The 279781-nt window shown below is 45.2% G+C and overlaps 4 protein-coding genes and 1 pseudogene across 12 annotated transcripts; all 5 read left to right on the forward strand.

Moving 5' to 3' along the window:
- Positions 1 to 233: 233 nt before the first annotated feature.
- TMC7 (transmembrane channel like 7) lies at positions 234 to 60999 on the forward strand. 3 transcript variants are annotated; one of them, XM_027526604.1, is made up of 16 exons: positions 234 to 537; positions 17187 to 17430; positions 18284 to 18432; positions 21360 to 21527; positions 24886 to 24968; positions 31438 to 31583; positions 34800 to 34947; positions 36178 to 36351; positions 37441 to 37598; positions 40371 to 40488; positions 40800 to 40897; positions 42842 to 43028; positions 45421 to 45551; positions 48790 to 48945; positions 58051 to 58129; positions 58923 to 60999. In XM_027526604.1, the coding sequence occupies exons 1-16, from the start codon at positions 360 to 362 to the stop codon at positions 58995 to 58997; spliced, it is 2292 nt and encodes a 763-aa protein (XP_027382405.1). In that variant the 5' UTR covers positions 234 to 359; the 3' UTR covers positions 58998 to 60999. The 3 variants fall into 3 exon arrangements, with proteins under 3 accessions (XP_027382405.1, XP_027382406.1, XP_027382407.1); XM_027526605.1 differs by lacking the exon at positions 234 to 537 and adding an exon at positions 1119 to 1213; XM_027526606.1 differs by lacking the exon at positions 234 to 537 and adding an exon at positions 7301 to 7580.
- Positions 53183 to 56067, forward strand: LOC113883185 (annotated as a pseudogene). The gene has a single exon (XR_003508588.1). The product of XR_003508588.1 is annotated as a ubiquilin-1 pseudogene (transcript).
- A 9128-nt stretch (positions 61000 to 70127) lies between the features above and the next one.
- On the forward strand, positions 70128 to 105112 carry COQ7 (coenzyme Q7, hydroxylase). Of its 4 annotated transcripts, none has more exons than XM_027527401.1 (6): positions 70128 to 70264; positions 77409 to 77587; positions 78717 to 78831; positions 79664 to 79803; positions 80468 to 80536; positions 104111 to 105112. In XM_027527401.1, the coding sequence occupies exons 1-6, from the start codon at positions 70192 to 70194 to the stop codon at positions 104117 to 104119; spliced, it is 585 nt and encodes a 194-aa protein (XP_027383202.1). In that variant the 5' UTR covers positions 70128 to 70191; the 3' UTR covers positions 104120 to 105112. The 4 variants fall into 4 exon arrangements, with proteins under 4 accessions (XP_027383202.1, XP_027383201.1, XP_027383203.1 ...); XM_027527400.1 differs by lacking the exon at positions 104111 to 105112 and adding an exon at positions 83856 to 84081 and having other exon boundaries at positions 70130 to 70264; XM_027527402.1 differs by lacking the exons at positions 70128 to 70264; positions 104111 to 105112 and adding exons at positions 70373 to 70456; positions 83856 to 84081.
- Positions 105113 to 120182: 15070 nt separating this feature from the next.
- On the forward strand, positions 120183 to 126471 carry ITPRIPL2 (ITPRIP like 2). The gene has a single exon (XM_027527149.1). It carries the CDS (start codon positions 120250 to 120252, stop codon positions 121846 to 121848), a length of 1599 nt encoding a protein of 532 aa, XP_027382950.1. The 5' UTR covers positions 120183 to 120249; the 3' UTR covers positions 121849 to 126471.
- Positions 126472 to 186697: 60226 nt separating this feature from the next.
- On the forward strand, positions 186698 to 275348 carry SYT17 (synaptotagmin 17). 3 transcript variants are annotated; one of them, XM_027527239.1, is made up of 8 exons: positions 186698 to 187118; positions 190669 to 190686; positions 191321 to 191469; positions 197877 to 198025; positions 201123 to 201742; positions 238084 to 238204; positions 239898 to 240053; positions 273892 to 275348. In XM_027527239.1, the coding sequence occupies exons 1-8, from the start codon at positions 187104 to 187106 to the stop codon at positions 274086 to 274088; spliced, it is 1425 nt and encodes a 474-aa protein (XP_027383040.1). In that variant the 5' UTR covers positions 186698 to 187103; the 3' UTR covers positions 274089 to 275348. The 3 variants fall into 3 exon arrangements, with proteins under 3 accessions (XP_027383040.1, XP_027383039.1, XP_027383041.1); XM_027527238.1 differs by lacking the exon at positions 186698 to 187118 and adding an exon at positions 190151 to 190516 and having other exon boundaries at positions 190664 to 190686; XM_027527240.1 differs by lacking the exon at positions 186698 to 187118 and adding an exon at positions 190385 to 190516.
- The last annotated feature ends 4433 nt before the right edge of the window (positions 275349 to 279781 follow it).

Below are 279781 nucleotides of genomic sequence, written 5' to 3' on the forward strand. Positions count from 1 at the left end.
CTCCCCACTCGAGAGTCATCTTATGTGTTTATAAATATGTACAAAGATATTCCTTCTTCTTCGTTTTTTTTTTTTTTTGTACCCAAACAGTAACTTACTAGATACACTTGTTCTGAGTCCTGGTTATTTTTATTACACTTTTAAAAATCCGGGAGTTAGCCCTTTATCGCGGCCGCTGGATGGAGCCCGTTCCCGGTTCTTCCGGCTCTCCACCCGCGTCTCCCATTCCAGGTCCTGGACGCCGCGGGGCTGCACCCTCCGTCGGATCCTGGCCGGTACCTCGCGACCCTGCTCGGCGCGGCTCCGGGGGTCCCGCGCGGCGGGCGTGGGAAGGGCGCCGGCGCCCCGCCCCCGCCTCTATGACGTCGGCGCCGGAACCTGGAATCCCGGCTCCCGGAGGGAAGGCCGGGAGGCGGCGACAGCTGCCGGAGCGGGTCTCTGGCGGTCTCTCGGGGGCGCGGGGCGCAGTCATGAGCGAATCCAGTATCAGTGCGCTCCCGCCCGGCAGGCCCAGCAGGCAGCCCTTCATCCACCAAGGTAGGGCGGCGGGGACCGGGCGCCAGGCGGCGGGCGGGCACGCGGGCACCCGGGCGCGCGGTGCTGGGAGCTCCGCGCGGGCCGGGTCCCCTCCCCACCTCCCGGCTTGGAGGAAAGCGGATCTTTCTTATTCCTGCTCTCGCTCCTCCAACCCATCCTCACCCCATTTAGAGACCTCTCTGCCAAAAGGAGCACTGGAATGGGAGTCCCGATCGCTGTGAGTTTGTCTTCCCAGAGCTGGTCGAGGAGCCACCAGCTAGCCTCAAAATCATCCTATAAATTAAATGAAAAGATTATGAGAGCCCAGCTAGTCCTCACATTCTAATACGAGGTGCTGCTGCTAAGTCGCTTCAGTAGTGTCCGACTCTGTGTGACGCCATAGACGGCAGCCCACCAGGCTCCACTGTCCCTGGGATTCTCCAGGCAAGAACACTGGAGTGGGTTGCCATTTCCTTCTCCAATGCATGAAAGTGAAAAGTGAAAGGGAAGTCGCTCAGTCGTGTCCGACTCTTAGCGACCCCATGGACAGCAGCCCACCAGGCTCCTCCGTCCATTGGACTTTCCAGGCAAGAGTACTGGAATACGAGGTGACTGCCTCCCAAACACATGAGGCTTTACCATTAGATGGGCTTAGAACTGAATTCTCCCTGGGCTGTTGATCGCTGTGTGATCTTTGGTAAGTGACTTACCCTCTCTGAACCTCAGCTTCCTTCAGTAAAATGGGAATAAGCTGTTGGTAGGATTGGTTGAGACAAAAATGTGTGAAGTGCCTAGCGCAGTGCTTGATACAAGAAAGACACGATCAGTGGTAGCCAGCCACGTATTATATGCTTTTCCTTTTTCCCTTAGGTAAAAGTTAAGAAAGTGTATAGCTCTGTGAATTTTTGCATAAATGTGTAGAACTGCTACTCAGTCAAGACAGTGATGTTTTCAGCACCCAGCAGGCTTCCTTCCAGCATTTGTATATTTGCCCTTAACAAAATGCAAGACCCCACTGTGAAGTTTTATCTGCAGCGTTTTTTCTCTTTTAGTTTGAGAACAGAGATTTTGTTACAAGGATTTACAGTAAAATATATGTGTAGATTTGGGCATTGCTGCTGCTGCATTTGGGCATTGGACCCTTCTAATTGGATTGATCTCAACATTTAGAAGAAAAAAAAAGAGAAAAACACCTTGAGAGACCCAAACTCTGGGAACTTGCTCAGGAATCAGAATAAAGAAGTCAGCCTGGAATTGACGTTAATCATTTTCTAATGCATTATAATGACTTCCCTGTAGCTCAAATGGTTAAGAATCTGAAATGAAGGAGATCAATGTTCGCTCCCTGGGTTGGGAAGATCCTTTGGAGAAGGGAACAGCAATCCACTCCAGTATTCTTGCCTGGAGAATCCCATGGACAGAGAAGCCTGGCGGGCTACAGTCCATGGGGTCGCAGAGAGTCAGACACGACTGAGGCATATATATATAACATCAGTCCAGTTCAGTTCAGTTCAGTTGCTCAGTCGTGTCTGAGTCTTTGCGACCCCATGAATTGAAGCACGCCAGGCCTCCCTGTCCATCACCAACTCCTGGAGTTCACTCAGACTCACGTCCAAACATAATGCATTATTAATAGTGTTGTTATGAGCTCAATTTCAGCCTTTCAGTAATAGCTATTCAAGTACTTTCCACTTGATTTTTTATTGCTCTTATTTTGTCACAATTCATCACATTTAAGATGCCAACACTGGTTTCCCATACAGAAGGCATGAGATTCATCTTTTTTATATCTTTGCTGGGTGTTCACAGGGGTCTCTAAGCATCTTTTCATGAGTATTATAACTAGCACCTCTGATTAAAAGATTCTTCCCTCTGCCTGCAATGCAGGAGACCACGGTTCGATTCCTGGGTTGGGAAGATCCCCTGGAGAAGGGAACGGCTACCCACTCCAGTGTTCTGGCCTGGAGAATCCCATGGACTGTGTAGTCCAAGATTCCCCTGGAGAAGGGAAAGGCTACCCACTCCAGTATTCTGGCCTAGAGAATTCCATGGACTGTATAGTCCAAGGGGTCGAAAAGAGTCAGACACAACTGAGCAACTTTCACTTTCCCTTAGCTTGAACAGATGATATTTTATGACCTTGTACCCACAAGCACGAGTGGGGGACTCAGAAGGGACTGTGTTTATAACTTTGTTGCACTTTGTAAGCCATGACGCACTGTATGAGCATCATGGGAGGACAGCTGGAGGGAGGCAGGAGACAAAGGGGCATCTGGTTTATAGAAATGGGAAATGTGTATCCTTCTTAATGATAAAACAGATCACAATGCTTGCCTTATTTTTTTCTCATGGTTTATTACATTGAATATAGTTTCCTGTATTATACAGAAGGATCCTGTTGTTTATCCGTTCTGTATATAATATTTTGCATCTGCTAATCCCAAACTCCCAATCCATCATTCCCCCAAACTCTTTCCCTTTGGCAGCCCCAAGTCTGTTCTCAATGTCTGTGAATCTGTTTCTGTTTCATAGGTAAGTTTGTGTCGTATTTTAGATTCTACATATAAGTTATATTGTATGGTATTTGTCTTTCTTTTTCTGACTTACCTCACTTAGTATGATGATCTCTAGGTCCATATGTGTGGCTGCAAATGGCATTCTTTCTTTCTTTCTTATAGTTGAATAAACAATATACTTGATCGGCTCAGTGGTAAAGAATTCGCCTGCCAGTGCACAAGACCAGGGTTTGATCCTTGGGTCTCGAAGGTCCCCTGGAGAAGGGAATGACAACTCACTCCAGTATTCCTGCCTGGGAAATCCCATGGACAGAGGAGCCTATTGGTCTACAGTCCATGGAGTCGCAAAAGAGCTGGATACAACTTGGTGGCTAAACAGGGCTTCCCTAGTGGCTTGGACAGTAAAGAATCTGCCTGCAATGCAGGAGACCCAGTTTTGATCCCTGGGTCTGGAAGATCCCCTGGAGAAGGGAATGGCTACCCACTCCACTATTCTTGTCTGGAGAATTCCATGGGCAGAGGAGCTTGATGGGCTACTGTCCATGGGGCTGCAGAGTCAGACATGACCGAGCAACTAACACTTTCACTTAACTTTCACTTAGTGACTAAACAACAGTACTTCCTTTCTTAATTAAAACTTTACAGTGGCTTCCCACTGCTCTGAGAATAAATATACGGCCTCCAACAAGGACCCTAGCACACCTCTGCAGGCTCTCATCACCTCCAGCCTTACCTTAGCCCATCTCACTCCAGTTACGCTGACTGCCTTGTCATTCCTCCAGCATATCAATGTCATTTCTGCCTCAGGACCTTTACTTCTGCTGCTCTTTGCCTGGAGTACATTTCTCTTTGATCTTCATATGGCACCTCTTTCTGCTTCCTGCCAGGTCTCTGCTCACTTGTCACATCAGAGAGACAGACCTCTGGAGTCTTGTTGTCTGCAGAAGTGGCCCATCCCTCTTACCCTGACCAGTTACCTTGCTTATGCCTTCAAAAGCACTTAGCACCATCTGAAGTCATCTGGTTTGAACATTTCCTCATTTATTTAGCTCTTGTCCCTTCTAGACTGTGGGTGATATGAGAAGCAGAGGCTTTTTCTTGTTCCTCTGGGATGTAGAACAGCATCCGGCACATGGTACCTGCTGAACATTCATTGAATAAATGAATGATGGGCTGTACCTGATTTCTCTGAGGCAGCAGTGAGTGGTAGCATGAAGCATGATCTTAATTCTCTGCCCAGGAATTGAACCTGGGTAGCCTGGATGAATACCAGGAATCCTAGCCGCCACCAGACCTGCAAGGGCTAGAGGCTAAAAGCTGTTTTTCCCTGGATCTTTGCCCCCAGGGGAAATTCTTTTCTCACAGAGGCAAAAACTGTAAATGCAGGTATAATGTTTAATATTAGAGATACATCACAACCACAAGAGGGAGAGAACAGAGAGAAATGGTTTAGTTAAGATGGAAGAAAAGCAGAGATGCACACCCATAGAGAAAGGGTTTGGACATCCCCCCTAGTGAGGAGGAATGCAGAAATGAGGTGGTTAAGTCATTTATATAGACCTCCCCTACATAGGTCTGCAACTTTTTTCCAAGATGGATTTCAGCCCAGAGGCCTATGTGACACCCTTAGCATCACATATTATGGGGTGATGTCTCCTCCTTTTTGACCCCCAATGTCTCCCTTGCCCCAGGGATGGGAAATATATGACCCTTTAAAGCATTTAATCTCACTCTGTCCCTGCCACAGAAATGACTAATGTCTGGTTATTAACCCTATTCCAGTTGCTGCTTTCTATATCAAGGTGTAGATCTCGAAATATAGACAGGAGTCTAGTCATAAATAGGTAGCCCTGGAGCCTGATTGTCTCTTGCTTTGGGAGATATAAACGGGACTGGAGCTCATCTTCTTATGCCAGGAGGTTGAACAGGAGGCTAGTTGTAAATGCCTAGCCTAGGGCCCATCTCCTGCCTCATACCTGCAGCCACAATGGGAGCTGTAGTGTAGTTGGTTTTGAGTCTAGACTTTGGACTCCCAGATGCCCATCCTCTTTTTCCCATTTACTGGTTTTGTCCTTGAGAAAGGCACGTAAGTGCTTGGTGCCTCAGTTTCCTTATGGATTAAATAATGATAAAACCTACTTCAGGAGTCATTTCAAGGATTCAGATAATTTACATAAATAAGTACTTATATCGTTTATCTATGCTGTGTAACAAATTATCCCTACGTTTAGAAGCTTAAAACAATAATAATCACGTATCTCCCAGTTTCTGTGGGTCAGGAATTGGGAAATGACCTGTCTCAGCTTTCCTGGCCCAGAGTCTCTTGTGAAGTTGCAGTCGTGGGGTCAGCCAGTGTAGCCATTCAGTCATCTGAACGCTTGCCTGGGGCTGACGGATCCCTTCCAGGATGACTAGCTCACGTGGATGGGCGGACACTGGCTGTTGACAGGAGGCCTCAGTTCCTCTCCATGTGGACCTCACAGAGGGCTGTCTTAAGTGTCCTCGAGACACAGTGGCTGGCTTCTTCCAGAGCAGATGATCCAAGAGAGAGCAAGGTGGAAGCTGTGGTGTCTTATACGAGCTGGTCTTAGAAATCACTCTGTTACTTGTTTGGTTCCCATGGGTCAGCCCTGTTCAGTGTGAGTGGGGCCTGTTTAAAGGCATGAATGTTGGGAGGAGAATATTGTACTCTTCCTGGGGGGAGGGAGTGCATTCTGGGGACTGACTGCTGTGACCATGTAAGCATTAACTGTTGTTATGATGTCTCTGTTCCCCTGTGTTCAGTTCCTCAGTTGTGTCTGACTCTCTGCAACCCCATGGACTGTAACCTGCCAGGCTCCTCTGTCCATGGGATTTCCCAGGCAGGAATACTGGCCTGGGTTGCCATTTCCTCCTCCAGAGGATCTTCCTGGCTCAGGGATCAAACCCACATCTCCTGCATTGCAGGTAGATTCTTTACCACTAAGGTCACCTGGGAAGTCCCTTTGTGTTCCTACAAGATGACAAACATCCAGAGTCTTCACATTTTGCATCCTTGTTGGTAGTCAGTTGTATGTATAGTGGTTTGTTTGGGCGTCCCTTATTTTAGTGGACACTATGATTCTGGGATAATCGAAACGAAAAAGGATGGTTGGCCTGGAGAGTCTTAGGCAATGTTATGAAATTCCCTCTGTTCCATGAAGTTTAGACAGTGTCCCATAAAGTCTATCTCAGAAGCTTTTCCCAAATATTTTAGACCCTCTAAAATTACAATAAGCCATAACGGCTCCTTCCCCTTTCCTCTCTCATGACTCAGAATTACTCTAACCACATATGCCCAGAGAGACTGTTCCAGCCCATCAGGACTTCATTCCGTTCGGTTCAGTCGCTCAGTCATGTCCGACTCCATACCAGCCAGTAAATGAGGTGTGCAGTATGTGTAGGGTAACTGCATGCTGTTCCAGTCAGGAGTCCTTCAGCTAGCATGCATGCAGTGCCTTCTTTAGGGGAGGATGGAGGTATAATTCATGTAACAAAATCACCCAATTTGAAGTGTGCAATTTAGCACCTTGTAGTGCATTCAAAATATGAAACAACCATCACACCTCTAATTCCAAAATGGCTTCATACCCTGGTCTGCTAGTGTCACTGAAAGGATTTAATGAGATAAGCTTGTCAAATGGGGTTGAATGGTAGCTCTTGGTTTGATTATTAGCATGTTATCATTACGCTTATTAGGGCCTTTTCTAGCCCCTTATTATAAGGTTTGATGACTGCAGGTGTTCTAGCATTACCTGATAGACACTTATGTAGTTAAACAGCTATTCTGTGGGCTATTTTAGTCTGACAGATTGTATGAAATTTGAAGACAAGTAACCATTTGACCTGTAGTGGTTTTTCTGGTTTTATGTTTTTACTTTATCTGCTAGGTCCATTCATCCAGGTCACTCCTCAAAGGTGTCGTGGGTGGGAGGACTCTTGTTCAGGTCTGGACACAGACTGAAGTGGTTGGTTCTCTGGTGAGCCAGCCATCTGACCTGAGTGATTTTTCCCCCCTCTGTCTAGGAGAGGCCGAGAGCTCCGTCTGCCCAGCAGCTCAGGCCCAGATTAGGCCCAAAGGCCGCCCTCAGTGGCTTTTTTTGGTTTGTTTTTTGCAGGAAGTAAAGAATTTAAGGTATAAAAGGGGGAAATGACTTTTCAGTGCTGTAAACTTTGTTGCAGTCTGGCTGCTTTTAAAAGGAGCATTGTTTGGCTGTGGGACCACCCAGTCCTTCTGTGGGGCCGCCCCCACCCTCCTCCCAGGAGGAGGCCAGAAACTGACTCTGAGCCAAAAGCATGTACCAGGCGTGAGCCCAGTGATGAAAGAGGCGGGCGAGGGACGTGCTTTCATGAAGCTTCTAATCCAACAGGGGAGACCCTAAACAGAGGGAAATAGGATCAGAGACAGCTAAGCATAGCTGCTGAGAAGAAGATAAACAGGTGATGGTATAGAGAGGAGAGCGGCTGCCTGCTGACTCTCCAGGAGGGACCACTGAGCTGAGGTCCAGGGATTCGGAGGAGCCAGTGCAGGTGAGTGGGAAGAACAGGTGGGAAGAGCGTTCAAGAGGGGCAGTGAGGGGAGCAGAGGGCAGAGGTGGGGAGGACCTGCGTGCATCTGAGGAGGCCTCGGGCTGGAGCTTGGAGAGGAGATGGGATGAGCGCAGCAAGCTGGAGCCAGTTCCTGAAGGTCTGGCAGACTCCCTTAGCAGTTGAATTTGGGACTCGCATGTATAACTTTCTGGAATTCCTTACAGCCACTCAACGTAGGTGGTATTCAGTTTCAGTTGAGTCGCTCAGTCGTATCTGACTCTTTGCAACACCATGGACTTCAGCACGCCAGGCCTCCCTGTCCATCAGCAACTCCCGGAGCTTGCTCAAACTCATGTCCATCGAGTCGGTGATGCCGTTGAGTCGGTGATGCCATCGAGTAGGTGGTATTACTTGCCCATTTTACCTCCCTGGAAACTGAGGCCCTGAGAAGTTACTTGGCAAGCTACTGAAGCAGAAGAAAGTTAATGCTGCAAATCTAGAGCTGCTGTATCTGTGTATCTGTGACATGTTTTTTTAGCCAACCCCATGCTAATCACCAGGGGTATAAGGGTGAGTAAGACATGCTGAGGTCTTTGCCCTCATGGTTCAGACCTTAAGTCAGCCTTGGACAAAGCTCTTGTCTTCTCTGAACTTTCTGTATTGCAAAATGAGAGCAAAATGTAAGAAAAGCCCATCCTGAGGGTCACAGGAGATAACTATGTCAAGGGTTTGACATAATCATGGCACGTGGTAAATGCTCAGTAAAGGCGAGTGTGGTTATTGTCACTTCCAGGAATGTTGGAAATCATTTTTGGAGAGGTCCTAGCCAAGGAAGATAAATTCCACATAGGGAATCCTTAGCAAGAAGACCTCCTCCCCCAACTGCAGATTACGTTAAATTCATCAGTAAATAACCAGAGTCCTGGCTTCAAGTACATAGCACAGTATGCTGGGCACTGCTCTCAGCTCGGGGTCTGCAAACTACTGTTGTTGTGTTGTTTAGTTGCTAAGTCATTTCTGACTCTGCGACCCCATGAACTGTAGCCCGTCGATGTTCTCTGTCCATGGGATTTCCCAGGCAAGAACACTGGAGTAGGTTGCCATTTCCATCTCTAGAGGATCTTCCTGACCCAGGAATTGAACCTGAGTCTCCTGCAACCCATGGGTCTAGTCTGAACCACCACCTGTTTTTATGAAGTTTCATTAGAAAACAGTCATGCACATTCATTTATGGATTATGGCTGCTGCAGTGGCAGGTTGAATAGTTGTAGCAGAAACTGTGTGGTGAATAGTATTTACTATCTGGTTCTTTACAGAAAAGGTTTGCTGTCCTCTTTTCTAAGCACTTGACATACAATAGCCATTTAATCCTTAAGATGGCTATGTGAGGTGGGAACTGCTGCCCCTATTTTACAGGTGGGAAAACTGAGGCATGGAATGGTCAAGAAACTTGCCAGGTCACACAGGTAGCAAGTGGAGCTGGGGTTAGAATCCAGGCAGCAGGCTATGGAGCCAGTGCACTTAACCACCAGGTGGTCTTGTCACCTCCTTAGACAGACAGGATCACAGTAACTGCTCTGTGGACAGCCCACTGGATGCTCTACAAGCTTGGAAACCAGGAGACCTGGATTCTGGGGCCTGCATGACTCCGATTGCCCTGAGCAGTTAGTCACTGCTCCTGAAGGCTTTTTGCTTGTCTGGTCATAAAGCCTTGGACCCAGTCATTCCCCAGGTGCCCCACCCAGGTGCCCAGTGGTGTGACTCATGCAGGTCCTCCCTGCCCTGCAGTTCTCAAGTCTGGCAGACGGAGGAAGCTCTCAAGGCCCTGGCTTCTCCCCTCTCGGACTAGACTCTGGACTCCTATGAACGAGGCCCCTCTGTGTTGTTCAATACGGTAGCTACTAGCTATGAAGTGAAGTGAAGTGAAAGTCACTCAGTCGTGTCCGACTCTTTGCAACCCCATGGACTATACAGTTCATGAAATTCTCCAGGCCAGAATACTGGAGTGGGTTGGCCTTTCCCTTCTCCAGGGGATCTTCCCAGCCCAGGGATTGAACACAGGTCTTCCGCATTGAGGGTGGATTCTTTACCAGCTGAGCCACAAGGGAAGCCCAGATACTAGCTATATGTGGCTGTAAAGTGTAAATTGAATAAAGTCTGATAAAATTAAAAATTCATTTCCTTAGTCTCACCAGCCACATTTCAGTTATGCAGTGGCCACTCGTGGTTACCATATCAAACGGTACAATTATAGAACATTTCCATCACTGCAGGACAATGTGACCTGATACGTGATGTTCTGCCATGGGATACAGCCAGACTGACCTGTGTAGCTCAAGGACAAAAATAGCCACAGGGCTGCTCAGAGAGATCCTGAGTCAGATGATGTCATTCTTCCGTTAAATCTGAGTCAGATGATGTCATTCTTCTGCTCAGAATCCCCCTCAGTTCCTACCTTCACCCAAGTATGGTAACACCATTCCCCATAGGCCCTATGTGGCCAAACTTGTTTTTCCCCAACCTCCTACCCCATTCCTCTCTTTTTGCAGACTCTCCTTCAGCTACATTGGCCTCCTTTCTTGTTCCTTGAAATTACTAGCCACGGTCCTGCCCCAGGGCCCTTGTAAACTTTTTTTTTTTTAATGTTTATATATTTATTTGGCTGTGTTGGGTCTTAGTTGCAGCATGCAGGATCTTCATTGCATCATGCAAGATCTTTCATTGCAGCACACAGACTTGGTTGCCCGATGGCATGTGAAATCTTAGTTCCCCGACCAGGATCGACCTGTGTCCACTTGCATTGAAAGGCAGATTCTTAACCACTGGACCACCAGGCCCTTTGTACTTGCTCTTCTCTGTCTATCTCTACCTTGCCCATCTTTATTTTTCTCCATTCATCTATCACCATTTGAAATACACTTAATAAATTTTATTGTCTGTTTCCTCCAGAGGCAGGGAGAGTTTTTAAAGTCATCTTCAAGGCTGCGTCCTAGTCCTCGAACAGTGCATGTCACATAGCAATTGCTCAGTAAATCTTTTTGAGTGAGTGAGTGAGTGAATGGCTCGATGGGTGGGTGGGTGGGTGGCCTTGCCAGAAGTAGGGCCATGATGAGTCCCTGGCATCGGAGGTTTTTGAGCACTTGGTGGAGATGTCATAGCAGCTTTGACCAGACCCCCTGGACCGTGAGCCCCTGCATTAAGAACCTTTGGCAGCTGGCCAGTTATTGGGCAGATTATCCAGATGCCTAGCCCCAGTTAGCATCCAAAATAAAAACAATGTCACACACATAGACATGAGTGGAAATAAGTCTAAGAAACCCTGAAATTGTTGTCTACATTGTCTTATTGGTAACGTCAAACTGAGTGTATATGCACGTGTCTAATAGGGTTGGCTTATGTAAAGTACCTGAAATAGAAAAGGATGTAATATATGGTCAGGGGCCCCCCAGGTGGCTCAGTGGTAAAGAATCTGCCTGCCAATGCAGGAGACGCGGGTTTGATCACTGGCTAACCCACTCCAGTATTCTTGCCTGGGAAATATCATGGACAGAGAAGCCGGGTGGGTTACAGTCCATGGGGTTGCAAAGAATCAGACATGACTTAGTGACTAAATAGCAGCAGCCAGCGGTGTGTGGCCAACATCTCAATACTTTTTGCTAACTTTTTCAGTTGTGAAAAAAAAATCATGTCTAAAGAAAATAATATTAAGTGCCTAAATTCCTTAGATCTTTTTCTCAATTTTGGTGCCCGTGTGTTGGTGGTGTGCTAAATATTTACTTTGATCTGCCTGATGGGTGAGCCAGTGTTGCCTGTATCCTCAGCACCAAATTCATTTATTCACAATTGATGCTTGCGTTCATTAATTTAACAGATTTTTATTAAGCATCCACTGTGAGTCAGGCTCTGTGCTAGAACCTGGGGACTCAGTGGTAAAGGAGAGAGATGAGGTCCCTTTGCTCATGAAGGTCACAGTCTAATGGTGGAGGGAAAGGGTCAGAGACTATGCAGGTAAATCCTTAGGGAGGAGGATGGGATAATGACAGGGATGTAGTAGGCTGGACACTTAGGAGACACGTGCTGGTTGGAGGAGGGAGGGAAAGCTCTTGCAGGCAGGAAGCAAGTCTGCAAACCTTCATCGTCTCCAGAGCCTTGGGCTCCAGCCCAGGGTCCCACCCAGAGAGGGACCCCATACAAGGTATCAAACAGAACTGATTCCCACAGCAACTGGCAGGTTGCCTGGACCAGATGACCCAGAAGGTCCCTTCTTTCCTAGAGTTCCCACGATTCTTTGAGGGAAGAAAAACCCTGAAGGGAAGCCAGCACCCATCCAGTCGGGCTAGGTTTTTGGCAAGCTCGTGAGGGAGGTGGTGGTGGTTTTAGTGCCTTTTGGCCTGTGCCCACATTCTGGGAATGTTTGTGCCCTTTGGTGTAGGAGTTGGTGTCCTGTGGAAAGAGCTGCCAGGGAAATTGGGACCTGAAGATGCTCTCTAGATGTGCCTGCCTCTGCCCATTCATTCATTCATTCTTCAGATGGAGGGCTTTCTGTGAGCACGACATTGCTCTAAAGCTTCAAAGAGGCTAACTTTGTTCTTAACCTGGAAGGGCAGCATTGTTATACCTTCCCTCCATATCTCCTGTAATTATCGGGCCGTCCTCCCACCTAAGTAACCACCTACTTGCTGAAATCTGGCTCCAGTGGCTAATAGATTCTAGAGCTTCCTAGATGGGGGCACCCCAGTATCTGAGACATGCCCCTGCCTCCCAGGCAAATGGTCATCAAGGAGCCCACACACCACAGGCTTAAATGATCAGCTCAAGAGAACATCTGACATTCATGAGACATTCTTGTCCTCTCAAACGAGAAATCCACGGCTAGGAGAGGTGATGCTACCTGCCTTTCTAAGAAGCGGTAGAACCAGGAGTCTGTCTTGGCATCAAAGCCTTGGGCAAGCTGCCATCTCTCTGGGCCTCAGGTCCCTGAAGAAAGCCAGGGCACCTCCCCCAGGTTGGCATAAGAAATTCAGTGACATCATGCTGTAGAAAGTGTGTGGTCCTAGATACATAGGGTTGGAGGTAGATCAGCTATAAAAATGATGCCTGTGTCCAAAGGTTGTGAATTTTTTTTTTTTTTTTTTTTTACTTGAAGATGGAGAACTTCCAGGGATGTCTGAAAAGAAAAAAGCATTCCTCTTCAATGATGGCCGTTTTGGATTTTCTTTGTGGGGGAGGGTCACATTGCGGCATGCGGGATCTTAGTTCCCTGTCCAGGGATCAAACCTGTGCCCCCTGCAGTAGAAGCTCGGGGTCCTATTCTGAGGACCACTGGCCAGTGAGAATCACTGGCCATTTTGAAAATAGAATTTTCCACAAGAGACTGTTGTTGGGAAATGTGGACAGGATGTATCCTTCCTGCGGTGTGGATGCAAGAATAATCCAATAGTTAATTTGTATGGCATTGTAGTGTCTATGAAGTATTTTCAAATTATAGTAAAGCCTATAACTTTGCCACGTGATAGGTTCCTAGTTTCAGCACTTCCAGCTGTGTGAGTGGCAAAACACCTAGCCTTCTGAGCCTCAGTTTCTTCGTCTGTAAAATAGGACAATTCTGTTCAAAGAGCAGCTCAGAAAATTGAGTGTGGTGATGCATACTGTGTACTTCAAATAGTTCAAATCTTCCCAGCCAGTATTATTTATCCTGGTGGTAAATGTGTCCTCATGATCACGTTGATGAGATCAGGGTATTATATCCCCTGTTTCTGAGATGAGAAACAAGTGACTCAGAGACGGTCTTTGTCTCCACTGGGGTGCCAGCTTCCAGCTCCAGCCCTGGGTCCCTGACCTCGTGGTCACTGAATATAAAGTGAATTTGCCCCTCCAGATGCAAAGACCTTTGTTCTGGTTAATAACAGCCCTTTGTTGCTGGCCAGAGGGAGAAGCAGCCTCCAGCTGGGCTTGGACTCCATAGCCTTCAGTCCACTCCCTCCCCGCCCCTTGTGTTTGCTTAGGGACCACATTACCAATGGAAGTTTATGGAAGTCTGTCATACCCTCAGGGAGTGCGGGGGCCTGGGAGTGAAAGGTTGAGTGGGATTCACAGGCTTATACTTGGCGACTGGCAGGGCTCCAGACGCGTGTCTGTGTCATCATCAATGGGTCAGCTGCTACACCGTGTGAACACGCCCATCAGAGAGGTGACGATTACAGCTCTGCACCATTAGACTCCAGCTTGGATCAAGCCTTGGCCAGTCCCCCGCTCTCAGTGCCCTGCTCTCTATAAGTACATTTACGGAGCCTGCTGCGTGCCGGGCTGTGCTCAGTGTTTCTATCTGCATGATCGCCTTTGATTCTCATAAGCTGGCTCTCCTGTGATGGGTCTTGTCCTTAGCCTCAAAACCTACAGAGTGACCCTTTGAAATGTGGTCAGATCACAACATGCTTTGGCCCAGAACCCTGGGTGACTGCCCATCTGCCACATCGAAAGGTCATAGCCCAGCCCACAGAGTCTGACCTGGTCTGGCCTGGCCACCTCTGACCCCTGCTTTCTACTCTTTCTGTCCCAGCTCCCTATTGTTGCTTAATAGATTGCGCCACACGTGATAGCTTAAGCCATTGTAATCTTTCTGCTGATCCTATGCATCCGGAACTGAACAGGCTACAGAGGAGACAGTTTGCCCAGCTGTGTGTCATGTCTGCTGGCTCTGAGCATCCAGTGGCCTTTTCATGCCCATGGCGGGGATGACCCGGAGGGCTGGGGACCCTGGCTCACTGGGTTCATAAGCCAGGACCTTGGTTCTCGCTGTCATCCAGTTCCTTGGCTGTCTTCCTTGGAGGCTTGCAGCTTCTTTCTCTCCACGTGGTTGTGCCCGCAGCACAGGTGAACTTACACAGCAGCCCCAGGCTCCCAGCAGCACAGGTGAAAATGTTAGCTGCTCAGTCATGTCCAATTCTTTGTGACCCCATGGTCTATAGCTCACCAGGCTCCTCTGTCCTTGGAATTCTCCAGGCAAGAATGCTGGAGTGGGTAGCCATTCCCTTCTCCAGGGGATCTTCCTGATCCAAGGATCGAACAGAGTCTCCTGCATTGCAGGCACATTCTTTACCATCTGAGGTAGAAGCTTCCAGGCTTTTTAAGGCTTGAGTCTGGAACTGGCAGAGTGTCACCTCTGTTGCAGCTTTGGTGAAAGCAAGTCACAGATCCAGCCCAGATTCAAGGGGAGGGGACCCCAGAGGGCTGGTGTAGCTCTTTGGGGGCCATCAACAAAAGACCCTACGAGGCTCCCATTCAATCACTCTTCCCCAGCCACCCAGGCCTCTGTGCTCTAATTCAAACACATCGCACACACCCCTGATTCAGGACTTTTGCACTTGTTTCCCTCTCCCAGAATTCCCTTCACCAGTATCCACAGGGTATACATACCACCCCTCCATTTAGCCTCAGCTTAAATGCTACCTTAGTAGAGAAGCCATACCTGACTCGATCTTATAAAAAACAGTGTACCCTGCCTGTTACCTCTGTGCCCTTACCTGATTCTTTTTTTTTTTTTTTTGCACTCATTACTTCCTGGCATGGGCTTCCGAGCTGGCACTAGTGGTAAAGAACCCACCTGCCAATGTAGGAAGCACAAGAGATGAGGGTTCGATCCCTGAGTCAGGAAGATCCCCTGGAGGAGGAAATGACTACCCACTCCAATATTCTTGCCTGGGAAATCCCATGGACAGAGGAGCATAACGGGCTACAGTCCATGGGGTTGCAAAGAGTCAGACACGACTGAGTGACTGAGCACGCACACACTTCCTGGCATATTTATTGCATGTGTGTTGTCTGATCTTGCTATGCCCCCTCCTTAGAAAACAAGTGTCGTGTGAGTCAGATGTTTACTTTGTTCACTTCAGTATCCCTTGCTCCACATCTGACACACGATAGGTATACTTGGTGAATGAATTCTTTTTGAGGTGAGGCAACTGAAGCTCAGAGAGATTTAAGTAACTTTCCCAGAGACGCAGCTGGTAATTGACAGAGCCTGGATTCAAATCCAAGGAAGCTTTGCTGCCTGTCGGGGGAATTGCTTATTATTACAGCTGCCTCCTACCTCCTCCTTCCATGTCCTGTCTCCATTCAGGATGGTCTTCCCCAGTTAGGATCAGATCAGGCATAAAATCCACCCTGATGGTGGTGTTCATTCCTCACCTCCAAAAGGAAAGCTCTCCCTCTGTGGACTGCTGTACAGGGCGCGGCAAAACTTGGCCTCCAGCCATGACCTGATGGAGCAGCGTGAAGAGTCTTGAGTAGGCAGACCTGGCTCTGTTTGCAGCTCCCCTCCCCACCAACACGCTTTCTAAGCACAGGCAAAGTACAGATGTCATCCTCTCATCCATCTATCAGTGAGTGAGTGTTGAACTGCTCTGAGCCAAGTATTTTCTTGAACTACTACACTGGGTCCTGGGTCGCAGTGGTGAGGAAATCATCACGGTCCCTACCCTCCAAGAGTCCACGGGGCAAGACGGACGTGCTCACATAGCCATACAAATAAATACAAGGTTATAGATTGTGGTAAGTGCTGTCAAGGGCTTACTGTGTATGGGAAAATATGTAACAGTAGAAGTACAGTGAGGCAGGGATGGTTTCCTCGAGGAAGAGACTTTCAAGTAGGAGCTAAGAGATGGAGCAGATTCTGTCCAGGCAGAGGGAACAGCATGTGCAAAGGCCCTGAGGAGGAGGGATCAGGCCCAGTTTAGTGTATGAAGGGTCCTAAGAAATGTAGTTTGGAAGGCACAGGGCCTGAGGAGCTGGCAGGCAGGCAGGAGTCAGATTGTGCAGGGCTTTGAGGACTTGGGCAAGGGGTTGGGGAACCATGAGTGACTTTGTTTTCTCATCTGTAAAATGGGGATGATAATAGTACCTGCCTCCCTATGTGTGAGGGATCAGTGGTCAGTTGAGCAACTGTAGGCTATGTAGGCTGGCCTGGAGCAATCATCCCCTCTCTGCCTGGTCTCCACCTCCAGCAGGTTAGCTCCAGCTTGTTCACAAAGCAGCAGCTGGTCCAGAGAGCAGCTGAAGCCGGCAAGGCCTCCTGAGGCTGGACTTAGAACTGACACTGCATCAATTTTGTTGCATTCTGTCGGTCCAGGCAGATCATAAGGCCAGTCCACATCCCATGAGTGCGTGTGAATCTCTTAACACAGTGCCTGGTGCATAGGAAATGCTCCATAAACCCTATTATTATTGTTGGTGTTGTTGTTGTTGACGATGATGTTCTTGTCACTATGCATCCCATTTGACAAATGAAAAGCAGGTTGGGTTACTCCAAACCTCACACTTAGCAAGTGGCTGCAGCCAAACACTAGAATGCAAGTATCATGTAATGTAAAGTATGTTTGCAAACACGTCTGCTTAAAGTGAACCCTTTTGCAGATGATTTTATTGTCCTGAGCTTGAGTACCATCCTGGTAAATAAAATAATTAAGGAGTCCTTTGGTCAGCGCCCTAGGCTCCTGAGTGTCTGTGAGGTTTAGTTAGGGTCTCTGAGATCCAAGTGTCCTATGTAGTTTTGGCTTTTGGCTCCCAGGTTCACTGGGGAGAATGATGGTTTTCTTCTTTCTTACCCAGAGAGCCTCTCTTTGGACTCCAGTTGCTTTTCTTCTCCACCTGTGAATTTCCTTCAAGAATTGCCAAGTTACCGCTCCATTGCCCGTAAGAGGACAACCATCGTTTCCCGGGACAAGCAAAGTGGCACTTTGCTGAAGCCAACAGACTCTTACAATTTCCAACTGGAGGGAGAACTCACTGAAGACCTTGATAGCCAATCCATTCGAAAATATGCACTGAACATTTCTGAGAAGCGGAGACTAAGGTTTGTCTGGTCGCCATCTGGAGGGCATATGATGTATGTTTTGGGAAAGGGGGCCTTTTAGGCATAAAATACATTTCCTGACGAGTTCACATAATTAAGTTGATTACTTGGGATAAGCTAAGCTGCTATGACAAAGATACCCACACACATAAAATCTCAGTGTACTAGAAATTTATTTCTTGCTCACATAAAGGTCCTGGGCTGAGGTCAAGGGGAGACTTTGCAGTTACTCAGGGACCCAGGCTCTTTCTGTCTTACGGCTCTGCAACCTCCAAAGCCACATTGCTTTCTACAGGCACCCCTAACCCCCAGCTCCTGCCAACCAGTATTCTACTCTCTATCTCTGTAGATTTGCCATTCTGGATATTTCATGTAAATGGAATCGTATAATACAGGACCTTTTGTGTCTGACTTCTTTCACTTAGCTGCATGTTTTTAAGGTTCATCGAAGTTGTAGCATGTATCGGTACTTCCTTTTTATGACTGAATAATATTCTATTGTGTGGCTATATCAGTTTGTTTATTCATTTATCCTTTGATAGAAATTTAAGTTGTTAGCATCTTTTGGCTACTGTGATTAGTGCTGCACTGAATATTTGTGTACAAGTTTTTGTTTGGACCTTGTTTTCAATTCTTCTGGAGTGTCTACCTAGGAGTGGAATTGCTGGGTCGTATGGCAATTCTTTGTTTAACTTTTTGAGGAGCTGTCAAACTTTTGCCTTGTGGTCGCACTGTTTTGCATTCCCACCAGCAGTGTATGAGGGCTCCAGGTTTTCCACATCCTCTCAGTCGGGGCTTTATCTGATGCTGAAGCTGGGGACCCTGCCATTCTCATGCTTGTTTATTAATGCAGGGACATTCAGGAGACCCAAATGAAGTACCTGTCTGAGTGGGACCAGTGGAAACGATATAGCAGCAAGTCTTGGAAGAGGTTCATAGAGAAGGCTCGAGAGATGACGACCCACCTGGAGCTGTGGCGGGAGGACATTCGCAGCATAGAAGGTACCGCAGCCCACACTGCCTGTGCTCCTCTGCAGAAGTAGCCTGCCGTTAGAGAAAGTACGGCTTTGTTCTCACCCACCTTCAGCTGAAATGTCATCTTTCCTTCCATGGGGAATGCGAGCAGCACACCACAGTTAGGGCTAATAGAGCCTGTGTCTTCATCACCGGGAAAATCACGAGGTGTCTTCCCGTCCCTTCTACGTGTTGCAGTTGTCCGGGAATAGGTCGTGTGCTCATCTTGGCTTTGCAATTACAGCAGTGATTAGATCTGCCACTAGGTCTTATTTTTGAATACTAATGAAGATATTCGTGTATTAATCTATCGCCAATTTAGTTTGTAATATTGTGATATCATATGGACAAATAACCATTTATATTTTGTGCATTTAAGAGTATTATTGCAAGATGGGGTTCAATAGGACTTATCAGATTGCAGAGGCAGCCATGGCCCTGAACACACTTACTTCCCCATAATGGTCAGAATTGGGATGAAGTACAGACAGACCAGGCTTTGCCAGTAGCTCAGTTGGTGTAGAATCTGCTTGCAATGCAGGAGACCCAGGTTTGATCCCTGGGTCAGGAAGATCCCTGGAGAAGGCAATGGCAACCCACTCCAGTATTCTTGCCTGGAGAATCCCATGGACAGAGGAACCTGGCGGGCTACAGTCCATGGAGTCACAAAGAGTCGGACATGACTGAGCGACTAAGCACAGCCCAGGCAGACCCAGGAGTCATTGCGGGTTTGGTTCCAGACTGTCAATAAAGTGAATGTAGTAATAAAGTGAGTCACACAATTTGTCGGTTTCCCAGTGCATATAAAAGTTGTGATTACACTATACTGTAGTCTGTTATGGTACAATAGCACTGTATCTAAAAAATAATGTATATACCTTAATTAAAAAGTACTGTCGGCATTTATCATCTGTGTGTCTCAGGTTAAAATACTTGCCCTGGTTCATTCTCTAAGATAAGGCAAATCCAGAATTTGAGCCCAGGCAATGAAGCTTCAGAGCCCAAGGTTTTAGCCACCATGCCCAGCTTCCTCTCCTGTTAAGGGGCCATTTTTCTGGAGATTTTCATCATATATAATGGTGAAATGAAGTGAACGTGAAACTCACTCAGTTGTGTCCGACTCTTTGCAACCCCATGGACTATACAGTCCATGGAATTCTCCAGGCCAGAATACTGGAGTGGGTAGCCTTTCCCTTCTCCAGGGGATCTTCCCAACCCAGGGATCGAACCCAGGTCTCCCGCATTGCAGGCGGATTCTTTATCAGCTGAACCACAAGGAAAGCCCAAGAATACTGGAATGGGTAGCCTATCCGTTCTCCAGAAGATCTTCCCTACCCAGGAATTGAACCAGGGTCTCCTGCATTGCGGGCAGATTCTTTACCAGCTGATCTATGAATGGTGAGATATTGAAAGCTTTTCTCTTAAGATTGAGAATGAAGAACAGGTTGATAATTATCACAGATTCTATTCATCATCTCAGAAGTCCTAGCTAATGTACAATGATTGGGGAAAAAATTAAAAAGGCACAATGACCAGAAAGGAAGAAATAACTTGTCTTTTTTTTTTCCAGGTTACATGATTTATTTGTAGAAAACAAATTATTAGCACTGATGTGAATTTAGCAATGTTGCTAGTTATAACAGCTGTATATAAAACTAATTGTATTTCTATATACCAGCGTGTGTGCTTGGTCACTATGTTCGACTCTTTGTGACCCCATGGATTGTTGCCCATCAGGCTCTTCTGTCCATGGGATTCTCCAGGCAAGAATACTGGAGTGGGTTGCCATTTCCTCCTCCAGGGGATCTTCCCAACCCAGGGACAGAACCTGCATCTCCTGCATTGGCAAGTGGATTCTTTACCACTGAGCCACCAGGGCTTCCCTATATACCAACAACAAACATTTAAAAAATAAGTTACACAATAGTGTCATTATACCTAGGAATACATCTAAAGAACTGTGTGAAATAATTGTGCACAGAAAACTATAAAATGTTGTTGAGAGAAATTAACTTATATATATACCATGTTCATGGCTCAAAGGCTCAATATTATAAAGATGTCACTTGTTCTTAAACTGACCTATATATTCCATATAATCTCGGTAAGAATCTCAGCACATTTTGCACACGTATGTATGTGTGCAAAACAAATATGCTGATTTTAATATTTATATAGAAATGCAGAGATTCAAGGATGCCTGAGGAAGAAGAGAGCTTTAAGACTTAGAGCACCATATATCAAATATTATTTTAAGTCTGCAGTGATGAGACCGTCTGGTGTTGGTCCTAGGATAGACAAACAGACCAACTGAACAGAAGAGAGAATTTAGGAACAGGTCCATGAATATATTTGTTGTTGTTTAGTCACTAATTCATGTCTGACTCTTTTGCGACCCCATTACTGTAGCCCACCAGGCTCCTCTGTCCATGGATTTCCCAGGCAACAATACTGGAGTGGGCTACTATTTCCTTCTCCAGGGGACCTTCCCAACCCAGGGATCGAACCCATGTCATCTGCTTGACAGGTGGTTTCTTTATCACTGAGCCACTTGGGAAGCCTTCATAAGTATATAGTCAATTACAAAAGTACTACTGCAGTTCACTAGGGAAAAGATCACCTGTTCAATAAATGGTGCTGAGTTAATTAGATATTCCTATGAGAAAATGTAAATATTGACCCCTCCCTCACACCATTTCAAATTAGTAATTTATAATTGACTGTAGATTTACATGTGAAAGTTTAAATCACTAGGAAATAGAGCCTTGAAGCCAACAATGGAGAATATAAAATGATTCTTCCTTCCCCCACCAAGATCCTCCAATTTCAGTTCGGTCCTCCGTGGCTGACTGAACCTGCAGTGGGTGCTGGGGCCATACTCCTGGTCAGTGATTTCTGAATTTCTTTTTTTCCAGGGAAATTTGGCACTGGGATTCAGTCCTACTTCTCCTTCTTACGATTTCTGGTGTTGCTGAATTTGGTAATATTTCTGATCATCTTTATGGTGGTTTTGCTCCCAGTCTTGCTCACCAGATACAAGATCACCAACAGCAGCTTTATTCTCATTCCATCTCAAGACGTGGGTGAGTGTAAGAGGCCTGGCTTGCCACAAAGAGTGTTCTTTTCATTGTGTACCTAGTTCAGTGCTGCTTTTTTAGCGGTCTTTATAATCCAAGTCTTGGGTGACTGCATTAGGATAGGCTAGGCTGTTTGCGGAAACAAATGACCCCATAGCACAGTGTCTAATAAGCACCAAGTTCTTTCTTATTCACACTGTGTGTCCATCATGGTTTGGTGGTGCCTTTGTTCCACATTGTCTTCTCTCTGGAGCCCAGGCTGATGGAGCAGCCTCTCTTCGGACCACTGGCAGTCACGATGTCCAGAGAAAAAAGAGTCGTGGCAAACATGTGCTGGCTCCTAATGCTTCTGCCTGGAGATGACACACATCCTTTTTAGCCAGTGCAAGTCACTCGCCACTCCTGGATTCAGCAAGGCATTTGGGAGAAGCAATGAAGGGTAGAAAGTGGAATACTTAGTAAACATAATACAATCTACTCCAGTGACTTTATTTCTGGCTTTTATTTCAAGGCTTTTATCTCCCATAATGGTGATGCTCAGGCTGCCATTCATTAAACACTAGTAATTTGCCAGACTCTGTGGCAGTAATGGGCCTGTGTTTTCTTACTGAATGCTCAACATGTTTTGCTTCTATCACATGACTCCTTCCCCAGAAAAACTCCCTCTAGAGTCACTTCTGTGGCCCTCAGCATTCCTTTTCATCACATTTGGTTTTGTTTTAGTTCTATTACACTTAAAAATCAAATGAGAGTAACGTGGAAATCCTGACTCTTTGAGTGCCTACTGTATGCCCGATGCTGAATTCTCATTTCCTAATATGTCCATTTCACGGATGAATATCACCTGCTGCTGTGGGAGGACTCTGGGTTCAGTTTCAAGGCCCACCTCCACTAGTTGGTTAGACTGTCTGAGCCTCATTTTCCTTATTTGTGGAAAGTGATGATATAAATAGTGAGACAGTTGTTTCATTATTCAGATAATAACTACACTATTTAATACTTGGGCCATTAAAAAATGTTTACTATTGAGATTATAAATAATTAAAAACAATAATATAAAGTATATTATTTAATATGGAAAAAATTTTAAGTATAAGTAATGATTATTTAAGCCATACTCATAATTTTTAAATGAGTATTAAGATAATACAGTACTTTGCCCATGGAAAGTGCTTAATAAATGGCAGCTGTTATTTATTTATTTAGTATTATTTCTTTCTAGAAGAACTGAAAACCATTCTGTCTTGCTGGGCACCACTGCCTGTTCAGTGGTCCGTTCAGCTGTGAGCAGGGCCTTGGGCAGAGGGAGGCCACCCTCTTGGAGGAAATGGAGCTGGACTCTGAGCGTGGATGCCACGAGTCTCTGCTTTCTCATTATTTCCTTTGACAACATGGTCCTCCCATGCATGCTTTTTTTTTTACTTACCTACTAGACTTCGTTCCTTCAGGAAAGGATCAGAAGTCCCTCTCTTCCTTTTCTTACCTACCTTCCCTTTTTCATTCTTTCAGTGCTTATTGAGTACCTGCTGTGTGCCAGCCCTTAATTCAGGTCCTGGCAGGAGCTACCACAGCTGAGTCCATGTAGTGCCCTCTAGCAAAGGGTGGGGGTTAGGAGGGGATCGCATGAAGAGGCGTATGAAGGATGAATTTGCCTGTGGGGAGGGGAAAGGATAAGGTACTGAGAGGTTGGACACCAGGACTCTGGAGGGGTCCCCGAGCCCTCTGTGAAGACAGGTGAGCCCAGCAGGACAAGGAGCCACTGGAGAACTTGGGGAAGCATCTTCATGCAGACGAACAGCAGTTGCAGAGGTTCAGAGATGAGAATAACTCAGCATACTGGAGACATGAGAAGCCTATCGTGACGTGGGCACACTTCCTGGGAAGGGCCGGATAGTCAATATTTTAGGATTGGTAGGCTATACGGTCTTTGTTGCAACTACTCAGTGCTGCCATGATGGCATGAAAGTGGCCGTGGACAGATGTCCTGAATGAGCACGGCTGTGTTCTGATAACACGGTACTGACAAAAAGAGGCAGCTGGCCAAATTTGGCCCTCGGGCCACAGTTTGCTGATGTCTAGGCTTGACAGGGTGATGAGCAGAGAAGCAGCTGTCTCATTCCATCTTCCTGACTCTACTCCCAAACAGAGTGACTATCTCCCTCCTCTTTACCTCTAATACTGTATTCATAAACCATTGAGCACCTTACACATACCTGACTCCTACTTGCCTTTTCTAGTGCTAGATGGTAAGCTTTTCAAAGGCAGTAACTTCTACTTACTCATCATTTTATCTCCAACATCTACCTGATGCATAGTAACTAAGAAATGTTTGTTGAATGAATAAATAAACACTCACATTAGAATTATAAAATAGAAAAGCTGGGATTGGCCTTGGAGAAACTGATTCAACTCTCTTATTTTAACAAAGGGGAAACTAAGGCCCAGAGAAGGGGTAGTAGATTGAATTATTTTCCCCAGTTTTTCACTCTCCTGTAATTGTGACTTGCAGAGCCTCCCACTGCGGGCCAAGAATACTTTCTGACCCCACTGATATTGCACTTGGCTATGTGACTTGTTTTGTCCAGTGGAATTTTAGCTTGAAATGGCTTTATGTGGTTGTCCTGCCTTATAAGAAGAGTCATGAAGAGAGCATCCCCCCATATAGCCATTGCATCTCCAGTCTGTCCCCTGAGTGGAGTCAGAGAGAGAAGGCCTCCATGTAACTGAGAGCCTGGTGTCCATCCTGGCTTATCCTGAATGAGCTTCATGTTCTCAAACTGCAGACCATGAAGGAGAAAATAAATATTTGGAGGTTAAGTCACTGAGACTTGGGGCTATTTATTACACAGCAGTAGCTGACTGATACAAAGCAAGTGAATTAGTTGATCAAGCACAATGTAGTGTCACTAAAATTGGTGTTCAAAAAATTTCTTGATCAGTTTTATGTAGGTAAATATGTGTTTTTTTAGAGTGAAACAGCTTGTTAATTTACGTACATGTAGAGATCTTTTAAAATTGGATATGCTTAAGATGCAATAATAATTATATCAGCCACATCTTCCAAAACATGTGCAAACATGAATTCCAAAACGTAAAATGCCAATATAGTCAGAAAACTTGTACTGTAATAGACCCTTATAATACAAAATGTATAGAAAAACGTATATCCCTAGATACTTAGGATAGTGAAAGGGGAAAATGGTATTGTACTTGGTACCCTGGGGTTTGGGTTGCAAATAGATTCATAAACACAGCCATACGTAACTGTATATGACTACATGTACATGCATATGTACACAAATTATGATAAGGTTCTAAAGACTGAGGCGGTTTCCACTGATGTTCTTGTTTTTGTTTTTTACAGATATTCAATGCACAGTGTATCCAATAAGTAGTTCTGGACTCATTTACTTTTACAGTTATGTCATAGACTTACTTTCTGGCACTGTAAGTATTTAACATAATTCTGGATTTGGATCCTCAGTGAAATAGGTTTCTGAATGTCTGCAGTGAGAGTCAAACATGAGTGTTGACACAAGTACTGGTTGAAAAAACAGTATTTGCAGTGACCTTCTTGGCGAGGATGATGTTCATCCACCCCCTGCTTAGATATTCAGGAAAAGTGCTTTGTCATTTTCAGCCCTTGGCTTTTGCCTAATGCCTGCCGCCTTCTTATTGACCTGTAACAAAATCTGAGATCCCCCATAGACGGAAGCTTCAGTGAATATAAACCCAGATAGAATGTGTTTAACTTCTCTGACATTGAAAACCCTTAAGATTTTGTAGTCCTAGACCACCTGGATGAAAGCTATGACTCTTCTCCCCAGAAATTACACACACAAGGATTTGTGGCGCACACGTGTACAACATACATGCACGCACACACACAACTGTGCACACGCATACACGTTCCATGGAATCTCTTAAAAGACTGTTGTGATGTGTGCTTAGTCGCTCAGTTGTGTCCGACTCTTTGTGACCCTATGAACTGTAGCCCGCCAGGCTTCTCTGTCCATGGGGATTCTCCAGGCACGAGTACTGGAGTGGGTTGCCATGCCCTCCTCCAGGGAATCTTCCCAACCCAGGGATCAAACCCAGGTCTCCTGCATTGCAGGCAGATTCTTTACCAGCTGAACTACTAGGGAAGCCCTGAAAGACTGTTAATCCCATGTTAACTCTGATGCTCTGAAATGGAATTAATGTCATCCTTCCTATGATAGTTCCAAAGGTTTTCTTTTCTTTTTATTCTTGACTCTAAAAAATGATTTTTTGTGTGTGCTTTCATTTTTTTAATCCCATTTTTTTTTTCAGCAAATTAGAGTGCCCATGAGAAGTGGCTGTCTCTGCCTTCTGGATGAGGGTTTCTCAAGCCTTACCTGATACTCCTGTATTACAGGCTTGTCCTGTGCCCTGGGGGGCATTACAGCATCCTGCCTTCCCTCCACTCAGTGCCAGTAGCAGCCCTACAGCTGTGACAACCAGACATGCCTCCAGACATTGCCAGATGTGTCCTGGGGCACAGAATTGCCCCAGGTTCAGAACCACTCCTTTACCTGTTTTTAAAAACTGTTGTTTAGTCACTAAGTGGACAATATATAATTGTCGTGTCTTTTGTGACCCCATGGAAAGCACAACTATATTAAAATGTCTTTCAGAAGGTTACTGGTATAAAATGCCATGTCATCAAACATTTCTAAATTAACAAATAGAAAGCTTCGCATTTGCCCACTGCATTCAATTTTGAAAACGTGGTTCTTACATCTCTGCTTTCATGTTCTCCTTAGAACAACTGAGAGGAATTGTCAGGTGGGTGTTAAAACGTCCACTGTGCAAATTGGAAAGCTGAAACTTGCAAACTATACAAAGAGAGAGGCAAGTCAGTGACTCACCTGGGGTAAATGCGGGTGAGATCACATCCCAGAACTGCGGTTAACCCCATTTGGTTTGCTCATATCCCACAAGAGAAGTTTCTCCTTGTGGAGCTCCGCACACCATGATCATCTTCATCATAGAAAAGACTTGATAGGAGACTTAGATGCACTTGATCATAAATGCTCAGTAAATTACGCATGATGAAAAATAGCCCTGCCCCAAAGAATGAAGTTTCTATAGCCATGAGAAGGTTCTGAATCTATGCTGTGAAATTCAACAGCCACTAACTCTTAAGTACTTGAGTTACGTGGCTACTGTGACCAAGAAATTGAATTTTAATTCAATTTTATTGTTCATTTCAATTGCAATGTATTTGTTTTCAATAGGTGTTTTAAAAACCATTCTACACACATTACAGAATGGCCATCACATACATTCCCTGTGATGTCACTGTTCTCACTATGCAAGCGAGTAGCACACTTACACATAGTTTCCATGTGTTTTTAAACACTTCTGTTCGTGTTTATGGAATGAGCAGAGCATCCACTCGTGCTACAGGATTTTCTATGTAGTAAGCACATGCTACTTTAACATATTTCTTACAAGTGTTTTTTAACATTTCTATATGTATTACAAAACGACTGTCACGTCCACTCGTGGAAATACTGGGATTCATTTCTCCATGTGTGTTGCAAGTCTGTAGCAGTCTTACAAACTTCTCTCACACTGACTTTTAAAAAGTTTTCTACACGCATTACAGAATTGACATCCCCTGCGTTGACTAAAATAAAAGTATTCTGAACATATTGAGCATGTAGCACTTTGACAACCATCTTTTGTCCTGTGGTTTTAAAATCTTCACTAATGTAGTAGAGTATGCCTGTCACATTTAGTCACTAAAAAACGCAGTTTTCAACATAGCAAGTAAGTAGCATTCTTACATCTATTGTGTGTGTGTTTTAAAAATTAAGATCTGATTGACATAGTGTTGTATGCACTTGAGAATGTACAACCTTTGGATACATTTATATATTATTATATGATGACTACAGTAGTTTTAGCTAGTAACCTTTATCGTGTCACATGTAAATTTAAATTTAAATAGGCCCAGGAGGGAGCTGGCCACAGAGATTAAGCAGTGGCTTGTCTTTGCTGAAAACAATTGAGCCAAGCTCATGATCACACCAGAGAAATTATTTTCCGGGCCCAGTGGACCTTTGTCCTGTTACGCTACTTGATTGAGGACAGTCCTGATACCAACCCAGGGCAATAAAGACAGGCTTTGTGTACTTGGGCAAGTTTTTATGGCCTGTGTGCCTCAGAGTTACAAAAAAAAGATGGAGTCTTGTGTTTCTACATCTTTTATTTTCCTATTAAAAATTTACTGAACTATTCAGTATAAGAATACATGGTTTTCATAAGAAATATAAGACTTAATGAGTGAAAAATAAAATTACTTCTTCCCAGAGACCACTAATCCCTTCACACCATGGTTCATTGCTTTCTCGACCTTTCTTATGCACTTATATGGGCTTCTTAATATTCTACAATATGGATTTTTCATGATCTAGCCAGTCTCTGATTGATGAACATTCAGATTGTTTCCATCTTCCCCTTTCTAAACAATACTGTAGTGAACATCTAGTTGCTGCGTATACTATTTCTGTTCTCTGTATGTTTCCTTCTGCACTCTCCTAGGATGGGCTACCCCTGCTATTCAGGGAGGAGTCTGAGGTGAACTCATTTATTCCCACAGTAAGAGTCATGGACTTTTCTCTGCTGTATTTTCTCATAGGGTTCCTTTGGGCTTCGAGGTGGGGTGTTGTTTTGTTTTATTTTTCTCTGATAATAGCTTTATTGAGGTACAAGTCACATATTGTACAATTCACCAATTTAAAGTGTACAATTCAGTGGTTTTTAGTATATTCATAGAGTTATGCAGCCATTGCCACAATCAATTTTAAAATATTTTTATCACCTCAAAAAGAAACCTGTACCCATTCTCACCTACCAATTCCGCTAATCAATGCTAAGCAACCACTAATCTACTTTCTGTCTCTATGAAATGCTTATTCATGACATTTCTTGTAAGTGGAATCGTATAATATAAGATCTTTTGTCTCTAACTTCTTGGCAAATTTTTAAGGTTCATGCATGTTGGAGCATCTGTCAGTCTTTGATTCCTTGTGGCCAAGTAAGAGCACATTGTGTGGAAATACTGCGTTTTGTTTATACAGTCATCATGGACATCGGGATGGTTTTCACCTTTTGTCTGTTATGAATGCTGCTGCTAAGTCGCTTCAGTCGTGTCTGACTCTGTGAGACCCCATGGACTGCAGCCTACCAGGCTCCTCCGTCCATGGCATTTTCCAGGCAAGAGTACTGGACTGAGTTGCCATTGCCTTCTCCTATTATGTGATGCTAAAAATATTCATGTTCGAGATTTTGTGTGCACATATCTTTTCACTTCTTTGAGGAGTGGAAATCACTAGGTCAGATGTTTAACTTTTTGAGGGACTACCAAACTTCCACAGTGGCTGTATGCTTTCCATCTTCACTAGCACTGAATAAGTCTTCTGATGTATCTACTACATCCTTGCCAGTACTCACTGTTACCTGGCCTTTTGATTATAGTCACCCTAGTTTGTGCGGTGGAATTTCTTTGTGGTTTGATTTGCATTTCTCTAATGAATAGTGTTGATCATGTGCTTATTGGTCTTTTGTGTATCTTCTTAGAATAAATGTCTGTTTGGATTCTCTTCTTAGTGTTAATTGGATTATCTGTGTTTCTATTGTTGAGTTATAAGAGTTTTTTTTCAATATTCTAGATGTGCTGTGCTCAGTCACTCAGTCATGGCTGACTCTTTGCCACCCCACGGACTGTAGCCCTCCAGGCTCCTCTGTCCAAAGAACTTGCCAGGCAAGAATACTGGAGTGGGTTGCCATTTCCTTCTCCAAATATTATAGATACAAATACTTTATCATGTATATGATTTATAAATATTTTCTCCCCTTCTCTGGATTGTCTTCTCACTTTCTTGATAGTGTCCTTAGAAGCACAAAAGTTTTTATTTTTTATGAAGTCCAGTTTCTTTTTTCTGTCATTGCTTGTGCTTTTGGTGTCATATCTAATAATCCATTGCCAGATTCAAAATCATGCGGATTTAACTCTCTATCCTCTTCTAAGAGTTTTATAGCTTTAGTTTTTACATTTAGGCCTGCAGTCTATTTTAGGTTAAAATTTACATATAGGGTAAGGTAGGGGCTCAGAGAAGGCAATGGCACCCCACTCCAGTACTCTTGCCTGGAAAATCCTATGGATAGAGGTGTCTGGAAGGCTGCAGTCCGTTGGGTTGCTGAGGGTCAGACACGACTAAGCGACTTCACTTTCACTTTTCACTTTCATGCATTGGAGAAGGAAGTGGCAACCCACTCCAGTGTTCTTGCCTGGGGAATCCCAGGGACAGGGGAGCCTGGTGGGCTGCTGTCTATGGGGTCGCACAGAGTCGAACACGACTGAAGCAACTTAGCAGCAGCAGCAGCAGCAGCAGGGGCTCAGCTTTATTTTATTTTTTGCATGTGGCTATCCAGAGAGGAACCTGGCAGATTGCAAAGAGTTGGACACGACTGAGCAACTGAGCATGCGTGCATGTCCAGTTATCTCAGCACTGTTTCTTTTTGCCCTTATCAAAAATCAGTTGACCGTGGATGTATGGGTTTCATTTTTGGACTCAGTTCTATTCCATTTACCTATACATCTATTCTTACACTAATATCACATTGTTTTGGTTAGTGTTGTTTTGTTGTAAGTTTTGAAATTGGGATGTGTTAGTCTTACAACTGGAGAAGGAAATGGCAACCCACTCCAGTATTCTTGCCTGGAGAATGCCAGGGACAGGGGAGCCTAGTGGGCTGCCGTCTATGGGGTCGCACAGGTCGGACATGACTGAAGCGACGTGGCAGCAGTAGCAGTAGCAGTCTTAACAACTTTATTTTTCTTATTCAAGATTATTTTGGTATTCTGAGACCCCTGCAATTCTATATGAATTTTAGGATTATCTTAGTTTCTCACAGAAGTCAGCTGGGATTCCGATAGCGATGTATTGATTATGTAGACCAGTTTGGGGAATGTTGGCATGGATCTCGTGATCCATGAACAAGGGATGTTTTCCCATTTACTTAGTTCTTATTTAATTTTTAAAACAATATTTTATGGTTTTAAGAACATAAGGTTTATACTTGATTTGTTAAATCTGTTCTAAGGATGTCATTATTTTTGCTGTTATTGCATATGGGATTGTTTCCTTAATTTCATTTTTGGATTGTACCCTTATGTATTTTTAATGCTCAGACTTTATCTGTGCTTTATTTCCCAAACCCTAATTGAGCAGCTGTATACTTCTGGAATTTTTTTTGAATTGGTCTAAATTTTTAAATTAATTTTTTAAAGTTGAAGTATTAGTTGATTTACAGTATTGTTAATTACTGCTGTGCAGCAAAGTGGTTCAGTTATATGTATATTTGTATATATGTGTATATATATCTTTTTTTTTAATCGCATTGTATAGCATGTGAGATCTTAGTTCCCTGACCAGGGATTGAACCCACGCCTCCTGTGTTGAAAGTGTGGAGTCTTAAGAACTGGACCACCAGGGAAGTCCAGTACATTATTTTTTTTATAATATACTCCTACTGTACAGCACAGAGCTTGTTTATCCATTTTTTATATAAAAGCTTACATATGCTAACTCCCAACATCCTCATCTTTGACCACCAGTTTGTTCTCTATATTCATGATTCTGTTTCTATTTGTGTCATATTTTAGACTCCCACATATAAGTGATATCATATGGGATTTGACTTTCTGACTTCACTTAGTTTGATAATCTCTAGTTGTATCCATGTTGCTACAGATCTGGAATTTTTCCAGTCTCTGGGAATTCAGGGATGAACAATGACACTGGAATGTGAATTCCTTGAGGTGGAGACTGGTTTCCTGCAGTCAGTTCAGCAATCTGACCCCATGCCCTTGGCTTTATTTCAGGGTTTCCTGGAAGATACCTACCTCTTTTATGGACATTACACCATTGATGGGGTGAAATTTCAGAATTTCACCTATGATCTGCCTCTGGCTTATTTGTTAAGCACAATTGCCTACCTGGCTCTGAGCCTTGTTTGGATAGTGAAAAGGTACAGTTTATCTTATCGTTTTGTTCTTTTTGAATTACTGTTGATGGTTGGAGTCTCTTGGAGGTCTGTGGACTCTGAGAGCCATTGCCCAAAGGATGAGAAGAATCCAAGGGTGGGCTTTATGGAAAACAAGATTTGTGAATGTGCTGGCAGCTGTGGAGACCTGGAGGAAATGGAGGCAGCAATTGGGAGCTGGAGTAGCAGCCTGGAGTTTTCAGTCAATCACTACTGAATACATTCCCCCAGCATTGTCTTTGATCTGGTGTGTATGCTAACAGGTCTCTATTGGGTTGCAAGTGGCAGAATCCCAACTCTGACAACTGGGATAAAGGGGGATTGAGTGGCTGAGAGAACCAAGGAAGAGAGGAAACTCCACATTACAGGAAGGACAAAGATGGATTCAAAACAACTCAAAGCACGGGCTCCTGCATTTCTGATTCTGCTGGTGGCAGCTTCCTTGTGTGGAGTCCCAGGGTCACAAGCTCAGAAATCCTTTGAAGAACTCATTGGCTCTGCTTCATTCAGGCGCCCAATCCTGACCCTTCAGTTGTGGCCAGTGAGTTAGGGTCATATGTGATTGTGGCATTTCCCATGGTGGACAGATATTTTAGTGGGAGATGTCAATTCCAAGAAAAATGAGGAATATTAATTATTTTTAAATTACTTTAACAAATAACTGTCCCCGAAAGTACAGTGGCCCAACACGATGAAAGTCATACGTGAACTTCCTTACATGGAGTTCTTAATGGGCACAGGTTAGTGTAGAAGACTCCTTCTCAGTCCTGCCAGAGCTCAGGCTGACTGAAGCTTAGCCGTCGTCTGCATGTGTGGCTTTGCTGTTCCTCTTAAGGGCTGGAAGGGAAAACGACCTTGGAGGAGAATCACACGGAAGGTGTTTCTGGGCTCAGCCTGAGAGGAATGGACTTCACTGTCATTCCGTCAGTATAGCTTAGTCACATGACCACAACTCACTGCAGGGGAGGCTGAGAACTGTTGTCCTTGGCTGGCAGCCACTTCCCAGCACTTGTGCTACGCTATGGAAGGAGAACCGCACGTTCCTGATGGATGGCTTACTGTCTCCAGCCCAAGTGGGAAGCTTGGATGAACACCTCTCTTACCCACTTCATTGTCCCTATAAGAGCCAGGCAGTGCTGTAAGCCATGGGGCTGTGAAGCTCCTTATTACAGATATAAAAGAGACCAGGCTGTTAGAGTCTGAGTTTGTCCTCCATGGAGATCAGGGTTCGCCACCACAGAGAAAACCCCAGAGCCCAGCTAGGTACTTGTGTCCTGAGTCAGAATCTATGAGATGAAAATGAACTGATGTGTGTCTATCCCCCACCAGACAGACAGTACTGACAGGAAAGAGCAGTCATTTCTGCTCTTCTTGAGGGCGTAAAGATGCTTGGTAAAGAAATGTTGGTTGAGTGGGGCTCTGGCTTTGCTGTCTGTGCTCGTGGTAGGGGCAGACCCAAGTTTTATGGACCTTCTGTGTAGACAGTATGGAGGGAACTTCTGTAAGACAAAGAGCATGGGAATATCTTTTGCATGTTATACAAAATAAAAACAAGACCTCATGAACATGCTGCTAGAGGTGCTTCCGGGGCCTTGAAAGGGGCCCTGAAGAAGAAGCTTTATTAGCTGAACAGTGAATCCACCTGCAGGTCTTGACTGAGCTCTTTCACCTAACGGTAAGGCCTGCAGAGAGGGCGCCCATGGGAAGCGGCCTCCCCAGGCGGGAGGAAGTGCTATAGGTTAGCGAAGAGGGTGGACTTGGGGTCCAGAGACCAAGGTTCAAATGTCACTCCACCTCTTTGGACCTCATTTTCTTCATCTGTGAGATGCGCACACCTAGAAGGGTTGTTGCGAGGATTAACCGAAACAGGGCAGGTAAAGAACTTAGCACTGGGCTTGGCACCTTGTAGATGTTAAAATCATTATCACCATCATCATCACCACTCAACTAGCCCCAGTTCTGCCTCTAGCTCTCTGGACCTAGGAAATAATTTTTCCCTTCTCTAGATCTTAGTTTTCTCATCTGTAAAATGTAGGTTTGGTCTAAATCAGACCAGTTCAACTGGAGTGGGACCTCAGAATCACCATGGAGCTTTATGAATAGCATAATTCTGGATGCACTACCCTCCATGAGACATACTGAATTAAAAATCTCAGGATATGGAATCACCTGGGAGTGCTTCCATGTGGAATCACTGGAAAAGCAGCCCAGGTGGTTCTGACATAAATGCCTTGCTATGAACCTTTGGCAGAATGACTGATTGCTATAATTCCTTCCACTTCTATTTGTGTTCACAACTCAGTAGTGAATCCTAAAAATACCCTGGTTTGTCTACAGAGTGTGTGGCATTTGATGTATTTATTGCTATGTCAAGTGCCAGAGTATGTTTTCCAGAAAAGCATTTGAATGAGTATTGATTATGAACTTGTGCAACAGAGTTGTGTCTGACTTAAGCAGGTGCTCACTAAATATTTGGTTATTTTACTGTTTAAGTCATTTATTCATACATTTATTCATCAGATGGATAGTGGCTATAATTATATCCAGGCCCTCTGGATATAAAGGTAGCAAGACAGCCAGGGTACTTGTCAAGGAATTTAAAATTTAGTCAGGATAAGGACTTACAAACACAGTGAACACGTTAAATAACATGATTGTAGGTTAGGTTATTGCTGTCAGGGAAAGTAAAGAGACTGACTTGAAGTCGGAAACCACAACTTTAGATGGGATAGTGGGAGAATCTATGGAATACAGGGATATTTGAGTGAAACCCCAGGGAATAAGAAGGCAGCCATAGGAAGAGGGGAGGGCAGAGAGAACTGCAAGTGCAGAGGCCCTGAGGCTGCAGGAGAGGTTTGGGTGTTTATGGAAAAGAAAAAAAGCTATTGTCATTACAGCAGAGTGGCTCTCTGGGAGGAAAGATGGTGCCATGCAGGATCATGTAGGACTCTAAAGTGTGTTGAGTTTGGATTATATTCCAGCTGTGGAACAAGGTCATTGAAATGGATAAAGGGACCAATTTTCAACACTGAGATGCCTGATTGTCTGCTCCATATTTAGAATGGTCCAGAGCTGGGCCATGCATGTCAAAATCGGTGGAAGATGCAGTCACGTGTATATCCTTTTAATTTTAGACAAAGCCAATCCACAGGCCTGTGTTTTGTTGTTGTAATAAAATGGATAATCATGTTTTGGGGTCAGGTCGGTGGAAGGGTTCAAAATCAACCTGATCCGGAGTGAGGAGCACTTCCAGAGTTACTGCAACAAGGTCTTTGCCGGCTGGGACTTCTGCATCACCAACCGCAGCATGGCGGACCTGAAGCACAGCAGCCTGCGCTATGAACTCCGGGTGAGTGCTGCTCGGCTTTCTCTTGGTGGGAGCTGGGGTTGCAGCCTGCAGAGGAGCGAGTGGGGGGCGGGCTGTCCTGCTTAGGTACCTTCCCCTGTGAGGTTTTCAAGAGCGTTTTGAAGAACCACTTCCTGAGGTTGATCACTTTACCTCCAAGCATAAAGCTGGTGAACTGGAGCTGGGGAAAGAGATGGTATCTTCCCTTCTCAGAACTTTTTTTTTTTAATTTAGGAAACTTATTTTAATCCTAGTTGAAGAAAACTGATTCTGTTTAAAAAAAAAGTTGTTGGAGTATAGTTGATTTACCAAGTTGTGTTAGTTTCAGATGTATGGCAGTGTGATTCAGTTATTACATATGTCCATTCTCTTTTAGATTATTTTCTAATATAGATTATCACAGAATACTGAGTAGAGTTCCATGTGTTATACAGCAGGTCCTTGTTGGTTTGTACTTAATTTTCCACTTGATGAGAACCTGTCATAAACCAGGAGAAATAGAACGTAAAACAGGACAAATAGAACTAAGAATGCTATGATGATAAGGTGGATCCAGAGAATATGAAAATGCAGAAGTTCCAAATTAATTAGGATAAAAGGAGTAACAAATATCATCTTTATCAAACCTGCCCAAAAAGGAGGAGAGACAGATGATATCAAAAGATTAACAACATGAGATGGAAGGAGTCAAACCAGGTGTATTATTTGTTTAAAGAAATAATGCCTGCTGTGCTGCTTAGTCACCCAATTGTGTCCGACTCTATGTGATCCCATGGCCTGAAGCCCACCAGGCTTCTCTGTCCATGGGAATATTCCAGACAAGAATACTGGAGTGAGTTGCCATGCTCTCCTCTAGGGGATCCTCCTGACCCAGGAATTTAACCAAGGTCTCCTGCATTGCAGGTGAATTCTTTGCCAGCTGAGCCACCAGGAAAGCCCCACAATGCCTACTACATAATTACTACATTAGATAATGTCCTGAATGGGTTATAGTTCAGTTTTCACATATAGTGCAAAGTGGAATTGCAGTCTTAATAGGAAGTTCTGCCTTCACTTAAGCTTTTAGTAGACTTGGAAACTGGTTGGGCTTGGTCTGAGAGGGTATCCTGGGGGAGATGAGTATTAAAGGAAACTGTAAAGATCGAGAGGGAGGGTATGACGATGAGTCACAGTTTCCACCCCTAAATATCCTTTCATCCCAGTGCTCACAAATGAGTTTTCTTTGGTTCTCAGGCAGATCTGGAGGAGGAAAGAATACGGCAAAAAATAGCAGAAAGGACTTCGGAAGAAACGATACGAATTTACTCTTTGAGACTATTTTTGAACTGTATTGTGCTGGCTGTTTTAGCAGCATGTTTTTATGCAATCTACAAAGCGACTATATTCTCTCAAGAACACATGAAAAAAGTAAGTGCTTCGTGAAAGTCAATTTAACTTTTACTCCGGTAGGGCGTTATGTATGCTAAGTGTATTGCAAACCTGCAAGGGAGATACTGTCATCATTCTGTTTTACGTATGGGAATATACATTTGGCTGATATGACAAAAAAACTAAGATCAAACCAACCAGTTTTTTATTTTCAGTAGGGAAAAAAGCATCCAAAATAGTGTGTTTGGGGTACCTACTCCTCCTGGAATTTACAGTATTCACGTCTAGGCTGGACTGCCTGGATTTAAGCCCCAGCTGTACTACTTTAGTAAGTAGGTAAAGGGGACTCAGTTTACCTAAAATAACAGTAGTTTTAAAAATCCTAGTTGGTCTAGTGGCTCTGCTTCATGAAATCAGCCATCAGGGGCCCAGGTTCCTTCCATCTTACAGCCCTGCCTTCCTTAGGATGTGGCCTTCTCCTGTATGGCACAGGGTAGCCCACCAGCCAGTGGGGAGGAAGTAAAGGAGATGGGGGGCAGCACATGGAGGTTGCATGGAAAACTTCTACTTATATGCCTTTGGCCAAAATTTAGTCAGATAGATAGCCATTTACCTAGGGAGACAGATTGTGTATCAATGGGTAGTTTACAGCATGTTCAATTAGTACTAATTGACCTGGAATAGCCATTCTCTCCTTTCATAATAGAATTTCGATGACATATATGGCTATCTGGAATAAAAATAAAATTACAGCCTTGAAAATTCTGTAAATTACCCGTTGATCCAGAATGCATGGGTTTTTTAATATTTCACCTTAATAAATCCAGTAGAGCTTGTTTTTCTTTCAGTATGGTACTAGATCATGGTTCCTCTGTTTGAACACCCAAGGGAGAAGATTGCTTAGTTTTAGGTGCCATGTTGAATGAAAAAATGTTTTGTTTCATTTGCTGAATGTGTTTGGGTGTTTTTCCCCCTTACAGTTTAATGAGATATAATTAACATTCAACACTGTGTGAGTTTAAGGTGTTGAGCATGATGATTTGACATATGTATAGTTGTGTTCTCTTAAGGTCAATTCATTTGTGATGCAATTTATTATACTCCTGACCAGTTTTGTTATCTTCATAGGAAATTGACAAGATGGTTTTTGGAGAGAACCTCTTGATTCTGTACCTGCCTTCTATTGTGATCACGCTGGCCAATTTTATCACCCCGATAATCTTTGCCAAGATCATCCACTATGAGGATTATTCCCCAGGTTTTGAGATCCGGCTGACAATCCTTAGGTAATGCCTAGGCATGGCAAACAGGTCACCACTTGTCACCTCCCCTGCCCACAGCAGACATTGCTAATCAATTGTGGTACCTTTTTCCCTGCTGGGTCAGAAATCCTCTTCAGCCTTCAGATAGTCTCCACAAATGACTCAGAGTTTTCACATGCAGAGAAATCTCTTAAGTGTCTACTCGGCTGCGGTGTATTTTCAGTCACGTATTAGCACCCTGACAGCTGAGGGCATAGGGTGGGTCCTTGGAGGAATGCTGCTCTGGAGATGTTAGAAGGACACGTGTATGCCAGCAGGAGAGTGAGGAAGTGGGAGAGAAGGGAAGGCAGCTAATAAAGGGTATGCTGTTTGGGAAGTTGTAACTGGGGCTCGGTTCTGCGGGACAGCTCAGGGAGTTTGCATGGAAAATATCTTAGGGTTTTCCCACTCAGTAGAGTGTTTGTCCTTCAACAAATGTTCACCCTCCCCTGCCTAAGAGTGGCCGAGTCCCAAGGGCATTAACTCCCCCACAAGTTCCATCCCATGGCCCCAGCGCGTGGGCCTTGGGAAGAGAGTTACACTAGGAACTTGCAGTAGGAACCTGAGACTTTTGCTGGAGTGAATGCTGAGAAAAATGTGGCCCAGATACCAACTGTGTGTGCTACTGTTGCCTTTTTAGAATTTGTTGTAATCTCTCTTCTCATACTGAAAAATATTCAGTTTCATAAAAAAAAAATGCCAAAGGTAAAGCTGGACCCAAGTTAACACACATGAGTTAAGGAGGACCAGGTGGGGGCTGTATGAAACTGGAACGTTTTCTTTCTGCTTCTCAAATGCCTCAGGTGGTATTTGCATCTTTTAAAAAAAAGGTTTTTTTTTTTTGGAAATTTTCAAATAGGAAAGTATGGTGACCCCCTATGTGTGTCCATCACTTAGTTTCAACTATTTACCAACATTTTTCTAGTCTTTAAAAAAAATTTTTTTAATATAAATTTGTTTATTTTAATTGGAGGCTAATTACTTTACAATATTGTATTGGTTTTGACATACAGTGACATGAATCTGCCACGGGTGTACGTGTGTTCCCCATCCTGAACCCCCCTCCCACCTCCCTCCCCATCCCATCCCTCTGGGTCATCCCAGTGCACCAGCCCCGAGCATCCTGAATCATGCATCGAACCTGGACTGGCGATTCGTTTCACATATGATAATATACATGTTTCAATGCCATCCTCCCAAATCATCCCACCCTCTCCCTCTCCCACAGAGTCCAAAAGACTGTTCTATACATCAGTGTCTCTTTTGCTGTCTCGTATACAGGGTTGTTGTTACTGTCTTTCTAAATTCCATATATATGCGTTAGTATACTGTATTGGTGTTTTTCTTTCTGGCTTACTTCACTCTGTATAATAGGCTCCAGTTTCATCCACCTCATTAGAACTGATTCAAATGTATTCTTTTTAATGGCTGAGTAATACTCCATTGTGTATATGTGCCACAGCTTTCTTATCCATTCATCTGCTGATGGACATCTAGGTTGCTTCCATGTCCTGGCTATTATAAACAGTGCTGCGGTAAACATTTTGCTAGTCTTCTTTCATGCGGTTCCCCTACTCTGGTGGAATATTTTAAGCAAATTTCAGGCAACATGTTTCACCTGTAAAAGCTCAGTGTATCTCTAAAGTGACAGGAACTTTTCTTTTTAAACATAGCCATCATCATGCCTCATAGAATTGTCAGGTCCCTGGTGGAGCTGCAGAGAGCTTTCTGTGATTGGTTGGTCTTGGTTTGTTCAAATCAAGATCCAGAGAAAGGCCCCCTGCTGGTTTGGGTTGTTAATGTTTCTTAAATCCCTTTTGTCCTTTCAAAAATCCCCCTTCCCTTGTGTTATGCCATTGGTTTGTGAGAGAAGCTGGGGCATTTGTCTTATATAATGTTCTTTATTTGGATTTAGATCATTGTTGCTGTTTGTGTCTTTTGTTTTTCTATATCCCCTCATCACCAATAATGACTGTGGATTCAGACTTTTTAGTTAGATTCCAAATGAGTTTTGAGTTATGGAAGCCTCCCTGGCAATGCTGGGTACTCACATCTCCCAGGAGCACAGAATATCAGATGGATGGTATAGGTTTGCCCGCCAACTCACACACTTTTAATGTTTCTATTTCATTTAATTTTTAAAAATTATAAACCAAACAATAAATGAACCATCTTCGTAGAAAACGAGCCCTCTGCCCTCCTGTCTTGAATCCACTTCCCCCCAGCAGCCCTTATCTACATGGTTCCTGTTGTTCATGCCAATATTCACACGTTTTGTTTTTTTTTAAAAATAGGATTGTTTCTACCTGAGACTCTGCCATGTATTTTTTTTTCCCACTTCTCAATATATCCTAAGCCATCTCTCAAAACTGATACTTAGAAAATTCAGTTAGTTCTTTTCAGGAGTTGTTCTGAGCATGGCTACATCGTCATGGACTCAGGACTTCCCAGCTTTCTGATATTTTTTTTTCTTTTGCATTTAAAAAAATGTGATAAAATATATATATAACATGAAAGTTACCATCCTAGCCACTTGTAAGTGTGTAATTCAGTGGCACAAAGTACTTACTCAGTGTTGTACTACCATCACTACTGCCGTTTCCAGAACCTGCTCATCATCCCAAACTGAAGCCCGGTGCCCATCTGTGGGTTTGCTGTTAAGAAAGGCCACTTCTCTGCACCCAGCCCTGTTCCGAGGGGCCAGCTTGCCCCAAGCCCTTCTCATCCCATGTTCCCCGCCTCCCCTCTCCCCCGCAGGTGCGTCTTCATGCGGCTGGCCACCATCTGTGTGCTGGTGTTCACCCTGGGCTCCAAGATTACATCCTGTGACAACTACTTGTGTGAGCTCTGTGGCTACAACCAGAAACTCTACCCGGTGAGGCTGGGGGGAAGGGCGTCCTACGAGGTGGGTCATTTGGCGGGGGCGGGGGGCGCGCGGTAGCATTAAGGTCGAGAGAACAGCCCGTGGAGCCAAGGGTGTGAATCCCAGGTGATCCTCTTTCTTGCTCTGTAGCTGAATCTGTCACACCAGGAACTCCTAAGGGTTTGAAAACCCAAGTCTGTGCTGGAGCTCAGGGGAGTGTTGACTGGTGGCCTCCAGAGGCACAGGATCGGGGGCTGGAAATGACCTCAGTAGAACCTGGCTTTTGCTGCTCCAAGTCAGGCTTGTTTCTCTCTTGGTTTCAGTGCTGGGAGACCCAAGTTGGGCAGGAAATGTACAAGCTGATGATCTTTGACCTCATCATCATCCTGGCTGTGACACTTTTTGTGGATTTTCCTAGAAAGTAAGTGTGAGGGGTACCCTTCTTATCTCCCCTGACCCCTCATCCTCCCCAACAGGTCCCCATCACAGCTGCTCTTCACTAAGTACTGGATGATTCCACATCCTGGAAACCACTTGACAACCACTGGCGCCTTTCAGACAGCTCCAGGCCATCATCCTGAGTCCATTATGCGCCCCATTGAAAGGCAGCACAAAGAGCAGAAATGAGGCTGCTTTCTGGGGGATGCCCTCGGGGTGACTTCTTGCCATGTCACAGCCACGGGCCCTGTTAGTGGAGGTCCTCCAGGCTGCAGTGGACACTGCATTTCCTAATCTGTGTTCAAGCCCAGCACTGCCCATTTCCTCATCACATGACCTTGGGCAAATTACTTAAGCTCTGTGCCTGTTTTCCTACCTATGAAATGGGAATACTGGCAGTACCCATCTCATACCCCTTTGGTGAAGATTAAATGACAAAATGCAGATAAAAGTACTAAGAACACTCCATGCCACAAAACTCAACAAAACATTAACTGTCACCATCAGGACTGTCATTACTATGCCGTCATTAAAATTTTTTTTTTCTCAGCATCTTCTTGAGCCTTAAGTGAAACTGTTCACTTAATCACATGTACAAATTCTTTTTTTACTCACATGTACAAAGTCTCCTGGCATATGCCAGAAGTTCAATAAACCCATAAAAGTAAACATTAAAAAAGAAACTGTCCTTTAAAAAAAAATTACACAAATATGATGTGAATGTTTATATTACAGTTTTTAAATATTTAAATAAATATAGAAATTCTGAGAATAGTGAGAGCCCTCTTGTTACCTTACCCCTAATTCCCCAGACCCACCCCACTCCTCGGAGGTGGCCATTGTTAACATCTGCGGGTAGATCCAGCCATCCTTAAAAAGAAAACAAAAGCATATTTGCATAAATACACATGTAAGTAAACACACAGTCTTGCTGAAAGTGTCCTTTTCTCGCCCACAAACGGGATCATGTTACATCTACGTGGATCCACAGCTTGCTTCGGAGAAGGCAATGGCACCCCACTCCAGTACTCCTGCCTGGAAAATCCTATGGACGGAGGAGCCTGGAAGGCTGCAGTCCATGGGGTCGCTAAGGGTCAGACACGACTGAGCGACTTCACTTTCACTTTTCACTTTCATGCATTGGAGAAGGAAATGGCAACCCACTCAGTGTTCTTGCCTGGAGAATCCCAGGGACGGGGCAGCCTGTTGGGCTGCTGTCTATGGGGTCACACAGAGTCGGACACGACTGAAGTGCCTTAGCAGTAGCAGCACAGCTTGCTTTTTCCCCTACACAAGCAAAATACCATGACTTTACATGTCAGGACACATATATTTTCCTCATATGTTTTAAAGACTGTGTAATAGTCTGCTGTACACATTGCTTCCAATTTGATGATGAAGCCCCTGCTGATGGGCACTTGGGTTGTTACCCAGTATTTTTGCTAATATGTGATAATGCTACAGTGAATAGCTGTGTGTATTTATCTCAGGCCCCTGGTCCTAGGGTTTCTGTAGGAAGCTTCTAGGATTCCAGGAGTGGCATACAGGGCAATAGGTCCCTCGTAAGCCATTATCTGTGTGGATGAACGATAGCACTGTACTTTTTGAATTGAGTGGCACGCCAGCACACAGAGACTGCAGGTCATTTACTGTCTATGCAGTGCAGTAAGCTGTGTTATAATCCCCCTATGTTTCAGATGAGAAAAATGAGCCTTGTCTAATGTTAGTTGGCTGGTAAACTATAGATCTGAGACTTGTACCCTAGTCTTAATGACTCCAGAGTTCACTGTATGTTGCATCTTCTAGACATATGACGAACAGTTTGCATGAGAAGTATGCATGGAAACAGCCCTAATTGTGTGGATGTGGTTCTGTGCCTCGGCCGACCCTGGTAGTCCAGGCGGTAAGCTGTCCTGTTTGTTTGCAGGATCCTGGTGACCTACTGTTCCTCCTGGAAGCTTTTTCAGTGCTGGGGAGAGCAGGAGTTTGCCATCCCTGATAATGTTCTGGGGATTGTTTACGGGCAAACCATTTGCTGGATCGGAGCCTTTTTCTCACCCCTTCTTCCTGCAATTGCAACCTTAAAGTTCATTATCATCTTTTACGTGAAAGAGGTAAGGAGAGGTGGGGTTGAGGGGTCGATAACCCGGACCATTCTTGATCTTGCAGGACATTCAGCACACACATGCCTGGAGCCCACCCAGATCCCACCAGATGTATCACAATTGCATCCCTTATTTGATATATGTATTTTTTTGTGTGTGAAAAAAAAAAAACTTTGAATGGGTTTTCACATTTTTATCATTTTGAGAGTTGAAGAATGGTCTTGCTCCTATGGTTTAAATGTTTTTGTATGTAGCTAAGAGTTGAGTTGCCAAAGTAATATCTCTGCTTTTCAATATGCTATCTAGGTTGGTCATAACTTTCCTTCCAAGGAGTAAGCATCTACAGTGGTTCATTTTGGTGATTTTAAGAAAAGGTTTATTACTTAAAATTATTTAATTTTCTGCTTGGCTTTTGGAGCTGGTGCATTTATTTTCAGTTATCAGTTATTTATGTAGCTCCTCAAACAGCTCACAGATTGTAGGCGTTGTACCTGAACTAAGGGCTCAATGGGTGAAGTAGCCCTACAGATGACTAATTTATCTTGGCTTGTTAATCAAACTTTTTAAAATTATAGATGCAATATATGCTCACTGTTAAACATTTAAACAGTGCAGGTATGTATTCCATCCCTTCTTCTAGATATATATATATATATATATATATATATATATTTATATATATCTGTTAATAAGCCCAACATAATTGAGCACCTAATATACCAGGCCCTAGGAATTAAAAAATGGAAGTAATAATAGTATTATTAATAAGTACAACAGTACTAACAGGTGATAATAATACTGTGTCCTCCCACTCTGCTGAACCACTATATAGATGATCATGTAATCCTTTAAAGTAGGTACTGCTAGTAACCATATTTTATAAATTAGGAAGCTGAAGTTCAGAGAGGCTAAGTAACTGATCCAAGATCACACAGCTTATCAGTGACTCCTGAGATGTGAACCCAAGTTTACCTCACTCCAGAGCCTATGCTCTTAATCCAGTAGGCCGGGCCTTTCATTGGGTCATACTTTCTACCCAGCTGTTTTGGTCTTTGAAGAATGTTCCAGTGCTTTCATTTGAAAACTCAGTTGGCTGAAGTCACCACAGGAGAAGTGGATACGAGAAAGCTCGTAGGAACTTTTTCTTCTTCCAGAAAGTATCAGGCAGTGGCTTCCCAGCGTGTAGCTCAGTAGAGACAGCGTGGGGGTAATAAAATGGGTCACAGGCACTGGACTGAGTTCTGACACCCCAGCTTGACTGGCCAGCTGCCCCCAGACACCCTGACCAGACACGAGGGTCCCTCGGCTCACAAGACGCTCTGACTGCTGTGGTCACAGGAGCTTGATGCTCCTGAGACTATAGCTTTCTGCAACACTCAGGAGGAAGTATATGCCTCTTTCTCCCCCACTCCCCACCTGATCTCCCCTTCAAGTCTTAACCTCATTGGAAATATTTATTTTTAATATATAGGAAAGGAACTTAAGCACTGGGGGTCCAGTGCAGAGGGTGATGTTTCAGTCCCCTGTCAGAGAGCCTGAAATCCCATGTATCATAGCCAAAAAAACAAAAAGCATAAAAACAGAAACGGTATTGGAACAAATTCAGTAAAGACTTACTATATAGGAAAAATCCATGTTCACGTAAAAATGCAAGCAAAGTATCTCCTATTCTGGTATGTATATATTTAATTCATATTTAAACCCCTAAGGAGAATACTTTTTGAATCTTTTCAAATCTTCATGCTGTGTACTGTAAATATATCACGTTGTATACTCTACCTTATAATTTTATTTGTCAATTATACCTCAGTAAAGCTGAGAAACGAAATTTATGGTAAAGTGTTTAAAAATACATATTTTTAAAAAACAAATGAGATCATACAGTACAAAGTTTTGACGTCCCAACTTTTTATTTGACAGTGCCTTATACGATGTAAAGCTCTCTTGTTTTTTCTAAGGGCTAGGTGGTTTTCCATCGTATGAATCACTTTAACCTTTAAGGAACTACATTGATAGCTGCTTACATTGATAGCTGCTTTGGTTGCTTTCCGGAGAAGGCAATGGGCACCCCACTCCAGTACTCTTGCCTGGAAAATCCCATGGATGGAGGAGCCTGGTGGGCTGTAGTCCATGGGATCGCTAAGAGTCGGACACGACTGAGCGACTTCCTTTTTTTTTTTTTTTTTGGTTGCTTTCAGTTATTCCCTGTTATCAACAACTGTAGCAGTAAATACCATATGTGTGTGTTTTGGCCATTTTTTTCACTATGGTCTGTATTGCTGACTACCCTCTAGAAAGGTTATAGCCAATTTATATTCCCACTGTAATGCATGACTGTACTCATTTATCCTCAGAGAAGCAGTGCTCTTCATTTTTCCTCTTTCTTCCTTTCTCTCCTTAGATAAGTCTTCTTTATACCTGCAGACCCTCTCCGAGGCAGTTCAGAGCATCCAATTCTAATTTCTTCTTCCTGTTGGTGTTGCTGATTGGACTGTGCTTGGCAATTATACCTCTGACAATCAGCATGGCACGGTAAATATGACTTTCTTTCTAGAACATTCCCTCCTTGACTTGTCCCTCTTTTGTGTTAAAGCCTTCTTTGCATTCTTTATTGGCACCAGCAGAGGTCAGTAAGTTACTCCTGGGTGTCAAGTCCACCTTTGTTTTGGAATCACCCTCTGGATGCTGAAATATCTTAGTCCACTTCTGAACTTGAACTTGCAGGTTTCCCGTTGGTTTTGAGAGTGTTGTTTGGGTCTGTTCCACCCGATCCCTTTTCCTAGGACCTCTCTTCTGGTCGCCTTTGGGATTGTTTGTTTCTGATTGTAAAGATAATGCGTGGTCACTGAGAAGATTTGGTGTGTCTTCTGTGTACCAGGCACTGTTCTAGGTGCTGGGGGTATAAAGACAACTCAGACACGGCACGGGGGAGCGTGTCATCTAGTGTGGAATTTGGAAAGAAGGGAAATGTTCAGTCCTGAGGATGAGAAATTGAGGGTTCCAAACCCAGGGGTGCCACTTTTTCTGTTATAACCATTTATACCGACTCTGGAAAGAGAGTAAACAACTTAGCCTTTGCAAGCTATATGGTTTCTGTAGCACTTATTTGGCTCAACTGATTACATATCATCTATGTTGCAACCTATGCAGCCTATGTTGCATCTATGTATATAAGCCAGTAGGCAAGACTATGTTCCGGTAAAACTTTATGAAAAATAGACTGTGGACCAGATTTGGTCTATGGGCTGTAGTTTGCCACCCCTTGACTTAGTCTCATGGAATTCCGTTTCTTTATTTTATGTATCCTATTTTGTCCCATTTCTTCATTTTTTTTTTCTTATACCGGAGTGAGTTGCCATTTCCAGTACCAGGGGATCTTCCTGACCCAGGGATCGAACCCACGTCTCTTGCACCTCCTGCGTTGGCAGGTGGATTCTTTACCACTGCGCCACATTTCTTCATCTTTAATTGAAAAGCCTAGAACTTTGAATTCCTCTCTCAGGTTTTATTATTTTTTAAACTAATTTGAGTCTGTGTCAGTTCAGTTCAGTTCAGCTGCTCAGTCGTGTCCAATTCTTTGTGACCCCATGGACTGCAGCACGGATTCCCTGTCCATCACCAACTCCCAGAGCTTGCTCAGACTCATGTCCATCAAGTTGGTGATGCCAACCAACCATCTCATCCTCTGTCATCCCCTTCTTTGCCTGCCTTCCATCTTTCCCAGCATCAGGGTCTTTTCCAGTGAGTCAGTTCTTCGCATCAGGTGGCCAAAGTCTATGTATGTTTATTGTAATGGTAGTATGTTATACATTGAAAAATTCAAGTAGTACAGAAAAGAGTATAAATTAAAGAGATTTATTATGAAAAATGTATTTTTTAAATGCATATGGAATAATAGTGTTTGGCAACTTAATTTGTTTCACTTTTATATTATGTCCTTTTCCAGGCCAGCACATACAGAACTCTTGTTCTTTTAATTTTTTAACTTTGGATTTTTAAAATAAGAAATGCATTCACATGGCATAGATTTGGAAAAGTATAGACGAGTATGTGGTGGAAATTCATGCTCCAGTTCTGTTTCCGGCTACTTAGCTTCTATCTAAGCCAGTCATATCTATATGTGTGTGTCCCTCTAGGTGGTTCTTTATTCCAGTGTATGAATGGATCACAAATTGCTCATCCATTTTCTTAAACAACATTTAGGTTGTTTCCAGGAATCAATTTTTATCCGTAAAATAGGGCTGCAGTAGAAAATTTCCTACACAGAACTTTGTGATGTGACTATAGCCAATTCTTGTAAGCCTTAATTTTTTTTCCCATTGTAATTTTATTTTTCCCTTTTTATTTAAACAATTTTCAAATCTATGGAAAAGTTGAAAAAAATAGCAGCAGTGACAGCTTATATACCCTTTACCTGGATGTCCCAACTGTTGCATCCTGCTCCATTTGTCTACTCTGTCTCTGTTCATACCTTTTGTGTGTGTGCAGATGAACCACACCATGTTTGTAGGCATCATAACATTTCATTCCTAAATACCTAAACCTTCACTTCCTAAAGGTAAGGACATTCTTCCTATATATCCACAATAACATTATCACACCTAAGAAAAATAACGCCAATATCATGTTCCCACCATTGCCAAGTTTCTCCAGTTGTCCGCAAATAGTCTTTTAGAGCTTTATTTTGTAAATGAGGCTCTTTTTCAGGTTTTACTCATTACTTTTGGTTACCATGTTTCCTTAGTCTTTTTTAATCTTAAAAAAGTCGAGACCAGTTTCCTCACCTCTAAATTAATAGGCTGAAGAGTGGTCTCCCCACATTCTAGAGCTGTCTGTTTTCTCACAGTGTCATTTATCTTGATCTTTTTTTTTTAATTTCTGATGCTCAATTTACTGCTGTTCTAGAATATCACCAGAGTATCTATCTTTGAGTAACAGATTCTTTTTTTTTTAACTGAAGTATAGTTGATTTTCAGTGTTGTGTTAGTTTCAGGTATACAGCAAAGTGATTTAGTTATATAAATATATTCTTTTTCAGATTCTTTTCCTTTATAGGTTATTATAAAATACTGAGTATAGTTCTCTGTGCTGTACAATGGGTCCTTGTTGATTATCTGTTTTATATGTAAGTAGTATGTATATGTTAATCCCAAACTTCTAATTTATCCCTACCCACTCATCACCTTCTCCTTTGGTAACCATAAGTTTGTTTTCTATGTCTGTGGGTCTATTTATGTTTTGTAAAAAAAGTTCATTAAATTTTTTAGATTACACATACCATTTCTCTGTTTGGCTTATTTCACTTAATATGATAATCTTTAGGTCCATCTATTTGCAGCAAATGGTATTGTTTCATTCTTTTTTCTGGCTGAGTAATACTCCATTGTGTGTGTGTGTGTGCCACATCTTCCTATTCATTCATCTCTCGATGGATACTTAGGTTGCTTCCGTGCACTGAACACTGGGGTGCATGTATCTATTCAAATTAAAGTTTTCTCTGGATATATGCCCAGGAGTAAGAGTGCAGGATCATATATGGTAGCTCTATTTTTTAACTCGACCTTCTGTCCTCAATTTCTTGTAAACTGGAAATCAAGTCTAGGGACTTGAGACTTCAGGGTAAGCATTTTTGACTGGGGTTTTCCCGAAGGCCCATGTGGTCAGGCAGTTCCTTGTGGGTCCTGTTAATGCAGTTTTGCAGGCGTGCAGAGGAGGCTGCTCAGCCTGTGCTGCAGGCCTGGGCTGAGCCCCATGCTTTGTGTCCTGGCAGCATCCCGTCCTCCAAAGCCTGCGGGCCATTCACCAACTTCAACACCACCTGGGAAGTGGTCCCCAAGACAGTGAGCACCTTCCCCAACTCGCTGCAGACGCTGGTTTATGGCATCACTTCGGAAGCCTTCGCAGTGCCTTTTTTCATGATCATCTGGTAAGTGAGAACCACCTGGGCTCTGCAAGTGTTTTCCATCGAGACTGGTGGGCTGCTCTCCGCTGGGAAATGGAGGTTACCTGAGACACTGGTGTGCTACTGAACCTCTCTGGGCTGTACTTTACCTAATCCCTAAAATGTTGTAATAATAGTAATTCTTTCAGGATATTGTTGAACAGGTTCAGGGAGATCCCAAATATAAGGCACTTAGCCAGATGGTGGACTTATAAAATATAACCCAATAAACACTGCATATTATTAGTATTACTGCATATTATTAGTATCACAAAATTAGTTGCTCTTCAGAAAAGGAATTGATAACTGGGCTGAGAGAAGAGTACCAGTGTAGGAGCATGCCCTTGAATCCTGGCTCTACTATTTATAAGCTGTGTGGCCTCAGGTCATCAGATTTCCTCTCTGAGTCTTGATTTCCCCACCTGGAAAATGGGAATAAAAATGGCACATACCTTGTAGGGCTGTAAGAAGAAGGACACATGGTGACACGTGTGAAGTGATTAGCAGAGGACCCGGCCCATGGTGAAGGCTCAGTAAATGACAAGGGTTGGGTGTAGAGGCGATGAGGGCTTTTGTGCAGAGATTCATTTTGCGTGTTAAAGTAATTCTAATCACAAATGTGTGTTGAGGGCTTACTTTGTATTAGGCACTGTTCTAATTACTGTCCATTCTCATTATTCATAAATTCCATATTTTTTATGTATTGTAAAAATGCTTACTAGCTAAAACATTTTTGTAACCAAAAAGTCGATACTAGTGATGCTTTTTTGTGGGTATTTATGGAGTGTGTTACTCATGCATTGAGTAACAAAAAATGAGTTGCCTTGACATACAGTGTCTCAGTGTATTTATTATTCCACTGCTGTAGTGGAATATCATAGACTGGGTCGCTAAATATTGTTTCTCATGGTTCTGGAGCCTGGAAGTCTGGGATCAAGATTCCAATATGGTCAGATGAAGATCCTCTACAGACTTCTTGTATTCTGTAATGGCAGAAGGGGCTAGGGAACGCTCTGATGTCTCTTTAATAGGGGCACTAGTCTCATTTGTGAGGGCTTTATCCTCATGACCTAATCACCTCCCACAGGCCTACTGTCTAATACCATCACCTTGGGATTAGGACTTATATGAACTTTGGCAGGACGCAGTATTCAAACCATAGCTCAGACTGTAACTAAGTATCCTAAATTTTTATCATCTGTTTATAGTGCCATGTTTCTTGCATTTCATGCTTTTGGTGGTGGGTGATTTTGCTGTTCATGCAGACATGAAGTGTTTTCTAGGGTTTTCTAAGTGCACGAAGGCTGGAATGTGTTTTATGCAGAGACTGTGCTTGTTAGAATCAGCGAACTAAAATGGACTGGAGTGGGTGAATTTAACTCTGATGACCATTATATCTACTACTGCGGGCAGGAATCCCTCAGAAGAAATGGAGTAGCCATCATGGTCAACAAAAGAGTCCGAAATGCAGTACTTGGATGCAGTCTCAAAAACGACAGAATGATCTCTCTTTGTTTCCAAGGCAAACCATTCAGTATCACAGTAATCCAAGTTTTGCCCCAAGTAACGCTGAAGAAGCTGAAGTTGAACAGTTCTATGAAGACCTACAAGACCTTTTAGAACTAACACCCAAAAAAGATGTCCTTTTCATTATAGGGGACTGAAATGCAAAAGCAGGAAGTCAAGAAACACCTGGAGTAACAGGCAAATTTGGCCTTGGAATATGGAATGAAGCAGGGCAAAGACTAATAGAGTTTTGCCAAGAAAATGCACTGGTCATAGCAAACACCCTCTTCCAACAACACAAGAGAAGACTCTACACATGGACATCACCAGATGATCAACACCGAAATCAGATTAATTATATTCTTTGCAGCCAAAGATGGAGAAGCTCTATACAGTCAACAAAAACAAGACCAGGAGCTGACTGTGGCTCAGATCATGAACTCCTTGTTGCCAAATTCAGACTTAAATTGAAGAAAGTAGGGAAAACCACTAGACCATTCAGGTATGACCTAAATCAAATCCCTTATGATTATACAGTGAAAGTGAGAAATAGATTTAAGGGACTAGATCTGATAGATAGAGTACCTGATGAACTATGGACTGAGGTTCGTGACATTGTACAGAAGACAGGGATCAAGACCATCCCCATGGAAAAGAAATGCAAAAAAGCAAAATGGCTGTCTGGGGAGGCCTTACAAATAGCTGTGAAAAGAAGAGAAGTGAAGCAAAGGAGAAAAGGAAAGATATAAGCATCTGAATGCAGAGTTCCAAAGAATAGCAAGAAGAGATAAGAAAGCCTTCCTCACTGATCAGTGAAAAGAAATAAAGGAAAACAACAGAATGGGAAAGACTAGAGATCTCTTCAAGAAAATTAGAGATACCAAGGGAACATTACATGCAAAGATGGGCTCGATAAAGGACAGAAATGGTATGGACCTAACAGAAGCAGAAGATATTAAGAAGAGGTGGCAAGAATACACAGAAGAACTGTACAAAAAAGATCTTCACAACCCAGATAATCACGATGGTGTGATCACTGACCTAGAGCCAGACATCCTGGAATGTGAAGTCAAGTGGGCCTTAGAAAGCATCACTATGAACAAAGCTAGTGGAGGTGATGGAATTCCAGTTGAGCTATTTCAAATCCTGAAAGAGGATGCTGTGAAAGTGCTGCACTCAATATGCCAGCAAATTTGGATAACTCAGCAGTGGCCACAGGACTGGAAAAGGTCAGTTTTCATTCCAGTCCCAAAGAAAGGCAATGCCAAAGAATGCTCAGATCATCTCACATGCTAGTAAAGTAATGCTCAAAATTCTCCAAGCCAGGCTTCAGCAATATGTGAACCGTGAACTTCCAGATGTTCAAGCTGGTTTTAGAAAAGGCAGAGGAACCAGAGATCAAATTGCCAACATCCGCTGGATCATGGAAAAAGCAAGAGAGTTCCAGAAAAACATCTATTTCTGCTTTATGGACTATGCCAAAGCCTTTGACTGTGTGGATCACAATAAACTGTGGAAAATTCTGAAAGAGATGGGAATACCAGAACACCTGACCTGCCTCTTGAGAAACCTATATGCAGGTCAGGAAGCAACAGTTAGAACTGGACATGGAACAACTGACTGGTTCCAAATAGGAAAAGGAGTACGTCAAGGCTATATATTGTCACTCTGCTTATTTAACTTATATGAAGAGTACATCATGAGAAACGCTGGGCTGGAGGAAGCACAATCTGGAATCAAGATTGCTGGGAGAAATATCAATAACCTCAGATATGCAGATGACACCACCCTTATGGCAGAAAGTGAAGAGGAACTAAAAAGCCTCTTGATGAAGGTAAAAGAGGAGAGTGAAAAAGTTGGCTTAAAACTCAACATTCAGAAAACTAAGATCATGGCATGTGGTCCCATCACTTCATGGGAAATAGATGGGGAAACAGTGGAAACAGTGTCAGCCTTTATTTTGGGGGGCTCCAAAATCACTGCAGATGGTGACTGCAGCCATGAAATTAAAAGACGCTTACTCCTTGGAAGGAAAGTTATGACCAACCTAGATAGCATATTCAAAAGCAGAGACATACTTTGCCAACAAATGTCCGTCTAGTCAAGGCTATGGTTTTTCCAGTGGTCATGTATGGATGTGAGAGTTGGACTGTGAAGAAAGCTGAGCACTGAAGAATTGATGCTTTTGAACTGTGGTGTTGGAGAAGACTCTTGAGATTCCGTTGGACTGCAAGGAGATCCAACCAGTCCATTCTGAAGGAGATCAGCCCTGGGTGTTCTTTGGAAGGAATGATGCTAAAACTGAAACTCCAGTACTTTGGCCACCTCATGTGAAGAGTTGACTCATTGGAAAAGACTGTGATGCTGGGAGGGATTGGGGGCAGGAGGAGAAGGGGACGACAGAGGATGAGATGGCTGGATGGCATCACTGACTCGATGGACGTGAGTCTGAGTGAACTCCGGGAGTTGGTGATGGACAGGGAGGCCTGGCGTGCTGCGATTCATGGGGTCGCAAAGAGTCAGACACAACTGAGCGACTGAACTGTGCTTGTTAGATAAGCTTCATTCGGGCACACATCATGGTGCTGTTGGCTGTGAGTTCAGTGATATTAAATAAGGTGTCTTTAAATAGAAACAGTTATTGTGTATTAATAACTTTGTTTCTCAAGAAACATAAAAGAAACGGTCGCTGCGACTCATCGCCGTCTGAACACACAGCGGCTGCTGAGCACCCGACCAGGGCCTGCGCCGGAGCCCACGCCAAGCTCCGCGGCTCCTCGCCCACCAGGGCGGCCCTGAGCCAGTTGTCACTGAGGTAGCGCGCCCCACATTCTCCGCTGCCCGGCCAGGCCAGGCCGGCTCTGGCGTTGCCTGGCTCCCGCTCGCTTACCCGCTCCCTCCTTTGCGCCTGAGTCACCGCCGCCGCCATGGCCGAGAATAGTGAAAGCGGCGGCCCTCCGAGTTCCCAGGACAACGCCGCCGCGGCCGAAGGTGCCGGCGCCCCTGCCGCCACCGCCTCCACGGAACCCAAGATCATGAAACTCACCGTGAAGACCCCGAAGGAGAAGGAGGAGTTCGCAGTGCCCGAGAACAGCTCCGTCCAGCAGTTCAAGGAAGAAATCTCGAAACGTTTCAAATCACATACCGACCAACTTGTGTTGATATTTGCGGGAAAAATTTTAAAAGATCAAGATACTTTGAGTCAGCATGGAATTCACGATGGACTTACTGTTCACCTTGTCATCAAAACACAAAACAGGCCTCAGGATCATTCAGCTCAACAAACAAATGCCAGTGGAACCAGTGCTACCACATCATCAGCTCCTAGTAGTAACTCCACATCTGGTTCTGCCACTAGCAGCCCTTTTGGTTTAGGTGGCCTTGGAGGACTTGCAGGTCTGAGTAGCTTGGGTTTGAATACTACCAACTTCTCTGAACTACAGAGCCAGATGCAGCGGCAACTTATGTCCAATCCTGAAATGATGGTCCAGATCATGGAGAATCCCTTTGTCCAGAGCATGCTTTCAAATCCTGACCTGATGAGGCAGTTAATTATGGCCAATCCACAAATGCAACAGTTGATACAGAGAAATCCAGAAATTAGTCATATGCTAAATAATCCAGATATTATGAGACAAACATTGGAACTTGCTAGGAATCCGGCAATGATGCAGGAAATGATGAGAAACCAGGACCGAGCCTTGAGCAACCTGGAAAGCATCCCAGGGGGATACAATGCTTTACGGCGCATGTACACAGATATTCAGGAACCCATGTTGAGTGCTGCACAAGAACAGTTTGGTGGTAATCCGTTTGCTTCGTTAGTGAGCAATACATTGTCAGGTGAAGGTAGTCAGCCTTCCCGTACAGAAAATAGAGATCCATTACCCAATCCGTGGGCTCCACAGGCTTCTCAGAGTTCATCAGCTTCCAGTGGCACCACCAGCTCAGTGGGGGGCACTAGTGGTAGTGCTGCTGGTGGTACTGCTGGGCAGAGTTCTGCTGCGCCAAATTTGGGACCTGGAGTAGGAGCCAGTATGTTCAATACACCAGGAATGCAGAGCTTGTTGCAGCAAATAACTGAAAACCCACAACTTATGCAAAACATGTTGTCTGCCCCCTACATGAGAAGCATGATGCAGTCACTAAGCCAGAACCCTGACCTTGCTGCACAGATGCAGAATCCTGATACGTTATCGGCTATGTCAAACCCTAGAGCAATGCAGGCCTTATTACAGATTCAGCAGGGTTTAGAGACCTTAGCAACTGAAGCCCCCCGGCCTCATCCCAGGGTTTACTCCTGGCCTGGGGGCATTAGGAAGTACTGGAGGCTCTTCAGGAACCAATGGCTCTACTTCTACATCTAGCGAAAACCCAAGTCCCACAGTAGGAACCACCGAACCTGGACACCAGCAGTTTATCCAACAAATGCTGCAGGCTCTTGCTGGAGTGAATCCTCAGCTACAGAATCCAGAAGTTAGATTTCAGCAGCAACTGGAACAGCTCAGTGCAATGGGATTTTTGAACCGTGAAGCAAACTTGCAAGCGCTAATAGCCACAGGAGGGATATCAATGCGGCTATTGAAAGGTTACTGGGCTCTCAGCCATCATAGCAGCATTTCTGTATCTTGAAAAAAATGTAATTTATTTTTGATAACGGCTCTTAAATCTTTAAAATACCCGCTTTATTTCATTTTGACTCTTGGAATTCTGTGCTGTTATAAACAAACCCAATATATGATACATTTTAAGGTGGAGTGCAGTAAGATGTGTGGGTTTCACTGTGTTTGTTTGTTTTTTGTTTTCCTGGAACAGTGGGAATCAATGCTTTTTCATTTAAGGCTACTGCATGCGTCAAACACTTCTGCATTTATTGTAATTTTTACAAAACATATTACCTTTTATAGTTGGGTGAACAGATTTTTGTCCTGCATCTGTCCAGTTTATTTGCTTTTTAAACATTAGTCTCTGGTAGTAATTTATGTAGAATAAAAGCATTAAAAAGAAGCAAATCATTTGCGCTTTATAATTTGTGATACAACATTGCTTATCGTGACTTTGGCATGTATTTTTGCAAACAAAAATGCTGTAAGATTTATACTACTGACAGTTTTTGCTTTATTTGTATACAATGTATGTATGCACATTTGGGACAGCATCTCTAGAAACATACTACAGTAGATCATCTGAGCAAAATATCTGTAATGGAAAAAATAAAGATAAGGAAATACTTCAAAGCAGAGTATTTCTTAATTGTGTAGAATCTTACAGCATCTTTGATGAACATCTCAGCAAAAGTACTGGTTAGTGAGGCTTGTTGAAAATACAGTAGAAAAACTGATTCTGGTTATCTCTTTAAGGACGTATTAATTGTACAGACAAGATGATGTAACACTGTCTCAGCATTCACAGATTGACTGTAAATTACCTTAATCTTTGTGCAGACTGAAGGAGCACTGTAGTGTAACCCCAAAGTGCATTTGCCTAGGACTTGCAGCTTCTCCCATAGGTAGTTTAACAGGCATTACAATTTGTAATTGAAATGTTGCTTTCACTGAAAGTGTCTTGATGTTTCAGTTATTTTTAATCGCCATATAAAAATAGAACTATCTTCAGGATTTATCAGTTTTCTCATGCACAGGCAATACACGAATTTAAAATGATTTGTGAGCCACTTGTTTCTGAAGTGTTTTGGTAGTTCTATTAAGAAATAGTTAAATATTGTGCCTTTCAGAGCCTGAGAGAAGGGGAATTTTGGGGGTGGGGTGGGGTTCTGTCCTGGATTGGGCCAGCCTAAATAATACTGGCAACCAAGATTCTGTTAGGATTTCTGTGCGTATAGTGTAGTAAAGAAGTATCATTCAGGGGTGAAAACAAAGAGCCGTTTTAACAATGTTGAGTACATTTGGCTGTTCTACAGCTTTTTTCTTCCCTCCCCAAGGAAATTCTGTTTGCCTAACTCTCAAACTATTGGGGTGGTACATTCCTTTAGGACCAATTAAAACCTAACTTTGGGGTCAGTAATATATTTGGCTGACTCTGGTTCAGTATTCTCTTAGGTCATTATATTCTCTCATGTACAGTTAAGGGAAATTAAAATGTTAAAGTAACTAAAATTAATTCAGACCAGTAAAATCAAGGGAAATATAAGTTGAATTCCATTACTTCTGTAAGTTGCTTGCTATTAAAAAGGTGAAGAGGCAGGTTGCCCACCATTCCGTGCACTGTTTTGACACTGTCCCCTGGAATAAAACAGGTACAAAGGTTAATTAAGATGGAGGCATGACTAAGAGGAACTTGTTAAGGATGATATTTGTGTGTCTCTGCTCTCTCTGCCTTATGCCTCAGTATGGTTTTAAAACTTTTGTACTAGCAATTGGTGGTATACAGTGTGGGGTAGTGTCATAACCAGTTTGACAATTTATTAATCACAAAATAACAATAAATCTCTAGCTTTAAAAAAAAAAAAAAAAGAAACATAAAAGAAACTATCAATCAGCTGACAAAAATGTTGTGACCAGAGGCACAAAGGAACCTGTTCTGTATTTCCTTTGGGACCATTGTTTCAGAATTCACTGGTTCAGTTTCCTGGAACCTATAGAACTACCACAAATCACTGAGTTGATTGTAGCTTACCTGTTCTAACTCCTGCAGTCATCAGTTATCCTATGAGGTAGATATTACTACAGTAAAATCCCACAATGATGCAAGAAAAGGGTTAAAAAATTTATTTGTTAAAGGTAAGATACCGTTGATATTAATACAATGATGTGGGAGTTGTAGCCCATTAGCCTGGAATTCCGTGGATCCTGGAATCCAGCGGCTCCATCGTTGTTGGTTCACTCCAGCTGTGGTCTGGCTGCCGCCATCTGGGGTGGTTACCTGATCTGGCTTCCACATCATTGGGGGTCACTCTCGACCTTGGCCATGGGGACTTCCAGAAGAGAAGACTGACATCCCTGATTCCAGTGTCCCTCACTTCCTCAGCCTTCTCTGGGGAGATTAAATAGGCAGCCACCTCCCCTTCATGGATGATGTTGCCTGCTGTTTACCTGGGCACTTGCCCTTCACTTCACTTGTCCGTCTTCTCAAAGATAATAATTTCAACCACCCATAATTGAGGTCTGGGGCTGCACAGAAAACAGGAGCAATTGCCAGCTGCTTTTACTCAGAATTGTATTATGTTAGGCTTGTTATCACTGGGTTTTACTCTGTTATCCCCATTTTACAGATGAGGGGGCTGAGGCCAGAGAGGCTCCACAGTGATCATCCACAGTCACTTTATTCTGTGTTGAGCTGAGCTTCTGGCCCATCTCCTCTCTCCCCTCTCTTGTGTGTGCCAGCGGAGATTCAAGAGCTTTAGTATTAACTTAGAAAGCAAGGTAGGAATCGGTCTCTGCTGCCATTGCCAAATAAAACCTCTCTGGCTATTTCTGATGCTCTCTGCTTGGGAGAGGGGTGGGTTTTCTTTTTTTCTTCTGTTCAAACAAAAGTAAAACTGTTCCAGGCCAAGTGGGTCGGGTCGTTTTGCAGTGACCTTCAGATGGTACAAACTCCCTAGTGACCTCTCGCCTTATGTTGCAGCCTCATTATGTTTTACTTCATCGCCCTGGCCGGAGCGCACAAGCGGGTGGTCGTCCAGCTCCGAGAGCAGCTGAACCTGGTAAGAAAGCTCCGGTCCTGGGAGTCAGGGCCAGGGATGTTTATGGCAGGACACGGAAAGGAATGGGAGTTTCTCCTGGGGAGAGAGAGTGGGACACTGCATCACCACTCCCCCAGAACTCTGCCTTCAGGCCTGGACTCCTGCAGCTCCATCCTCATACTGTGCTGGGATGCAGAGGTCAAGAAGGGAGACGGACTGCTCAGAGGCTAAAGGAAAGAGATACATTCCGACTGCGATAACTGCTGTAAAGATGGCGTAGATGAGCTAGTTAGAGGGTGCCTGGTGGACCATCTGCTGCTGAGATAGCAGCCATTTCAGCAGGAAGTGATGATGGAGCCAAGACTTGAATGATGAGAAGGAGCCAGTTATGGGAGGTCTTGGGTATGAGAGTAACAGGCAGAGACAACAGCGAGGTCTGGGCCCAGGAGGAAGGGCATTCTGCACGGAGGGTGCATGATGGGAAAGGCAAGGCGAGCTTGAGTCACAGCACTGCCTGAGGGTGCTGGTGAGAAGTCTGGGTTTAATTCTGAGTGTGATAAGAAGCCACTGGAGGGTGTTGTCCAAGTCTGATGTTCATTTTTAAAAGAACATTTTTACAAGGCTGCTTTGTGGACCAGGGGCTGGGGTGGGGGGGTCTGGGGGACAAGAGTAAAAAGACAGTTTGGAGGTCACTGGAGGTCCAGTAGTTTGGATCCTTGGCCTTGAATCTGATAGGTAATTTCTTGGGTTGAAATAATATTTGTTTCCAAATATATTGACTGTGCTGTTGAACCTATTTTTTTTTTTTTTTTAGGAAAGCCGTGACAAGCGTTATCTAATCCAGAAACTCACAGAAGCCCAGAGGGATCTGAGGAACCGGCTAGACTGACGGGGAAGTGCTGCTGCCTGTGGCTTACAGGCTGGCCTGGTGACCTGCCAGCCTACAATATCCGTCGGGGATTTTAGCGGAAATTTTAAAATATATTTTTCTGGAGTTTGGGCCTTTCCTGAAAGTGGCTCCAAATGTGCAGCTCCAGTGGCCGTGTTTACATTAACAGGTCCCTGTCCTTAGGGCATTAGTAAAGCAGGTTCAAAACCATGTCTTCTGCCTGTAACCCAGCAGCTCAGGGGCAACTTAACCAAAACACTGACTTTGAAGCTTTTCAACTGAAATTGAGGAGAGACCACTCATGTTTTTACAAGCTCACTTGTATCGTCTTTTAAAGTTAACTGTGGAAGTCATCAGTCCATGAGCCTGGGTTCGTTCTTTTGAACCAGGTTCTGGGGATTTAGGCTGAGAGGTGTTCCCTTAAGAAGCAGTGACTCTTGTGAATGGTTCTGTATACTTAAAATGCAGAAACCCTGGAATCATGATGTTTGAAACAGGTGGTGGAGCATGGAGAGGATGGTTATGTAATTTCAGCTATGTGGTAATATGTAATATGAGAGTAATACTGTATGACAGAGAAAAGCCCTTCCTGCCGTGTGAATAAGGAAGGCTCCGAGGGCCTTGGATTGAGCCCGTGATGGGGGAGCAGCCACAGCTTGGTAGCCTGGATTTCGTAGCTTCCTGGGCATGTTGCTACAGCCTCATTACTCAGGGGAAGCTGCTTTAAGGGCCTGGATAGTCACAACCTTCCATTCCCTTCTAGTCCTGGGTTTGGAGATTTGGCAGAGGGTTCTGTGCCATCAAGATTAAGAGGCAGAGTGCATCTCGCTCTGCCAAAGGCCGCGTCCCTTCCTGCACTGAGCTCTCTGAATGGCACTTCACGGTTCGGAGCCAGGCTGGAAGGGGCTGTTGAGTGTTTGAGTGTTGGGGGCACATGGGCTGCAGCATCAGGCCAGCCTTTGGCGGTGTACCCAACTAGACCGAATGCTGGAGCTTTTAAATGTACATATTCATAGTTTTAAAGGCTCTTGTTTTTCTTGTGCTTAAAATTTTTAATTTCATTTTACAAAACATGTAGATATCTCTTAAGACTTCTATTACCATAAAAACCTTATGCAATGAATACCTCAGTATAAGCTTACCTGAAATTAATAGCTTTAAACCTTTTCACATAAGCCTTGATTATAGTTTAATCAGTTTTCATTCTAATACCTTCAGAATCTTTTCCAAAGTACTGTAGTTTTGTAATGGACTGTCTGTGCCCTCCTCCTGTTTTCCTTCCTTTCACTGGCTCGTTAAACCTTTCCTTGGGTTTGCCTCGCATTTAAAGGTGGGTGCAGGTTTTAGAAAGCTGCTGTTATGAAGACTATTTCCCACCCCCAGGACTCTCCCATTACTCAAAAATGATTCACTCCTTGCTCTTAGAAACAAAGCAAGCTCACCACAGTTAACACAAGTCTATCTACTTGTCCCTTTGCCAGACTTTTTTTTTTTGCTCTTCTACAGTTAGTATTCATACAGGGTATTTTTAAAAACTATAAAACTGATGAGCTTTTCAAGCTTTTCATACCTTTTTAAGGTTTATGAATATTTAAGTCTAATAACTAGTATGGAATTTTGAACAAATGAAAGTTCATTCCATCCTCACTTAAAAAATTCTAAATTGTTGGCATTTTTGCCTAAAGAATTTATATGTAGCGCATTCTTGCCTTCAGCATGCTTCTGAGAACAGTCAAGTATTCTGTGCAGCGTGTGTGTGTGTGTGTGTGTGTGTGTGTGTGTGTGTGTTGGAAGCTCTGTTTTCTTTCCTGTTATTATACTGAAATATGCTAATATATTCATCTTAGGTAAATGCTGCTAATTTGCATACTTTGTACTTGAATTTTTTTTTTATATTTTGATAATTTTAATAACTGCAGGAGATGTCTGTATAATTGTTAAAGTGCAGCTCTCTCTAACAAATGTGCATTAAAACTACTGATTAAACTGTATCTTGAAGGTTTTAAAATGTGATTGTGTGTGATTGGAGGGGTCTTGTCAGCAATCTAGTGACCATAGAAAACTATAACAGTTTGTAAGGTTACTCTTTGCCTTTTCCTAGAATCAGAGAGAAGAAAGATTTAATTTTAGAAAGTCATCAAATGAGTGCAATTAAGACTCTATTTTAAGCCAAGGAGGGATGTGTGTGTGTGTGTGTGTGTTTTAAACTTAAAAGACATAGTTATTTCAAGCATTCCCTATCCCACCTCCCAGAGGAATTTTATTCTCCCAGAAAATTATATAATATATATTCAAGCAAATATGTATCTGTAGTTGTATGCATGATATTTATTTATTTCTGAGCTTCTCCTTTTTTCCTCCTTAATAATATCTTGAAGAACATGGCATTCTTCCATATGTCATTGTATACTTTCATAATCATTTACAAGTGCTGGATACTTAGTTTTCAGTCACTACCCCCTCCCTGACCCCACACACCTCATTATAAACACTGGGAATTGGAATTTTGAAAGTCCATGCAAACATTTCTCTTTTCTTTGTTCTACCCCATTTGGCTTCAGGTTCTTTTTTTTTTTTTTTTTTTTTTAACATATAATGCATTTATTAAGAGTTCAACATTCTTTTTTTCTTTTTTTAATTTTTAATTGGAGGATAGTTTCTTTACACTGCTGTGTCGGTTTCTGCCGTTAAACAACGTGAATCAACCATAAGTGTATATATATCCCCCGACCTTAAAACCTCCCTTCCAACCCCCCACCCCAGCTTCAGGTTCTTGTTCTTTATCAAGACAGCCTTGCACTTCCTTGCAATCACAAAATATTCTCATAGAGAAGAATCCAGTTACACAGGTCTTTAATTTGTATTAACTCTGTTAGCAAAGTAAATTTCTGCAGCTACATGTCTGATTGCAGATACTCACTTGAGTAAGTATTGGAGAGGGCTTTCCTGGAGGCTCAGTCAGTAAAGAATCTGCCTGCAATGCGGGAGACCTGGGTTTGATATCTGGGTTGGGAAGATCCCCTGGAGAAGGGCATGGCAACCCACTCCAGTAGTCTTGCCTAGAGAATCCCCATAGTCAGGAGCCTGGCGGGCTACATACAGTTCATGGGGTTGCAAGAGTTGGATACGACTGAGAGACTAATAAGAGCAGAGCAGAAGAAAGGAATTAAAGGGATGGCACAGCAAGGTCTGATCTCTAGGAAGATAGAACTTTTTAATGTGTCTTCTTTATATAGGGTGTTACTTTATTAGTAAATTTCATTTGGTATATTTTCTTTCCAAAACATGGGATGTGCTTGGGACTATAGAGTGGCTTTCTAACTTGCTTAGTTGCATAAGTTTTTACAGGTTTCCTTACCTTTCTGGGATAAAGTACCCTCATTTTTTTTTAGTACCCTCATTTTTAAAATGAAAAAATAACTGAATTCACTTTTATTTTTGAGGATTGAATTAGGGAATAATAATAAACTGTGGAAAATTCTGAAAGAGATGGGAATACCAGACCACCTGACCTGCCTCTTGAGAAACCTATATGCAGGTCAGGAAGCAACAGTTAGAACTGGACATGGAACAACAGTTAGAACTGGACATGGAACAACAGACTGGTTCCAAATAGGAAAAGAAGTATGTCAAGGCTGTATATTGTCACCCTGCTTATTTAACTTATATGCAGAGTACATCATGAGAAACGCTGGGCTGGAAGAAGCACAAGCTGGAATCAAGATTGCTGGGAGAAATATCAATAACCTCAGATATGCAGATGACACCACCCTTATGGCAGAAAGTGAAGAGGAACTAAAAAAAAAAAAGCCTCTTGATGAAAGTGAAAGAGGAGAGTGAAAAAGTTGGCTTAAAGCTCAACATTCAAAAAACTAAGATCATGGCATCTGGTCCCAACACTTCATGGGAAATAGATGGGGAAACAGCGGAAACAGTGTCAGACTTTATTTTTGGGGGCTCCAAAATCACTGCAGATGATGATTGCAGCCATGAAATTAAAAGACGCTTACTCCTTGGAAGAAAAGTTATGACCAACCTAGACAGCATGTTAAAAAGCAGAGACATTACTTTGCCAACAAAGGTCCATCTAGTCAAGGCTATGGTTTTTCCAGTAGTCATGCATATGGATGTGAGAGTTGGAGCATGAAGAAAGCTGAGCGCCAAAGAATTGATGCTTTTGAACTGTGGTGTTGGAGAAGACTCTTGAGAGTCCCTTGGACTGCAAGGAGATCCAACCAGTCCATTCTAAAGGAGATCAGTCCTGGGTGTTCTTCGGAAGGACTGATGCTGAAGCTGAAACTCCAATACTTTGGCCACCTCATGTGAAGAGTTGACTTATTGGAAAAGACTCTGATGCTGGGAGGGATTGGGGGCAGGAGAAAAAGGGGATGACAAAGGATGAGATGGCTGGATACCATCACTGACTCAATGGACATGAGTTTGAGTGAACTCTGGGAGTTGGTGGTGGCCAGGGAGGCCTGGCGTGCTGCGATTCATGGGGTCGCAAAGAGTCGGACATGACTGAGCGACTGAACTGAACTGAAAGTAAATAAATATTATTTCACAGTCATCTGTGAAGATTGTGGCACACATAAATAAAACTCATTCTGCTTCTACAAAAAATTAACCCCTCATTGTCAGACCTTTGCTATCCTGATGTCCTTAGGACAAGGCACAGTCTACTTCTCAATCAAAGAATGTAAAATAGCTATTTAAAATAGCTATAAATCAAACAGTGTAGGCTATAGGAAATCCAAGATGGCCACTTGGCTTTTCCCAGTCCCCTTACAAACCTCACTTTTTATTTGATGGGATAAAGTCTCCCTTGGCTGCAGGGTTAATACCCTTACACACACAAACACATACAGACAAATTTTATGTTTCACTGATATTAAATTCTGGTTTTGTTAATTGAGACGTTGACCAAGACTAACTTATAGACAGAGTACATCATGAGAAACGCTGGGCTGGATGAAGCACAAGCTGGAATCAAGATTGCCAAGAGAAATTTCAATAACCTCAGATATGCAGATGACACCACCCTTATGGCAGAAAGTGAAGAAGAAACAAAGAGCCTCTTGATGAAAGTGAAAGAGGAGAGTGAAAAAGTTGGCTTAAAGCTCAACATTCAGAAAACAAAGAACATGGCATCAGGTCCCATCACTTCATGGCAAATAGATGGGGTGACAGTGGAAACAGTGGCAGATATTATTTTAGGAGGCTCCAAAATCACTGCAGATGGTGAATGCAGCCATGAAATTAAAAGACGCTTACTCCTTGGAAGGAAAGTTATGACCAACCTAGACAGCATATTAAAAAGCAGAGATGTTACTTTGCCAATAAAGGTCTGTCTAGTCAAGGCTATGGTTTTTCCAGTAGTCATGTATGGATGGACTGTGAAGAAAGCTGAGCGCCAAAGAATTGATGCTTTTGAACTGTGATGTTGGAAAAGACTCTTGAGAGTCCCTTGGACTGCAAGGAGATCCAACCAGTCCACCCTAAAGGAAATCAGTCCTGAATATTCATTGGAAGGACTGATACTGAAGTTGAAACTCCAATACTTTGGCCACCTGATGCAAAGAGCTGACTCCTTTGAAAAGACCCTGATGCTGGGAAAGATTGAGGGTGGGAGAAGGGGATGACAGAGGATGAGATGATGGATGGCATCACTGACTCAGCAGACATGAGTTTGAGTAAACTCCGGGAATTGGTGATGGACAGGGAGGCCTGGCATGCTGCAGTCCATGGGGTTGCAAAGAGTTGGACACAACTGAGCGACTGAACTGAACTGAACTTCCCAGATAGTTTCTTGCTATTATGTTTATTGCTAAAAAGTTAACTGAATTATTCTAAAGCTTATTTCAGTGATCTATATTTGGATAGAGATTAGATACCCCATTAGCTACAACCAGGGATCATAAAATTACATGTATCTATCAGTGAACTGTATGGTAATTGGAGTTTATGGAAAAAACAACAAAACACTAACCTTGACTTTCTGGAATAGGAAATTTCCAGAGGCTGGAAAAATTATAATAAGAGTAATCAATTTGCTGAATTATATGCAGTATGTGTGTGTGTGTTAGTCACTCAGTCATGCCCAACTCTTTGTGACCCCATGGACTAGCCCACCAGGCTCCTCTGCTATAGAATTCTCCAGGCAAGAATACTGGAGTGACTTGCCATTTTCTACTCCAAGGTATCTTCCCGACCCAGGGATCAGACCCATGTCTCTCATGACTCCTGCATTGGCAGGTGGGTTCTTTATCACTGTGCCACCTATTACAAAGGAACAAACACAAATCCAAGCAGAAGTCGATCCAGACTCCTGCGACATAAAAGGTTTGACTTTGTGGGTACACAAAAAATGTAGCCACCTGGGAGGAAAAGCAAAGTACAGGTGGGCCCAGGACTGAGCTATTTCCTTAACTATGGATGTCATTAAAACTGTTGTTTTAGTGTCCAGCTTGTCAACATATTAAGCACAGAAGCTTGCCCTGTCTGACGCTTTGCGACCCCATGGACTATACAGTCCATGTAATTCTCCAGGCCAGAATACTGGAGTGGGTAGCCTTTCACTTCTCCAGGGGAATCTTCCCAACCCAGAAATCAAACCAGGGTCTCCTGCATTGCAGGTGGATTCTTTACCAACTGAGCTATCAGGGAAGCCCAGAATCTTGCCACAGCTAGTCAAAGGACAATTGGCATGTGGCAAGCTGCCTAGGAAAATATGGCAAATTGATTATATTCATCCATTCATTTGAAACAAAGGATGCCAATATGTGAGTACTGCTATGGACACGTATTCTGGATACTTAGTGCCCATTCTCTTCAGGAAAGCCAGATCTGATCAGACTAATACTATTAAAACATTGAAGATAACTAATATGATGTTCCACTTCAAAGTCCGAGTGACAATGGGTCACATTTTAAAGCTAAGTTAATACAAGAGTTTACCCCAGAACATAATGTACAATGGACCTTTCATATTCCTTATCTCAAGCTGCTGTTTGAGAGAATGAATGGTCTGCTTAAACAGCAATTAATAATTTGGAAAGGACTCTTAAAAACTGGAGAACTATTCTTTAATACTGTCCTGAATATTTCAAATAACAGACCTACAGGAGAATCAGAAATTTCTTTGATGAGAATGACTATGCCAAATTTACAAATTCATAACATCAACTTCCATCTTTAAACAACTGAGTATTGGGAAATTAGCCCAGGGGCACTAGCTCCTTTCGGAGCTCCTCCTGAGGCTGCTGGACTGAATTTGTGCTCTATATCTGAACACAGACTTACTAAAAGATCGATATGTACTGTTTCAACTGGTATTGGAATTAAAATGCCTTCTGGACACTTTGGATTAATCAAAGAATACTCCAGTTTAGCATTAAAAGGGATCTGTGTTTGTGGGGAAGTTATAGACCCAGACTACCAAGGAGAAATCAAGTAATTCTACAAAATCAAGGAAAAGATAATTATTTATTAATAAACGACTGAATTGCCAAATTGCTGATTCATCCGTGTGTAACTGACAAAGTACAAAAAGGAGAACCTCCCACCTAATTAACAGATAGAGGTGATGGAGGGTTTGGATCCACAAATGAAATACATGCAATTGGAGCTAAAGTCTGGGTGAAGGAGGCTAACGGTCCTCCCATACCTACTGATGTCACTGTGCAGGGGAAGGATAATACCATATTAGTAATGATCACCAGACAGGAAAAATGGAAATACGTGCCATTAACTCACTGTCATTCTTGCGAATAGATTTTTCTTGGAAGTTTGACCATAATGTGGATTGTCATCCATGCCTCAACCCCTGGCCATTGGAAATCATCAGAGAACTTTCAGCTAGAGAAATGTGAAACAGATCTGAACTCAAGATAATTTCACCTGCCCTGCAAACAAGTTCTGGCCTTTCTTAACTTTGACTTTCTATGGATAAAATTTATCTGTCTGCTAGATTATACCAGCTTCATGTGTTACCCATTGTATTTGGGGAAGAGTATTGATTACCACATTTTACTGGAAATTATTTGGACTTGAATAATCATACCCACTTACTGATACAACTGTGGAAAGGCTACCAAAGGACTGCTATGTGGACCAACATCTGGCATTTGGGAATCCTGCTTATTGGAGAACTCTATTAACTATTGTGAATGGACTATCTTCCCTAAATCCTGAAGTATGTTTTTCAGATTGCCCTCAATTTGTATGTAGTGTAACCCATTATGTAGAAACAATTTCCATGTATCAGTTAGGAACCCCTTTTTCCAGATGCCTAACACATGTTAATCATTTATATTGGAAGGGGACCACCTATTACTTTCCCCATGAGAACTCAGGTATTGTGGACTCGAATGTTATTCCATATTCTTTCTGTTCCCAATATTAGCTTTCCCTTAGAACCCTTATGAAAGATTTTGCAAGGAACCAAAGAGTTACACGGGCTTCCCTTGTGGCTCAGCTGGTAAAGGATCCACCTGCAATGCGGGAGACCTGGGTTCGATCCCTGGGTTGGGAAGATCTCCTGGAGAAGGGGAAAGCTACCCACTCCAATATTCTGGCCTGGAGAATTCCATGCACTGTATATATATATATATATATATATATATATATATAGTCCATGGGGTTTCAGCCATGAAATTAAAAGATGCTTGCTCCTTGGAAGAAAAGTTATGATCAACCTAGACAGCATATTAAAAAGCAGAGACATTACTTTGCCAACAAAGGTCCATCTAGTCAAAGCTATGGTTTTTCCAGTAGTCATGTATGGATGTGAGAGTTGGACTGTGAAGAAAGCTGAGCGCCAAAGAATTGACACTTTTTGAACTGTGGTGTTGGAGAAGACTCTTAAGAGTCGCCTGGACTGCAAGGAGATCCAACCAGTCAATCCTAAAGGAAATCAGTCCTGAATATTCATTGGAAGGACTGATACTAAAGCTGAAACTCCAATACTTTGGCCACCTGATGCAAAGACCTGACTCCTTTGAAAAGACCCTGATGCTGGGAAAGATTGAAGGTGGGAGGAGAAAGGGACGACAGGATGAGATGGTTGGATGGCATCACCGACTCAATGGACATAAGTTTGAGTAAACTCCAGGAACTGGTGATGGACAGGGAGGCCTGGCGTGCTGCAGTTCATGGGATCACAAAGAGTTGGACACTACTGAGTCACTGAACTGAACTGAAAGAGTTACAAAATTTCATAGATACAGGTAATCAGACCTTGATAGAACATTCTGTTGTTACTACTATTGCTACCAATAAGTTAATGGATGTAGGAGTTGATGTACCAAAATATACTTCTCATTCATGGTGGAACTTCTTCTTTACTAAGTCCCCTACTGCTCAAAAAGTATTTCCTGCATTGCTTAACCCATTACTTGTTTCTTTGATCACTTTATTTCTATTGACTATCTGGAATTGTTATGTGACTTATAGAATGAAGAAGCCTACTTGTGTTATCTTGCCTTATTCCTATGCATTTCAGCCTAAACAATCCTGAGCCCAGCTTTTAGGGAAAGTAAAATGAAGGAAGTCTTGTTCAGGCTTCAGAAGCAGGAGAGCAGGCCTCTGATCTGCTTTGGACGAGCCTTGACACCACCCAGACTCTGTGTGTGTAAGCACAGCAAGTCAGGCAGCACTTTAGATAAGAAAAGGAGTGGGTCTTAGAATTCTTGAGCCCCTGGAGATCTGGCTAACCCCGCAGGGTCAACGAAATCCTATGGCTCACAAAGTGAAACAAACAGCATTGTAAAAAGGTGAAAGTGAAAACAGAGCTGCATTTCTTCATGCAAACTGTTAATGATACCAGTCTGCAGTCTAGGATTATAAACAAGAGCCCCTGAAACTGCAATATGAAGTCTCACCCTTGGGGTGGATACACAGCCCAGGACCCTTTCCCAGTAGAGACTCCAGATTGCTGTTAACAAGGGACTTCCAGCCTGTTCAAGTCTAAATGTAGACTAGATGTAGTCTAGATGTAGACACCACCAATTTGGTGGTGTATGTGTTGTTAATTCTCTCTATTGTTTCTATTTCTCTTCTTTTAATTACTGTATGTTGAAATTGTCAAATAATCTTTCATAAAAATTTGAAATTGTTTATGTATGTAATACCATGTGGTTTCTTGTGTTAATGAGTCCTTCCAACCTGAAAGTAAAACTTTCAGCAAAAAAGTGCGTTAAATTTTAAAACAACTAGCAACATTATTTTACAATAGCAGTCTATCTTAAATATGGATAAAAGTGATGGATAAAAGATATATAATCCAAGAATGTAAAGTAAAAAATGAAAGTCACCTTCTCACAATTTCAACTCTGAAGTTACCATTATTAAACATGCCTCCACACATACACAGCCTCCTGAACAGCGATTTGTTACAATTAATGAGTCTGCCCTGACAGACTGGATACAGACTCAAAAGTATGGAATATGTTGCTAAATCTACTCATCCCAACCTTCCCCTCAAGGAGACCCACATTGGATCCCTGGCTGGGGAAGATCCCCTGGAGAAGTGAATCGCTACCTACTCCAATATTCTTGCCTGGAGAATTCTATGGACAGAGGAGCCTGGCACACTACAGCCCATGGGGGTCACAAAGTGTCCCGCACAACTGAGGGACTAACACACTCTCTCACTAACAGTAAAGGACAAATAAGGATAGCAATAATAAATGTTCTTTGTAGAAAATCTAAAAATAAAGAAAAGGAGTAGGAAGAAATTTAGTTTGTCAATCCCAATAACTAGAGTCAACACTTTTCACGTGGTGAATTGAATTTCAGACTGTAATTTCTACTATTTTAAAGAGCCTACAGATAGAAATTTCCTGTACTGGCAAAGCACAAAATACAATGGCTATGCCGGTAAACAATTCCCTCATTGTCCTTTTCCTCAGGAATTGAGGTGAGTAATATTTTACCTGTTTGGATTTTTGAAAGAGCACGTTAGCATTCTCGTCTCTATGGCAACTCTTTACGTAGTGATTGATAGCGACCGCATCCACTAGAGTCTTTTCATTTGACATTTCCAACCAATCGAGTGGAAGCGGGGGATTAGGGGCGTTTCCACCGGTGCGAGAGCCAACCGCATCTGCCTTCCGTAGGCCGTGCGTCATCAGTCTACGCCAAGGGTACCGTTGACCCCCTCCGTTTAAGGAGAAGTAGTGCTGCTTCCGCGGCAATGAGTTGTGCCCGGGCGTTGGCGGCTTGCTGCCTGTGGCGGCTGCGCACAGGCGCCCTGCAGCCCCTCTCAGGTAAAGGGGAAGCCTGAGCGCGACTGCGCGCGGGGCTGAGGAGCCCAGGAATTTTCGCCTTAGGCTTAGGTCGTAGAGGTCACGGGGGGCAGACGTTCATACGTCACAGGGCTGCGACGGAGGGCGACTGCGCGGCTGGAAAAGCGGCGCGAGGCCTGCAGTCGGCCGCGGAGCCCGCCGGACGGAAAGGGGGTGGGTTTTCCTCAGTTTTCTGGCGAGCCCATTCGGCGTCCGTGCGTTTGGGGGATGACGCAATTTCGCGCCTGTTCTGTGACGTCACTGCAGGTGTGGTAGGCGTTCCGAATTGAGGAGAGTTGGCAACCTTGAAAGTTTAGTTTCCTAGGGCGGGGGTGGGGGGGGGGGGTAGTCCTCGTAGCTTTCGCTTATGACCTTGTAGGTGGCCCTACGACCGGCAGAGTGGGTTTCCTCCCGTACGCCCGCCCCACTCCGGAGCCGGTTAGAAACGCAGATTCTCAGATCGCTCCTCTAACCTACCGGATCTTAACAAGACCTTGGAATGACTCGTGTGCATTTGCAAGTTAGAGAAGCACCGGAATGTTGGAAGGAGCATCGAATTGGAGTAGGGAGACTTGGGCTTAGATTCTGACTCGTCTTTTCCTCATTTATCTGAGCTGCCTCAGAAAATTGTGAGGTCATTTTCTCAAAGTTAAACCATGCGTGTACCACCTTCAGGATTTTTGCTTAATAACTGTACCATTGATATTTTACCACTGATACTACTAGAGTGTTTTTTTTTTTTTTTTTTTAATTTCCCTAGACCATATTCCTTTTTAAAATCAGAACACTGGAAACTAGATCCCTAGGTAAACGGAAAACCTGTATTTCTTGTCCCAAGAAAAAAATCATAAAAGTACGCTGAAAACAAGTTATTGTATTAGATACTGTTGTCTACCAAGGTTTGAACTCAAGCCCATCTTTTTTCTCGAAAGAAAGGAAAATTAACAAGTGTTAGGAAGATTTTAAGATATGTCAGCTGTAAACTGAGACAGTCTCCTTGATAAAATCAAAAGAGTTGGAAGAGAGTCAGTTAAGTTGCTCAGTCGTGTGTGCGACTCTTTGCGACCCCATGGACTGCAGCACACCAGGCTTCCCCTGTCCATCACCAACTCCGGGAGATTGCTTAGACTCATGTCCATTGAGTCAGTGATGTTATCCAATCATCTCATCCTCTGTCGTCCCCTTCTGCCTTCAGTCTTTCCCAGCGTCAGGGTCCTTTCCAGTGAATCAGTTCTTCACATCATGTGGCCAAAGTATTGTGGAGTTTCAGCTTCAGCATCTGTCCTTCCAATGAATATTCACTACTGATTTCCTTTAGGATGGACTGGTTGGATCTCCTTGCAGTCCAAGGGACTCTCAAAAGTCTTCTCCAACACCACAGTTCAAAAGCATCAATTCTTCAGCGCTCAGCTTTCTTTATGGTCCAACTCTCACATCCATACATGACTACTGGAAGAACCATACCTTTGACTAGACAGACCTTTGTTGGCAGGGTAACTTCTCTGCTTTTTAATATGCTGTCTAGGTTGGTCATAGCTTTCCTTCCAAGGAGCAAGTGTCTTTTAATTTCATGGCTGCAGTCACCATCTGCAGTTGTTTTGGAGCCCATGAAAATAAAGTCTTTCAGTGTTTCCATTGTTTCCACATCTGTTTGCCATGAAGTGATGGGACCAGAAACCATGATCTTAGTTTTCTGAATGTTGAGTTTTAAGCCAGCTTTTTCACTCTTCTCTTTCACTTTCATCAAGAGGCTCTTTAGTTCTTTGCTTTCTGCCATAAGGGTGGTGTCGTCTGTGTATCTGAGTTTATTGATATTTCTCCTGGCAATCTTGATTCCAGCTTGTGCTTCATCCATCCTGGCATTTCGCATAATGTACTCTGCATTTAAGTTAAATGAGCAGAGTGACAATATACAGCCTTGACATACTTCTTTCCCAATTTGGAACCAGTCTGTTATTCCATGTCCAGTTCTAACTGTTGCTTCTTGACCTGCATATAGGTTTCTATATGTGTATGGAAGATAATCATAGCAACTTAAGATCTTTTCATATACAAATTGAAATCTCGTAGGTGTCATCACTGGTATATGTTTCACATTTTAGGAAATCACAAATAGAAAATGATGCACTTGAGAGCTTTTAGCACTGGGCCTCAATTTTATTATTTCTCAGTTTTAAAGTGTGTGACAGTGCAGGCAAAACTCAGGATTGTTGAAGATGAATTTTAATGCTCCTTCATTCTTTTTCACTTGTAGTTACTTGCGTCCTGTATCTTTTTATCTTCATGATAACTCAGAAAGGTATTGTTATTGTGTTTCCCCAAAAAAGAATATAACCACATTGTTCCCAATTTTATATGTAAGAAATGGCAATTCGGAATTGTCAAAAGTCTGTGTTAGAGACAAGATAGGTATTTTCTGATTCTAGTTCTGTGCCCTGTCTATGGTCCATCTCATACTTTTTTTTTTTCCATTATGATTTATTACTAGATATTGAATATAGTTTCCTGTGCTATATAGTAGGACCTTGTTTATCTATTCTTTTTAGTGTGGACCATTTTTTACGTCTTTATTGAATTTGTTGCAATATTGTTTCTGCCTTATGTTTTGGTTTTTGGCGGAAGGAATGTGAGATCTTAAATCCCTGACCAGAGTTCAAACCCACACCCCTGCACTGGAAGGCAGAGTTTTAACCACTGGCCCACTAGGGAAGGCCCTTATCTATTTTATAGAGAGTAGCTTGTATCTGTTAATTCCAGATTCCTAATTTATCCTTCCCCCACCCCATCTCCCCTTTGGTAACCAAAAGTTTGTTTTCTACGTGAGTCTGTTTCTTAAATAAGTTCTTTTGTAAATTTCTTAGTTCTCATTTTAGATTCCACACATAAGTGGTATCACCTGGTATTTGTGTTTCTCTGCCTTCATTTAGTATGATAATCTCTAGATCCATGCATGTTGCTGCAAATGGCATTATTTCACTCTTTATGAGTGAGCAGTGTTCCATTGTGTGTGTGTGAGTGTGTGTAGATAGACCACATCTTCTTTGTCCATTCATCTGTCAATGGACGTTTAGTATGCTTCCATCTCTTGGCTGTTGTGAATAGTCTGCTTTGAACATTGGGGTGCGTGTGTCTTTTCCAGTTATAGTTTTGTCCAGGTATATGCCCAGAAGTGGTATTACTGGATCATATGGCAACTCTGTTTTTAGTTTTTTGAGGAACCAGCATACTGTTCTCCATAGTGGCTCTACCAGTTTACATTCTTAACCAACAGTGTACCAGGGTTCCCTTTTTTCCACACCCTCTCCAGCATTTGTTATTTGTAGACTTTTTAATGATGGCCATTCTGACTGACTGGTATGAGGTAGTACCTCATTGTAGTTTTGATTTGCGTTTTTCTAATTAGCAGTGTTGAGCGTCTTTTCATGTGTCTATTGGCTATTTGTAATATCTTCTTCGGAGAAATGTCTATTTAGATCTTCTACCTGTTTTTTTTAGTGGGTTGTTTGGTTTTTTTTTTTTTTTTTTTTGTGTGTGTTTTTTTTGAGTTGTATGAATTGTTGGTATAATTTGGAAATTAAGCCCTTGTTGGCTGCATTGTTTGCAAATATTTTCTGTCTGAAGGTTGTCTTTGCATTTTCCTTTGCTGTGCAAAAGCTTATAAGTTTGATTAGGTCCTATTTGTTTTTGCTTTCATTTCTATTGCCTTGGGAGACTGATCTAAGAAAACATTGGTACTGTTTATATCAGAGAATGTTTTGCCTATTTTCGCTTTTACGAGTTTTGTGGTGTCCTGTCTTATTTATTTATAACTTACATTTTGAGTTATTTTTGTGTATGCTATGAGAGCATGTTCTAACTTGATTTATATGTGGCTGTCCAGCTTTCCCAACACTACTTGCTGGAGAGACTGTTTTTTTCTCATTGTATAGTCTTGCCTCCTTTATCAAAGATTAACTGGCTAGGTGTGTGGGTTTATTTCTGGGCTCTCTGTTCTGTTCAGTTGATCCATTTGTCTCTTTTTGTGCCAGTGCCACATTTTTTTGATTACTGTAGCTTTGGAGTATTGTCTGAAATCCGGGAGGATTATTCTTCCAGCTTTATTCTTTTTTCTCAGGCTTGCTTTGGCAATTCTAAGTCTTTATGGTTCCATACAAATTTCATGATTATTTTTTCTAGTTCTGTGAAAAATGTCATGGGTAATTTGATAGGGGTCACATTAAATCTGTAGATTACTTTGGATAGTATGGCCATTTAAATGATATCTTTGCAATCTAAAAAGCATCCATCCAATACTTTTTAAAGCCACCTTGCAGATGTTGTAACAAGATAGGGATGGCAAATATTACTATACCTCACCCTCCATATATACCTCAAAAAAGGCATTTATTAGGTGCCTGAATCTGGAAAAGTGTTGCAGTGTTAGGGAAAAGTCAAATATGTTTTTAATAGGAATTATAACTCTACCCATCAAAAGTCAGCTGTGTGTTTGAACTCATGCACTTAACCCCTTGCTATTTCTCAGTAAATGATTTCTTAAAAATTAATATTGAGGAATTTCCCAATGGTTCAGTGGTTAGAACTTTGCACTTTCACTGGTGAGGGCCCAGTTCAATGGTTCAGTCCCTGGTCTGGGAATTAAGATCCCACAAGCCACTCAGCTTGGACAAAAAAAAGAAAGGAGTATTGTGTTGTTTTAAAAGTTCTTTCTTATTAACACATTTTGTGGTTGGAGTAACAAAATGAGAGAACAAGGTTATTTTAAGAAGTTGAGTCATCTCATTATTTATTTATTCGTGGCTGTACTGGGTCTCTGTTGCTTTGCACAGGCTTCCTCTCACCGCAGCGCGGGGGCTGCTCTTACCGCAGTTTGAGGGCTTCTCGCTGCAGTGGCTTTTCGTGCTGTGGACACAAGCTGTAGGCGGGTGGGCTTCAGTACTGTGACTTGTAGGCTCTAGAGCGCAGGCTCAGTAGTTGTGACGCACAGGCTTAGTTGCCCTGTGGTGCGTGGGATTTTCCAGAACCAGAGATCGAACCCATGTCCCCTGCATTGGCAGACGGATTCTTAACCACTGGACCGCCAGGGAAAGTCCCATCTCATCATTTTTAATTTTAACTTTTGGACCACATCTTTCTACAAGGAGGCCAGGCCTTGGACTTGGAAAAACTTGGGACAGGTTACCTCGATTTTGTCAAATGTCTCAAATTGTTCTCCACATGGAAACATGGTCATAGAGGGACTTCCCTGGCAGTTAAGACTGTGCACTTCCACTGCAGGGGGCGCAGGTTCGAAGCCTAGTAGGGGAACTAAGATCCTGCATGCAGCATGGCCAAAACAAAGCAAAGGGCCATGGACCACAGTGACCTGCTGTCTGACAACATAGATCTTAGTGGTACCTTACACCTGGCAGAACTTGGAATCCACTCAATTAAGTCAGGCATGCTCAGTGAGATGGAGCAGGTTCTGTGGAAGAATGGCTCAAAGCTGGGACACCATGCTTCAGACCCCCATATCCACTGCTTCTTTGTCTAGAGTGAGACATTTAAAATCCTCAGCCTGAAAAGTTCAAATGCACATCTCAGATTTCATCAGGCCTACCCGATCACTTTGTGTCCAAAACACTCAAGCCTTTTTTAATGGGGGGAAAAAAAGGCTATAGATGTATCAGAATGAAACTTTCTACACATTTTGTGGGTATTCCTTAGCCTAAATGAAAGGTATCTATTCAACAGATGGTAGTCATACATAAGAGCCCTGAAACACATCTTGAGATGATACCAATACAGTCAGAGTTCACATTACCAACTAAATGGTCTAAGTCTTTATTTCCATATCTGCAAAATGAGTTAACACCTTATACATCTAAACATGTTATAAAACTCTTCTCTTAGGGGAGAGAACTTTGGGAATGCTCTAATACAAGCCTCAGAGATTATAGTCAAGGTGTTAACTATTTGGAGATTTTTTTAAAAGACAAAATCTAATCTATCCTGAAGAATTCACGTTTTGAAAGCAAAAAGAGTTCAGTTGAATGAAGTACCAGAATGAGATGAAATGTAAGTGCTAGGCTAAATTCTCAAAGTCAGATGCTCACTGGCACAGTTACTTTTAATAAGAGAAATTAAATCTACAGTTCTTAACCTTGGCTGCAGAGAACATTTGTGCACAGAACTTTTTAAAAGCATCATCTCCCAGGGATCAACTGGGGAGGAGCATCCATGATTCTGAGAGCCCCCTAGGGGTTGTGTGCAGCCAGAGTTGGAAAAGAAGCAGGTGTATGAAGTGGGGAAACATGCCCATCCAGAGACAGCTGCCGTGTTAGCTGTCTGGTGAAAAGACACCGTCAGTATTTCTAGATTGACATACACTTCAACTGAAGCCAGGCTCCAGATCTTTAGTTAAATCTTCTGTGTTTTAAATACTGGTAATTAATTTACTTTAAAAAAAAAAAAAGAAAACCTACACACTGCTGTACTTAAAATGGATAACTCACAAAGACCTACTGTATAGCACATGGAATTCTGCTCAGTGTTATGTGGCAGCCTGGATGGTGGGGCGTTTGGGGGAGAATGGTTACATGTGTATGTATGGCTGAGTCCCTTCCCCGTTCACCTGAAAGTATCACATTTTTTGATAATGGGCTATACCCCAGTACAAAATAAGAAGTTTAAAAAACAAAGCTACAAATCACTGCAGGTTAAACAGAGTCCATTTGTAGGCTTCCCCAACCTATGCTATGCTATGCTATGCTATGCTATGCTAAGTCGCTTCAGTCATGTCCGACTCCGTATGACCCCATAGACGGCAGCCCACCAGGCTCCACCATCCCCGAGATTCTCCAGGCAAGAACACTGGAGTGGGTTGCTATTTCCTTCTCCAATGCATGAAAGAGAAAAATAAAACTGAAGTCACTCAGTCCTGTCCGACTTTCAGCAACCCCATGGACTGCAGCCCACCAGGCCCCTCTGTCCATGGGATTTTCCAGGCAAGAGCACCGAAGTGGGGTGCCATTGCCCTCTCCATGGGGAGCTTATTTGTGACCTTTGCTGTAAGATGCCTCTTTCTTCTATGAAAGGAATCATCTCAATTTTACCTGAGAGTAACGGAGAATAAACACTTGCATTGCAGCTTATGGAAGAAGAATCAGTGTCAGATTTTGCAGTTCGGGAATGACCTTAGACAATATCAATAGGAAAGCTGTGGATCGAATAATCCGGGTGGATCATGCAGGTGAATATGGAGCGAACCGCATCTATGCAGGGCAGATGGCCGTCCTGGGTCGGACAAGCGTCGGGCCGGTCATTCAGGTGGGCACGTCTTTATCTCAGTGATGAATCACATCGGGTCATGCAATGTCAAGGGAGGTACTGTTGTCCCCAAGAGAGGAAAAATTGGTTGTGGGATGGCGGTGGAGGAGTAAAAAGCGTATATTCTTTTTTATAAACCGCAGACAGACATAAGCAGATTTATAGTACATAAACAAATACACACTCTTGCTGTAGTATTAAAATTTTGTGGCGGGGAGCAATAAAAAAGGACTAAGAGTCACTGCATCAACTCAAAACACCGGTTGTAAGACCTTGGGGTCCCACCCCTAGTGGAGCCCAGTGGGGATATTTGATATTTTATACTGAGGGGCAGATCGGACAGGCCTGGGCTTCATAGTCACACAGAGCGAAGTTCCCATTCCAGCTCTGTCCCACCTCCTACCTCTGTGAGCTTGAGGAAGTCCCATGACGTGTTCCGTGTCTGCAAAATGAGCTGACAAAACGTCATTCAGTTTTGGTGAAGAGTAAATGAGCTGGTGTAGAGCAGCGAATACCATGCCTGGCATGTAGTAGCCACTTAGCACAAGTTAAATGGCCTGCTCTGAGTACTCGGGCAAATTACCTAACCTCTCTGTGCCTCACTTCTTTCATCTGTATAGTGAGGATAATGATAGTTTGTCCTTCACAAAGCTATTTGATAGTACCTGGCTATGGGACATACTCTTACGTGTTAGCTCTTACGATCATTCTTCCTTTTTCCTTTGATGTAAATGATACATTTCTGGCTGTCTGAAAGGAAATCATATAAAGGGTAATATTCTGCCCTCCTAAATTCTGAAATGGGCTACGCATCTCATGTCTTTGGGGTGTGGCCCCTTGTCCTTGAATAGGCGCACTGTGGATCTGAGCTGCTTCTGCCGGCTCTGCGGTTCGGACTCTGCTTGTCTGGAATGGAGATAACAGACACTTCTCTTGGTTTGCTGTCTCTCTTCCCCGTAATCTGATGTTTAGGGCTTTTCCTTTGATGATTCAAGGGGACTGGGGGAAGTAGCAGTTCCCATCATTCTCCCCATTGTGCTTCCTTTACCCACGTGAACACAGCATGTGGCTTCCTTATTACGTAGCAGGTGGTCTCTCTGAAATGTCTTTGTTTTTATGTTTCTTACAGAAAATGTGGGATCAAGAAAAGGACCACTTGAAAAAGTTCAATGAGCTGATGGTTGCATTCAGGGTGCGGCCGACCGTTCTCATGCCCTTTTGGAACGTGGTGGGGTTTGCGCTGGGTGCGTGTCTATCTCGGAGAGCCCGTGTGAGCTTAGGGATCTGGGATGGCTGAATCACTAAATAACCCCTCTACAATTCTTGCTGTGTCCCCTTACAACCTTTAAGTTTACTTAATATTTTTCTAAAGTTAAATTGATTTTTTTTTGCTTAAATTTATTTAAGATAGAACCTTAAAATCAGTACTTTTATAAATAGAAGATACATTGAAAATAACTACAACAGAGAGGGAAAAGGCTAGAGTAATTTGACTGGCCAGATGAAGTTCCCTGATGAAGGTTCTAAACTTGGGATCTGCTCACTCTTAAAAAGAGAGTCAGGGAACTCCCTGGCAGTTCAGTGGTTAGGACTCAGCGCTTTCATTGCTGAGGGCCCAGGTTCCAGCCCTGGTTGGGGAACGAAGATCCCACAAGCCCTGAGGCACAGCCAAAAGAAAAAAAAAAAAAACACAAAAATAAAAAGGGAGAGTCAGTGATACAGAAGAACCCAAGAACCCCAGTGAAGACTCGCTCCTGCCATTATCAGAAGGTTAGAAAAAGCACTCAAAGAACATTCTTACACTGTCATCTGGCACCATGGTTTTCAAGGATGGCAGGTTGCTCCTGAGGACACTTGGCAACATCTAGAGACAGTTTTGGTTGTTGCAACTGGGGATGCCACTGGCACCTAGTGGGTAAATGTCAGGGATCCCGCTAAGCATCCTACCACGTTCAGGACACTCCTGCACAACAAGGAATTGCCCAGCCCCAGGGTGCCAGGCGACAAACCCTGACCTGGTCTCCATCCCCAGTGGTATCAACCCCATCCTTTACCTTCTGGATCTGACCATTCCAGGCGCCGGAACTGCCCTGCTTGGGAAGGAGGGCGCCATGGCCTGCACAGTGGCCGTGGAAGAGTCCATCGCACACCACTACAACAACCAGATCAGGACGCTGATGGAGAAGGAGCCTGAAAAATACGAGGAGCTTCTGCAGGTATCGGACCACGCTCTGGAAGGGACTGCCAGGGGGAAAGGGCAGATACGCAGTTTGGTAAGAGGAACAAAATGGAATGTTAGGGACTAGCACTGCCTTAGAAACTTGAGGCAGCACCTCATTTGAAGGGCGTGCACACTGAGGCAGCTGAAGCTATGGGCCGTGTCACGTGCTCGGGCGGAGCTGGTACTGAAACCCGAGTTTCCTGAGCCCACACCTGTATTCTCTCTGCCTCTGGGTCATTGTTGGATCCTGAGCGAAGGCCATGAGCACAGATCCTTCAGATTAAATAAACGAATGTACTCAGAATAATAAGTAAATATCCTCAGAAATTTTCTACAGAAAATAAGGGAACTGTTTAATTTTTTTTTAAGTCTAAGTCAGTGGCCACCCACCTGTCTCTGTAAATAAGTTTTTCTGGAACACAGCTGCACTCATTTGTCTGTGTGTCCATGGCTGTTGTCCCCTCTAGGGTGGCAGAGTTGAGTCATTGTGACAGGGACCTTATAGCCCGAGAAACCTGAAGTACTGCCTCTGGCCCTTTGCAGGAAAAGTCTGCCTACCCGTGTCTTAGATGGCAGCATGAGGCTTTGGCCACCAGAGTAAGTTTGAACAGTGGGGAGTTGGAAGGCTGATTTGTTTCAATTTCTTTTTATTTAACCAGGTGATCAAGAAATTTCGGGATGAAGAGCTTGAGCACCATGACATAGGCCTCGAACATGACGCAGAACTGGTAGGGACCCATCTTTACTGTTTGCTTGTAGTGGTACTTTATTTGGAAGGTTGAGGCACAGGAACATTTCTGTTTCCAGAAAGTTATAAAACCACCGTCAGAGAAAGAGAACCCATATCGGTCAGTTCACTTCAGTCGCTCAGTTGTGCCCACTCTTTGCGACCCCATGGACTGCAGCACGCCAGGCCTCCCTGTCCATCACCAGCTCCCGGAGCGTGCTCAGCTCAGGTCCATTGATGTCCAGGCCGTGATGGCATCCAGTCATCTCACCCTCTGTCGTCCACTTCTCCTCTCACCTTCAGTCATCATCAAGCATCAGGGTCTTTTCCAAAGAATCATTCTTCACATCAGGTAGCCAAAGTATTGGAGTTTCAGCTTTAGCATCATTCCTTCCAAAGAACACCCACAAAGTGATCTCCTTCAGAATGGACTGGTTGGATCTCCTTGCAGTCCAAGGGACTCTCAAGAGTCTTCTCCAACACCACAGTTCAAAAGCATCAATTCTTCAATGCTCAGCTTTCTTTATAGTCCAACTCTCACATCCGTACATGACTACTGGAAAAACCATAGCTTTGACCAGATGGACCTTTGTTGGCAAAGTACTGTCTCTACTTTTTAATATGCTACTTAGGTTGGTCATAGCTTTTCTTCTAAGGAACAAGCATCTTTTAATTTCACGGCTGCACTCCCCATCTGCAGTGATTTTGGAGCCCCCCAAAATAAACTCTATCACTGTTTCCATTGTTTCCCTATCTATTTGCCATGACAGGATAGGACCGGGTGCCATGATTTTAGTTTTCTGAATCTTGAGTTTTAAGCCAGCTTTTTCATTGTCCTCTTTCACTTTCATCAAGAGGCTGTTTAGTTCTTCTTTGTTTTCTGCCATAAGGGTGGTGTCATATGCATATCTGAGGTTATTGATATTTCTCCCAGCAATCTTGATTCCAGCTTGTGCTTCATTCAGCCTGGCATTTCACATGATGTACTCTGTATATAAGTTAAATAAGCAGGGTAACAATATACAGCCTTGATGTACTCCTTTCCCAAACTGGAACCAGTCTGTGTTCTATGTCCGGTTCTAACTGTTGCTTCCTGACCTGCATACAGATTTCTTAGGAGGCAGGTCAGGTGGTCTGGTATTCCCATCTCTTGAAGAATTTTCCACAGTTTATTGTGATCCACACAGCCAAAGGCTTTGGCATAGTCAGTAAAGCAGAAATAGATGTTTTTCTGGAATTCTTTTGCTTTTTCGATGATCCAACGGCTGTTGGCAATTTGATCTTTGGTTCCTCTGCCTTTTCTTAATCCAGCTTGAACATCTGGAAGTTCTCGGTTCATGTACTGTTGAAGCCTGGCTTGGTGAATTTTGAGCATCACTTTGCTAGTATGTGAGATAAATGCAATTGTGTGGTAGTTTGAGCATTCTTTGGTATTGTGTTTCTTTGAGATTGGAATGAAAACTAACCTTTTCCAGTCCTGTGGCCACTGCTGAGTTATCCAAATGTGCTGGCATGTTGAGTACAGCACTTTAAAAGCATCATCTTTTAGGATTTGAAATAGCTCAACTGGAATTCCATCACCTCCACTAACTTTGTTCATAGTGATGTATCCTAAGGCCCACTTGACTTCGCATTCCAGGGTGTCTGGATCTAGGTGAGTGATCACACCATCGTGGTTATCTGGGTCATGAAAATCTTTTTTGTATAGTTCTGTGTATAGTTCTCCTTGCCACCTCTTCTTAATATCTTCTGCATCAGTTAGATCCATACCGTTTCTGTCCTTTATTGTGCCCATCTTTGCATGAAATATTCCCTTGGTATCTCTGATTTTCTTGAAGAGATCTCTAGTCTTTCCCATTCTATTGTTTTCCTTTATTTCTTTTCATTGATCACTGAGAAAGCCTTTCTTATCTCTCCTTGCTATTCTTTGGAATTCTGCATTCAGATGGGAATATCTTTCCTTTTCTCCTTTGCCTTTCACTTCTCTTCTTTTCTAAGCTATTTGTGAGGCATCCTCAGACAACTATTTTGCCTTTTTGCATTTCTTTTTCTTGGGGATGGTCTTGATCACTGCCTCCTGTACAATGTCACGAACCTCTGTCCATAGTTCTTCAGGCACTCTGTCTATCAGATCTAATCCCTTGAATCTGTTTGTCACTTCCACTGTGTAATCATAAGAGATTTGATTTAGGTCATACCTGAATGGTCTAGTAGTTTTCCCTGCTTTCTTCAATTTAAGTCTGAATTTGGCAATAAGGAGTTCATGATCTGACCCACAGTCAGCTCCCAGTCTTGTTTTTGCTGACTGTGTAGAGCTTCTCCATCTTTGGCTGCAAAGAATATAATCAGTCTGATTTCGGTATTGACCATCTGGTGATGTCCATGTGTAGAGTTGTCTCTTGTGTTGTTGGAAGAGAGTGTTTGCTATAACCAGTGTGTTCTCTTGGCAAAACTCTGTTAGCCTTTGCCCTGCTTCATTTTGTACTCCAAGGCCAAATTTGCCTGTTACTCTAGGTATCTCTTGACTTCCTACTTTTGCATTCCAATCCCCTGTGATGAAGAGGACATCTTTTTTTGGTGTTAGTTCTACAAAGTCTTGTAGGTCTTCATAGAACCATTCAACTTCAGATTCTTATGCATTAGTGATTGGGGCAAAGGCTTGGATTACTGCGATATTGAATGGTTTGCCTTGGAAATGAACAGAGATCATTCTGTCGTTTTTGAGATTGCACCCAAGTACTACGTTTCAGACGCTTTTGTTGACTATGAGGGCTACCCCATTTCTGCTAAGGGATTCTTGCCCACAGTAATAGATATAATGGTCATCTGAGTTAAATTCGCCCATTCCGGTCCATTTTAGTTCACTGATTCCTAAATGCCATCTCCTATTTGACTGCTTCCCATTTACCTTGATTCATGGACCTAGCTTTCCAGGTTCCTATGCAAGACTGTTCTTTACAGCATTCGACTTTAGTTCCATCACCAGTTGCATTCACAAGTGAGCATTAATAGAACTGCTTGACAGAAAGCAAGCAAAAGCCTTGCTCCCAGCTGGGAATCATTTCTTGCTTCCTTATCCTTTTCCCCAGCACATTCGCTGTTTCCGGTGAGAAGCTGGTTGGGTCAGATGTTTTGGCTGTAGCAAAGGCATTCTAATCTTTTGACAAGTATTTTTTTTTCCCCCTGTTAAAATCATTTCTTAGATCTTATTATTTATCCAGAGAAGTCCCAACCCTGCCATGCTAGACTTGTGCCTTACAATGGAAAGTGAATATAGAACGGATTTCTTTGGTTTGCTTACTGTTGTTTTTTTTAAACAGGCTCCAGCATATGTCGTTCTGAAGAGCGTTATCCAGGCAGGATGCAAAGTGGCGATATATTTATCAGAAAGACTTTAAAGTATGTCCACTTTTCCTTGTGTGTAAAGATAATAGTAATTTAACAGGTGACAGTGGCAGAGAAGGAAATGTACAGTTATTGTCCTGTGACTTTGTTAATAAATTATGAGAGGTTTTTTCGTTAATAAAATTCTCCAGTGTTGGTTGTTCTCTGTGCTGCTTTATGGCCATAAGGCTGACAGTTTACCAGGTGTGTTCAGATGACAGCAAATGAAACTGGTTCTCATTTGGTCTATACATTTTTTTCTAAAGCAACAAGTATGAATCATTAAGAAAGATAACATATCTTTGAGAGAAAAAAAAATGAGTTTACCGGTATCACAAAGTAATTTAAAATAGTGATGTTTAAAATTGACAAAGCAAGACTGTCTAGCCCATCAGGTAAGCAGAAGACTGACATTCTTTTTATTGTGAAATGTGGTTTGAGAGCAGGTTACTCCCATCAGAGAATATACTAAATTGTGGATTATTTGTGAAGTTGAATTATAATCATTTCCTTTAGGTCTGTTCCCTAAAGAATAGACCAAATGAACTATAATTCTCATACTTGGTTGAAATCCTTTATGATTTACAAATTTTAAAATAATTTGTGGAAAAAAAAAAAACACCTAGATTAGTGGTTCTCTTCTCTGGCTGCACATTAGGGTCCCTAAAGAGCCTTTTAGAATTTTTCGGATTGTGAACCAAAAATTCTGACTTAATTAGCGGGGAGCCCAGGATCACAATGGTTTCAAAAGCTCCCAGGTGATTCTAGGCTGAGTACTAGATTGTCCGCTTCTTGTGGTGAAGAATCACGTCCTTGGGTCTTTGCCTCCTGCCTAGCGCCCTGTGTTTAATCGCCGCCTTGCTTCAGGGCGTTCTGTTTTGAAGGACAGCAACACTGGGATAGTTTGGATTAGTCTTCTATGACCTCTCTTTTTTCCTAAACCGAACATGCATTTAATCTTATGTGAGCAAGTGAATCAGTCTTCTGGTTCCAGTTGCAATAAATTAAACATGGGAGAGAAGGGTTGAAGACAACTGAATTCTAAATTCTTGCACTAGGTTACAAACAGATGTCTGTTGAAAGGCCAAGTTTCTACTCAGTTGTTGCACATCTCCATTATCTTATAAATATGCATTTTATTTCCTGTAAAGACAATGAGTTTATTGAGGGCTAAACATCTTTTCTAGTTCCTAGTACACAGTAGGTGCCCATTAAAAGGGAGGGGAGGAAAGGAGATTAGAAAAGGAAGGGAGGGACAAAATGTACTTAAGTAGCTACCAAACTGCTAGGAAAACAGCCTCCGTGGGTGTTCTTCATCTCCTCTGGATCTCAGTGCCAGAGGCGCCCAGGGTACCATCCCTGGCCCTGTTCTGTCCATCATTTTCTTCTTGGTATCTCATCCTGCCTTGAGGCTGACTCCTTCACATTTATATCTCCAGCCTGGATTTCTCATTTTCAAATAGCTATCTGCCTACAAGATCCTCCACTTGGAAGTCAAGAAAGTCCCAAGTTCCACACACCCCAAGCTGAGCTCCCTGCCCTCCCACCCCTAGTCTTGCTTCCCCAGTGGCCTCCCCGTCACAGGGAATGGCAACTCCTTTCTGGTTCTCAGGCCAAAAACTCTACGGTCCCTTTTGACACCTGCCTCTGTTACACTCCCATCAACCAGGACATCCTTTGGGCTCTACCAGATCCTCTTCACTGTCTCAACGGCCGTCACTCAAGTCTCTCTCCCCCTTCCCCCCATCTCTCACCGAGGCTATTTTAGAAGCCTTTTAACTATTCTTCCTGCCTTACTCCTGCCCACAATCCCTTCTCAACCCAGCAGCCAGAGCGTACTTTGAACTGTCAGTCAGATCCCAGTACTATTGCTCAGCTCAGAACCTCACTGTGGCTTTTCCCAGTTATCACAGGTTAAAGGTCATGGTCCCCAAGATGGCTTATGAGACCTACATAATCTCGCCTCCGTGACAGCTTCCCTTTCCTCACTCTTCTAGTCACACTGGCTCCCTTCCTATTCCTTGAAATACTGAGGCATATTTTTGCCTTGTGGCCTTTGCAATGGCTATTCTCTCGGCCCGGAATCCTTTCCCCCAGATATCTCCATGGTCAAATCCCTCACCAACTCCTAAGGTTTTGTTCAAATGTCAGTTTTGAAAGGACACCAACTCTGAACACCTCTTTCCAAAAGGTTGCAGAGCCCACCCCACCACATAACCTCATGCCTCTTGCTCTGTTCTGCACTTCCCCCAGAGCACTACTACCCTTTAGCATATTATATAAGGTACTTACTTCTTCTGTTTCTTGTCTGTTTTCTCCCACAAGAATATAAGCTCTATAGGGTAGAAATCTTTGTTTTAATCACTAACACATAACTAGTTGATGGAATTGGATGAAGAAATTGTTCTCCCTTATTAGAAGTTATTTTCAGATAACTGGTAAGTCAGAACTACTCCTGTTTGCATCCCAGCAAAATTCAGTGGAGATTTATTGAAAAGATTCTACCAAACTGCACTGGGCCCCTGGCCCTGGTCTGTACAAATTGTTTTGCTGTAAAATTCAAAATCTTTCAGCCAGCGGATGCAGAGAAGGTGGGGATAGGGAGATGGTACCGGGAAACCAAAGGAAGGCCCTTGTCTGTGTTTCTTGCTGATGATTTAAAAAAACAAAGACTGGAGTTTTGGCTATGAATTCACATACAATAGAATGAATTTAGATCTGTACTTAACAGCACATAAAAAAATTAACTCAAAACACACTGCTAAATTTCTAAAGCTCTTAGAAGAAAACATAAGAGTAAATCTGTGTGACTTTGGATTAGGCCAACAGTTGTCTAATTATGACACCAAAAGCACAAGCAATGAAAGAAAAAAATAGATAAACTGAACTTCATCAAAATACAAACTTTTGTTCTTGGAAGAACACTATCATGAAAGTGAGAAGACAACCAACAGAATGGGAGAAAATATTTGCAAATCGTGTATCTGACAAAGGATTTGTATCTAGAATATGAAGAACTCTTACAACTCTAAGACAAATTAATTAAAAATAGGCAAACATGTCTCCAAAGAAGATATACAAAGGGCCAATTAGCATTTGGGGAATAGAAAGGCCCCACATCGTTCGTCATTACAGAAAACCACAACGAGATACCCCTTCACACCCATTAGGATGGCTACAATCAAAAACATGGAGAATAAAAAGTGTTGGTGAGGATGTGGAGAAATTGTAACCCTCTCACAGGGCTGGTGGGACTGTAGAATGGTGCAGCCCCTTTGGAAAACAGTCTGACATCTCCTCAGGTAGTTATACATAGAATTACTGTGCTACAGTAACTCCTCTCCCAGATATAAACTTAAAAGAAGTGAAAATGTATACAAATAAGTAATTGGATATGAATATACATAGTATTAATAACATTGTATTCATAGTATTAATAACATTGTGATAGCCAGAAAGTAGAAACAACCCAAGTGTCCATCAGCTGATAAATGGATAAACTAAATGCGGTATATCTATACAATGGAATGCTGCTGCTGCTGCTGCTAAGTCGCTTCAGTCGTGTCCGACTCTCTGCGACCCCATGAATTGCCGCATGCCAGGCCTCCCTGTCCATCACCAACTTCCGGAGTTCACTCAAACTCACGTCCATAGAGTCGGTGATGCCATTCAGCCATCTCATCCTCTGTCGTCCCCTTCTCCTGCTGCCCCCAATCGCTCCCAGCATCAGAGTCTTTTCCAATGAGTCAACTCTTCGCATGAGGTGGCCAAAGTACTGGAGTTTCAGCTTTAGCATCATTCCTTCCAAGAAATCCCAGGGCTGATCTCCTTCAGAATGGACTGGTTGGATCTCCTTGCAGTCCGAGGATGGAATCTCAAGAGTCTTCTCCAACACCACAGTTCAAAAGCATCAATTCTTTGGCGCTCAGCTTTCTTCACAGTCCAACTCTCACATCCATACATGACTGCTGGAAAATCTATAGCCTTGACTAGACGGACCTTTGTTGGCAAAGTAATGTCTCTGCTTTTCAATATGCTATCTAGGTTGGTCATAACTTTCCTTCCAAGGAGTAAGCATCTTTTAATTTCATGGCTGCAATCACCATCTGCAGTGGTTTTGGAGCCCCCAAAAAATAAAGTCTGACACTCTTTTCACTGTTTCCCCATCTATTTCCCATGAAGTGGTGGGACCAGATGCCATGATCTTAGTTTTCTGAATGTTGAGCTTTAAGTCAACTTTTTCACTCTCCTCTTTCACTTTCATCAAGAGGCTTTTTAGTTCCTCTTCACTTTCTGCCATAAGGGTGGTGTCATCTGCATATCTGAGGTTATAGATATTTATCCCGGCAATCTTGATTCCACCTTGTGCTTCCTCCAGCCCAGCATTTCTCATGATGTACTCTGCATAGAAGTTAAATAAGCAGGGTGACAATATATAGCCTTGACGTACTCCTTTTCCTATTTGGAACCAGTCTGTTGTTCCATGTCCAGTTCTAACTGTTGCTTCCTGACCTGCATATAGGTTTCTCAAGAGGCAGGTCAGGTGTTCTGGTATTCCCATCTCTCAGAATTTTCCACAGTTTATTGTGATCTACACAGTCAAAGGCTTTGGCATAGTCCATAAAGTATAAATAGATGTTTTTCTGGAACTCTCTTGCTTTTTCGATGATCCAGCGGATGTTGGCAATTTGATCTCTGGTTCCTCTGCCTTTTCTAAAACCAGCTTGAACTTCTGGAAGTTTACAGTTCATGTATTGCTGAAGCCTGGCTTGGAGAATTTTGAGCGCTGGAGTGGGTTCAGATCAGATCAGATCAGTCACTCAGTCGTGTCTGACTCTTTGTGACCCCATGAATCACAGCACGCCAGGCCTCCCTGTCCATCACCAACTCCCCGAATTCACTCAGACTCACATCCATCAAGTCAGTGATGCCATCCAGCCATCTCATCCTCTGTCGTCCCCTTCTCCTCTTGCCCCCAATCCCTCCCAGCATCAGAGTCTTTTCCAATGAGTCAACTCTTCACATGAGGTGGCCAAAGTACTGGAGTTTCAGCTTTAGCATCATTCTTTCCAAAGAAATCCCAGGGCTGATCTCCTTTAGAATGGACTGGTTGGGTCTCCTTGCAGTCCAAGGGACTCTGTTAGTCACCTGTAAAAAGGAAGGAAGTACTGATGCCTGTTGTAGCATTGGGGAAACTTACAAACTTGATGTTTGGTTACAGGGTTTCAGTATGGGAAGATGAAAACAGATCTGGAGAGGGATGGTGGTAATAGTTGCACAACAATATGAAAATGCTTAATACCGCTGAACTCTGCACATGGAAATGGTTAAGATGGTAAATGGTTACATATATTTTACAGCAATAATTTTTGAGCTCACTTATATGAAATGTGCAGAACAGGCAAATCTAGAGACAAAGAATAGCCTGCTAGTTGCCTAGGACTACAAGAGATGGAATGGGGAGTTGCTGCTAATGGATTTAGGGTTTCTTTTTGGGGGTGATGAATGTTCTAGAATTAGATGGTGGTGATGGTTGCATAACCTATGAACATGCTAAAAACCACTGAAAGGTGGTTTTTAAAAAGGTGAATTTTATGGTATGAATCATAGCAATTAAAAAAAATACAGGATTTGTAGTTTTATGCTGTGTGTGTTAGTTGCTCAGTCGTGTCCTATTCTTTGTGACCCTATGGACTGTAGCTCACCAGGCCCCTCTGTTCATGGAATTCTCCAGGCAAAAATACTGGAGTGGGTAGCCATTACTTTCTCCAGGGGATCTTCCTGACCCAGGGATCGAACCCAAGTCTTCTGTTTTGCAGGCAGATTCTTTACATCTGAGTCACATAGCAATTTTATGCTATATTTGAAAGCAAATTTCAGTCCAGGCAATTGAATGGGAAATGATTTATTTAACGTACAAGCCTTCAAGCCAGCAGAGCATGTGGAAGTCTTGATCTTCTGAGATGCTGATGCTGCTTCTTGCCTTCCTGTATCAAAGTGAATTTTGTAAGTACTGCAGTCAGTAGTCTTAGTCCTATGAAGGCATTTTGTACAATCCTTATTGGAAGCCCAGATTTGCTACTGTTTGTTTAGCATCCCCTTCAGAATTGATGGCTGACGTTTTGTGCTTTCTGAGAGCTTCTTGAATATAAGGCTAGAGAGCTTGGCCGAATCCCCCTTTGATTGTTTTAATTCCATTACAGCTTGTCCTCTGTACTAACAAGGTAATCTTGTCTTTCTCTTACTTTACTGCTCTGACCTTTCAGGGGAAATGTGACTTTAGATTTGGGCACCATCCAAAGATGATGCCAGGATGACGAAGGATATTATTCTTGCAAGCAGTCCACTTCCCAAAGATGTCATCTGAGCTATAGTTATTTGCGTGTTTTTGATTCCTTCTCTACTCAGAAGTGGTCCACAGACCAGTAGCAGTGGTAACCTGCGAACTTGTTAGAAATGCAGAATTTGGGGAATCCTCCCAGGACCTGCCTAATCAGAATCTGCATTTTAACAAGATTTGGTGGTTTTAAAGTATGTCTGTAGATTCCTTGATATTTCTCTGTTTTGTTGTTGGTTGTTTTAGTCGCTCAGTTTGTCCAACTCTTTGTGACCCCTTGGACTGTAGCCCATCAGGCTCCTCTGTCCATGGGATTTTCCAGGCAAGAACACTGGAGTGGGTTGCCATTTCCCTCTCCAGGGGATCTTCCTGACCCAGGGATTAAACCCTCAGCTCCTACACTGGCAGGCGGATTCTTTACCACTGAGCCACCTGGAAAGTCCAAGTGTTCATTTGAAAAGTGAAAGTGAAAGTCACTCAGTCCTGTCCAACTCCTTGCGACCCCATGGACTATATACAGTCCGTGGAATTCTCCAGGCCAGACTACTGGAGTGGGTTGCCATTCCTTTCTCCAGGAGATCTTCCCAACCTAGGAATCAAACCAGGGTCTCCTGCATTGCACGAGGATTCTTTACCAGCTAAGCTACCAGGGAAGCCCATTTCTCTGTTTGGTGGAGCCTAATTCTCCTTGTCTTGAGTATGGGCTGTCCTTAGTGACTTTTTTATAACAAATAGTGTGGCAGAAGTGGTGAAGTGTGACCTGCAAGGCTGCTAAGTCATAAAAGACCTTGCAGGCTCCACATTTCTCTCTAGGATCGCTCTCTCCCTCTCCAGGAAGCCAGCTGCCTTGTGGTGAGAACAGTTAACCTGTGGAGTGGGTCACATGGCCAAGAACTGAGGCCCCTGCCGACAGTCATGTTGTGAAACATCTCTAAAGGGAATCCTCAGTCTCAGTCAAGCCAACATCCTGACTGCAACCTCATGAGAGGCTGAGAGCCAGAACCACCGGGCTGAGTCACACCCGACTCTCAGCAACTATGAAGGATAATACATGCTCAGTCATGTCTTAATCTCTGCAACCCCATGGACTATATAGCCCGCCAGTCTCATCTGTCCATGGAGTTCTCCAGGCAAGAATCCTGGAGTGGGTAGCCATTTCCTTCTCCAGGTGATTTTCCTGAGCCAGGGAGTGAAACCACGTGTTCACCATTGCAGGCAGATTCTTTATAGTCTGAGCCACCAGGGAAGCGCTCCATTACCTAAAAGTAACCACTGTTACTGGTTCACTGCCTTCATTTCCAGACTCAAAAAATCTTCTATCCATATTTGTACAGCTTGGGGTTTGTTGTTCCTCAAACGGAATAATAAACTGTGCATCCTGATCTGATGTGTACATTTTTGACTTCGTGAGGGATATCTGCCTTTCCAATCTGTGGATCCAGCCTACGGGTCCACCTCATCCCTCCAGCTGGCTGCTAGTTCCCAGCAGGGCCACCGCCACCACGCGCCCCGCAGCCTGCACTACGCTCCGCATCCCCGCTCAGCAGAGGAGGAGACGCTCCGTGCAGGGGAGGCTGGAACTTAACCACTTAGGTCTCTTCTGTTCTCTCTTCCCCGAGACCTCTTAGGTCCTCGCTTCCGCCAGCGGGGGGCATCTGGGTTATTAACACAGAATTGGGGGACTTTTCCTGCGGGGACCACCCCTGAACACAAGTCTCTGGAATTTCCAGAGGAGGGACCTTGGCGTCCTTAAGCCTTCTGGAGACCCCAGACTTCTTTGCCAATATGATAAAAGCTCTGGACCCTCACCCCTGTGCCTCCTTTAGGCCTGTCAATCCGGGTGATTTGAGAAAACATGACCTTTCCCCATCGCGAGGAACAAAAGAAAGCTTCCCTCAAAAATCGTTCTTTCCGGCTCTACGGGAACACAAAGCACTTTTCTACTGAATGTTTCCAAAGGTTTAAAAGGCTCCTTTTGCCTTCGAGGACGTGATCCCTCCCACTCCAGTTCCCGAAATGGCAGCCCTGCAGGGCTCTGCCAAAGGACCTCCCGGTCCTTTGATCCGGATCGCCGAGGACGATCCGCTGGGCGCGCCAAGGGCGAGCAAGGGCGCGCGCCACCTGCCGCCGCCAGAGGGCGCCCTCGCCCCGGCGATCCGAGTCCGCCAGCCGCCGCCAGCCCGCCGGGCCCTGCCTGAAGTCTCGGGACACGCCCGGCGGGCAAGGCCAGGTCATTGCCACAGTTCAGCTCAGTCGCTCAGTCGTGTCCAACTCTTTGCGACCTCAAGGACTGCAGCACACCAGGCCTCCCTGTCCATCACCAACTCCCGGAGCTTACTCAAATCCAGGTCCATCGAGTCGGTGATGCCATCCAGCCATCTCATCCTCTGTCGTCCCTTCTCCTCCTGCCTTCAGTCTTTCCCAGGTCTTTGCTACGGATGGTGATAATCCGGCCTCGTGAACTCCGCTGTCAGACGGGAGTGGCACGTCTCTTTCACACACTGCGAGGTGTGGGCTGACACACCTGGCCACTGCGGTCTGCGAGGGGAGCGTCCTTAACCAGGAGGATGCAATTTCTGTTTCAGAAAAGAGAGAGAGGAAAACACAGGGGTGGTCGATTATCCTCTCTCTAGGGGAAACACACGATGAAACCGGCTTCAAGCGTCAAGCAGTGTCCGAGGGGTGTCATGACTATTTATTCATTAGTTAGTGCTGCTTGCTGGACGCAAGCCTCCCTTCGGTCCACACGCTCAGCGCTTTCCCTGATGAAGGCTGTTTGCCCTTCTAAACCCGCATCTGCATCTCGTAGGTGAAATCATCCCTCAGGGCCTCTCCCATCCCAGCCCCTCAGCTTCTTGCACCCCAGCGTTAATGCTTCCCTACCATCTCTCCAAGCTGGCACGAGCTCCCCAAAGTCAAGGGCTACCCCAACACCTGAAGTTTAGCTTGCCCTCAGTCAATGTTTTTGATAAGCTAATCTAAACTTTAACAAGCATATGGAATGGAACAAAAGCAATTACAAGGATTGACAAATGAGCCTCCTGATCTCAATATGCACACACCTAGAAACTTCTGGATGAAAGTGTGAAACAGGGAGGGAGGGCCAAGCTTGTGAGTGAGTGCCCTTTAGTCAGTATTCTTGTCCATCTGCACCCCCAAAACCTGGCAAACATTTAATGCGTGACCATGTCTCTACTCTTTTGAAATGCTTTTTATACATTCCTCTGTCTTTTTTTTTTTTTTTTTTTTTTTTTGAGGAGTCCTTTTCATGATACATTTATATATTTTTCCTTTTTTTTTTCCCCTTTGGTTCAACTCCAATATTTCCAAGGTTGTACAGAATTTCCTACTTCTTAATCCTGGAGTTTTTAACTGGACATGTGCATCAGAATAAACTCTTGAGATTAAAAAAAAAAAAAAATCTACAGATGTTCCTGCTCTGCCCAGAAGCAGAAAACTGGGCTGAAGCAGAAACTTCTGGGCTGGGCCTAAATGTGTGTGTGCTCAGTCACGTCTGACTGTGACCCTGTGGACTAGAGCCTACCAGGCTCCTCTGTCCATGGGACTTTCTAGACCAGAACACCAGAGTGGGTTGCCACTTTCCACTCCAAGGGCCTAAGGGAGAAATATAATTTTAAAATTCATACAGGGGCTCTGATTCTCAGCCGTGGTTAAGGATCAGTGGTTTGATTCCACAAGGACTTTATTTTAAACCTGCCTCCAAAGGGGGCTTTCCCTGCGTTTTCCATCCTCCTTTTCTGGGCTGCTTCAGGATTTCTACTCTGTCCCACTTCTCCTGCACTGCCTTCTGCTAAGATGTGACTTGTAATTGCAGTATTCTCCAGCCCATTCAGTGCCATGACAGTTGGAAACACATTCTAGATCAAGTTGTCCTCATCAGGTGGGAACAATGCTGAGCAGCCGTGCTCCCTGTTCTGCTGGGTAAGTGGCATTTGTGTGGTATTTTCCATGCCTAACTCCCAGCTGGCTTTATTGAAACAGTCTGAAAAAATTGCATGGAGATGCCACCTGTTACACTGACCTCCTGACGCTCTCTGTATGTGCGTTTAAATAAGACAACATGGGCATTAAAAAGAATAATTATCTCAGTTATCTGGATACTTTAAGGTAGCATATTATTCTAAGTGCTGTGGAATATCCTAAATTTAGGATATGAAATTCATACTCCGTTTTTATATTATTTAGAAGAGACACAAAACATCTCACGTTTGCTTTAGTAGGAAGTTGTTTGTTCTGCTAAATGGAAAATCCATAGCATGTTTTGTTCAGGTATGGTTTGATCCAGGAGCTCAAACCAAGTACTTGTCTTCTCTCTCTCCTGTCTCTGCTTCCACAGTGTTGACATTAGACAGAGCAGCCCCTGGGGTCTTCTTCAAGTATGATCATATTGTTATCATGAGCACTTTCATACATCACCTCCTAACACTTTTCGATCCAAAAGAAGGATGAGGGTCTGTTCCTCTAGCTTCTGCAGAAGAGGGAGAAATTTTTGTTTTCCCAGAATCTAAAGCATAGCCCTCCCCCACCTCTAGCTTCATTTCTCTCCAATCAGATCACATTCCTGGCCCTCAACCTGGCCTGGGGGATTGTGACTAATCTCATTGGCCATGCCTGGTTACACGCTTGCTCCTGCAGCAAGTGGAGTGGGGACAATTCCAGCCAAGCCACGTGGGTCAAGAGTGGGTAAGGTGGTTCCCCCAAAGGAAACCAGAGTCCCCTCACCAGAAGGGAGAACAGATATGGGGCAGACAAAAAGGCCTGATGTCCCCTGAGCCCAGGAAGTTGTGATGGAGACAGGTCTTAAGTGGATGCAAGTGGGGCAGAGGGTTCCAGATGCGGTGGAAGGCTGAGACCCAGGGAACATGATGATAACCTCCCCTTGACAGTGAACGAGGACCTGGGTCAGGGCTGTGGGGTGCCAGGCGGCCTAGAAAGCTGGTCTGCACCACCCGGGTCTGAATTCTGGCTCTGTCACTTACCAAGTATTACCTAACCTCTTTGGGCCTTAATTTCCCCCTCGTAAAAGATGGCACTGGGGGTATCATGGATAAATATGAAAACAATATGCTAAGTGGAAGGAACCAATCGCAAAGGCCACAGAATATGTGATCCACTTACATGAAATGTCCAGAATAGGCGTATTTACAAAGACAGAAGGTAGATTCATGATTGCTTGGGGCTGGGGGGAGTGCGGGTAATGAAAATATTCTAAAATTGATCATGGTGATGGTTGTACAACTGTGAGTCTACCAAAAGTCAGTGAATTGTACATCTTTTATCTGTGAATTGTATGGTATGTGAATAAAAGCAACCATGGAGGTTTTTAAAGATAATACGTGTCACGTGTTTTGAGCAGTTCCAGTCACACCTGCTCTACCGGCACGATCCCAGAGGTCATGGCAACTCTGACGCTCCCGGGTCCCTGGCGCATCACCATCCTGAATTCCCTTCGTCTGGTCCTCACTTTTCTGAACAGTCCCGTCGTTCAGTCCCTTCTCTCACTCCACCAATATGTGTGCCTCTTTCCTGGCAGGATACGACGGCGTGGAAAGAAGAAGGGCAGGACTTGTTGGCTAATCAGAAAGGATTCTCGATGGTCAACTTTATGTGCCCACTTGAGTGGGTCTCGGGGTGCCCAGACATTTGGTCAGATGTGATTCTGGGTGTGTCTGTGAGGGGTCTTTTGGTTGAGATTAACACTTGGATGAGTGAAGCAGGTGCCCACCCTCCTGTGTGTGGGCTTCATCCAATCAGCTGAAAGCCTGATTAGAACAACAGGCTGACCCTCCCAAATGAAGGAGGAAACTCCTCCTGCCTGGCTGCTGAGCTGGGACAGCAACCTTCTGCCTTCGGACTCAGATGGAAACACTGGCCCTTCTTGGGTCTGGAGTCACCAGACTCGACAGAGAACCGCGCCATTGGCTCTCCCGGGTCTCTGACTTGCTATCTGCAGATCCTGGCCCTCGTCAGCCTCCCCAATCACATGAGTCTCTTCCTTTCTTGCTATGTGTCCTCTTGGTTCTGCTTCCCTGGAGAACCCTGACTAACACAGAACCGAAAAGAAAGATGAGTCAGTGGGGAGTTTCGGGCTGGATGACTAGGAAACCAATCAGAATATAGGACAAAAATAAGGAAATCAAATCAAGGAAGAGACTGGTTTGTGAAGTTTTCTTTCATTCACAAATACGAATTCAGCGTCTGCCCTGTGCCAGATAAAGTGACAGTTGTTGGAGATTAAAAGCTCCACCAGTTGCCAAAATCAGAGGCCAAATCTGTCCTTGCCTCTGTCTTCAGCCTCAGCCTCAACATGGAATGAATCTCAAGATGTATAATTTAACCTCCTCGAATTGCTCTTGGCTCCCTTTCCTTGGCAGGTGGAGAGGCCTCTCATTGGAATCACCATCCCTTGGTGGTTCTCGATGGTAAAGAACCTGCCTGCCAATGCGGGAACCACAGGAGACACAGGTTCCATCCCTGGGTCAAGGAGGTTCCCCGGAGAAGGGCGTGGCACCCTGCTCCAGTATTCTTGCCTGGAGGATTATATGGACAGAGGAGCCTGGCCGGCTACAGTCCATGGGGTCACAAAGAGTTGGACACGACTGAACAACTAACACTTTCAGCTTCACTTTCACCCATCTTTTTAAAATCCACGACATTTAATAACGATTTAAGGTTCAGGAGGACCATGGAAATATTTGAGGTATTTGAAGAGTTACTGTATATGAAATTAGAAAATAGAAAGTTATTGGTATTGATCAAGGTGTACTGACATAAAGTATTTTTGCAGTCCCAAGCAAGTCAAGGGGATAAGGGTGCTAAATACTAACAGTGTTAAGTGTTTATTGGGGAGGATAAGATAGTATTCAAGGGAAAATTATCTACATTTTCCAATATAATGCCATTAAGGAAAGCAGGGCCTAAAGTATAGAAAAGATGGGAAGGGGAGAGAAAGCCTCTTCAGACAGGGAGAAAAAGACACCCATCCTGGAATCAGCTAAGGCTGAGTCCTGACTCCTAAGGGTCACTCCCTACCTCATGTTTTATTCCCATCTGAGGGAAGGGGATCTTAAGAAAGCCACTCGAAGAAGGGACAACTTGGGCCATGGTTGCCTCCTTGCAGTTCCATAGAGCATCATGTTTACCCATCCCTAGGAGCCCGGGGGGGCATTCAGACTATTAAATCACCTTGGGTCAGCGGTTGGGGTCATCCATTCTCCAGTGGCAGGAAGTCTTGTCTTCCTCTTCTCCATTTCCTTCTTTGTCTTCTAAACAGAGATAAGGGAGGGAATTAATCACTCTAAAAAGGAGACTCTGCCTTTGGTATTGATTCCTAAGTAGACTTGAGCAAAGCTGGAGATTATCTGGAAGTTTTATCAGGTTTTAAAAAATGCAAAACCATTCCATTTTCTCTGCACCACCATCACCTCTTCACAAGGAGTGGCCACCATCATCTCTTACCTGATGTCACTGTCTCTTTAATGGGCTCAACGCAAAGGATGTTGTCTCTCTCTACAGTGCACCTGGATGTGCCCAGGGTCTATGCAGAGGTCAGTGAAATATAAACAGAAGTTCTTAGGTGAGACTTTCAGAAAGCTCCTTAGGAATGGAGCAGACAGCTGGACCTGGTCCTTTTTACCTGCTCCTAACTCTTGCTTCCAGCCTGGAATATGGATATGATGGCTTACTCCAGAAGTTATTGTGAACTATGAGGCATTGTTGGGGATGAAAGCCCTGGCTAAGGATGACAACCCCAAAAGATAGAAGACTTCTAGATCCCCGGTGACCACAATACTGCCACCACCATTTCTGGACAGTCCACCTTCTGACCTGAAAGGTGGACTTTCAGGCTTATAAACATGGCTTATCATGTTTAAGCTATTGTTACTTTTGGTTTCTGCTAATAGCAGCCGAAAGTTATCAACCCTAACTGACACTTTTAGTGAATGGCTTCAAGTCTTAGGGTAGACCTCCTTTTTCAAGAAGGCTTTCTCTGATTGCCAACCCTCCACCTGAATTCCCTTCTATGGGTTCCTGTAATGCTCTATCTGTCCTATGTCAAAGTGCTTATCACAGCCTTGTCTCCAAGCCCCACCAGGCTTTAGCCTCCCAAGACCAGGGACCTTGTCTCTCCTGTTATCACTGTAGTCCCTGATCTAGCACAGCATAGGACCCATTGTGGGTACTTGATACATATCTGTGAATGAATGGATGAATCAGGCACTCACTGTGGACTAAGACAGTCTCTTTTCTCAGGATGCTCACAGTTTAGATTTCTGCTTTAGATGAATGTGTGTGTGTGAAGTCACTCAGTCGTGTCCGACTCTTTGTGACCCTGTGGACTGTAGCCCGCCAGGCTCCTCTGTCCATGGGATTCTCCAGGCAAAATACTGGAGTGGGTTGCCATTTGTGAAGAAATTAGTTTCAAGATCAAGAAGGCAGAATTGATAAAAGTTCACCTGTCCCAGTATAGTAATTTAGTAATTCATTGACTCCTAGAGTTACCTTTATCTGGAGGCTAATCATGGTGTTTGGTGCTTGCCAGCATGGGAGCTCAGCAAGCTAAGCATGGGATGAAGGAAGGTTCTACAGTTCTTGGATCACCCGTCTTCACACGGCTTCTTCACAAGAGTCTAGTTTCCTGCAACATGTCTTAGAAGCTGGAAGCCCCAATCCCCCTCCTAGAAATCTACTCTGAAGATACAGTTCCCCTGGAGCAAAATGACTTTGTGAAAGATTTGTGTCATCATATTTGTGTTAGCAAAAAATGTAACCTACCTCCAGACCAGAAGGTAGAACTTCATCCATTGATTAGAAGAGGATCAACTAAACAAACCATGATTTAACTGCCAGGGATTGCTCTGCAGCAATTAAAAAGAATGAGATGGCTGTTTAATGTGATATGGAAACATATCCCAAAAAACACAGTAGTGGAGCAAAACCAAGACGCAGAACAGTGTGTATCAATGTTGTTCATCCTCCACCAGCCTGACGAGCTTGAGCTGGAAGTCACATGTGTAGGTCAAAGGTTTCCACAAACTATGGCCAAAAAGCCAGATCTAGCTTTTTTTTTTAAATATATATGTAATTTATTGAAGTATAGTTGACTTACAATGCTTCAAGTACACAGCAAGGTAATTCAGTTATACAAATACACATATATTATTTTTGAAATTATTTTCCATCATAAGTTATTACAAGATATTGAATGTAGTTCCCTATGCTATACAGTAAACCATTGTTGCTTGTTGCATATCTATTTTTAATTAGAAATCTAGCATTCTGTCCCAGAGAAGGCAATGGCACCCCACTCCAGTACTCTTGCCTGGAAAATCCCATGGATGGAGGAGCCTGGTAGGCTGTGGTCCATGGGGTCGCTAAGAGTCGGACACGACTGAACGACTTCCCTTTCATTTTTCACTTTCATGCATTGGAGAAGGAAATGGCAACGCACTTCAGTGTTCTTGCCTGGAGAATCCCAGGGACGGGGGAACCTGGTGGGCTTCCGTCTCTGGAGTCACACAGAGTCAGGCATGACTGAAGCGACTTAGCAGCAGCAGCATTCTATTCATACTGTCAAACAAATAGAATCCAAATGTCATAATTTTTTTAGTTAGGCAAAAATTCATGTTTTGTAAAATGTATTATATATATATATATATATATATATATATATATATATGTATACAGAAGCTTTTCTACAATGCTTGATAAACCTTGAGGAAGAACATCAAAAATAAAAAAAGGAAGAGATGGAGAAATTGAACATGACCTAAATGAAATGGGAGCACTGAATATGAAATAGAAAAAGAGAAACAAACTAGATAAAAGTAAAAGATCATCATATAGTCCAGTGGTTTCTCAACATGACTGTTCATTAGAAACATACTGGAGTGCTGGAGAAAAAAAAAAACAATACCTGGGCATTTGTATTTCTCAAAAGATTCTCAGATAATTATGATATACATCTGGATTTTAAGAAATGATTGCAGGTTTTTCTATTAGATCCTAGTTTTGGTGATATGGAATTCTATTATTTTTCTGTTGACCAGTCATGATACAATGGTATTAAGTGAGTAATAGCTCTATAATCACAATAGTAAAAGATGTTTATCAGTTTTTACAATCAAAAGTATAAAATATAAATATAAAATATAAATAAAATATATATAAATATAAACTTAAAAATATATTTATAATTGCAAGCCATAATGGGAACATGATTGACTTAAAATATAAAATAATTACATACAATTTGGGGGTTTAGGCAGAGTGATGTGGTAAGTGGAAGTGCATACATGCACAAATTTTCACCCACTCAGGCAGTCTGTGTATTTTGATAGGTGCATTTAATCCATTTACATTTAAAATAGTGATTGATATGTATGATCCTATTACCATTTGTTTTCATAATTGTTTTGGGTTTATTTTCTGTAGGTCTTTTCTTTCTCTTGTGTTTCCACCTAGAGAAGTCCCTTTAGCATTTTCTGTAAAGCTAGTTTGGTGGTGCTGAATTCTCTTAATTTTTGCTTGTCTGGAAAGCTTTTGATTTCTCTATCAAATCTTAAGGGGAGTCTTTCTGGGTAGAGTGTTCTTGGTTGCAGGTTCTTCCCTTTCATCACTTTAAATATTTCATGCCATTGCCTTCTGCCTTGTAGCATTTCTGTTGATAAATCCTCTGAACAGCCTAACAGGAGTTCCCTTGTGTTATTTGTCCTTCTTCCCTTGATGCTTTTAACATTTTATCTTTGTCTTTAATTTTTGTTAGTTTGATTACTATGTGTCTCAGTGTGTTCCTCCTTGGCTTTATCCTGCCTGGCACTCTCTGTGCTTCCTGGACTTGGTTGACTATTTCCTTTCCCATGATAGGGAAGTTTTCGGCTATTATCTCTTTGAATATTTTCTCAGGTTCTCTCTCTCTCTTCTCCTTCTGGGACCCCTATAATGCAAATGTTGGTGTATTTAATGTTGTCCCAGAGGTCTCTTAGGCTGTCTTCATTTCTTTTAATTCTTTTTTCTATATTCTGTTCTGCAGCAGTGATTCCCACCATTCTATCCTCCAGGTCATTTATCTGTTCTTCTGCCTCAGTTATTCTGCTATTGATAGCTTCTAGTGTATTATTCATCTCTGTTTGTTCGTTCTTTAGTTCTTGTAGGTCTTTGGTAAACATTTCTTGCATCTTCTCAGTCTTTGCCTCCATTCTTTTCCTGAGATCCTGGATCATCTTCATTATCATTATTCTGAACTCCTTTTCTGGAAGATTGCCTATCACCACATTTAGTTGTTTTTCTGGGGTTTTATCTTGTCCTTTCATCTGGGATATAACTTTCTGCTTTTCATCGTGATTAACTTTCTGTAATATGGTTTTTGTTTTAGCCGCTGTGAGACTATGCTTCTCTTTGCTCCTTCTGTATGCCCTCTGATGGCTGAGGCTAAGAGGCTTGTGTAAGGTTCTTGATGGGAGTGACTGCATGCGTGCATGCTAAGTCGCTTCAGTCATGTCCGACTCTTCGCCACCCTATGGACTGTAGCCCACCAGGCTCCTCTGTCCATGGGATTTTCCAGGCAAGAATACTGGAGTAGGTTGCCATTTCCTTCTCTAGGGATCTTCCCAACCCAGGGATCGAACCTGATTCTACTGCATCTCCTACACTGCAGGCAGATTCTTTACCGCTGAGACACTGGGGAAGCCCAGTGGGAGTAACTGGGGAAAACTGGGTCTTGCTCTGGTGGGCAGGTCCTTGCTCAGTAAAGCTTTAATCCAATTATCTGCTGATGAGTGGGGTTGCTCTCCCTCCCTGGTAGTTGTTTGGCCTGAGGCAACCCAGCCCTAGGGTCTACAGGCTCTATAGTAGGGTTAATGGTGAACTCCAAGAGGGTTTATGCCAAGTGCCTGTCTCTGTGGTGAGCCCCTGCCCACCCGTGCCTCAGCAGGAAGCCCTCCAACACTAGCAGGTAGTTTTGATTCAGTCTTCTGTGAGGTCATTGCTCTTCTTCTCTGGGTCTTGGTGTGTGCAAAATTTTGTTTGCACCCTCCAAGACAAAACTCTGTTTCCCCCAGTCTTCTGGAAGTCCTACAATCAAATCCCCCTGGCCCTCAAGGCCAGATTCCCTGGAGAATCCCAGTCTCTTTGTCAAATCTCCAGGCTGGGAAGCCTGACGTGGGGTTCAGAACCTTCACAGCAGTGTGAGAATTTCTTTGGTATTATTGTTCTTCAGTCTGTAGGTCACCCACCTGGTGGGTATAGGATTTGATTTTATCATGATTGCACCCCTCCTACCATCTTGCTGCAGCTTCTTCTTTGTCTTTGGATGTGCGGTATCTTTTTCTGGTGGGTTCCAGCATCCTCCTGTCGATGGTTGTTCAATAGCTAGCTGCAATTTTTGTGCTCTTGCAGGAGGAGATGAGCCCACATCCTTCTATACCGCCATCTTGAGCTGGAGTAGCTGTTGTTATAAATAAAGTTTTATTGGATCACAGTCCAGTCACACCTTTTGCTTCAGTTCAGTTCAGTTCAGTTCAGTCGCTCAGTCGTGTCTGACTCTTTGCAAACCCATGGAGGCCTCCCTGTCCATCACCAACTCCCGGAGTTCACTCAATTTCACGTCCATTGAGTTGGTGATGCCACCCAACCATCTCATCCTCTGTTGTCCCCTTCTCCTGCCTTCAATCTTTCCCAGCATCAGGGTCTTTTCCAATGAGTCAGTTATTCACATCAGTGGCCAAAGTACTGGAGTTTCATCTTCAACATCAGTTCTTCCAATGAATATTCAGGACTGATTTCCTTTAGGATGGACTGGTTGGATCTCCTTGCAGTCCAAGGGACTCTCAAGAGTCTTCTCCAACACCACAGTTCAAAAGCACCAATTCTTCAGTGCTCAGCTTTCTTTATAGTCCAACTCTCACATCCATACATGACTACTGGAAAAACCAAAGCTTTGACTAGATGGACCTTTGTTAGCAAGGTAATGTCTCTGCTTTTTAATATGCGGTCTAGGTTGGTCATAACTTTTATTCCAAGGAGCAAGTGTCTTTTAATTTCATGGCTGCAGTCACCATCTTCAGTGATTTTGTTTCCCTTGCTTTCCCATCTATTTGCCATGAAGTGATGGCACCAGGTACCATGATCTTAGTTTTCTGAATGTTGAGTTTTAAGCCAACTTTTCCACTCTCCTCTTTCACTTTCATCAAGAGGCTCTTTAGTTCTTCTTCACTTTCTGCTGTAAGGGTGGTGTCATCTGCATATCTGAGGTTATTGATATTTCCCGGAAATCTCGATTTCATCTTGTGCCTCATCCAGCCCAGCATTTCTCATGATGTACTCTGCATATAAGTTAAACATGACTGCTTTCTTGGTACCATGCAAAATGAATAGTTGGACCCTCAAAACCCAAAATACTTAACTCTCTGGCTGGCCCTTTACAGAAAATATTTGCTGACCCCTGATGTAGACCTTACTGTCCTTATCTTTAAAATGGGTCAACAAAAACATGACCTGCTTCACAGAGATTGTAAGGATTATGAAACACAATGAACATGAAAACCACTTAGCGTTTGTAGAAAACCTTCAATGAATATAGTGCTTATTATGATTTTCTCACTGATCTTATCCTCCTTTTCCTCTAGCAGAAACAAAGGTTCATGCAAATCTAAGTGAACGACTTTAGGTATTCAAGAGTGACTTATTAGATTTACACATGTGTGTAGGTGTGTTGTGTGTGTGTTTGGGGGGTGGGTGGCATTGAATTGAGTTAGGGGAAACCAATAGATTCTAAACTCCAACCCATGTGCAAAGTGCCCTCCATGTGTTTCTTCACTTAATCCTACTACCCAGGGAACCTGAAGACCAGAAAACAAGAGACACAGAGTTGATGAGACCCAGTGAGAAAGTCGCTGAGTGGGGACTGAAACCCAGCACGGCTTACCTCCAGAATGCCTGTTCTTCCCACTATAGGAGCACCTGACTGTGTCCACTACAAGCAAGCTCTTATAACACCACATATGTCCCCTGTGGTTTGCCAGGATGCCCTGGTCAGTGCCTGTTGCCCTGCCTACTTATCTGTGGCAACATTTTCCCTCAAGAGTGTCTGAGTCAATAAATTCCAGGATCTTCTCTACAATGTCAGCCCAGGATGGCTGAGATCTGTGTTTTGTCCACTGAGTGCATCTCTGGCACTTACAGAAGAGCATGGCACATAGTAGGTGGTCAATAAGTCTGTTCTGAGTCAATGGATGGTAAGTGAATCATCAGTAACCCACCTGCAAGTGATCAAAAGCCACACCGCAGCATGAGGACTGTCCTGTAAAATGACTGGACATGCATGGATGCCGGGCTCTTGGTCCCTCTCTGTGCTGTGACAAGCTGGACCCAGTTTGGATTTGGGACTTGATTCATGGGACTGAATCACCCACTTCACATCTGGCATGGTCCTGATGGCTCGCCCCAGAGGAAGGGCGTGAGTATTGTTCAAGGCCTCCTACAGGCTGGGGGTGTTGGTGGGCTGTGTCACGCAGGAGCAGAAATGAAACACATCAAACTGAGCCCTGGGTGGCTTGGCCAAAGAAAAGCGAGGTAGAGTATGTGCTCAGCACAGCCCTGACATGAAGGCCAGGCTGATAATCCATCCCTTTGATGCCCGCAGTGTGTCATGGGCCACTTTCAGCCGCAGAAGAAAGCCTGACCTTTGGAGAGGCTATAAAAAGATGGCCTAATTCACTGTTGCTTTCCTCTCCAGGCGCCTTTAACAAAGGAGGAAAGTGAAGGGCCTCTGTTTCTGTGGAAGGAGCACAAAAGCAGCTCGGCATTTTGTGAAGCTGATGGCCAGAGTGCCCTGCCACAAACAAGCTGCTGCCCAGGCTCAGGGCAGCCCGGTGTGGTCGGGGAGGGCCCAACAGCAGGGAGTACGGGGGGGCATCCTTTCATGCCCATCCCCAGCACCAGCAGACTGAGCCGAGGAGGCATTTGGGAAGGCTGCTCCCAAGGTCACTGGTGATGCCAGCTTTCAAAGACTCAGAAATCACATGTACGCCTATGGTGTGTTCATAGGGTCAGACAAAGACCACCAGACCCACCAACGAGAGCACCCCAAGCTGCAATTGACCAAAACGTCCCAGAGGATGAGAGTTGCTGCAAGTTTCACAGAAAATGGGCTGTGTGTTCATTCTCCCCATCCTTTCCCGTGTGGGGATGCAATAGGGCAGGTTCCGGCATCAGCAGGGACGATGAAATCCACGTACTGGCAAAGATACCTTTGGACTAGTTTCTTAAATTCCTGGAATATACAGCACTGTATTGTCTGCATGTGCTCAGTCAGTAAGTTGTGTCTGACTCTTTGCAAACCCATGGACTGTGGCCGTCTGGGGTTCCTCTGTCTGTGGGATTTCCCAGGCAAGAACACTAGAGTCGGTTGCCATTTCCTCCTCCAAGGGATCTTCCCACCCAGGGATCGAACCTGCGTCTCCTGTGTCTCCTGCATTGCAGGCGGATTCTTTACCACTGAGCCACCTGAGAAGCCTGTACAGTCTCTCTGTACACCTAGCTTATTTTTTCCAAAGCTGGATCCCACCACTGTGTTCTCTGGTTGAGCACTGTAAGGGGTTGTTTCTTGGGGCCATGTTGAAGGGGACAGCAGATTACCAGCTTCCATCTCATACGCACCAAGATGGGGGCATGTGCTCCAGACTCAAGCATAGATGGGCAGGTTACCTGCAAAATTCACATAAATTAAAAGCACTCCAACTGTATTCCAGACCTGAACAGTTTCCACCCATTTCCATATATCTTAACTTCATTTCCAAGTACATTCTCCTGAACCATCTTAGAGGTACAAATAGCCAAATTCTAAGCTTTGTGAGGTTCAGTTTAGGGATGGGGCTTTGCTGTTCAACTCTGATAAGAAAACTAAATGGTAGAGATTTGGATGCCTGTGGAGGGGTTAAGATACCACCAAAAAGAGACCAGTATTAAAAACCGGGCATCTTTTCCAGGTCGGAAGGTTCCACCAGACCGGCTCATCATTAAGTCAGTAGCTACAGCACCCTTGATGTCTTTTCTGAAAGACCCTGTACCCTTGGCAGTTCTGGGCTCCTCTCTGCTTTGTTTCTTTTTGGTGTCTTTTTTTCCTCATCCAACAGAGATGCAAAGCCATAGTGTCCCTCCCTTGGGGGTCAAAACACACAGTTCCTCTTGGCTTTCGAGGGGCATCACATGCTTTCCGTCCTTGTGGGAAAGATGTCCCAAGTGAAGTTTACGGAGCGGGGGATGACCCTGGGGCATCCCTGCCAGGTTGCCGTCTGCTCCTGTTGGTGGGAATGCCTTGACAACCGTGTCCTGAGCAGATGATCACAGGACACCTGTTTGGGGCCAGGTACCATGCAGTCCATGGGGTCAGTAAGGACTTCTCGTATCTTGCTGCAGGCTTTTATTCTCCCCAGCCCTTCAGATTTCACAGGCCTGTGAAGTGAATTCAACAAATATTTATTCAGTGAGTGATTCTTGTGCCAGGCACTGGGGAGATAACGGGGCATGAAGCAGATAAAAGCCGTGCCCACATTTGAGAGGCCTGGGATCGCTGAGTTTTCACTTTGCTCTTAGCACTTCAAGAAAGAAATCCTTCTTGTGAATATCATTTCTATCCATTTCTCCTCAGAAGAAAATGGCTACTTAAACCTGGAACAGAGTGGAAGGACATACTCTTAAAGGACAGACTTTTTAAATGACTGTATTAGAACCATATCATATGAAAATTTAAATTGTTGGGATTCAGCTATGACCAAAAAAATCAATCAGCTGATGTAAGAAAGAAATTGAAACATGTATAAAATCATATGTGAAATGAATTGCCAGTCCAGGTTCAATGCATGATACAGGATGCTGGGGGCTGGTGCACTGGGATGACCCAGAGGGAGGGGAGGGGGAGGGAGGTGGGGGGGGTGGTTCAGGATGGGGAACACGTGAACACCTGTGGTGGATTCATGTTGATGTATGGGAAAACATACAATATTGTAAAGTAATTAGCCTCCAATTAAAATAAATGAATTTATATTAAAAAAAAAATAAAGACAATAATTAAAAAGGAAAAAAAAAGAAATGGAAAGTTTTATTTGAGCCAGATTGAGGATTATAACCTAGGAACAGCCTCTCAGAAAACTCCAAGAATTGTTCTCTTGGTTGGAGGTCAAGCATGGTTATAAAAGTTTTTGAGACAGAGGGAAGTACCTTCAATGATAACAACAGCTTCACAATTTAGCAGTACAGTAGTGGGTCTTGGGTCATCATGGCGCCTTACAGGATCAAGAAGGGAAGTTATCTCCTCGGGAGTTGTCCTGTTGATGTTGGGAGAATACTGCTTTTTAGAACTGAGTAGGTGTTTCTGCCAATGGGGAGGTTTGGTCGATGAATAACGCAGATATACAATGCACAGTGCGGGCAGAGAGGAGGCCAAAGGGCAGAGAAAACTTTTATGTTTAAGTTTTTCCTGTCTTGCAGTACAATATGAATTTTAGTTCACAGCTACGTAAAAATGCTTCAGGGTGTGGCAGAAAGTTCTTTAAATAGCATGGACTGTCCTGTTCATCACTTTAATTCAAGCCGAGTGCCCAAAGATACATATGATTGCCACAACTTGGCCCATAAACTCAAACCAACCGCTTCATCAGGTGCTCAACCACTAAAATTTGGTTTTTAATGCTGGAGAAAACTCTGACTGTGATGGCCAACAGGGGACAGAGTATCAGTTTCCACAACAGCAACCTCCTAACAGATTTTCAAATATTCCTTTTCTCTCTCAACATTATATTAAAAATATTATATTAAAAATATCTTCAAATACACAGAGAAATTGAGAGAACTGTACAAAGAACACTGATATACCCACTTCTTCTGTTCTGCTGCTGCTGCTGCTAAGTCGCTTCAGTCATGTCTGATTCTTAGCGACCCTACCAGGCTCCCCTGTCCCTGGGATTCTCCAGGCAAGAACACTGGAGTGGGTTGCCATTTCCTTCTCCAATGCATGAAAGTGAAAAGTGAAATGGAAGTCACTCAGTTGTGTCCGACTCTTAGCGACCCCACGGACTGCAGCCTACCAGGCTCCTCCGTCCATGGATTTTCCAGGCAAGGGTACTGGAGTGGGGTGCCACTGCCTTCTCCGTTCTTCTGTTCTACCATTACTGTTTAGCTTGATGGCTTTCTCACATTTGTATATTCCTCCATCCCTCTCTCCATCTATCTTATTTTTTTCAGCTTTTTGAGAAAAAAAATTGGGGGCTGTACCACCCAGCATGGGGGACCTTAGTCCCCCAATCAGGAACCAGAGCCGTGCGTGCCCCCTGCATTGGAGGCTCGGAGTCTCAACCACTGGACTGCTGGGGAGGTCCCCGTCTTATTTTTGTTACATTTCAAAGGCAATTGCTGAGGCAGCACACTTCAGCAGGTGTATCACTTACTAGAATCTGATGTGTGTGTATGTGATTTCTTGGAGGCAAAATTTAGATACAGCGAAATGCCCAAACTTGAAGAGGATCACTTAATGAATTTTGATGCAAGTGTGATCCAAGCCCCTATGCCGATCTACTTTGAACTAAATTTGACTTTCTTTTGCCGTGTGCTGATTTTCAAATGAGTTGAGAGTCCCCTGTGAATTGAGCTTTATGAAAAATTCCCTCCATATGTCTTATTTTGCTCTGTTGCCCCAGATCCAGGAAAACATGCCCATTTGAAAACAAGAGGCAGTTTGCATATGGGGGTGGTAGGGTGGGCAAAAATACCAGCACAGGAAGCGTGGGTTTGAATCTCATCTTTGCTACTTTCTAGCTCTATGACCTATGGCAGCCCACTCCAGTACTCTTGCCTGGAAAATCCCATGGACGGAAGAGCCTGGTGGGCTGCAGTCCATGGGGTCGCTAAGAGTCGGACACGACTAAGCGACTTCACTTTCACTTTTCACTTTCATGCATTGGAGAAGGAAATGGCAACCCACTCCAGTGTTCTTGCTTGGAGAATCCCAGGGATGGGGGAGCCTGGTGGGCTGCCATTTATGGGGTCGCACAGAGTCGGACACGACTGAAGCGACTTAGCAGCAGCAGCAGCAGCTCTATGACCTTGGGCAAAGTATGTATCCTATGGCTACACCTCAGTTTCCCCAGGGACTGTGGGTAAAAATAGACCGTCTCTCATCAGGTTGTTCTGTGTGGTGGAGGCTGAATGGGGTTAAATCATGCAAAGTCCTAATGAGAACATCCCCTGCTGAAGGGTGAACTCTCAGGACAGGCTGACCCTCATCACCACCCTGCGAGCAGGCAGCAGGGACGAGAGGCCTGCAGCCAACTCATTAACTTTATAGACAATTGACTTTGTGCCTTTTGAACCCAGTCATTTTATGTTCCACTCAGCTCCGAGTCTCCTTGGCCTCCTTGGCCCTCCAGCCAGAAATGTAATGACTGTCAAAATTCTCTCTATGACATCACCAGGCAATGTCCGGGGAAGTCTGTGTTCGTAAAATGACTCAAACTAGAGGAACTGTGGCAGGTGGGGGTTGGTTGCTTGCTCTCTAATTGGGTGGGATTTATAGTGTAAATCCGACGGCCTTGAATTTAATATTGCACCATTTTATTGGCACCAAATTGTATTACAGACTCAGTAGCTCTCTCCTAGCCCTTCATCTCTGCAAGACAGAAGCTTCCCTTTGACGGATGTTGGTTTCATTATTCACTACTCTCTTATATCAACAGAGGCTTTGAAAATGGAGATCAGGAAAGAACATTTTCTGGTGAAAAGCTCTTTATCAGTATGGAATTCCTTTGCTGCACTTCTGAAATAGATTGACTTGTTTTCAGTGTCAGTACTGGGCAGTGAACTGGACAGATGTAGTACCTGCTCACAAAAAAACCTCAGGATATATTTAGAAATATAAACATGTAATTCGTAATCACACAAATAGTGAATCACAATTAGGATGGAGCCCATTGATCAGATACTGTTGCTTGCCTACTATGGCAAAGTCTGATGACTGTCTCAGAGCATTTATTCTTTCTTTTCCATAATAATGAAACATTTATTTTTAGCAAGATGCTTTCTATGATAATGACAACATTTCCCAGCCTCCTCTGCTGCTATATGTGGCCATGTACAATTCTGGGACTAATTTATTTTTTAAAAAATATTTATTTATTTGACTGCACCAGGTCTTAGTTATGGCATGCAGGATTTGTTCCCTGACCAGGGATCCAACCTGGGTCCCCTGCATTGGGAGCTTGGAGTCTTAGCCACTGGACCACCAGTGAATTTTCTGGGAACAATTTTAATGTGTGGAGGGATTTCCCCCCCCACACACACACTTGTAAGAAATTTTGAGACACCAGTTGGATGTCCTACAATTCAACTCAGTTCTGACACCTGCCTGGAGACAGTGCTGGATCTCACAGGTTAAGGACTCAGTTTTCCCCTGCCTCTCCCCCATCAGATACCAGTTGCAAGTCCAAGTTATCACCTGTGCTTCTGACTGACTGGCTATGGATCGGATGTTCCAACAACTCCCATCCCCATTTTGGGTTTGGTCAGCTTCCTAGAGCAATTCATGGAACTCAGAGAAAGCTTTTACTCGCCAGAAGTGCCTTATTTAAAAGGCGGTAACTCTGGGACAGCTAGATGGAAGGGATGCACAGGGCAGGGTGTGTGGGCCGGAGCTCCCATGCCCCCTCCCAGCACACCATGCTCTCTGCACCTCCATGTGTTCCTCAGCTGGAAACTCTAAACCCCATCCTTTTGAGTTTTTATGAAGACCTGATTACACAGGCCCTGGTGCTGGGAAAGATTGAAGGCGGGAGAAGAAGGGGACGACAGAGGATGAGATGGTTGGATGGCATCACCGACTCAATGGACATGAGTTTGAGTAGGCTCTGGGAGTTGGTGATGGACAGGGAGGCCTGGCGTGCTGCAGTCCATGGGGTTGCAAAGAGTCAGACATGACTGAGTGACTGAACTGAACTGAACTATTACATAGGCACAATTGATTGAATCATTGGCCGCTAGTGGTTGAGCTCAATCTCCAGCCCCCTCCTCTCCGTGGAGGTCAAGGGGGGGGACCAAACGTTCCATCGCTCTAACCAGGTGGTCGGTTCTGGCAACCAGCTCCCATACTCAGGTGCTTCTAAAAGTCGCCTCGCTGACAACACGGGACACCTTTGCCGCTTCCATCACTTAGGATATTCCAAGGATTTTAGGAGCTCTGTGCCAGAGATGAAGCCCAAATATATATTTCTTATTCTAAGTCACAATATCACACATGTGTCTAAGTCCTGGCCAAGGTAATGTGCAGAAGCAGCACGTGCAATTTTATGTCATGCTCTTAAAAGGAAGAGCATGCCCTCTCTTTGTCCTTCTGCTTTTTCCCGTGGGCTGGAATACAGGCGGGGGTGCACAGAGCAGTCAGGGTAGCGCCTGGGTGTGGTGGGTCAGTGAGATGGAGGCAGTCTGGCTCCCAACCCCGTGACTGTTTCAGGAGAGACAAACTGCTATTTTGCTTCAGGCATGGTCATTTCAGGTTTTTCTGTGACACCAGCAGAACTTACATCCTAATACATTGATCTATCACCCAGTCCCCTTCTTCCTTATTAAGACAGACCCAAATTTATTCAAGGATCAACTCTTAACACAGATGACTGTACCCCTAACTCAGAGGTAAATCCTTGTTAATATAAACCAATCAGGGCAATGGGCCTGGACAAGATGTAATTCTTGGCCTTGACAAGATGCAATTCTAGGCCATGTAAATTGCCAAAAGTTCTCCTGGGGGATTTCTGTGAAATTTTCCTTGTTCTAAAATAGAGATCCAAGGGAGACGGCCACCTCTATAAAGTACCAGGCAGGGTGTTAGATCCGTCTTTTGATGGATGCTATTGTATCTGGTTATGATTCTTGGATCTGTGGCAGTTATTTAGTAACCAGGAGGAGAGCTAGCCTGTAGCTGGAAGGAATCTGATGGCATGACTGAGTCAGTAAACTACGTGAGCCTAGAGCCATTCCACCTTCAGACTTCCAGTTTGTGAGGTGGTAACACGTCCTTGCCAACCCATGGGGACCCAACGCTCTATCAGCCAGTGGGGAAGTGTGGCCAGGTAGTGCCCTGTGGGCACACTCTCACAGAAGAGGGGCAGGAGATGGGAAAGAGCCATCCCTTCAATTGTCTGCCCCCTTTTCTCCCTAGATATTTATGAATAAATCAACTGAACTGGGGTCTTCTGTTACCAGTAACCAAGGACATTTTAACCAAATAGCCTGGTACACAAGGCTGTGACCAGCTCTCCAGTCTTATCTCTCAACATTTCTCTTCTCAGCCCCAAACTTCAGACTTACTGGAATCAAAATCCTGCTTTCATTTCTGCAGGATTCCATACATGAAGGGACTTCTGCGCCGTTGGCTTCCTCCATCCCTTTATCAGGCAATGATCAATTCATCCTCCAGAATCAGCTTAGCAGATGCTTCCCCCAAGGAGACTTCTTACTAGACCCCAGTTTCCCCAGATTCATTCAGCCCTGTCTGCACACCTGGGCCTCAGCCTCGCTTCTTGCCCAGAACAGCCCTTGCCACGACTCACTCCATCCTCACTGTTGGAAAGAACTGGTTCCTGTCACTGCCACCAACCACGGACTTCCTTTGCACGGTGCCGACTGAGGAAAGACTGCCCACCTGTGCTCAGATTAGGCAAGACCCACAGAGACCCTGGCTGCTCTAACAGCCCCATGACACGGTGGGGAAGTGTGGCTAGTGCCCCACGGGCATACTCTCACAGTTGAGGGGCAGGTAATGGGAAGGAGCCATCCCTTCAATTGTCTGACTTTTTCCTCCCAAGGAGATCCAACCAGTCCATCAGTCCTGAATATTTATTGGAAGGACTGATGCTGAAGCTGAAACTCTAATACTTTGGCCACCTGATGTGAAGAACTGACTCGTTTGAAAAGACCCTGATGCTGGGAAAGATTGAAGGCAGGAGGAGAAGGGGACAACAGAGGATGAGATAGTTAGATGGCATCACCAACTCAATGGACATGAGTTTGAGTAAACTCTGGGAGTTGGCGATGGACAGGGAGGCCTGGTGTGCTGCAGTCCCCGGGGTCACAAAGAGTCGGACATGACTGAGCGACTGGACTGAACTGAACTGAAGATATTGTGAAGGGGCTCTGTGCAGCCTCGTTGGTGGCTGAGGAGCCTGTTGTGTTTGCAGCAGTGCTGTGACCAGCTCTGTATGCCTCGTACTCTGTTCCCCTTCCTTCCCTGCTTCACTTCCCCTTTGCCCTCACTCTTGCTTCCTAGGTTTTGCACTCCCAGTAACACATTCATATGCAAGCTATACTCTTAGATTCTGTTTTTCAGGGAACCAGGGTAAAACTCCTCTCCACCCCTGAGTCTGGGTTGCAGGGAACAGACACACTCATATGATCTCAGAGCCCAGTGGGGATAGCAAGTATTTCACAAGTGGGGAGTATTATCAGACTCATGGGAACTGAGGCAGCTGCTCCTAAAACAGGAAGGGGGCCTGGAATTTTATCTGGGCAGCTCTAATTCCCCTGTATCAACTCTGATACCCACCATTCTTGGGTCAGCTGCACTCTCTCCTGACTTCTTACCCTCCTCGGAACTGAAATGGTTTCTGTTTCCTTAAGGCCTCTGCCTGTTCCATCCTTCTGCTTATACACAAAGTGAAGTGAAGTGAATGTCGCTCAGTCATGTCCGACTTTTTGCTACCCCATGGACTATATGGTCCATGGAATTCTCCAGGCCAGAATACTGGAGTGGGTAGCCTTTCCCTTCTCCAGGGGATCTTCCCAACCCACAGGTCAAACCCAGGTCTCCCATATTGCAGGCGATTCTTTACCAGCTGAGCCACAAGGGAAGCCCAAATACACATGGCTTCAGTTTAATTCTGAACTCGGCTTCCTCATGGCTTCTGTGTCCCATTCAGACTCCCCAAGAGAGAAGATAGGTTTGGGTCCCTGGGTCACCATCAAGTACTGGGGGGGACACTGTTGGCAAAGCTGGGTGTCAGGCCCCCATGTTATGGCTGCCCTGGCCCAGTCACTTGAGAGTAAGTGTTCAGACACATTTGCATCAACTTGACTTTCCTGTGATGTTCACCAAAGTGACTGATAGGTGTGTCTCTCGTGTGGGTATTCTGAGCTGTGTGCCATGAGCTGTGTCCAGTACACGGGAGAACCCCCAGGAAAGCTTTAGAAAAACAACAATAGATCATTTATCACAGATACTCTGAGAATCACTGGAAAAGTTGCAGGAAAGGGCTCTGAGCTCAACTTCCAGAAAAGGTTTTGAAGCCACACAGCAGAACCTGGTCAGCACTTGGCAACTGGAGACAACCATAAATTAACCTGCCTTCCCAGAATGTGCCCTTTCTGTGCTACACAGACACACCCGAGAGATATTGCAGGCTCAGTTCCAACCCACTGCAATAAAGCAAATATCACAATAAAGTGAGTCACAAAACTATTTTTGCTTTCCCAGTGCACATAAAAGTTATGTTCACACTATACTGTAGCCTATTAAGTGTGCGATGACATTAGGTCTAAATAAACAATGTATACACCGTAGCTTAAAAATACTTGATTGCTGATCATCATCCTAGCCTTCAGTAAGTCAAAGGAGTAACACCAAATTTAGGATCACAGATCACCATAACAAATATAACAGTAATAATACAGCTTGAGATATTAAGATAATTACCAACATGTGACAGAGATACCAAGTGAGGAAATGCTGTTGAAAAAAAAAGGCACTGATAAACTTGCTCACAGAGTGACCATAAACATTCAATTTGTTTAAAAAAACAAAAAAAAAAAAACCCCAATATCCATGAGGCAAAGTAAAGCAAAGTGCCATAAAAGGTGTGCCTATAAAACCTTTTACAATGTGAAAGGGAGCGAAGCAGAGGGGTTCAGAGTCCAGCTCCAGAGTCAGCCTTACCAGTGGTGTGACTTTCTTATCCTGTCGCTGCCTTGCTCTGCCCGTATGTGAAATGGCATTGATAGCTGGGCTGGTTCTGAGCTTCTCTGCAGAAACCACAGGGCAAGAGCCGAGTCCAGGAGGCACATGGTATTTATCGAAGGGCTCTGGGTACTCGAACCTCAAGCATCTTTGCATAGACATCTTTTCCACAAGCATTTTCACTGCAAAATTAATTGGTCATGAGGCAATCTTGCTGTAAAAGATAAAATAACTGGTTGACAGTTGGGTTTGACTGGCGGCTTTCAACTGGTTGACAGTTGGGTTTCATTTCTCCATTGACACAGAACTGTCCTTCCATCCCGTCAATCTCAGCCCTCATGATGATCTGTACAGGGACGAGCAGGCGTGGCGGTCTTAAAATAGAGGATGATGACAACTATGTATATGGACTTGATAGAAAATATGGTGATAAAATGTACTGCAAGTGTGAAGTAAGAGAGTAAGTCAGAGCATGTACTGTATGGCTCAGTTGGTAAAGACTTGGCCTGCAATGTAGGAGACCCAGGTTCGATCCCTGGGAAGATCCCCTGAAGGAAATGGCAACCCACTCTTATAATCTTGTCTGGGAAATCCCATGGACAGAGGAGCCTGGCAGGCTACAGTCCATGGGGTCTCAAGAGTCGGACACGACTTAGCGACTAAACCACCAGACTGCACTAGAACATGATAACATGTCAGTCTGCAGATCCTTTGGTGATTTGAAGACACAGAGTTGAACCCACACCTTCCGCAGAACTTTGGAACGTCTATCAGGGGACATGTGACAACCTGCCAAGAACAAACAGCTTTCCTAACACGACACAAAGCTCAGGTACAAATATGCATCCTAGTATTTGGAAGCTGATGCCTCTCTTAAAGACAAAAGAAATTTTAGAGAAAAAGCAAAGCTGAACAGGCAGGTGAGACAAAAGCAAAAGAAACCTTTAAAATACTAAGAACAAAAGACTTGGAGGACACATGCTTCAGCTCAGTTCAGTCACTCAGTCATGTCCGACTCTTTGCGACCCCATGGACTGCAGCATGCCAGGCCTCCCTGTCTATCACCAACTCCCAGGGTTTATTCAAACTCATGTCCATTGAGTTGGTGATGCCATCCAACCATCTCATCCTCCGTCATCCCTTTCCCCTCCCACCTTTAATCTTTCCCAGCTTCAGGCTCTTTTCAAATGAGTCAGTTCTTCACATCAGATGACCAAATTTTTGGAGTTTCAGCTTCAGCATTAGTCCTTCCAATGAATATTCAAATTGATTTCCTTTAGGATTGACTGGGTTGATCTCCTTGCTGTCCAGGGGACTCTCAAGAGTCTTCTCCAACACCACAGTTCAAAAGCATCAATTCTTCAGTGCTCAGCTTTCTTTATAGTCCAACTCTCACATCCATACATGACTACTGGAAAAACCATAGCTTTGACTAGATGGACCTTTGTTGGCAAAGTAATGTGTCTACTTTTTAATATGCTGTCTAGGTTGGTCATAACTTTTCTTCCAAGGAGCAAGTGTCGTTTAATTTCATGGCTGCAGTCACCATCTGCAGTGATTTTAGGTACAATCTACAAAATAGAATCAATTATCTGTGAAGTATTGCCATAAATTGACACACATTTTAAATGTATTCAAATACATTTGTATTTTGCCATAAAGTCTTTTAAATTTTGTTATTTATTTCTCATGTTTCATTATTTCCTTTAATGCCCCTTTTTTATTTTTCACTATTTTATCTTTTACAGCAACATTGCCTGAAGGCCAATTAGGTATGCAGTGAAAATGTCTGCAGCAGAAACACCAGACATATTATCAAACACACTGTCCTTTCCCAGCCACCAAAGCCTGATGGGGTGTCACCCTCCTCCCCACTCCAGGCGCCTTCCCTGGGCCCTTCCTGGGAAGTGAGTCACTGCCATTCTTTCTTCACAGGACACACCTCTAGGGAATCAGAAATGTGTATATATATTTGCTGAGCATTAGAAAAAAAAAAAAAAAGAGCGGCCTTTGTCAAAAATTAAACATTAAAGATTTTTAATGAAATAATGGTCAAAAGTTGATGAAACAGTGGCAGTTTTCTGAATCTACCCACACCATGTAGCATTAGTCCGTAAGTAGAGAGCCCCTACTCTTTTACTGCATGTCCCCTTCTGCCTGGCACATTGTATGTTGGGTAATAAATTAAGGAAAAAATGAATTTGTATTTGATCTGAAACATGCAGTAGATTTTTCCAAGGGCAAATTTCCAAAGTCTGTACCTTGAACTCTCTGGAGGAAATGAGCTATGGAAACTGATTATAGGCAGAAAAGATGATAGTAATGGTAATATTCTACAACGCAGGAGATGAGGGAGACATGGGTTCAATCTCTGTATGTGGGAAGATCCCCTGGAGGAGGAAATGGAAACCCACTCCAGTTAAATCCCATGGACCAAGGACCCTGGTGGGCTACAGTCTATAGGGTCACAAGGAGTCAGACATGACCAAGTAACTTAACACACACACACACACACACACACACACACACACACAGAGTAATACAGTACATCATTTACTGAGGGTGGCTCCCCCAAAAGACTTGTCCACATCCTAACCCTGAAACCTGTGAATATGCACTTAATTTAGGGACAAAGGGGCTTCAACACGTGAATTTTGAGGACACACATTTCAGTCTATGGCACCACCCCAGTCCAGGTTAATCATTGCATTCTCTTCTGTGCGTGTGCACAATCGCTCAGTGGTGTCTGACTCTAGCAACCTCATGGACTGCAGCCCACCAGGCTCCTCTGTCCATGGACGTTTCCAGGCAAGAATACTGGAGTGGGTTGCCATTTCCTCCTCCAGGGGCTCTTCCGGTCCAAGAGATTGAACCTGCGTCTCTGGCATCTCCTTGGCAGGCGGATTCTTTACCACTGCATTCTCTTGCTTGGTCACTTCTAGCATAGGACTCAGGGTTATCCCTAGGCATGACATTTGCTGCAACTTTCAGGCAACCAAAATCTTCTTTTCCTTTGCGATGAGGACAAGGTCAAATTAGAGCAGCCAGGGGCCTCTCCAGACAGATTGGCAGAGAGCGCAGCCCACTTAGAAGAAAGCAGAGCTAAGGAGTGGTTTGAGAAAACCTAGATCCAGCCATACTGAAGTATTCTAGGATCTTAAAGGACGTCTCAATTAACCTGACAATAAATGGACAATAAATGCTTTTAAAGCTGCATGTCTGTCACTTGCAACTCAAAGACTCCTGACTTAATAGACTTTGATCTCATGGTTAAAGTTAATAGGAGGTGAAGACAGGTATCTGAGTACAGTTCTGCTTATCTCTGAGAGGCTTTCCTGGGAGGAATCTTGGGGCTTAAGTCAGGAGCCATCCTCTGAGTCCTGATTCCCAGATGACTTTTGAGTTCTGACATTTTTAATATATCTACCCTTGCTCTCCTTTACTGGTGGTGGGAACAAGGAAGGTGTAATGAGTGTAAATAAGTTGTTTAAAAATTATAAGTTCAGATAATTAAATAAATGCTGATAACTTCAGGGAGTGCTCCCTGTTATGAAACAAAAGGATTCCTGGGCTGGGGGGCCAGCGTAGGCCCTGACAAAGGACCCTTCTCAGGAAGGCACGGCCTCCCAGGTCCTGCTTCCCTGGAGCCAGGTGCTGATATTCAAAGCACAGCTCTGCTAAAAGCTGTGTGACCCTGGGCAAGGGCTGAACTTTGTCTGTGCCCTAGTTTCCTCATCTGAAAAATGCGGGAAATAATAGTGCCCCTTTCATAGGAGGACGTGAGGAGCCAGCGTGTGTGACCTGTGTAAAGGCTGTGATTGTCCCTCCAAGGCTGGCTCCTCCTCAATTCCGGCTCTGGGGAACCCACCGTCACCCCCCACAGAGAGCCTCCAGCTTCCGCGGGGCAGCCCCCACATTGTCACTCCCTCACACAGTTTTATTCCTTTTCAGAGCATTTTTCTGCTGTGGACGCCTCCTTTTTTTTTTTTTTTTTTTGTTTTCCTCTTTTAAAAAAGGCCGTTAAGCTTTAGGAAGGGCATCATTAGCCTAATCTATTTCGCCAACTGCCGTTTCACCAGCCCCTGGTCTGCCGGGCACACAGTAGGTGCTCAGGAGGTATCGGTTTGAATAAAGGCCGGCGGCACGCTGGCAGGGGCCGCTTCCGCTCCAGGACCTGCCACGCCACCAACACCCCGCCGCCGCAGCTTGCTGGGGTGAGGGGGGCGGTTTCGGGGGGAGGGCGGGGGGTGGACGGGCTCCTCTGCGCCGTCTCCACCTCCTTCCTTTCAACGTCTCAGTGCAACTCTGTGTGAACACAACTCCAGAAAGCTCCCCGGACAGGCGACCGCCCCGCAATCAGAGCCTTCCTATCTGCCTTCGGGCAGGGAGGACCGGGGAGGCCAGCTGCCAGCGCGTCCCGAAGTCCCTCCCGCCGTCCCGCGTCGCTTGAAGGCGGAGGCCCCGGAGGGGGCCGACCCCGCCCGCCGGCTCGGCGCGCGGTTTCCAGACTCCGGCATTTCCTCCCCGCTAGCTGGCGTGGTCTCGCCTCCCCTCGGAAGAGGAAACTCCTGGGGCCGAGTAACGGGAACAAGCGCGGAGGGGAGCGGCGAGGGACCTCTGAGTCGGTGCCCCGCAGCTCCGGGCGGGCAGCCCCGGGTAGGCGGCGAGCGCGGCGGGACCAGAAGCTGGCCGCGGGCGGGGCGGGGAGGGCCGCCGGGCCGGACGCCGCGCACAGTCGGCACAGGGCGCGGCCGGGAGCCGGGGCGGGCGGGGCCGGCCGCTGCTGGAAGGAGCGCTTGAGCTGGGAGAGGAGGCCGAGCTGGAGGGCGGCTTTCCCCGGCCCGGCGACGGGGGAGCCGCCGCGGAGGCGAAGGAGACCGGGACAGTGGGGTTGCCCGGGCGCTGCGCGCATGCTGGGCCGGGGGCGCCGCCGGGGCTCGCGCCCTGGGCTGCTCCGCCGTCGCTGCCCCCCGCGCCCGGCATGTCGGTGCACTACACCCTCAATCTGCGCGTCTTCTGGCCCCTGGTGACCGGCCTGTGCACCGCCCTCGTGTGCCTCTACCATGTTCTGCGGGGAAACGCGGGTGCCCGAACCGAGCCCCCAGACGGCGCGGACGGCGGCTTCCCGCTGCTCAAGGTGGCGGTCCTACTCCTCCTTGGCTACATCCTCCTGCGCTGTCGCCACGCTGTCCGACAGCGCTTTCTGCCCGGGCCTCCCCGCATGGGGGGCCACTCCACCTTCTCGGCTAAACACTTCCCCGAGCCCAGCCTAGACATCTTGCTGGAGAGTTACTACGAACACGAGGTGCGCCTGTCGCCGCACGTGCTGGGCCACAGCAAGGCACACGTGAGCCGCATTGTGGGCGAGTTGGTGCGGGCTGGCCGTGCCCGAGGGTCCCCAGGCCCCATACCTGGGGGAGCGCTGGCCTTGGCCTTCCGCGGAGACTTCATCCAGGTAGGGAGCGCCTATGAGCAGCATAAAATCCGCCGGCCCGACGGCTTCGACGTGCTCGTGCCGCTGCGCCTCCCTCCCCTGGTGGCGCTGGAGCCTCGGAGCCTGGGCTCAGAGCCCGAGCTGGCTCCAGCCTTCCACGGCTGCTTCGTGTGTGCACTCAAGGCGCCGCCAGGGGCTTCCGGCAGCCACTGGCTCCGGGACTGCAAACCCTTCTCCGACGGCTTCTGCGTGGATGTCCGCGGGCGGCGCCTCCTCTCGGCCACGCTGGTACTGCGCTGGTTCCAGGCGCACCTGCAGCGCTCCCTGGCCACCGTGCGCTACAGCCTGGAGGGGCGTTGTCGGGTCAGCCTGACCCCGGGCGGTCTGGAGCAGCCGCCCACCCTACACATCTTGCCCTGCCGCACCGATTACGGCTGCTGCCGCCTTTCCATGGCCGTGCGACTCATCCCTGCCGTCCATTTGGGCGACAGCGTCTTCCTGGTGGCGCCACCACCGCCACCCTCACCTGCCGGGCCCCTGTCGGAGCTCCCGGAAGGCCTGCGTGCCGATGCCCTGTGGGGGCTGAACACAGCGCGCCAGGAGCAGAAGCTGCTGAGTTGGCTGCAGGAAAGGGCCCCTCCAGGTGCCTGCTACCTCAAGTGCCTGCAGTTGCTTAAAGCTCTGCGAGACCTGGGCGCCCGCGGGCTGGACCCGACGGCCGCCGCGCAGTGGGGACGCATCCTCTCCTCATACGTGCTCAAGTCGGCGCTGCTGGCGGTGCTGCAGCGCGAGGGGGCTCCGGCACCAGGCTGGGACGAGGCGCACCTGGGCGACCGCCTGGAGGAATTAGTGCAGTTCCTCAGGGACTGCCTGCTGCGACGCCGGACGCTCTTCCACTGCGTCCTGGGCCCTGGAGGGGCGGCCACCGAGGTGGGCCCGCTACCCAAGGTACTGCGTGAAGCTGCCCCAGTTGACCTCCTGGCGGCTTTCGACCGGCAGGTTCGGGAACTCGCAGCGGCGCGGTTGCTGTCCACGTGGCGAAGGCTGCCCCAGCTTCTCCGCGCTTATGGCGGTCCCCGCTACCTCGTCAGGTGTCCGCCACCCCGGAGTCAGCGCACCCAAGGGTTCCCTGAAGATGAACCATAAACCCTGTTAGAGCCCCCACCTGGCCCAGTGCTCCTGCAGCCCCACTCCACAGGTGGGGCGGGGATGGCAGTGAAGCCTGTTTAAGTCAAGGAAGATGACCTGCAGAAGGGGTTGGAATATTCAGAGCAGTGGCATCTGGCAGCTTAAACATCACCCCGGCTCCACCATCCAGATAATCATGGCATCTTCACACCCACCAGAGTGTCCTGGATGAGCTATGGAAAGACAGCCACCATGGGCAACTGAGAGTTGGTCCAAATGTTGGTTTGTGTGGAATGATTCTGTAGAAAGATTTAGCTTTTAGGGAGGTTCAATAAAGCAAGAACTAGCTGCAGAAAAAGTTCCCTCTGCCAGTTATTTAGAAGATCTCTCTTGCCCCCCAGTTTAAAGAAGCTAATGGTTTTTGTTTTTGTTTTGTTTTTTACATAACTACTTGGTAGGTCCTGGTTTCCTGGTTGTCTTTTTAAAAATCTGGACCTTTCTCTACAACTGGAACTGTAATTCATGTTCTGAGGTAGTTTCCACTGTTCAGATAAATATTAAGGTCTTTTTAAAGGGTTCCATCAAGGGTGTTTGACAGGATTGTGAAGGATTAAGTCACAGGTGTTGAGCCTCAGTCAAGAGCTGGTTAGCGAAACTTTCAGAGCAAACAGCACTTTATTGATCAGTTCTTTCATTTTGGGGTAATTGCTAGTGCCACGTGTGGCATTGGAAAGGGAGGCCAGTTACATTTGCTATGAAGGGAGGTGCAGTCTTGAAAAGCAGGCTTGCTCAACACAGCTCCAGGCAGGCGCTGGGATGAGCGCTCATCAGCCCCTGCTGTGAGCCATGCTCAGGGCGGAGTGACAATGCTTCAGACAGCACTGGTGAGGGCAGAAAACATGTTGAGTCTCGAAAAAGATGAAGTTCACTCTGCCTAGCAAGGTGACTCGCCAGGGCTTGCTGCTGGCTAGAGGGAGAAACCTGTTTTTGTTTGTTCATTTTTGTTTTAAAGTCTTTTTAGCAAACTCCTTTTCTTTCTGAGTTTAATGAGATAGTGAAGAGGCAGTGCCTGCTCTCAGCCAATCTCAGTGATCCTTCGTGGTTGGGACGTTTTGCTCTGATTGCCTAAGCAGCCTTTTAGCGGCCCAAAGGCCACCTTTGAGAAGCAGTTGGTTCAGCACAGGTCTTGCGATGCATTTCACTTAGAGTTCAGCATCTCTGGGCTCTATGCTTGAAGATCAGTTATTTCTCAGTCCGTCAACAGGAGAAAGACAGCAGGGGAGGGCAAGCTAAGGGGAGATGGAGGGAGACAGCCCTTGTCAGCTGTACCCTCTTTCTTCTCTTTGAGCATAAACATCACCAGGCTGAGTGTATTTTGCAGGCCGTCCATTCTGAAATCCCTCTGTCCTCCCAATTTTCTAATAGCTCTCAATTGCATCAGTCAACATGAAACTCACTTGACGTTTAGAATGGGCCATCATCTGCTGAATAGAAAATACAACCAGTTCCAGTGATACACTTTAGGTTTTTTAACTTTTTCTTTTTTTAACAGAGACTTTTAAAGGTAAAACTTGGAAGACAGAAGTAGTCACGTGAATTGGGCCATTGTTTAATTTCTGAGCTATTTGGAGGGAACTTTTAAAACTTTTTAGGGGCCCTACTTGGCCACTGTGGGGAAATCGTTGTGAATAGATGACTTATAGGGAATCCTTCTCATCAGAACTGCAGAGATTTCTTAGTCCTTTGCAACCTTGGACTACAAGAGAAACAGTTGCAAATGTTGTGCTGTCTCTTTGGGGTTGCGCTGGGGACGTTTCCCCTGGATACCACAAAGTCATTCCTAGTTTTTGAGGTCAGTGTTAGGTCGTAAGGTACTGCATTTAGCAAAGGAATCAGTCTACCAACTTCCTGCAAAGATATAAACTGCACAGTGTTTTTTTTTTTTTAATTACTTTTTAAATAAATTTCAAGAGTAAGTAGATCTTTATATAAATATATATTTATAATGTTTCCATACTCAGCTACAATTTCCCCTGTAGTTGGAATAGGGGAAAGCGAGGCTATTGGGGGTGGGTATTATAAAGCTTTAAAAGCTGAATTTTCCAAATATTTCTAGTTAAGTTGATAGGTTCCTTTTTCGAATAGCATTTTGATGTTTGAATCTAGTAACACACTTAACTGTTCTTGTAGTTTCTTTGTTTTGTTTTTTTTTTTTAGGTTAATTACCCAAAGCCTCATCCATCCTCAAGATTTTTAAATTTTATTTTTTTTAATTAATGGGGCGTTGTGTTTGTGAATTTTTAAACTATTAATGTTTTATTTAAATGCCATGCTGAACAATTGTTCTCTGTACATGGTAACCAAAAACTTGGAGATTTCGATCAATTTTGATCAATGTTTAGTAATCCAAAACATGTACTGTGTACAAACGAAATAATATGGCATGTTAGCCAGGTGTGATGGTTGCCCATGGCACTTAAATTAAGCTCAATTCTCTATTTTATTAGGGCTCCATCATGTCCTTGATCTGAAATATATACATTTTTGGTGTATACTTGGTACTGGAGATTCATAAATGCAAATATTCTCATTCCAGAAGGCTCAAAATTGTTCATGCTCTGAAAAAAAAGATTAACTGTCCAGCCAGTGTCTGAAGAAAATATTTTGGGGAGATGACTCAGCCTTTTTGCCGTAAGACACACTTTAGTAACTCCCACTGACCAGTCTTGGGAGCCATGTCGAAACGCTTGTGGGCTGAGAGACGGAGATTTTTTTTTTTTTTTGCAAAATGAAACTGAAGCTGAAAGAAGGGAAAATGTGAGCGAACGAAGAGAAATCTGAAGATTTCAGGAAGGAGGACTTAAGATGGATGTGAAAGGAAGAGCTGGGCAGAAGAATTCACTCCATGGGGTGAAATCACATGAGGGTGTGAGAGAGGTTTGGGTTAGGAAACACGTTGTTTAGATATGTGCTATTTCAAACCAGGGGTCGCAAACTCAGCAGCCTGCAGAAGCAAGACAGGGAGGTAAATAGGGGAGGGGTGGGGGGGTACTCTGCCCATCTTCATGGGGCACATTGCTCAGTTCTATGCAGGGAAGAGGGTAGGGTGCGGCTGGAAATAAAAAAGGTCAGGATTGTTTTTTAAAAAGGAAGCTTTCTGATTTTTAAACAACATAATTTTAAAAAATCCAGAACACATGTGGGCCAAAAATACATTTGGATGAGCCTGGGGGCTACCAGTTTGCGATCCCTGCCTTACACAGTTAACCCCTCAAGTATGAATAAGGTTATATTTATTGTTATGGGTATGATGTTGTACTATGTGGTTGGGGGTGATATTTCAAGTCTACTTTCTCTCTCAGAACTAAGCTTTATTGTAGAAACAAATCCCCCAAATTAACACTGCCACAGGTAACACTTAACTTAAAATTCCCAGGAGGATTCTCCATCCTAGAGCCGAAAGAGTCAGACTGGATATCAGGCCCCTGGGGACCAGCTCTTGGCATTTCCTTCGTGGTGAGTTGGGCCTGAATTCCTTGGCTCTATCAGAGTCTGCAGATGAGTAATCAGGAAGGATTGTAGAATAACTTGTTTCTTCTTTATTTGTGTGTTATTCTTATTTTTAAATTAAGTTTTGTTTTTTAGTCGTTTCCTAGCCTTTGGGATGATAGTTGGTGGCAGTGAACACCAGAGAAGCATGCCAGGGCCTCCCTGCCAAGCTTCTTAGGCTTGTTACCAGCCCCACTATTAAGAGCACTGTTCTGATCAGATGTTCCTATCTCTTTCGGACTCAATGGCTCCCACCAAAAGTGACATCCTAGCTGGAGGAATTAAACTAATAGCTTTCCAAAGTGTTTCCTTTAGCCTCAAGAAGTCAGTCACTTTTTCTATAAAATGTGGCTTTTGACCTTGATGATGATTTAATTGATCATATACATGGGGAGGAAGATTATTATTATCCCTCCCCAGTGGTGGAAAAAATAAACTTCATGGACATTTCCATTATCCCTTGGGAGGGAAAAAAGTTCAGTGTTATCATTGTGGCATTTGTTAATTTTTTTTTTTTAATTGCTTGTCTGTTTCCTAGACACTACTGTTAATTTTTTTTATACTTTCATAGCACATGATTCAGTGGGAATAGAGCAAGTATACGTTGGGAGAGGATGAAGATATATGTGATCATCTGTACAGAGAGAATGGACTAAAACGTGCAGCTAAATCACATGTAATCTCGTTTTTTAAGTATCAGATATTCAGGAATATTGTGAGCACCGTTTACTTTTTTTTTTAAGTGCCTTGATTCAGTCACTTGACTTTAAAACATTCCTCTTATTTTATTGTTATTTTTAGTGTGGATTTTGACCCTAAACTGTGTATTATGATGCTGTCTATCGGCTGCGGTCATAGCATATGTTTTGTTCCAATAACAGAGACCAAAGAGGTGATCAGATATGGTTCAGCTGCTACAGTTGTGTGATTAAAAGGTGCTTTAATCACACCAAATTCCCATGGTCCAAACAGTCGAGGCCAGCCATTTGTTTTCTATTTCAGGTTGAAGTAAATTTGCACTTTTAATCATATGGGTCATTGGGGACGTTGTTCTTTCATACTTTGCTTTATTAATAAAGGAACTTATAGAAACCTCTGGACTGAATATCAGATTTAGAGAGAGTTCTCATATTCCGGGAGGGTAGCGTGTGGCTATAATGGCTTGTGATTCCTTACACAGGCCACCTGCTTTCAGCGAGTGGGTGTATGGGACGCTTTTCCACATAGCAAAGCTGGGACATTGTACAGAATTGACATCGTGCACAGGTGGGGAAGGATGCCAGTTCATGGCTCTGTGGGCAGCGTGGGGTCTTGCCTTCAAGTAACTTTTTTAGCAAGAAGCTTCTGGCCCTGTCCCTCCTCTCTGCCTCCCACCTCCACCCGCCTCTACCCTCAGTTCGCCTCTCACACACCAAACACAACTCAAGTCTTGGCCTGTGGCTAATTTGTAGCTTAAGAATTTTGCCCAGAAATTTCTTAGCGCCCCCCCACCCCCACCCCAGGCCCTCTCCAAATGGTAAACATTAGCTAATAAGAAAAACCACCAGGCTTTGTGAGAGATGGAATCTCAGAGGCCGCTAGGACTCTTCAAAGTCTTTAGAACCAGGTGGAAGTTGGCTAGTTAAACAGTGGTTGTGTAGAACACTTGCCTAAGGGAAAGGGGTGTGTTTTGATTAGTTTTCAGCAGTTAGTTCTTGGGTGGCTCCTGTCCCCAGGGGGTGAGGACATACAGAGGTAACAGATAGGGTCTCTCTCATGAATTCACAAGATGCCGTGAGAGGCAGTCACTTAAAGAAGTCATTTCCATGCAGTGTGGTGGGTGCTAGGTGGGAGGAGGGCCTGGGTGCACAGAAGAAGTTTCAGGGAGGGCTGCTTGAACGAAGCGATTTGCAGTTGAGATCCAAAGATAGACAGGAATTCGCTGATTAAAGGGAGTTGGGCTGGAGAGCAAAGCTTCAGACACAGAGGTGACAGGAGCAGTCAGTTTGGCTGGAAAGTGAGGGTGGGTGGGAGCAAGGGGGCTCCAGGGGCAAAGGATGAGGTGGGAGAGGTAGGAAGGCACCAGGGCACAGGGGCTTCGGAAGCCTGAGCTTCTCAAACTGCATTGTGCAAACCACCTGGGCATCTTGTTTGAATGTAAGTTCTTAATTCCACAGGTCTGGGTGCAACCTGAAAGCCCACTTTCCTCACAGATGATGGCTAAGCTGCTGATGCAGGCACTGCACTTTGATTGCAAGGTCGGAAACCACACTGAAAGTCTGGACTGACCCCCAAGATACTGGCAATCCACCTTAGGCAGGAATGGCAGGGTCACATTTGAGTTTGACTCACTCTGAATTGCAAGGCAGAGAATGAAGAGGGTGGCAATTCATCCGTTTTTATAAATAAAGTTTTATGGGAACACGGCCATACACATTCATGTACATACCGTCTCTGGCTGCTTCCATTCTCCATCAGCAGGGTTGAGAATTGCAACACAGCACTGAAAAGAATCACTCTCTGGCCTCTTACAAAAAACGCTGGCTGGAAGTCATCCGATGCTGCAGCGGTCCAAGCCAGGCAGAGGGGTGGGGACAGAGACACAAGTTATTCTGAAGACAGACCAGTGTCACGTTCAGGCCAGGGCTTTATCTTCAAGAGGCCTGTCTTCAAGTCTTGCGTCTTGTTCTTCTCCTCTGTGTGTCTGCAAGTTATCCAATCCTGTCTGAACCTCAATTCCCTCATCTGTAAAATGGTATTAGTAATAGAACCTCCCTCATAGGAGTGAGTGAGATTAACTTGATTGTGTCTATAAAGGACTTGCCACATATTCAGCACCCAGTGTGGAACTAATTATTGAATGGAATTTCCCTTTAGTCTGTCTCCAACTTCTTCGTCTGCTCCCTTTGGGCTCATTCTTCCTCCTCAGCAGGGTCCACCTGGCCATATTTCTGCTCCCAGATTTTGTTCTTCCTGCTCCTGGATGCCCATGGTGTTCCCCTCTAGGGAAAGCTGTTACTCAGGTACCATGGTAGCCTGCTTATAAAAGTCGCCCCTGTTCTCCAAAGCTCCCTATCCCTCGGCCCCTGGCGAAGTGACTGCATTCTCTGCCATCCAGAAGGAAGCCTTTTCACCCACCGCTTGAAACTGGAACAGCTTTGTGACTTTAGTCAGTAGAATGTGGTAGAAGGGGCATTTTGCTAATTCCCAGCCTAGGCCTGTCTGGTTCCAGTTGTTCTCTTGGAACATGTGAATGACTGGCCTGCTGGGGAATGAGGGACCATGTGGCCCTGTCGCCAGAGGTGACCGCCACCTTCAAGATGTGATGGAGGCCATTCCAGATGAGCTTTCCCTTCCCGCCCACAACCAAGCAGACAACAGAATGACTGAAGCAATTGACCAGCCGAGCCCAGCCACCAGCCCAGATCAGCAAGACTGCCCAGCTGGCCTATAGCCACCAAGCAAAACTGAACACGTTGTTTTAAGCTGCTGAGTTAGTGGTAGTTTGTAGCTTAGCAATACCTGAATGAGTTGGAAGCTAAAAAAAAAAAAAAAAATTGGGAAAGAGGGGCTGCCAGTGGAGTAAACAGGCAGCCTTGACTTTTATGCATTTGACCTTCAGACAGCCAGACTTTGCTAGAAACCACCTTCCCACAGTGAATCCAGGTTTCCCTCATCTGCTGAAGCCCAGTGAGGGTGGGCTGAGTCGTGGCAGTGTCACCGTCTTTTGGGGGGCATGTTTACACGGTTGTTTGTGTCCCTGCATTTGCCCTCCTCTCGGAAAAGCAAATGGAAGCTGGAAAATGCAAATGTTGATTCAGGTGACAACATGCTGTAGGTCTCAAAAGTAACGCAACTGACACTCATTCAGTGTCCCCTCATGATTAAGCTTCAGCTTCAGTCAGATGCTGGCTGGTGTTGAACTTTGGGGTGGTATGTTCAATTGTAAAGGAAAAAACAATAACAGTGATAAAAAGCATGTTGGGAAACTATCACGTAGGAAGACATTTGGCCACAACCTATAAAAACTTAACCTATTGTGACTTAAATTATTTTTTCTCATCATCTAGAAGCCTGGAGGTAGGCAGCCAGGAGTTCAGGGAATCAGGGACCCAGGCATCTCTTTGCTCTGCCATTCTGGATATTTTCACTTTTATCCTCATTCCTGTTCTTCAAGCTGCCACAATGGCTACTTCAGCCACGGAGAAGAGAGCCTGGGTTAAGGAAGGCAGTAGACTTCCCTGACATCTCATTGGCCAGAATGGTGTCATATGACCACTCTTAGCTGCAAGGGAAGCTGGAAACAGCCTGGCATTTAGCAGCCCTGAGCAAAATATGAAAGAAGGATGGGTATTAGTGAACAAATAAGATTCTGACACAGAAATGCTAGAAACAAATAGCAGAAGATTGTGTCAATGAAATGAGAAGTAGCTGGGGAACATATAATTCCATAATTATATAATCTATGCCCATCTGGAGGCCTGCTGCTGCTGCTAAGTCGCTTTAGTAGTGTCCAACTCTGTGCGACCCCATGGACGGCAGCCCACTAGGCCCCCCTGTCCCTGGGATTCTCCAGGCAAGAACACTGCAGTGGGTTGCCATTGCCTTCTCCAATGCATGAAAGTGAAAAGTGCATATAATAAAGGTCATAAATATTAGAATTGAGTGAGTGCATGAGAGTTGCTCAGTCGTATCTGACTCTTTGCGACCCTATGGACTGTAGCCTGCCAGGCTCCTTTGTCCATGGAATTCTCCAGGCAAGAATACTGGAGTGGGTTGCCATTTCCTTCTCCAATTAGGATAGAAGTCCCAGCTTTACCATTCCCTGCTTATAATCTTTTAGACAAGTCCATCAACTTGTCTGAACATCAGTTTCCTCATTTGCAAAATGAGGTTGATAATCCCTCCTTTTATTGGCTTATTGGAAGAATCAAAGAGTAATGCATGTGGGATTGAGAAATACTACCAAATGTTAGCTACTGTATCCTAGGAGTGGTACCCCAGGAAGGTGAATCCATATCTTAAGGGAGGGGGCCACCCTGAGGCATTCTGCCCAGAGCCTCCCCAATTCCAAACTTCTGCATTGGTGGTTTGGTGGTAGAATTCTTGCCTCCCCATCATCAAGCTTCCTTGATGATGTGAGTGCACTTGTGAATATTTGTTATACATATTCCTAGAAAAGAGGACATCCAGTGAGAGATCCATCCATACCTATATCTCTTTCTTCTGAATTGTGTCATCTTCTAAGGCTTCTCCCCACTTCATTCCTTAAATGAAATTTGAGTCCTGGTGGAAAGCTCTGGCTAGTAGTTCTCAGGCCTGGCCCTGGCTACACAAGGGGCTTTGTAAAATTATCCACACTCAGGACTCCATCCTGACCCAGTGATATCAGAGACTCCCCCAGGTGCAGCCCAGGCACGGATACAACTCTGCGGATGATTCTAGAATGCAGCCAGGGTTGTGAACCACTGACTTGGGTCAGATGGCTCCTCTGAAACCTTTCAGTAGAGCAACTGGGATCTCCCCACCAGCTACTGTGGAGCCACCAGCTGGTATCTGTGAGGCTTGCTTTGTGACAGAGATAGGCAGCTGAAAGGGTGGAGGTGGTGGTGCGGGAATAAAACCCAAGGACAGAACTCTACGACTGGAATGTACAAGGCAGAATATCACTAAACGGGCACAGGATTTAACGCCACTAGCAGTTCCCTTTATCTACAACCCCAGGGATATGGAAATATTTTTTAAAAAGGCATCAGAGTCACCCTGAAACTTCTCGCGAAGAAATGCCTCTTTAATAGAAGGGATAGTTCCCTCATCCTCTTTGTCTTCTAGCCTGGAGAGAGCATACATCATACACAGCCTGCGTTCACAAAATGCTGGCTCTTTTCCTGAATAGTCAGTGGTTTTGCCTGCACTTCGTCTCAGTGTCTCCCCTCCCTCTCTGCCACCTTGGATGCAGTGACTTTGAGCCAGCACTGAAGAACAATCACAGTCCATCCAATCATCAAAAAAAATATTAGGAGTCCCACTATGTGGCAGATTCAAACTAAAAGCTTTTAAGGACCTTATCAAAAGATGTTTATCTTTATGGTTTATTGAATTATTGGTCTCCTCGAATTCGGAGCTAAGCCTCTGATGGGTGGCTGTTGATCCTTATCAAAGTGAAACCATTAAAACCTATTTCAGTATAGCACAGGAAACTGTACTCAGTGCTCTGTGGTGACCTAAAGGAGAATGGAATCCAAAAAAGAGGGGATATATGTATACATATAGAGGATTCACTTTGCTGTACAGTAGAAGCTAACACAACAATGTAAAACAACTGTACTCCAATAAAAATATTTTTAAAAATTATTTCAACCATGGAGAAAAATGATTGTGACATTTTAAGATGGGCCTTCAGGGTCTTGTACAGCAAGAAACTGCACTGAAAACATTGTGCAATATTTTAAGCAAAGGATTTGTGATGACTGGTTATTTTTCTTCCTCTGATAAATACCTGATTTTCAAAAGCAGTCTAATCAGTAGGAATCTCCACTTTCCAAGCCTTCAAAATGCATTCAGACATCCTCACATGAAACCCAGACCTGTGAGAACGGCCAGGAAGTCTGAGCCTTTCCTATTTGTGGCGGAGACTCTTCTGCTGCTAGCTGAGCATCCCTGAGCAGCCCAGTATCTCCCAGTGCCCCCGGCAGGTTGACTGGGCTGAGCAGCTGGCTCTGACCATTGAGCAGGGAGCAGAAGGGACTGGTCGTGATCCTGCAGAGGCGGTGAAGGCCACACATGAAGAAGCCAGCAGCACGAGAGGAACTGAGAACAACTGCTCTTGCCAGACACCTGATTCATGCTTTGAGTGAGAAATCCACCTTTGTGATGTTGGGCCTCTGAAAGGAAATATCAAGGTTCATGGTTTCAGCAGCGTAGCCCAGCCTGACTTAACTAACACAAGCGGCTGTTCTGGCCTAACCCCGTTTTAGAAGACCCCATTGAAAGCCTTTCAAATTCATGCGTTGATTAAAAATGAGGAGCTGTTCTTCCCTCAGTTCAGTTCAGTTCAGTGGCTCAGTCATGTCCGACTCTTTGCGACCCCATGAATCACAGCACGCCAGGCCTCCCTGTCCATCACCAACTCCCAGAGTTTACTCAAACTCATGTCCATCGAGTCGGTGATGCCATCCAGCCATCTCATCCTCTGTCGTCCCCTTCTCCTCTTGCCCCCAATCCCTCCCAGCATCAGGGTCTTTTCCAATGAGTCAACTCTTCACATGAGGTGGCCAAAGTACTGGAGTTTCAGCTTTAGCATCATTCCTTCCAAAGAAATCCCAGGGCTGATCTCCTTCAGAATGGACTGGTTGGATCTCCTTGCAGTCCAAGGGACTCTCAAGAGTCTTCTCCAACACCACAGTTCAAAAGCATCAATTCTTCAGCACTCAGCTTTCTTCACAGGCCCCAGATAATCCCAAATTGTGAAGTTTTGCATCTCCATTCACTCATTCAGTAACTAATTATCGAGTGCCAACTGTGTGCCAGGCCCTGTACTGGCTCTCGGGACAGAGTGGCTAGCAAAGCAGACACCATCTCATTTGGCTGCAGCTTTCAGTCTGCTGGAGGAGACAGACGCTTATCAAATAAGCCTGCCAGTGAGTGCTGCGTAACTAATAGAGGTAGCAATTTTGAAGGAAAGAAACAGGTTTCTATGACTCTGTAAATCAGGAGTTTAAGGCAGCCCTGGTGGGGATTAGGGAAGACAAACTGGAAATCTTGGAGCCCAGCACTGGAACCCATGGGGTTTGTCTCAGAGTGTCACCTTTCAGAGCATTTACTGTGTGGGAAGCTCCTTGTCAAAGGCTAGATGCACAGTATCCTCATTTGATCGTTGCAACAGTCCTAGGAGGTGATGCTAATAGCATCCCCGTTATACCGGTAAGGAAGGCTGATCGCCCCGATGCCACTTAGTAAGTAAATGCAGACAGGGATTGGAACCCACATCTACTGGCTCCCAAGCTAACACTTGATGCATTTCTGGCCACCGGCAAACTGAGCCAAGGTTAGTCAGGCCGGAAGTAGCCCCTCTGGAGTCCCACAGTGGGGGATCAAAATGAAACCAGCAGGCAGATGTTTACAAGTTGCCTGGAAGAGCCACCCGCTGCAGGAGGGGGATAGCTTTCTCCCCACAACCACCCCCAAGCCCCTCCTTAAAGCTCTAGAGTTCCTTTTTCATTTCTACGGCACCTCCCCCGCTGCCCCGCCCCGCCCCCCAGGGGACTGACTTCATTTTCCTTTCCGCCAACAGGAAGCCGTGGACTCCGCCCTACAGTAGCCCAGCCGCGATGGCTTCCCTCCAAACTCAGCCCAGATGCAAATGATGGGACCGGCCAGCTCTTTCTGTTCTCTTGATTTTCTCCCATGCTCCCTTTTCTCCTCAGAATAGAAGCAGGAAGGAGGGGTGGGGAGCAGTCGTTGAAACATCAGCTGTTACAGCTTGTTGATGTGTTTTTACAGGACTAAACAGATAGCACACACATTTCCACTCATCCAGATGCATGCTTCACATGAAGACACACGGGTACACAGACATACAAAGTATACGTTTATATCATGTACTTTTATATTATGCTTCACATGTACACACAGACATACACACTTGACCTTACACACATGTACTCATAGCTGATACTTTTTATGTCTAGGCAGTTTTCTGGGTCTGGGCCAACAATTGCCCTTGGGCCAAATCCAGTTTGTTTGTATAAATAAAGTTTTATCAGAACACAGCCACCCTGGTCACTAATGCACTGTCTTGGTTGCTTTTGCACCACAGCAGCAGTGCTGAGTCGTTTTGACAGTGACTATATGGCCCCCAAATCTAAAATATTTATTACCTGGCCCTTCACAGGAAAAGTTTGCTGATCCCATGTTCTAAGTGTTTGAAAACTCTATGAAGTAAATTTATCTATTGCTGCATAACTAACCACCCTAAAACTAAGTAGTTTAAAAATAGCCACTACCATTATTATCTCTCAGGAGTCTGTTGTTAACTGAGCTCTGTTATAGAACGGAACTCGGGTCCACAGCACAGCAAAGCCACACCAGGCTGTGGTGAAGGAAAGTGCAACGTTTATTGCAAGACATCAAGAGAAGAGAATGGGCGGTTTGTGCTCAAAGGCCAAAGCTCCTCAACAGCTTTCAGATGAGGGTTTTTAAAGACAGTATTAGGAGTGAAGGTTGCAGGGTGTGTGGTCAGCTGGTGGACTTTCTTCTGATTGATTGGTAGTGAGGTAACAGGGAAGTGTTTTAGGGCCTTCTGGCTCCAACCAGTCTGGGGTCTGCATGCTTGTGGTCAGCATGCAGTCACCGTCCTCCGTCAGGCTGGTGGGCGGTATCTTAGTTTCTGTAAAACACGTCAAAGATATGCATCAGAATGTTATCTACACTCCTTCAGGAGGAACAAGGAATCCTGTGACCATATTGTCCTCCCTTCTCTGATCATTAACTGTTCCAGTCCGCTCTTTGGAACCCAGGGAAAGCCTAAGAGACTAAAGCTTTTTCTACAAACAAGAAGTGGAAGGGGTTGTACCCAGGAGGGCCCTGCAGAGTCCTTCTGAGGTAGGAGATAGACTGGGCTCCAGGTTGGACTTTTACAATCCATCAGCCTCCTCTTTGCATTTCCTGAGGCAAGACACAGGTGGACTCCAGCTGAGGAATTCACAACCAGCCCCCTGTTGGAAGTAACAACAGAAGCAGGGTAAATAGCCAGTCTTTGTCTCTTATAAACATCTCAAGAGAATAATCATGGCAAGGACTAAGAGAGGCAAAAACCCTGTCTGAGTGAAGGATAAGGGAGACACTACACAGGCGCAGAAAGGCTTCTCAGAGTCAAGTCAGGGGATAACTCCAGGCCATAATGAGTCTTGCTCCTCCCAGAAACCTTCACTTCGAGATCCATCTTGGCTGAGAGGTGTGTGCGCACCCTAGGAGAGGGCCCTCGGGTAGGTCAGGTGTGGAAAAAGAAACCAGATAATTGGCCTGAAAAGAGACAAAGACTGGGAAGGACTGACCTACATATATGACTTAACCGCCTCTTTACTACACTCCTCCTCACTAGGAGGGACACCTACACCTTTTCTCAATGGGTGTGCATCCCTGCCTTGCTTCCATCTCAACTAAACTGTTCCTCTGTGTGCTCTCCCACTTGTTGTACTATGTCTAACAATAAACTGTACCTGCCTTTACAGTTTCTGCCTCTGTGATAGATGGATTTTTCACAGGGGCAAAGATCCAGGGAAAATTAGCTTCTAAAGCCTATAACCCTTGCTGGTCTGGAGGCTAGGATTCCTGGCTTTCATCCAGGCTGCTACTGCCGCTAAGTCGCTTCAGTCGTGTCCGACTCTGTGCGACCCCATAGATGGCAGCCCACCAGGCTCCCCCATCTCTGGGACTCTTCAGGCAAGAACACTGGAGTGGGTTGCCATTTCCTTCTCTGATGCATGAAAGTGAAAGGTGAAAGTGAAGTCGCTCAGTCGTGTCCGACTCTTCGAGACCCCACGGACTGCAGCCCACCAGGCTCCTCCATCCATGGGATTTTCCAGGCAAGAGTACTGGAGTGGGGTGCCATTGCAGGTACAATTCCTGGGCAGGGAATTAAGATCTTGCTTCATGCCACTGCTCACTGCTGCCTCACCAAGATCACTTCTCAGGTTCAGTTCTGCTCCTTGTAACGTCAACTGGGGCCACAGGGCCATCCAGGCCCATCCACTGGACGGGCATGCCTCAGTTTCCTTCCATGTGGCTTCACCATTTGGCTCTAGCTTCTCGTGACTAGGCCACTGGACTCCGAGCGGAAGAGTTCTGTGTGTGCAAATGCAGAACTGCAGGTCTGGTTCTGATTCTATAGGTCAGAACAAACCACAGGTCCAGCCCAGGTCAAGGGAAGTGATGTGGATTCCACCTGTCAATGGCAGGGATGGTGACCCCATGGATGGCAGCCCACCAGGCTGCCCTGTCCCTGGGATTCTCCAGGCAAGAACACTGGAGTGGGTTGCTATTTCCTTCTCCAATGCATGAAAGTGAAAAGTGCATATAATAAATGTCATAAATATTAGAATTGATTGAGTGCATGAGAGTTGCTCAGTCGTGTCTTACTCTTTGCGACCCTATGGACTGTAGCCTGCCAGGCTCCTTTGTCCATGGAATTCTCCAGGATGGTAAAGAGTTGTGGCCACCTTCTACCCGCCACAGTAATTACTTATCTTCATTTTAGACATAGGGAAACTGAAGCACAGATAGGTTAAGTAACTTGCCCACCAACACCCAGCTCATAACACACCCTCATACATGCCCACTCACACATATATGGAGGTACATACATAGTCACACATCATACATATATCCACCACATGTATCCACAATTCATGTACATGCACACAATTACATCCTCATATAGACTGTCGACTTGAAAAATAATCACAGCCTATAAGTTGAGAGTTATGTTTTATCTGGTGGGAATTTTTAGAACTTCAAGCTGGGGAGACAGTATGTCAAGTAACCCTGAGAGAACTGCTCTGAGGAGGCAAGGGGAGGAGCCAGGTTATATAGAAGTTTTGTAACAAAGGGCAGGTAGTCTGAACATCAAAAGATTATTGTTAATTAAGAAAAACAGACATCACAAGTTAAGGAATTTAGCGCTGTTCTATGTATGGGAAGATGTAAAAGTGGGCTCACTGAGATCATTCCTTTCACACTTATCTTGGCTATCCTGGGCCAGTATGCTGTGTTTTTCACTTCCTGAGCTCCCTTGGGGCTCACTGTAGGGAGTGAATCGCAAGTATTCTTCCCCTTCCTGCGTGCCCTTAGGGCTCAGAAACTCAGATCAGAGGGCTGGAATCATTGATTCCACTGTGACAACTACAACATCTATATTTATTGATATGGCAGGAAACATTCTAATTCTCTCACCAAATTCTTGTGCAAATTCATATACACACACATTCATATTTGCACAGACATTCATATACACACACTCCTGGCACACACCCCCCCTCACAGATTCCATCCCCCACTCTCACTTACATAATCACACCTATCCACACACACACACACACACACACACACACACACACACACACAGAGCTTCCTCCCTCTCCGCTGACCATAGTAACTTCCTTCAGTGATTCAGAGGACTTTTTCCTCCCCATTTCTACACAGGGTATTGTCCACATGCCAGAAAGCCCTGTGCCTTCCCACCATTGTGCAAAATCTAACTCTACCACAGCAAGGCCTATGGCCCTGGGACCTTCGGTCCCCAGCCCTACTTGCAGTGGCCATAGGACTTGAGACCCAGGTGCCTCAAGCTGATGTTCGATGTGGAGGAAATCACTGAGAAACAGGAAAGCAAAGTACATAGCCTGGGGTCACACAGCAGAAGCCATCCCCCCTTCCCCCCGCAGCACACCCTGACCTCCCAGCATGCAGTTGGGTCAGACACTGGGGTTCAGTGGCGCCTGATGAGTGACTGCATTGGAAGCGCTTGTTCAGTGTTGTTTTTGTTTTTTAAATACTTTGTTCTTTTGGAACACAACAGAATTGACTGAATGCTATAGAGATTCCCATGTACCCACTGCCCCCTCATCATCAACATCCCTCACCAGATGGTACATTTGTTACAATTGATGGACTTTGTCAACTTCAAAAATAGTCACAACCTAGAGACTTAGAGTTATGTTTTATTTGGTGGGAATTTTCAGGACTTCAAGCCCCGGAGGCAGCATCTCAAGTGACCCTGAGAGAACCGTTCTGAGGAGGTCGGGGGAGAAGTCAGGTTATGCAGAAGTTGCAGCAAGGGACAGATAGTCTGAACATCGAAAGATTATTGTTAATTAAGGAAAACCAGATATTTTGAAGAATTTAGCACTTTTCTATGCATGGGAAGATGCAAGGGTCTGGGCTTACTGCATTCATTCCTTTTATATGTATCTCAGCTACTCATTTGAAAAGACCCTAGTGCTGGGAAAGATTGAAGGCATGAGGAGAAGGGGACGACAGAGGATGAGATGGTTGGATGGCTTCACCGACTCGATGGACATGAGTTTGGATAAACTCCGGGAGTTGGTGATGGACAGGGAGGCCTGGCGTGCTGTGATTCATGGGACCGCAGAGTCAGACATGACTGAGCAACTGAACTGAACAGCTACCTGGGGCCAGCATCTGCGATTTGATGATTCACATCCTTAGTTCCTTGTTCATCATAGGGAGTGGCTCGGCTTGTGGTGGCAGCTCCATGGCTGCCAGATAGCAGCGATTGTTCTTCCTGGGCTCAGAAATTCACATTTGGAGCACCAGAACCAAGGATGGCTGTGACATCCTTGTTTAACTATATGGCAGGGATACTCCATTTCATAACTTACACTGACACATCACTATCACCCAAAATCTACATCAGGGTTCACTCTTGGGTTGTACATCCTTTGGATTTGGACAAATGCCTAACGATGTGTACCCACCATTCTATAGCATACAGAGTATGTCCATTGACCTGAAGTTCCTCTGTGGTCCACCTGTTGATCACTCTCCCCTCCCCAACACCTGATCTTTTTACTGTCTCCATATTTTGCCTTTTCCAGAATGTCCTATAGTTGGAATTATACAGTATGTAGCCTTTTCTGATTGACTTTTCCCATGTTATATTAATAATATGCACCTAAGTTTCCTCCCAGATGTTCAAGCTGGTTTTAGAAAAGGCAGAGGAATCAGAGATCAAATTGCCAACATCCGCTGGATCATGGAAAAAGCAAGAGAGTTCCAGAAAAACATCCATTTCTGCTTTATTGACTATGCCAAAGCCTTTGACAGTGTGGATCACAATAAACTATGGAAAATTCTCAAAGAGATGGGAATACAAGACCACCTGACCTGCCTCTTGAGAAACCTATATGCAGGTCAGGAAGCAACAGTTAGAACTGGACATGGAACAACAGACTGGTTCCAAATAGGAAAAGGAGTATGTCAAGGCTGTATATTGTCACCCTGCTTATTTAACTTCTATGCAGAGTACATCATGAGAAACGCTGGGCTGGAAGAAGCACAAGCTGGAATCAAGATTGCTGGGAGAAATATCAATAACGTCAGATATGCAGATGACACCACCCTTATGGCAGAAAGTGAAGAGGAACTAAAAAGCCTCTTGATGAAAGTGAAAGAGGAGAGTGTAAAAGTTGACTTAAAGCTCAACATTCAGAAAACGAAGATCATGGCATCTGGTCCCATCACTTCATGGGAAATAGATGAGGACACAGTGGAAACAGTGTCAGCCTTTATTTTTTTTGGCTCCAAAATCACTGCAGATGGTGATTGCAGCCGTGAAATTAAAAGACGCTTACTTCTTGGAAGAAAAGTTATGACCAACGTAGATAGCATATTCAAAAGCAGAGACATTACTTTGCCAACAAAGGTCCATCTAGTCAAGGCTATGGTTTTTCCAGTGGTCATTTATGGATGTGAGAGTTGGACTGTGAAGAAAGCTGAGCACCAAAGAATTGATGCTTTTGAACTGTGGTGTTGGAGAAGACTCTTGAGAGTCCCTTGGACTGCAAGGAGATCAGTCCTGGGTGTTCATTGGGAGGACTGATGCTGAAGCCGAAACTCCAGTACTTTGGCCACCTCATGCGAAGAGTTGACTCATTGGAAAAGACTCTGATGCTGGGAGGGATTGGGGGCAGGAGGAGAAGGGGACGACAGAAGATGAGATGGCTGGATGGTATCATCAACTCGATGGACATGAGTTTGGGTAAACTCTGGGAGTTGGTGATGGACAGGGAGGCCTGGCGTGCTGTGATTCATGGGGCTGCAGAGTCGGACACGACTGAGCGACTGAACTGAACTGAAGTTTCCTCCAAGTCTTTTCATGACTTGATGGCTCATTTCCTTTTAGTGTGGAAAAATATTTCATCTGGATGTACCACAGCTGATTCACCTACTGCAGGACATCTTTGTTGCCTCAGAATTGATTTTTATTAGTGGTTGTCCAGAGAAGGTAGAATAGAAAAGGTCTTCAAATCTTATAAGTAGACACCAAGGATGTTTTAGAGACACATCAAGTGTAAAGAAGAAACGTCCCACTTTCCGCCTTCATTCAGTCACCCACTACATCCATCTTTAGCCCAAGCCAGACACTACAGTGACCTGGGGAGATTCAAAAATATACCAAGGCCTGGGTCCCACCCACAGAGACTATAAATCAATTGTTCTGGGGTGGGGTCTGAGCATCAGAATTTTGTTAAAGCCCCCCATGCACCAACCAGGTAAGTGCAAAATAAGCTTGAGAACTACAGGTCCACCTGAGGCAGGAGACAGATGGGCTCCAGGCTGAGCAGCTGGACTTTTTCCCCTGTGGACGGATGCTCCAAAATAGCAGGAGTCAGGGGAAGCTCAGTCCTGCCAAGATAAGAGATAAAAGACTGCATATTCCTTCTTTGAAAAGTCAGGACACCTTCCCGACTAACCAGCTACACACGCACAGAAAGGGTCCTTCAAGGTCAAAAAGGGAGGGGGCACCACCCCAGAGTAAGTGATGTCAACTACCAATAAGCTTCGCTAGAATCCATCTTGGCTAAGAGATGCATGTGCATACAGGGGAGGACCCTGAAGTAAACCAAATACAGACTCAGAACCAAGCAAAGCAAGATGACTGGCCAAAGGAAACCCAGAAGAGATGCCCCATATAAGCGATTCAAACTGCCAGAAGGGCATGACTCTCTCTGAGCCTGTCAATGTGTCTATCCACACATACTCTTTTTCCTTCTAATAAACTTCCCTGTAGCTCAGATGGTAAAGAATCTGCCTGCAATTTGGGAGACCTGGGTTCCATCCTTGGGTTGGGAAAATCCCCTGGAGAAGGGAATGGCAACCCACTTCTGTATTCTTGCCTGGGAATTCCCATGGACAGAGGAGCCTGGCAGGCTGCAGTCCATGGGATTGCAAAGAATTGGACACGACTGAGCGACTAACACTTTCTTCTTTCTTCTCTACTTTCCATCTCTATGTGGAAATTCATTTCTACACAGTTGACAGGCCAGGGCCTTGTCACTGGCCACTGTCCCTGGTGGTCTAGTGGCTAGGATTCAGCCCTCTCACCGAGGCCTAGACTTCAATGTTTGGCTGGAACCAAAACCCCGCTTCAAGCTGCTGCAGGCCAAGACCACCTGAGATCACACCAGACTCTATTGCAGACACACGATGGTTCTGATGGCTCCAGAGTAGAAGCTGAAGGTTGCCTGTTGGAAGATTAAAACAAGTGGGTCTGGTCTGATAGGGCAGCATTGTTTAGTATGTGTAGGGTCTCAGCCAGACACACTCTCTTCATTTGTTTGCTCTTAAACACCATCTCCTACTGCCCATCACAGGCAACTTCACGCATTTAGGTGGCTCGATACCTGGAGATGTTTGGTTTTACCACCAGTGGGACCTGGCTTTGGCCAAAGTAATCAACACATCTCAGTTTGCCCATTGAAAGTTTTAGCTCTGAAAATAACATGTCCCTGGAACACCCTTGGTTCCAGGCAAACAGAACAGTTATTCAACCTACTTTGGTTCTTTTTACAAGAAAGTTAAGACAGGTGAATGGATCCCTCTAAAACACCAGTTCTCAATCTCATTATTAATTGCTCAGTTATGTCCAACTCTGCAACCCCATGGACTGTAGCCTGCTGGCTCTTCTGTCTATGGGATTCTCCAGGCCAGAATACTGGAGTGGGTGGAGTGCTAATAAATATTATTGCCAGGCCTCCAGTATTATACTCTACCATACCCCCAAGTTACTTTTACATCCTTGAAGATTCTGATGTCATTGATACAGAAACAACTAGGAAACAGGATTTTTAAAAGCTTCCCAGATGATTCACATGTGAAGCCAGGGGCAAAGAGCCCTCGGCCAGGTAATTGAGAATCAGTCCCTCATAGAGGGACCACTCAGGGAAGTGACGCTGGACTGAATTCAGGCTTGACGGAAAGATGTGCCAGGCAGCAGGTGCAATGTGGTTTGATTTCAGTACTTTGGGAACGTCCCTTTGTCTCTCGGAACCTCAGTTTCCTCATCCGTTTGAAGTGAGAACCTGTCTCTCAATCAAGGATGCAAGCAAGGTATTTGGCATGGAACATAGTTAAGACTCATGAATAATAATGAAGGGGGCATTTATTGAGTGATCATTAGGTACTTGGCTCTGTGCCAGATAGTCCTTAGTCTGTGACTCACTCGTCTGAGTCTCGGAAGCAGCTAGTGTTCTCACTTCAGAGCAGTCTGCAGTTGAAGGAAGTAGAAAGCGGCTCCCAGTCTGTTAGATTATTTTCACAGAGAGCCAGGCCAATGAGCAAGTGACCCACATAGGTCGGAAACTGACCCTGGAGATCTAAAAAAGTGCACTGGCGCTGGGTTGTTTTTTTCAAAATGAAAATAGAATTCTTGTTTATTTTTGATCCTAGAAATAATACATGCTCACTGTAAAGAGTTCAAATAACACAGAAGCATGTGAGGAAGATCTTTGAACACTCCCATGAGCCACCAGGAGGGGAGAGAAGGGCTGCCCTCGGGGGCCCTTCCCCCAGCCTTGCCTCTCCCTTTCCACCAAAATAGCAGTTCCCATGACATCATCTCCTGCCTCGAGGTCAAAGTGTCGGAAACAATGGCGGGAAGCGGACTTTCAACTTAGGATTCTGACATCAGCTGAGTTGGAAATGGTTTGGCCTGGAGCTGGGACTTGTCTCTGTTTCCTGAGTGGCTCATCTGGGCTAACTGAACCTCTTTCTTAGGCTTTTGGGAAGTGGGAGGATTGGACGAATTACTAGATGTAAAGCACTTATATTCACGAGTTACTGTCTTCATCACCACCACCAGTATGGGAAAGAATTTGACTTTCTGGTGTTGTGAGTGCACTCAGTTGTGCCTGACTCTTTGTGACCTTTTGGGCTGTAGCCCACTGGTCTCCTCTGTCCATGGGGTTTCCCAGGCAAGAATACGGGAGTGGGTTGCCATGCCCTCCTCCAGAAAGTCTTCCAGACCCAAGGATCAATCCTGCGTCTCTTGCGTCTCCTGCACTGGGAAGAGGATTCTTCACCACAGCACTGCCTGGGAAGCCTCTCATTCTTATGGATGATCGCATATCAGGAGAAGAGAAAGCAGGAGAATACCTCAGATTCTAGCAAGAGTGTCTCTGATGTGACTCCTTTTTCACCCAGGGGTATTTCCCCATGTTTACTTATGCTCTCTCTTTGAAAGTGTTAGCAGCTCATTTCAGCTGAAAAGAATGGAGCCGCCTTTGATCTCTTGAGTCAGCTCACAGCTTCTCCCTTCCCAAGGGCAAGAGCCACCTTTGGCTTCCTGCCACCAGGCAGTGGGATCTGCCAGCCCGGGGCCATCTGCCGTCACTCCTGGCTTGGTTGGGGCTGCGGGCAAGGCTGCCAGGCCCCTTGAGGGAGGGCCATTCCAGGTTAACCCACAGCATGGAGGAGACAGGGGCTTTTCCTTTCTGTCCTCTTTCCCCCAAGGCTGGCACCTCCAAGGAGGGGACGATAAAAGGGGGGCATTTTGTGGTGCCTTCTGGGGGTAGGGATGGGCTGGCACCCTGCGTAGTGACGCTGCCCTCACCTCCTCACTGCGAAGCCTGCCTCCTGTGAATACCTGCCGCTCTGCCTGAGGACACTTAGCCAGGACCCTTCATCCACACGCAGGACCAGCGGAAGTGCTGGAGAGTTAGAGCGCCTAGCGGCCCTCAGCCACCTGGGATCAGATCCTGGCTTTCTGATTCACAAACGGTGTGATCTTCAGCAAGTTCCTTAACTGTCTGGGGCTCAGTCATCACATGATGTACATTCCCTGTCTGAGTCTCCTTGGACAATGGGCAGGAGTTTCCCTAGAGCACACCCTGAAGTCCAGAGGTGCCGAGTCGTGGAGTGTGGGCAGCTTCAGCGTTAGTGAGGGCGCTCTGAAGTGGTTCACAACTTACACTCCCATCAGTAGTGCGTGTGCTTTCCTGCGCTTCTGGAAATACTTTATACATGGAATTACAATATTCGTAGTCAACTTTTTTCCCCCATTAACCGTGTATACTGGAGAGTTTTCCATATCAAACCATGTAGATGTGCCTCATTTTTTAAAAACCATTTTTATTGAATTATAATAATGAAAAAGTGCACAACATGATGAATTTTCAGAGTTTAAAACACCCGAGTAGTCAGTACGTCAATCCAAAAACAGACTGTTAGCCTCATCCCAGAAGCCCCTTGCCTGCGTCTTCCTTCTCCCAACCCAAATAGGTTTATAATAATATGTTCTCATTTTTTTTTTTTTGGCTCCACCACCCAGCATGCGGGACTTTAGATCTCAGACCAGAGATTAAACTCGTGACCCTGCAATGGAACCATGAAGTCGTAATCACTGAATCACCAGGGAATTCCCCATATGTACTCTTTGTGTGTACGTGTGTTTTTGTTTGTGAGATTTATCCATGCAGTATTTTGGCGATGTCTGAAGATATTTTTGGCTGTCACGGCTTTTGGGGATGGGGGTGATGTTGGCATTTCTGGATGAGGCCCAGGAATGCCCATAAATATCCTAGCACTCACCAGACAGCTCTTCCACCACCACACACATAGAATATTCGGCCGAAAGCGTCAACAGTGCTCATGGTGAGAAAAACCTGTTGTAGGCCAGGCTGAGAACTTTGAATTTTATTCTGATAGTGACTGAAGTTGAGGAAATCCTGAGTTGCTGTGAGTTCATTGTAATCGGACCTTGTCAAACTAGTTCTAAAGTGGCTGTGTCTTCATTCTTTATTAAACACGCATCTTCCTCTTTCATCCCATGGGCAGGTCATTTTACCAGGTCCCACTGATTACCTTTACATTGTTTCCAATCTTTTGGCCAATATACCAATGCCAGAAATGACAACCCTTTGTCACTTTGAGAGAATATCATGTTTGAATGCAAATACCCACTCTTTCTCACACACACATATTTACTTTTTCGGGAGACTCTGTACAATGGGAACACAACTGAACTTTATATTTAAATTAAATTTAAATTTAAATTAGTTTAATTTTAATTTAATTTAAATTAAATTTCCTTCTTCCCATCTAAATATAAATTTCCTTCCTCCCAGCATGTTTGACACTGAACTGACAGAAATGTAAATCATTTTGGCATCTGCCATGGATTCACATCTTGTGCATGTGGACCCACGATCTGAAAAGAAAACAGGAAACCCCTGACGGTGTGGGAAACAGGGCAGGCCTCTGCTCCTCCAAGAAGTGGGATCTGAAAAAGCTGAGTGCCAGCCCAGGTGGCCCAGGGGACTCATAACTGACCCTTCTCTCTGCCTGCAAATAGGATTGACCTACTCTGGGAATCATTTACAAATTGTTTTTCCCATAAATGTTTCATCTGAACTAATTCCACTTCTAAATTAATCTCTAGCTTCTCAGTGCCTTCTATCTTTGTCTAAAATTCAAGTAATAGATAATGCTTTGATTTCAAATGCACTGCCTTAACCTGTAACTTGGAGAAGGCAATGGCACCCCACTCCAGTACTCTTGGACACGATTGAGTGACTTCACTTTCACTTTTCACTTTCATGCATTGGAGAAGGAAATGGCAACCCATTCCAGTGTTCTTGCCTGGAGAATCCCAGGGACAGCGGAACCTGGTGGGCTGCAGTCTATGGGGTCACACAGAGTCGGACACGATTGAAGCGACGTATCAGTATCAGCAACCTGTAACTATATTCAGTTCAGTTCAGTCCCTCAGTCCTGTCCGACTCTTTGCGATCCCATGGACTGCAGCATGCCAAAATTCCATGTCCATCACCAACTCCTGAAGCTTACTCAAACTCATGTCCATCAAGTTGGTGATGCCATCCAATCATCTCATCCTCTGTCACCTCCTTCTCCTCCTGCTCTCAATCTTTCCCAGCATCAGGGTCTTTTCCAATGAGTCAGTTCTTTGAATCAGGTGGCCAAAATATTGGAGTTTCAGCTTCAGCATCAGTCCTTCCAATGAATATTCAGACTGATTTCATTTATAATATGAAATTCATTTTCATAATAACTATATTAAATGTCTTGATTATTTTTACCTACTTTTCAAGCAGCTGGATTAACAATTATTTTGACAGTAAATGTCATAGGACAATAAAGTTAATAGAACAAAAAATTTTTAATGCATATAGCATAAAGGAAGACTAAGCCTAGATTCTGTTCTGTCTGGTTACTGTTAATAGGAATGGAATTTAGCTCTGAATTTTCTGGTAGCCAAAGCAAAAAGGGAAACACACACTTCACACAATTTCTTGTTTTCTTATCAAGGGAATTTTGCAATAAGGAGTTCATGGTCTGAACTATAGTCAGATCTCGGTCTTGTTTTTGCTGACTGTATAGAGCTTCTCCATCTTTGGCTGCAAAGAATATAATCAATCTGATTTTGGTATTGACCATCTGGTGATGTCCATGTGTAGAGTTGTCTCTTGTGTTCTTGGAAGAGGGTGTTTGCTACGACCAGTGAGTTCTCTTGGCAAAACGTTGTTAGCCTTTGCCCTGCTTCGTTTTGTACTCCAAGGCTAAACTTGCCTGTTACTCTAGGTATTGACTTCCTACTTGACTTCCTACTTTTGCATTACAGTCCCCTATGATGAAAAGGACACCTTTTTTTTTTTTTTTTTGGTGCTAATTCTACAAGGCATTGTAGGCCATCATAGAACTGTTCAACTTCAGCTTCTTTGGCATTAGTGGTTGGGGCATAGACTTGGATTACTGTGATATTGAATGGTTTGCTTTGGAAACAAACAGAGACATTCTGTTGTTTTGAGATTGCACCCAAATACTGCATTTCGACTGTTTTGTTGACTATGAAGTCTACTCCATTTCTTCTAAGGGATTCTTGCCCACAGTAGTAGATATAATGGTCATCTGAGTTAAATTCACCCATTCCAGTCCATTTTAGTTCAGTGATTCCTGAAATGTTGATGTTCACTCTTGCCATCTCCTGTTTACCTTGATTCATGGACCCAACACTCAAAGTTCCTCTGCAGTGTTGTTCTTTACAGCATCGGACTTTACTTCCATCACCAGTCACACCCACAATAGAATGGGAAAGACTAGAGATCTCTTCAGGAGAATTAGAGAAACCAAGGGAGCACTTCATGCAAAGATGGGCACAATGAAGGAAAGAAATGATATAGACCTAACAGAAGCAGAAGATATTAAGAAGAGGTGGCAAGAATACACAGAAGAACTGTACACAAAAGATCTTAATGACCCAGATAACCATGATGGTGTGATCACTCACCTAGAGCCAGACATCCTGGAATGCAAAATCAAGTGGCCCTTAAGCATCACTTCAAACAAAGCTAGTGAAAGTGATGGAATTCCATTTGAGCTATTTCAAATCCTAAAAGATGATGCTGTGAAGGTGCTGCACTCAATATGCCAACAAATTTGGAAAACTGGGCAGTGGTCACAGGACTGGAAAAGGTCAGTTTTCATTCCAATCCCCAAAAAAGGCAATGGCAAAGAATGTTCAAACTACCACACAATTGCACTCATCTTATACGCTAGCAAAGTAATGCTCAAAACCAGCCAGGCTTCCAATGCTCTCCAAGCCAGGCTTCAACAGTACATGAACCAAGAATTTCCAGATGTTCAAGCTGGATTTAGAAAAGGCAGAGGAACCAGAGATCAAATTGCCAACATCCATTGGATCATTGAAAAAGCAAGAGAGTTCTAGAAAAGCATCTACTTCTGTTTTATTGACTATGCCAAAGCCTTGACTGTGTGGATCACAACAAACTGTGGAAAATTCTTCAAGAGATGGGAATAACAGATCACTTGACCTGCCTTCTGAGAAATCTGTATGCAGGTCAAGAAGCAACAATTAGAACCAGACATGGAACAACAGACTGGTTCCAATTTGGGAAAGGAGTATGTCAAGGCTGTATACTGTCACCCTGCTTATTTAACTTCTACGCAGAGTACATCATGAAAAATGCCAGGCTGGATGAAGCACAAGCTGCAATCAAGATTGCTGGGAGAAATATCAACCACCTCAAATACACAGATGACATCACCCTTATGGCGAAAAGCAAGAGGAACTAAAGAGCCTCTTGATGAAAGTGAAAGAGGAGAGTGAAAAAACTGGTTTTAAACTCAACATTCAAAAAACTAAGATCATGGCATAGGGTCCCATCACTTCATGGTAAATAGATGGGGAAACAATGGAAAGAGTGACAGACCTTATTTTCTTGGGCTCCAAAATCACTGCAGATGGTGACTGCAGCCATGAAATTAAAAGACACTTGCTCCTTGGGAGAAAAGCTATGACCAACCTAGATAGCACAATAAAAAGCAGAGACATTACTTTGCCGACAAAGGTCCGTCTAGTCAGTTATGGTTTTTCCAGTATGTCATGTATGGATGTGAGAGTTGGACTATAAAGAAAGCTGAGCTCCGAAGAGATGATGCTTTTGAACTGTGGTGTTGGAGAAGACTCTTGAGAGTCCCTTGGACTGCAAGGAGATTAAACAATTCAACCCTAAAGGAATTCAGTCCTGAATACTCATTGTAAGGACTGATGCTGAAGCTGAAACTACAATACTTTGGCTACCTGATGCAAAGAACTGAGTCATTTGAAAAGACTCTGATGCTGGGAAAAGTTGAAGGCAGGAGGAGAAGGGGATGACAGAGGATGAGATGGTTGAATGGCATCACCAACTAGATGCAGGTGATTTTGAGCAAGCTCTGGGATTTGGTGACAGACAGGGAAGCCTGGCATGCTGCAGTCCATGGGGTTGCAAAGAGTCGGTCACGACTGAGCGATTGAACTGAACTGAATCAAAGGAAAATTACACACCTTTAGCTGAGATAATTACTTTTTGATCCTAAGTTCTAAACAGGCTGGATGTGAAAAATTTTTAATTTATTCTTTCTGTTTGTGTTTCTATCTTTGCTCTTCTTCCTTCTCCCAATTTGGTGTAGAGGCACCATTTTGCTATCACAAAATGATTGCTGCCAGGTACTGGGCTAGGTGCTTTTCACTGGGAATATGAGCTGTTATTGCCCCTATTTTACAGGTAAAGGAACTGAGTCTACAAGAAACTAAGGAACAACCCTCAACTCGCATTTGGCCAGCCCTGGAGGTAACAGGTCGGCAGGGTGTCCTCTGGAAGGTAAATTACTTGTCCAAAGTCACACGGCTGGAAAGTGTCAGAGCTGGAATTCAAGCAGAATTGAGATGCCTTAAATATCTTTAGCACATTTTGTGTAATCGTAATGGGATGTAGGTGGAAGTTGATTTGGGTTCAGTTCTGCCTCTTAACAGCATTGTAAGGGACTTCCCTGGTGGTCCAGTTGTTGGGAGTCCATCTCCTGGTTGGGGGACATGGGTTTGATCTCTGGTCGGGCATCTAAGATTCCACATGTTGCAGGGCAGCTGGGCCCTTGCGTGGCAACTGAAATCCGTTGCAACCAAAAATAAATAAATTAAAAAAAAAATAGCCATATGATCTGGGCAAATTATTTAACTCCATTGAGCCTCAGTTTCTTCATCTAAAAAATAGGTAAATAATAGCCCCAGCATCAGGAGGTATTGTCCAGATTCCATGAATTTATGCCTGGAGAGGATTTAGTACTAAATGCGGCAAGGAGGGAGAAGGCAATGGCACCCCACTCCAGTACTCTTGCCTGGAAAATCCCATGGGTGGAGGAGCCTGGTAGGCTGCAGTCCATGGGGTCGTGGAGTCGGGCGAGACTGAGCAACTTCAATTTCACTTTCACTTTTCACTTTCATGCATTGGAGAAGGAAATGGCAACCCACTCCAGTGTTCTTGCCTGGACAATCCCAGGGACGGGGGAGCCTGGAGGGCTGCCGTCTATGGGGTCGCATAGAGTTCAGACACGACTGAAGCGACTTAGCAGCAGTAGCGGTAAGGAGGGTGCTCATCATTATCAACTTTTGATACCAAGAGTCTTTGATGATAAAGAAAATGTGGTATAAACATATGATGGACTACTATTTAGCCTTATAAAAAAGAAGGAAAGGTTATCATATATAACAACATGGATGAAACTTAAGGATATTATGCTGAGTGAAATAAGCCAGACCACAGAAAGTCAAATACAGCATGATCTCATTCATAAGCGGACTTAGACATAGTCAAATTCATTGAAGCAGAGAGTAGAATGGTGGTTGCCAGGGCCTGGGAGGTGGCGGGCCAAGGGCTTCAGTTATGCAAAATAAAGTTCTGGAGATCTGCTGTACAACATAGGGCTGATGACTAACAGTGTTGTATAATATACTTCAAAATCCATTGAGAGGATAGATCTTATGTTAAGCGCTCTTAACCATAAAAGAGAAAAAAACAAAGGGGCAGGAGGAACTTTTGGAGGTGATGAATACACTTATGGCATTGACGGTGATGATGGTTTCATAGGTATATACTTGTCTCCAAACACACCTCGTTGTATACATTGAACACCTACAACTTTATATATGTGTATAAAGAATCCTTGGTGAGGCAGAAATGGCCAGTTCTGGGCCTGAGATGGGGTCAACCTCTCTTTTCAATTTTATAAGCCTTTCCTTTCCCTGGCCTGCACTCCTCCAGCTATGTAATTGCCCTGGGGACCGAAGTGGAAGCAACCAGGACAAGGACTACGGTTTAATAAACTCCCCTTGAAATGACCAGGAGGCCCCAGCTCTGAGCTGTCTGCAGTGGTTTTCACTGCAAGCCTCGCAGTAATACCTCTGCTTTTATTTGTATTACATTTCCCTGTTTACTAAGCGTTATTGCTACACGCCCTCATCTGCCCTCGACTGCCTCACTTCACTTCTCTGGCAGTTCTGTGAAGGGGCCAGGTTCTCATCCCCATTGCATAGATGAAGTGAAAGAGAGGGTTAAGTGGCTTTTTCAAGGTCACTCAATAGAATGGATACAGAACCCAGTTATTCTGGTTCCAAGGTCGGGGTTTTCCTCTACCACTTCCTGCTGCAGGCCAGCAGTTAATAAAAACCACTTCTGGAAATAGTTAGGAGCCAGAGCCAGAAAAAAGCACATTTTGAATTGGCCAAGAGGGATTTGAAAAACAACACATGTCAAATCCTTGGCTCTCCTCCTAATGTGGATGCTTGCTCCATGTCCCCCGTTTCTGCAGTCTTCATGTGTCTTCATTCTCCTACCCAGAAGCAAAGCGGTAGACTGGTTCATTGGTTCATCCATTCATTCACTCAGTGTTATGACTGAACTGAGTTGAAGTTCCTAACGCCCAGTACATCAGAATGTGTCTGCCATTTGGAGAGAGGACCTTTAAAGAGAGAATGAAGGTGAAGTGAGATCAGATGCGGGGCAGGGGCACCTAATACAATAGGACTGGTGTCCTTACAGGGAAAGAAGATGAGGACACGGACAACACACGGATGGAGAGGGGACCACGCAAGGGCACAGCGGGAAGGTGGCCATCTGCAAGCTAAAGAGAGAGGCCTTAGGAGGAACCTGGTGACACTATGGTCTTGGACTTCCAGAACTTTCAGAACAAAACGTTAGTTGCTTAAGACCCCCAGTCTCTGGGATTTTGTTGTGGAGGCCCCAGCAGAGTAATGCGTTCACATATTCCCTCATCATACTTTCCTACACACCTTGCCCCCTGCAGGTCTCTGCTTAGCTGTCATTCATCGAGGTTTCCTGACTACCCTCTTTAAAACTGCAGCTCCGCATTCCTTTGCTTCACACTCATCAGTTCCCTTTTCTGCTTCATTGTTCTCTGTGGCACTTACCACTATCTGGAATCCCATGTATTTGTTTATTTCTATTGCCACCACCCACCCCCTACACACTTAGATATAAACATAATGAAGGCAGGGATTCTTTTTATCTGTTTGGTTCACTGCTGCTTTCACAGTGCCTTATTCACAGAAGATGTTCTATAAGCTGCACCCCTTATCCTCCTGGCTTGCCATCCATGGCTTGCAGTACTTTGAGCTGCTCTTCTAGAATTGTATGCACTTGTCTTTAATTTTACCCATTTAGATATTTTTACAAAGGTGGAAGTTCAGCATGGATGAGAAAAGCAGCACATAAAAGCACTTTCTAGGGTGATAGAGATGTTCTGTATCTCAATAGGGGTTGGGGTTACACAGCTGTGTGCCTTTGTCAAAACCCATTAAGGGGTGTACTTAAGATCTGTGCAAACTACCATTTGGAATTTTACCTATACACAAATACTGGATTCTGGGGAATGATAATCTTGCTGAAAAGTCTTTAGGAAGAAGTGAACTGATATCTGCAACTTCCTCTGAAATGTATCGACAGCACTCATGATGGATTAAGAGATGGAAAGTGAGATGGACAGATTCAAGATGAAGCACATGGAATAAAATACTAAAGGCTGAGTTTATGTGATCACTGTAAGATTCTTTAGGCTTCTTGGTATGTTCAGAAATTTTTATTTTAAATTTTGGAGAATAAAAATCATAAGCAAGGCACTCTCTCCTTTTCTGAGGAGAAGGGTACACAGGTTCCTTGAAGTACCATTTTCAGAAAAGTTTTCACCAAGCTCCTGATTTATTTTCCTTTCGTATTTTTAATTATTTCTCTTTTTTCAATTGTGCTGGGTCTTGGTTGCTGCATGGGGCCTTCTCTAGTTTCAGTGTGCAGTCTTCTCATTGCAGTGGCCTCTCTTTTTGCAAAGCATGGACTCCAGGGTGCACGGGCTTAGTTGTTCTGTGACCTGTGGAATTTTCCTGGACCAGGAATCGAGCCTTTGTCCCCTGCACTGGCAGGTGGATTCTAAACCACTGGATTACCAGGGAAGCCCTTCTTTTTCCTTCTTGAGGAAACTGTTGGATCTTTGGCGCCATTGTAAATAGAACTGTGACTCCCAATTCATCCCAATCTCTCCCAATTTATAAAGTGGGTTGCAGGTATTAAATATTTTATTTATTTATTTTTTAAATTAATTTTATTTTATTTTTAAACTTTACATAATTGTATTAGTTTTGCCAAATATCAAAATGAATCCACCACAGGTATACATGTGTTCCCCACATGTATATTAATATTAAATATTAAATATATTAAATATTTTAGAAAGCTTATCATATTTTTAACATCTATAAACTTTTTTCTTTTGGAATTTGGGGACACATACTACCCATTCAATCCACTCACTCACTCATTTACTTATTTATTCACCTATTCTTGTCTCTTTCTTGCCTCTTTCCTTTCTTCTTCCTTCCAGTCTTTCTTTCACTAACTCCTTTAATCACCAGAATACCTCACTGTTATAATTAATATCAGACAATGAAACAAGGAAGAATACTTTTTCATATTAATAATCATGTGTTAGAATCTACAGTTTATGTGCTATCATTTTAAATAATTGGAGAAGGAAATGACAACCCACTCCAGTGTCTTGCCTGGAGAAGCCCATGGACAGAGGAGCCTGGCAGGCTATAGTCCATGGATGGAGTTGCAAAGAGTTGGACACAACTGAACACGCACACACATTTTAATAATAAGGTTTATTTCTACATCTTCATCAATGTTACATCTGGATATCGTTGCTAGATTTAGCAAATAAAAATTCAGGTGAATTTGAATTTCAGATGAACAATGAATACTTTAAAAAATGTATTTATTGCCCCATGCAATATTTGGGGAGTATTTATACTAAAAATCAGTGTTTTTCTGAAATTAAAGTTTAGCTGAGCTTCCTGCATTTTTTTTCTGGCTACCCTACACACAGACTCACCTCGCTTTTATCACCTGTAAAATACAAACCTGGGGAAACATCACTTGTTTTAAAAAATCTTTTGTAATAATTTTATATTTATGGAAAGCTGCAAAGACAGCATAGCAAGTTCCAGTATACCCTTCACCTAGCTCCCCAGTATTAAATTTTCCAAAATCATAGTGCATTTGTCAAAACTGAAAAATTCACATTGGCACAGTGGTTTTCACTAACCTCCAGACTTTATTCAGATTGTACCAAGTTTTCCACGGATGTTCCTTTTCTGTTCCAGGATCCAATCGAGTGCAACACACCATATTTAATAACTCTGGTTTTCTTTTAAAGTTGTATGTTTTTGGAAGTGAGGTTGAGTGTGTTTATCTGCCTTTTCTTATATAAGGGCAACTTTCTATGATTTAAAAAAAATGATTAAGTTTTCACAGGCTGACAAAATGTGTATAGGAGAAGCTCAGCAAAGAGAAGGGTAGGGGACTTCCCTGGTGGTCCCGTGGTTAAGACTCCCCACCCCCAGTGCGTGGGGTCCAGGTTTGATCCCCGGTCAGGAAACTAGATCCAACATGTTACAATTAAAGATCCTGCCTGCCGCAGCTAGGACCTGGCTCAGCTAAACAAATAAATATTGTTTTCTTTAAAGGAAGAACATAATCTAAGGCACAGATTACTTTCTCATACATCTTCATTTGGTTACAATCTGGGCATGCTGGTGGGAGTACATTTCATGAGTGAATCTCTTTACATCTGAGCTTCAATTATATTAACAGTAATAATATTATTTATTGAGCAATTACTATGTGCTCCTTGGAAGAAAAGCTATGACAAACCTAGACAGCATATTGAAAAGCAGAAACATGACTTTACCAACAAAGGTCCGTCTAGTTCAAGCTATGGTTTTTCCAGTAGTCATGTATGGATGTGAGAGTTGGACCATTAAGAAGGCTGAGTGCTGAAGAGTTGATACATTTCAACTGTCGTGTTGGAGAAGACTCTTGAGAGTCCCTTGGACAGCAAGGAGATCAAACCAGTCAATCCTAAAGGGAATCAATCCGAATATTCATTGGAAGGACTGATGCTGAAGCTCAAGCTTCAATACGTTGGCCCCCTGATGCAAAGAACTGACTCCTTGGAAAAGACCTGGATGCTGGGAAAAATGGAAGGCAGGAGGAGAAGGGGACAACGGAGGATGAGATGGTTGGATGGCATCACTGACTCAATGGACATGAGTTTGAGCAAGCTGAGTTGGTGATGGACAGGGAGGCCTGGCGTGCTGCAGTCCATGGGGTCGCAAAGAGTTGGACGTGACTGAGCAATTGAACTGTGAAGTTATGATTATGATCAAATCATGAGCCCCATGAGGACAGAGACAATCCTTTACTTGTTTTTGGGACCATGACATAGTATGTGGCATATAGTCTGTGCTCTGTACACATTTAGCAAATAAAGGAGGTATATCATTGTTCTCCCCAAGTCCCTCACCACCAGTTTAACTGGTTTAAAAGTTTAGATTTTAAATTAGTCAAGTGAGGCTAAGTTATGTAGGGGTAATAAGTGAATCCCTGAATCTCAGTAGCTTAAGAAAACGAATGTTTCTTTCTCATTCCTGCTTCGTGTATGAATTTGGGTAGAGGAAGCAGGGGTGTAGCTCTGCTCCATTCTGTCACTCATGGAGGCTCAGGCTGACCGACGTTCAGGCCTCCATCTCTGCATTCTTGGTCCCCAGGCCAGAGAACCAGAGAATGGAAGGTTGCACCCTGCTTCTGGTTGCACCAGAAATGACACTGGTCATTTCTGTTATGTGTTTTGGCTAGAAAGAATTACATTGCCTCTCTTAGCTGCAGAGAGGCTGTGAAATGTTAACTTCCTTTATCTGTCCAAAAAGAGGGAACAAAAAGACAACTTGGTGGATCCGTGGCGTTATGTGCCACGTGTTTAAATTAGTTTCCTTTAAGCGGAGTACTTGTCATATGTGGCTAAACAGTGCCGAGGTGGAGACAAATTATTCCCTTTTATCCACTTGCCTGACTCCCAGCAGAGATTGGCACAATGAAAGGTACATTGTCAGGGCTTGTGGATTGAATAAATACATGAATAAATCAAACGAATGATCATCTAACTTTTCACCTGGCTTTGGAAAGCACACACTCTGAGTCATACTTAATTCCCTCACACCCAGGCTGAACCCTTTAAAAAGATCCTAGCTAGATTTTCAGAAGAAACAATACCCTTTAGACAAACAAATCACAGGAGGTTGCCTGTGGAGCTAAACTCCAGGCTGAGAAAATGTAATAAGAGGGCCTGTCCCTTCAGGGACTAGACAGAAATGAGGGGGAAAGGTCATGTCAATTCGTAGTGGGCACCATTCCTTCAGGAATCAGCATCCTACTCCCTGCTGTTCTGACAAGGAAGAGGCATCACTTTTGTGTGACTGTAGGGACTTACTTTGTTTCTGATAAATTAAACTCCAGAGAGTTCCGGGTTGTTGATGAGGGTGTTTTACAACCAACAGGACTGTATTATGGGCAATATGGGGAAATCAGAAACATCTCTGCATTACCATTTGTCAAAGCACCAGGAAGGCATCCCGGGAAAGCATAAGACCCCTTCGTGTATTGGCCTATTTTTTATTCTCCCGTGTGACTGCACATGGTTTATCACAGTATCATAAGGTCTCAGAAGGGGCCTCAGGATCATTCTAGAATGACCAGCTTAATTTACAGATGAGGAAATTGGAGCCCAGATTGAATTAAGCAACATTTAGTATCTGTGGCCAGGCAGGCTGTGCACTGCACAACTCAGTGTTAATGACGCAGGCCCCATGAGTAGCACCTCCTGGAGGTGTATGGTTCCATTGTCCTACATCCTTCCATCGTGAGGAAAAAATGGTCTCCTGTTGCTTTGAATGAAAAATGTGTGTAAATTTCAGGTATCTTTGAACTGACTTGATTTAAAGATGATTAGAATCTCAAATTTTTTAAGAGTCTTATTATTTTTGCTTTCTTTCTGAAAGTCAGGATCCCATTGCAACTAAGAGCTCAGAATCGGGAATCAAGGGAGAAATGTAATTTGATCATTAATTTGTTGTGACCTTGGGCAAATCAGTTTATGAATACTTCTCTAATATTAGGCTATTCATTTGTAATATGGACAAGGTTACCTACAAGTTATCCATCCTTCTACTTTTTTGCCTACTCTGAATTTGTTCCAGGTAGGAGTGGGCTCATCTTGAACTATGGATCAGTAAATCAATCAGGAAATGCTACTTCCTGCTGTCCCAGATTCTTTTGCACCCAAGGGTATCTGGATGATCCTGTTTTGGCCGAGGAGAGGGCAGCGTTCATTTCCAGGGGATTTGATGACACCTGAGCCCCTTTCATTCTTTCATAGACTTGATAGGTCTCGGAGGCTGTGGCCAGCTGGGAGAATCCATCTGCCAAGCTCTGAATCAGAAATCAGAAACGCAAGTTCTCACTCCAGCTGTGCCAGGGGTCCTGTTGTGTGACCCTGGGCTAGCCACTTTTCCTTTGGGGATCTCGGTTTTCTCATGCAAAGTGAAGGGGTTTGGTGCCTAAGAGGTTATTGATTTATTTAAGTCTTCAGAGAACAGGCTTCCCTTGTGGCTCAGCTGGTAAAGAATCCGCCTGCAGTGAAGGAGACCTGGGTTCGATCCCTGGGTTGGAAAGATCCCCTGGAGAAGGGAAAGGCTACCCACTCCAGTATTCTGGCCTGGAGCATTCCATGGACTGTATAGTCCATGGGATCATAAAGAGTCGGACATGACTGAGCAACTTTCAGTTCACTTCATTTCAGAAAGCAGTCTTCAGACTCCTTGCCTGGCCCTACTACCCATTACCATTTTAGCCCCTCTATGAGGGGAAGATGCTAGCCAGCTCCCCAAGAATCCAAGACTCCCTGGGCCATGTGTCACTAGTGGGAGAGGTCACTGTGGGGCAATGGCTGCAGTTCTGCTCTATCCCCGCTCCCTGAGGCTGAGCCAGTTCCAAGATTTATATTCATGAATGGGGTTAGGGGATTAAGAAGCCCATTTATTCTAGAGCTTAAACTGAGTGCTCTAATCTAAATTTTAGAGGAAATTTTTTATTCCTTTTTTAAAAATTGAAGTATATAGTTAATTTACAATGTTATGCTAATTTCTGCTGTACAGCAAAGTGTTATACACATATATACTTTCTTTTAAATTTTCTTTTGCATTATGGTTTATCCCAAGTGATTGGATATAATTCCCTATGCTGCACAGTAGGACCTTGTTGCTTATCCATTCGAAATGTGATAGTTTGCATCTACCAACCCCAGACTCTCAGTCCATCCCTCTCCCTCTCCACTCTCCCCTACCTTGGCCATCACGTGTCTATTCTTCTATGTCTGTGAGTCTGTTTCTCTTTTGTAGGTAGGTTTATTTGTGCCATATTTAAAGGAAATTTTACATTGATGATTATTAGGTCTACGTTCAACTATTAATAAAGAAGTGCTTGTGACTCTCTATAGTAAAGAAGTGCTGGGTTTCCCTGGGGGCTCAAACACTAAAGAATCTGCCTGCAATGTAGGAGACCCAGGTTCAGTCCCTGTATTGGGAAGATCCCCTGGAGAAGGGAATGGCTACCCACTCCAGTATTCTTGCCTGGAGAATTTCACGGACAGAGGGGCCTGTCGGGCTACAGTCCATGGGGTCGCAGTGTCAAACATGACTGAGCGACTAACACTTTCACAGCAGCTTCCTAAGTAACTTTGAGAGGGACGGGGAGGAGAGGAGGGGTGGTAAAAGGAAATTGACAGGGGGAAGATTTAGGCTTTCCTGGATCCCTGGGCTCTATAGCATATACAAGATGAGCAAAATCTCAACTTACTGTGACCAAGTAGGACCCTATGAGGCCTTCCCAGAATATACCCCCACCCATGTCCACTGCCTGTGTTTTGTCTGTAGGAAAACTTGAGTCAAAGAAAAACTTCAATCAGAGAAGCAAGAAAATGCAGAAAGGAAGGAAAACTGTCAAGCAAGACAAAAAATAATAATACTTTAGCCATTAAACCAAGTCAAGGACCTTTAGGTCTCCCTCAAGAGCTATAGATAATATTCTGAGCCATGTCCTTTGAGCTGTTTCCTAGATACTGAACCCCCACCAGGTGCAATAAGTTAACTGTGTTGCCCACAAGCACGTAGACTCCAGATCGGTTGGAACTAGAACGTTGACAGTGCTGACTCCTGATGACCTCACCACTAACCAATCAGAAGAATGTCCACGAACTGATCACCCCCTGCCCCTGGAACACTGCAACACACTCTTCACTACTCCCTCCAGGAGGGGACACACAGTTTTGAGGGCATTAGCCCACTGTGGCCCGCTTTGCCTGGCAAAGCGATAAAGCTGTTCTTTTCTACTTCATCCAAAACTCTGTCTCTGCGTTACTATTCAGCATTGGTAAACAGAGGCCGAGTTTCACAAACACCGCTGAACTTTTAAGAAATATTTCTGAAACACTTATCTTTTGCCATGACCCAGTCAGCTCTGATAATGTGAAGATCCTAAAATCCTTCTAGATTGATTTGAGATCAACCCTGAATCCCAAATAGCTATCTTTCCAATGGTTTGTGGTTTCCATTCCTAAGACCCAAATACCATTGGTGGTTCCCAGGGGACAGCATTATATGCGTGTGTGTGTGTGTACTGGGGGGAGTTTCGTTTTCCCCATCCTTCAGTTTCCATCCGTCCACCACTCTTTAATATGGGCAGCTGACGTTTTCTTAATCCACTGTGCCATTCAACATCTTTATCGTTAAACCTCCTTTCCACCAGCGTCCTAACTCCTCTCCTTCCATAAAAATCCCGGGGCTACCTCTGCTGAGGAGTCTCCAAAGATTTTCACTTTCAAAAGGAGCGGAATGGGTTCCATTCTGAAAAACTACGTTCCTCAAAAGCAGACATCCAAGTGATATAGCTGAGTCTTGCCTTCCAACACCTTTAGCGGGGGTGGGGGGTGGGGTGGGGTTAGTTCCGCAACCAGGGACCCCAGGGCATTGTCATGCTTTTTAAAGCGGAACAGGCTACTGCTGAGGACACACGTAGATGTTGTAAATCGGCCCTGTGATTCAGATTCTTGTTCTTTTTCCCTGGGCAGGATTTGAAGAAAAAAAAAAAAAAAAGGAAGTAGCCACCCCAGGTGGCTTAAGAATCCACTTGTAAGACAGGAGATGTGGGTTCAGTCCTTGGGTGGGAAAGATCCCCTGAAGAAGGAAATGGCAACTCACTCCCAGTATTCTTCCCTGAAAAATTCCATGGACAGAGGAGCCTGGCAAGGGGTCACAAAGAGTTGGACATGCCTGAGCATGCACAATCTACTTAATAGAAAGTAGGTGGTCCCAGGAGTTAACTGTGCCAAGTTCTGTAACAGGCGTTCAGGAAACAGAAGTGGAAGAGGTGTGGTTTTGTCCTTGCAGGGCTGGTGACCTAGAGATGAAACAGACATAAAAACAAGTAGCTAAAATACTGACTAGCTTTGGCCAGCACCTCTCATAATTTAACATTCACATGAAATACCTGGGTTCTTCCGAAAATGCAGACTCTGAGAAGTAGATTTGGGAAAGAGCCTGAGATCTGCATTTCTCACATGCTCCCAGGTGATGCTACTGCTGCTGCCAAGCTAAAGACCACACTTTGATTAGCAAGGGGCCAGGCACTTGAAGTATCATGTCTGGAGCCTAACTCAAATGGATTCAAATCCTGACTCCTCTGCTTACCAGCTGAGTGAGTTTGGGGAAGTTCCTTTAGCTCCCTAAACCTCAGTTTCCTCTTCTGTGCGAAGATGATAATTCCTACTCAGGGTGTCGTGTCAGCATCAAATCATATAATTCAGGTTAAGAGCTCAGCCCAGTACCTGGTGCACAATAAGCACAGAAGGCAAAGAGGAACTAAAGAGCCTCTCGATGAAGGTGAAAGAGGAGAGTGAAAAAGCTGGCTTAAAACTCAGCACTCAAAAACTGGTCATAGCATCCAATTGGTCATGGCATCCAATCCCATCACTTCATGGCAAATAGATGGGGAAAAGTAGAAACAGTGACAGATTTTATTTTCTTGGGCTCCAAAATCACTGCAGACAGTGACTGCAGCCACGAAATTAAAAGACACTTGCTCCTTGGAAGAAAAGCTACGACAAACCTAGACAGCATATGACAAAGCAGAGACATTACTTGGCCAACAAAGGTCCGTTTAGTCAAAGCTATGGTTTTTCCAGCAGTGTATATGGATGTGAGAGTTGGGCCATAAAGAAAGCCGAGCACTGAAGAATTGATATCTTTGTACTGTGGTGCTGGAGAAGACTCTTGAGAGTCCCTTGGACAGCAGGGAGATCAAACTAGTCCGTCCTAAAGGAAATCAGTCCTGAATATTCATTGGAAGGACTGATGCTGAAACTCCAATATTTTGGCCACCTGATGCAAAGAGCTGACTCACTGGAAAACACCCTGATGCTGGGGAAGATTGAGGGCTGGAGAAGGGAATGACAGAGGATGAGATGGTTGAATGGCATCATTGACTCAATGGACATGAGTTTGGGCAAACTCTGGGTGATAGTGAAGGACAGGGAAGCCTGGCGTGCTGCAGTCCATCGGGTCGCAAAGAGTCAGACATGACTGAGCGACTGAACAGCAACAATAAAGCGCTCGCTATATCGTAGCTGTTATTGGGAAAGGCGATCAGGAACTCTTTAATTAATTTTCTGTGCATTTTGTAGAATTCTTAATTTTTAAACCATTTTATTGAAATATAGTTGATTTATTATGTTGCATTAATTTCTGCTGTAGCACAAAGTGACTCAGTTATACATATATAATCTTTTTCATTATGGCTTATCACAGAATAGTGAGTGTAGTTCCCTGTGTTATCCAGTAGGACCTTGTTGTTTATCCATTCTACATATAACAGTCTGCATCTGCTAATCCCACACTCCCAATCCACCCCTCTACTACCACTCTTTCCCTTGGCAACCACAAGTCTTGTTTTCTATGTCTGTGGGTCTGTTTCTGTTTCATAAGTTAATCTGTGTCATATTTTGGATTCCACATGTAACATTGTATGGCATTTGTCTTTGTCTGGCTGACTTCACTTAGTACGATAATGTCTAGGTCCATCCATGTTGCTGGAAATAGCACTAGTTCATTCTTTTTGATGGCTGAGTAGTATTCCATCGGATATTTGTACCACGTCTTCTTTATCTGTTCATCTGTTGATGGACGTTTAGGTCGTTTCCAGGTCTTGGCTATTGTGAATAGTGCTACTATGAACATAGGGGTGCATGTATCTTTTTAAATTATAGTTTTGACTGGATATATGCCCAGGAATGGGATTGCTAGATCATATGGCAACTCTATTTTCAGTTTTTTGAGGAACCTCCACACTGTTCTCCATAGTGGCTGCACCAGTTTGCATTCCCACCAACAGTATAGGAGGGCTCTGCTCCAGCTCCAGACTTTTTAATGATAACCATTCTGACCAGTGTGAGGTTGTACCTCATTGTAGTTTTGATTTGCATTTCTCTAATCATTAACAATGTTGAGTGTAATTTTCATGTGCCTATTGGCCATTTGTATGTCTTTAAGAACTGTTTTAGAATTCTGAAGTTAGAGCTACTGGCATTCAAGGAAGGCTTCACGGAGACGGGGACATGTGAGCTGTTGGGCAGAATGGGAAGAAGTGTAGGGCAGGGGGATAGCATGAGCAGATGTCTTATACCTGGCAATGTGCTGGGCTCAATTGTTCTTTGGTCAAGATTCAGAGTGACATGGGATTGGTGGAGGCTCTGCTCTTTCTACTTCCTCTGCTTCTTACTCATTCCTGCTGGGACTGTTGCTCTGGAAGGGACATGAGTAGGGGTCAGCATGGAGCTGCTCTGTCCAAAACACTAGCTGTATGTGGCTGGTCAACATTTGCAATGTGCCTAGTGCCAGATGTTGAAATGACAACATTTTGGATACACTGGGTTAAAGGAACTATATAAGAAAATATGTAACAAGATACATTATTAAAATTAATTCCACTGTTTCCTTTTACCATTTTAGAAAATGTGGCTAGGGACTTCTCTGGTGGTCCAGAGGGAAGAATCTGCCTTCCAGTGCAAGGGACATAGGTTCAGTCTCTGGTTGGGAAACTGAGATCCCACTTGCAACTAAGTCCGAGTGCCACAATGAAAAAGCCTGTGCGCCACGAAGAAGAGCCCACATGCCACAACAAAGACCCAGCACAGCCAAAAAAAGAAAACTAAAAGTAGGAAAGTGGCTAGTAGCAAATATAAAATTAAATGTGTCTTATTTTATATTTTTATTGTTTTGGAGCCTCCATCTGGTCCTGATTGATTGCCTTGTTGAGACTGGGGGAGGGTGAGTGGGGAGGTCCAACTTGGGGTCTAGGATAAGGTATCATCCCAGCTGTGGAAAATTCTGAAAGAGATGGGAATACCAGACCACCTGATCTGCCTCTTGAGAAATTTGTATGCAGGTCAGGAAGCAACAATTAGAACTGGACATGGAACAACAGACTGGTTCCAAATAGGAAAAGGAGTTCGTCAAGGCTGTATATTGTCACCCTGTTTATTTAACGTATGTGCAGAATACATCATGAGAAACGCTGGACTGGAAGAAACACAAGCTGGAATCAAGATTGCTGGGAGAAATATCAATAACCTCAGCTATGCAGATGACACCACCCTTATGGCAGAAAGTGAAGAGGAATTAAAAAGCCTCTTGATGAAAGTGAAAGTGGAGAGTGAAAAAGTTGGCTTAAAGCTCAACATTCAGAAAACGAAGATCATGGCATCCGGTCCCACCACTTCATGGGAAATAGATGGGGAAACAGTGGAAACAGTGTCAGACTTTATTTTTCTGGGCTCCAAAATCACTGCAGATGGTGATTGCAGCCATGAAATTAAAAGATGCTTACTCCTTGGAAGGAAAGTTATGACCAACCTAGATAGCATATTCAAAAGCAGAGACATTACTTTGCCAACAAAGATTCGTCTAGTCAAGGCTACGGTTTTTCCAGTGGTCATGTATGGATGTGAGAGTTGGACTGTGAAGAAGGCTGTGCGCTGAAGGATTGATGCTTTTGAACTGTGGTGTTGGAGAAGACTCTTGAGAGTCCCTTGGACTGCAAGGAGATCCAACCAGTCCATTCTGAAGGAGATCAGCCCTGAGATTTCTTTGGAAGGAATGATGCTAAAGCTGAAACTCCAGTACTTTGGCCACCTCATGTGAAGAGCTGACTCATTGGAAAAGACTCTGATGCTGGGAGGGATTGGGGGCAAGAGGAGAAGGGGACGACAGAGGATGAGATGGTTGGATGGCATCACTGACTTGATGGACGTGAGTCTTAGTGAACTCCAGGAGTTGGTGATGGACAGGGAGGCCTGGCGTGCTGTGATTCATGGGGTTGCAAAGAGTCGGACACGACTGAACGACTGATCTGATCTGATCATCCCAGCGACTGGGGCAGCTAGGAAAATAGATATGGAACAGAAATGAGGGCTGGATTAGGGGAAGTAAGGAGATCAATCGCCTTTCCACTAGAAGTTCACAATGTTCTGTGTGTCAGTTAGCTACTGCTGCGTAACAAACTACTCCCAAACCTAGTTGCCTAAACAAGACCCATTATTAATGCTGAAACCTGTTATTATTGTTTGTGGGTCAGTTGGGCAGTTCTGTTGATTTACACCTGGCTGGGCTGACTTTGATCTGGTCTTTTTATGGGCCTGGGATTTAGTTGGCCTGCAGATGGGGCTTAGAGGTCCTAATGCAACCAGGATGGAGAACTATTGATTTAGACCCTAAAGTAGTAGTTCTCAGACTTGAACATGCAGCAGAATTCCCTGGAGCGCTTATTAAAATATAGATTGCTGGGTCCCACTCTCAGAGTTTATGATTTAGAAGGTTTGGATTGGGTCCTAATCACTTGCATTTGTTTTTTTTTTTTTTTTCCTTTTGTTTTTTACAAGTTCTCAGATGCTGCTGCTGCTGGTCTGGGACCACAGGAAGAAAAGAACTATGAGGTAATGATGAAAGAAGATTCCTACCAGACAGAATGGGGAAGTAGAATACCCTGGGAGGAGGAAGGGACAGAGAGAAAGGAAGTGAGGTAAGAGAACAAAGAGTCCTCACTCCTCACTTCCTGGAAGAAGTGGCAAAGGCCAGTGAGTTGTTGAGGTCTCCAGAAAGGCTGTGGGAGATCTGAGAGAAACCAGCTCTCCATGACACAGCCTAGGGAGATCATAAGTCTCCAAAGAGAAACCTGCTTTGGTACAGGGAATCTAACTCAAGGTGGCTCTGGAACGGTAGATTGACAAAGATTGAGGAGGACCCGGGGTGAAGGTGAACTTGAGGGTGGCCTCCCAGGGTCTGGACCACTGCAGAAACTCCCTCCATTCCAAAGGTTTACAACATCCTCCCCCACCTCCCAGCCTTGGGGGTACAGAGGTCACTGTGGTTGACAAAGCTTGGAATTGTAAAGATGCAACCACAGGAACAGGATGATGGAAACAGAAGCAGAGCTCTCAGTCATTGGTTCCAGCACAAAATCTAGGAAACAGCACAGTCCAGGCGAGTGTAGATGGGCTACCCCTCAGAGGACAGCAGCAAGAAGAGAGGCTGCTGAGCAAAGCAGGGCTAAGACTAGAGTCAAGCAAGGGAGGCACTTTAGTACCCAAAGTTCAAGGGTAGTTCAAGTGCAGGGTCAGCGCTCACTGTAACACCAGGCCCCACACAAACACAAGGGGGGAGGTGAGACCCCTGCTAAACTGAGGTCCCACAGCTGCAGCATTGCAAGTCAATTATGCGTGGGTGCCTGCTTAGTTAATTTAGTCATGTCCAACTCTTTGGGATGGTATGGACTGTAGCCCGCCAGCCTCCTCTGTCCATGGGTTCTCCAGGCAAGAATACTGGAGTGGGTTGCCATGCCCTCTTCCAGGGGATCTTCCCAACCCAGGGATTGAACCCAAGTCTCTTACCTTCTCCTGCATTGGCAGGCGAGTTCTTTACCACTAGTGCCAGCTGAGAAGCCCACGTCAACGATACTTCAATTTAAAAAATGTTTTGTAATTGCGAAAACAGGTTTTGACAAATGAAAATTTGTCTGAGGCAAGAAAGAGTTTGATCCTCAGAAGACTTGGGTAAGGGGTTTGCTGGGAGGCTCAGACATGCCTGAGCAAGGTGGGGCGATAGGGGGGTGCACGCGCCTCTCTGAGAAACTGGCTGAACACCCAGTGTGAGAGCAGGTCTGGATTAAGCAGACTAGCCCTCTCAGGAACTACTTCATTACTCACTCAGTCAGCAGCATTTTCTTTGGAGAGGGAGGGCCCTGCAGTGGCAGGGACGATCTCTGAGTCTTGCTGGATCCAGGGAAAAGCCTAAATTACGGACTGAACATTACTGTTTTTGCCCAGCCTCAAGACTGAAGAAAGTGTCCAGAGTCAGTGACAGAGACCTCAGTGGTTTAATGGATGGGGGATCATACAGGTCTGAAGCAAGGGCCTGGAGTGACACCCTGCTATGCGTGGTGCACAGTGGTTCAGGACGTAGCAGCAGCCTTTGCTATGGGGGCAGCGGAGGGGAGGGAAGTGGTTACCATTATAGAGGGAATTGGAATCAGCTTGGCTCATCAGTTGCCAGGCAAACCAGCAGAGGGGCACACCTCTTTGACTATCATAGTGGAGACAGCTCTCATCTGAAGATCAGAATGATTACAGGCTGGGGTCAGAGCAAGGATGCTGGCATCTTCTAATTAGGCTCCATGGGTAAGAGGGAAAGTCAGTCCTATGAGCGGGGTGTAGGTGAAGCAGGGACTGATGGAGCAGGGGGTGTACGGAGAACAGGAGAGTGGCCATCTTGGGTGGCCTGATCATATACCCCCAGTCAATGGGCATGTAGGCTTATGTGTCAGATATCATCCACTCTGGGACTGTGACGGGGCCTCTGGTCTCTTCAGGGAGGTCTGTGGCTCTGGTGGTCAGGAATGCAAAAGGTGGTCCCCCAGACAGTGAACAGTTGTGGCGCATGGGCTTAATTGCTCTGCTACATGTGGGATCTTCCTGGATCAGGGATCGAACCCGGGTCTCTTGCATTGGCTAGCGGATTCTTTACCGCTGAGCCACCAGGGAAGCCTGGAAGTAGTTATTAAACATCACCAAGTGGTGACGGCCCTGCTGATTGGGATTCCATTCAGGTAGCTACTCATTTTCAACCTGAGGCCCACGAAAAATGCTAGGGCCGTTTCCGGGCAAGGATGAAGAAAAACACTGCAAGACACACACTTAGAGGTACTCAACATGCAAAACTCTTTCTCTTGGCAGAGCTCTCTAGCCTCAGAGATACTTGGATTTAAACTCACTGGGGAGGTGGGTGTTTGGTTTTGTTTTTATTGTTTTTTTAATATGTTTTCAATACTAGATAACAGTGAGGCTGGGGTAAAGGAGGAGGGGGGTCACAAGTGACTAGGATGAGTGGGACTTGTGGGGTGGGGCAGTACTGGAGTCTTCTAAGCAGGACAAGGAAGAAGACATTTATGTCATAAGGACAGAGTTAGCTTTAATGGCAGTGGCACAGATCCCATGCTCAGAAAGACCCTGTGCTTGCGTTCATGTTCTGCTGGTCATTGTCTTAAAATTGTTAATATTTTTGGTCAAGGGGCCCCTCATTTTCATTTCGCACTGAGCCCTGAAAAGTATATACATAGCCAGTCCTGCATAACTGTAAAGGTGGAAGGACTCAGTAGACACTGAGCTGTCTGCTGTGGACCTTGAAAATCTTTGAGATTAAATTATTAAAACAGCAAGTTATTTTGCCAGCAAAATGACTTTATCTGGGAACAGCAAAGAATTGTGATTGGGGACATGCAATCTTTGATAAAACATAAGCATGTCCAAAGAACAAAATAAGGGGAAAGGGGAGCAGGGGGAGTTGGAAGAGGCTGTTCTAAGTAAAATTCACTGGAGGAAAGGTAGGAGTTCTGGCAACCCACTCTAGTATTCTTGCCTGGAGTATCCCATGGACAGAGGAGCCCCATGAGGTTGCAAAGAGTTGGACACGACTAACACTTTCACTTTCAGGAGTTCAGGGCGGTGATGGCTTTTCATTAGCTGAGCCGCAACACTTCTCTGGCTGGGCGGTTGCTGAGCAAGGAGAAATTCTTCCTTGACGTCTCCTGTTGCACAGAGCAAGGTGCCTTCTTTCTGTGGGGCAGGCAATTGACACGGACCAGCAGTGCATGAGAGCGCCCCCTTCTGGCCTCTCGATTTTATTTTATTTGTTTTTTAAAATTTTTAATCCGACGATAACAGCTTTACAATGTTGAGCTGGTTTCTGCCCTACGGTATCATGAATCAGTCATAACTAGGGCCGGGCTCCCCGCGTTCTATAGCAGCCTCCCACGGGCTGTCTATTTTATAGTGTATATACATCAGTACTACTTTCTCAGTTCATCCCACCCTATTCTGTTTTTTCATATGAATGCTTTGATGTGGGCTTCTGTTTTCACACTGCCCGTGTGGATCATCCAGAGACCATCTCCTCTGGACCACGGGCTATCCCAGAATCCTCAACACTTGTAAGTCCCTCGAATGGAGAGAGAGGATCTGGACACATATGGGGCTGGCTCTAAGAAAGGAAAATCTAGCTGCCCCGGATCGAGGTGGATCTGAATACAACCAGGAGGGTATTTCCCTGTGAGCAACAGTTAGACCTGTGCTCTCTGAAGTCCGCACTGGCTTCCCCTGCTCAGAGGACATCTTGCTCTATTACAATTTTTCAGCACATGGGAGGAATACAACGGCTATCTGGTGTTTCTACCTTCCTACCATCTTTATTTCCTTTGTGGGAACGTCCCTTCACTTTTCCTTGTGTTTCCAGTGGGCTGCCATTCATGGTGAGCTCTCCCCAGGGCAGGCATGGGCACTGGACCCAGGCTGGGCCAGACCTAGGGCTACATCCCCCTTGTATCTGCACTTGCTGCCAAAGTCGAAGGTACCTCTGTCCTCTGATTGCATTGAGATGGAAATTGCAGGTCACCGAGACAGACTAATCAGAGTATTTCACTCTTTCTCATCAGTCTCCTGTAATCACAATGGAAGACTTTACTGTGCTGTTCCTATTCCTATGTGAATCTGGATTCTTCAGTTGCTCGATGGGCACAGATCCCCGGAGCTGGCACAGTTCACCCAGTGACAGGGTCAGTGGACAAAGGTCTGCACACATGGTCAGAAAACCACTTCAAAGGGTCTGAATGTTATGACCTTTTTATTGCCTCAGGGCAGAAACAAGGCCTGATTATTTATTATTTTCATTTATATGACTTAGGACACCAGTGCGGGGATTTTCACTGACCTTTCATAGAAACAGTCATCTAAAAAGTGAGGGAAGTGTAATTCTCAAAGAGAATTTGAGAGGAGTTTCTTTAGAGATTGAACCAAAAAAAAAAAATGATTTCAAGGGCTTTTCATTTTATTTTCTTTTTAAAAAGAGCTTTGCCAGGACTTCCCTGGTGGTCCAATGGTTGAGAATCCATCTTTCAATACAGGGCACATGAGTTCCATCCCCACTCGGGGATCGAAGATCCCACATGCCAAGGAGCAGCTAAGACCACGTGCCGTAGTGAAGATGCAGTTCAGCCAAAAAAAAAAAAAAGCTTTGTTGATGGACATGCCATAAAATCCATTTATTTTTAAGGATAAATTCAGTGATTTCTAGGAATTCACTGAGTCATATAACTACCACCACAATATGCTTTGAGAACATTTCCATCACTGCTGCCCTCGCTCTCCCCCTGTATCTGCATTCATTTTCCATCCCCCCCGCCTGCCCCAGGCAGCCTCTAATCTCCCTCCTGTCTCTGCAGGCGTGGCCTGTCTGGACATCTCATATAAATGGAGTCAGGCAGTACATGGTCATTTTTGTCTGGCTTCTTTCCCTTAGTAAAACGCTTTTGAGGTGATCCATGTTGTCGTTTGCTCTTTCTTTTTATTGCCATAAGGTTAGCCACTGAATGGCTAACCCTCACTTTACTTCCCCACTCAGCCACTAAGTGGTATTCGGAGTGTTCCCACTTTGGGGCAATTATGAAGAGTGCCGCTCTGAATGTCCACCTACAAGTCTTTGTGCAGGACAAGGGCTCTGTAGACCATGAGAGCTCTCCTTCCTCACCTCAGAGATGCAAGCTCTTTTTTAGAAGAGAACATACCCAGACCTCTGGGTGAGCCTTGCTCGACAATGATGGGCAGAGTGTTATGATCCTCTGCTTCTGAGAAGGCAGACTGATGCACGGTGCCTGAGATGTCAGAAGGTCTTAGGCACCGTACAGGAGATTTTGCCATGTTTCCCTCAACAAGGCGGGACCAAAGCCGGGTGGGTCCAATTAGTCCTTTCCTGGATCAACACCCAGTCGTCCCGTCTTGTCAGCAGGGTGGGGTACATTCCCCTGAAACCACAGATAGCACCAAACCCTTTGTATACTGTTTTTCCTATGTATACATATGATAAGTAATTTATGAATTAGGCACAGTAAGAGATTAATAACAGTCATAATGAAACAAAAAAGTTTAACAATACAGTATAATGAGTCATGTGAATGTGGCTACTCTCTCTCAAAATATCTTATTGTACAAATATAATGCCTTTCACACCTTAGTTAGGCATTTATTATACATTGTGGCATAACTTTTTTAGTTTGGGGTACGACAGCAAAACTAGCAGATTTCTGTTTCCTTCTTTACAATTTCACGGAGAGAAGATTCATTCTTACTGTGGATCTTAGCAATCTAGCCATACGATTTTTTTTTTCTTCTCTTGTTAAGTCAAGGACTTTCGCCTTTCCTCTTAAACGAAGCACTTACAGCTGCTCTTTGGTATATCCCAGTCACCAACATCATGAATTGTTTTTTGAGGATTTGTGGTTGTTGTCCACTTGCTAAGTCATGTCCAACTCTTTTCGACCCTGTGGATGGCAGCACTCCAGGCTCCCCTGTCCTTCAAATCTCCTAGAGTTTGCACAAATTCATTTTGTTTGAATCAATGATGCTATCTAACCATCTCATCTTCTGCCTTCTCTTTTTGCCATCGATCTTTCCCAGCATCAGGGTCTTTTCTGATGAGTTGGCACTTTGAATCAGATGGCCAAAGTGTTGGAGCTTCACCTTCAGCAACAGTCCTTGCAATGAATAATCAGGGTTGATTTTCTTTAGGATTGACTGATTTGATCTCTCAAAATCAAGGGACTCTCAAGAGTCTTCTCCAGCACCACAGTTTAAAAGCATGAATTCTTCAGCTCTCAGCCTTCTTTATGGTCCGACTCTAACATCCATACATGACTACTGGAAAAACATAGCTCTGACTATACAGATCTTTGTGAGCAATGTGATGTCTCTGCTTTTTAATATGCTGTCTAGGTTTGTCATATCTTTCCTTCCAAGGAGCAAGTGTCCTTGAATTTCATGCCTGCAGTCACTGTCCGCAGTGATTCGGGAGCCCAACCAAAGAAAATCTGTCACTGCTTCCACTTCTATTTGCCATGATGGGACCTGATCAGTTCAGTTCAGTTGCTCAGTGGTGTCTGACTCTTTGCAACACCATGGACTGCACGCCAGGCTTCCCTGTCCATTATCAACTCCTGAAGCTTGCTCAAACTCATGTCCTTAGAGTCAGTGATGCCATCCAACCATCTCATCCTCTGTCATCCTGTTCTCCTCCTGCCTTCAATCTTTCCCAGCTTCAGGGTCTTTTCCAATGAATCAGCTCTTCTCATTAGGTGGCCAAAGAATTGGAGTTTCAGCTTCAGCAACAGTTCTTCCAACATTCAGGGTTGATTTACCTTAGGAGTGACTGATTTGATCTCCTTGATCCAAGGGACTCTCAAAAGTCTCCAGCACCACAATTCAAAAACAAGAATTCCTCAGTGTTCAGCTTTATTTAATGTCCAACTGTCACACCCATATATGACTACTAGAAAAACTATACCTTTGACTAGACAGACTTTTGTCAGGAAAGTAATGTCTTTACTTTGTAATATGCTGTCAAGGTTGGTCATAGGTTTTCTTCCAAGGAGAAAGCATCTTTTAATTTCATGGCTGCAGTCACCATCTGTAGTGATTTTGGAGCCCCCCAAAATAAAGTCTCTCACTGTTTCCATTGTTTCCCCATCTATTTGCCATGAAGTGATGGGACTGGATGCCATGATTTTAGTTTTCTGAATGGTGAATTTTAAGCCAACTTTTTCACTCTCCTTTTTCACTTTCATCAAGAGGCTCTTTAATTCTTCTTTGCGTTCTGCCATCAGGGTGGTGTCATCTGCATATCTGAGGTTATTGATATTTCTCCCAGCAATCTTGATTCCAGCTTGTGCTTCTTCCAGCCCAGCATTTCACATGACGTACTCTGCATAGAAGTTAAATAAGCAGGGTGACAATATACAGCCTTGATCTACTCTTTTCCTGATTTGGAACCAGTCTGTTGTTCCATGTTTGATTCTAACTGTTGCTTCTTGATCTGCATACAGATTTCTCAAGAGGCAGGTCAGGTGGTCTGGTATTCCCATCTCTTTAAGAATTTTCCACAGTTTGTTGTGATCCACACAGTCAATAAAGCAGAAGAAGATACTTTTCTGGAATTCTTGGTTTTTTGATAATCCAACGGATGTTGGCAATTTGATCTCTGGTTCCTCTGCCTTTTTTAAATTCAGCTTGAACATCTGGAAATTCACAGTTCATGTACTGTTGAAGCCTTGCTTGGAGAATTTTGAGCATTACTTTGCTAGCATATGCTGCTGCTGCTGCTGCTAAGTCACTTCAGTCATGTCCGACTCTGTGAGACCCCATAGATGGCAGCCCACCAGGCTCCCCCGTCCCTGGGATTTTCCAGGTAAGAATACTGGAGTGGGTTGCCATTGCCTTCTCCTTGCTAGCATATGAGATGAGTGCAATTGTGTGATAGTTTGAACATTCTTTGGCATTGCCTTTCTTTGGGACTGGAATGAAAACTGACCTTTTCCACTCCTGTGGCCACTGCTGAGTTTTCCAAATTTGCTGGCATATTGAGTGCAGCACTTTCACAGCATCATCTTTCAGGATTTGAAATAGCTCAGCTGGAATTCCATCACCTCCACTAGCTTTGTTCATAGTGATGCTTCCTAAGGCCCACTTCACCCTCCAGGATGTCTGGCTCTAGGTCAGTGATCACACCATCCTGGTAACCTGAGTCATGAAGATCTTTTTTGTATAGTTCTGTGTATTCTTGCCACCTCTTCTTAATCTCTTCTGCCTCTGTTAGGTCATACCATTTCTGTCCTTTATTATGCCCATCTTTGCATGAAATGTTCCCTTGGTATCTCTAATTTTCTTGAAGAGATCTCTAGTCTTCCCCATTCTGTTGTTTTTCTCTATTTCTTTGCCCTGATCACTGAGAAAGGCTTTCTTATCTCTCCTTGCTATTCTTTGGAATTCTGCATTCAGATGGGTATGTCTTTCCTTTTCTCCTTTGCCTTTAGCTTCTCTTCTTTTCTTAGCTATGTGTAAGGCCTCATCAGATAACCATTTGGCCTTTTTTGTATTTCTTTTCCTTGGGGATGGTCTTGATCACTGCCTCCTGTACAATGTCATGAACCTCCATCCATAGTTCTTCAGGCACTCTATCTATCAGATCTAATCCCTTGAATCTATTTCTCACTTCCACTGTATAATTGTAAGGGATTTGATTTAGGTCATACATGAATGGTCTAGTGGTTTTCCCTACTTTCTCCAGTTTAAGTCTGAATTTTGCAATAAGGAGCTCATGATCTGAGCCACTGTCAGCTCCCAGTCTTGTTTTTTCCTGACTGTATACAGCTTCTCCGTCTTCAGCTGCAAAAAATATAATCAATCTGATTTCAGTATTGACCATCTGGTGATGTCCATGTGTAGAGTCATCTCTTGTGTTTTTGGAAGAGGGTGTTTGCTGTGACCAGTGCATTCTCTTGGCAAAATTATTTTAACCTTTGCCCTGCTTCATTCTGTACTCCAAGGCCAAATTTGCCTGTTACTCCAGGTATCTCTTGACTTCCTACTTTTGCATTCCAGTCCCCTATAATGAAAAGAACATTAAAAAAAAAATTATATCTACTACTGTGAGCACGAATCCCTTAGAAGAAATGGAGTGGCCCTTATAGTCAACAAAAAGTCCAAAATGCAGTACTTGAATGAAGTCTCAATAACGGCAGAATGATATCTGTTTCTAAGACAAACCATTCAATATCACAGTAATCCAAGTCTATGCCTCAACCAGTAATGCTGAAAAAGCTGAAGCTGAATGATTCTATGAAGACCTACAGGACCTTCTAGAACTAACTTCCAAAAAACACGGGACTGGATGCCATAATCTTAATTTTTTTAAATATCGAGATTTAAGTCAGCTTTTTCACTCTGCTCTTTCAGTCTCATTAAGAGGCTCTTTAATTCCTTTTCACTTTCTGCCATTAGAGTGATATCATCTGCTATTTGAGATTATTGGTATTTCTCCTAGTAATCTTGATTCCAGCTTGTGATTCATCCAGCCCAGCATTTTGCACGAGGTACTCTGCATATAAGTTAAATAAGCGGGTGACAAAATACAGCCTTGATGTACTTCTTTTCCAATTTGGAGCCAGTCTGTTTTTCCATATCCAGTTCTAACTGTTGCTTCTTGACCTGTATACAGGTTTTTCAGGAGACAGATAATGTGGTCTGGTATTCCCATCTCTTTAAGAATTTTCCAGTTTGTTGTGATCCACACAGTCAAAGGCTTTAGTGCAGTCAATGAAGCAGCAATAGATATTTTTCTGAAATTCTCTTGCTTTTTCTATGATTCAACAGATGTTGGCAATTTGATTTCTGGTTCTGCTCCCTTTTTGAAACCAGTTTGTACATCTAAAAGTTCTTGGTTCACAAACTGCTACAGCCTAGCTTGAAGAATTTTGAGCATGACCTTGGTAGCATGTGCAATGAATGCAATTTTACAGTAGATTGAATATTCTTTGGCATTGCCCTTCTTTGGGATTGGAATGAAAACTGACCTTTTCCAGTCCTACGGCCACTGCTGAGTTTTCCTGATTTGCAGCACTTTCACAGCATTATTTTTTAGGATTTGAAATTGCTCAGCTGGAATTCCATTGCCTCCACTAGCTTTGTTCGTAGTAATGCTTCCTAAGGTCCACTTGGCTTCACACTCCAGGATGTCTGGCTCTAGGTGAGTGATCACACCATCATGGTTATTCAGGTCATTAAGACCTTTTTTGTACAATTCTTCTATATATTCTTGCCACTTCTTAATATTTTCTGCTTCTGTTAGGTCCTTGCTGTTTCTGTCCTTTATTATGCCCATCTTTGCATGAAATGTTTCCTTGATATCTCCAATTTTCTTGAAGAGCTCTCTAGTCATTCCCATTCTATCATTTTCCTGTATTTATTTGCACTATTCTTTTTAAGACCTTCTCTTCACTCCTTGCTTTCCTCTGGAACTGTGCATTCATTTGGGTATCAGTTCAGTTCAGTCAGTCAGTAGTGTCCAACTCTTTGCAACCCCATGGACTGCAGCATGCCAGGTTTCCCTGTCCATCACTAACTCCCAGAGCTTGCTCAAACTAACGCCCATCGAGTCGGTGATGCCATCCAACCATCTCATGACAACCGCTTTGCATTCCTGTATTTCTTTAACTTTGGGATGGTTTTGGTCACTGCCTCCTGTACAATGTTATAAAACCCTATCCATAGTTCTTCATGCACTCTGTCTACCAGATCTAACCCCTTGAATCTATTCTTCCCCTCCACTATATAATCATAAGAGATTTGACTTAGGTCATACCTGAATGACCTTGTGGTTTTCCCTACTTTCTTCAATTTAAGCCAATATTTTGCGTTAAGGAGGTCATGGTCTGAGCTATAGTCAGCTCCAGGTCTTGCATTTTACTGACTATACAGAACTTCTCCATCTTCAGCTGCAAAGACATAATCTGATTTCGGTATTTACCGTGTGGTGATGTCCATGTGTAGAGTCGTCCTGTGTGTTGTTTGAAAATGGTGTTTACTATGACCAGCATGTTCTCTTGACAAAACTCTGTTAGCCTTTGCCCTGCTTCATTTTGTACTCCAAGGCCAACTTCAGCTTCTTTGACATCAGTGGCTGGGGCATAGACTTGGATTACTGGGATGTTGAATGGTTTGCCTTGGGAAGGAACTGAAATGATTCTGTTGTTTTCGAGATTGCACCCAAGTACTACATTTCACATTTCATATTTTTTTTGTGGACAATGAGGGCTACTCCATTTCTTCTAAGGGATTCTTGCCCACAGTAGTAGATATAATGGTCATCTGAATTAAATTCACCCATTCCTATCCATTTTAGTTCACTGATTCCTAAAATGTTGATACTCAACCTTGCCATCTCCTGCTTGACTATATCATGGACCTAAAATTGATTCATGGGCCTAAAATTCAAGGTGCCTATGCAATATTGTTCTTTATAGCAAGAGGCTTTACTTTCACCACCAGACACATCCATAGCTGAGCTTTTTTTCTGCTTTGGCTCAGCTACTTCATTCTTTCTGGAGTTATTAGTAATTGCCTTCCGTTCTTCCCCAGTAGCATACTGGACACCTTCCAACCTGGGGGGCTCATCTTCCGGCGTCATAACTTTTCCTACTGTTCTTGGGGCTCTCCAGGCAAGAATACTGGAGTGGGTGGCCACTTCCTCCTCCAGCGGACCACATTTTGTCAGAACTCTTCACTATGATCTATTTTGGCTGACCCTGCATGGCATGGCTCATAGCTTCACTGAGTTATGCAAGCCTATTCACCACAACAGGGCTTTGGGGACTTGAAGGGCGCTTTGGGGATTATTATTAAGTAAAAGAAGAGTTACTGGAGCACAAGCACTGACATACAGCAACAGTCCACCTGATAACTGAGCTGCCGCTAAGTGACCAGTGGGTAGGAGATGCTGGACAAAGGGATGGTTCTTGGCCCAGGAGGACGGAGTGTGACGGCACAAGATTTCATCACGCTTCTCGGAAGAGCATGCAATTGGAAACAGATGGATTGTTTATTTCTGGAATTTTTCATTTAATATTTTTGAAACACAGTTGACCCCTGTAACTGAAACTGCAGATAAGGGAGGACTACTGTGTACAGATGTCTGGAAAAACCTCCTTCTTCACCGGGTTGCTATAGTGAAAAACTGTAAGGCTTCCCCCACTGTGTGGAGGAAGACAGTCAGCTGAATTCATTCATTCATTCAGCAATATTACTGAGTGCTTTCTACATGCCAGGCGCTACTCTAGGTACTAGGGATATAGGGATATGAGTATGGGAGAGAAAGACAGAAAACAAACAAACAAAAAAACAAACCCTGAGATCAGAAAGCTTACTTCCAGTGGGAGAGACAGGCCATAAAAATATGAAAAATATAAGCTCTATCACATGGTGATATGTATTATGGGGGAAAATTAAGTGGTGAAAAGGAATAGGGTGTTCTTGGCAGAAAGTGGAGGTTGCTATTATAAAGAGGAAAGTCAGGAAGATTCAACTGAAATGGAGACATCTGAGCCAAACCTGAAGGTATCTAATGCTAACAAATTACCACAGCCTCAAGCTGCTTTCAAACAACATTTATTTTGAATCTCACAGTTTCTATGTGTCAGGGGGCTGAGCATGGCTTAGCTGGACCCTCCGCTTCAGGGTCTCTTACAAGTCTTTAATCAAAATGTCTAATGGGGTTGGGGGTCTCACTCAAAAGCTCAGCTGGGGAAGGATCTGCTTCAAAGTTCACATGGTTGTTGTCAGAATTTCAGTTCCTCTTGGGAATTGGACTGAGGGTCTTAATTCCTTCCTAATCACCCTTATTTCCTTGTCACGTGGGTCTCTCTGACATAGGTTGTTGTCGTTGTTCAGTTGGTCAATTTTGTTTGACACTTTGTGACCCCATGGACTGCAGCACACCAGGCTTCCCCGTCCTTCACTATCTTCTGGAGTTTGCTCAAATTCATGTCCATTGAGTCAATGAAGCCACACCCAACCATCTCATGCTCTGTTGCCCCCTTCTCCTGCCCTCAGTCTTTGCCAGCATCAGGGTCTTTTCCAATGAGTCAGCTCTTCGTATCAGATGGGCAAATTATTGGAGCTTCAGCGTCAGTCCTCACGTGGGAACTTTTGTCATCAAAGCCAGCCAGGAAAAGTGTCTGCTACCAAGGTAGAAATTACTGCTTTATGTAACCTAATCACAGAATTGACATCTCCAGGCCTATGATAGATCCCACTCACACTCAGTGGTTAGGAGATGAGGAGAAGGTGTCAATAGCAGGAGGCAGAGTAACAGTGGACCATCCGAGAAGCTCCCTGTCATAGAGCTGAAAGAGTGAGCCACGGTGGAGCCCAGGTGGAGGAGTGTTACAGGCAGAAGGAATAAATACAAAAGTCCTGGGTGGGAGCTTGCTGGGGTGTTCAAGGAACAGCAAGGAGGCCAGTGTGGCTGAAGTATAGTGAGAAAAGGGTAGGGGAACAGAGATGAGCACAGCGGGTAGATAATGGGGGCCAGGTTACATGGGACCTCTTGACTTTTACTTTAAATGAGAAGGGAGTCACTGGAGGATTTGAAGCAGGGCAATGACATGAGCTGGCATTGTTCTGGATCCTCAATACTCAAAACTTTGGTCCAGGGACTAGTAGCATCGGCATCACTTAAAGCTCATTGCATTGCTGTTGTTCAGTCATTCAGTCGTGTCCGACTCTCACAACCCCGTGGACTGTAGCCCACCAGGCTCCTCTGTCCATGGGATTTCCCAGGCAGGAATACTGGATCAGGTTGCCATTTCCTTCTCCAGGGGATCTTCCCAACCCAGGGATTGAACCTGGGTCTCCCACATTGGCAGGCGGGGTCCTTAGCACTGAGCCACCAGGGAAGCCCACTAAAGCTCACTAGCGATGCAGAATCTCAGCCCCACCCCAGGCCAACTGCATCAGAAACTGTATTTAACAAGAGCCCCAGGTGAGTGGAATGCATAGTAGTGGTGTCAGAATCACCTGGAGCGGTTGTTGAACTGCAGCTTGCTGGTCCCCCTAACTCCCCGAGTTTCTGATTTAGTAGATGGGGGTGGGATCTGCAATTCTGCACTTGTAGCAAGAGCCCAGATGATGCTGATGCTGCCAGGCCAGGGGTCCTTCTTTAGAACCGCTGGTCTACATGTGCCCAGTGCCAGGGCCCAGGGACAAGTAAGATAAAATCCCTGTCTTGACGTGGCTCACAGCCCCAGGTCTTTCTCCAGCCTCTGGGAGGGAGATGATACATCAGATCCAAAGCTCCTTCCCTGCCATAAATTCCAGGAAGGTAGATTTTATATGCTGCCCCTTGAAATCACATCAGTGATGTAGGCTCATGCTTACCCTGGCGTCCTGTTTCATTTCTGTAGTTAAATCCCATCTCTGTGTGTCCTAGTCACAGCGGAGAGAGGGAACAGGTGGTCACTAGCTCCCTGCTAACAACCCTTCATATGTTTGCAGCCCATTATTAAATCGCCCTCAGATTTTCCTTCTTGAAGGCTAAATAATTACCCTTCTCTGAATCATGGGGCGGAGAGGGTTGGGCTGACTATAGCTACCAGCTTCAGTTAGGAGCGTATGTGGTAGAAATTCCTGAACCCATGTGGGGGCTGGAGGTGATACAGGGTGGGGGCTTCAGCGGGGTTTCAAAGGCTAGACCTTCAGACTCCTTCATCTGAGCAAGAGCCTGAGAAGTGATGCCAGCAGGCAGCAGGCAAGATAAGGAGATGTTCAGTGGGATGCAGGGATCAGCTGGAGGTCAAGCATCACTGGTGAGTCAAACATCTTCAGGGCTTATGGGCACCATCAGGCCTCCATGCAACCTCCCACACTGATCCTTTGAAGCCAATGTAACAACGCTCCCGGGGTAGCCTGGCTGATGGTGAACATCTTCAGTGGAAGTGTGTGACCTTCATAAAGATACTGTTCTAGTGTGCAGAGGTCAAGGTCAATCTTTGGACCACCTGCATCAGCGTACCCTAAGAGGCTTGTGAGGAAATGCACATTCCCCAGACTCCACTGCACCAGAATTTCGTGTGAGGAGTCTAAGAATGGGGAAATTAACAAGAAAGCCACTCCCCTACTCTTCCGTGCAGTCAGGTTTGAGAACAAATGTCCTAGCATGTGATCCGGCTCCCTCTCTTCCCTTTCTTGGCCATGAACAGAAAAGGACAACGATGGTTCAGGGTAGACAAAACATCTAGTACAACGACTAGTAATAATAGAGTGACTTGTTTGTGTGGTGTGTATATATTTTGAAAGTAAAAAGTAGCAACAGCATTTCTTGAGACCTTCCTTGGTGGCAGGCACTGTACTAAGGAATGAAAAGAAGGTGGCCTGTAGAATCCTCGTCTCCAGGAAACAGTGACTCTTAGCATCCCATTCACAGAGGAGGGAGTGGAGGTGCTCAGAAGGTGTGAAATCACACAGCTGCTAAGTGGCAAGTGGTATGACTTAGACCCAGGTCCACCTGCCCCCAGAAGTGAGGACTTTAACCTCCAAGTTATCCCTTCCTCCTCCCTAACACACTCTTCCCTTCCAACTGTAAAACAGGAAGAGGCACCATGGTTGCAGATGCAAGGAGATCCAACCAGTCCATTCTGAAGGAGATCAGCCCTGGGATTTCTTTGGAAGGAATGATGCTAAAGCCGAAACTCCAGTACTTTGGTCACCTCATGCAAAGAGTTGACTCATTGGAAAAGACTCTGATGCTGGGAGAGATTGGGGGCAGGAGGAGAAGGGGACGACAGAGGATGAGATGGCTGGATGGCATCACTGACTCGATGGACGTGAGTCTCAGTGAACTCCGGGAGTTGGTGATGGACAGGGAGGCCTGGCGTGCTGAGATTCATGGGGTCGCAAAGAGTCGGACACGACTGAGCGACTGATCTGATGTGATCTGATGGGGGAAAGAAGCCACTAGTTTTGAATTATGTGCTAGTGTTTCATATGCATTTTTCTCATTGGCCTCATCTCATATCTTCCCTGGGAGAGAAGCATTACACCCATTCTGCAGGAGAGGAAAACTAAGGTTCCCCAGGGATTAAATGGCTTGCCTGAGGCCACACAGTTATTTTGTGGGTGAGGTTAGACTCAAAGCTTTCAGACTATACTGTCCCTGCTGAGGATAGGGATGAAAGAGGTCTGACTCCTACGCAGGGTTCCTCAGAGGGTTACTCTGGGATGTCAGCCCTGGGGCCGCCCTTCCTATTTCCAGACCAGCTGTTTAATTAGCCCAGAGACTTCTTATTTCCACGGTGTTCAGAAACACTGCCCAGGGTTGGCGCTAAATGGCATGTTCTGGAAGCTGTATAATTAAAACTGACTTGGGAGATGATGCCGTCAGCCCGTAGGGCAGAAATAGAAAGTCACCTAACCAGGATGTGTGTTGCCCATATGGATGCCACTGACTGCTTTTGTTCTGGTGCTTTTGATTATAATAGGTATCCTGAGGTCTGTGGTTTGCAGTGCCACCTCTCACTACCTTCTTAGGGATCATAAAGAAAAAATCATTATTATGTGCCTGCCTCTGCCATCCAGAGCTGGGTCTCTGAGGGAAGAAGGTGAGAGGCCAGGTTCCTTTTAGACCCTGTAGTTAGAGATGAGCCCAGGAGTGCCACCAGGAGGTGACTGAAGCCTCGTCTCCTGATCTTCGACTCTGTCCTTCTGTGTTAGGAGGGGCTGAACATGAACCATTGGCATCTCCTGCCCATTGGCGTCTCCATCTGATATTCCACTGCATATCATTATGGGCGTTTTTTGTTGTTGTTTTGTCTCCCAGAATCTTTCTTAGAGAACTGCTTCTCCTCCTCTCTGGGTCCTTGTGAGGTCATGCTGGCTCATGATACCCACACATATCCGGTCACCTGGTCCAGGCTGACTCAGACACAGTGCTGGATCCTCCAGACACGGTGCTTGGTCCGGAGGTAAGCACGTGACCTAAGCAGGACCAATTAGAGTTTTTCCCTAAGATTGCGTACAAAGTCTCTCTTCCCTTTGGAGCATAAACTGTCAAAATATAAGCTCAAAGCATGAGTAGCCATTTTTCTGCCATGTGAATCAAACCTACTTCAGGGGGCAAAAAATCCAGAGTTCCAAGAGAAGCTGTGAAGAGGTGAGATATGGAGAGAAAGTGATTTCATTGCAGCCCTAAATCCAGCCGTGACTGGGATTTGCCCTTGGCCTTCCAAGTTAATGAGCCCGTAAGTTCTTTTTAGCTCAAGTTGAATTGAACTGGGTTTCTTTCAGGAACCCTAGACAATACATATCTGAGGTTCAACATATTCAAACACAAAACCTGAATTCCTCTCCTGGCAAACCTGCCCTCCTCCAGCCTCTCCTGCCTTCCACACCCTTATCATTGTCTATTCACTTTCAGGCATTGATACATTGCCATGACCTTGGTTTAGACTCACACTGCTTCTTACCTGGTTTGCTGCATCAGTCTCTCTGCCTTCAGGCACACACACACACACACACTCATGCCAAAATCTTTCTCAACCTCACCATACTGATCTTCTACTGGGTAACTGACAAGGCTACCAGACATCTGGCCCCTCCTACTTGTTAAATCTCACCTGGTACCTCCCTCCCCTCACTTGAGCTAAAAAGCTCCTTGGAGTTGCCCTCTGACCTCTAAGCAACCTCCAGGGCTTCTTAATCCTTTCTCTGCCATGGACATCCTGCCAGTCTTTTGAAGTCTATAGACGCCACCTTGGAATAATGTCTTTTCAACATAGAGGACGGTATATAGGATTACAGTGAAATTATACTGATATATATTTATCAAAATATTAAAACCAAATTTAAATTTAAATATGGTAATATATGTGCTTCTTCAGGCTTCCCTGGTAGCTCAGCTGGTAAAGAAGCCACCTGCAATGCAGGAGACCCTGGTTCGATCACCTGGAAAAGGGACAGGCTACCCACTTCAGTATTCTTGGGCTTCCCTGGTGGCTCAGATGGTAAAGAGTCTGCGGAGTGTAGGAGACCTGGGTTCGATCCCTGGGTTAGGAAGATCCCCTGGAGAAGGAAATGGCAACCCACTTGAGTATTCTTGCCTGGAAAATCCCATGGAGGGAGGAATCTCGCAGGCTACAGTCCATGGGGTTGCAAAGAGTCAGACATGACTGAGCAACTTCACTTCACTTCACCCACTCCAGTATTCTCGGGCTTTCCTGGTGGCTCTGATGGTAAAGAATCTGCCTGCATTGCAGGAGACCTGGGTTCGATCCCCGGGTTGGGAAGATTCCCTGGAGGAGGGCATGGCAAACCACTCCAGTTTTCTTGCCTGGAGAATCCCCATAGACAGAGGTGCCTGGTGGGCTACAGTCCATGGGGTCCCAGAGTCAGACACAACTGAGCAATGAAGCACAGCACATGTGCTTCTTCATTAATGCATTAAACAGAAAGATCTAGCGTGGAGGCCCAATAATGGGTGTAATTTTCAAACAGTAAAGAGTGTCAATGAAATGTCAAGTTATTTGCAACAACTGTAATGTGACAGGAATATACATGATTTCTGTTGGTGATAAAGTCCCAGGCAGGGTTTCCCTAGTAGCTTAGCTGGTAAAGAATCCACCTGCAATTCAGGAAACCCCAGTTTGATTCCTGGGTTGTAAAGATCCACTGGAGAAGGGATAGGCTACCCACTCCAGTATTCTTGGGCTTCCCTTATGGCTCAGCTGGTAAAGAATCCACCTGCAATGTGGGAGACCTGGGTTTGATCCCTGGGTTGGGAAGATCCCCTGGAGAAGGGAAAGGCTACCCACTCCAGTATTCTGGCCTGGAGAATTCCATGGACAGAGGAGCCTGGCGGGCTACAGTTCATGGGGTCGCAAAGACTTGGACATGATTGAGCGACTAACACTTCACACTTAAGGTCACACCTCAAGAAGCATTCTCTGACTCTCACCACACTAGTTGGGGCCACAAATACTCAGTACCCTGATAGCCCCCTGGACCTCCCTTCATCACACCACAGGTCACATGCAATTCCACACATTTGTCCTGGTCTGGGGCTTCTTTACTGAGATCCGTGAAGGTGCCAGCTGCCTTGTCCAAACAGGCTCAGCCTTGGTCTGAGTCCAGGCTACACCTCAAAGCTGGACTGTGGGTCCTCTCTAGGGCAGGGAGAGGCTAGCAGAGCTGGGGACCCTGAAGTGGCTTCTGACAGTCCCCTGCTGAACGACGCAGGACCCATTTCTTTGTTCCTTCTTTCACTGGAAGCAGGACGGTGCAGCCCTAAAGAGTTGGACCTTTCCAGTCAACCAGATCTGCACTTTTCTCCTGTCTGTCACTTTCTCCCTGTTTACTTTGGATGACTCCCTTCTCCTCCAGGAACTTCAACTTCTTCACTTGTAAAATGGGTGATGACAGTACCCACTTGGTAGGGCTCTGGTGAGGATTATACAAGAACATATGTGAAGGCACATATGTCGGAGGCACCCACATTAGCTAATAATACCATCGATGTATCTATTCAACAAGCATTTATTACGTATCCATTGCCTGCCAGGTGCTTGACATACATCAAAGTGTTTTATTGATGTAATTCCAGGGGTATGTTCTCTTATCCCCATTTCAAGTAATCTTCTTCATTGGCAGAGGGGTGTTTGATATTCTGAGACAGCTTTAAATTTTTACAGATTAAAGTACGAAACTAACCCTAAGGATTTCACCCCCCTCTCCCCAATATCCGGCAAAGGCTAGGTTTAGGGAGTCTAGGCTTGAATTCCAGCTCCTTGATTTGAATTCTAGCTCCTTGATGCTGTATGTACAGCTCCTGGGCAACTTCACTGCTTTGTGACTCCTTTTTTTTTTCTTCTCATCTAAAAGAGTGGAACAGTAACAGTACCCACCTCAAGCCTATCAGAGAATTAAAAGATTGAATTTATTGTGAAAGGTTTTAAAAGGTTAAAAGGTTTGAGACTGGCACAGTCTCAAAACGCTTAGCCATTCCTCACAGGAACACCTGGGGAACTCCTCCACTTCCCTTAAGTACCCCGGGGGAGCACCCATCCCAGGAGGAACCCCTCCTCTGTGAAGCCCTCTCCCCACCAAGCATCACTTCCCATCACTGCAAAAGAAACATCGTGGATACGCACCAAGTTTTAGGAGTGCAGACCACGTGGGTTCAAATGCCAGTGCCGTCAGCTGCCACCTGTCCTGCTTTGGTAGTGACTTTCCCTCTGTGCATCTCAATTTCCCCATCTGTAAACTGGGGAGAGCTGCAGTGCCCCCCTCAGAAAGGTAAGAGGAGTCAAGCACCCTGCTGGGCTTCCTAGGTGGGTTCAGTGGTAAAGAATCCACCTGCCAGTGCAGGAGACACAAGAGACCTGGTTCAACCCCTGGGTCAGGAAGATCCCTTGGAGGAGGGAATGGCAGCCCACTCCAGTATTCTTGCCTGGAAAATCCCATGGACAGAGGACTTGACTGAGCATCCACACACACCAGCACTCTGCCAGACATACAGGAATGAGCAAGGCAGGGGAGGACAAGACGAAATGCTTGAGCGAGATGCCTGCGAAATTATAAGCACTCGACATATGTTACATGCCATGTGCTACAAATGAAATATTATCATACTTAGAAATGTATATGTATGCTAGATATTTACACGAAATATTTACACATATGTTATTACACCTTTTGTTCATAACTTCCGCGTTCATTTCCTCATTTACTCCCACAAAAACAGTCCTGGAAGATAGGCAGGGCAGAAATTTTATGCTGTTTTTATTGATGAAAAGATAGAGTCGCTGGAAGGTTAAATGGTTGGTAAACTGGCAACTGAAGATGTCTGGACATTTTAAAAAGAGAACTTGCAGAGGGCAGTGTTCCACCTCAGATACCGCAGTGGAGAGTCAGCCCCAGCTCTGTGGCTTTGGGGTGGGAGGACCGGTTTGGGGGAAGCCTCCAGGCCCAGGGCGCCCCAGCCACGTGGGCAGGCAGGCTGGCGGGTGGACACGCCCGGGGGCGCACGCTCGCTGGCGCGGAGCTTCCAGCGGGCAGAGACGCGCAGGACGCTGGGCGCGACGCTGGGTGGCGCTGCTGGGCCGCCCCGCGCCAGACCTGTTGCGCCCAGGGCGCAAGTCGAGCAGGTTTAGGGTAAAGGGACGCTCGGGTCTCTCCGCGCGCACCTGCCGCCCTCGCCAGTGCATCTCCCTCGGGGCGCCCAAGGCCCCATCTTAACTTGAGGCTTCCATTCGCTTAGCCTCTGCATTCCTCACCGCAACAGTTCTAGGCGCGTCGGGTGGGGCGGGAATAAAGTTTTTCCAACCCGGTCTAGGAAAGGGCTGGATGGGGAGGACCCTCCCGGTTCCAGACTCTGCGGCGGGCTGGACCGTGCCCTTTCAGCTTCACGGCCGCCCCGGGGGCCCTGCTCTCGGTAGGTGCCAGCCCCGGTGCCGACCGGATGGGCTGACCCGCGCACCGCCCCCTCCCACCTCCTTGCCCGTCCCGGTCCCCTCCCCCGCCTCTGGCGCGCCCGGGCCCCAGCGTCTCCGGCCCCGCCTGCGCTGGGGTCGCTGCAGTCCCCGCGGCTGCCCCGGGCTCCCTCCCCAGGCGCCCCGGCCTTAATCCCGCCTGGGGAGCGCCTCGGGGGGAGCGCGGGACGGCGAGGGAGGCCGAGGCGGGGGCCCTGGGCGCCGGAGCTCTCCCAACCTGGGAGGCGGCCCCGACTCCCGGAGCCGGAACGCAGGGGAAGGCAAGGACGGGGCGGCCGGCGGAGGGGCGGGCGCCGCTCATCAGCCACGCCAGTCACGTCTGGGGCCACCCGGCTGCCTTTTTCTTCCTTTCCCCCTTTGCTTTCTCCCCTCTCTCCGGTTGGCGAGGGCAAAGTGGCCGTGGCGGCGCCATGCCCGGGCCGGAGTGAGTGCGCGCGGGCGAAAATGGCGTACATCCAGGTAGGGCTGAGGCCGGGGGGCCAGGTCCGCGGTGTGGGGTGGGGGGGTGCCGCGCCCCCTCTGACTGTGAGCGCGCGGAAGGGAGGGCACACGGCTGGGCTGCCACAAACTTGCCTCGAGAAAAAGGGTGCCTGAGCGCAAGGCAACCTGTGCAGCAGCGGGGGTGCGCCCCAGGAGAAGAGGCTGGGGACCCCCCACATCCTGGGATGAAGGGCCCCAAGTGGACTCTGCACGCGCGCCCTCACCTCCTGAGGAAGGATTGGGGGTGGGGCGGACTTTTCTTCCCCCCCTTCCCCCACCCCGTCCCTCGGGCACCCCACCCCAGGGGAGGGGCCGTGGGGAGGGCGGCCCGGGGCGCGCCAGCCGCCCGGCCCGCCAGCTGTCGTTGCCTTGGTGACGGCTCTGGCTAATTGGCCGGCGGAGCGAGCCGGAGGCAGCTGTTCCGGCCGGGAGGGACAAGGACATCGTCTCTCCCGGGCACTGGGTGCTGAGGGGTGGGGGACACCCCGGAGGCGCACTGGTGGTGTTGGGGGCAGCCGATTACTTTGGGCCATTGCCTTGGGAGTTGTGGACCCCCCTTCCCTTCATCTTGGGGACACCCCGCAAGAATCCTTAGGCTGAAATAATTTCCAGGCTCCTTTTCTTGAGGAGGGCATGCTTGACTAAGAGACCTGTCTCCTCAGTACGAGGGGGGAAGCGGCGACGGGTCAGCGCCAAGGTCATGCGGTCAGACCCGCTGAGCTGCTTGTTCTGGCACTGGGTCCTTTGCCCCTGGCAGTGATACCGACGGGCTCCTGCATTCTGCCTGCCCAGAGGCAGACGGGTGCCTCTGGGCTCGCTTCTGCCCTCGCCCACCACTGGAGGGGCTCCTGATACCTCCTCCCACTTTGGCTCACACACGCACCTCCTCCTGTCCTTAGTCTTTTCCACCTGCCGGGGAACTCTGCCCTGCCATCCGCTCATAGCCGCCCCATCCCTCTCCTGCCTTAGATTCGCTCCATTGACTTCCCTTTCATGGAATCCTTAGGTCATCTTTTCAAGTTCAATGAAGGTCACATTTACTGTTCACCTACTGTGGGGATGTTGTTGGGGGGAGTGGCCACTGAACACGTTCAGCAAACACTTGGGTGACATGTAATATGTGTGGGCACCGGGAACACAGCTGAGGAAGCGGCGTGGTCCCTGCCCATCAAGGACCACGCACTGAGACCTGAACCACGTTAGAACGGGCTGCTAGGGCTCTTAATGACTGTCTTCTGCACCGAGTAATGAAGTGACTTGCCCAAGGCCACTCAGGGGCTTAGCGGTTGTGGTGAGGCCTAGGAAGTGGGTGGGATGGGGATTGGTGAGGGATTTGTTAAGCATCTGGTATGAGGATGGCCCGGTGATGTTGACTTTTCTTATAGAACAAGGTGTTTAACTTTTTCTGTAAAGGCCTACATAGTAAATATTTGTTTTTCTTCGAGGGCTGAGCGGTCTGTGTCACAACACTTCACCTCTTTATTATGGCACTACACAGAGACACTAGTAAATGAATGAGCATGGCTATGTTTAAATAAAACTTTATTTGTGGACACTGAAACTGAATTTCATATACTTTGTACGAGTCAAGAAGTATTCATCTTTAAAGCTTTTTCAACCAATTAAAAATATACAAACCCTTCTTAGCTGGAGGGTCATAGAAAAACAGGCCGCAGGCTGAATTTGGTCTTTGAGTCATAGCTTGCACCCCCTGTTCTAGAATATCCGGACTTTCCTTCCTCCTTTTTTTTTCTGGCTCGAATCAGTTCTCCTCCATTGGGTCAAACACCTGAGCCTGAGGCCCAAAGACTCAGCACGCTTGGGAGCCTCAGTGCATCTCCCTTTCCTCTTCCTCTTCCTTGGTTTCTCTGCCCCCTAACACTCACCTTGCACCTAGGCAGGACCCCTGAGGTAGCTTTGCCTTTGCTCATCATGCTTTTAGAAATGGTTCTCTTTTGATCACTGTATACCCAGGAAATGCCTTCCTGTGAGCCTGGATCGTTGTGAAAAAGCATCCCTTTAACCCTGCACTTTACCGTGAGCATGTTAAAGTACTTTCTCATGTAAGCCCCATGAGGGCATAGCTGCTTGCTGTTTTCTTCGCCTCACCACTCTGTCGGCCAGGACAGTCCCCAGTGCCTGGCAGGATCCAATTGGACTTGACAAACTGTCTGGTTCTCATAAGCCACAGAAAGCATGCAGGTACTAGGCAGCACAGAGCCTTTTCATAGTGTCCTAGCTTAGCCCTTCCATTAAAGGAAAGAGGTAGCTGAGGCTCAGACTCCCAACTTGCCTGAGTCACATGACTGACCACTGATGAGGCCAGGACGAGTGCCTCTTTTCCCAGTTTTGTATCTCCCCCTGCCCCTTGTGATTGGTGTCCAAGACTTCTTCCCCCCAAACTGTAGTAAATCCCTTGTCACTTCAAGGATTTTGAGTTTTTCACGCGCTATGTACCACCTGTGATGTTATTTACTTAATTTCTTTTCTATAAATGGACTTGTGCTTTATTTTAACTTTAATATGAAAAGGAAACGTCATGTCACTACCATAATAGAAAACCAGGGTCACCTGATAGAAACTGAAGGCAATAGGAAAAGTACAATGAGAATCATGCCACCTTCTTGGATTCTAGCTAGTCTGTCTGCAGGGCTCTGAGCTGGGGTCTGCTGTCTGTTTAAAAAGGAAGGCAGGGGTGGGATTTGCAACTGTTAGAAAGATGTTACATATAGTGGTACCAAATTAAGACCTTCTTCACCTCGCAAAAGAATTGAGAACGATGATTAGCTTTTTCCTTGACTCAAAGTTCTGAGTTCCATGGGAGACTCCTCCTAACCTATCTGGTTTACTTGGCCTTTTGGAAAACTGTGAAGACCCTTCCCAGACAGGGGGTGGGGTGAGCCTGTGCTTTGGGAACCGATGAGAAGAGGCTGGGGTGGGGGTGGGACTGAAGATGGAAGGGAGCCCCTCCCTTCTTCCCGGGGACCAGACTATGGCTTTCTTTTCCGCTCCCTCTATTTGTGGGTGGTCATATGAAGCTCCCCACCATTGGAGCAGAATTGGAAGGTAGGGCCTCTGGGAGGGCGGGGGAGCCAAGTGACATCCATGCTGTGCCTGCCTGCAAGTTAGCTAATCATGTCCTTCTGGGTTGGCTTCATGGCTATTTCTGTATAGGAAGGTTTGCTCCTCTCCTGAAGTGTGGCTGCATTGGATAGCATGACTATCTATCCACCCGCTCTGATTCATAACAGCATACGGTGCAAATCAAATCGAAATGCTAAAGTTTCCCATTTATTCGGTGTTGGTTAGCCAGGAGGCTACCAGCAGCCCTGAAGGTAGCAGCACTTTGTTAGGAGGTCAGCTCCCTTCCCAGGATGGTAAGTGGGAAGAAGCAGGGTTTTTTGTTTTGTTTTTTTTTTTTTTCTTTTTTTGAGTTGCAGGAATATTGCTAAACTGGTCTTGTCTCTCTCTCTGTGTCATCCCTCGCCCCCTGTGCCCCTTGGCTTCACGTGGATCTCTAAAAGGGCAGTTGGAACCTTTAAACGAGGTGAGTGAATTCAGTGATTTGTTTCGTCTGGCTTGTAATCAAGAAATGCTTGCTTTTCATTTTGGAGCCTTTTGTGGGGCTGTGGGGATGCTGAATATTAAACAACAACCGGATGTTGATAACAGCTCGGTTTCCATGCCATTCTAGGGAAGGGAGATCCCGGTGAAAAGATACTAGTTAATGAGACTAGGTTTCCCTTCCCACCCTCTACTTATTCCATTTGATTATCTCTGTTTACTTTAATGTCATGAAATTACTTAAAAAAAAAAAAAACTTGTGCTTTGCTTTCAAGAAGACAGTAATAATCATTGTGTTTTGCGAACATATTGCATAGCCCTCACGATGTTGAATAAACCACCCACATGTCAAGAAAGACGTTCATATACAAAGGAAAATACCTGCAAACGTTTTGCTTGCTATTAATGGCTTGAGCTGGTTGGTGTTTGCCATCTTCGTACCTGCAGTTGGTAAATAGAAATGGAAAACAGTTTGTTCTAAGAGATCAGCCGTGGAGACAGACCTCCTGAATGTCGTTATTTCTCATCAGGGATCGGCTGCTTGTAATTGTAGGTGTTTTTCCTCTTCTTCCTCCTCTTCCCATCTCTCCTCTGCCCACCTCCTGCCATGGGCTCAGGGTTTCCTTTCTAGAATCTCCGACCTGCTGCTCTGCAGATGGACTTGCCGCCACTGCTGTCAGAAGTGCTATGAGTCCAGCTGCTGCCAGTCGAGTGAGGATGAAGTTGAGATTCTGGGACCTTTCCCTGCCCAGACTCCTCCCTGGCTGTAAGTAAAACTGCTCCAAACTTCCTGGAAAGCCACCTTAAGACCTTTCTTTTCTCTGTTTCTGCGAGGGGTCTGGGACAACTAGGGGTATGGAGGGGGGAAAGGCTGCGTTTCCATTCACCTCTTAGTCGCTGATGGTTGTGCTGTGTGCCTCATTGCGTTTGGCAAGCTGGTAAGACCAGCTCGGGGTGGAGCTTCGGTTCAGCTGGTTTTCACAACTGGTCTTCTGAGATACGAACCGTGTAATGCTAAGCATGTGGGCGCTTTTAATCATGTTGAGTGTCGTTCCAAGTGGAAAAAGAGATCTGTGAGCGTCTCTGTTCTTCAAGGGATGTCCAGATCCTAAAGGTTTTCCATCCAAGTCAGTATGATGAACCATCCTAGCACCCGGCTCATGCTAAACACTCAGTGTTTGGTGTGGATGACATGAACAAACAGGTGCCTCTTTGCTGATCTGAGCAAGAACTTCAGAAACAGGGAAGCAGAACACACCTCCAGGCTCCATCGTGTCCTCCAACGCTGTTTATGCTCTCTCTGGCATCTTTCGTTTTATTTCCAATTCGTTCTCCTCCCGCGCCTGCATACAACATCTCCATCTGCCAGTCGCTCAGATATTTTGGGAATGCAGTTTTGAAGCTTTTCAGCCACGTGTCTGGGCCACCTCTCTGTGGCTGGGAGAGGAGCGTGGCCAGAGTCTGGGTTGAATCTAGAGGGCCAGGGCTTGGGAATCGTCCAGTGCAGCTTCCCATGATGTAGAGAAGGACGCCCAGGGAGGCAGGAAGATGGTATGAGGGCCCACAGCTGGAGCCTCAGTGGGGATCCTGTGCTGTCTCAGGTAAATCCTTGGGCTAAGATTCCAGAAGCCTCTGGCACCCCATCTTTTCCTTGGGGGTCATGCCTCAATCCTCTGATTTTTTTTTTTTTTGAGAAGCAAGTATCAAATATTTTCATAGCAGAATGGCTCTGGGTTACAATCTGTGAGTTCAAATCCTACTTCTCCTAATTTTTTCCAGTTCTGTGACCTCAGGCAAGTTGCTTGATCTCTCTGTGCCTTGATTTCCCATCTGTCAAATGGGGATGATAAAAAAAAATAGTATTTATCTTATAGAGTTGTTGTGATGATTGCATAAATTTGTTTATGGAAAAATACCTTGTTGGCAATCATAAACATAAGTGATTCTTTTTACCCTATTTTGGTCTGGGTTTCCTCATCTGTAAAGTAGGGGAAGTAATAGAACTTATTTTATAGGGTTGCTATTAATAATAGTGACATATGCATGTAACATGCTTAGCACAGTAGTAAGTATTCATCTCTATCATTATTAAGTTATTGAGAGATTCTTTAAATTGATGTAACGACTATGTGAAAGAACCTTCCCTGACTCACAGGTTGTAGACTGAATCCTGCAGTTGTGCACAGAGTTGAGATGTTTGGTGAAACCAGCTCATTAATCAAGGGATTGTTCCCATTTTCTAGTGATGGAGGTTGGCTCAGCCCATCTGGTGTCTTTAAAGCCATGCTCAAAAGAATTCCAGCTCTGTGACGGCACGGCAATTATCTGTCTTTTTTTCATTCCAAAAAATAGTTATTGACCAGCTGATTAACCTGAAGGCGGAAACTGAGTCCTGAAAGTGTCAATTATGCTGTTGAAAAGTTAAGCTCAGTTTTTTTGGTAGTTAGTTCTTGAGGTTGTCCTATGTACCAGGCACCACGGGAGGCACAAGACTAGATGGAGTCCTGTTCCCATGCTCAGGGGATTTAATATCTGGTATAGAAGATAAGGGCTTCCCTGGTAGTTCAGCTGGTAAAGAATCCACCTGCAATGGAGGAGACCCCAGTTTGATTCCTGGGTCGGGAAGATCCGCTGGAGAAGGGATAGGTTACCCACTCCAGTATTCTTCAACTTCCCTTGTGGCTCAGCTGGTAAAGAATACACCTGCAATTTGGAAGACCTGGGCTCGATCCCTGGGTTGGGAAGATCCCCTGGAGAAGGGAACAGCTACCCACTCCAGTATGCTGGCCTGGGGAATTCCACGGACTGTACAGTCCATGGGATTGCAAAGAGTCGGACACAACAGAGTGACTTTCACTTTCTTTCACTTTACTATAGGAGATAAAGCAGGTAAATAAATTAGTTGTGTATTCACATCCTGCACACACATATGACAGTTCTGCATAGAATTTTGTTATGGAAAAGTTCTGGGAAAATGGCTTCAGGCATAACTGGATCCAGGGGCTCAGATGATGTCATGGATGTGCGTGTATGTGCTCTCTCTGTCTTTCTTTCTGTTTCTTCTGTATTGCCCTCATTCTTAAGCCTTCTTTTTTCTTTGCATTATGTTTGACAGCAGCAAAATATCAGGAAAGGCTCTCATTGCTCTGGTTTGGGTCACATGCCAATCACTTGATCCAGTCACTTTTGCTTGGAGGAAAAAGCTCTGGGATAATGTCTGGGTTTCCTGACCTGAAACCAAGGAGAGGGTTATTCTACCGGAAACACATGAACTAAGCTAGTCGAACAGGAGTTGGCAGACTTTTCCTATAAAGGGCCAGAGAGTAAATATTTTAGCCTCATGGACTAGTTTTTATTGCAGCCACTCACTTCCATCCTTATAGTGCGAAAGCAACCACAGGCAATTCACTAGTGAATGGGCGTGGCTATGCTCCAATAACACTTCTACAAAATCAGGCAGTGGGCCCCAAGTTTGCTGGCCTGGGTAATAAACAATTTGGATGCTGTGACTAGATCCAGGGTACACAAACACCACAGGTGGGACACTGCATCTCGGAAGAGTTGGGGGAATCAGACAAAAGGAGCCTGCAAGTTCAGGTTCTGTGGGGTCTCAAATGCCAGATTAAGGAATTTGGATTTTCTTCTGAACCAGAGGAGACCCCTGATAGACACTGAAAATCACAGTCTGTTTGCCTCAGATGGTGAGTGTTACAGATGTGTGGCTACTAAGCTGGAGGACGTTGTGTTTTGCTCAGGTCGCTGACCCTTTGTGCAAGCAGGGGGTTCTATCTGGGATAGCACCCTCAGGGAAGACACTTGTTTTGGTTATGCTACAAGCAGAGAAGCGAGCTGGAAACTTCCAGCAGCCAACTCACCACATAGTTTCAGGGGTCGCCCTTCACATGGTGGTCATGATGAGTGAGACCACCTAGACTTGTGCAGTGCACGTCTGAACAGCTGTATATGACCTGTGTGCTTCCCAAGGTGACCCAGGTCTTCCTTCAATCCTGGATAGCACCGAGGACATTTTTGATAATCAACATCATACCAAATGTTAAGAAAAATCTGTAAGGAGGAGGCAGGTTGAATCCTCCAGAAAGAGAATTTACAGCTTGTGCTTTCCCCAGATTTATTTACCAAGCGGGCAGTTGCATGTTATCAAACAGGCAGGGAGCAGAAATGTCAAAGAGTACAGGCTTTGCAGTACATTCCTACTGTGCCATTTGAGCAGGGAACCACAGAACGTGCCTCTCTGTAGGGTGGCATGTGGCAGGTGAGCTGGGTCTTTGCCTGTGTGATCAGAGGGGACACACCATTAATTGTCACGTACGCTTTTGTCGTGTGGGACCTGCAGCTTTACTGGGCTGGACTGGGCTGATGAGAGTCAGGAAAACCAACTCGCCATATGGTACCATCCGACTGGCTCCTTCTATGGCAGTGCCAGAAAGACCCCCACTGAAGAGTGAATTAGGTTATTTCTTTGTCCAAGAAGCATGTGTTGAATACCTACTATGTGCAGGGTTCTTCCAGGCCTCCTAGGGGATGCCCAGCTCGGTAGTGTGGGGCATGTAGTCCAGAGTCTGGTGCTGCTGGATTCCACTGGGGTTCTGCCATTCAGTGGTGCAGATCCATTCTCCTTCCCTCCCGCCACCTGACCAGGGCTCCGTTTCCCTGTCTGTAAAAGGGGTAGGGGTGGTTCATAACAACTAACTCCTGGATTGTTTCAAGCCTGAAATGATGGTTCAGATAGAGCATTTAGCACAGTGCCTGGCACATAGTAGGTGCTCAGTAGCTGCTGCCACCTTTGATCCTAATAAAGCAGATGCCAACATTAAGATTTGTAGCCTGTTATGGGAGGGGCGACAAGTCATGCACTCAGGTGACTGTGACACAAGATAAGTCAGATAAAAGCCACCAGAAATGTGTATTCATTCATTCACTGAAAAAATAAATCAGAGCACCCCACACGTGCCAGGTGCCATGCTAGGAGGGCAGTGGTGAACGAAAAAGACACTGCCTCTGCCCGCATGGGCCTCTGGCTTAGTGTCAGATGCAAAGGAGAAGCAGGCAGGCCACACTGAAAAAGAGGTATGTGCTGGAGGGGACAAAAAAAAAGGTGCAGGGGTAAGGGGAGACGGGCTGGGAGGAGGCGACTGGACTGATGGGTCCTCTCTGAGGAGGTGCTGTTGCAGCTGAGAGCTGAATGATAAGGAGGAACGAGACAGGTGATGGGGCAGGACGAGCATTCCAGGTAGAAGGGACAGAGGGCGTGGAGGTTTGGTGGTGGCAGAGCAGGCAGGGGTGGCCCAGTATACCCTGGTACTATGTCTGAGAGGAGGCAGCCAAGGCTTCAGGAAGCAATGGCATTTAAACTGTCCCTTGAAGACTGATGGGAGTTCGCAGCTGGAGGCAGTGGCCACCATGAGGTGTGACAGCCGGGAAACAGGCCATGCAGGTGGAGGGCCCCAGGGGCCATCACATGTTTTTGCTGCCTTCCTGGGGAGATGCAGCTGCTTTCCTTTACGGGAGAGAAAGATTGATCTAGTGTGACCCTGTCTCCCTTCCATGCCCCCACCGGCCCCACGTTTCATCTGCTATGTTCTCCTATTCTTGACCAGGAGTGGGAGGCACTGGGCATTGCCCCCGTAACATGCCTGCTTGTCCCAGCTGTGACCCTAGTTTTGGAAGAACATCAGATCCATTTCATGTCATGCACAGGATGCCTCTGACCTCCCAGAACTTGAAATTTGCATTTTTCGAGATTGGTTTCTCCGCAGGTTTAAATGTCAACTTGGGGGATGCAGTCTTGGAAGGTACTGGTCTGTGGCTGTGATGGCTGAGGGGCTTGTTATCAACAGCATCAATCTCACGGCCACTTTGCCAGCTCTCTCCCCTCCTCTTACCCCCACTCCCAGCATCCTCACTAGCTATGTGAGTATTGGGGGATCTTAAAGCCACCTCTGCTATAATATTGCTAACATCAGCTAAAATGTATTGAGCACCTACCTGCTGCTGCTGCTGCTGCTAAGTCTCTTCAGTCGTGTCCGACTCTGTGCAACCCCATGGACTGCAGCCTACCAGGCTTCTGTGTCCATGGGATTCTCCAGGCAAGAACACTGGAGTGGGTTGCCATTTCCTTCTCCAATGCATGAAAGTGGAAAGTGAAAGCGAAGTCACTCAGTCAAGCACCTACCTAGAACATACCAAACACTGTTCTAATCATTTTATATATGTTAGCTCGATCTTCAAAGTAACCATGTAAGGCAGGTACTATTATTAGTCCCATTTTACAGACAGGGAGATGGAGGGAGAGAGAGGGACTTGCCTTGAGCCAGCCCTTAAGTACTACTTTGTACCCCAACCCACAAAGAGTGTACTTTCTATTTTTCCAGCATTTCTAATCTTTATTAGGAGAACATTGAGTTGTGGTTGCTGCTATTTACTGGTGTTTCTACGCACCGAACTGTTGTTCTTAAATCATTGATTCTCAGGGCCATTTTGTAGCACAAAGTCTTAGCTGCTGGATCACCACCAAAGTCCCAAGAACCTTTGAGTGACATTGTTACAGGATGTTTTTTCAAGATGTTATAGACATAGTGACTGTTGAAACTACAAGATAATTCTTACCAAAAATTACTTGCAGAAGTTCTAATGCATTTAAACAGCCACGTGGTTCCTTCCAGACTGAAGACTGAGAGGTCCCATCTTGATGGCATCACCAACTCAATGGACATGAGTTTGAGTGAACTCTGGGAGTTGGTGATGAACAGGGAGGCCTGGTGTGCTGCAGTCCATGGAGTCGCAAAGAGTCAGACTTGACTGAGCGACTGAACTGAACTGATCTTGGTTTAGTCAGGTGGTGCCCGTGTGGCAATATCCTGAATAAGTTTACATATCCCTTCCCCCACCCCAGCCTCAGCTTCGAAATTATGCAAATTCTTGGCAGATCGTTCTAATTGAGAAATATTAATTTATTTCACATCACATTTTGTGCAAAAAGCAAGACATTATTAAGAATTAAGGGCTATTGAGAATTTATTTCAAATTTGCATTATTCCAAGTTGCGTAGACTGGGCCTGAGAGCAATTTCATCCTTGGTCTGTCCCCCATGGGACAGAGGTGCCAGTCCCTGGGGATTCTCTGACAGTCACTGAGACCTCTTCCCTCCTACAGGTTGGCCAGCCGGAGCAGTGACAAGGACGGGGACTCTGTGCACACAGCCAGTGACGTCCCGCTGACCCCACGGACCAACTCCCCAGATAGAAGATGCTCATCCTCAGACACATCTAAGTCTACATACAGCCTGACCCGGAGGATTTCAAGTAAGCCTCTCTGCTCTGACTGTTGGGGGTCCTGGTTCAAGTTAGCTGCCCCTTGGGGTCCATGAAGTACAACCCCATTATCTGGGTCCCCAGGATAAAGGGAAAGAGCTGGGATTCCCAGATGCTCAACAGCACCCCCAGGGAGAGACAAGAAAGACAGGGTTGCCTCTGGCGAGGGAGTGGAGTGTGGTGTGACAGCCAGGAGACAGGATGACAGAGAGGTAACGACAGTGTGACAGAGGAGGGCATCATACCTGATTTCTGCCAAGTTCAGGCAGAAGCAATCATTTTGACTGATTTTTGTTTACACTGATCACAAGTTTCACTGAATTGGCTCAGTTGATGACATTGTCAGCTTATATCATTTTAGACCCCGAAAGCCAAGTGTTAGTTACCATGTTACACAGCAGGGCCTGCAGATTCAAGTGACCTGAGGGGCCAGGTGGATTGTGTCAGTGGCTAAGTGCCAAGGGCTGGAGGGAGATAAATATCACCCTAGTGAGTGACAAATGGCAGTCGACTCTTGGCCTGGCACTAGGGCAGGGTGGGGACTGGGGCCAGTTGGGAAGCCAGTGTCTCATTGAAGGGGAGCAGCTGCTACTCAGCTGTAGCCGCGTGGGATTGTATTACCTGACCTTTCTAAAGAGAAACTGGCAGTCTGGGTTTTTATATGAAACTTCCTTACTTTTCAACCCAAACAGAATGTATCTCTGGGTTGAATTTGGCCCTTGGCCCACTCTAGAGTGGCCACTCAGCACACACACACACACACACACACACACACACTGTAGCCTGGGTGTAGACCAGAGGGTGTGATTTGGGTGGGGAGGAGAAAGGGGGATAAAGCCTAGAGTCTCCCAGCCTCTTGTCACTAGCCAAGTGTGTCTCCTCTGTCTCATGCAGCTGATGTCTGAAATTCACTTAACAGAGGGAAAAGGCTTAAATTCATGAAACTAATCCACTCAGCTGGAAATGATTGAGATCTCTGATCTTTTCTGGGAGTGGATGGGGAAGAAGAAAGAAGTAAATTTCAAGAGCTTGAAATAGTGAAACAGAACGGGTGTCTGGCTTCTGTAGCCTCCGTCTTTTCATCTGTAGAATAAGAGGGCCTGTCTGCCCTGTGCAGACCGCTGTCCAATACAGTGGCCACCACAGGCATGTAGCTGAATTGAGATGCACTGTATGTGTTACATACCCACTGGATTTTGAAGCCAGTATGAAAAAAGAATTTAGAATGTCTCACTAAAATGTTTTTATATTGGTTACATGTTGAAATGATTATATTTTGGATATATTGGTTTAAATAAAATATAAAAATTAACTTCACCTGCTTCTTTGTACTTTTACATAATTGTGGCTACAAGAAAATTTTAAGTTGCCTTTGTGGGCTTCGATGGACATGAGTTTGAGCACACTTCGAGAGTTGGTGATGGACAGGGAAGCCTGGCGTGCTACAGGCCATGGGGTCACAAAGAGTCGGACATGACTGAGTGACTGAACTGAAGTGTGGCCTTGTATGTCTGTATCTGGTTCACGTTTTATTTTCTCTTGGATAGCGCTGGTCTAGATGATTCCTAAATCTTGCTTCCAGCTCTATACAGAGATTACTGCATTTAGCACACAGTTATCAGGGTGCAACCGTGCACTGGCAAGGGCTCATGGTTTTAGCCAACAGGCAGGTATTTGGGCAATCAACAAGATGCCATGAAAGAACAAATACTATGCCATTTTCCCAACAACATGAGGAATCTCATAGTCAGACTCCTAAGCATCTGCAGAGTAGGACATGGTTACCTGGGGAGCTTGAACCAGGCAGGTGTTGGTTTCACTTATGCCAGATGAGTAAATTCTAGAAATCCACTCCAGCAGAGTGTGTAAAATTAACAGTACTATGTGGAGTACCTAAACATTTGCTAAGAGAGTAGATCTTATGTTCTTAACAAACACACAAAAGTAAGTAAATAAAGAAGGCAGGAGGAAGCTTTTGAAAGTGATGGATAGTTTATGGCATAAACTGTGGTGATGGAGTCACGGGTGCATACTTATCATCAAGGCCATCAAGTTGTGTAGATTGAATATGGACAACTTCTTGTGTGTCAGTCATACCTCAATTAAGTGCTTTAAAAGAGAAAAGAGTGCCGTGAGGTTATTGCTAGAATAGAGAGATGAGCAAAGATAGCAACAATGAACCTGGGAGCGGCGAACTCTTCTGCTTAACGGGGAGGGGAGAGGCACCCCGAAAGTGATGAGCTGTGAATGTGATCCTTGGAGATGTATAGTAGTTACCATTCAGTGCCTCTCACCATGTGCACGTTCTGTGCTGAGCCCTCTCCAAGCATCGCTCAGTGAGTTTTCACCACTATCTTTGATGTGGTTGCTATGATTGGCTCCATGTTACAGATGGGAAAACCGAGTGTGTAAAATGTGCCTGGAGTCACTTGGCTCGTTACTAGGGAGTCACGTGGTTCACGAGGAAGTAGCTAGGTTGGAATTTGACCCAGACACGGGCCCCAGAGCCCACTCTGTGAAAGTGGAGGCAGTATGGGGGAATGGTTAGAGTCGGACCCTGGGGCCAGATAGTGGGGCTCGGATCCTGGCTCCTCCTCCTCCTAGTCGTGTGCTAAGTAACTCCTCCTTTGGTAACTCCTCCTTTGGTGAGTTACTTCGAGTTTCTGTTTCCTCATCTGTAAAGTGAAGGTAATAGTCACTGGCTAATACCTTGTGAAGGCCGTGAGTGTGAAAGTGTTAGTTGCTCAGTCATGTCCGACTCTTTGCAAGCCCATGGACTGTAGCCCGCCAGGCTTCTCTGTCCATGGAATTCTCCAGGCAAGAATACTGGAGTGGGTAACCATTCCCTTCTCCATGTATGCAGGGCATTTAGAGCAGTGCCTGGCAATTAGCTGCCGTGGAGATGGGGATGTTTGTGCCGCTGCCCTTCCTCTCATAGAGTAAATAAGAGGATTTCCAGGAGTGGAGAGCACATGGAAAGAGCATTATGAAGCAGAGCAAACAATGTGAGAATCTACGATCTCACATATCGGCCCAGATCCAGTCCAGTACTTGGTGGTGTTAATTGTTATTTCTGCTGGGTGTGTAGGTCTCGAGTCCAGACGGCCCAGCTCCCCACTGATTGATATTAAGCCCATCGAGTTCGGCGTTCTCAGCGCCAAGAAAGAGCCCATCCAGCCCTCGGTGCTCAGACGGACCTATACGCCGGATGATTACTTCAGAAAGTTCGAGCCCCGCCTGTACTCCCTCGATTCCAACAGTGACGACGTGGACTTCCTGACGGACGCGGAGATCCTGTCCAAGTACCAGCTGGGCATGCTGCACTTCAGCACGCAGTACGACCTGCTGCACAACCGCCTGACCGTGCGTGTGATCGAGGCCCGGGACCTGCCGCCCCCCATCTCCCACGACGGCGCGCGCCAGGACATGGCGCACTCCAACCCCTACGTCAAGATCTGCCTGCTGCCGGACCAGAAGAACTCCAAGCAGACCGGAGTCAAACGCAAGACCCAGAAGCCGGTGTTCGAGGAGCGCTACACTTTCGAGATCCCCTTCCTGGAGGCTCAGAGGAGGACCCTGCTCCTGACCGTGCTGGACTTCGATAAGTTCTCACGCCACTGCGTCATCGGCAAGGTGGCTGTGCCTTTGTGCGAGGTCGACCTGGTGAAGGGCGGACACTGGTGGAAGGCGCTGATTCCCAGTTCTCAGGTAAGGGGTGGGTTGGCAGTGTCTCCTGCTGGGAGCTTTGTAAAAAACGATTATTATTATTTTTTTAATCTCAGTATTTAAGTTTTGTTTGTTTGGGGAGGTGTTTTTTTTGTTTTTTGTTTTTTTTTGCATTTTTAAAACTTTTAATTTTAAAATAATTTTTTGATTTCCAAGAAGTTGCAAGAACAGTACAGGGAGTCCTGTGTGTTCTTCATCCAGCTTCCTGGATGGTAAATCTCATACGATCTGTGTACACTAGGATACCAAGAAACTGCTGTTGGTAGCTAAACTAGACCTTACGCAATTTTCACCAGTTTTTTTTTTTTTTTAATGTTTATTTATTTATTTGGCTGCATTGGGTGTTAGTTGCGGCACACAAGATCGTGAATCTTTATTGCATCATGTAGGATCTTTAGTTGTGGCATGTGGAATCTAGTTCCCTGGCCAGGGTCAAACCCAGGTCCCCTGCACTGGGAGTGCAGACTCCTAGCCACTGGACCACCAGGGAAGTCCCTTCACCAGCATCTCCTGTGTGCGTGTGCATGCAAGTGTGTGTGTGTGTAGTTCTATGAAATTATATCATATGTATGGATTCAGGTAACCAGCACTACCCCTGGGAGCTTTTTGTCATTGATGCTGGGTTATTTACTAAGGAGAATTATTGTCCAGAGTACGAAGCTATCTGTCATTTTGACTTTCAGAAATTGATCTGGGAAAAATAAGATGAGGGCTGAAGACCGGGATGATGGATGATTGTTTTTCAGGTGAATTGTCAGATTAGCTTCCTTCCCTCTCCCCGCCCAGTGACACGAAGTGGTCTGCCTGGGGAGCTACCCATGGACCAAGCCCTCTCCCCAGTGGGCTTTAGGGTCCCTTCCTGGGGCATTCTGTGGGCTGGAGGACAGCAGTGCATTTACTGTGGGTGGAAAGATGTGGGGGGAGTCCAGGGGAAAAAGACCCAGTTGGAGGCTGGTCAAGACCATCCATGACAGACAGTGATCCTTGTAACGCAAATGGGATTACTTTGCATCGAATACACCAAGGTGCTTCTAAAGCTGAGCTCTGCTGGCCAGGGAGTTGATGATCCGGCATCACGTTTGGGATGCACGTGTTAAACATGAGGACTGGAGGGGCTGCTACATTGTGTGTGTGTGTATACACATCTTCAAAGCTATCACTCTCTTAGTTTGGATTCCCCAAGAAAAAGAAGACTCTCAGGCAAGGGAGTCATTTAATAGGGAGGTGACACTGGAGGAAATACCAAGAGCAGGTAGGAACGTCATTTAAAAGATGCAGGTATCAGGCCAGCCACCACTGTGGTGCCTGGAGCAGAAACCTGCTAGGGGAGCCAGGAGCCAGTGTTGGACATAAGCCTAAGAGCCTTTCCTCCCAAGAGGCGAGGGAGCTGGGGTGTTAATACACCACCTCCTGTCAGTCACTGAACGAGGGCTGGGGGATGGGGAGGTTCATTTCCTGGTATTTCTGGCTTGTGACATTGGCGGGTACAGAGACCCTTGACATCCACAGATGCAAAATATGTACAAGAGCTGGCAGATCCATGTAGGCAGGAATGATTGTGGCCGGGAGAAGGTAGTTAGTGTCTGCTGTAATCCTAAGTTTGCCTTCCCATCACACAATCAGGATATATGGGATCATGTCATGTATCCTCCTCGATATTTGAGATCGAGGTTTTCAGCTGTCAAGAAAATTATGTGGACAGAGGGAGACCCACCAAACATGATGAATTCCAGATTCCACTCTTCGTGTCAGGGCAGAGCCCTGGAGGGGGAGGGTCTGGGCATGCCCACAGGTTGGTTCCTCTAGGTCTTGGCTGAGTGTTATCTTGGCTGAAATGGAAAGTTCCGGGTTCACCTCCCCTGGTGCAGTTCCTGAAAGCTGGGGCCAGGGGCTGGAGGTGGGTGCAGGTCGTTAATTTAGGAGGTGATCCCAGGAAGCAAGAGTATATGCTTTTTGAGTGGGCACGTCAGCTGTCTGTTGGGGTGTCTAGAAGCAGAGCTTGAGATAGAATTTCGAGGTGGCTTAGTTTCCTTAGGGTTGTTGTGACAAAGCACCACAAATTGGGTGGCTTAAAACTGTAGTTTATTGTTTTACAATTTGGAGGTTTTGAGTCCAAGATCAATGTGCTGGCGGGGCCGTGCTTCCTCTGAAGCCTGGAGGGGATCCTTCCTTGCCTCTTTCCAGCTTCTAGAGGTTGTTGGCAATCTTGGATTACAGCTGCATCACTCTGATCTCTGCCTCCCTCCTCCCATGGCCTTCTCTCTGTGTGTTTCTGTGTCTTTTCTTATAAGGACATCAGTCATGTTGGATTAGGGGCCACCCTGTTCCAGGATGACCTCATCTAATCACATCTGGAAAGAAGGTCACATTCTGAGGTCCTGGGGGCCAGGATGTCAGGTCACTTTTAGGGGACACAATTCAACTCACAAGGGGATGCAGGAGAAAACCCTGCAAGGCAGGTTTTGAAGTGGCCTAGGTGAGGGTGACCGCCACACGAGGCTGAGCCTCTGCCTGGTGTGTGGTTGGGAGGGGAAGTCTGGATCCTGGACTCACTGCGGCATTTCTTCCTTTAGACAAGGGAGCCATCCAGCCCTGATCACAGGTTTCTGGCGGGGACTGGACTGGGAAATCTGATTTTTAGCCAGGCAGCCCTGGGCCTCCCTGAAGCCTCTGTTTCTTTGAAACAGTGGTTCTAAACAGGGGTAGTTTTGGTCCCAGGACATTTGGCAGTGCTGGGAGAAATTTGGGGTTTGATGGATGGGATAGTTCTGGTGGGTGGAGATTAGGAATGCTGCTAAATGCCTGCAATGCGCAAGACAGACCCCACAACACAGAAGGTCTAGCCCCAGATGGTCCGTAGTGCCGAGGGCCAGAAAGCCTGCTGTGGGGTGAAGGGGAGGGTGCAGGGTGGAGGACAGAACAGAGTCTGCCATGAAAAGGTGAGATGGGAGCTGGACTGTTCCCTGTTGGGAAGGAGGGTTTTCCAGGGAGAGACAGTGGTCAGGGTCAGGCCACAGGGCAGAGCTCCAGGGAGCTGCTTTGCTTTTCATTCCAAATGTGGGAAAGGAGATACTGGTTTTGAACAAAAATCCACATCAGGCAAAATAGACCTGCCTTGGAGACAGAAAATCAAATCCACACACTGTGCTCCCAGGCAGTCACATGGCATCACCGCTGGAGGTGGTGTCTGTCTGCTGGCGTCCACTGGAGGCGGCGTCTGTCTTCAGCAAAGCACTCCGAGGATGCAGCTGCGTGTGGGGTGGAAGCAGTTTCTCGTTTTCAGCCTGACTTCACAGTTTGTGGGTCAGAGTGCCTCCTAGGATCTGTTAGTCCTACAGTTTCCACCGTGGGGACCCCATGCGGACATGGGTTGCTGGTTGTAGGACCAGCTTGTAGGCATCCTCTGGCTCATGGCAGAATGTCTCAGCTGTTTTGTGCCTTTGAATACAAGACACGAGTGTGTCTTTGATCTTGGCATTCAGTAAATCAGCAGCTACTGGAACTACTGCAGACTGGGCCTCATTGAGAAGGTTGGCTCGAAAGATAGTGGAAATGAAGACATAGGGATATGAAGTGTGTGGGATGATTGATGTGGTATGAAGTTATACTGGACGCCGAGAGAAATTCTCTCATCCGAGTGGATTGAAGTGAATTGATGCTTTGGCCATTTAGAGGTGAAATCCATGTAGTCTCAACTCTTTTTAAAAAAATTATTAATAATTGTGACAAAACACATATAAAATTAACCATCTTATCCATTTTTAAGTGTACAGTTCAGTGATATTGAGTACATACACATACATCGTCATCCCCATTCATATCCAAACTCTCTTCATTTCACAAAATAAAGCTGTCTTCATTAAACAGCAGCTCCCACATTCTGCTGGCCCCAGCCCCTGGCAGCCACCACTCAACTTTCTGTTTGACTACTTTTGGGTACTTCTTATAAGTGGAATGACACAGTATTTCCTATTTGAGGCTGATTTATTTCATGTAGCATAATGTTCGCAAGGTTCATCCATGTTGTCGCCTGTGGCAGGATTTCCTTTTGAAGGCTGGGTAGTATTCCATTGTGTGGGTAGATCACATATTGTTTCTTCATGCATCCATTGATGGAAGCTTGGTTGTTTCTACCTTTTGGTTATTGTGATTAATGCTCCTGTGAACATGGATGTACAGTTATTTCTTTCAGGTTTTTTTAAGTCAGAAAAAAAAATTCAGGATGAAGGATATTCATTTCTCTAGAGATCGTGTTGTTTGGGGAAGGAAGGAGGAGGGAGCTGGAGAGAACAGAGGCCCCGTGGACATGCTGGAAACTCACAGAGCATTAGGAGGAGCCAGAGTTCTTCTTCCAGCCCTTTCACGAGTTCCATTAGGACTGGCGTCATGTAACCTCATGGATCTTGGTTTGCTCGTGTCAAGTGGAGACATGGTACCTACTCCCCACTCCGTTGCAGTGCATCTCTCGGGATGTAAACTCTTCTCAAGAGAAATTAACTTCTGACTGTGAAAGCCCCTCAAATTAAGGAAAATTATAAATAGACTGTACATTATAAATATGCAGTAAAAGTATTGTACATACATAAACCATCCATATATTTAGTCAATGAGTATTTGTTGGGTGCTTGTCATTTTCTAGGGGCTGGGGCTACTAATTTCACTCTACACTCATGAGTGTCTGCTATGAGCTAGGCAATGTTCTACACACGATCGGTTGTTTATCTCACAAGCGTTCATTTTACAAAAGGGGGAAATGGGCTGTGAGTCTCCCAGACCTCAGTAAGTTCTCTCAGCCCCTTAAGACAGAGAAAAGTTAAGTGATTTGTCCATGCTCAGTAGTAGAACTGAGGCCCTTTGGCTTAAAAAGTGATGTGTCATAACCAAGACATTAGACTGGTTCTCTGTAGAAAGCAAAACAAAGCTGCTGACCTCAGGGAGCTTATGGTCTAGTGGACAGAGGTGGGCAGTGAGCGAATGAGTTAACACATCATTATGCCTCTTGGCATTGTCTCTGCCAAGAGGAAAAATAAAGCAGGATTAGGGGCTGGAGAGGGGTGGCCGGGTGAGAGTGGGGAAGCTGTTCCAGGTGGGTGAGGAGATGGCATTTAAGTAGAGAGCCAGGAGGATTGAGGGAGTGAGCCTGGGGGATGTTCAGGGATGAGCATTTAAACAGTGAGTACAGAAAGTGCAAAGGCCCTGAGGCAGGGTGTGAGGCTGGAGAGTAAGTGAGGGGAGAGCATCAGGAGGTGAGGTTGAACTGGGAAAAAAGGCCACATCACATCGACCTTGTAGGCTGGGTTAAAGACTTGGATTTTATTCCTGTGGGTGTGAGAAGCCCTGGAGTGTTTTGAGAAGGAGGGGTGACCCAGCCAGGCTGCCTGGAGAGACCTGTCACTGGGGGAGACACCATACTTAATTTCCAAAATATATAAAGTACTCCAATGACTCATAAATAAAAGACAAAGTTCAGTTTTTAAATGGGCAATAGTTTTGAACAGATGTTTCACAGAAGAAACATGCACATGATCTAAAAGCACATGGAAAAGTGCTCAGCTTCATTATCCATTAGAGAAATGCAGGTTAAAACCTTAGTGAGACCACACCTATCAGAATGACTAAAATCACAGAGACTGACAACACCCAATGTTGGTGAGCATGTGGAGCCACCGGAACTCTCAGACTGTGTTGTGGGCACATCGTGTGATATAACCCCTTAGGAAGAGATTCTAGTAGTTGCTTGTAAAACTAAACAAATCTACTCCATGAACCAGCAGTGCCACTCCGAAGAGAAGTGAAAATGTTATGTCTACACAAAAACTTGTACATGCACATTCAAAAAAACTCTATATGTGATAGATAGCCCCAAACTAGAAATCGCCCAGGTGCTCATCCACAGAGTAAGGGATAACAAATTTATTGTTTATTCATATAATGAAACATTATTCAGCAATAAAGGAAAAAGGAGACGCACAGGTATTGATACACACAGCATGGATGAATGTCACAAACTTTATGCTAAGTAGAACGTCCTGCTGACAACCATTATGCAAAATAGAAGCCAGACCCAAGAGAGCATGACTTGCATATATATAAAGTTTAAGAACTGCATATATATAAAGTTGCATATATATAAAGTTCAAGACAGTATGCAGCCTTGACGTACTCCTTTTCCTATTTGGAACCAGTCTATTGTTCCATATCCAGTTCTAACTGTTGCTTCCTGACCTGCATATAGGTTTCTCAAGAGACAGGTCAGGTGGTCTGGTATTCCCATCTCTTTCAGAATTTTCCAGTTTATTGTGACCCACACAGTCAAAGGCTTTGGTATAGTCAATAAAGCAGAAATAGATGTTTTTATGGAACTATCTTGCTTTTTCGATGATCCAGCGGATGTTGGCAATTTGATCTCTGGTTCCTCTGCCTTTTCTAAAACCAGCTTGAACATCTGGAAGTTCAGGGTTCACGTATTGCTGAAGTCTGGCTTGGAGAATTTTGAGCATTACTTTTCTAGCATGTGAGATGAGTGCAGTTGTGCGGTAGTTTGAGCATTCTTTGGCATTGCCTTTCTTTGGGATTGGAATGAAAACTGACCTTTTCCAGTCCTGTGGCCACTGCTGAGTACGTCAAGGCTGTATACTGTCACCCTGCTTATTTAACTTATATGCAGAGTACATCATGAGAAATGCTGGGCTGGATGAAGCACAAGCTGGAATCAAGATTGCCTGGAGAAATATCAATAACCTCAGCTATGCAGATGACACCACCCTTATGGCAGAAAGTGAAGAGGAACTAAAAAGCCTCTTGATGAAAGTGAAAGTGGAGAGTGAAAAAGTTGGCTTAAAGCTCAACATTCAGAAAATGAAGATCATGGCATCTGGTCCCATCACTTCATGGGAAATAGATGGGGAAACAGTAGAAACAGTGTCAGACTTTATTTTTTGGGCTCCAAAATCACTGCAGATGGTGATTGCAGCCATGAAATTAAAAGATGCTTACTCCTTGGAAGGAAAATTATGACCAACCTAGATAGCATATTCAAAAGCAGAGACATTACTTTGCCAACAAAGGTCCGTCTAGTCAAGGCTATGGTTTTTCCAGTGGTCATGTATGGATGTGAGAGTTGGACTGTGAAGAAAGCTGAGCGCCAAAGAATTGATGCTTTTGAACTGTGGTGTTGGAGAAGACTCTTGAGAGTCCCTTGGACTGCAAGGACATCCAACCAGTCCATTCTGAAGGAGATGAGCCCTGGGATTTCTTTGGAAGGAATGACGCTAAAGCTGAAACTCCAGTACTTTGGCCACCTCATGCGAAGAGTTGACTCATTGGAAAAGACTCTGATGCTGGGAGGGATTGGGGACAGGAGGAGAAGGGGATGACAGAGGATGAGATGGCTGGATGGCATCACTGACTCGATGGACATGAGTTTGAGTGAACTCTGGGAGTTGGTGATGGACAGGGAGGCCTGGCGTGCTGCAGTTCATGGGGTCGCAGAGTGGGACACGACTGAGCGACTGAACTGAACTGAAAGTTCAAGAATCACGAAATTAATCTATGGTGAAAAATTGAAATGGTGGTTGTGACTGGAGAAGGGGACTGACTGGAAAGGAGCCAAAGGGAAATTTCTGGACTCATAGTGACAGGGCATTGGGTACATAGGTGTATGCACTTTCGAACTCATCACTTAAGGTTTACATACTTCGTTGCATATAAATTCTATCTGGGAAATGAAAGAGCCATAAATGCGCTTTGGTTAATGATATGCCTGCTGAAGTGTTCAGGGCCCTAGTGCCTGCAACTTTAAAATGCACTCAAAAAAGATCAATAGATATGCCGTAAAGCAATTACAGCATGCTTTTAAAATCTTAGTTGCAGAATTAACATTAATAACTGTTCATTTTAGGGTCTTGGTGATGTATTTAAACAGGTCCATAGTATAGTTATTTCAGCTTCTCTGTATTTGATAAAGTTCATAAGAAAATGTTGGGGAACACCAGTTAGGAGTAATATGCTGCGGGCTTCCAGGTGGGAGGTGGTGCTGGCTGGACCCGGGGAGAGCGAGGAGTAGACAAGTGGCCAGCTTGGGAGATGATTTGAAGGCAACATCTTTGATGCCCAAAACCAGCCTTTAGACTTTACACTCCAGCTTCAGGGGTGCTGTTACTGAGGGCTTTCAAGCAGAGGGGGGATTTTCAAACACGGGGTGCCACTGTTGTCTTCACCAGCAATCAGAATCAGTCAGGAGCTGTGGCCGTGGGGCTCCCAGATGTCAGCCTCCCAGATTCCAGTTTCCTAAGACTTGAGTGAACCTGCTCTTGAGTGAACGTGCTGGGAGATTCTGATGCAGGTGAACTGTGGACCTCATTCTGGGAAGCGCTTGGGTGGCCATTGGAAGGCAGAAAGGGCTTGGCTGTTAGAGCTGGACAGACACATCTGAGGTGTGGTCTCGCTGGTCAGCTGCTATGATGGTTTAATGAGCCAGTCTGGCTGCTGTTACCATTGTATTTTATGGAGCCATTCGAGCAGGCTCAGGGTGGTGTGTTCTTAGACATTCTTGGGAGATAATTCTGACTCGTGTGGGGTGTGGTATCTTTTATTAGAAAGCCAGATTGCCTGCTGAGGAAGAATGTTTGCTTTGAGCCTAAAAGAAAATGTGCTTAGTGAAAAGTGATATTTGCACACCTGGCTGCTGGATATTTATGTTTTGAAAACTACTTTAATGTGAGACTTGTTTTATCCAAAGGAACCCCTCTTAGATCTTCGATGCCTGTAACTCAGAGCCCCGTGGCCTTGAAAGTGAAGCCTGTGTGTGTTTCCTTTGCTGCAGAAAAGTCAGTCCAGTTCAGTTCAGTTCAGTCAGTCACTCAGTCATGTCTGACTCTTTGCGACCCCATGAACTGCAGCATGCCAGGCTTCCCTGTCCATCACCAACTCCCGGAGCTTGCTCAAATTCATGTCCATCGAGTCAGTGATGCCATCCAACCATCTCATCCTCTGTCGTCCCTTTCTCCTCCTTCCTTCAATCTTTCCCAGCATCAGGGTCTTTTCTAATAAATCAGTTTCATTAGGTGGCCAAAGTACTGGAGCTTAGAAAAGTCAGAGGTGGTAGCAATAATTGTGTTCTGGTTCTCACCACGTGCCGGACCCTGGGCTCAGTGTGACTCTTATGATACCCCTCCAGATAGATGCCATTGGCACCTGCATGTTATAGGTGGGGACCCTGAGCCTTAGGAGGGCTTCCCTTATGGCTCAGCTGGTAAAGAATCCGCCTGCAATCATTCCCTGGGTTGGGAAGATCCCCTGGAGAAGGGAAAAGCTACCCACTCCAGCATTCTGGGCTGGTGAATTCCATGGACTGTATAGTCCACGGGGTCACAAAGAGTTGGACATGGCTGAGTGACTAACTTTCACTTTCCTGAGCCTCAGGGAAGCTTACCCCAAATTGCACAGCTGTGGTAGGGACTTGAACCAGAGACTGACTCCAAGCCCACCACTACAAATTAATCTAATTAAGGGTAAAATCCTGGCTGAGGACTTTCAAAACTGACTTAACTTGATAAGTGTAACTTGAATGTGATAAGACTGTATTCCTCATAAGTATACCCAGATTTTTATCTCAGTATGTATCTTGCTTCTTTCTTAAAAAAATCCTGTTTGCTTGGAACCTCTTAAGTGCCTTCAGAGTCTAAGGAGTGAGCTGGTGGCCGTCCTTAGGGGCATCAAACTGATTGGATCTTTGGAAATGGCCAAAGGACAGTCTGATTTGTTAACCAAGAGAAATATCAGTGTGGGAACTTCTGTTTCAGTTGAGCAATAGAAGCAAAATTGCATGACTCTGAAGTAAATAAATTTACTTTCTTAAATGGCTCCAAATCTTGGTTACAACTGACAGAACCCTGTCTCAAACTTCCTTCCACCAAAGACGAAAGTCTGGCTGTGTGAGCTCCAGCTACCACCGAGTCTGAGGGGTCTGGTTGTCCTAGGAGCCCTCAGCTGGAATGTTCTTCAGCCTGCCGCCCTTTGTTGTCTTTCTTCTCAGGAGGGCACTTCCCCTGGGGAAGCAAAAGCGGCCGCGAGTTGCCCCGGGCTTACCTCCTTCCAGTTGGGCAGTACTTGTGTAAAGTTCCAGAAGTCCCAGGGAGGATTCTCAGGGGCCTGGCTCCCCTCACCTCACCCTCTTCATGCACAGTGGAGGCTGGCTCATCACAGCCCTTGGAGGCCTGGAAGTGAGAAGGACTGTGGTTTCAGAGAAGGAGCATGACTGTCTCCTTACTCTGCAACCGTGGCCACAGTTTTCTCTTTGTTCTTGTTGCCTCTTCTCTGGCCGATGTCCCCACTGAAGGACCTTGGCAGGCTGGGGTTCAAGAGCTGGCCCTGGTGGCAGGCACTTGTCAGCTGTTTGGAAGGTCCTGGCAGTAGGTGGACTCCTAGCCCTGGGAGTATCCCCCATGGCCTCTTACTGTTGGGGTCCGTTCTCTAGAAGGGCAGCTCTAGAGGGTGGGTGCTGGTCAGATGGTCCAATCCCAGCTACCTTCTCTGGGGCTCACTACCCTCTATGAGAGTCATCTCTTGGCTAGGTTGGGTTCCCTAGAAGTAGACCCTGAGACCAGGATTCTAAGTGCAAGTATTTTATTTGAGGGGTCTTGTCGGGAAAAACCAGTGTTATCAGGCAAGTTACCACTGTGGGCATCTGGATCATGATTCTCCTGGGCTCTTGGTATAGGTTGGTAAGGGTGGTGGAGCATATGTTCACCAGCACCCAACAGACACAGGTTGAAGGATGCTTCCAGGAACCCATATACCCAAGGAGAGTGTGTTATTGAACCAAGCTAGGGTCCACTTGCCCACAGGCAGTAAAGGCAGTCTACTAACATCAGGTTGTGGTAAAGGAAAGTACAGCCTTTATTTCAGGACACCAAACAAGGAGAATGGGCAGCTCATGCTCAATAGACCCAAACTTCCCAATGACTTCCAGGGAAGGAGTTTTAAAGGCATTGTGAAGGAGGGGGCTTCCAGGGAAAATAATCAGTTTGTGCACGATTCTCAGATAGGTTGACATCAAGGCGAAGTTTCAAGCATCATCAGGCTTTCTGGTTTCAACCAGTCTAAGATCTATGTTCTTGCAGTCAGCTTTTTCCATCTACTGGGGGGAGAGGTCTACTTCCCGTAAAAACAACTTAGGAATGTGTGTCAAGTCTTTATCTGTTACATATCTTTCAGGGAATTGAGAGTTTTTTGATCTGTGGATTTATAGTCTAAATTGTTACCAGTTTCCAAGTCCAGTAGCTCTTCTTGGTTTCTACATCTTCAGTTTTCTAATCATCAACTTCTGAGCCAGTCTTTAGAGACTCAGGGGAGGCCTGGTAGACTAAAGCAAGAGACTTTGACTTCAAAGGACAAGGACCTGGGTCTACTATGTGGTTTCAGTCCCCCCTTTTCTTTGATGCTCCACAGTCTTGAGGGGAGCAGGTTCAGGAAAAGAAGTAAAGTTTTGGATAGAGAGGCTAATCATAAACTCAGCAGAGGAACTCGGTTTTAGGGGGGACTCAGTCTCAAGAGGACCCTGGCATCCAGAGACTCCATGGGCAGAGAGTCTGAGGGCTGGCCAGGGCTGGGAGCCATGGTGCACCCATAGTATCACCACACTTGGCCTTGTCATGTTGAGGGCTCCGAGTGTAGGGTCTTCCATGTTCCCCCTTCCCTCTCCATTCTCCTTTGCCCTGGGCAGGAAGGTGTGAAGCAGGTGAGCAAGACCGCTGGCTAAGCAGATGCCCATGGAGAAAAAGGCTCTGGTCTCCCCTCCTTGAGGAGGCACCTGACCTTTGCAAGTGACCCTCCAGGTAACCATCTCTCTCCATTTTGAGTGGGTGGGCGGGGACAGTCACCAGCCCTTCCCACTTGGCCAGTGTCTCCCCTCTGCTCATAGAGGTGGGGAAGGGGGATGGTTTTGAAAACTGCTGGACCCAGTCTGTGCCTCTTACAAATCCCAAAGGGAGGCACTTGGTCCCCAGCTTTGGGCCCAGGCAGCCAGCTCTGCGGTCAATAGGCAAAGTCCACCCACCCCCCACTGCATCCTGTCCATGTACAGCTAAAGGCTTGGCCAGACCCTCCGTAACATCAGCTTTTGTGATTTATTCTTTGTATCTTTTTAGAAGGAACTTGATAGGAAGGAACTTAAAGGAACGTGATAGGTTTTCTTTTATTGAATAAATATCATGTGTAAAGAGTATTAGCTTTTGAGTTAGACTGACCTGGTTACGGTCCTGGCTTCACTACCAGCTGCATAAACTTGGGTCCTACTCCTCACCAGTAAATTAGGGATGATAATTCTACTGCGAGGGGAGTTGAGGGAGTATTGTGACGATAAGAGTAATTCGAGTTGACTTACAGAGCACTCACCATGTGCTAGGCACAGTGCTAAAGCTTCTGTTATAGTCACTATTATCATCATCCCATTTTATGGATGTGGAAACTGAGGCATGTATTGAGTAACATGCCCAAGGCCACAGAAATGGGATTTGAACCCATGCTGGTTCACTTCAGAGGCTGTGCTCTTAGCTACTTTACTGCATTGCCTCTTAATAAACCAAGATCTGGCTGACAAAGCATCTGGCATATGTTATTGTACTGAATAGTAGTGACCAGGAACTAAGGCACCAGAAGGTTGGGAGAGGGAACTGAGGAGGGAGGAGGCCAAAAAAGAGGCAGAAGAGGTTGGGAAGCAATTGAGATTGAGCTCTGAGGAACTGGCCGTAGAATCCAATTGGTGTTTCAGTATATAATTTACTTTGGTCTTAACCATGCTCCAGCCAATTTAGGACATCTTTTAATAGCAAAAATGGTGATGATTTGAAGCACCCAGAGTCATGTGTTGATTGGGCCTAGTAACTGGAATCTGCTTGGGGGCCATGCATGCCCCAGCTTCCCTTGGTTGCATACTGTATTTGGTGATCACTCACCCCCTGATGGGGCTTCCCAGATGGTGCTAGTGGTAAAGAACCCTGCCTGCCAATGTGGGAGACATAAAAGATGAGAGTTTGATCCCTGGGTTGGAAAGATCCCCTGGAAGAGGGCATGGCAACCCACTCCAGTATTCTTGCCTAGGAATCCCATGGACAGAGAAGCCTGGCGGGCTACAGTCCATGGGGTCGCAAAGAGTCAGACATGACTGAGCATACACCCACACACACCGCCTGATACCATAACAGGCAAGGCCCTCAACAAAGCAGATGTCAGGTTTTTAATGAGAATCCGTCTTTAACTTGTCCAGAGCTGTTGTCAGTCTTGATTCTCTTGGCATAATCCTGGCCTCTGTGTGTTTGTTAAAAGGGTTTCCTGCCCAGGTTTGGTGAAGAGCTGTTTTTTGGCAACGCTGTGTAGCCAGGGCTGGACTCAGTCCAGAGCCTTACAAGGTAGCATTAGCTAGAAGTTTCTATCTATGTGGTCCTTCTTGTTTCTTCCTCCAAAAAGAGAAATGTAGGTTACATTTCAGGCCTTAACACAAGCTTTTGATTCCTAGTTATAATGTGAACTAGAAGGGGAGCCAGAGATGGTTTGAACCAATCCTAGTTTATAGATGAGAAAACTGCAGCACAGAGAGGTTAAGTGACTTGTCCAAGGTCACACAGCCCTCAGTGACAGAAAGGAGACTAGAGTTAGGTCACCTGATCACCAGGCAGGAGGTCTTACCACCAGTACATACTGCTTCACCCCACAAGAGAAGGGATGGTGGCTAAGATCACAGGCCATAAAGTCTTACAGACCTGGCTTCAAGTCCTAGCTTTGCCACCTTCCACAGATAGGCGCCTGGGAAAGTTAACTTATCATTTCTAAGTCTCCGTTTCTTTGTCTATAAAATGGGGATTGTGTGGTGTGCTAGAACTAGTCTGTACTGGCTTGTAGAGGAATTTTCAGGAATTTCACAAACCAGCTGACTTCATGTTGGTAGATTGAAAATCAGCTATTGTGTATGATATTGACAAATACTCTAGTATTTTAGTCAGAACCTCCCCCCTCGCACTCCCCTCCCCAAAGAATTAAACATTTACCAGCATACCACTGATCATAGTAATACTTCTATGTTTTAATGGGCAGCCATAAAGCTAGTTCACGTGAGATTCAAACCACAGAGCCCGACACATGTATACAGTGGTGCCATGTTGTGGTCAAGAGCACGACCCTGCAGTCCCCAAAAATCTTCAGGCTGGAGTCAGTCCCGCCACTTCCAGTGGGGTTACTTTGGGCAGTTACTCAGGGTCACTGGTAATGAAATCATTGACTCTTCCTGAGTGCTTCCCATAGACCAGATACCATTCTAGGGCTTTCCATGTAAGTTTGAAAACCACCACCAGAGACTATCAGTATTCCCATTTAACAGTTAAAGAAAGTAAGACAAAATTTGAGTAACTTGCCCAAGGCCATGTGCAGTTAGTGAGGAAAAGAGGCTCCATTCTGATGCCAGCATCTGCTCTTGGCCGCCACCCTGTCTCATTGAGGTTCACCTTCCTTTTTTGGAAAATGGCAGGCACAGCAACCCCGAGCTCAGAGATTGTGGCGTGTGATAACGCCTGTGCTGTCTACACAGGCCCACACACGGCAGGGCCTCGGTTAATTGGCACTTACTGCTGGTTAACACTGAGTGAATGTCACTGTCCATTGTTACCATGAAGATTGTGCTAAAACCTTCCCAGCCAAAGGACTGCAACTCAGATTGACCAAGGAAATTAAAGTAACTGTTGCCAACCAAGCAATCCATCCTCTCCAGCTGGCGTTGAGAAGATGAGGCTCTCGCTCTGAGTGGCCAGCAGGGTGGGTGGTCCAGGCATCTGGCGGTGAGCTCCAGAGAGAATTAGCAAGGATGCTGGGGCTCTGTTCAAAGAGGGAGAGGCTGAAAATTTCCATGACTGTCCCAGTTGGTTGAACACATCCAGATGCAGGTTCTAGGGCTACCAATGTGAGTGAGACCTGGTCCCTGCCTTTAAGACTCCATCATCAAACAGGCAACTCTGCATATACACAAATTCCAAATCCAGATCCATTTGGTTGAATCTGTGGATGAGAAGCCATGGATACAGAAGGCAGCTGTACTGCACCATTGGATATAAGGGGCTGTCAGCTGCCCCCAGAAGGCATGGTCCTGTTTGATCTGGAAAGTTATTCCTGCTTTGGCCTCAAGATGTGTGTTATCCAGTGCTGGGGGGAAGGAGAGAAGGAGAGATGGGACACATGATTCACTTCCTGAAGTGTTTCTGCCTATGCTGGTAACTCCAGCTCTTTTGGCTCTGTACTGGCCTAGGAGTTAAACCAGGCAGACGGGTCTGTTTGTGGAGGCTGAAGGTCAGGTCAGCTTGCAAACACATCTGGAAGAAAGGCTGCACCTCCCAGTTGGGGGAACCCACTGGAGAATAGCTCTGATTCTCACCATCCAGGGCTCTCTTGTTGGCCCCTCCCATGTTCTCAAGGCCCATGGCAGAGGTCCCCTTCAGCAGCAGGCCCACTGTGGCCCTGACCACCCCTGGATGGTCCAGGTGATCATGCAACCTGCACTTCGAGCTTGCGTGATACGGGAAATTGGTTTCTGGTTGGCAACACAGTGCTAACGGAGGCTGCTTATCTGTAGCACAGAGACCTGCCACCCCTCATCTTCTGGCAGGAATGGGGGCTGGGACTTGCCTGCTGTGACATTAGTGAGGTGTGTTGAGACCCTTTGGACCGCCAGGGACACAATCCCAATTCAGGTGTCCTTTGTAGGAGATGAAAGGAGAGGTTCTGGCTCAGGGAACTAAGAACCTCAGGAGTTTCCTGAGCTTTAGGCACAACCGGATCCAAGGACTCAAGCCTTGTCATCCAGGCCCACTTTTTCACTTTCTGCATCACTCAGATAGACTCTTAACTATTGTTAGACAACCACTCACCAGCTCATAGCCTGGTACCCGGTGTTCGTTTTCTGTTACTCCATTGTTGTTGTTCAGCCGCTAAGTCCCGTCCAGCTCTTTGTGACCCTGTGGACTGCAGCATGCCAGGCTTCCTTGTCCTTCACTGTCTCCTGGAGTTTGTTCAAACTCATGTCCCTTGAGTCAGTGATGCCATCCAACCATCTCATCCTCTGTTGCTCCCTTCTCCTCCCGCCTTCAATCTTTCCCAGCATCAGGGTCTTTTCAAATGAGTCAGTTCTTTGCATCAGATGGCCAAAGTATTGGCGCTTCAGCTTCAGCATCAGTCCTTCCAATGAATACTCAGGTTTGATTTCCTTTAGGATTGACTGGTTTAATCTTGCTATCCAAGGGACTCTCCAGAGTCTTTTCCAGCACCACGATTCAAAAACATGAATTCTTCAGTGTTCAGCCTACTTTAATGTCCAATTGTCACATCCATATATAACTACTGGAAAAACCCTAGCTTAGACTATACAGATCTTTGTCAGCAAAGTAATGCCTCTGCTTTTTAATATTCTGTCTAGGTTTGTCATAGCTTTTCTTCCAAGGAGCAAGCGTCTTTTAATTTCATGGCTACAGGCACCATCTGCAGTGATTCTGAAGAACAAGAGAAGAAAATCTGTCACTGCTTCCAGTTTTCCTCATCTATTTGCCATGAAATGATGGGACTGGATGCCATGATCTTAGTTTCTTGAATGCTGAGTTTTAAGCCAGCTTTTTCACTCTCCTCTTTTATCCATATCAGGAGGCTCTTTAGTTCCTCTTCACTTTCTGCCCTTAAGGTGGTATCATCTGCATATCTGAGGTTGTTGATGTTTTTCCTGGATTGATTCCAGCCTGTGATTCATCCAGCCCGGCATTTTTCATGATGTACTCTGCATATAAGTTAAATAAACAAGGTGACAATTTACAACCTTGACATATTCCTTTCCCAATTTTGAACCAATCTGCTGTTCCATGTCCGGTTCTAACTGTTGCTTCTTGACCTGCATACAGGTTTCTCAGGAGACAGATAAGGTGGTCTGGTATTCCCATCTCTTGAAGAATTTTCCACAGTTTGTTGTGATCCACACAGTCAGAGGCTTTAGCGTAGTCAGTGAAGCAGAAGTAGATGTTTTTCTGGAATTCCCTTGCTTTCTCTATGATGCAGCAAGTGTTAGCAATTTGATTTCTGGTTCCTCTGCCTTTTCTAAACACAGCCTGTACATCTAGAAGTTATCAGTTCACATACTACTAAAGCCTATCTTGAAGAATTTTGAGCATAACCTTAGTAACATGTGAAATAAGTGCAATTGTATAGTAGATTGAACATTCTTTGGCATTGCCCTTCTTTGGTATTGGAATGAAAACTGACCTTTTCCAGTTCTGTGACTACTGCTGAGTTTTCCAAATTTGCTGACATATTAAGCTCAGCACTTTAACAGAATCATCTTTTAGGATTTGAAATAGCTCAGCTGGAATTCTATCACCTCCACTAGATTTGTACATAGTAATACCTCCTAAGGCCCACTTGACTTCACACTCCAGGAATTCTGACTCTAGGTGAGTGACCATGCCTTCGTGGTTATCCTGGTCATTAGGACCTTTTTTTGTAAAGTTCTTCTGTTTATTCTTGCTACCTCTTTTTAATCTCTTCTGCTTCTGTTAGGTCCTTAATGTTTCTGTCCTTTACTATGCCCATCCTTGCATGTAATATTCCCCTGATACTCCAGTTTTCTTGAAGAGATCTCTAGTCTTTCCCTTTCTATAATTTTCTTCCATTTCTTTGCATTGTTATTTTAAAAGCCTTCTTATCTCTCCTTGCTATTCTCTGAAACTCTGCTTTCAGTTAGGTATATCTTCTCCTTTCTCCCTTGCTTTTTGCTTCTCTTCTTTCCTCAGCTATTTGTAAAGCCTCAGTAGACAACCGCTTTGCCTTCTTGCATTTCTTTTCCTTTGGGATGGTTTTGGTCACCACCTCCTGTACAATGTTATGAACCTCTGTCCATATTTCTTCAGTTACTCTGTCTACCAGATCTAATCCTTTGAATCGATTTGTCGCCTCCACTGTATAATCATAAGAGATTTGATTTAGGTCTGATCCCATCACTAGAAACACCCATGTTATCAGCTTTTCTTGGGCACTTGTTTAAAATATGAATTCCCAGTCTCCTCTTCTGAAGAATCTGGTCAAGTAGGTTTGAGGAGGCCCTATAAACCTGTGTTTTCCGCTTCTGAGGAGGGTGGCTATGGAAACATGGAACTTTATAAGCCTAGGCCTGTCCCCTGCCTGGATGGTGGCTGGTGCCTCACTCAGAACATATTCAAGATTGGACTAAATTGCTCTGCCTGCATGTTCTCCATATCCATCAGTGATATCACCATTTACTGTCAAACCTAGAAGTCTTATCTTATGCTGCTGCTGCTGCTGCTAAGTCACTTCAGTCATGTCCGACTCTGTGCGACCCCATAGACGGCAGCCCATCAGGCTCCCCCGTCCCTGGGATTCTCCAGGCAAGAACACTGGAGTGGGTTGCCATTTCCTTCTCCAATGCATGAAAGTGAAAAGTGAAAGTGAAGTTGCTCAGTCGTGTCCGACTCTTAGCGACCCCATAGACTGCAGCCTACCAGGCTCCTCTGTCCATGGGATTTTCCAGGCAAGAGTACTGGAGTGGGGTGCCATTGCCTTCTCCGTCTAATCTTATACCCATCAGCAAACCATGCCAGCCGTACCCACCGCTCCAGTCCCCTCCACTCTGACCACCTCCAACCTACCATCGCCTCTCACCCGGGTTATCATAACTCTCCTTATGGGTTTGTCTGCTTCATCCCTTTGCTTCCCTCAATATATTCTCAACAGAGCATCCAGGGGAAGCTAGTAAAACGAGTATCAGCTTAGGTCTTTCTCTTGCTTCTAACTTTCCAGTGGTTTCCCATCTCATTGAAGATAAAAATGGAAACAAGACCCAATCCCTCCTCCCTCCAACCTTTTTACCCCGTTGGTGGCCTCCTTCACTCTGCTCCAGCCATACCAGCTTTGTTGGGTTTCTCAAGCACACCAAGCATGATCCTGCCTCAGGGCCTTTGCACTTGCTGTCTCTGCTTGGAATGCTGTCCCTCCAGATACCTGCATGGCTCTCTCCTTTCTTCATTCAGTTCTGGCCTCAGTGTCACCATCTCAGAGAGGCCGTCCTTGACTTCCCTCTTAGGGGCAGCCCTGTCACTTTCTATCCCCTTAGGCAGCTTTATTTTTATTCACAGTACCTACCACTAGCAGACATTACAAGTTGGTTTCTTTACTGTCTCTTTCTTCTTCTACAATGTGAAGATCAAGAGGATGGGGATTTTTTTTTTTTTTTTTTCTGTCTTGTTCACTGCTGGTTCTCCAATGCCTGCTACATAATAAATGTTTAATAAAAGCATTTATGGAAGAGAATCAAGTAAGGGACAAAGAAAAGGAGAAGGAGGAAAGAAAACATATAAGGCTTAGGCAGGACTAGAGCTCAAAAGAAATCAGCATGTTTGGGACACATGGAAAGTATGATAGTTGAAACCCTAGGCATCAACAGTATTCTTATATAAGAAACACTGTATATATAATGTGAGAAGAAAAGGGGACCACAAGTTGAATTCTTGGAAAAACTGCCTTTGCAGGCAAGGGAAAAGGATTAGGAATGATGAAGACCAGGAGACAGAAGCTAGACTTCGAGGGAAGGTAGGCGAGAACCCTGTCATGCATAGCAACAGAAGTGTAAGAAGAGCTGGTCTCTATACTCCAATAGAAACTTTGAAAAATAAAAATAAAAGATGTGAGTCATCAAGGTTAAAAATATAAGGACAATTTGTAAAAACTTAAACAGCCAAAACAAGCTAGATTGAAATTTAATGATCACAAGCTTATGTCAGTTCCTCAAAATACATTTCAAATGAGAATTTATTGGAGTGACTGGTTAACTCCATCAGGTTGATTTCTCTAAAAAAAGAACGTTTATAAGAAAAGGAAAAAAAAGAAGAGCTGGTCTCCCCTAGAACTTTGTGGTTTGGCCCCCATTTTCCCCAGGAGGAAAGGAAGTGAGGCTCAGAGGGGTTCAGCAGCATGTCTAAGGTTACACAGTAGGTCCATGATGGAGCTGGCATTGGGATGTAGGGCTGTGACTCAGTCCTGATTAGCATATCATGGCATCAGTTTCCTGTGGTGGCTGTGATAAATAACCAATCATGTGGCTTAAAACAAGAGGAATGTGTTCCCTCCCGGTTCTGGAGGCTAGAAGTCCAAAGTCAAGGTGTCAGCAGAGTCATATTGCTTCTGGAGGCCTTGAGGGAGATTTGGTTCCGTGATCTTTTTGAGGGATACAGTTCAACGTGTAACAACCCTCCTACCTCCAAATACTTGGAGTAGGAAAGAGAAGTAAGTGAGAACATGGAAGGTGTGGTCTTGCGTTGGAGAAATGATAGCAGATGAAAAGTACAATAGGCTCATAAGAGAGTTTGTGACCGAGATGCAGAGAAGTAACTAATAAAAACATGAGTGGAAAGGGGAGTCAGAAGGAGAGACAGCTTCTGTTGGAAGAGGAAGGAAGTGCAGCCAGAGAGAACTTGTATTTTATTTTATTTTTTGATCGCACCATGGGGCATGTGAACCCACTCCCTGCAGTGAAAGTATGGAGTCTTAACCTCTGGGATCACCAGTGGAGTGCCCTAGAGAGATCTCTTTGACATGCACGTCTAATTTGGTGACTGTCTAAAGCCTTCAGTGGCTCCCTATTTGTCAGGATAAGTCCAGACTCATTACTTGGCTGCAAGGCATGAGCTGACCTGTTTTTGCCCCAGCCCCAGCCCTCCCCTGGACCCCCTTTACTTGCCCATGTTGGTCTTCTCCACTGTTCAGTGGGCCTGCCCCCTTGGCCCTCTATCTGCTTCTGCTGGAGAGTTTTAGGAAGGTTGGTTCCCACAGCACCTTGTAATTCTTCATGGCACACACCACACTGCTAATTAAATCATCTTATAATGAATTAGTTCTACATAATAATTCATTGACGAATGTTTACTATCAGGAATTACATTATAATGACCTTGATGTCTTGCTTACTGCTGTGTCCTCTGTGTCTAGCACGACTGCCCAATCAACAGATCATTATTGAGCACCTACTGTATGCTCGCCCTGTGCCCGACATGTGGTAGACACTTTAAATATCTGTGGACTGGATGGTTGGGTAAGGGGTGGTCTAATCAGGTGACTAAGATGCAGAGAAGCTGAAGGGGAGCTTTCTATGCAGAAGTGGGATGAGCTCATGGAAGAAAGGTCTAGGGGCTGGACCCTGCTGACTCGGAGGCCCTCCCCTAGCTGGCAGAGCCACTTCCTTGTAAGTGTCCTGGCCTATCATGGCTGCTGCTGCTGCTTCTATTAGAGGCGGTTCTCCCTAACTGTCCACTGCTGGTCCTTCATTATAGACTCTGGTAGCCTCATGCCTGCCATTCAGGTTTGGGTTGATAGTGTTACATATTCTGGAACCATCTCTGCTAGAACAGCTGTCCCTGCTGCAAGATGCTCACTGGGGGCCCAATTTGGAAGAGAGTCAGTATCTCATTCTTTCAAGATGCTTGAATGGATCTGAAGTAGGTTACTAATTTGGATGACCATTGAGCCTTAAGTTCTTCAGACATCAAAAGATTAAGCCTCTCTCCCATCTTCCCTGAAAGGATTAGCTTCACACACAGGATATAAACAGATGTTTCTCTTGGCTTGCATTCACTCAGGGTCTGTTCTGTACCTGGGGAGATGGCCGGAGGTAACATAAAATCACTACCTTCAAGGAACTTACCTGATAGGAAGAGAGATAGGAGAAAAGAAGGGCACTCCCTCAGAAATGAAAACAGAGCCTTACCTCACACCACACACCAAAGCCAAGTCCAGGTGGTCCAAGCACTTACTTTTGAAAAGCCAAGCTTCAAGTTTTAGAAGGAAAAAAAGGAGAGTATCTTTATGACCAAAGTAGAGCAAAGCATATCTGAAAAGGTCCTAGAGTGTAAACCACAGAGGAAAAGGGTGACTGCATTCTGCCACTTTAAAGCTATGAACTTCTACTCATCAGAAAACGTGGTAGAAAAAAATTTAAAAACAAACCACAAACTGGGAGAACTATACACAGGCATTAGTTGGCTAAGGCTGTTTTAACACAATACCACACACTGGCTTAAACAAAAGAAATTTACCATAGCACATTTTTCAAGATCCAGAGGTCAACAGGGTCACTCCCTCTGAAGATTTCTAGGAAGAATCTACCCTAGATCTCTCTCCTGGCTCATGGTAGTTCCTTGAGAATCATGGCATTCTCCCTGTGTGCATATCAGCGTCCAGACTTTCCCCTCCTTGTAAGAACACCAGTCATATTGGGTTAAAGGCCCACCCTACTGCTGTATGACCTCATCTTAACCAATGACTTCTGCAGTGACCGTGTTCTCCTCTTGTGACTCAGATGGTGAAGAATCTGCCTACAATGCAAGAGACCTGGGTTTGATTTTTGGGTTGGGAGGATCATCTGGAGAAGGGAATGGCTACCCACTCCAGTATTCTTGCCTGGAGAGTTCCATGGACGGAAGAGCATGGCAGGGTACAGTTCATAGTGTTACAAAGAGTTGGACATGGCTGAGAGACTAACACTTTCACACTTTATTCTCAAATAATGTCACATTCTCAGGCTCTCAGAAGTGGAACTTAAGTATATGAATTTGGGAAGAGACACAGTTCAACCCATAACTGGTGAATAATTTTGTAGTCATAATATTTGAGGTTCAGTTCAGTCACTCAGTCGTGTCTGCCTCTTTGCGTCCGCATGGACTGCAGCATGCCAGGCTTCCCTGTCCATCACCAACTCCAGGAGCTTGTTCAAACTCATGTCCATTGAGTCGGTGATGCCATCCAACCATCTCATCCTCTATCGTCCCCTTTTCAATCTTTCCCAGGATCAGGGTCTTTTCCAATGAGTCAGTTCTTCTCATCAGGTGGACAAAGTATTGAAGCTTCAGTTTCAGCATCAGTCCTTCCAATGAATGTTCAGGACTGATTTCCTTTAGGATTGACTGGTTTGATCTCCTTGCAGTCCAAGAGACTTTTAAGAGTCTTCTCCAACACCACAGTTCAAAAGCATCAGTTCTTTGGCGCTCAGCTTTTTTTATCGTTAAACTCTCATATCCATACATGACTACAGGAAAAACCATAGCTTTGACTAGACTGACCTTTATCGACAAAGTAATGTCTCTGCTTTTTAATATGCTGTCTAGATTGGTCATAGCTTTTCTTCCAAGGAATAAGCATCTTTTAATTTCATGGCTGCAGTCACCATCTGCAGTGATTTTGGAGCCCAAGAAAATATAGTCTGTCACTGTTTACATTGTTTCTCCATCTATTTCCCATGAAGTGATGGGACCAGATGCCATGATCTTAGTTTTCTGAATGCTGAGCTTTAAGCCAGCTTTTTCACTCTACTCTTTTACCTTCATCAAGAAGCTCTTTAGTTCCTCTTGCTTTCTACCATAAGGGTGGTGTCATCTGCATATCTGAGGTTATTGATATTTCTCCCGGCAATCTTGATTCCAGCTTGTGCTTCATCCAGCCCAGTGTTTCTCATGATGTACTCTGCACAGAAGTTAAATAAGCAGGTTGACAATATACAGCCTTGACGTACTCCTTTCCCAATTTGGAACCAGTCTGTTGTTTCATGTCCAGTTCTAACTGTTGCTTCTTGACCTGCATACAGATTTCTCAGGAGGCAGGTCAGGTGGTCTGTATTCCCATCTCTTTAAGAATATTCCACAGTTTGTTGTGATCCACACAGTCAAAGGCTTTGGCGTAGTCAATAAAGCAGAAGTAGATGTTTTTCTGGAACTCTTGCTTTTTCTATGATCCAGTGGATGTTGGCAATTTGATCTCTGGTTCCTCTGCCTTTTCTAAATTCAGCTTGAACATCTGGAAGCTCATGGTCCACATACTGTTGAAGTCTGACTTGGAGAATTTTGAGCATTACTTTGCAAGCATGTGAGATGAGTGTAATTGTGCGGTAGTTTGAGCATTCTTTGGCATTGCCTTTCTTTGGGATTGGAATGAAAGCTGACCTTTTCCAGTCCTGTGGCCACTGCTGAGTTTTCCAAATATTTGAAGGCCTTCTTATAAATCAGTAGGTGGCCAATAGAAAAATGGGCCAAAAGAAATGAACAGAGTCTTCATAGAAGAGGAAAAAAGATGAATAGCTGATGAACATGAAAAGATGCTCAGTCCTTTTAGCAGGCAGAGAAATACAAACCGAATCCATCATAAGATATCCCGTGGACAGGAATAATTAGGAAGCCTGACAGTAACAGATACAATCCAGTGTAAAATGTATATTGTCAGCCATGCCATGAGCATAGCAAGGAGGAGCACTGAAGTCACATAGAAAGAAAGTCAGTGTTTCCACACAGAGGAGGAGATGTAATTCAGTATGTGGCCAGATAGTCAATCAAAGAAACGCAAGCAAAAATTGTTTTGGCGGCCACACTGATCCCACACCCTACCGTCACATGTTAATACTCGGTGCTGGTGATGCTGTGGAGACACTTCTGCCCTCTCCCTTTCCTGGTGGCTGTGAAGTTAGTTCAGCCCTTTTGACAAACGGTCTGGTGGTTCATACTGAACAGCAGACAAATATCTGGACGTTTTTCCTGGTTTAATATATTCTTTGACCCAGTGATATCACCCTTGGGTTTTATTAGAGGGATGTAATCTAAAAGAGGAAAAAGTGCCAAAGTGCCCTATTTTAGGTCGTTAAAAATAACCCAAGTACCTAGCAATAGAAAGTGGTTAAAGTAAATTAGTGTTTCAGCCTAATGGGATATTCTAAGTAGACATTACAAAAGATATTTGTGATGTCTGGATAGTAACTCGGAAAACGTGTGTGTCTATTTAAGTTGTAAAAATCAGGGGTGATATTTCAGAATTCACCTGTGTTGTCAATGCTGCTATGCAAATATTGTTTTGATTATTGATAGGGACTGGAAGAAGAATCTGAAAGGGTGGCGGTGGAGAAAAGAAAGCTTTGGATGAAATGTGTAATGTGCTGGGATTGTGGCTGAATTTTGCTTTTAAAAAAAAAATCCATTCCTAATTTAATATTGTTCGTGCAGTAAATTAAGAGACAAAAGGTTTCTCCTGACTCATGGGAACAAAGGCATGAACACACAGCAGCTGTGTTTGGGCGTCATTAAAAGTGTGTGCACACATCCGATACCCTCTGCTAGGTGAGTGAGAGCAAGGGTGCCCTCAAAGCACTTCAAAGGAAGTCTGTCAGGAGGAGAGCCCGCGGTTTTTTCCCAGAAAGTGTCTTTTGTTCCAAATGGTTTTCTTTGATTTCCCTTTTATTGATGAAGACTTAGCTGTGTTCAGAGGTTGCAGGCAGGCAGAGTTTTTCTCTGGGTGGAAAGCAGGGCTTCTGGGGGGCTAGCAGGGTGGCTTCTGGATTCATTTGAGTAATTTACAGATGAACTATTTCCATTTTCCTAAGCCCACCCTACGTGGTTCAACCAAAGGAAGCTCATCGGGCCCTTTAAAAAGGAAATGAGACCTATTTGTGACGTTGCCTTGAATTGGGAGAAGGCAGGTGTGGTACCAGTCACCCAGTTCCTTCTCCCACCTCCGTTTCAGTTTTCTTGGGTAGGGCCAGTGACAGACGTTGTGACGATGACCCCTCTTGTCCGGGATGTGGTGCAGGGGGCCTCCCTGTTGGGGCCACACAGCTTGGTCTCATGGCCTCTGGCCTCAAATTCTTCCTGGTGCTCTGCAGATAGTGGTAGAGAGATGGACATGGGCGAGCGCCATGAAGGAAAGAGAACAAGGTGATGCGGTAGAAAGTGATGGGGGTGGGGGGCTCTTGTCCATTGGGTGGTCGTGGAAAGCCTAGAGCAGGAGGTGACATTTGAGTTGAGTTTCCCAGGCTGAGGGAACAGCAAGCCTTGGGGTAGGATTGGCCTTGTGTTTTCAAGGAGTAGAGCAGAGGCAGTTGTGGCAGCTGGATGAGGTCTGAGATAGAAGCAGCGGTTGGATTATTTAGATCCTGGTAGATAAGTGGTTCTCAACTGGGTGATTTTGCCCCGAGGGAACCTTTAGCAGCGTCTAGAAAGGAAAAGGCAATGGCACCCCACTCCAGTACTCTTGCCTGGAAAGTCCAATGGACGGAGGAGCCTGGTAGGCTGCAGTCCATGGGGTCGCTAAGAGTCGGACACAACTAAGCGACTTCACTTTCACTTTTCACTTTCATGCATTGGAGAAGGAAATGGCAACCCACTCCAGTGTTCTTGCCTGGAGAATCCCAGGGACAGGAGAGCCTGGTGGGCTGCTGTCTATGGGGTCACACAGAGTCGGACACGACTGAAGTGACTTAGCAGCAGCAGCAGCAGCAGGACATTCCGGGTTATCACAGTTAGGGGTGGTGTGCTGCTGGCATCTAGTGGGTGGGGACCAGGGATGCTGATAAACATCCTATGGTGGCCAGGACAGCCCCACAACACAGAATGTTGCTGTTGTTGAATCGCTAAGTTGTGTGCAACTCTTTGTGACTCCATGGATGCGGCATGCCAGACTTCCCTGTCCTTCACCATCTCCTGGAGTTTGCTCACACTCATGTCCATTGAGTCGATGATGCCATCCAACCATCTCATCCTCTGTTGCCTTCTTCTCCTCCTGCTCTCAATGTTTCTCAGCATCAGGGTCTTTTCCAGGGAGATGGCTTTTTGCATATGGTGGCCAATGTATTGGAGATCAACACAGAATGATCCTTCCCCAAATGGCAGTAGTGCCAAGGTTGACAAATCATGTTGAAGATTAGGCTAAGAATTTTGAATTTCATTCTAAGAATGATGGAAGGTATTAAGCAGGGAAGTGAGAGAAAGGCCTGGCTCTGTTTTCTTTTACAAACCTAGAGAACTGAATCCAGTTCTTCCAGCTCTGACATGCCAACCTTATCAGATGAAATTTGAGTTGGAGAAAGAAGACTTCATAGCATTGGAGATCCCCTCAAAGTAAGCAATCCATTCTCCTTGAGCTGGTTGAACACATCTCCCAGAAGGAGTTTGTATCTGGTGCTTGGGTTTCTGCTTGCAGTGAAGAAAAGAATGGGAATTGTAGCTTGATCTTTGACTTACAGCTGGTGCTGTGGCATCTTCCAGTCTGGAGAGACTACCCAAGACAAGTTCAGCAGAGACAGTGAATGGACTTTCCTCCTAGTCATTGGAGGAAAATTCAAAGTCTTTAGTTGCTGTTAACATATTGAAAAGCAGAGACATTACTTTGCCAACAAAGGTTCGTCTAGTCAAGGCTATGGTTTTTCCTGTGGTCATGTATGGATGTGAGAGTTGGACTGTGAAGAAGGCTGAGCGCCAAAGAATTGATGCTTTTGAACTGTGGTGTTGGAGAAGACTCTTGAGAGTCCCTTGGACTGCAAGGAGATCCAACCAGTCCATTCTGAAGGAGATCAGCCCTGGGATTTCTTTGGAAGGACTGATGCTAAAGCTGAAACTCCAGTACTTTGGCCACCTCATGCGAAGAGTTGACTCATTGGAAAAGACTCTGATGCTGGGAGGGATTGGGGGCAGGAGGAGAAGGGGACGACAGAGGATGAGATGGCTGGATGGCATCACTGACTCGATGGACGTGAGTCTGAGTGAACTCCGGGAGTTGGTGATGGACAGGGAGGCCTGGCGTGCTGAGATTCATGGGGTCGCAAAGAGTCGGACACGACTGAGCAACTGAACTGAACTGAACGTTTGTTCAGGCTAGAATCACGTGTAAGAGAAGAATCCGAACCAGGACAAGGTTCGTAGGTTTTGTTACGATTTCTCAGCCTCAGCACTATTGATATTTTGGGCCAGGTCATTCTCTGTTGTGTGTGTGTTTGCTGGGGTGGGGGCAAAGGGGAGGTGTCCTGTGTTTTTGTAGGATATTTAGCTGCATCGCTGGCCTCCACCCACTAGGTGTCAGTAGCAACCCCTTCCCCAATTGTGATAACCAAAAATGTCTCCAGACACTGTCGGTGTCTTGGGAGGTTGTGGGGACGGCAGAATTAGGTTGCAGGAAAGGCATAATTGCCCAAGATTGATGAAAGTTTAATGAGTCAGTATGTCATGGGTGTCCACAAATATCGCTATAAATTCCATGACCCTTCGGGGCGGGGGTCAGGTTGGGGAGCTACTGAAGTAGGTGGTCCTGCTTTTTCTGTGGCCATGTTCTGAGCTCCTTACCAGCTGTGCTGGTCAGCTTTTAAATTTAGCACCAAGTACTTCTAGGGAAGAGGGACTAAGGGGACGCTGGCTCCAGGAACCCTCCAAGAACATTCCGCCCTTGGGCTTGATGTCCAGTACGTGTTCTCCATATGTGGGCACATTCACAGGCAGAGGCCCCCAGGGTAGCAAAGACGCTCCACTTTCAGAGACGGGTTAAGGCTTGACCTTGAGATAATGATAGAGCCTCTCATCATTTGTTGTTCAAGATGGTTATTCTCAACTGTTTATCCCAGCAGTGGTCTAAATTCCCCACAAGGGGCACTTCAGGATAGCTTCTGAAATATCAAATTCTTGCCAAAAAATATATTTCTGTCTTTTTTACTTGGAGTGGAGATGGGGGGCATCCCCCATTTGTAGGGGTTCAGAGCGCACCTCTTCAGCCCAGCATTGTCTTTCCCACTTAAAAAACAGACAAACAAAAACCAAGAATGCAAATGAATGAAGATAATATTACCTGTAGTGAGCACTAATGAATGCTCATTTGCTTTAGTCGTGTCTGACTCTTTGTGACCCCATAGGCTGTAGCCTGCCAGGCTCCTCAGTCCATGAGGTTTCCTAGACAAGAATACTGGAGTGGGTTGCTATTTCCTTCTCCAGAGATCTTCCCAAACAGGGATCAAACCCTCATCTGTGTCTCCTGCATTGCAGGTGGATTCTTTACCCACTGAGCCACCTGGGAAGCCCCCATTTGTAAAGAGAATCCTCAGTAATTTATTTGAGAAATATAAATTATTAATCCTCTTTGGCTACTTTGTTATTAATAGCAAGTTACTTGGAAATCCAAGGACAGAGGAGCCTGGTGGGCTACAGTCCATGGGGTCACAAAAGACTTGGACATGACTTAACAACTGAACAACAGCAACAACTCGGGAGTTTATGTTAGTTACATCAAGATTGTTCAGGACCAGAGCAGCAAAGGGTGCCAGGGCTGCAGTGAAGGATTCCTTCATTCTGTTTTATCTGCAAGGGGTGCCCCTTCCTGCATCATTTGATGGACAAAATCCTACTTCCCTTTCTTTTTTCTAACTTTATTGAGATATAATTGACATATAACACTGTAAGTTTAAGGTATACAATGTGATGACATATATAGAATTTTGCATGTATTTTGAAGTGACTGCCATGATCAGCTGAGTCAACACATCCTACCTGTCTGTTAGGGATTAACTCAAATGCATCTTGAGTGAAGGAGCCTTCCCTGATCACGCCCCTTCCCAGAGTGGATTGTGCTTCAGTCTTGTACTTGGTCTGGTTCATATGGCTTATTAGCACCTCAGTTCAGTTCAGTTCAGTCGCTCAGTCATGTCCGACTCTTTGCGACCCTATGAATCGCAGCACGCCAGGCCTCCCTGTCCATCACTGACTCCCAGAGTTCACTCAGACTCACGTCCATCGAGTCAGTGATGCCATCCAGCCATCTCATCCTCTGTCATCCCCTTCTCCTCCTGCCCCCAATCCCTCCCAGCATCAGAGTCTTTTCCAATGAGTCAACTCTTTGCATGAGGTGGCCAAAGTACTGGAGTTTCAGCTTTAGCATCATTCTTTCCAAATTAATTAATTAATTAATTAATTAACACCTAGGACATATTATATTATATTTTTTAATTGAGGTGAAATTCACATAACATCAGTTTAACCATCCAAAAGTATACATTTCAGTGGCACTTAGTACATTCTCGATGTTGTAAGACCATCGCCTTTCATTCCAAAACATTTCTATCTCCAGGGGAGACCCTATACCCACTAAGCAGTCACTCCCATCTTCCCCTCCTCCCAGATCCTGGCAACCACTAATCTGATTTTTGTTTCTATGGATTTACTGATTCTGGGTATCTCATAAATGGAACCACACAATATGTGATTTTGTGTCTGGCTTCTTTCACTTAGCATCATGTTTTTGAGGCTTTACTACACAATACCAAAGCACATATCACGACTTCATTCATTTTCATGACTGAAAAACACCTCTGTATGAATCATAGTTTGTTAATCTATTCATCCATTGATGGACATTTGGGCTGTTTCCCCCTTTGGCTACTATGAATGGTGCAACTGTGAAACTCACGTGCACATTTTTCTGTTCTCTTGGGCATATACCTAGGAGTGAAATTGCTGGGTCATACCATATCTGTATGTTTCATGGAATGGCCACACTGTTTCGTAGAAGAGTGGCTATGGCATTTTACGTGCCCAGCAGCAGTGTACAGGGTTCCAGTTTCTCCACATCTGTGCCAACACTTATTCTTTTCTTTTTTTTTTTCATATTTTCCCTAGTCTTCCCCAGCCGACTAACTTGTTGATGGCTGGGATCATGCTTTAATTAGCATCAACACAACGTAAGCGTTAATACGGGGACTGAGCTTGCTTCCTGTCCTTCCTCATTGGTGTCCCTGAGCTAGAATCTCTTCATCTGTAAAATGGAAATCTCTAAGCTATTAGGGGAAGAAATGAGATTGAGCCTTAGCTTGCCAAGATCAATGCCTGGTCCAGGGTGCTTTCTTTGTAAAGGTTTGCTGTAATTACCATGTTCATGACTTCCCAGGCCCAGGCCTCAGTAACTGTTGAATAAATGTTGAATAAATAAATCAAGCCTTCGATATTGCTCAGTTAGTCTCCTTTTTTATTTCTACCAACTGTTCCCTGAGTTCCAGACAACTGTCTTGCAAGTTGATCACTCCTGAGACAGAGAGAAAGAATGGCTAGATCAATGGACCTGCTTTCCTGGAAAAACAGCATGAAAACCTTGATGTGCTTGTGTAGGGTGGGGGTGGGGGGCACAGGAGAGGGCTGCCAGCTTGTATCCTACTAATGAAGTGAAGGCTAAAAGAGCTTGACTTTTTTTTTCCTTTAGATGAAAAACAACCTTCTCAGAAAGGTGATGACATCAGCAAGCTGCCTTGTTGAGGGTTCAGTCAATGGCCCCAGGGAGGAGGCGAGCAGCCCTCTCTAGGAAGCACTCTACTTAGAGAGGGCTTGAGGGCCTCTTTGGAGCCGAGGGCTGGGAACTGGCCTTGGGTCCTTCTCTGTTAATCCATCTCTTTGCACTGGCAGTTGGGCCATGAGCAGGCTCCCACTGGGTCAGCCACAGGGCAGCTTTCTCTGGCTCCGTGGACCCTTCCAGAATCCACCTCCTCTCACCCTCAAACCCACTGGCTTTGTTCCTCCCTCTTTTCACTTGTTCTTCTCTGCCTGGCGTGTCCCCCTCCACACTTAACATGCCTCCAATCTCCCCTCAGTTGAAAGAGGGGCTGACTTTATTTTCTTGGGCTCCAAAATCACTGCAGATGGTGATTGCAGCCATGAAATTAAAAGATGCTTACTGCTTGAAAGGAAAGTTATGACCAACCTAGACAGCATATTAAAAAGCAGAGACATTACTTTGTAAACAAAGGTCCGTCTAGTCAAGGCTATGGTTTTTCCAGTAGTCATGTATGAATGTGAGAGTTGGACTAGAAAGAAAGCTGAGTGCAGAAGAATTGATGCTTTTGAACTGTGGTGTTGGAGAAGACTCTTGAGAGTCCCTTGGACTGCAAGGAGATCCAACCAGTCCATCCTAAAGGAGATCAGTACTGGGTATTCATTGGAAGGACTGATGTTGAAGCTGAAACTCCAATACTTTAGCCACCTGATGCGAAGAGTTGACTCATTTAAAAAGACCCTGATGCTGGGAAAGATTGAGGGCTGGAGGAGAAGGGGACAACAGAGGATGAGATGGTTGGATGGCATCACCGACTCGATGGACATGAGTTTAGGTAAACTCTGGGAGTTGGTGATGGACAGGGAGGCCTGGAGTGCTGTGGTTCATGGGGTCACAAGAGTTGGACACGACTGAGCGACTGAACTGAACAATCTCCCTTCACAGAGAGGCCTTGCCCGCCAACCACCCTGGCTGATGTGGCAGCCCCCGTGTGTGCCCCATCAGTCACCATCTCTGCCTGATTTTCTTGCTTTCTTTTTTACTGTTTATTTTTATTTGTGTTTTTAAATGAAATATTTCTAACAGAAAACAATACAATAATACCCACTTAAACATCTCCCAGACTTGACAAGGGCTAATATTCTGCTCTGCGTGCTTGCTTTAGATTTCTGCCCCCTACTTTACTGAGTTATGATTTATATACAATAAATGAAAAGTGGAAGTGTTAGTCACTCAGTTGTGTCCAGTTCTTTGTGGCACCATGGACTGTAGCCCACCAGGCTCCTCTGTCCATGCAATTCTCCAGGCTAGAATACTAGAATGGGTTGCCATTTCCTTCTCCAGGGAATCTTTCTAACCCAGGGACTGAACCCCAGCCTCCTGCATTGCAGGCAGATTCTTTACCGTCTGAGCCACCAGGGAAGCCCATATGCCGTAAACACATACATTTGACGTATACAGTGTATTGATCTGGGGGCAAGTGCGCCTGTGAAACAACTACCACAATCAAGATATAAATATTTCTATCTTCCCCAGAAAGGCCTGCATCTCCCTTGCCCTGCTGGAGTTTTCTTCCTAGTACTCAGCATTATCTGAAATCACCTCATTCATGACTTTTTTTTTAGTTTACTGTCTCCACTTCTAGAATGTATATTCCATGATGCAGGCATCATATCTCATTCCAGCCCAGGCACATAGTAGGCCCACAGGCAATCAGTGGAAGCCGTGATAAGTACTCACTACCCTTGTGTGCTCACATCCTGACACATTTTGTGTGACGATGTCTGTAGGGTAGGTTGCTGGAGATGGAACTGTTGGGTGAAAGAATATTTACTCTCTTTTTGTTAATGCAAAGGAGACTGCTGTCTCCCTTTCCCTCGTGTACCCAGCGTTTCTCAACCTCGGCACTGTTGCCATTTGAGGTTGGGTCATTCTTTGTTTGGGGCGGTAGCTGTCCACTAGATATGGGTATTCTACAAAGGGAGGTGTACCAGGAGCATCCCCCACCATAGCTGTGACAACCCAAGATCTCTTCAGACACTGGCAAATGTGGCCTGGGGACAAAATTGTGCCCATCTCTAAACTACCTTCGATGACTAGATTGGTTAAATCTGGTTGAACCTGTTTATGCAGCTCAGCTGACTGAATTACAAATCTTGATCCCTGTGTATACAGTTGCATTATGAGATGAGATGCTGGTTCATTTAAGAAGCAGGGAAGGCATCACTCTGACTTACAAACCTGGGAGAAACCAAGCCCACAGGGCTTTCGAATGGCGTATCCCTGGCCTGGGCACCAGCATAATGCACAGCACTCCTTGCCTGGGGACAAACATGTATTCCAGGCCTTCAAGAACAAGAAGGAAACCCTTAGCTAATGTGTAAAGGGCTCTGAACGTCTCTGATTACTCAAGACACTGAGTTGGCCATTTCTTGAAAAATCTGCAAGCTTGTGTGCCCAGAGCTGGACAGCAAGAATGTCAAGGGTGAAGGAAGACACATGGGAACCTCATGACATGAAGAGACAGATCCCATCTGGGGGGCACTGCATTGTGCCCAGATGTTGCCAGGTGGGGATGTGGGCTCAGCCTTGGCAGACCTTCCTGTTTTTCAAGAAAGGCAAGAAATCTAGGCTTTTTTGTGTGTGAAAGGCATCACACAAAAATTTTATAAATGTTTCTTGAATTTTATAAATGTTAGCAAGTAATTATCTGTTTGCTGCTGCTGCTAAGTCGCTTCAGTCATGTCTGACTCTGTGCGACCCCATAGACATCAGCCCATCAGGCTCCCCCATCCCTGGGATTCTCCAGGCAAGAACACTGGAGTGGGTTGCCATTTCCTTCTCCAATGCATGAAAGTGAAAAGTGAAAGTGAAGTCACTCAGTCGTGTCCGACTCTTCGCGACCCCAAGGACCGCAGCCTACCAGGCTCCTCTGTCCATGGGATTTTCCAGGCAAGAGTACTGGAGTGGGTTGCCATTGCCTTCTCCAAATTATCTGTTTAACCGTGATGTGAACCAAACAAAACATATCTACAGGCTGCCAGTCAGCATGCTCTGAGATGATTTCCAAGGTTGTTTCATGTTTGGTGACTAACTCAGTGGGTTCAGAAATATTTTGGTTTGACTCTTCATCCAGTCAACAAATGTTTATTGAGTATCTGCATGTACCAAGCATTGTTCTAGAGCTGCCACTTGGTATTGTTCAAATGACTGACACCAAAAGAGATAGAGATTAGGGCTGGGCGAGTGTGTAGGTGGACAAAGGATGGATGGATAGATCAATCTCATCATTGAGAGATACACGCTAGAATATTACAGATAAAATAATATGATATTTGGGAATTACTTCAGAATAAGATGAGGAGTTGGATGAGGGTTTAGGTGAATCAAGATTGGCCATGTGATGGAATTGTTGAAGTTGAGTGATGGTGCTATCCGGAAGCCCCTTATACGCTTCTGTTTTCTTTTAAATGTGATTGGAGATTTCCCATACTAAAAATACTTGGGTTTTTATTTATTTATTTCTGGCTGTGCTGGGTCCTCATTGCTGCTCATGGGCTTTCCCTAGTTTAGACAAACGGGGGCTACTCTTCATTGCGGTGCACGGGCTTTTCATTGTGATGTCTTTTGTTGCAGAGCCCAGGCTCTAGGGTGCAGGCTGCAGTAGTTGTGGTGCTTGGGCTTAGTTGCTCTGCGGCATGTGGACTCCTGGACTAGGGATCAAACCCGTGTCCTCCGCATGAGCAGGCAGATTCTCAACCACTGAACCACAATGGAAGTCCAAAATATTTGTTTTAATGTCCTTATCAGAAAAGCACTCTAAAAGATACACAGGTAAAATAGCATCATGTCTGGGACTTGGTTTAAAATATGCAGCTAAAGTTTTTTACACGTCAGGGTATAGATGTGCTATGGTCTGAATGTCTGTGGTCCACTCCCCCCACCCCCTGGGAAGTTCACATGTTGGAATCCTAACATGAAATGTAACGGTGTTAGAATGCTTAGCCTTTGCGAAGTGATTAGGTCATGAAGGTGGAGCCCCCCATGAATAGGATTAGTGCCCTTATTAAAACTCCAGAAAGCTTCCCAGCCCTCTGCTAAGGAGTCTGCCACCCTGAAGAGGGCCCTCACCCCACCATGCAGGCACCTTGATCTACCAGTGTCCAGAACTGTGAGAGAGAAATTGCTGTTGTTTATAAGCTCCCCAGTCTGTGGTATTTTGTTATTATAGCAGCCTGTACGGACTAAGACAAGATGAAACATGTTGCAGTGTGTAGATAATTGGTATAATTGGGTGATGGGTATATGGAGATTAATTAAACTGGACTATTTAACTTGTATTTGAAATTTTCTACAATTAAAAAAATGTTTACAGGGATAAAGAAGTGGGGGCCTCTTGTTTCTTGGTACTGTTGGAAGGATGGAGTCACGCAGTGGGTGCGTATGTGAACTTCCCACAGCTTCCCACAATTTGGTTGTATTAACAGCAAAGGAACAGATAATCTTCAACAAGTGACGTCACAGTCCGAGCTTGCTGTGGTGAGGTTGGAGGCACAGGCTTTTTGTGGGCTCAGCCTGCAGGTTGAGAACAGATTTCTCAACCTGCTAAAATATTACAGATAAATAATATAATGTCTGGGAATTACTTCAAAACAGTATGAGAAACTGCAGGATGGTTTCCCTGCAGGGTGGTCTGCCTCCCCGGTATCCTGCTGGGAGGCAGAATAGCACGATGCTCAGAGAGTCTGGAATCAGCCTCTCTAGGTCCAAGTGTTAGCACTACCACTTTCTAGCTCTGTGGCCTGGGACATGTTTCTGAGCCTCTGTCTCCTCCAAGCCTCAGTTCCCTCTTCTGTTAAATGTGAAGATTGAACTAATAATTTCATGTAAAGTACTCAGCAGAGTACTTGGCATGTGGCATTTATTTATTATCATTATTGATGCTTTTGTTCTTACTATGTTGTTGCTGCTCTTAAATATTCTAAAAGCAGAACAAACTTTCTGAGATGGATGGAAGAAAATAATTGGGGAAAGAGGCTAAAATAACTCAGAAAAAGAGGTACCTTCTGTCAGCTGATCCACCCATAGAAGTCCATTTGTGAGCTGCTGGAATCAATTTCCTGCATGAGAGGTGCAAAAGAAATACAAGAAAAATGCAACTTCCTGATTATATCCTTTCTCCACAGAATGAGGTAGAACTTGGGGAGCTGCTTCTGTCACTGAATTATCTCCCGAGTGCTGGGAGGCTGAATGTTGACGTCATTCGAGCCAAGCAACTTCTTCAGACAGATGTGAGCCAAGGTTCAGGTACAGTGTGGCCCCTCCTTCTGCCATTGCTTTAACAAGGCGTCTATGTTTGTTTGACACAAGGGACCTGATTTTCTTTCTCTGCATCCTGGATGCTGTTAATTAATAGGACCTTCTGAGGATAAAATAGTATCCAGATCTAGTCTGTTAGTTCAAGAGATAAAATAAATGATCAGATGTCTCTTGGGATGAGGCAGGTAAATGATACCATTCCATTTGAAGTGGGGGTTTGATTGAGACCAGGTGTGATAACTATTGAACTCTAGATCCTCCTTGTACACATGCAGCCTGGAGGAAGTTACTTGCCTGTCCAGATGCTATGCTTCCCTGGTAGCTCAGCTGATAAAGAATCTGCCTGCAATGCAGCAGACCCTGGTTCGATTCCTGGGTCGGGAAGATTCCCTGGAGAAGGGAATGGCTACCCACTCCAGTATTCTGGCCTGGAGAATTCATTCCATGGACTGCATAGTCCACAGGGTTGCAAAGAGTGGTTCATGAGTGAGCCATGTTCACTTTCGGGATGCTATGCCTGCAGTGGAGACACCATGCTCCAGGTGGCGGTAGTGAGCACTGACGACGCTTTCTGGTCTGTGAGACCAGTGGACACCCTCTGAGGTTCTTTTTCTAGCTCATTTCAAATGTAGCATACATCTTTATAAATCAGCTCTGAAAACACTGCTGTATTTCAAGTGTCTATAACACACCAATTTGAACGTGTCTTTTAATGAAATAGAACAGATTACATTCCCTCCTTATGTAGCTTTCCCATGACAGCAAAGGATATTATCTTGAAAGCAGTCATGGTTGCTGGGATCTCTTCAGCTCAGTGGTGGAAATATAGTCTTTTCTAAGTGCAATAGCTAAAATAAATTACTTTTGCTATAAAGTGACAGCTGAATTTAGAAGACAACTTGTATTCTCAAAAACCACATATTAAAAACAGATTTTGAAGGGGCCAGTGGAGGGAATGGTATTAAAGCTGGAGAGTTTCAGATTCACCACAGTGGGAGAGTCAGTATGATAGGATGATTAAGAGCTCCTGAGTAAAACTGCCTGGAACCAAATCCTAGTTCTACTTCTTATAAATGATGTGGCCTTGGGGAAGTTACTTAACCTCTATAAACCTCAATTCTCCATCTGAAAAATTGAGATAACAGCATTTATCTCATTGGGTTGTTTATACAAACATAAAATTAGATAATGTACGTGAATTTCTTTGTAAGCTGTAAAGTGATCTAAGAATAATAGTTATAATTCTGCCATCTCTATTTTCCCCTGTATGGGCTTTGGGCTCACTGACATGATGATGGGCTTCTAAGGCCAGAAAAGCTAGGACAGGCTCTGAGTCTAGCTATTCTTTCACTAGCCTTATCTTAATGCAAATCATTTCCTATTTGAGTTCTCAGTTTCTTCATCTGTAAAATGAACACAATGCCTGACACATGCGGGGAGCTCAGTAAATCTTGCATGTCTAGAGAAAGAGAGAAAAGGGTGAGCAGAGAAGAAGCTGGATGGGAAAAAGAAAAAAAATATGTGGATAGATGGGGAAATGGATGAATGAAAGAAGGAGTGGAAACCTGGAATGGATGGACTGATGAAAGATGAGAGAATGGGTAGGTCACTGGGTCGAATGGTTGGAAAGTTAGGTGAATGGATGGATTGGGTTTCACGATCTCCAACACTCTATTCTCAGACCCATTTGTGAAAATTCAGCTGGTACATGGACTCAAGCTTGTGAAAACAAAGAAGACATCCTTCTTAAGAGGCACAATCGATCCCTTTTACAATGAATCCTTCAGCTTCAAAGTTCCCCAAGAAGAACTGGAAAATGCCAGCCTAGTGTTTACAGGTAGGTGGTGTTCCAGACATTGAGAACTACAGGTGAGACATATTCAACATATTGTCCTAGGGATAGAAGGTGATCTCGAGAGGGTGATATTTAAGAACTTCATGTCTGGTATTTAGCTGCCTGGGTTTGAACTCGCCATTTGTGAATTTGGAAAAGATTTATAGAACCACAAAGTATAATCATTGCAAATGCGAATTTTGAAGCCAGATTTCCTGGCACTTCCACATAATTACTAAAGTCTTAGGCAAGTTACTTAGCCTCTCTGAGCTTCAGTTTCTGTCATCTACAAAATGTGGGCAATAATAGTACTTGTTTCATAGGTTTGTTGTGAAGATGAAGTGACTTATGACTTTGAGATAATCCTAAGTACTAGGAGAGCTTTGATGATATGATGATTCAAGTAGCTTATCGTCTAATAGGGAAACATAAGAAAATATGATCACCTAACTCAGAGAGGAGGATTTTGAAAGGCTTCACAGAGGACATGGCATTTAAGTAAAGACTTCAGGTGCCACACTCTGGCTGAATCTATTGTTTCCAAAGTATAATTTAATCTACTGTTTCCAGGATGTATTGGTTATCTATTGCTGCAAAATCACCCCAAACTTTAGTGGTTCAAAACAATCAATGTTTATTATCTCATATTTGCTCTGGGTCAAGAATCCAGGCATAGATTTGCTCGGTGCTTCTGGCTGAGGTTCTCTGACAGGGCTGCAGTTAATGTATTGGCTTGGGCTTCAGTCTCATCTGAAGGCTCACCTGAAGATCAGGTGGGGATCTGTTTTCAATCTTCTTAACATAGTTGTTGGCAGGATTCAGTTCCTTGCAGAACGTTGGCTTGGGGCCTCAGGTCCTTCCTGGATGTTGGCCAGTGACCTTGCCCAGTTACTTACCACATGGTCTGCTTCATAGCACAACTTACAGTGTGGCAACTGGCTTACAGTGGGCAAATGAGGGGGTAAGAGAGGATGAGCAAGAGGGAAGCTATAGTCCTTTTGTAACCTAGTCTTGGAAGTGACAACCTATCACTTTTGCCGTATTCCACTCATTAGAAGCAACTCACTGGGTCCAGCTCACATTCAAGAGGCAGGAATTGTACAAGGGTGTGGATACTGGGAGGTAAGGATCACTGAAGCCATTTAGAAGCTGCCCTCATCCACCACCACAACATAGATTTAATAGAAGTAATGGCGGAACTTTCCAGAACGCTCGGTGAAAGGAGGAGGAGCGGCGGCTGCCCGAGCTGCGCACAGCAACGCGCTCCTTCCCGTAAAAAAAAAAAAAAAAAAAAAGAAGTAATGGTTACTAATCCTGTGTCCTTTTCACAGACTTCACCTGTATTATTGCTAATATTCATCATAGTCCACCCTGTCAAGTCAACATCATCCTCATCAATTTACAGGGCAAGCAGCTGAGGCTTAAAACATGAGCAATCAACCCAGGGGCTCCAGCTGGTAGACAGGATTCAAGCTCTGGTCTTGCTGGCTCCTAAGATCAAGGGATCTGCATTTCTTCAAGCAGCAAGGTCATGATGGCATTAGGGATCTGACCTCATATTTTGAGGAGTCTTGATCCAGAGTAATTGGAAACCATCATCTGTTTAGATCCAGTCTAGAATCCTTGGCTTACAGGTCTCCTGAGAAAGCAGGCTGTAACTGAAAAATCCTTGCATGCAGTCCTTCCACTGAACAACCTTATTGCCTCTCATCCACAAGACTGCAGATATTCCATGGTCCAAGACCCCTCCAGGCAAGCTGGTCTGGGGTTTGTCAAGACCTGTCACCCCGAGAGTCTGCATCCAATCAGGGCCGCCTGCCCTAGCAGAGGTCATGATTTCTGATAGAACCTGTGATGGCTTCTGTCCAGATTGAGTTACCGACAGGGACCCCACTTTCCACAGTGTTTCAGGTCAAGACAGAAGACAGGGATTCCATTGACTCCTTAAAGGTGGCGAGCAGGCAGTGGGAGCCATATTGAACCAAGACTGGATCCAAGCATGGAATACGATTCCTCCCTCCCTCCTGAGAAATAAAGGACCTATTGCATGTTTAGATCAGGAAGGGATTGGGGGAGTGGGGCATTGAGAGCCCATGTGGAAAGTCCTGACACTTTTATATTTTACTTAAAATTTTATGACCAAAGTATCACATGCTTGTGAGTGATACAACTGAAGGAAGTGTATGAATGGAGAATCAGAAGAACAGAGGGGTGCGCTGCATAGCTTGGGTCCTTTGTGGCCTTGGGCAAGATCTGTGTGGTTCAGTTCTCTAATCTGTAAAACAGGGAAACCATACAAGGAGACCTCAAAGGACTATTACCTAGATTAAAAGAGATCCATTCATAATCACTGCTAAGCACTGTGTCAAGCACAGAGCAAGCCCTCAGCCCTCAGGAAATCATACTCTCTTCCTCACTTCCTTCCAGGCCCTTCTCCCTGAAGTCACCACCTTTAATGCCCTGGTGTATCCCACTCCACACTTTTCTCCTTGTTCACACAAATGTCATCCACATACGGAAGAGTCAGTTCTTTTAAACAGTTATTCATTAATTCCAAAACTGTGTATTTAGCGATCCCTGCTCTCTTGTGAAAGTTTCTGGACCATTCTGTGGACATCATTCTGAAACTTGCTCCTGTTTCAGGAACAGTGGATGTGTTTAGTCCCTCCAGGTCAATGCAGATATAGATGGATCTAAGTCCTTATTTTTAATAACTACATCATATACCATCATGTGGCAGACTATGATAAAAAGCCAAGGAGCAGGGATGGAAGTGTGTGACAGAGCATCAGAGCCTGTAATAGGAACTCTGCAGGACCCTCCCCAGAGGACAGAAAATAATTGCATACAGTTCTGAGTTTATTTATTTATTTTTTTTCTTCTGTTTATTTATTTGTTTATTTTACTTTACAATATTGTATTGGTTTTGCCATACATTGACTTGAGTTTATTTGTTTTTTGAGGTACTTTAGATCCCATGTGTGAAGCCCATATGGCTGAAGTCTCAAACCGTAGCGGCACTCCCATCCCCCACCCCAGCTCACACCCTGCATCCCTGTTTTGACACCCCCCACCCCCAGCTCCGGGGGGCTGTTGTCGTCTGTGGCCATCAGACAAGGCCTGTACTCTCCATTCGTGGAAGACCTGCATTTCTCCTTTAAAGGCCTTAGCTCAGGTTTTTCAGGTTAAAAGCCCATTGAAAATTTTCTTTGTAGAGTAGGAAGGATTGCAGACTTCTGTGTCCCCCTAAGCGAGGGAGCCAGTACTTTTGCCTAGAAAATCCCATGGACGGAGGAGCCTGGTAGGTTGCAGTCCATGGGGTCACTAGAGTCTGACACGACTGAGCGACTTCACTTTCACTTTTCACTTTCATGCATTGGAGAAGGAAATGGCAACCCACTCCAGTGTTCTTGCCTGGAGAAACCCAGGGACGGGGAAGCCTGGTAGGCTGCTGTCTATGGGGTCGCACAGAGTTGGACATGACTGAAGTGACTTAGCAGCAGTAAGCGAGGGAGTCTCAAGCCTGGCTGCGCTTTGGAATCAGCTGGGAGTTTTCACCTGCTGCCAGTGGCCAGATCCCACCACAGAGACTCTGGTTCAGCTAGGTTAGCTGCGGTCCTGGGCTCTTTAGAAATATATGTATTTTAAAGCACCCCAGACATTTCTAATGCTCAGTCAGGGTTCCGAACCACAGCTTTGAGTGAAAATCCCCGCTGGGGTGGCATTTGCAGAAAGACCACTGGCTGGAATAATAGAGAAATGTGGATTGAGCTGGGAGCTATCTCAGCAAAACTGTGACTCTCCGGAATTCGAATCCATGAGGTTCTAACTTGCTTTATTTATCAGCTGGGGAAAGAGCTGTCACCTCCAGGCTAAGGATCTGAAACCCAGCCCATTAGCATGTTTCCAAACACTTCCTAACAAAGGGAAGCTTGATCTGCAATTTAAGCGTTTGCCGAGAATCCTGGTAAAAGCCTGTAATTAGCCGGTGGGCTGGGCTTTCTGAGCAATTCGTTCCTGTGTGGGATGAGGTTCTTCAGCAGTTTTCAATCAGGTAATTTTTGCAGCTGAAGTTTAAAAGAAAAGAGAGGGGAAATGGCTTTTTGATTCCTGAGACAGCAGCGTGTGGTCCAGAGACCTTCTAGAAAGTAAAGTGGAGTTGGCCACTGAGGTTATTGGGCTGTTATTGGAAGTAGAAGCTAAAAAGAAAGAAAAAGAGAAATGTAGCTTGATAACAGCTCTTTGAAAAATTAAAAATAGAATTGCCATATGATCCAGCATTTCTGCTTCTGGGTATATGCCCAAAAGAATTGAAAGCAGAATTCAAGACATTTGCACACTCGTGTTCATAGCCTTATTCACAACAGCTAAAAAGAGCAGAGGAGGAGGGATGGGGGTTGAGGAGTGGCCAACCTAAGTGTCCACTCATCAGTGCATAAATGGATAAACAGAATGTGGTGTATACATACAATGGCATGTTGCTCAGCCTTAAAACAAGGGGAACTGATACATGATCCAACATGAGTGAGCCTAGAGGTCATTATGCTAAGTAATAATGAAAGTGAAAGTGAAGTCGCTCAGTCGTGTCCGACTCTTAGCGACCCCATGGACTGCAGCCTACCAGGCTCCTCCGTCCATGGGATTTTCCAGGCAAGAGTACTGGAGTGGGTGCCATTGCTAAGTAATAAGCCAGATACAAAAGGACAAATACTGTATCATTCCCCTTATATGAGGTACTTAGAGTAATCAAACTGATAAGAGACAGAAAGCAGCATAGGTTATCAGGGGTGGAGGGGAGGGGAGAATGGAAAGTTAGTGTTTAATGGGTAGAGAATTTTAGTTTGGGAGCATGTAAAGATTCTGGAGATGGATGGTGGTGATGGCTGCACCATGTGGATTGTCTTAATGCCACTGTAGACCTTGGGGCTTCCTGGATGGCTCAGCAGTGAAAAGTCCGCCAGCAGTGCAGGAGATGTAGGAGACTCGAGTTCAATCCCTGGGTCAGGAAGAGCCCCTGGAGGAGGGCATGGCAACCCACTCCAGTATTCTTGCCTGCAGAATCCCATGGACGGAGGAGGCTGCTGGGCTGCAATCCATAGGGTTGCAAAGAGTCAGACTTGACTGAAACAACTGTGCATGCACGCATACCTTAAAATGGTTACAATGGTAAATTTTATGTTACATGCATTTTACCACAATTTTAAAAAGCAAGAAGATAAGAAATGCAGCTTAAGCGCCATAGAACCCCAGGGTTTCCTAGTAGTTCCTGGAGGCTGAGGCCGGAGCCTCGCAGACTGTCCTCTCTAAGGGGTTTAGAACAGTGGTTAGGGGCCAGATCCTTGAGCAAGATTCCCAGGGTTCACTCTGTGATCTTGGCACTTTTCTCAGCTTCTCTTTGCCTCAGCTTCCTCATCTGTAAAATGGGGACAGTGGTCCTGACTTCAGTAGATTGTGGTCAAGCCCAAAATGAATTAATACATATGAAGGCTTAGAATGGTGCTTGGCTCAGAGAAAGTGCTCCTTAAGTATTGGCTACTATTATTACTACTAGACAGACACCAAATTTATGCAGCTAGATGCCATCTTAAAGCTTCTGAAAGAAGATGGGTTATTATATATAAATAAATACTTTGTTCTAGCCACTTTATCAGTTTGGACTCTGAGATTCTGTGCAAAGCTCAAAAAGGGAAGGAAGCACTTATTTTGTAGACTTACCTGGGTTGGGTATTGTCTCTTCCAGTCACTCTCCTTCCTGGTGTCAGAAGAAGGCTGTCTGTCTGCTTGGAGGTGAAGTTTTGGGGTGCTTGCTATATTAGAAGTAACTGAAGTTCATGTCCTGGTCCTCTGGCCTGGCCTTCTGAAAAGCATTCAAAGCTCGACCTCATCTGGTGACTGTAGTCAAGAGGCAGTTAGCTTAGAAAAGGTTCCCAGCACCTGGGGACAGCAGGAGTAGGGACCACTGCCTACAGGTGGCCTCTGATGCCAGAGCTGGGGGCGGGCAGGGTCCAGCTCCCTGGGCCAGGAGCTAACTAGGCATCAGTCCCCACTGAATGACTTTTTTTGAGCAAATTCTGTGTGCTGTTGTTGTTCAGTCGGTATGTCATGTCCGACTCTTTGTGACCCCAGGGACTGCAGCATGCCAGGCTTCCCTGCCTTTCACTATCTCCCGGAGTTTGCTCAAATTCATGTCCATTGAATCGGTGATGCCATCCAACCATCTCATCCTCTGCCGCTAGATGCTCCTTACTCAGTAGACCACCAGACGTTCATGACACATGTTCTCACGGAGCTTACTTCTAGCAGAGGGACATTAATCAAATGCCACAGCAGTACAAACTCATTGTGAATTGGTCTGAGGGTTATGAGGCAGAGAGCAGGGCCTGTTGCAGAGTGCCTGAGCCAGTCTGGGGAGTGAGAGGAGGCAACGTGGGGGCTGGGAACTGTAGGGTGTAGGGAGGGAGGCGAGGTCAGGCAGGGCTGGAGGAGAAACCGAGTCTGACTTCACACTTCAGCCTGGTGCTCACGGGCTGCCAGGGGTCAGCAGGGAAGACCCGTGCCCTGCTGACCCCCCAACCCTGCTAGAGTTTCTCAAGGCAGCCGCTACAGGAATTGACCTGTGCATAGGCTTAGAAAGGGAGCCTTCAGTGATAACCGGCTCTGAGCAGCTGCACAGCACCCGGGAAGGGAAACCAGGCAATGACTGACACTCCTAGCTTTTTACCAACTCTCAGCGTCTGTAGTTAGAACTAGAAAACTTGGTGCCTCAAACTTTCACATGCACAGGCATCCACCAGGGGTTTGTTAAAATGCAGATTCTGACTCCGTCTGGGGTGGGGCCTGGGATTCTGTATTTCTGACAGCACCCAAGTGATGCAGATGCTGAGGTCTGCAGACCACACTTTGGGGAGCAGATACATAGAGACCCAGGAAGTGCTTTAGGGTGAGTGACCATCTTTCTGTCTGTGTTAGAAAGAATCAAACTCTCCAGCAGTGATCCTAACCTCTGCACATCATTAGATTTTCTAACCCCATCTGTACGTTAGTATTACATGGGGTCTTAAAAATATCCTGATGCCCAGGCCCGGAACAACTATATCAGCTGGAGCACCTGTATCTTGGATGGGGTGGGTGTATCTTTCAAAGCTCCCCACGTGGATCTCTTGTGCAGTCTGGACTGGCAAGCATTTGCCTTCCTGTTCTGCCTCCCTCCCCATCCCGCTGTCTGCTTGGAGGCCTCCCAGACCCCTCTCTGAGAGTGAGTTCCAAGGCACCTGGTCTGTTTTCCATAATTGCTTGGCTTTCTGCAGCTGTAGCATCAAATTGGTTAATTGAATCTGCTGGTGAGATGAGACGGGTAGAGAGGCGTGGAGGAGAATGAGAAGGGAGGTCTGGGGCACAGTGTGCCACCCTCTTGCCTGGAAAGACCTCAGAGTTGAATGGGCACCAGAGGACATGCTGGAAAAGTGTCAGGGTTTGGGACGTGGGGCAGTGGTTTTCCAGTGGAGGAGAGGAGGGCAAGCCAGCCTGAGAGGGGCATAGCCATTCTGTGAGAGCCAGAAACTCCCTTGAGATCGAGATGCCATGGATTTGTTCCAGGGTACAGATGTTCCCCAACATCTGGCCTTGGCCCACCTATGCTCTGCCTCCTCTCTGCAGCCTCCTGCATGCTCTGACTTCTCCCCTCCTGGACCTACTCACTGGGCAGCAGGCCCATCTCTGCCTCCTAGAGAGATGGTTGCTCAGAGTATGGATTAAAGTGTGCAATTTGGTTCAGATATCACCTTTACCACTCGGCAAGTGCGTGTGACCTTGGGCAATTGAGATCTCTCTTCTGAGCCTCAGGTTCCTCCTCTGTTTCTTCCAGTCTCAACAGTTCAGGTAAAAAGCTTTGGGCAGTGCCTTGTACTTGGGTGTTGCTCAATAAATACCGGATTGATTATGATGATGATGGTGAGATGGATGGATCTGCCATAGAGGAGGGGACCCTGGAATGACCCAGACTTGGGTTTGAACCTTGGCCCCACTGTGAACCAGCTGTGTGACTTCAAGAAAATTACCCCACCTCTTTGAATCCCAGCTTTCTCTTGTGTAAAATCCAGCATGTCATTCCTATTATGGGAATTAAACACAGGTCAGCTTGTGGACCTGTCCATCCAGAAATGACCACTTGGAAATTCATACCTGCTGTTCTAATCATTGCAAAGTGCATGAGAATCAAAACGCTGACACTTTTGAGGTTAGCCGCTCAGCCCAGCACCTGACTCCTCACCTACACACCAGCATCCCACATCTGCCAGAAGCTACAGTGTCCGGGAACCAGGGCTGGACACTAAAGCTGTGTGGACTCAGCGCCAGAACCAGGCCAGCTTGTGCTGCCTGCAGTGCCCTGGGGGTGGAAGCATGTGAGGAGCTGGCAGTGGGCACTTGGCTCCATCCAGACCCGGTCATGGGCAGTGAGCAGCAGAGTGGGGAAACTAGAGCCTTGGCTTTCTAGCCAGAGGGCCTTGAAAGTGGATCCCTGAGGGCCAGAGTGGGAAAGATGCAGAGAGGACGCAGCTCCAAAAGGGATGCAGTGAGCTTGTGTGTGAACTGCTAAACTCATCCTCAGGCTGTGCAGGAGTGGAAATGACCCCACACAGTGTATCAGAGACTGAGACCAGAACTGCAGGGTAGACCACCAGGCCCTGAGCTGGCCCCTGGGGGACGCACGTGACGGGCAGAGAGTAATAACACTGCAGAGGCTTTGAAAACTGACCAGTCACTGGAGTAACGGCACATGAAGGCAGGTTAGAACTTGTGCTCTGAGCCTAACCTGTGATCAGCTGCCTGCTACAAGTAAAAAAGATCAACATATTCAGTAGAATTGGGACAACACCTATACTGTCATAAGATTTGAAATACCCAGGTTGCAATCCCAAATTACCTGATGTATGAAGACTGAGCAAAATTTGACACATTCCTAGAGTTAATATAATCAACAAACATTAACCACAAGATGACCCAGATATTGAAATTATCAAAGACATTAAAACAGCTATTATAACCATGCTTCAGAAAGTAAGGGTGAACCATCTTGAAAAGAACGATAAGATAGAGAAGATCAACAGACCCGCAGATACAGGAATAGAAGGTATAAAAAAGAACCAAATGGAAAATTTAGAGCTGAAAAGTACAATAACTGAAATAAAATATTCATTGGATGGACTCAATAGCAGAATGGAAATAACAGAGGGAAGAGTTTGTGAACTTGAAGCGAGATCAGGAGAAATTAGGCAATCTGAACAACAGAGAATAAAAAATTCTCTGAGTGGTGGCAGGGGAGAGGGAAAGAATAGAAAAAAGACCTATGGAGAAATATTCAAAAGTCTAATGTTCATGTCACATGGATCTCAGGAGAGAAGAGAAACAGTGGGGAGCATTGGGATGGGGGTGAGTGACTCCAGCTCAACAGAACCAGTACTGTCCTTCCCTTCCCAGAAAGCAGCAACATGTCATGAGTAGACAGTATTACATGTGGACAAGGTCAGCTCGATCCAGCTTCACACTCTGTGTGACTGCAGGGAAGTTGCTTTACCTCTTCGAGCCTCAGTTTTCTTGTCTGAACAATGGGAACAGTAATATTTGAGGTTATCATGAGCCTCCTATGTACTCGTTATCTCACTTATCTTTCAGCACTGTATAAGGTCTGATCTCTTTGATGGCTATTTTTCAGTTGGGGAAACTGAAGCTCAGAGAAGGGAAATGCGATGAGTTTAATCAACTGCAAAGACTGAGAGAGCATCCCCACAAGTTCTGTCTTCAATTCAGACACCCAGCTCAGGGATCCCCAGAAACACCTTCACTTCAGGCCAGTTGGCTACAAATTCACAAGCCCTGTGACCACACTCAGGTGTAATAATTTACCAGAATGACACACAGGACTCAGGAAAGCACTATTTATGACCACAGTTTTATGATAGCGAAAGGATGCAAATTAGAATCCGTCCACCAACTCGATGGACATGGGTTTGGGTAGACTCCGGGAGTTGGTGATGGACAGGGAGGCCTGGTGTGCTGAGGTTCATGGGGTCGCAAAGAGTCAGACGCGACTGAGCAACTGAACTGAACCGAGGAAAGAGACGCTCAGGGCAGAGTCCAGAGGGTCCTGTCATCCTCTTCCTGTGGAGTCATGGGTGGCAGTACCTCCTCCTGGACACAAGGGGGTGACAGTGTGCATACAGTATTGCCAACGAAGGAGCCTTTGATTAGAGTTTTAACTGGGGCTTGATCACACTCTGTCCAGTGGCCGACCTTCCATCTCCAGCACCACCTGGAGGTCCAACTTGTGCCTCAGTCATGACGGGTCTGAACTGAACTGAGTGACTGAAAGCTCCCATCATAAATCACATTGTTAGTCCCACGGCCAGAGCCCCCAGGCACACAAAGGCATGCCTGCCAGACATCCCAGGGTCTTGGAGATCACCTCCCGGGAGCCAAGGGCATAGACCAGACCTCGCTTTGGGTAAGTGAATTCTTCATTGCACAGCAAGTCACTAGTCACTTGTGCCAAGTCACCCAGCTGGTGAGTGGCTGAGCCAAGCTTCCCACTCAGTCTGTTTGGTTCCAACTGACTCTTCAGCATACACTTATGTGTGTATGAGTCACCTGGGGGAATCTTGTTAAAATGCAGATTCCCAACCAGTCTGAGATAGGACTTGAGCATCTATATTTCTAATACGTTGCATGGCACCAGTGCTGTTATGAGGACCACACTCTGAATAGCAAGAAGACCCTCCTCTGTTCTCCCACGTTACTCCAATATATGGAGAAGCAGGAGGGGGCAGATCAAATAGAACCTGTAGGGCCAGAAGCTTGCGGCTTTTTCCAGGTGCTTTGCGATACTTTGGGGGGGTTTTGACTGGGAAGTGATAGGATTTGGATAATGTTCTAAAGTTTCATTCCAGCTGTTGAGTCGAGAATGGGCTTTCAGGGAGCTGGTAGGGGAGTGAGAAGTCCATGTGTGAGGCTGTATGCTGATGATCCAGGGGAGAGGTAAAGGTGGCTTGGGCCAGGGAGGTGGCAGAGGGGATTCAGAGAAATGACATGATAGGATGTAATTACGTTGGCAGAGACAACAAAACATACCAGTGGATTAGATGTAAAGGACAGTTCCCTATCTTGGCAAGGTACTTGACTCTGAACTAGGATTTCCTTGTTTGTAGATCTCAGCTGCCACCTCACAGGGTGATGCAGGGACAAAAGGAAATTGTGTTTGCCGCAGGCTTGGCACAGTGCTTGGTGGGGGTTCTGTGGATTGTGGCTTTGACCTTGCACGTGGGTAGAGGCCAAGTCATCAGGAGGTGGAGGCGGAGACCTGCCGTAGTGGGGCTCCCCTGGCAGAACATGGAGCCCCCAGCAGCACCCCCACCTCACCTCTCCTCCAGAGAGCTCCTTGAGGCTACCAGAGTCCACTCAGGGGGTAAAACTTGGCTGGATCTTAAACATTCATTTTGGGTTGCAGTGGCAGCCTTTGAAGACCAGGCCAGCTGCCCGAGTTCCTGGGGACCTTTATTCCACTTGCGTGGCTGTTTAATGATTTTGGTGCCTTTGGATGAAGCCTCATTCCAGACAAGTCCCCATGAGGGCCACCATCAGGGGGCTGGGGATTTATCCAGTCGTCCGTGTCCCTCAGGGCCTGAGAAAGGGGAGCCAGTGGAGGCCAGGTTCGGCCTCGCCTGTACCTCAGTGCTAGCTGCAAGCAGTCAGGCTCGGCAGCTGAGGCCAGCAACTGGGAGAGGGGGCTGGCTTGTGTGTGGAATAAAGGCAGAAATCGAGAGTATCCTTTCAGACATCCCTTCTGTCCGTTGCCTCATCCTGGCCCTGCCAACCCAGAGCTGCCAGTCAGCTGGAGAAGGCTTAACCTTTAAAATGTCAGGGCCTGCAGGGCACAAGCTGTAGTGTTACCTGTCTCTCTATATTTCAAGGATAGCCTTTGCTGTAGTGGTATTTCCAGAGCTATTTGCTGTGTCTTCAAAATCAGAAAACCAGATTCCAGAGTTTGGTTGCTGTATCACTTTTAAGTGATTTTGAGCTGCCATTCTTCATTTTCCAGATGCATATAGAAACTATCTTTGAGGTGTTCATTTCCCCCCCTGGTTTCTTATTTTAAATTTATTTTTTCCCCAGTTTTATTGGGAAGTAATTGACGTCCATCAGTGCGCATGTTTAAGACGTACAGCAGGATGGTTTGATTTACATATAAATTGTGAAACGATCACCACAATAGGCTTCTAACATCTATCATCTCCTACAGATACAATTTTATAAAAGAAAAAAATTTCCCCCTGTGATGAGAACTCTTAACTTTCCTGTGTATCATACTGTGTTAACTATAGTCATCATGTTGTACGTTACATGCCCAGTACTTATTTATCTTACAACTGGAAGTTTGTACCTTTTGACTGCCTTCTTCCTCACCCCTCTCCTCCCCACCCTGTTCATTCAGTTTTTAACGAGGATAATGACACATATCGCATCTCCTATATGCCAGGAGCTACTCCAACTGTTTTCACTTGAATTAACTTATTTAATCCTCAAGCAAACACTATGATGTGGGTGTCGTCATCAGGTTAGTGAGGAGACTGAGTGATAGATGAGCACCAGGTTCAAGACCCTGGAGCCAGCATTCAGACTCGGGTTGTCTCGATCCAGAGTCTGGGCTCGCCACTGCCCAGTTCAGTTCAGTTCAGTCGCTCAGTTGTGTCCGACTCTTTGCGACCCCATGAATTGCAGCATGCCAGGCCTCCCTGTCCATCACCAACTCCCGGAGTTCACTCAAACTCATGTCCATCGAGTTGGTGATGCCATCCAGCCATCTCATCCTCTGTCGTCCCCTTCTCCTCCTGTCCCCAATCCCTCCCAGCATCAGGGTCTTTTCCAATGAGTCAACTCTTTGCATGATGTGGCCAAAGTACTGGAGTTTCAGCTTTAGCATCAGTCCTTCCAAAGAACACCCAGGACTGATTTCCTTTAGGATGGACTGGTTGGATCTCCTTGCAGTCCAAGGGACTCTCAAGAGTCTTCTCCAACACCACAGTTCAAAAGCATCAATTCTTTGGCACTCAGCTTTCTTCACAGTCCAATTCTCACATCCATACATGACCTCTGGAACAACCATAGCTTTGACTAGACGGACCTTTGTTGGCAAAGTAATGTCTATGCTTTTGAATATGCTATCTATGTTGGTCATAACTTTCCTTCCAAGGAGTAAGTGTCTTTTAATTTCATGGGTACAATCACCATCTGCAGTGATTTGCGATAGCCTCAAATATTTATCAAGCCCCTACTGTGCTGCAATGCTGTGCTTAGTTGCTAGAGAAATAACAGAAAGATAGAAATAATCCATCCTTTCATGGCTGGCATTCTAGTTGGGGTGAGATAAACAAAAAACAAACACACACCTAAAGAAGAGTAAAGGAAGGCAACAGAGGGGACCTGGAGCGTTACTTTATTATTATTTTTTTAATATTTATTTAGTTAGCTGAGCTGGATCTTAGTTGCAGCGCACAGGATCTTTAGTTGTGACATGTGGGATCTAGTTCCGTGACCAGGAATTGAACCCAGACCCCCTGTTTTGGGAGCTACAGAGTCTTAGCCACCAGACCACCAGGGAAGCTGAGAGAGGACCAGCCCTGCAGAGATGGGAGAGAGGGACATGCTAGGCAGAAGAAATGGCATATGCAAAGGCCCTGAGGTAACAATGACCTTATTCAAAGAAAAGAAGGAAGGTAAAGTGACCAGAGCACATTAATGAGGGGAGTAACTCATGCAGTGAGGTCAGTGATAAGTAGGGGCCGTGGGAGGGGGCTTAGGGGATAAGTACTTACTGACCAGCTCCCGCATGCCCAAGATGGTGTAGCACTGGAGACACAGAGGTGAGCAAGGCAGATACGGCTCCTGCCTCCACGAAGGATGGGTGAGCTGACGTGAGTGGAGGACACTTAGCACACAGCAGATGCACAGTGGGTGTAATTTTCTTTCCCTGCTTGTAAGTTGACATGAAAACTGCCTCCCTGGGTGTCTGCCTGACCCCCACCCCCTGCATTAAATCAGGACAGAATGTAGTTGACTTATAATGGCAATTATGTCTAGAGATGGGCTTAGGCAAGGACATCATTTACCAGGGAAAAAAAAGCACACAAGTTGGTGAAGAATAGGCAGAGTGGGTGGAAAGGCTCAGCCTTCCCTCTGTCTACAGGAGCTGGTGTCTACACTGGCTGGAGAAGGGGAGGAGCAGGGTGCGGAGGGGTGTCTTTGGGGCTTAACTCTCAGCCACTCCCTTTAGGATCCCAAGTTACAGAGATCCAGGAAGGGTGTCCATTGGCTTGGTGCCAAAGATCCCATTATGTGTCTGCTTTCAGATTTTATTCTGCCTCATTTTGTTGGGGCTGGAGAAGCAGAGGAGAGACATCCTGTGGATGATTCATGGGTGGGGTTCTCTTCCATCCTTGTTCAGGGTCACGTTGACTTCTCAGTGGCCCCTTTGGTACAGAGGGGCCAAGATGCTTAAGAAATGCGTGGACAACCACGTGATAAAATGAGGGTCCCTAGCCTCATTACAAGAAAAGTGAAACTGAAAGTCACTCAGTCATGTCCAACTCTTTGTGACCCCATGGACTATAGAGTCCATGGAATTCTCCAGGCCAGGATACAGGAGTGGGTAGCCTTTCCCTTCTCCCAGGGATCTTCCCAACCCAGGGATTGAACCCAGGTCTCCTGCATTATAGGCGGATTCTTTATCAGCTGAGCCACAAGGGAAGCCCAAGAATTGTCCCTAAAAGGCCAAAGTATCCCTAAGGCGTTTGAAGATGGGGCAGGTCATTCTCCAGTGATCTGGAGTGTGACTGAGTATGACTTGGAAAAGAATTCATGGAAGGGATAATGCAAGGGGCCAGAGTTCAGTTGTGGCTCTTCTCCGCACTAATCATTAGGCTTGGGCTTCCCAGGTGGCTCAGTGGTGAAGAATTCACCTGCCAATGCAGGAGCCACAGGAGACATGGGTTTGATCCCTGGATTGGGAATATCCCCTGGAGCAGGGCATGGCAACCCACTGTGGTATTCTTGCCTGGGAAATCCCCATGAACAGAGGAGCCTGGCGGGCTACAGGCCATGGGATTGCAAAGAATCGGACATGACTGAGCATGCACACATCAAGGCTTACTGTGCTCCAGGCACTGTCCCAAGTGCTCTCTCAGTTGGTCTTCACAACAACCAAATGAGGAAGGTACTGGTATTATCCACATTTTACAGAGGAGGAAACTGAAGCTTGGAGAGCTCAAGTAACCCGCTCAAAAGGCGCCGTTATTACTTAAGGGTAACAACTGCAGTAGATCAGCCGCCAAGATTTTGTGGTCCTTATTTCTTGCTTGCAAGTCCTTTGTGGGTCTTTTCCCCTGTGGCCTTCCATGCAATGATTCAGCAACCCAGACTCCTTCCATCTTGTGGCTCTGCCATCTTCTCAGGCCTTAGAGAGTTTCATCTCCAGCTGGTGATTGGGAGAGAGAGAGTTGAGGATTGAGCTTTGTGTGGGAAGTTTTTATGAGGCGGACCTTGAAGTTACGACTATCACTTCCGCTTCCACCCAGACTCTTTTGGCTACAGCTCCCTGCAGAGGAGGCTAGAAAATGTAGTCCAGTTGCGTGTCCAGGAAGAAAAGGCTTTGGAGACCACACGGCTATCTCTGCCACAGGCAACCAAGAGGCAAACAACAGAGCAAGCCAGACCCTGAACCAGCTTGCTCCTCTGCCTCCCTAAGCCACGTGTTACTTCTGGGTTCATGGTCAGTGTCAGCAGGAGATCCCATACCACCAAGTTCCAGGTTTGGGGAATTCAGCCTAACAAGAGCAGTTCTTGCACTGAATTCACCAAATACATTTTGTCTGGCTAGCCCTGGGCACCTACTGACTTAGAAAAGCAGTTAGACTGCTGGTTCTCAGCTGAGCTAATTTTTGTCACTGAGGGGACATCTGGCGCTGTCCAGAGGCAGTTTTGGTGGTCACAACTTGGGGGAAGCTATTGGCATCTAGGAGGCAGAGGCCATGGATTCTGCTCAACATCCTACAGTGCACAGAACAGAGGAGGAGATCAGGGGTGCTGAGGTTGGGACACGCTGAGCAGAGGTCAGTGACTCTGCTGGTCTCCTTGGGGTTTGTGGGTGGGGCTGTGGCCTCCAGGAACTGTGAAGGGCAGGTTGGCATGGACTCGGAGCTGGTCCGCTCCTGTAGTGCACCTATTTGGGGCGTGTTTCTTCTCCTTATAGCATTGTGGCCTCTCATCATTCTTCGAGGTTTTGCTTTAGCCATCTGAGTGTGAAGAGTTCCTCGGCAGAGCATGTTGGCTGAATTTGTGCTCATCTGTGTAATTGCAAACGGCTTTCCTGTTTCTGCCCATCAACATTGGGTCAGACAGAAATATCTCACTCTGCCAACAAGCCCCATGTCACAGGTGGTGTGGCCTGACTCAGTGGGAGGCGGGGCCAGGTGACCCTTCTGGGACGATGAGTGCAGTACTTTTCACTCTAGTCTCTACTCCACCCCACCTTGTGGTTTATGGGTCCCTGTCACCCTCATGTGGTGATGGGACAGGGTCACACAGGATATGGAATGTTGTTAGTTGTTGTTCAGTCACTAAGTACAACTCATTGCGACCCCATGGACTGCAGTATGCCAGGCTCCTTTATATCCTGGAGTTTGCTCAAAGTCATGTCTGTTGAGTCAGTGATGCTATCTAACCGTCTCATCTTCTGCTGCCCGCTTCTCCTTTTGTCTTCAGTCTTTCCCAACATCAGGGTCTTTTCCAGTGAATTAGCTCTTCGTATCAGGTGGCCAAAGTATTAGAGCTTCAGCTTCAGCATTAATCCTTCCAATGAACATTCAGAGTTGATTTCCTTTAGGATTGACTGATTTGATCTCTGTGCAGTCCAAGGAACTCTCCAGAGGCTTCTCCAGCATCACAATTCAAAAGCATCAATTCTTCAGCACTCAGCCTTCTTTATGGTCCAACTCTTACACCCATACATGACTACTGGAAAAACCATAGCTTTGACTACACAGACCTTTGTCGGTAAGGTGATGTCTCTGCTTTTTAATACACTGTCTAGGTTTTTCATAGCTTTCCTTCCAAGTACCAAGCCTCTTTTAATTTCATGGCTACAGCCACCATCTGCAGGGGTTTTGGAGCCCAAGAAAAGAAACTCTGTCACTGCTTCCGCTTTTCCCCCTTCTATTTGCCATGAAGTGATGGGACCAGAGGTCATGATCTTAGTTTTTTGGATGTTGAGTTTCAAACCAGCTTTTTCACTCTCTTCTTTCACCCTCATCAAGAAGCTGTTTAGTTCCTCTTCACTTTCTGCCATTAGAGTGCTTTTATTTGCATATCTGAGGTTGTTGATACGGCTCCAGGAAATCTTGATTCCAGCTTGTAATTCATCCAACCTAGCATTTCTTATGATGTACTCTGCATATAAGTTGAATAAGCAGGGTAACAATATACAGTGTCTTAACTCCTTTCCCAATTCTGAACCAGTCACTTGTTCCATATCTGGTTCCAACTGTTGCTTCTTGTCCTACATACAGGTTTCTCAGGAGGCAGGTAAGGTGTCTGGTATTCCCGTCTCTTTAAGAATTTTCCACAGTTTGTTATGATCCACACAGTCAAAGGCTTTAGTATGGTCAATAAAGCAGAAGTAGCTATTTCTGGAAATCGCTGCTTTCTCCATGATCCAATGAATGTTGGCAATTTGATCTCTGGTTCCCCTGCCTTTTCTAAACCCAGCTTGTACATCTGGAAGTTCTCTATTCATATACTGTTTTAGCCCAGCTTGAAGGATTTTGAGCAAACCTTGCTAGCATGTGAAATGAGCACAGTTGTATGGTAGTCTGGACTTTCTTTGGGATTGGAATGAAAACTGACCTTTTCCAGTCCTTTGGCATTGCTGAGTTTTCTAAATTTGCTGACATATTAACTAGAGCACTTTAACAGCATCATCTTTTAGGATTTGAAATAGTTCAGCTGGAATTCTGTCACCTCCAATAGCTTTGTTCATCATAATGCTTCCTAAGGCCCACTTGACTTCACACTCCAGGATGTCTGGCTCTAGGTGAGTGACCACACCATTGTGATTATCTGGGGACTGGAAGAAACACAAGCTGGAATCAAGATTGCCGGGAGAAATAGCAATAACCTCAGATATGCAGATGACATCACCCTCATGGCAGAAAGTGAAGAGGAACTAAAAAGCCTCTTGATGAAGGTGAAAGTGGAGAGTGAAAAAGTTGGCTTAAAGCTCAACATTCAGAAGACGAAGATCATGGCATCCGGTCCCATCACTTCATGGGAAATAGATGGGGAAACAGTGGAAACAGTGTCAGACTTTATTTTTATGGGCTCCAAAATCACTGCAGATGGTGACTGCAGCCATGAAATTAAAAGATGCTTACTCCTTGGAAGGAAAGTTATGACCAACCTAGATAGCATATTCAAAAGCAGAGACATTACTTTGCCAACAAAGGTTCATCTAGTCAAGGCTATGGTTTTTCCTGTGGTCATGTATGGATGTGAGAGTTGGACTGTGAAGAAGGCTGAGTGCCGAAGAATTGATGCTTTTGAACTGTGGTGTTGGAGAAGACTCTTGAGAGTCCCTTGGACTGTAAGGAGATTCAACCAGTCCATTCTGAAGGAGATCAGCCCTGGGATTTCTTTGGAAGGAATGATGCTAAAGCTGAAACTCCAGTACTTTGGCCACCTCATGCAAAGAGTTGACTCATTGGAAAAGACCCTGATGCTGGGAGAGATTGGGGGCAGGAGGAGAAGGGGACAACAGAGGATGAGATGGCTGGATGGCATCACTGACTCGATGGACATGAGTCTGAGTGAACTCCGGGAGTTGGTGATGGACAGGGAGGCCTGGCGTGCTGCAATTCATGGGGTCGCAAAGAGTCGGACACGACTGAGCGACTGAACTGAACTGAACTGAAGACCTTTATTGCATAGTTCTTCTGTGTATTCCTGCCACCTCTTCTTAATCTCTTCTGCTTCTGCTAGGTCCTTATCATTTCTGTCCTTTATCATGCCCATCCTTACATGAAATACTCCCTTGAAAGCTCCAATTTTCTTGAAAAGATCTCTAGTCTTTCCCATTCTATTGTTTTCCTGTATTTCTTTGCATCATTCATTTAAGAAGGCCTTCTTATCCCTTCTTTCTTGTCTCTGAAACTCTGCATTCATTTGGGTATATCTTTCCCTTTCTCCCTTGCCAATACAGGGTTTTTTTTATGTTGTTATTATATGTATGTATAAATGTATATACATATATGTATGTATAATACATATGTGTATATAATACAAACATACAGGAGACAGTAGAATAAAAATCTCTCAGTCCCCCCACTTAAAGGTCACAACTCTTAACAATTTACTGTAGCCTTCTTTCCAGGAATGTGTGCACCTATGTGTGTGTGTGTGTGTGTGTGTGTGTGTGTGATATGTGTGCACATATGTGTATATAGATCTCCATCCTCTGTTGTTAACATCCAGAATATATAAATATATTTTTCTGCAACTTGCTCTTTGCACATAATATATCTTGGACATTTTCCATATTAATGTATATATTCATTCAGCAAATATTCATGGAGTCGCTCTTGTGAGCCAGGTGCTGTACTTGCAGCAATGAACAAACTGGACAAAAATCCAAGTTTCACCAGGTGAATGCTCCAATGTTGTAAACCAAACAGGCAGTAAACAAAATGGCTGAATTATGCCAAGTAGGAATGATGTTAAGCGCTAGGGAGAAAACTTGATATACTTAAAATGGATGGGTTTTATTCTACGTAGGTAATTTTTTTGAATGAAACAAGTGGCTGTGATTTTAATTTGCAGTTCCCCAGTGACTCGTGGTGTGGATCAGCTTTTCATGTGGAAGGAGGAAGACACTGAAGGCAGGGGTGTGCTCTGTGGTCAGTGGTCCAAAGTCGACCTGAATTTTGTTTGGTGGTGTGAGTGGACAGATTCCCAGGGGGTTCGACCCCTCAGTTCAGGCGCAGGACAGTGTTTCTGGCAGAGTGTGGTCTGGTTACTGTGGTCTTTGGGACAAGCTGGCAGGACCCACTGCGGGCGCGTCACCGCCTCCCCAGGGAGTCTTGTCCTGCTCCCGTCTGTCCCCAGTGAGTTACCACACTGCCTTCCTGCTGCAGGATCCAGAGGCCCTGTGACCAGCCACTAACCACATGGTCATACAGACCTGGAAGTTGATATTTCTGTGCTCTAAAGAAGCAAGTAAAGGCTATAAATATAAAAGTACGACAGTTGAGCTGTTTATGTGTTTGGGTTTTTTTTTTCAATTCTTTCATTAATTTTTGAATTTATTTGGCTGTACCAGGTCTTAGTTAGTTCCCTGACCAGGGATCAAACCTAGGCTCCCTGCATCGGGAGCACGGAGTCTTAGCCCCTGGACCACCAGGAAAGTCCCTTGGTTTTTTTTTTTTTTTTTAATCTCAACATTTTATTAAGAAACTTTAAAAATTTTGAAAGAATGTTTCAGTCAACATCCATATTCCCACCACCTAGATTTCTGTTTGCTTTATCATCACATATCTCCATCTCTCTGTCTCTTAATTCATTTTCTTTCATGCGTTTCAAGGTCACTTGTAGATGTTAGTCCCATTTCTTGTTTTTTAAAATTGACTTTTTGTTGCAGTGTAATATACATATAGAAAAAGTGCATCAGTCTTAAGCATACATTTCATGAATTTTTATAAAATGAACACACCCCATGTGACTGGCACTCAGATCAAGAAAGAGAATGTTCCCAGAAATTTTCCTGGGCCCCTTTCAGTTACTGCTTTCTCCCCTAGGGGAACCACTGTGATGACTTCTCTTATCATACATTCATTTTGCTGCTTTTTGACCTTTATGGAAATGGAATCACCACTTCTTTCACTTGACATTATCCTTATGAAATTTATTCATATAATTATGTGTACTTATAGTTTTTCATCACATTTTTAATATAGTATTTCTGTGTATGCTGCTGCTACTGCTGCTAAGTCGCTTCAGTCGTGTCCGACTCTGTGCGACCCCATAGACGGAAGCCCACCAGGCTCCCCCGTCCCTGGGATTCTCCAGGCAAGAACACTGGAGTGGGTTGCCATTTCCTTCTCCAATGCATGAAAGTGAAAAGTGAAAGGGAAGTCGCTCAGTCGTGTCTGACTCTTAGCAACCCGATGGACTGCAGCCCAACTAGGCTCCTCCGTCCATGGGATTTTCCAGGCAAGAGTACTGGAGTAGGGTGCCATTGCCTTCTCCAATTTGTGTATAACTATACAACAATTTATGTATCTATTCTAAAAGTAGAGTGATATTTAAACGTACTAGAATGTGCCCTTAAGACTTCCCTGGTGGTTCAGTGGTTAAGACTGTGCTTCCAATGTAGGGGGAGTGTGTTCGATCCCTGGTCAGAAAACTTAAGATCCCACATGCCAGGGTGTGGCAAAAAAAAAGGAATGTGCCCATTCAAATTAGTGTCATGGCTTTCAAAGCATAATTTGGGATGTTGTAAGTGCCAAGAGAAGTTGAGTAGAGACCCCGGAGGTCATCAGGACCTGAGTTCATCCCCAGCTCTACCACTGTCATGCTGGCTGGATCCAACCTGGGCCTCTACCTGTCACTAGGATTTGATACCTTGTCTTGCTCTAGGATTCAAGACACAAGCTGCGTTGACCCACATTGCAGGTTAAGGAAGAGTGCCTGGTGGGAAATAAGAAAAATTATATAGGACAAGGGACTGATTCAGTAGATCCATGATGGGGCCTGGGAACTTGCATTTTTAACAGGCTCCAGGTGATGATGAAGCTGCTGGTCTGGGGACCATACTTTGAGCATCACTGTCTCATATAGATCAGGGATGGGAAAATCACAGTCCCTGGGTCAAATCTGGTCCACTTCCTGTTTTTATTAATAAAGTTTTATTGGAACACAGTGAAAACAAAAATCTGTCTTTCCCTACTCACAACATTTCTGACACCAAACATGGGATTTTTTTTTCCCAGTTCAGCTCCCAATCCAATGGATATTTTGATCTGCTTCTAATGCAGAGTGTCTAACCTGACCACACATGAGAATCCTCTGGGGAGCAGTTCTAGAACACTGGCATCCAGTCTCCCACCCCTGAACCAGTCAACAAAATTTCTTGGGGTGAGGCCCAGGCACTGGTCTCTTTAAAAGTCTTCCAAGTGATTATCATGTTCATGGTATTTCTCCTTTATTTCCTCAATTATTTTAGAAGACAAGGGGCATCTTCTAAAGCTTTAACAGGTGTCTCGTAACTAGCTCAGAAGACAGTTTGCTGTGAACATTTTCTCCCAAAGCAGGGCCAGCATCTCTGAGACAGATGTACAAAGATGATCCTCATTCAGATGTGTAAGTTTTGGTTGTTCATGTTAAAAACAAGCACATTACATTATAGTCACACTTTTAAATGCTTCCTCCTAGACGGTGTGATTCACACACAGATCGGAATGTGATTCTCCAACCCATATGTTGTCCCTGTAAATGCAGGCTCCACGTGGCTCAGTTTCCACATAGGCATGAAGAAGTGGTCCGGCCGTGGTCTGAAGGAATTGTCAAACAAATCTCAACCTTGACTTCTTTCTCTTGGGAAAGGAGGACGATCTGATTCATAAGCCACGGCGACATTCTCAGCAGCACCTTCCCCCTTCACCCCAATTTCCTCTTTCCCTGAATTTACTCTGAAATTTCTTCTCTGCTGAGCTCCCAAACCCTCCTGAGCTCAATGAGGTGGCTTCTCTCCCTCCATCTCCCCTCCCACCTCTCTTTCCCTGCAGATCTTTGTAGCTTCTTGGGTCTCGGTGACTTTCCTTTGATGTCGATGGATTCAGTCTTAAAGAAAGGAAACCCCAAACACATGCTTTTCCCTTAAGGCAGAGTTTCTTAACCCCTGCACTTGATGTTTTGGGCCAGCTTCTGGCCACAGTTCTTTGCTAGGGGGTTGTCCTTTGCATTGTATGATGGTTAGGAGCACCCCTGCCTTCTGCCCTCTAGATGCCAGTGGCTACCCCTCACCCCTACTTGTGACAACCAGTTGTCTCTTGACAGTGCCAAATTTGGGGGACAGAATTGGCCTCAGCTGAGAACCGCTGCATTAAAGGAATCCAACACTTTAAGCCAGCGTCGCCTGCATACCTGGGCACGAGGAGCCTCTCTCCTAGGCCTTGTACTTTAAATGGGGTGACAGGTCTGAAGGCAAGGAGTCTAGGGAGTCCAGGAGGTGTCCCCACCTGCTGTCCACATCTCCCTTTCTAGATCACTTCAGAGGACTGGTATCCCAGAATTTTCCACCCACATGACCCAAGCCTGCTTAAGGCTTTCTCCAGGTCCACCTTCTGGGAGGCAGGCCATGATGCCAGTGTGTGACCTCTAGACCCGAGCAGATAATAATAGTCCTCTCCTTATAACTAGAGTTGTGTGGACAAAGTAATTTAGTGTATCGATAGTCTGTAGAACAGGGTTAGCCCATGATAAGCTCTATATAAGCGTTAACTGCTATTATTATACTTTTCAATAGTCCCTAAACATGAGACAACTTCCTTGGCTGCTGTGCTGCTGAAGAAGCAGCCATCCATTCAGATGTTGGAGATGAACCTGGCCCTGCTGGGCCTCAGAGAGGTGGTGTGAAGGTCTCCAACCAGGCACCATCATGAGGAGATTTAGGGCCATTCTGACTCTCAGCTCCTCTGGCCTTGACATGCTGGCTGGAGGGCCTGTCGTGAATGTTTTCACTCCTCATCTTGTGTTTGTCTTGTGTCAGGGTCCGTGGAAGGGAGGAATGGGTGAGACGTCTCTTCTTTCTGAGATGGGAGGAGACGAAATGAGCTTTGAGTTTCACTTCCCTCTGTGCCCATGCTGCCTGTGTGACCTTGGACACTCAACCTCCTAAGCCCTGTGAGCCTCTAATTCCCCATCTGTAAGACGGGGGCATAAATAGCATCTTCCCTAACAGGATGGTGGTGTTAAGTCAGAAATGTCGATAAGGTATTGATATTTATTCAGTGCCTAGTAAAAAGAAGTCAGGATTCAGCATTGCTGATTTTAAATTATGTAATACTGTTATCTAAATTGTCACGATGACTGTTAGAAGGGAAAACATGGAGAAAAAGTTCTGTCCGAGCAGCTGCTGTGAATCACAGAATGAGCCAGGAAAGGGTAAAAAACATCATCCTTAAGTTATGGATGAAACGTCTTCGAACCAAAGACATCTCAAAGCTGAAAGGGACCTTAAATCCCCACTTATTGTGTAAATGGAGAAACCAAGGCTCCAGAAAAGAATGGTCTACCTGGTTTTAAAGAAAAACCTGAAACAGCTTCTAGGTCTCAGGGAGAAGAAAAAAGAGGTATTTGCAGGCTGTTGGTTCCAGGCTCACTTCCAATCCCAAACTCTGTGGTTGCTCAGGCCCCTTATACCAAATGGTGGGTACGCTCAGCCTCCACGTCCACAAACGCAAGAGACCAACTAAAGTTTGAGGAGGTTTTGCAGAAGTTGAATGCGTACCACATTTGTGGGGTGTCAGTGCTGACCCGTGGGGAGGGGGAAGGAGAGGAAGCAGGGACATGTAGACTGCTTTGGGTTCCCCCAAGAGCTAAGTCATATCAGCCTGATGAAGCGTGAGGATCCCTCCCCAGTGAAGAGTTTGGGAGGACTGTGGAACAGCGAGGATGGGTTTTGGTCACTTAGTGCAGTTTTTTTGAAAACAGGAGAGCAGCTCCACTCAGCACCCAAGAGGTAGCTTTCAGGTAACAGTGACAAGGTGGGGTTCCATGAGTGGGACCCTCCCTGCTTATGGGGGCATCACCTTGTGAACCAAGCATGCAAAGTGGGGAGCAGCCAAGTCTGCCCCTGCTGGTAAAAGATCAAGATTTTTTTTTTCCCATTTGCAGTGTTTATCACACCCACACTCTTAAGTCATCTAGCTTCCCTTCCAGAACCGTCTGCCTTGGCAAACTAAATTAGCAGCCAAGAGTTTAGCTCTTTCAGGAAAGAACAAAATCGTTTTTACAGCAAATATCAACATGTGCAAGCCTCATCTTGCCCCTGACTCACTCGGGGCACCTAGATGTTGACTGGAGCAGGAATCTCTCTGCACCTCTGGGCCTCGGTCTCCCCACCTGTAAAATGGACCAATGGCAGCAGCTGCCTTAGAGCAGTGGTTCTCAGTGGAGGGGGAGGGGGTGGATTATGTTTGGCTGGGTCTGGAGTTGCTTTGGGTTGTCACAGCTGGGAGAGGACTGTTAGTGGCATCCAGTGGGCAGAGGCTGGGGCGCTACAGGGCATCCTGCAGTGCTCAGAAGAGCCCCCCCATTACAGAGAGTGATCTGGCCCCAAATGTCAGCAGTGCAAAGGGTGGGCAGTGCCACTGTGGAGGGTTGGTGTGAAGATTAAGTGAGTTAATCCATGTGATGTGCTTAGTCCTGGGCCATATACAGAGTAGGTGCTTAGTAGAGAAGTGGTACTCTCCACACTCCTTCAAAGCCTTGAGCCTCTCATCCTGCTTTGGTTTTGCCAGTTAGGACTTCCTCAGCTGCATGGCCGTGGTGACTGGCACCACAGAGGCACATATGTTGATGATTCTGTAGAGAGAAATTCCAGAAAGTGTAATGTGCCGGTTGTGTCCGCTCTGCATCTGAGGATGGAGAGAGATGGACTTCGGTGACTCAATGGTCCACACAGAGGGCGATGCTCGGAGACTGTGGCTGTCAGGGTGTTTGAGGTCTGTCGAGGTTGGAGGGAGAGCAGTGTGACAGCTCAGAGCGTGTTCCTGGCATAGCTGGCGCTCTCCCATAATCAGGCAGGGAGGAGAAGTAAAGGGGTTTGAGTAAATTTTCTACTTCCCAAATGCTTTCCACTTATACTTTTAAAAAGGCTTTAAAGTTTTAACTGTTTGAAAGAAAACTGTTTGTACTTCATTTGACCCATTAACCTGGACACTGAGCCTTCCTACAGATTCAGAATCTTAAATTATAAAAACAAATGATCACATGATGCTTAACATCATTAAAACAAATAACCCACTCAGAAAGTGGGCAGAAGACCTGAACAGATATTTCTCCAAAGAAGACATACAGATGACCAACAGGCACATGAAAAAAATGTTAACATCACTAATTCATTAGAGAAATGCAAATCAGAACTACAATGAGATATCACCCCACACAAGCGAGAGTAGCTAACAGAAAAAAAAGCCACAAATTATAAATGCTGGAGAGCGTGTGGAGAGAAGGGAACCCTCCTACACTGTTGGTGGGGGTGTAAATTGGTACAGCCACTATGGAGAACAGTATGAAGGTTTCTTAAAAACTAAAGACAGAGCTACCATACTCCTGGGCATATGTCGGAGAAAAACATAATCTGAAAGGATACATGCATCCCAGTGTTCACTGCAGCTCTGTTTACAATAGCCAAGACATGGAAGCAGCCTAAATGTCCATCAACAGAGGAGTGGGTAAAGAAGATGTAGCACATATATACAGTGGAATATTTGTTGTTGTTCAGTCTCTCAGTCGTGTCCAACTCTTTGCGACACCATGGACTGCAGCATGCCAGGCCTCCCTGTCCATCACCAGCTCCCGAAGCTTGCTCAAACTCATGTCCATTGAGTCGGTGATGCCATCCAACCATCTCGTCCTCTGTCGTCCCCTTCTCCTCTTGCCTTCCATCTTTCCCAGCATCATGGTCTTTTCTAACGAGTCAGCTCTTCACATCAGGTGGCCAACGTGTTGGAGCTTCAGATTCAGCATCAGTCCTTCCAATGAATATTTGGGATTGATTTTCTATAGGATTGACTTGTTTGATCTCCTTGCAGTCCAAGGGACTCTCAAGACTCTTCTCCAACACCACAGTTCAAAAGCATCAATTCTTCGGCGCTCAGCCTTCTTTATGGTCCATACACGACTACTGGAAAAACCATAGCTTGGACTATATGGACCTTTATCAGCAAAGTAATATCTCTGCCTTTTAATGTGCTGTCTAGGATTGTCATACTTTTCTTCCAAGGAACAAGTGTCTTTTAATTTCATGGCTGCAGTCACCATCTGCAGTGATTTTGGAGCCCAAAAAAATAAAGTCTGTCACTGTTTCCATTGTTTCCCCATCTATTTGCCATGAAGTGATGGGACCAGATGCCATGATTTTAGTTTTCTGAATGCTGAGCTTTAAGCCAGCTTTTTCACTCTCCTCTTTCACCTTCATCACGAGGCTCTTTAGTTCCTCTTGCTTTCTGCCATAGGGTGGTGTCATCTGCATATCTGAGGTTATTGATATTTCTCCTGGCAATCTTGATTCCAGCGTGTGCTTCATCCAGCCCAGCATTTTGCAACATGTGCTATGCATATAAGTTAAATAAACAGGATGACAATATACAGCCTTGACATACTTCTTTCCCAGTTTTGAACTAGTCTGCTGTTCCATGTTCAGTTCTAACTGTTGCTTCTTAACCTGCATGCAGGTTTCTCAGGAGACAGATAAAGTGGTCTAGTACTCCCATCTCTTGGAGAATTTTCCACAGTTTGTTGTGATTCACACCATTAAGGGCTTTAGCACAGTCAATGAAGCAGATGTTTTTCTGGAATATCTTGCTTTTTCTGTGATCCAACAGATGTTGGCAGTTTGATCTCTGGTCCTTTGCCTTTTCTAAATCCAGCTTGTACCTCTTGAATTTCTCCTTTCACATACGTTGAAGCCTGGCTTGGAGGATTTTGAGCATGACCTGGCTAGCATGTGAAATGAGTGCAGTTGTACAGTAGTTTGAACATTCTTTGGCATTGCCTTTCTCTGGGATTGGATTGAAAACTGACCTTTTCCAGTCCTGTGGCTACTGCTGAGTTTTCCAAATTTGCTGATATATTAACTACAGCACTTTAACAGAATCATCTTTTAGGATTCTGGAATAGCTCAGCTGGAATTCTATCACCTCCATTAGCTTTGTTCATAGTGATGCTTCCTAAGGCCTAATGGGACTTCACACTCCAGGATGTCTGGCTCTAGGTGAGTGATCACACTATCGTGGTTATCTGGGTCATTAAGATCTTTTTTGTATAGTTCTTCTGGGTATTCTTGCCACCTCTTCTTAATATCTTTTGTTTCTGTTAGATCCATACCATTTTTGTCCTTTATTGTGCGCATTTTTGTGTGAAGTGTTCCCTTGGTATCTCTAATTTTCTTGAAGAGATCTCTAGTCTTTCCCATTCTGTTGTTTTCCTCTACTTCTTTCCATTGTTCTCTTAGGAAGGCTTTCAATGGAATATTACTTAGCCATTGAAAGGAATGAAATAATGCCATTTGCAGCACCATGGACAGACCAAGGGGCTCAGAGCAGCCCCCATAACAGTGAACCATCAGAGTCATACCGAGTGAATGAAGTCAAACAGAGAAGGAGAAATACCATAGGACATCTCTTGTCTGTGGGATCTAAAAAGTGATACAAATGAACTTATTTACAAAACTGAAATAGACTCACAAACTTAGAAAATGAACTTACAGTTTCTAGGTGGAAGGGATCTTTGGAAGGGATGGTGACAGGCACACACAGCTGTATTTAAAATGGATAACCAAAAAGGACATATTATATTAATATAGCACATGGAACTCTGCTCAGTGTTACGTGACAGCCTGGATGGGAGGTGGGTTTGGGGGAGAATGGATACATGTATATATATGACAGAGTCTATTTGCTATTCACCTGAAACTTACAGCATTGTTAATTGGCTATCCTCGAACACAAAATAAAAAGTTCAAATAAATAAATAAATGATCACACAGTGACCATCCCCGAGCTCTGTGAAGGAGGAAAGGATTGTTTGCCCCTTCATCAAATGGCCCTGTACTACTCTAAGTTCTGGTATCTGTCTGGTAGTCACGGTCCACTAAATTGATTAAAATTACTCCAGATGGGGAAAGCCGATGACCAAGTATATTTGAATTATGTCTAAATTCATGAAGAATAAATAAGATCTAAGAGAAAATGTGAGGCCCCCTCTGCATAGGTTTTGTGCTTGGACTTTGTGACATCTATGCCTTTTTAAAAATTGAATATGGTTAATTTGCAATGTTGTGTTAAGTCAAGTGTACAGCAAAATGATTCAGTTATACACATACACACACATTCTTTTCGATTATTTTCCATTATAGGTTACTCAAGATATTGAGTATAGTTCCCTGTGCTATACAATAGGTCCTTGTTGACATCTGCGCCTTTCTGTCACTCTCTGGATTATTCAGGTTGTTCAGAAAATCCCTCCAGACGATGAGGATAAATTAGAGCATATACATTGTGAAGATATATACTAATCATGGTAGTAAAATGAGTCCCCATGACAGTCAGTGGGGATATTTGGGGTGCCTCACAATAAAATTTCTAGATATTATTGTTTTTGAAAGGGAGAAATATAGGGATCTAGTTTTGAGGAATTTACTTCATATACAGGGTTGTTTTTTGTTTTTTTTTTTTTTGCTGCAAATACTGCATGTTGCCACCAGCTCGCTCAGTGACTTGGCTTCCTTGTGTACAGGGTGGAGTGGGCCAGGGATATCTAGCCTCCTGTCTCTGAGCCGCTCTCTGGATTCAGTCAATATCCAGTGTAATTCCTTATGCTCTCCACCAACACAATCCCTGGAATTGACAGAGATGGCCAACTTGATGTTCTCCCAGGCAACGTTTATGATAGAAGTCATTAGTTTTATTCAGGGTATTACAATTTGCATTTTAAATGTTTGGCTTTTAAAAGACTGCTAAGATTGCCATAACTTTTCCAAGTGATTTGCAAGTCCCGAAGCCTGCCAATTAGCTCAGATGGCCGTAGCAACGACTGCTTCCCGTCAGAACGGCTGAATCACTGAAGAGCGACCACCCTTCAAGAGCTGAATGATTCACCAAGCCAAGTTACTTTGCACATTGGGATAAGAAGCGTAGGCTATCAGATTTCCGTTCATACTTCTGCCCCTTCTGCTGATTTCGATGTAGATTCTCTAATAGAGGCTTATTTTTTCCTTTGTTTTTTTTTCCCCCAAAATTATATATTCTTGTTAGAAGCTCAAACTGTACATACTTATATAATAAGTACAGAAAGTAGAAAGTTCTGTTTCCCTTCCCTAGAGAGAGCTGCTCTGAACAATTTTGTGAATAGTCTTCCAGATATTGTTTTCTAATCTATATATTGGGTTGACCAAAACATTCATTTGGGTTTTTCCATACGATCTTATGGAAAAATCTGAACGAATGTTTTGGCCAACCCAATATCATTTTTTTTTTCTTTTTTTTTTTAAGCAAAAAGAGATTGTGTTTACATATACTGTTTTTGCAACTAGATTTTGTCTCCTAGCAATATGTCTTGGAGACGTTTCCATCTTGTATATATAGGTCTGTCTCATTTTTAACCATGGTGCTGGTTTCCATGGTATTGTCACATCAGAAATTATTAGTCCTCTCCAGTGTTTGTCTGGGTGCTCCCAAAGCTGATCCTAAGACAAGACTTGGGTGCAAGCAGGCTACTAGGAAGGTGATCCCAGGAAATACTGATAAGAGGTTGGGCAAGTGAGACCAGAAAGGGAGGCAGGCGAGTGAAGGATGATCCATGAGGGGGTAACTGGAGCTTGGGAGGCGGGACCACTGGCAGGTTCATTGATCCTCCAGGACTCACAGAACTTGGAAAAGCTGTTATACTCATGGTTATAGTTCACTGCAGTGAAAAGATACAGACTCAAACCAGCAAAAGGCAGAGTCCAGGAGAGACCAGGCATGAGTTACAAATGTCACGTGGACAGCATTTCATTCTCCCAATAGTGACATGTGGCAACATGCTCGGAGGATCACCAACCAGGGAAGCTCACTGAAGGCTTCGTGTCTAGAATTTGGTTTAGGGGTCAGTTGTGCAAGCATGGCTGACAGTCTGGGTGGCTGACCCTAGTCCCCAGCCTTTTCTGAGGTCAAGTTGCTCTTGTGTGGCCCAAGGCCCCTGCGAAAGTCACGTGGTCAGCATACACTGGCATGTCCCAGGCAGAGCGCAGCAGGTGCTCACCGTGGGATGTCAGCAACAAAGGCTAGGGGTAGCCTCCATGGTGGGCAGGATATCAACAGCCTCACTCACACTTGCTCGTGAAGTGTTTTTGTTGTTTCCATTTTTCATGCTCACAAATGATGTTCTAGAGGAGGGGTTGGCAAACATCTTTGTAAAGGACCAGATAGTAAATATTTTCAGCGTTGAAGGCCACACGGTCCCTCTTGCAGCTACTCAACTCTGCTGCTGTAGCACAAAAGCAGCTGCAGGCATTGTGTGAACAAACAGATTTGACTGGGTTCCAGTAAAACTCTATTTACAAAAAACAGGTACAGACCAGGTTTGGCTTGAGGGCTCCAGTTTGTCAGCCCCTGCTATGATGGATAATTCTTTTATGTGTATCTTTGTCCCTTCGTGCAGGTAATTCTACGGGACAGATCTCTGGAGGTAGAATTGGTGGGTCTTAAGCAATGACATTCTTATTTTGAGCAGATACTCTGCCCAAAAGATGAAACTGCTTCCTCTTTCACCAACAGTACCTGAGAATATTTGAGATTTCTTTTCTTAAAACCACTTCCCAAAGAAGCAAAACCACTAGGCTGTTTCTCCATTTTCATTCTTGAGTTTTGGAGAGGCAGAGGAAGATAGAACATTTTATCCCCAGGGAAAAAGCCCAAATGGGGCCTGAAATGGTCTCCTGATATCTTGCTTTAGATGTGAGGCCTACAGGAAAAGGGACTCTGGTAACTTGTTTTCATTTGGTGAAAGTTTAACCTTCCATTCCCTACGAGGTGTGGTTCAAGAGTCCTGCATGTTGCCTGTTCAAAGAAGTTGTGCTTGTTTGTTTTTTCAGATGCATCAGAGAGCTTCTCAGCAGTTTCCTTTATTAAGCAAAGACTAGTCCTAATTTTTCTCTTCTGTAAGGGGTTTCCCTATAAATCAGGTCTACCTACGCATAGTGGCCACCTTACCAGATGTATGAAAAATGAACGCGGTCCAGTTTTTGTTCGTGGAGCTGATAGGTATGGGACACTGTTGATGGAGTGAACTTAGCCCAGTTCACTCTGGTCTTTTGGGGCTTAAAACAATGGATAGGGTTTTTGTTTTTCCACTTTTCTTCTTTTCCCCTTATTTTTATCATTTGGAATTCTTGATGTGAATCCCACAGAGGAGAACAGAGATTTGTTAGCATTCAGTCTCTGTTTTGGGTTGCATATTTTAGCTGGTTTGTTTGATAATGGGCACCCCTTCTGGGATCTGCTCGCCTGTGCTCTGCTCACGCTGGGTGAATCTTTGATAGTCCCCATTCTGTAGTCCTTCATTTATAACACAGACAAACACAGCCTGCTTTCCCGTCAGTGAGATGGCATGCCCTGACTCCCCACTTGCAGATAAGGAATTAGGCAGAACTCGGCTGGAAAGATAAATCAAGCTATCTCATTAGGCTTGAAAGACACGAATTAAGCTTGCATGGGAATTAACAGCCTTCTGAAGGGACATACCGTGCAACAAAGGGAGAAGAAATTGCCAGAGCCCTTTCTCTCAGGAACCTTGATCTGCAGCCTGTCTCTTTCATAAAGGTCAACAGGTAGAAATTGAGGATTGAAAGAGCAGTGTAGTGTTTGTTGAGTACTTATTAAGTGCCAAGGCTGCACTTACTAAGAAGAGGGTGGCAGAGGATGAGATGGTTAGAAAGCATCACCTACTCAATGAACATGAATTTGAGCAAACTCTGGGAGACAGTGAAGGACAGGGAAGTCGGGTGTGCTAAAGTCCATGGGGTTGCAAAGAGTCGGACACAACTTAGCAACCGAACAACATTAAGTGCCAGAATCTCAGTGCAGGCTCCTAAGGTAGTTAAGATTCCTGTGTAACCGAGGAGGAAACTGAGTGTCAGAGGGGCTCCTTTGCTTATCTCAGGGGTCCCAGAGCTGTCCAATGACAGAGCCAGGATTCACTCTTTGTGACCCCATGGGCTGTATAGTCCATGGAATTCTCCAGGCCAGAATACTGGAGTGGGTAGCCTTTCCAAACTTCTCCAGGGGATCTTCCCAATCCAGGGATCGAACCCAGGCCTCCCACATTGCAGCGGATTCTTTACCAGCTGAGCCACAAGGGAAGCCCGAGAATACTGGAGTAGGTAGCCTATCCCTTCTCCAAAGGCTCTTCCCGACCCAGGAATCGAACCAGGGTCCCCTGCATTGCAGGCAGACTCTTTACCAACTGAGCTATGAAGGAAGCCCTAGGATTCATCTAGGATGTCTGTTCTCATGACCTACAGCTTAACCAGGTGGTTCTTATCTGGGGTGAATTGACGCCCTGGAGATACTGGGCCCTGTGTGGAGATTTGGGGATTGTGGGTGAAAATGGCAGCTGGTGGTAGAGGCCTGAAGTGCTGCTGGACAGCCTACAGCGCACAGGCTGCCCCCACAGAGAATTTCCAGCCCCTGCCTCAGCAGTGCGGCCTTCAGAACCTGGTTCGAGCACTCAGCGGGACTCCAGTGGTGGCTGGGCGGGTCCACCGGGACTACCCGGCTGTCATGCCCTGAGGGCAGCGTGGTGAGGCTGCAGGGTCAGAGGTCAAAAGCTGCAGCCAAGGGACTTACGGGAGGATGAGGAGGGAATCGGGGAATTTTCCGGGGTTAAAAGAAACAGTGTTCTGAAAACAAGGACTCGCGCCTGCCGTCGAGGCGTATGGAGACTAACGCCTCTGTCCTGCCTCCCCTGCCCCTCTGGTTAGTGTTCGGCCACAACATGAAGAGCAGCAACGACTTCATCGGGAGGATCGTCATCGGCCAGTACTCCTCCGGCCCCTCGGAATCAAACCACTGGCGGCGGATGCTCAGCGCCCACCGCACGGCCGTGGAGCAGTGGCACAGCCTGCGGTCCCGGGCCGAGTGCGACCGCGTGTCCCCTGCCTCGCTGGAGGTGACCTGAGGGCCACGGGGACGGCAGCTGTCATCTGTGGAAACAAGGAAGAAAACTTAGGACAAAAAAAAATGCCATATGTGTATACTGTTCCATCTGCACACACACACCACACACACACCCATACACACCCAACTCCTCTCAGAACCAAGAGGACACTGACTATTGATCACACACTGGCCACCCTTGAGGAGTGGGGCCTGAGAACTTTCCAGAAGCCCCATCCATCCATTAGCCGCAAGCTGAGCGGGCTCTGCCATGAGACTTATGGGCAGTGCTTAATCTACTGGATCCTTCTGCCCTAAAATGCTCTTTCAACCCTCAAGCCAGAGAAAAGACCTCCCCGAGGGTGCCAACCTCCACTGAGATGAAGTTTTCCAAGAGTCTGGCCAGTGTCTCAGAGTTGGACATGACTGAGTGACTGACACTTTCACTTCACTTTCACTTTGGCCAGTGTTGGGAGGCCTAACCGCCCCCCCCCAAACCCAAAATGCGCACCCACTGGGTGACTCCCGAACAGCCTGCTGTTCCCAGAGGTTCCTCAAACCTGCTACCTTGGCCCCAACGTGTAAGTACTTTGTCTTCTCTTTAGTGGGTGTGATACATAGATTAGACTATCTGAAGAAACCAAACGGCAACAAAACATAGTCCAGTGTCAGAAGCCTCTCCTGGCTTCCCTGAAGCCGTCCTTGTGTTAGCTTCTCCCTGGGGACTCCCCGTGGATATGTGTGTGGATGTTCTGGCGTGTGTGCCCTCAGGTGAGCGTGTGTATGTGTGTGTGTGCCTGTGTGTCCCCTTGGTGCGCGAGGCACTGGCCGGGACCTCAGGCCTGAGCACTCCTCCTGTCTGCCTTGCCTGTCAGTGAAGTTTCACTCACCACCCTCCTGTGTGTCAAGACCCCACCTCAGTAACAGTAGCGTGTGTGAATAGCAAGTTAATAGAATATGATAGAGCAGAAGTAACATTTTTTGACCGAACCATGGTGATTGTGACTCCCAGAAGACCTGCAGAGGACAGTTACATGGAATAAAAAGGCCACCACGCCCACCACGCCCCCACCCAAGAGTCTCCCTCTTGTCACACTCTGAGGGTCTCGCTGTGTTTTGTGTGTGAACCAAAGTCACTTCTCTTGTGCTAAGAAATTAGTGTAGTTAGAATAGATCTCTCTCTCTCTCTGTTGGATGCTTCTGTATCTCTTCCCACAGCGTGTTGTCTGGTATAATGGGGAGCTGTTTATTGAAATTAAAGATTGTTTATTTGTGCCATGCATTTGAGTTATCTTTTTCTTCATGAACACGGGCATGGAGGGTAGGAGGGTATTTCAGTTACTGTCTCTGTGTAAAAACTCAAAGCACTGGTGTTTATCGTGCTCACAGATCTCATGGGTCCAGAATTCAGGCCAGGCACAGGGATGGCTTGTCCCTGCCCCATGATACCTAGGATCTCAGTTGGGACACTCGAGGGCCACAGTGGGTGTAACCAGACAGCCAGTCATGCTGGACATTGTTGGTTAGACTTGTGTGTGGTCTAGGCAGAAAGGACAGTTAAAACATTAAGGTATATTTACCTGACAACTGACAGGAGAACTTGTGTAAAAGAAGATAAGGATTTATGTCAGGTCCCTCCTGTTCCAAGCAACGGGAACTTAACACCAAATTGTTTAAGCCACAAAGGAAGTCCTGGCTTTAGGCATAGCTGGATCTAGAGGCTCTCCTGGACAGGCTCTCCCCATTCAGGGAGCATCATGGTTACCAGCAGCTTAATAATTTCAACTCGTACTCATCGTTAAGACCCAGGTTCAATTGCCAAGACAGAAATGACAGCTCCTTCCTGTCCTGCCCACAAGAAGCTTTTCTGTTTAACTTTTTTAACAACAACTACCTCTAACTAAGGCCTTACTGCGTACTAAGCCCAATGCCAGCACAGCCTTAAATTCTCACAACAACCTCTTGACAAGGGAGCTATTATTATCCCCATTTTCCAGGTGAGGAAAGGAAGAGTTTTTTCCTGTAAAACTGTTCATTTGTTCAGGACAAGAGCCATGGCTACTTAGCTTTCTATTGGCCGTGTCCAGTAAAAGGGGCTTGACCTAGGTAAACCTCGTGGGCTGAGATGGGTCCACTCCTGGCCCCATTGGGCTTTCCAGGATCCCCTTGTGGGTCCTCTGGTGCCTCCCACTCTGGAGTGGAGGTGGCATGAAGGTCAAGGGGGAAAGACAGGGAGATTGCCTTAGGTTATGTTTCTAAGGAGAGAAAAGGAGAAGCTTTTCCTTCTTTATAAAACGCTTTCCTGCCCATGGTTGTACAGAAGAGGAGAGAAATATCAGAGAATAAACAGAATGAGGGAAAACAGGACTAGAGATGTTACACGGTGATTGGCTTTGGAGCCAGAGAAGCCACGGTTCAGACCTCAGGCCCAGCACTCCCTGCCTGCACCCTCATCAAGTCTCAGAGCTGCTCTGGGACCCAGGTTCCTCATTATCTCAGGTGGGACACTTTTGAAGCTGATGTTGAGGCAAGGACTTGAGTTCAGTTCAGCGCAGTTCAGTCACTCAGTCGTGTCCGACTCTTTGCGACCTCATGGACTGCAGCACGCCAGGCTTCCCTGTCCATCACCAATTCCTGGAGCTTACTCAGACTCATATCCATCAAGTTGGTGATGCCATCCAATCATCTCGTCCTCTGTCATGCCCTCCTCCCGCCTTCAATCTTCCCCAGCACCAGGGTCTTTTCAAACGAGGTAGCTCTTCCCATCAGGTGACCAAAGTATTGGAGTTTCAGCTTCAGCATCAGTCCTTCCAATGAATATTCAGGACTAATTTCCTTTAGAATTGACTTGGGTGCAAGGACTTGGGTGTGATGGCTTATTTGGGAGGTGACCCCAGGAATCATAAACGGAAGGATAAGTCAGGGGAAGGAGGAACACCATCAAAGCCTGCTTTAATTGGCATTGTGAGTAGCTAGGGCTCAGTCATGCTGGGGACCCACATATTAATAGAATACACTTGAGAGTGACCACTACAGGGAAACTGGACTTTTTAACTACTGCATCTTATTGCTCAGGGCCTGAGGGGTGCCCCCATTGGCATTCAGTGTTGGACACTTTAGCACTGTCCTGTTGGGCTGAGCCAACTTGGGTAGCATAGAGAACTCCCCGGGCAGAGAACGAGGGTGTGCTCGAGCAGATGAGCTGTCCCCATGGGTGGTCCAGCCCACGGCAGCCTCGTGGGCACTTGGGTAATGAGGGTTGCAAGTGGGGCATCCCCAGCACCTGCTACCCTCGTTCCCAATAACCAGAGGGCTGACCAAGCACCGTGCCAAGTGCTAAGTGTCTCATTTCATCCTCCTGCAGCAACCCACATGGGAGATGTTGTTAGTTCCCTCTTATAAATGAGGAGGCTGAGGCTTCATGAGATTAAGTGGTGAGTAAGCAGTGGAGATAGAATGCCAGCCCAGGCATTCTAGCTGGCTGACTCTAGAGCCTGGTATGAGCTAAATTGCAGCTCCCCCAAGCTCGTGTACTGAAACCTTTACCCCCACGACCTCAGCATGTGACTGTGTTGAGAGATGGGACTCCTTAAAGGTGATTCAGGTTAAATGAAGTCATCAGGGTGGGCCCTGATCCAATACAACTGGTGTCCTTACATTAAGGGGAGGTGAGGACACAGAGACAGACACACACTGAGGGAAGGTGATGTGCGGAGACATGGGGAGAAGGCGGCATCTACAAGTCAAGGAGAGAGGCCTGGAGACCCAGGCCGAGGACAGTGCCTTTCCGGGAACGGCTTCTGCCAACACCTGGACTTGGGACTTCTGGCCTCCAGAACTGTGAGGCAGTGAAGCTGTGCTATTTGAGGCACCCCATCTCTGGAACTTTGTTGTAGCAGCCCTAACACACTTAAATCAGAGCCAGTGTGGCTGACCACTGTGCTGGACTGACTCATCTGAAAATAGGATGGCAGTTTCTACCCCGCAAGGCTGCAGATGGTATGAGGATGAGCCAGGATAATGCTGGCAAGGTCTTAACACACCGCACTTGCTGGCTGTTCCTAATGGACACGCATTGGGCAGTGCTTGCTGATTATAGACAGAACAGCGAAGCACAGGTGTCACAGCCGTCCATGCCTCCTGATTCTTTTCCTTTCTGGGTGGCCTGTCTTCCATGGCCAATGGGATCGCTGTCCTTTTTTCAGGGTCAAAAATACCATTTAAAATAATTAGGAATGAGCACCACTAAGCAAAAATTTTAAACTTATGCCTAGAAAAAAGACTGGAAGACATTGCCCTGAAGGTCACAGGGGTTATCTTTTGGGAAGTCATTTTGCTACAATTTTATACCTTCCAATTCAGTGTTTTTGAGGGTCCTATAGTGATCTCATGGTAGTTTAATGTATATTGAGTGCTTAAGTGTCAGGCATTGTTCTAAGCACTTGTATGAGGGAAGGTATTGATTTATTTCCATTTTTCAGATGAGGAAACCAAAGTTAAGAGGGATTAAATAATCAGTGTGTGGTCACACAGAAGCAGGTCTGAAATTTAAACACAGATACAGATATGCCTGAATTGGAAAGTATGAAATAAACCAGCCACTATTGTCCCTTTTATAATGGTGGTGGGGGGCAGGGAACTTTATTTTACTTACTGGTAAATAAATGACAATTTTTAAAAGGTAAGAAACTAAAGGAGATGATAGATAGATAATAGGAAGAAAGAAATAGATCTTTGCTGAACCCGCAGGCACCATGAACACAGTGGGTGTATGTGTGCATGTATAGGGTTGAGGGGAGAGTAATGCCTTTAAGAGACCAGAAAATATATATTGTGTTACGAAGAGACCTCTACAACCTCCAAATGGCAGCAAAGATCCTATATGTTAAGTGAATAAATTGTCTATGTTCTAGACAGTAAACTTGAAGTCTGGAGCAGGGGGTGCAAACTATGGCCTACAGGCCAAATCCAGCCCACTACTCTTTTTTGCAAATAAAGTTTTACTGGAACCCAGTCAGGCTCATTCCTAAGATTCAGAGTTGTGGCCTGCAAAGCCACTACTATCTGGCTCTTTACAGAAAAAAATTAAGTTGCAGTTATGTAGGATGAATAAGTCTAGGGGTCAAAGGTACAGCGTGATGGTTATAATTAACAGCACAGTCCTGAATGCTGGAAATTTGCAAAGAGTAGATTTCAGGTGCACTCAGCACACACAAAAGGAGATGATATGTTAATTATTTTGCTGTATTATTTCACTATATATATATAGTGAAATGTACATCATCATGTTGTACACCTTAAATATTCTTCTTAAAAGAATTCTTGCTGCTGCTGCTGCTGCTAAGTCGCTTCAGTCGTGTCCGACTCTGTGCAACCCCATAGACGGCAGCCCACCAGGCTTCCCCATCCCTGGGATTCTCCAGGCAAGAACACTGGAGTGGGTTGCCATTTCCTTCTCTAAAAAGAATTCTTAATTCTTCTTAAAAAAAATAGAATTTTTAAGAAAGTTTGCTTGCCCCTGTCTAGAGTAAGGTAACATGGATGTACATATGACTCCCCGGGGATCTAGTCAAAATGCAGGTTCCAATTCAGCAGGTCAGGGCTGGGGCCTGAGATTATGCATTTAATGCGCTCCTAGGAGATGCCACTGCTGCTCTCCATGAACCACACGCTGGGCTGAGCATGTCACAAATACTTGTGGTGTTTCCTTCAGAG

This window comes from Bos indicus x Bos taurus, chromosome 25 (genome assembly GCF_003369695.1).
Source record: "Bos indicus x Bos taurus breed Angus x Brahman F1 hybrid chromosome 25, Bos_hybrid_MaternalHap_v2.0, whole genome shotgun sequence".
In the NCBI taxonomy this organism is placed as follows: Eukaryota; Metazoa; Chordata; class Mammalia; order Artiodactyla; family Bovidae; genus Bos; species Bos indicus x Bos taurus.

Coding starts and splice junctions, on each gene's coding strand:
- TMC7 (XM_027526604.1), top strand. CDS start 360: ATGACGTCGGCGCCGGAACCTGGAATCCCGGCTCCCGGAGGGAAGGCC. Junction 17,431..18,283: donor TCTGAGAAGCGGAGACTAAG/GTTTGTCTGGTC, acceptor TTATTAATGCAG/GGACATTCAGGAGACCCAAA. Junction 37,599..40,370: donor ATCCGGCTGACAATCCTTAG/GTAATGCCTAGG, acceptor TCTCCCCCGCAG/GTGCGTCTTCATGCGGCTGG.
- COQ7 (XM_027527400.1), top strand. CDS start 70,192: ATGAGTTGTGCCCGGGCGTTGGCGGCTTGCTGCCTGTGGCGGCTGCGC. Junction 77,588..78,716: donor GCGTCGGGCCGGTCATTCAG/GTGGGCACGTCT, acceptor TGTTTCTTACAG/AAAATGTGGGATCAAGAAAA. Junction 78,832..79,663: donor CGTGGTGGGGTTTGCGCTGG/GTGCGTGTCTAT, acceptor TGACCATTCCAG/GCGCCGGAACTGCCCTGCTT.
- ITPRIPL2 (XM_027527149.1), top strand. CDS start 120,250: ATGTCGGTGCACTACACCCTCAATCTGCGCGTCTTCTGGCCCCTGGTG.
- SYT17 (XM_027527238.1), top strand. CDS start 190,414: ATGCTAAAGTTTCCCATTTATTCGGTGTTGGTTAGCCAGGAGGCTACC. Junction 190,517..190,663: donor TCAGCTCCCTTCCCAGGATG/GTAAGTGGGAAG, acceptor GATCTCTAAAAG/GGCAGTTGGAACCTTTAAAC. Junction 198,026..201,122: donor CCTGACCCGGAGGATTTCAA/GTAAGCCTCTCT, acceptor CTGGGTGTGTAG/GTCTCGAGTCCAGACGGCCC.